The sequence below is a fragment of the Myxocyprinus asiaticus genome, chromosome 22, assembly GCF_019703515.2.
Source record: "Myxocyprinus asiaticus isolate MX2 ecotype Aquarium Trade chromosome 22, UBuf_Myxa_2, whole genome shotgun sequence".
NCBI lineage: Eukaryota > Metazoa > Chordata > Actinopteri > Cypriniformes > Catostomidae > Myxocyprinus > Myxocyprinus asiaticus.
This window is the reverse complement of record NC_059365.1, coordinates 20,385,283-20,643,397: the sequence shown is the minus strand read 5'-3', so window position 1 is coordinate 20,643,397 and position 258,115 is coordinate 20,385,283. Positions and strand designations below refer to the sequence as shown.

At 38.0% G+C, this 258,115-nt stretch overlaps 12 protein-coding genes and 1 pseudogene across 22 annotated transcripts; 8 read left to right on the top strand and 5 right to left on the bottom strand.

The window, feature by feature from the left end:
• Window positions 1–30,580: 30,580 nt before the first annotated feature.
• Window positions 30,581–58,721, bottom strand: LOC127413025 (LON peptidase N-terminal domain and RING finger protein 1-like). Its single transcript, XM_051649808.1, has 12 exons — window positions 57,840–58,721; window positions 49,444–49,562; window positions 49,108–49,230; window positions 48,525–48,695; window positions 48,198–48,324; window positions 42,418–42,493; window positions 41,602–41,716; window positions 40,617–40,738; window positions 40,236–40,394; window positions 39,953–40,115; window positions 35,279–35,428; window positions 30,581–33,328 (listed from the first exon to the last, which is right to left on the bottom strand). The coding sequence occupies exons 1-12, from the start codon at window positions 58,153–58,155 to the stop codon at window positions 33,179–33,181; spliced, it is 1,791 nt and encodes a 596-aa protein (XP_051505768.1). The 5' UTR covers window positions 58,156–58,721; the 3' UTR covers window positions 30,581–33,178.
• Window positions 58,722–59,667: 946 nt separating this feature from the next.
• On the bottom strand, window positions 59,668–62,333 carry LOC127412884 (mediator of RNA polymerase II transcription subunit 7). The gene is made up of 2 exons (XM_051649581.1): window positions 62,183–62,333; window positions 59,668–60,610 (listed from the first exon to the last, which is right to left on the bottom strand). Exon 2 carries the CDS (start codon window positions 60,599–60,601, stop codon window positions 59,879–59,881), a length of 723 nt encoding a protein of 240 aa, XP_051505541.1. The 5' UTR covers window positions 60,602–60,610; window positions 62,183–62,333; the 3' UTR covers window positions 59,668–59,878.
• A 1,173-nt stretch (window positions 62,334–63,506) lies between these two features.
• LOC127412876 (tyrosine-protein kinase ITK/TSK-like) lies at window positions 63,507–77,138 on the top strand. Its single transcript, XM_051649567.1, has 17 exons — window positions 63,507–63,730; window positions 63,881–63,985; window positions 64,204–64,285; window positions 64,495–64,617; window positions 64,727–64,758; window positions 65,133–65,284; window positions 68,501–68,566; window positions 68,668–68,722; window positions 69,336–69,415; window positions 69,556–69,707; window positions 74,055–74,129; window positions 74,291–74,459; window positions 74,563–74,779; window positions 74,881–74,945; window positions 75,041–75,159; window positions 75,513–75,673; window positions 76,389–77,138. The coding sequence occupies exons 1-17, from the start codon at window positions 63,593–63,595 to the stop codon at window positions 76,455–76,457; spliced, it is 1,860 nt and encodes a 619-aa protein (XP_051505527.1). The 5' UTR covers window positions 63,507–63,592; the 3' UTR covers window positions 76,458–77,138.
• Window positions 77,139–77,483: 345 nt separating this feature from the next.
• Window positions 77,484–118,679, top strand: cyfip2 (cytoplasmic FMR1 interacting protein 2). 3 transcript variants are annotated; one of them, XM_051649561.1, is made up of 29 exons: window positions 77,485–77,651; window positions 88,950–89,099; window positions 89,212–89,301; window positions 93,249–93,326; window positions 94,150–94,251; window positions 94,760–94,941; window positions 95,953–96,049; window positions 96,185–96,313; window positions 96,387–96,491; window positions 96,578–96,666; window positions 96,838–97,075; window positions 97,583–97,875; window positions 98,047–98,194; window positions 98,584–98,737; window positions 98,846–99,002; window positions 100,546–100,642; window positions 100,736–100,812; window positions 100,934–101,042; window positions 101,222–101,341; window positions 101,555–101,754; window positions 101,855–101,942; window positions 102,058–102,201; window positions 102,368–102,458; window positions 104,829–104,959; window positions 108,142–108,214; window positions 109,951–110,045; window positions 110,424–110,662; window positions 110,775–110,922; window positions 117,002–118,679. In XM_051649561.1, exons 2-29 carry the CDS (start codon window positions 88,983–88,985, stop codon window positions 117,167–117,169), a joined length of 3,759 nt encoding a protein of 1,252 aa, XP_051505521.1. In that variant the 5' UTR covers window positions 77,485–77,651; window positions 88,950–88,982; the 3' UTR covers window positions 117,170–118,679. The 3 variants fall into 3 exon arrangements, 2 of the variants coding, with proteins under 2 accessions (XP_051505521.1, XP_051505520.1); XM_051649560.1 differs by having other exon boundaries at window positions 104,829–104,962; XR_007892496.1 differs by lacking the exons at window positions 108,142–108,214; window positions 109,951–110,045; window positions 110,424–110,662; window positions 110,775–110,922; window positions 117,002–118,679 and adding an exon at window positions 102,878–102,975 and having other exon boundaries at window positions 77,484–77,651.
• Window positions 118,680–120,411: 1,732 nt separating this feature from the next.
• Window positions 120,412–123,810, top strand: foxa (forkhead box A sequence). Its single transcript, XM_051649806.1, has 2 exons — window positions 120,412–120,531; window positions 122,523–123,810. The coding sequence occupies exons 1-2, from the start codon at window positions 120,472–120,474 to the stop codon at window positions 123,627–123,629; spliced, it is 1,167 nt and encodes a 388-aa protein (XP_051505766.1). The 5' UTR covers window positions 120,412–120,471; the 3' UTR covers window positions 123,630–123,810.
• Window positions 123,811–125,848: 2,038 nt separating this feature from the next.
• On the bottom strand, window positions 125,849–132,655 carry LOC127413011 (glutamic acid-rich protein). Of its 2 annotated transcripts, XM_051649787.1 has the most exons (7): window positions 132,303–132,655; window positions 131,995–132,151; window positions 131,194–131,910; window positions 128,286–128,510; window positions 128,144–128,178; window positions 127,251–127,313; window positions 125,849–127,154 (listed from the first exon to the last, which is right to left on the bottom strand). In XM_051649787.1, the coding sequence occupies exons 1-6, from the start codon at window positions 132,544–132,546 to the stop codon at window positions 127,297–127,299; spliced, it is 1,395 nt and encodes a 464-aa protein (XP_051505747.1). In that variant the 5' UTR covers window positions 132,547–132,655; the 3' UTR covers window positions 125,849–127,154; window positions 127,251–127,296. The 2 variants fall into 2 exon arrangements, with proteins under 2 accessions (XP_051505747.1, XP_051505746.1); XM_051649786.1 differs by lacking the exon at window positions 127,251–127,313.
• LOC127413189 (uncharacterized) lies at window positions 132,563–137,678 on the bottom strand. The gene is made up of 7 exons (XM_051650066.1): window positions 137,601–137,678; window positions 135,596–135,655; window positions 135,063–135,219; window positions 134,759–134,839; window positions 134,226–134,379; window positions 132,692–132,833; window positions 132,563–132,593 (listed from the first exon to the last, which is right to left on the bottom strand). The coding sequence occupies exons 1-7, from the start codon at window positions 137,675–137,677 to the stop codon at window positions 132,563–132,565; spliced, it is 702 nt and encodes a 233-aa protein (XP_051506026.1). The 5' UTR covers window position 137,678.
• A 3,693-nt stretch (window positions 137,679–141,371) lies between these two features.
• On the top strand, window positions 141,372–150,536 carry zdhhc24 (zinc finger DHHC-type containing 24). Its single transcript, XM_051649024.1, has 3 exons — window positions 141,372–142,114; window positions 142,477–142,754; window positions 149,773–150,536. The coding sequence occupies exons 1-3, from the start codon at window positions 141,810–141,812 to the stop codon at window positions 150,063–150,065; spliced, it is 876 nt and encodes a 291-aa protein (XP_051504984.1). The 5' UTR covers window positions 141,372–141,809; the 3' UTR covers window positions 150,066–150,536.
• Window positions 150,537–156,016: 5,480 nt separating this feature from the next.
• Window positions 156,017–175,584, top strand: LOC127412562 (sodium/potassium/calcium exchanger 3-like). 2 transcript variants are annotated; one of them, XM_051649013.1, is made up of 17 exons: window positions 156,017–156,442; window positions 159,951–160,046; window positions 163,934–164,010; window positions 165,913–165,987; window positions 166,072–166,156; window positions 166,240–166,343; window positions 166,473–166,547; window positions 166,662–166,687; window positions 166,813–166,866; window positions 167,292–167,434; window positions 167,522–167,607; window positions 170,983–171,268; window positions 172,181–172,347; window positions 172,567–172,681; window positions 172,764–172,876; window positions 173,652–173,717; window positions 173,831–175,584. In XM_051649013.1, the coding sequence occupies exons 1-17, from the start codon at window positions 156,334–156,336 to the stop codon at window positions 173,939–173,941; spliced, it is 1,788 nt and encodes a 595-aa protein (XP_051504973.1). In that variant the 5' UTR covers window positions 156,017–156,333; the 3' UTR covers window positions 173,942–175,584. The 2 variants fall into 2 exon arrangements, with proteins under 2 accessions (XP_051504973.1, XP_051504972.1); XM_051649012.1 differs by having other exon boundaries at window positions 167,522–167,688.
• A 4,222-nt stretch (window positions 175,585–179,806) lies between these two features.
• Window positions 179,807–187,007, bottom strand: LOC127412569 (chloride intracellular channel protein 2-like). Its single transcript, XM_051649025.1, has 6 exons — window positions 186,656–187,007; window positions 184,227–184,336; window positions 182,861–182,986; window positions 181,616–181,716; window positions 181,293–181,462; window positions 179,807–180,685 (listed from the first exon to the last, which is right to left on the bottom strand). Exons 1-6 carry the CDS (start codon window positions 186,707–186,709, stop codon window positions 180,527–180,529), a joined length of 720 nt encoding a protein of 239 aa, XP_051504985.1. The 5' UTR covers window positions 186,710–187,007; the 3' UTR covers window positions 179,807–180,526.
• A 2,872-nt stretch (window positions 187,008–189,879) lies between these two features.
• Window positions 189,880–194,160, top strand: LOC127412563 (protein eva-1 homolog C-like). 3 transcript variants are annotated; one of them, XM_051649016.1, is made up of 9 exons: window positions 189,951–190,040; window positions 190,606–190,640; window positions 191,442–191,644; window positions 191,756–191,879; window positions 192,233–192,385; window positions 192,525–192,668; window positions 192,776–192,847; window positions 193,023–193,103; window positions 193,355–194,160. In XM_051649016.1, the coding sequence occupies exons 2-9, from the start codon at window positions 190,625–190,627 to the stop codon at window positions 193,744–193,746; spliced, it is 1,185 nt and encodes a 394-aa protein (XP_051504976.1). In that variant the 5' UTR covers window positions 189,951–190,040; window positions 190,606–190,624; the 3' UTR covers window positions 193,747–194,160. The 3 variants fall into 3 exon arrangements, with proteins under 3 accessions (XP_051504974.1, XP_051504976.1, XP_051504975.1); XM_051649015.1 differs by having other exon boundaries at window positions 189,952–190,040; window positions 190,478–190,640; XM_051649014.1 differs by lacking the exon at window positions 190,606–190,640 and having other exon boundaries at window positions 189,880–190,040.
• Window positions 194,161–197,914: 3,754 nt separating this feature from the next.
• Window positions 197,915–217,404, top strand: LOC127412559 (inositol polyphosphate 5-phosphatase OCRL-like). Of its 5 annotated transcripts, none has more exons than XM_051649009.1 (24): window positions 197,918–198,472; window positions 199,124–199,203; window positions 202,895–202,986; window positions 203,280–203,318; window positions 203,754–203,867; window positions 204,586–204,717; window positions 204,855–205,071; window positions 205,159–205,317; window positions 205,405–205,506; window positions 205,847–205,961; window positions 206,067–206,183; window positions 206,519–206,700; window positions 206,806–206,917; window positions 207,174–207,283; window positions 207,417–207,552; window positions 207,637–207,747; window positions 208,117–208,282; window positions 208,396–208,631; window positions 209,208–209,231; window positions 210,662–210,778; window positions 210,862–210,946; window positions 211,375–211,502; window positions 214,842–214,953; window positions 215,050–217,404. In XM_051649009.1, the coding sequence occupies exons 1-24, from the start codon at window positions 198,428–198,430 to the stop codon at window positions 215,172–215,174; spliced, it is 2,856 nt and encodes a 951-aa protein (XP_051504969.1). In that variant the 5' UTR covers window positions 197,918–198,427; the 3' UTR covers window positions 215,175–217,404. The 5 variants fall into 5 exon arrangements, 3 of the variants coding, with proteins under 3 accessions (XP_051504969.1, XP_051504966.1, XP_051504967.1); XM_051649006.1 differs by having other exon boundaries at window positions 197,919–198,472; window positions 204,831–205,071; XM_051649007.1 differs by lacking the exon at window positions 209,208–209,231 and having other exon boundaries at window positions 197,919–198,472; window positions 204,831–205,071.
• A 1,029-nt stretch (window positions 217,405–218,433) lies between these two features.
• LOC127413188 (thread biopolymer filament subunit alpha-like) lies at window positions 218,434–250,153 on the top strand (annotated as a pseudogene).
• The last annotated feature ends 7,962 nt before the right edge of the window (window positions 250,154–258,115 follow it).

The following is a 258,115-nucleotide window of genomic DNA, read 5'->3' as shown; positions in this document are numbered from 1 at the left end:
TTGTGGAAAGCCTTCCCAGAAGAGTTGAAGCTGTTATAGCTGCAAAGGGTGGGCCGACGTCATATTAAACCCTATGGATTAAGAATGGGATGTCACTTAAGTTCATATGCGTCTAAAGGCAGATTTGCAAATACTTTTGGCAATATAGTGTATATGTGGTTTATAGAGTTGGGTTACTCAAGTTTGGACTCGGACTCCAGTCCGAGTCACGAATCCAGTTTTAATGGACTTGGACTTGTCACGGACTCCGATGCATTTTTACTCTGACTTGACTCGGAGTCCAGCTGAGCCCATGACATTTGTAATGCAATGAAAAAAATAAAATAGCAAAACAGAAATTAATGAATATCTCTGTCTGCATGCAGTTGTATTAGCCCCTGAAGTCGTAAACATAGCCAGAGTTGTTTCATCAGTCAACCAATACGCTTGAATGTTACTACAGACTACTGTAGTACATCAACTACCGAGGTGGCTGACATGACGAAAACATAAAGACGAGTATGTATCCAATGTAATAGAAACTAAACAAGGCAGTTTCACATGACACGGGACCTGACAACTGGTAAAATTGTGTCACAAGTTGTGGTGGAGAGGATGATGAAGGAGAGGCGAGAGAGGCAATGTATCTATATGCAGACTTTAATGAAGATGAAGACAAGACAAAGTGGCATACCATAAACAAAATCAACTAACCAACACAAGCTTTACACGGACAAGAACAGACAGAGAATGAACAACACAGGAGGGTCACAACAGAACTAATGAGGGGATGGCAGACAGGTGAGGACGATGAGGAACAGCTGGTAGTGATATGGGCAGTGCACTATGGGAAATGGTGTCCGGGGGGAAACTTCAAAATAAGAGTCCATGGAAAACATGAGGGAGACATATTGCATGTGGCGTTCATGCAGCCAAGACGGTGCTCGCATTGTGGTTTCATCGTGGTTAAAATCAAGAACTTCATTGAGTCAAGTCATACACATCATGTCTCTCACAGCTGACTAAAAACAGCATATCGAAATAAAAATACATAAAAATAGTATTAATAATTTTAGGTGTAATGAATCTACACACGTCGGCTTCTGTAGTCTCTTGTGGTCCACGCAGTGTTGTTAGCTTGAACTGGTCCATAATAGCTTGATGAATTAATTGTGTAATTTTTTAAATAGTCGGGAGAAAAAAGCGTTATTGCTAAAGCAGACAGCAACTCTAAACAGATAAACAGCACCTATTTATTATTAATTGACTATTTTCAAAGCATTGACGAGCTGCTTAAAATACATTATTTTACAGCATTTGTCCACCATTCACAACATTCAACCATGCACAATAAAATATTAGGACATTATGGGCAGTGAAATGTTTTGTTTATAATTTAATTATAGACTGTAAAATAAATGTATTATTCGATGACAGAGTTTGTGTATGAAGCTAAATTTCATGTAACGAGTTGAATTTAGTTGGTTATGACGTTTTTATTTGAAATGTTTAATTTATTTTATTTTTATGTAAGCCACTGGGTAACTTATGCACATCTTTATTTAGCCTATATCTCTGACACTTTTGAAGGAAAATTCTGTTAAATTTATGACTCAAAATTATTATTCTCCATGTTTTTGTGGTTAAAGAAGAGCTCAGTTAAATTTTCTTTGGTTGGTATTTAAAGATTTCAGATTGATTGCAGACCATCGTGGCTGCCGCTCAAGCAAATATCAATTATTATAATTTTTTTTGTATTTTCTGTAGCAGCTCATGGATGTGACGCACATGGATGCACCAGGGATTTTGGCAGTGGCGGGCTGTGCATTTAAAGTCTAGGCCTTCAGTGTGATTCATGCCATTAAGAAAACACAGTTTCACAATGAATAAGACACCCTATGCCTTTGGGCATCATACATTGTCTCAGCTAACTAGTTATACCAATTGACATTTTAAAAACACATCCACGCATGAAAGCCAGAACTAGAAATGACACTTAATGCTCAAGCAAGCCTCATTTTAACTGCAGCATGACTGTTTTGTGAAATGAAAGTCTCCCAAACAGACATTCAAAAATCATAATTTTTCATATGAATCTACCAAGGAGGTCTATAATACCTGGATAATATCTAATAATATTTGCAATTTAAATGTTGCTTGCAATACATTTCGTTTCGTCGGGGTACACGGTTATGCTGGATACCATTCAAGTTGGATGTGGGATATTCATACTTGATATCTCCGATCTCCGACCATAAATACATTCCATTCCCTGCTCCTGTTAGCTTAGCAGGGAGCTAAGGACACTCATTAGAGATGTCTCCTAGCAACCCAACTGATAAACAATGCTGCAGCACTAGCATTTGTGCTTCAGGTGTATGATTATCAAAAGAGATTATAATGTTTTATACACCTGTTTCTGCAGCAGGCGTTTGTTAAACAAGCTTTAATATCATGTAATGTGGAACTAACAAATTTATCGATATTACTTAATAAAGTGAATGTTTATCACTTTGTATATCTCCCTGAGTGTCGACATGTTTGTGTGACATCATGCCCCTGCATCTCGGCAAAATCGGAGATGAGAATTTCTGTATGAGCCTACAAGTTGTAATTCTGACTTCAAGATGCATTCCATTGCACTTTTCCTTGTAGAAAGTTGTAAAATCCGACTTTCCGAGTTGAATGGAACACTGCACTTCTTTTCAAAACTTGATCTGACACTGAATGCTCAAGCAGCCAGCTAGAAGGCCTCGGCCGGGACATATCCAAAAGATCACACCCACCAAGAACAAATAAATCAATCTGATTGGCTGATGAATCTGACAATCTGACTTTAGTTGCTCATTCATTTGCACTGTTGAGGGATTCTGTTGAAATTCTGAAGGCCTGAGGTGGTGGAGCTCAAACTCATGCATTGCTTCGGCTTCAGGCTTCGGGCATGCGATTTGTGAAACAGTTGTCACACTTTGCTTGTAAGCATCAAGGAATAAATTCTGACTGGATAAACTTTTTGTTTTTCTCTATTTGTGTGTAGATTAATTAAGAGTGGAAAGCGATTAAAAATACATAGGCAAAAAGGTGATTGAGAATGAAAGGATGAAAAAGATTTATTTATTTGGCATGTTAGGCCAGCAGAGAAGGCTTTGTTGGCCCTGAGAATTCGCCACTGGATTTAGGTACATGAGTAGCATGCAAAACTGCCCTGCATTGTGCGGGAAAATCATGTCCGTGATGACATGGCACTAATATTATCAGTGGGCTTTTCCAGTGTTTTGGATGTAGCATTTGTAGTCAAATTGTGAGACGTAATTTCTCAGCTAGTGCTAATTACTACTGTGTTGACTCATTTGTATGTACTGTATTTTACCAAATCAGTCGGCAGATAGAGAAAAAAGATTCAGAAAGAAATCTCAGTATAGACTATTATTTCTTTAGATAGGGATCATTTTAAATAAAACTAAATTAAATTGAACTGACAAATTGAGAATGAAGTAGAAATAAAAACGAAATTAAAATTCAAAACATAACCTTGGTTGTAATGATAACGCAGCTTTCACATTCTTTGGTGTATGTTTGAGTGGAGGGGAAAAAGCAACAAATAATTGAAATGTCAACAGAATGCAATAAGAATTGTGTTGAAGGACAGTTTTGTCTTCACACACCTAAAGCATATGCTGTCATTCTGAAACCACTTTGAATTTGTTCAGCAGGATACTAATTATAAAATGTATATATGAAATGCAAAAGGGGTGTTTTTGTTACATTTATATTGACAAACTGTTTTTCTTAGTTGTGAAGTTTAAAATAAGCTTAAAATATTGATGTTGAGTTTACGGTTACAATTGTAATTCAGGTTCATGAAAAGATTCATTCTGATTCGGCCTGTTATGGACTCGGTCTTGAATCCAACTCGGCCCCTTTTGAACTCGGACTCAACTCGGACTCGATTGTTTAAAGACTCGGACTTCACTCGGACTCAACTAAGGTGGACTCTAACCCAACACTAGCGGTTTATGTAACCAGTTGAGCTATAATCCAAGCTGGCATTTATTTGTTGTGACACAGGAGAAAATTAATGATTTGATCATGTGATGCTGCTGTCAAGCAAAAGGAAATCTGGGTTTGCTTCTTATTTTCCCAGTGGTTGATGACTTCCTTAACTTTCTTAATCCTCACAGAATATTACTCCTGTCTCAAGTGAGGGTTCTTGGTTGTATACCATTGAAAACCTTTTTAGGGTAGTTGTGTTGATGCTGCTGTATGGAGTTAGAATTGTTTCTAATTCAGAGACAAATGGAAAGAGGTTCACAAATAGAAAGTTGGTTCACAAATACATTAAATGAGATCCACAAATAAATGTATGTAGTTGTAAACTTGTAAACTTGTAAAATTAGGACTGACCCCTGTTTTAATGTGACGTCTGGTCACCCTAACTGCGAATGCCAGACCCAACTGCAGCCAATTCTCCAGTGCAGTGGTACCATTTATAAATGAATAAAACAAGTTCTGTGGCATGAAAAAGGATAACTGTGAAAAGACATTTGGCATACAGAGCGAGGATTTAATCTTAATAAACATCTTAATGTGTGTGTGTGTGTGTGTGTGTGTGTGTGTGTGTGTTGCTCTTATCAATTGCTTCACATGGCAATGACTGTCCTAATGCTGAATCACATGAAGACGAAACCCTGTCTGCATTCAGTGAACATTTTACGGTTATGTGTAGGCACTGTGTCTGACTATTTGATGAGAGAGATAGCTCAGCTATGATAAACGTGGCAAGTTTTGGAGAATAAATGGTAAAGAATGTAATATTAACTGAGACTAATTCATCTGAACAATTAAACGGCAAAGAACTTTAATTCTGTTTTATTTTATTTTGAATTCCTAATTGAATATGAAATGAACGAATGATACACGGATTGTGAGGTATAAAATGCATCACGTCATCAGCAAATTTGACAGTGACTTTGGAGTTTTGTGTCACCACACAGTCATAGGTGAAGAGGGAGTATAGGAGAGGACTTAGAACATAACCCTGCGGGGCTCCAGTGTTGAGGACCAGGAGGAGGAGATATTGTTGCCTATTTTTTTAACCTATTGTCTGCCTGACAGGAAGTCCAGGATCCAGCTGCATAAAGAATTGTTGAAACCCAGTGCCTGAAGTTTCATGTCAAGCTTAAAAGGGCACAATGGTATTGAATGCTGAGTTGTAGTCCGCAAACAGCATTCTCACATGTGTGTTCGTTTTGCACAGTTGAGAGAGAGCAGTGTGTAAAGCAAGGGTTGGCAACCTTTTTGACATGGGGTGCCATTTTTTATTTTCCTGGTCAATGGCTGTGCTGATGCCATTTGCGCATCACGAGCCAATCAACTATTTAGTCCTTTTCAGTGAATCGCACCTGCAAAATCCTAAAATTGTATTTCCAGGTTTGATTTATATTTTGAATAGACTCAGATTTTTGAACCCCACGATGTGGGTTTAGGTTTTCTCTTTTAATCATTTAATGTAATTTTGAGTGTGACTATGGTTTAAGGAGGGTGTACCTGTATGCTGGGTTGGAAATCTCAAGGATTAATAGTGGTGTTTTCCTTATTACATGACGTGTTGTTCTGAAAGCAAAAAGAAACAAATGAAACACGGAATGTAGGCTATCATCCTCGCAGCCTGACCGAAGCAAAGCAGGCGTGTTTACTCGCACGATTAACAGAATGTGAAGCGCTGTCGGCTCGTGATGCATGAATGGCATGCACGCATTTCACGAGTGTGTTGGGTATAGTCTTGTCACGTTTTAACTCTTTGTTTAGCCTCCCATTCAGCTCATGAAAACACGTGGCGTGATCATGAGGAAGGATTACATCAAGATGTAGATTGGAATGCAGATGTGGAATTTCATATGAATAAAATAGTCTACTCTCTCGCCGCTGGCATGCCAGTGATTACCCCTCCGTGTGCCAATGCTGGCACACGTGCCATAGGTTGCCAACTCCTGGTGTAGGGTGTATGCTATGGCATCATTGGTGGAGCGATCACTCTGGTAACAAACTGCAGTGGGTCCAGTGATGCATGTTGAACAGACCAGATGTAGTCTCTGATTAGCATCTTAAAGCACTTGCTGATGATGGAGACCAGAGCACCAGGATGTGAGTTATTTAAGCAAGTTATCTTTGTTTGCTTTTGAATGGGCACAATAGTGGGCATTTTGAAACATAAAGGCCTGAAGACAGTGAAAGGGAGAGATTGAAAATATCAGTGATAACACCCGCATGTTGGTCCATGCATGATTTAAGGATGTGACACTGAATGCCATCTTGACCCACGGCCTTGCGGATATTCACCAGTTTGAAGGATCAGGTTACTTCTGCTACATAGACAGTGAGTATACTAACCTCTGCAGCATCAGCCGTGGGATCTCTCACAATGGAGGCTATGTTGTTTGCCTCAAAACGAGCATAAAATGTATTCGGCTCATCCGGTAAAGAGGGAACGGTGTTAATAGCAGAATTTTTATTGCCTTTACAGTATGTGATTAAGATAATTCCCTGACACGTGCTTCTTGCGTCAGTGGTGTCGAGCTGTGCTTCCACTGTCTTTGTACTGGTGTTTGGCTGCTGTGATGGTTTTATGAAGCGTATAACTGGCATCTGTATACTCTTCCACACTACAGGAATTAAAAGTAGATGTCTACGCAACCAGGGCCGCACAAACTTCACTGTTACTCCACGGCTTTTGGTTGGGGTAGGTCCTTATTCGGTGCATCACAATCATCTCCCCAGTTCAGCAGTCAGGGCACTGATCAGGGAGTCGGCCATTTCTAGGGCTGTCCCAATCGCAATATCGCTCCAATGCACTGAAACGTTCGGTCCCTAAAAATTCCCATAATGTGCCGTAAAAACCAGTGAGCATCGTTGTAATGCTATGTTCCATTTACGGAAATGTCTTGAGATCTTCTGAATTCTCTCAAGTCGTTAGAGGACAAACGCAAGTGTATGCAAATGTCGCCAGCTTGACATCAGAGGTGGGTAGTAACACACTACATTTACTCTGTTACATTTACTTGAGTAACTTTTTGGAAAAAAAAATGTGATGTACTTATGAGTAGATTTTATGGTGGGTACTTTTCACTCTTACGTAAATTTCTGATGAACTTTTTTTACTTTTACTTCGTTACAATGGGTAGTGTTCCTGTCAATACATTACTGGTTTTAATTTAATAAGTGTTAATAATTATTTTATTGAGATTTTTGAACGGGACTCTTGTGACAGCGGAACTTCAAAGTTGCACGCTGTCACTCGAGTCACGTTCAACACTACAGCAGCAAGCGCACAAAACAAACATTTCTTCACGCCACACAATGCCTTCATTTTACACCAAGACAAGGATATATTTCAAGACTAAAAATGCAGCTCCAACTTAAGAAAACACAGTGAGGTAAATTTCAGAGATTGCGACAATGTGGGCAATGTGGAATCTGTAACTATGGGCTCTTATGACCTCAGTTACTAAGTTTGCATTTTTATATCAGCACTGCAACATATCAGTGCCTACTGTATAATTCCTTGTAAACATCCACGTTAAGTGCAAATGTTTTGCCCTGCCGATCACGATTGTGAGCATTTTTGCACGTGCAAGGCTGGCACGTGCACAGCGTTTGACAGATGTGGGTGGCTTTGTCTTATGGACAGCACACTTCCAAACACAGAGATAAGGTGCAATTTAACCTCAGTGTACAGATCTAATTATCTAAATTATTTCAACACTGACAATGCTAGACCGTCACTGAATCAAATTCACGCAGGACGTAAAAAGCTGTGAAATAATGACAGAAGGCACGAATAAAGCATGATCTTGTTTCAGTGTATAATTAAACTTTATATATAACTTGGGACTGTGGAACATTGTTCACATTTAATTGACTCTTTAACTGAGCCCCCTGCACACTGCAATAACAAAAATTGACTTCTTATCGAAGAGACCATTAAAGCATTTAGGCTTAACCCCTGCAAAGTATAAAAGAAAAACTACATTTTGAAGGCAATCTAAAAGAGCAGTATGCCTCCTAATAGCCTGTGCTGTTTGACTGCTCACACTATGACTATAGCATTGTAATGTGTTTGATTGTGTGGGCCTGAACAGCATACATAATGAAGACATAGTGTGGGTGTGTGAGACAGCAAGAGAGAATCCATGACACCTGCCACTGTATGCCTCAATTCCACACTTTTTCCTTTCTTTGCCATTCTTTTGTACACTCCTCCCTGTGTATTGCACTATTCCCCATCATTCTTTCTTTCTTCCTTTCAGCTGCACATTTGTGTCATAGCCCACTCCGTCACGGCTGCTTTTATGTGAGGGTCTCAGACCATCCGTATCAGATTTTCAAGAAAACACTCACATGGTATGCAGATGTTACCCATAGTGATATACAATGAAAAATACAAGCAAAGGATATCTTAAGTGAAATGCGGTCCTATGCCTCCGCATCCTAGCTTCCAGACTGATATCAATCATGAACCGTAAGGAGGGAGAATATTTGATCTGACACTGCCATCCCATCGTTGTGATTAAGATGGAACAGCTCAGGGCACCTGGATGGATGTACTGTATGTGCTTTAAAGAAGCAAACATACATGAAACATGGTACGTCACCTTTAGATTATAGAACTCATAGCCTCTGCAATACTAAGGTAATGTAAGTGTGGCCCCACTATGAGTCTGAAATCACCGAGTACTTATTTTAACTGAAAGTCAGTAAATGTAATCTGATTACAATGATTTAAAATGTAACGCTACTAAAATGTTACACTACTTTTTGACAAAAGTAATTCAATTACAGTAACTAATTACTAATTGGATTATGCTCAACCCAAAATTCAAATAAATTTGGATGTACGCACACCGCCACCGACAGATGTCGAGCGGCCAGCTACGTCTCCATAGACTGGTCAAAATTCTGCAGCACCCTGGTTCACTACACTGCAAAAAATAATGTTCAAGTATTTTTGTCTTGTTTTCCAGTAAAAATATCTAAACATTCTTAAAACGTGATTTACTTACTTGACAAGCAAACTGGCATAAGATTTTAAGTCTTGATTTGAGTGAAATCTAATCAAATTTAGTGACATATACGCTTAAAACAAGAAAAAACTGTTTGCTAATGAGGTTAGAAAAATAAACTTAATTCAAAGGGATAACAAGTTTTGCTTACCCCATTGGCAGATTATTATTATTATTTTTCTTGTTTTAAGTCTAAAGTTCACTACATTTTGTCAGATTTATATTAAAAGAAGACTTAATATCTTATCCCATTTTGCTTGACAAGTAAATAAATCTTAAATCTTAAAAAAAAAAACATTTTTTTAAGAATGTTTAGATAAATTTACAGGGGGGAAAAAAAGACAAATACTTTCTTAGTACACATGCTGGTTGCCAGCTTATGTTGTGTTTTGGGTGCTGGTCCTCCAGCATGGAATGCTGGTGTGCTAGTGTCCCCACCAAGCTTTTAAACAAGCTTAACCAGCTTCATTAGAAAGACCAAGCTGGTCAATCAGCTTCACCTGCAAGGTTTTGCTGGTAAAAATGTTGGTCCACGAGCTAGATCTGCACTAACCAGCATAAACCAGCCTAGACCAGCATGGGAATTGCATGCTGGTTAAGCTGGTCTTTTAAGCAGGGTTGACAGCTTGAATGAAGCCTATTCAAGTCTACATACAGAGAAATTGCATAATAAGCTTCACCAATTCTATTTTCCATTTGCGCAGTTGCAACGGTTTTATACACTAACCTGCAAACTCATCATAACTTTGTTCATTCTTGATGAAGTACAAAAACCTTTATAACTTTTGTGTATGGTGACTAGTTTCACAATTTTGGACTGCCACCTGCACCACATCGACACATTCTGTGTGCAATACCTGTGCATTTTCCTAATCGCGAAGCGACGTGGTGTGGTTCTTCGCATCTTGTTTGCAACCGACTTAACGTTTTGCCTAACATCACCTTTAGTGTTCCACAGAAAAAGAAAATCATATGAGTTTGGAACAAAATGACAGAGTAAATGGTGACTATATATATATATATATATATATATATATATATATATATATATATATATATATATATTTATATAGGTGAACAATCCTTTTCATTGATTAGAGGATTCTTGTTTGATCCCATTAGGATCCTTTGGGATTGGTGCCAAAAATATCGAAATTTCAATAGCAATACATTTTTTGACAAGGGCTTTCTGTAAGAAGTGAGTGTTTGAGTGAATTTGTTTCATGGCAGAAGAGTGGGAGTGATGGAGTGATAAACCGAAAAAGTGTGAGAGAGAGAGAGAGAGAGAGAGAGAGAGAGCACATGCTTGCTTACACATGTGAAAGAAAAAGTGGGGGAGAGAGCAAAGAGAAGTGTTTTTTTCTGCTGGCTTATCAGCAGCTCCCACTGTTCTAAGGTCTATGAGAAGAGGAGAGACCTGTTAATCATACAGGCTCATCAACTCAATGACAGAGATAGATCCCCTGCTTCCACTCTCCTGCACTGCCACGGGTAATGCGTATGAGTTATGTTAATGTGCTCATGATTTCATTTCTGTCCTACAAAGACACCCTTCACTGCTTCATCCCAGCCATGTTAATGCACAGCCTTTGATTTCATCCAAATCTCCTCTCTGCCAGGAAAATTTATGTATAAACGGACTGCTGAGAATCAAAAGTTAAAATGAATGCTCACCCCTCTGTCTCTCTCTGAGCACATCCACTATGGCTGAATAGGACAGGGTTTCTTGGCCAGTGCTCGTGTTGTGTATAGATGTAGAAAGTCACCGGGGGTAAGATGGATGGTGAAGTTAAATGAGCAACGCAGAGAGTGGAGAGATGTATGGCGGCACACATGGAGTGAGACGGGATGACGGATGAAGGGATTAAGGAGTCACACTGAAGTCTTGCTTGTCAGCGTCGAGAGGGGAGCGAGGAACAGCCAAGCTGAACAGGCCAAACTGACCTCTGGCCTGTTGCAAACCCGACCAGGGACATCACAAGAAAAGAACAGCTTGAAATGCCTCCCACTTTAAAGCAGACTGTTTTTTATGAGGGCTTGAGTTTGTGTAAAGCACTTCTGCTAGAGCCCAAAGTCTACTTTGTTTTTTACATGTACACCAGTGTATGCGTACAGTCGAATGCTGTAACCTTTCAAAGTATACTCCATTTGACCGTGTGCATGAACACAGGCGGTCGCCATGTGTGCACTACAACTACTATTACAAGTTACACAAATGCAGGTATTTCCTGACCTCCTAACGCTAGCATTTGCATAAAAACAGAAGCATGCTATACTTTGGGATTAAAGAAATAGTTCACAAAAAAATGAAAATTCTCTCATCATTTACTTACCCACATGCCATGCCAGATGTGAATGGCTGTCTTTCTTCAGCAGAACACAAACATTTCAGCGCTGTAGGTCCATAAAATGCATGTGAAAGGCTGTGCACCGACGATCCCCATCCAACCTGATGGAGCTTGAGAGGTCCTGCAAAGAAGAATGGAAGAAACTGCCCAAAAATAGGTGTGCCAAGTTTGTAGCATCATATTCAAAAAGACCTGAGGCTGTAATTGGAGCCAAAAGTGCTTCAACAAAGTATTGAGCAAAGGCTGTGAATACTTATGTACATGTGTTTTTTTTATTTTTTTATTTATACATTTGCAAAGATTTCAAACAAACTTTCATGTTGTCATTATGGGGTATTGTTTGTAGAATTTTGAGGAAAATAATGAATTTAATCCATTTTGGAATAGGGCTGTAATATAACAAAATGTGGAAAAAGTGAAGGCACTGTATATATATATATATCCACATTCAATGGAGGCGAGAACCGGCTTAACAATATAAATGATAGTTTAATGATACACTTAACCAAAAAGACAAACACAGGTGTCGGACAGCTGTCCGTAACTCTTTCTCTGTCGCACTGCCGTCTCCGATCGGCCTTATCCCTCTCGGGCTTAATCAGCATTATTTGGGGTCGGGTGTGCGGAATCACGACCCGGCCCCGCCCTTCGCCCTGCCACATTATATATATAGTATAATATATTATATAAATATAATATTAAATAAATATAATATTCTCTTGGCCATTTTTGAAAGTGCGCGAAACATTTGAAAACTTGCATTACATTCAGTGGCGCAAGTTTCATGTGAACACATGTTGTAAAGTAGCTCCTAATGTACACCTTTCTTTTTTTGGCTGCCATCCTGACTCAGTGTATCAACAAATTAGCCTAACTGCCAAACACACACACACACACACACAACCTAACGTTTAGGCTTGCCACTCATCCCGTGATCGAAAAAAATGCACAGTCCCTGAATCAATATAAGACGTGTTTTGTCCCGTATTTTCGTGCACAGAACTTTTGGTATAAGGATGGTGTTTTCCTCACTTAACAGTAGCCTTCATGATGATGCGCATCTAGTTGACGGAGCTTTGGCACTTCGTACAACCGGATGTAGCTAAAGCCTCTCACACGTTAGCAAGAAACGGCAAAGCCAATCCTATTAGCGACGTGGGTTAGGGAGGTGGGACTCGTAGCAGAGAATGAGATCTGTTAACTGTTTGTGAACCACAAATTCTGATGCTGCCTGTCTGGGCCAGGACACTCTTGTAAAATAGATTCTTAATCTCAATGAGAGTTTTCCTGGTTAAATAAAGGTTAAATAATATAAATAAATAAAAACCACAAGACACCGATGGACAACAGTGGTTATATATTTTAATTGTTTGATCAAAATTATTGCTAGGGACAATTCAGTAGTTGCTGGATATTGGTAGGGGCATCTCCCTAGCTTCCCTACTAAATTCTACACCTTTGGTGTAACGTACCAGCTGCATGGTTAAGAGAGACACTTAAACACCCATTACATTTCTCATCTCCATATCTAGTTCCATCCAGGGTTGGAAATTAACAGGGGCTCTGAGGAAAAAAATAAAATTCCCCTCCAATCTGATATGGTTCCAAATACATACAAATGCGATCTTCATTTGAATTTTCACTTAACATTATTTGTTTCGTGCCATCCGTTGTGCAGATTTTGCTGAGTCAGTGGCAGATGCTCACGCCAGAAATGTGCACAGACATGAACTCCACTTCTCTACAATGTAATTAATAATAATATTAACAAAAATAATATCTGGATGTGTTAAATAGCCTTGATGTTAAATAAAATGTTATTAACGATACAATAATAATTTTACAGAAAATTGACCACAGTATGAATCATATCTCTGACTACTGTTCATTGTTAAATGTTTATTTTTGCATTGTTTATTAAATTGGCATGAAGGAGTTGCTACGTTTTTTTGTTTTTTTTAAGCTACTCATTCCAAACCTGGAGAAATGAGGTCATCTTTTCCTGTGTGTGGGTGCATTCGTTTTGTAGGCTATGTTAATTTAATAGCCAAAATAATTGGAAACATGTGAATGAGAAATAAAGTTCTGTTTCAGTAACAATGCACATTATGCAATGCAGAGGTCACGCAATTTTGCATGATCATTGAAACATGCCATTTTAAAACTGAATTGTTTAAATGAAAGTATTTGACATAAAAGGATGACATATTAATTTTATAAGGCAAAAAAAAATGACCTTTGTAAAGGTAAAAAAAAAAAATGCCCCTTAATTTAAAAAAATAAAAATTTGAAAAAGGTTTATCAGAGGTGTCCTTTGTCTTGTATGAAGAATCTTTTGTTAATGAAATCTGTTGTGACACATTACCAGTTGTATCAAACTGAACTCCAACTGTGCCCCTAAATATCGCTAAGCGCAACTTTTGTTTATTTTCTCCCAAAACATTAAACTACAGTACTTTCCTTTACACCAAAATTTGAAAAAACCAAAAACCTGATCCATTAGATCATTGCGTGCAATTGAATTTGAGCCCAAATACTGTATTATAAACATATATACAGTACTTATTTGTCATTTTCAGTTTTGTTTAAGGTGATTCAATCAAGTTTTTCAATAACTGTCCATTAAAAGGTGCACTTTTCCTGAGAAACACTGTTGATATATGAACTCAACTGCCAAAGCAAACAAGCAAACACACCCCTCCCTTCAGTGCTCCTTTGGAAGCTCCGCCCCCCAAATTCATGCACCTGAGACGGTTTTACGCACACCAGCTCCAGACACTCACAACTCTCTTGCTAAATCTAACATCACAACAATAGCATATATGGGTTCTGTGAAACATAGCAAAATTTATGTTACCCACCTATCGTGAAGAAAAAGAGCAACTTCTGCAACCGTCTTCAAGCCTTTTACCTCTCGGAGGTCTCTCTACTGCTGAAAAGCCTCGCCGATGATCATTATCCTTCTTTTTTCGTTTATATTCATCTGACTTTTTTCTCTTGGTCTGTTTCTCAGCCATTTGTCCTCCTTGTCCCCCTGTTGCTGATTGGCTGGAGTTGTGTTGTGTGGATCAGTCTGTTTCACTTTGTTTTTGTCCCATTTACAGAGCCAGGGCTGTGTACAAATACTAGATTTTTTTTCAGCCCACCCAGAGAACAGACAGCTAGCAGACTGTGAGGACATATTTGCAGAATTTGACAAAAAGTGTATTGGATTAGAATTACTGAGTGCACCTTTAAGTGAAAGGATAGTATTTGGGGTAAAAAGCTCGATTAAACACATTGTTTTTCTTAAGTGGGCAAATAGATTTGTTATAAAAAAATTTCAAAGTGGGCTCACATTGACTGATCCAATCACAACTGAGATTAATTTGTTTATAGAATACATGAGATTTTATAATAATAATATAATAATAATCAAAACTGTTATTATTTATTTTCAAACAAATTATATTGCTCCATCATTAATTAATAAAAATACATTTAATTATTTTATTTTTTTATCTCGACACACTTTGTGACCAGAAAAAAGCCAATTTTCCTTAAGGTGTTTTCCTACCCTATTTGTCTTCAAATTAAGGCCATAGTCCGTGCACTAACCGTCTAATGCTTATAGCACACAAAACTGCATGGAAAACACTTTCTTGATCAGTCAGCACAAATCTGATTGGCTGGTTCGATGGAACTTCCGAGAGTAGACCCACACAGGACGTTTCATCAGTCCGCCTGGAAGCCGAGTTTTGTTGTGTTCACATGGTTCCCCTTTGATAGGATGATCGCTTTTGAGGATGAAATAATCACAGAATGTGCTTACGTTTGCCAGGTTAGTGACATCAAATCTTTAAAGCTATTCAGAGTTTTGTTTGAGGCACTTAGAAGAAATAAAGTGGATATCCATGAGAAGAGCTGCATTTTCTGCTTTGTTCACTTAGTTCTGTCTGTGAAATTCTCTGTAATAAGGTTTTCTGTGCTGTACTTAAGATTCTCTACACATTTTCTGCTCTTCTCCTGTGTGTTTTCTGTGCAATCGCTCGCGGAGACTCATGTGACATTAGTCAGGCTTTTATTATGGTATGATACATCTCCAATAACCCTTCCCCAAAACACCGTAATGACAAAACCAACGGTGCTTGGTCACTTAACATGTCAGTTAGATGGATGTTCTTGGCCAATTGAAACAGCTATAGCCCCAGACCTATTCCGTCGTCATAGGTCTGGCTATGCAAAACTAAAGTCGAACAGACATAGACTGTGGTTCAATGGCTGAATGACTCATAGCACGAGTCCTATAACAGGCTCCATTATAAATCTCTCAGGGAAGATTTTCCCAGTAAAGTGACAGTCCAGTGTGCTCTGAGATATAGAGTAGCACATCTAAGATATAGCAAAACAAGCTTTTCCACTTTTTGCTCTCCGAAAAACGCTTAAAAGCATGTCGAGCTTGTTTATCATTAGCACAAGTTCAGTCAGAAAGCCATTGGCTGGTCCAAAACTACACAAACTTACAGCTCATGGGATAAATATCTTAGCCTGCATATTCAGACTTGATTTTTGAGCTGGCAGAAGTGAACATGTCCTTTGAAGGTGTTATTGCCCTCAGCAAACAGTAGGCTAACATGAAAAAATACTTAAACTGGAAACATGCAGCACTGACTTATTCCATGAAACTGATAAAGTGTAGTGTTACAGTATTGTTGTTAAAATCATTACGATGAATTAAAATTATGAAATCTCTTTCTGTAGTGTGTAAAAAGCTTGTTGCAATGTAGTGGTCATTTAACATGCCAGTCTTTAGTATTTTAAGGAAGCATTCTACAAAAGGCAGCCACTAAATCAACACATCACAAGGGTGTATTAGATAAGGTTCATGGCTAAACTGATAATCTTGTCAAGCAGTTGTGACATTTAAATTGAGTTTCTTTTCTCTCTCACCTGCTCTCTTTGCAGGAACAATTTTCCTTTTTGCAACCTCAATCTATAGCCTGGTGGGTCTTTAAAGAGCAAACAAATTTTATATTCACAAGCATCCACTGGACCATTGCACTGGAATGCAAATAGGCTGGCTGCAAAGATGGTAAGTGTGCAGGGCTGTCATGTCCTATTGTGGATTTTTTAAAGACATGGCATTTTTGATGATTATTCTAATCCCACCAAGGCCCTCTTAGTCTGAACTTTCCTTATCTCTCTTTCCCAGTCATTATCTCATTAAAAGGCAATCACAGGCCACCAGCTCTAATAAACCTGCTAGTTTTCTTTTGAAATTGGGAAAATGGAAATTTCTGGAACCTGCCGTTTTGTTGTTTCTGATTGTTTGTTTTGTTTTTTATTTTTTCATGACATAAACTGTAAAAAATAATGACTATTTATTCATTCACATATCTAGTTATCTAAATACAGTATATCTATATTGCTTTAATGGCATAATTATGTAGCCTTTGCATTGTTTACAAATATAAAATTAAAATGTATAATAGGGTATAAAAAGCATCTGTCACTTGTGCTTATGGCGATTAAAAATGGTTGAGCTCAGGCAAGGCCAAGTGTCTGTATGTCTAGCTGGCAAGTATAAACCTTAAGACCTAAAAAGCTTCATATAGCCTCAGAGATCAAACTGATCCTGGTGATCATGCAGTCAACACACCTTGTTGAGTCATAAATCTAGAGACACACACCAACACACTTTTTACTTACAGAAAAAAAATATCACTTGAACCTAATAAGAGAAAAACTTTGTCAGAGCTGACACATTGTTTAGTGCACTAGCTGTAGACACGTTGGAGCTTTTGCAGGTTTAAATTAGGCCTGTGTTATTTTCCAAACCCATTTCCCCCTCTCTATACAGTATATTTCCTATTGACTAAAGGCATTAAAAAGCCCATACTTAAAACTTAAAGAAATAAATTAAAAAGAAAGAAAGAAAGAAAGAAAGAAAAGCCAATGCAATGATGTTTGCGTATTAGGTTCAATACAGATTGACCAAGTGGTAATTGTTAAATTGGCAAACATTTCAGATAAGTTCTTCACACTGGATGATTCATAATAACAAGGTTACAAGGAAGCCGTGCTTACCCCTAAGAGGAAGTTGAAGGCCTCAAAAGGATGGCTGTCTCCATAGCGCAGGGAGCAGCTACATTAACACTGTAATATCTGAAGAAAGTATCTGTAGACAACTAAGTAGCTGAAGCAAAGATGTCACTGAGAGGGACACCTCGCAGTGCTGCCCAAGATGTGAATATACCTCTAGTCGAGTGGCATCTTACACCAGTTGGCAATGGATAGTTGCTAGCCTTGTAAGCATGGGTGATCACATCTACCACCCAGTGCGATAACCTCTGCTTTGAAAGGGGCTGACACTTTTTTAGCCCACCATAGCAGAGAAATAGTTGGTCTGATTGTCGTAAGTTTTCTGTGGCCCTCAGATAGCCACGAAGGGCCGGCACTGGACATAACAGTCACCTTAACTGTTTTCCTGTGTATCTGATACTGGTGGTTTAAACACTGTCAGTTCAATAGCTTGGTTTCTAAATGAGGCTGGGAGCCTCATGGGGAGAAATGATGGGTTGGGCCACAATGTCACTACTGACCCGTCCGCATTCCAATACATGCAGGATGCATCAACGGACATCGCATGGATCTCACTCACAACGAGACCCACTTCAACGAGACCCACTTCAAGTCACTCTGTTCTATATAAAACCTTTTTTGTCAAATGAAGAAGATAGAAAATGCAGTTCAATCTTTTAAAAGCATTTATTTCAAAAACAAAATTATTTTGGATTAGATTATTTGGAGGGGGGAGGCAAAAGTTTTTCTTGTTTCAAAGGGGGGCTTGACCTGAAAAAATTGAGAATCACTGCTCTAACTGATGAAGGTGATCCTTCCTCCTGGGAAGGCTCCAGGGTTCACCCTCTAAGAGCTTGTTCAGTATTGAAAACCATGGCCTTCTGGGCCACTTTGGTGCCACTAGGAACAGTCTGTGGTGTCCCTGAAGGACTCTGTAAGGAGTCGGCAGTATTAAGGGGGTCGGAGGAAAGGCATAGAGCAACAGGTCTGGCCAGGCATGTGCTAGTGCATATTGACCCAGAGGGCTGGATTCCTCCATCAGGGAGAACCAGAGGGGGCAATGGGTTGAGGATGCTGATGCAAAGAGGCCTACCTTCGCCCTGCCAAACCATCTCTACCACCTCCAGTTTGAGTCTCCAGTCCCCCGAGGGAGGTTTTTGGCATGACAAAAAACTCTGCCACCACATTTGACACACCTGGGAGGTGCATAGCTCTGATGCTCGCAAACCAAGTGAAGACCCAAGTCAGAAGTTTCTCTGACACCCTTTGGGATTGGCTGGACCTGGTGCCCCCCTGATGGTTGATGTGATAGACCACTAATTTGTTGTCTGACCTGATAAAGACATGCCTGGCCTTCAAGACCGGCCAAAAGTGCTTCAGAGTTAACAGCACTGTTCGGAGCTCTAGAGTATTTATACTTTCAGAGGCTTGCTGTGGACTCCAGTGTCCAATGACTGTTCTGTACTGCCAGACCACCCCCCAGCCTGTAAGTGACACGTCGGTCTGAACTATCTCCCGGCGAGAGGGAATCATGCCCAGGGCAATCCCTTTGGTCAGGTATGACCTCCTCCTCCATGGCCTTAGGGTCAGGAGACACCTCTCTGTAACCTTTATCATCTTGTTCCTGTGTGCCTTGGGGTTCAGATGGAGACTGTTCACCCAGACCTGGAAAGGGGCAATGAAAGAAGCCCCAGTAGAACTACAGCAGCTGCTGCCACCAACACACCCAAGAGTCTGAGGAACAACCTGTATAGGAGTCTGACCTGTCTCTGAAATCATTGGAGGAAGAGCAGGATACTGTCCACCCGCTGCAGCGATGGTGAGGCTTTCATCAACTGAGAGTCCAGACTGATACCTATAAACTCAACAGATTGACTTAGAGTTAGCCGGCTCTTGCTGGTATTTACCATGAAGCCCAGCTGGGTAACATGGGAAAGTAGCATGGTGGTTACCTGCATTGCTTGCTCCTGATATGGAGCACAGAGGAGCCAGTCATCCAGTTATGGGAGCACCCGTACCCCCTGTCCTGGATTGGCGAAAAAGCTGCAGCTATACATCTGGTGAAGACTCACAGGGATGGATAAGGACCAAATGTAAGGACACAGAACTGACAGATCTGACCCTGGAATGTGAAGCGGAGGAATGGCCTGTGTTGTGGTGCAATTGGAACAGGAAAGCAAGCGTCCTTCAAATCTACTGTGGTGAACCACTTCTGCCATCTGACTGACTGGAGAACATCGGCTGTACAAGGCTGAGGCCTCAAAGATAGAGTAAGCGTCGTAAGCCACCGTCTTTTTCTGAAATATTGAAATACACCAAATAGAACCCACTGAACCATGCTGACCACTTTACTGGTTCGATGGCGCTCTTTTCCAGGAGCACCGTTATTTGTTGTGCTAGAACAAATGAACTATTGGGGTCTGTGACTGTGGTCATCTTGACCCCATTGAAAGCAGGGGGCCATCGCCGGAACTACAGCTTGTACCCTTGAGACAGCATTGGTGGTTGCCTGCCAGTAACTGAGCTGTTGATGTGAAAAACATCTGCCGGCTGGCTCCAGACTTTCATCTTCTGCGGCCCTGGCCTTTAGCATCCTTGGGGGGGCTGCTGGACAGGCGTTCTGCCCCTTGGTGCCTGAGCCCAGGGACGCTGAACAGATCGCTCTAAATAATGTGATTTGTTTCCTGTGAGCAATGTCTGTGTGCGATAATGACTGAGAGCAAGCCAGGTCACACCCCACTGGGGGTTGCCGATACTGAAAGCAAGAAGATGGAACTCTCCTGAGGTCAGAAAACTGCTGCCTGGTCTGGTTTACTTGGACACTGCGTTCCAGTGTCTGCTGCGCCACTGGATCAAAGAGCTAGCCCAGAACTACCGAAAAGTCCAGAAGTGTTCTCCTACAGGTTTCGGACAGCGGTGATTGAGCCAGCCAGACTTGATGTGTTGGCATGAGTGCCTGAGTGAGTGTTGGCATGAGTCTGCCCAGCTTTCTTGATATAAAAGCAAATGCCTGTAGTGAAGCATCGCTTAGGCTTTGGGCTGACGGATCACCCTCCAAGAGCTGAGGGGACTGAGTCAGTTCTAGCATGAGATGGGAGAGCGAATTTCCAATGCGACACATGCGTGCAGATGTATTATAAGCCTGAATGAGGAGATCATCAATAATTCGGCATTGAGGCTGCGGGCAACAAGCATAAGGTCCCAATGTCTCTTCAGGAGAAAGAACAAAGGAGGCAATGAGCATGTCCACTTTAGGCATCTGACCCAAGCCATCTGACCCAAGCACCCCCAGATCATCATCGATCCTCCACCTGGTCGTCTAATGGTTAGACGGAGACCTGGATAGGCCTTCAAGCCACAGTGTCTCTCACCCATTGTGTAATTTGGTGGAGGATCGGTGATGATTTGAATGTCAATATTACTGTTATTGCACCTATGTGGTTTGATAAAACACCTCTTAACCTGCTTTGGCTGGGTGCTTTAGCCACAACACAGAGCACAAATCAGTCAAACATAGCTTGGTGCTGTTTTCCCCACCACATATACTCATAAAGTTTGTCATGAATATGGAGCACCAACAACGGACAAAGCTTTTGCAGTTTTATAGTTCCACTAAAGAGCAAGATAAAGCTTTGTTTAGTTTCTTGGAGTGTTCCCTAACTTTAGAGATCAATGATTAATGCACTGAGTGAAGCGAAGCCAAACGTTGCAATAAGGGGAAATTTATGTAAATAATATGAGAGCACAAGCTAAACTCAGTGAAGGCAGCTGTCACTCTGTGTGATTCACAAATATATAAGTCCCCTTTGTTACTAAATTACATCTGCAATCTGTTATTGCTGCAGGGCTATAGGCTGCCTGTGCAGATCTGCCACTAGAGACAGGCATCCACAGCAGTAGATGAACATTTCAGCATATGTGAGCTGCCAATGGGGTTTAATCTCAGGCATACACAGCATGGGATGTACAGTGTCTGGAAGACACATCATTCTATTGCTTTGCAGTTGAGAAAAGCAGGCTGAAAAGATTCTCTCTAAGCTTGCAGAAATATGCATACACATAACGCTCATGTACACTTACAAAACATGCACTTATGTTTGCACTTAAGCTCAGAATGTATTCATGTGTCCATGCACAAATTCTTGCACACAGGAAAACAATTATGTCCTTCTGTATTAAAAGAGATTTTGTTCATTTGAGTTGGATGAGAGAGACATTTCCTCAGATGTCAGGGTATGCATTATGTATGGATCTATTCACACAGAAAAGCCTCACATGGTTGGTTGCCACATCCCAGTAGTGTGCACAGAATCCTCTTCACAGCGTGTTTTGAGAAGCTAAACCTCTGTGGAGTAATGCAGAGGACCAGTAGATCATACAGGTCTCTCCTCACAGTTTGACTGAAATGACATGCTTCATGACTGTAACATAGCTATGGAGAAGATACAGCTGTGTGTTGTGGACGTAAAACATGTCGATGGACGTTTTAGATTTTAGGGTATAAGAAAAAAAGTGTATATTTAAAATTTTTAATTTTCACTATTTTGCAGTCATTTTAATTGATCCTAAGGTGACATTCATTTCTCAAAGTTGAGTCCTCTCAATTAACATGTGGTCATGAAAACTGCATGCATTGTAATTATAAAGGAATTAACACAATTATGTTTAAACTCCTGAGACCCGAGCATGACTTCCGTGTGCATTTTCCATTTTCCTTTTTGTTTGTAAGTATGTAGTAGCACCTAATACAAATGCAAAAAAAAAAAAAAAAAAAAAATTTATAACATTATAAATTCTGACTCTATGTACAGATTACCATTATCCCATGTCTTCCAAATATGTTGAGTGGTCCAAACATCATCTGCAAGCCTGAAATTGAACTTTAAATAGGAAGTTGGATTGAATGCACTTAGCTGCATAGAGAGCTATAGGATGCTCCCTTGCTCCCTATTTAGGGAATGACTTAACCTCCAGTGTGCTGTCTGTCAGCAATGGTCTCAGAACAGTTTGAAATGCACCTTATTTTCATCCTTACTCCATATACAGTCTCTGAAAGCAAAATGTTTTAATTTTTGGATGAACCCATTGATTCTCAATGTGATAATGCAGAGTGAATATTGGATTTCTAAGGAAAAAATGTGCTAAAGTGCACATTAGTATACATTGTGTTTATCAGCATGACGTTTCGCGAGAAATCGCTCACATTTTTAAAATGGCATATAAGGTGAAACTAGAGACTCTAATTTTCTGACTCAAACAGGTGTTAATGTAAAAACTTAATTAGGTTTATTACCAGATGTAATTTTGTTGGCGTTTCTCCCAAAGACAAACTCTGCTGTGGTCAGCACCATGTTGTTTGTCACATGACTTTGTGCATCGAAAGTTTAATCCTTTACTGACAGCACAGAGTCTTCTGAACTGAGATCAGTTGGTATCATATTTTATGTCTATTAACTACTAGTTTTCCTAATCAGATCATGACAATACTTTAAAATTCTGATACAAATTCTGTATCTCTCTTGTGATATCAGAGAGAATGATTGGATTTATTTGTCTATTCAGATCTCATACATTTTACATGCTGCCTTTTTTATATTATTATTATTTCTTTTTTGTTTTTTGTTTTGTATGTTTACTTAATTTTAGATAGCTTTTCCAATTCTGGCAAAAACTAAGCAAACGAGTATGACTGATGTGAGTAATCTGATAAGTGACTGCGTCCCCCTCACAATGAAATCCACTGGCTGCCTACAGGACTGTCTCCATGACGATGCTTAGTCAAAAGAATATTGGAAGCTTATTGGGGCATTTATTGAGAAGAGACAAGCATGTTTTCATCAGTCGGAGCAAAAAGACCACTCTGGCTCTCGGCCAAATGCAAGTGTTCATCAGCCTCTCTGCTGATCCACTGCCATTCATTTAAAAATGCATTATTAACCACAGTTACATACAGTTAAATCAACAAGCATAAAATGGGCTCCTTTCAATACAATACCTGCCAAATCTAAGCCATTTAATCTCATATGTTATAAATGCTTAATAACATTCTTATTCAACATTAGGAACCTATGAATGTTTACCTTAATTTAAAGTAGCTATTGTGAAGTATTTCTCAATAAGTTACTATAATTAGAAATCTTTGTACATAAAGTCCTGTATTATTTAATGGTCAGCAGTATTTATTATATGATATATGCTGTGGATGAATAGTAAGAACTGGAACATTTTATCACAGAGGATTTTTGGTAAGTTGAGACAACACTCAGAGTAGCTTTATTCTTTTGACATCATTGTGACAAGGAAAGTGACAAGTGAGTCAAGACATTACAGGAATTAATATAAACACATGAAATCACACTGTAGAAATATGACATACTCCCTTCTAGTAATATCACTATAATAAAGCTATTCAGCTGTAACGTCAATTTGTAGGTGAGCCAGAAGGCTAATTCATTATGGATTCCCTCTGGAATTCCCTATGGATTTTTTATAATGTTTTATTATTATTATTTTTATTATTATTATTTATGAGTAAAATAAGATCTGTGGTAAACATTACTTGGACATTTTGCTCTACAACATAAATTACACACATTCACAACTTATACGTGAACTTTGAAGCCACCATGTTTGTAAAAAATGTATGTTACTAACAAGTTGTTAAATATGGACTACAACTACCACAAGCATGTGAGTGTGTATCTGACAAAATGAAAACCATTGTAGTCCTTATCTAGCAACTTGATAAGAACAAGTTTTAAAAAACACAGCGGCTTCAAAATTCAAGTTTGGGTCATGACTTTGTGTAATTTATGTTGTAGAACAAAACGTCCAAGTATCTTCAAGTAGTGTTTATCACACAGACCTTATTTTGCTCATAAATACAAAACTGACTTTATAAAAATCTTTAGGAAAATCCAGAAGAGAACCCATGGTTTGAAAATGCTAATTCTCTTCTGGGGTTTTGGACTACAACTTGAACAACTCTGTAGTCTGTTTTACTGCATCATGACCAAACATTCATGAATTATGGCCTTTTTCATTTTTGATTAAAATATTAAGCTTGTTATTAAGCATTTACAACATGTGATTTAAATTGTTTCCTTTTTAAGCAAGCATTGGAAAAAAGGTGCCCTTTTTATGTGTGTTAATTATTTTTAATGCATTTGATGAACCCCTTTATTTGTTATCATTAAATGTTTTACATAAGTTGTAGCAGTGTGTGGTATTTTCATGTTAATGTCAATGTGACAAGTTTTTCACATACCATTGAACTTCTGTAATCTGAATCTGAAGGGTGTGAATTGACTGTGAAATAATGGGTGTTACATACCAGAATAGAGCTATGTGGTTGGAGGGGGGAATTTGAAAAGATGCATGTACTGTAGCTATATATAGTATGTTTGTATATATATAATTTTATTATTATTATTATTATTATTAGTTAAATTGCTGATCTGATCAAGTGTGTATCTAAATCCATTTGTAGTGTTATAGTGCTTATATATGCCATTGATTGATAACACAGTACAAAAACACCTCTAAAGAAGGAAAAAAGTGCTGGTGTATGCTGTGCACTCAGGGAGGAGAGTGAGAGAAACAAAATAATATAAATGTCACTGTTCCACCTAAAAATGTATGTCCTGATTCTTAAATGTAATTTTCTGTTGAGTTTAATTGAGAATAATGCAGTAAAATTAGCCTACGTTCTGTCACTTCTTTCCAGTAATCCAGTACAATCCTACGGGTTCATTCTGCATTATATCACAGTAACCCTAAATGAGGAAAACAAAGAATAACCCCAAATAATATGTAATAAAGACATTAACTCATTGTAAGCAGCAGCTGGCCTTTCATTGAGAGTCTTATATGACAGCCACACAATTTCTTCTGTTACCGGCTGATTTCAGGTCTCTTTTCTGAAACTCAGATCTCAATGCACAGGCTGTAAAAAAGCTTAGAAACTGTTGAACTCTGCAGGTTTGAAGAGAATAAAAGCCGCACATGAAGTCGTCCTTATCAGCCACGTTCACTTAAATACCTGTCTAAATAAATATGCCTCCTGATTGGCCCTACATAAACCAGGAAAAGGTATATCTCCATTATTCTTTCTTTTTTCATTTTTTTTTCTTTTTTTTCTGGTTCTTCACACTTAAAGGCATTAGGCATTGTGCTGCCTTTGTAGGTAATGTAGTACTTGTGCAAGCAGACACCATGACTGTGCAAGAGCTTTATTCATCAAGATCAGGGGTCATGTCTTATCTGGGGGAAGCATTGCTATGCCATTTTTCTAGTTCCATTTCATGTCATGTAAGGGTTCATTTAAATGGTGACTCATTTTACTTGCTCTTACTAGGTCCCCTTTTGCTCTCTTGAAGAGGCTGGTCAAGGACTCTCCAAAATGTTTTTCTTTGACTCTGAACTTGTGATTTTGTGCAAACTAGAGTAACACAGTGAACTTCCTGTACAAATTCGATAGCCAGATTGAAATTACATGCACTTACAATGGCACTTATACACTTGAAATGTATACATTACTTTGTGTTAGATAACAAAATATGAAAACAAGTGGCATCTGCAAACAAATAATACTAATAAATTAAATTTTTTTTGGAACTTTACATTTTTCTTCTTCTTTTTTTTTTTTTTTTTTTGCAATTTCTAACCAACTTCTAACCGAGTCCTAAGGTTATTTTATGTGGCTCTATGAAGTCTGTTAATCTTAAGTTTACTCAGTTGTTCTAGTAGAGTAACCACAGGTGTAGTTCATCACATTAACTATGGGCATGCTTCACAAAGTTTGAAAACCCGAATGTTCACTATGAACATGTGCATTGTCCCGTGACCCAAAAATATGACATAATAACAACAACCGCAAAAATTATTTAAATTGTTTTTGTTAAACAAGCACCATTAAGCACAAGGAACAACTTTCTTGCTATAAACAGCACTTACAGTTGAAAACTGGCATTTCTTTAAAATCCAGTGTTTGAATGTGACATCTTCTCAGCTCCTGTGGATTGGATAGTAAAGTGTTGTGTCGATGCACACTTAAGAATTTCACCAGAAATAGTAGGTCATCTGGGTATTTCTTGCTTACTGTTTTATGAATACTGAGGGTTCGGCCATACTACCCCATTTCCATACTGTTTTTGGCATACTATATAGTTGGGAAGTATGCATATTCGAACACAGCAGATGTAATGCAGTTGAAAGGTGTTTTGAGCAAGCACACTCGCTAAATGGACACGGAATGTGTGAAATGGATCATACAAATCTAGACTGGAGCATTCAAGAAATGGAATGGATTGACAAACAAGCTGCTATTTTTTTAAATCAAAGGTGCCAGAACTCTATTACAGCCCAATTTAACACCTGCAATAACCTGACATTTGAATTAATGTTAAGAGGAACATAAGTTTCTTCAGTAACTTTTTATTTATTTTTTTCAATTGTATTAGCTCTTCACGGCACAGGAGGCTTGAAAAGTTAGGGATTATGGTGTCTTCTCTTGCCACCTCAGCAAGGGGACAAAACCAACTGCCTCTCACAGTAATCTCCCTCTCCGCGGAGGCTTGCTGTTTGCGTTTGTCTTATTACTGCACGCACCTTGAGACTGAAGTACCTGGCTCTGATAATGTTTACCTGGCTCTTTTGCACACGCCATTTGAAAGTTTATCTGTGTATTGACAAAGGGGGATTAGGTCGGTGTGAAACAAGGCTGCTTTATCAGTCCCAGCTCTGCCTCCTTTTAGAAGCTCCATAATCCCTACAAAGAGAACCAAGAGAGGGAGAAAAATAGACATATTTGGTAACTTCCCTTCACACATTCTCCATTTATCTCACTGAGGTATTTGCATTTGACACTGTGGCTCAGAGACTGTAAACAAACGAAAGAGTTTTGGGCACAATTTGATCAAATTATTTTTGACTTAAAGGTGCACTCAGTCGCTTCTACCTCATTAAAACATTTTTACACATAAAAAAATAAATAAAATAAATATTATTTTCAAAAATATGTTGAGGTGAAGACTCCCATCCAGAAGTGGGTAGTAATGTGCTACATTTACTCCGTTACATTTACTTGAGTAACTTTTGGAAAAAAATTACTTTTATGAGTAAAAGTGGGAACTTTTCACTCTTACTAGTAAATTTCTAATGAAACTTTTTACTCTTACTTTGTTACAATGGCCGAAGTTCCTGTCGTTACATTACTGATTTTAATTGAATAAGTGTAAATAAATGGCTAATTTATTGAGAGATTTTTGAAACAGCGGAACTTTACAGCTGTGCTCTGTCATTGGAGTCAAGTCCACCACTGCAGTAGCAGCAAGCGCGCCAAATAAACACTTTCTTCACTCCACGCCATGAGAAAGAGTAGTTTATCATGCAGTGCTTTCATTTTACACCAAGACATGGGCTTGATAACGTGGGCTTGGGTGATTCTGTATCTATGGGCTCTTATGACCTCAGTTTATAAGTATAAATTTTTATGTCAGTGATACAATATTTCAGTTCCTAAATTCATATAAACACCTGCGTTAAGTGTAAATGTCTTATGCTTTGTGGATCGCGTGCTTGACTTCTGGAGCACGAGCTGACAGACGCATTTCTGTGTTTGACAGGTACGGCGCGTTTTTCTCATGGACAACGAAAAAACTAGCTCTGAACTTAAAGGTGCAATATGTAACAAACACTGCAGGAAAAAAACATGCAGTGACAGTAAATGGTGACTATAAAGCTAACGTTCTGTCTGACATCTCCTCGATTGTGCTGGATTAAAGAATGTAATAGCCTATGGTTTGAAACAACATGAGGGTGTATGATAACAATTTCCAATAATAATAATAATTATTAATATTAGTAGTAGTAGTATAATTATTATTATTCTGTAATACATGTTGAATATGTATTATGTTATGGAATATTGGGGCATAATCGTCCATTATGTTTTATGTGGAGGTAATTAGTTACTCGCTACTTGAGTATTCTTTTAATTGGATCCTTTCTTACTCTTACTCAAGTAGTTTTTTACATTACTACTTTTACTTCTACTTGAGTAATAATTTTTTTTTAAAGTAATTGTACTTTTACTTGAGTAAAGATTTTGGGTACTCTACCCACCTCAATATCAACAGCATAATAAAGGATGTTTTATTTAAATGGAGCAGGCCACCTCATAGGGGCCAATATTTTGATATCACATGGCCAGACGAATACTAAAGCCAGCGCAACATAAAAAATTACCAAGAGTAGGCTACCTTTAAAAGTATTATTTTGCTTCTAACCTATCAGGGGTTGGTTTCTATGGCAACACAGGGGCGTTTGTTTGACAGGCGGGTCTGGCATAGTCCCCGCTGACCGCAGAGTGCCCCTCCATCATCTCTTCAACACCCTCCATCTTTGACTGGCAGTGTGGAAATTACATTGATTTCATCCCAAACTAATTGCTACCCTTTTGACACACCACTCGAATTGTCTGCTCATCTTCATGTGAATTTCATCAGCATATTCTGATATCCTATCCATGTTACCACCAAACACACACACTCACATTTTCAGTATAGCAGCAGGTTCTTTGTTATGACTTATTAACTACAAAATGGCTGTCATCCTCACTCAGAAAGTCATAGACAGAGGAGCTGAAGCCAGGTGATGGATCAATTTAGCTTACAGTGCTGCCCTTCTGCCTGTGTTTGTAATGGGCTTTGATGTTCACTTTGAGCTGCATCACAATGACATGCTCAGATGCAGAGTCTCTTTTTGACATTGTGCAGGAATGCTGCATTTTAAAATGTTAAATGTCTCAATTAAGCTTTTTATGCTTAAAGTCACTATGACATTTTCAGAGTATTTATCCAAGACTTGTGCAGCTCGCTTTTGATGGGATGAATAAGTTACAGCTGAAATCATAGTTATGAAAAATAATCCTCAAATGAACTTGTCTAAGCACAACATTAAGTATATAATAAATTATTAATATTGCATAAACAGTGATAATGATGTAATAACCTAGCAGGCTGCAGCAATTTTTAGCATTTAGAGTCAATAATTCATGCATATGCATAGTGTTTGCATTGAAGCAGTGGATTATAAAACAAGAAAAAAGCTCCAACACCACCATTCTATAAATAAATACATCCAGTATACAGCCTACATACCGTTACGAATAATATTATCAGCATAACAATTTGAGTGAAAAGTTGAACCCAAAAAATTAAGATGATTTTCAGAATTTCTTAGTATTTGTCATGACAGCCTACACTCTCAAGCTGTAATGGACTCCACATGCTTGTGCAAAACCTGATGATCCATGCTGTTCCTGCATAATTTTGGAATATTCTAAAGAAAAAGGATGGATGCAAGGAAATTTTACTTTTTGTACATTTTGGCCAATAACAAAAATTTGCTTATTTGATTAGTGACCTAAAGTAGTGCATAATAATAATCTTAAATATTTCCATTTTCATTTTACATCATGTATTGTGTTTGTTTTACATTTTATCTTTTATTATGGCCAGGTTAAAACAGGATCCCAAAATGTTTATATGGTCTCAGACCTTTGGACTCCACTGTGCATTATATGCTATTGAAAACTAAACATTTACACATAAATGCTAAAATCTTAAAAGCGTTTGACATCCTGGTGTCCATTTACTAAATATTTAGTTATTGTATGCCGCCATCTAGTGGTTGCTTGGTAATATAAACGCAACAGCTAGTAATATAAAGTTTTCATTGTTATCTCCAGGTGACAGAAAAGCAAAGACATTTCGAATGAACTATTTTTAATGTAACATTTATTTTATAATGTCATAAAGAGTCATCAGTGACAAATCTCTCTCTCAAAAAAATAAAATAAAATAAAATAAATATATATATATATATATATATATATATATATATATATATACGTATATATATACACACATATATATATATATATATATACATATATATATATATATATATACACACACACATATACATATATACATATATATATATATATATATATATATATACGTATATATATATATACGTATATATATATATATATATATATATATATATATATATATATATATACGTGTATATATATATATATATATATATATATATATATATACCAATGATACAGGCTCCTAGTATACACCAGGGCATAGAAAATTATAAGATACTCAGGATAAGGCTGCCTTAATTTCAAACACATCAAGACATGACATTAAGAAGGATTTTTTTACAAGAAAAAGAAATAAAATGCATCAGTGTCCACTTATCATTTTAAATAAATGTGCAAGCACTTTACCATTGGCCGGAAAGCATTTGATTCTCAAAAATGTTAAAGCATTTTCTGTACAAAATGATTATATAATATGGGTTATTGATTCGACTTATCTATAGATTAAACCTAACAAAAGTCTCTCTTTTTTAGCCCTTTCTTAGACTGAACTTGTTAGAGGGCTACAATAGCACCTTTCTCCGTGTTTATGAGATTATTATTAGGAATAAATTCACACTCCAAGACTACAGTTGTACTATCTTAAAGCAAAACCACAAGATTTGCCACCTTTAAATACACATTTCCAAAAGGCTGAAAAATATGATGGCATTTGTGACTCAGTCACACTAATACATTTTCAAGACAGACCTATTGACAGATGAAGCAGTTCTGTAAAGTCTCAAGAAAAACTTTCTTATTGAGTTTCAAGTCCTGTCTCCTTAAGATGGTAGATATTAGCTGTCAAGTGTGCACCTTAAAATACGAAAGGACACAACAGATGCATGTTTCTAATGTTTCTATTATTTAAAATATCAAATTACATTTAAATAAAAACATTTTTGGATTTTAATCACTCTCATAAAGATTGATATGGTTTGAATGCACGTTTGTCTGAATCACTGCAGTCTCAATTGCGGTCACAAGTAATGTGTGGCTCAGCATAAGTTTGACCATGGAGGAGTGATCATATAAAATGTGATGACTTCTCTTTCTACAGTGTGAAGAAAAATATATTTGTGGCCCAGATCACAGAATCTTCAAATCTCAGGTTTTGAATGAGCCCTATTGTAAAGCACAAACTTTTTTTGATTTCCACATGTTCAGAACTACTGCATTTAAAACAGGTTTGAAAACAAAGCACCCAACTGCAAGTAACTGATTTTCAAGAGCAAAATGGAGAAATCCGAGTAACCATCTTTGGAACAGTGCACAAAAGATCAAATCTGAGAATGTTAAATAAATTAAAAGTGCAGGTCAGGTAGGCACCTGTTAACACTTGTTGGACATCTAGCCGTTAGAAGCTAGACATACATGAAGAAAAAAAAAAAAAAAAACATGGCACAATCACAAGAGTAGAACATTTGAAAAAAGTTTTCACCCATTTTCAAGTCCATGTATACAATTATGATAAATCAGGTGTTACATTGCATTTTTTACATTCCCTCGGGATGTGGCACAGAAGGAGAAATAAAAGAAAATTCATTCTCAGTCCTTAACAAACATCTGAATCTAGCTTAAGGCCCTACACAAGGTACAAGCACACACTGTTCTACCAGGCCTTCCGGACAGCTACAACCTTCACAGTGCCTCCTAGAAGTGCCCTGGAGACCATCACAAGTCCGAAATCATCTTCTGTTTTTAGTTCACCTAAAAATGAAAATTATGTCATCATTTACCCCTGTAATATCATGTAATTTCAAACCTGTATGACTTCCTTTTTGCTTCCTCTACAGTAGCAGATTTCACTTTAACTGCATGGAAAAAAGCACCATTCTGCTAAATATCTCTGGGTCTGAAATGACATGAGGGAATTTTCATTTTTGGCTGAACTATTCCTTTAAGAGTAATGTACCTGCCTCTCTTCTCTCTATTAACATGCTAGAAAGCTTGCCACACATAATACTGAGAATGAAAAAGCACAGCTACAGTAGCAGCTTTCATTCATCAATTCACAATATTGCAACAACAAACGGAAAAAGCAAGTTTTGAATTGTATTATCTGCATTATTATTAGAGTATAAGTTTCAATCCTCATAACTTCAGGACAAAAAGTATTATTTCTGATTTTTCAAAATTTATGGTGATCATGGCTGGAATTGTGACAGTGAGATTTCGAGGCTGTATTCATAAGCGCCTCATTCATGCATAATCAGTGAGCTCTTATACAGTCATCAATCTCTTGGGCCAACTGTCCCGGCCATAAATGTAAGCTACACATTTAAAAAATCCTGGCCAGGGCCCAGCAGCACTGGCAACATTTAATCTCAAATGTATTTCTCAACAAAACTAGCTGTTGGTTTGAACAGCAATATTTGGCATCGACTCTGACGTTTAATGAACAGTAGGAATTAGTTCGTTGACTAATTCAACAGTTGTACAGCCCATAAAAAATTAATCAGTTGATTTCCAAAATATTCAAAGCTCTTGAAAACTAGAAAAGATACCAAAAATATGTAATCTTGTTTTTAACAAACTTATATCATACCGATGTGTTGCCTTACAGAGTGTTATACATCCAAGCACAAGTGATCTTATGTATGTGTAATGATCAGAAAAAAGTGATCAAATTTTGTCCAAAAGTGATCAAGTTTTGTGGCGAGAGGAAACTTGAGAGATCATTGCCTTGAGTAAACAAAAATTATACATTCAAATTTGTGTCTTCCATGGTACAGTACATGCATGTGATGACAAAAGAGATCAAAGATATGGGCTTATAATGTGTCTCTATCCTAGCTCTGAGAGAAGTATTCTAGTACAATGCGTAAATGACCCAGTCTGTCCTTCAGGGAGGTAAGAGACAGTACAGTGGTCTGATAGGCTGGATCTAACTGTAGCACAGACAGCAGCCACCAGCACCAGGCTGGCCCATTAGCAGAAGCCTGTAATGCACAAAAACACATTCATTCTCATTAAGACAGTTACTAACAGGATCATTAAAATGCATGTTGCTGATTCTTCTTGTGTTATGTGCTATTTAGAGACAGATCGATAATCGGTTTGACTGATATTTTGTTACACTTTTCTACCTAACTGGTTAGTGTTTCTTTAATATTAGCTCTACTGATAAATGGCACTATTTGGAGTGTCTCAGAAGAATAGCACCCAACAATGACATTACACTAATAGTGAGACAACAGTGTTCATATGTAAAATAACTTAGTTATTTAATGTATTGTTTGCATAAATTACTACATAAGAACCTCTCATTCTTAAGTGAGAAAAGTGTTACATTTTAAATGTCCAGTTAGACATATAATAATATCAATAATAATAATGAAATATTCATAATGCATATTATGTAACAAGGAGAGATAAACACTTAGAAATATATATACAGTATATATATTATTTTATTATTATATATAAAGTTTTTCCACAAAACTATATGTCGAGGCTATCAATGAGTGCTTCTTCAACTTCAAATTTCAACAGATTTCAATTTTGTTTTTTATTATTATTATTATTATTTTTATTTATTTTTTTAACCAGGCCTTCATCATTTATTTTTGGTACTTTTCAAATCTTTTATGTTTAGATTTTACTGTTTTATTTTATTTTTTGTTCCCCTTTATCTTTGTTCCTGACACAGACTTTCAATATTAGACTAAGAAAATCCATTTTTATTGTTTTAAACATGTTATAATTTGTTATTTTATAATCAAAACAATGAGTGAAATAAACACCATTTCAATATTTATTGTGGGGAAATTATTCCTATCAATTTTTCTCAAATTAACTGTAATTTTGCTAAATTGTTCAAAACGGGTGAACATATTATAAAATTGTGTGCATTTAGGGTACATAAAATGTTTTAAATGAAATTAGCCTTAACAAAACAAAGGAGTCAGACATTTTATTCCCAAAAAGTTTCATCACCTTCATTTCCACACAGAATTCTATTAAACGCAACACAGACTTTAAATTGTGGTGGAAATGACAATGTGATGAGAATTTTTTCACAAAAAAATGACATCTCCTGTGATGCACGTTCATACACCGCTGGACATTGTTATTAAACAAATTAGCATGAGTTTGACATTTTTTTTAATGATATTTTACTTTCTGGGAGTCAATGACATAAGTTGAAGAAACACCCCAACAGAATAAGCAATTAATAACCTAGCGGCACCCTGGGGGTCCCTTGACCCCAGTTTGAAAATGCCTGGTATAATAGAACAATAACAAACAAAAAAATTCTGCATACTGGTTATCAAACATTTAAACATAAAATAACTTGTATCTAGGGGGCCTGGATAGCTCAGCGAGTATTGACGCTGACTACCACCCCTGGAGTCGTGAGTTCGAATCCAGGTCGTGCTGAGTGACTCCAGCCAGGTCTCATAAGCAAACAACTTGGCCCGGTTGCTAGGAAGGGTAGAGTCACATGGGGTAACCTCCTCGTGGTCGCGATTAGTGGTTCTCACTCTCAATGGGGTGCGTGGTAATTTGTGCATGGATCGCTGAGTTTAGCATGAGCCTCCACATGCTGGGAGTCTCCGCGGTGTCAAGCACAGCGAGCCACGTGATAAGATGCACGGATTGACGGTCTCAGAAGTGGAGGCAACTGAGACTTGTCCTCCGCCACCCAGATTGAGGTGAGTAACAGCGCCACCATGAGGAGCTACTAAGTAGTGGGAACTGGGCATTCCAACATTGGGAGAAAAGGGGATTAAAAATGCAAAAAAAATTAAAAAGAAAATGCAAAAAAATAAAAAGTATAAAATTAAAAAAATAACTGGTATCTGTATCGGTCATTAAAAAAAATAAATCTTGGTCACTCTCTATTGCTAACTGCTAGTGAATGCACTATTCTGTGTGTGTGATCTGACCTGAATGTCATCCTCTTTTTCAGGCATGATGCCATACTGGTGACTAATCTGCTCCTGAATTCGGCTGTTCAGACGGTGGTACCACTCCCTCGCCTGCTGATACACGCTGTCGTGGAGACGCTGCAGCAATTCAAGCTCTGCGTCTTCAACCTAAAAAAAGACACATGAAACGAATGGCAACTCTTTCAACTCTTTCTCCAATGCATTGGTAAATGAAAAAAAGCTTGCATAATCAGTTTATATGTAAATGGGTTTGAAAAAGTTTTAATTTGCTGAATTTTAATTTGCAACAGGCAAATAAGCACAACCTCATTGTCTTCCTAATGTTTGCTGAATACATTTGCAATTAACACTGTTTAACATTAACTATTTACTTAAGATTCAAATTTGGAGTACTAACAATAGGTTTCCAATTTATTGCAAGTATAAGCAATCCATGATGCAAACAGGCTCAGGCTTGTGATAGTAATAATAATAATCCTCTCTCATGAATCTTAAATACACACTTTTCTTTTACTGCTCAATCTTGACACTCTTTTTTGGCTGTAAAGACACGTAACCAAAGGGAAAGTGGCAAGGAGCTACAAATGTTTTAACCAATTTTCTTGACTCTAGACTTACACTCTAATGGCAATTTAACTGAAAAACACCAACACTGTCACATAGAGCATTAATGATTCATTATTGAAAGTTTAACTGCAGGAGTCAGAACCGTCCTGAACCTTAGACTGAGAATGATTTAAGAACATTTCGGTTAATGATGTAACCTTGGTTCCCAGAAAGGAGGGGACGAGACGTTGCATTAGTAGCTGATCCTTTGAGAGCTCCTCCCAGGGGCAGTGACCTTGAAACTCTATGTCATCATGGCAATTTGATTGGCTGGTGATGCCTGGTGCTCCACGCTATGAATGCATCATCACGGGCATATAATACAGAGCCCAGCATCACACCATCATGATTTTCAAACTGAAGGGAGAAGAGTGCATCTGTCAATCCCTAAACAGTGAAAAGTCTGTAGTGCGGCACAGCTACTCACCGTCTTGTTCCCTCTTTTCAGAGAAACAGGAAGGAAAGTAAACCTTATGGCACAATACCAAGACAGAGTTCCTATAATACCCAGCTGTGGTCCAATGTCTCAGCACATCTTTCCACTTAGTGAGAAGAAGAGCAGGGCGGTCACCTGCCAAGGGCTTTGGTCCAATGATACCAGCCAACAGGTTAGTGAAAAATGGCTCGCATGCTCCCATTCACACCAGTGGGAATAAAGAGAACCCAGTTTTTGATCTAATACCCAATACAATGATATTAACCAACTTGTCAGTCATCATTGAATAATCAACCCTCTTCTGTGTGAAAATGTGGGAAGTTAGATACATGCAGATTATAAAACCTGGCAAATGTGCAACGGGAAGCCCAACTTGCAGCCAGTAATATGTCTTCTAGTGACATGCCCTTTCCCCATGCCTAGGAGGAGGCATTCCGTTCTCCTGATGGAATAAGCTTTAACACCCATGGGACACTGCATGCCTTGTGAATCATAAGCGAGTACAATGGCATCCAGGACCCAGTGGGAAATTCTTTACTTGAGTTGGCCAACACTTGTGAAGAGCCTCCAAAGCAAACGAAGAATTGTTCAGACACCCTAATTGACTTGTTCGATCAAAATACATGCATAATGCCCTCACAGGGCAGAGCATGTGTAGTCTCTTAGCTTCATCTGACTCAAGGTAGGAGAGGAGAATTTTACAATGGGGTAACAACCTGAGCCCTAAAGGGGGTTGCCAGCACTTTGGGGACATAACCATCTATGGGGTTGAGAATTGCCTTTAACAGACCTGGTGCCAACTCTAAACAAGGGTCGCTGACTGAAAAGGCCTGAAGGTCCCTTACATGTTTGATTGATGCCAAAGCGAGTATCAGCATAATCTTCGAAGACAGTATGCATAAACTTACCACCCCTAGTGGCTCAAACGGGGAACCTGTAAGCACGTTCAACAACCACGCCAAATCCTAGACCGGGACAGTAGCAGGCTAAAGGTTTTCAGCCATCTCGCACTACGCAAAAAAATACTGACCAGGGGGTGTTTGCCTACAAACAAGCCCTCAAATAGGTCATGAGTGGCCTCTATGGCAGCGACGTAAATCTTGAGCATGGATGGAGTCCTGCATCCAAACACTACTGCGGGAAAGAGAGTATCATCTACATAAGGAAATGTGTTTGGTCCTCACCTGGGGAGGAACACCAATCAGCAAAAAGTCAGCATTTTAAGACATACAGCCGCATCCTTAAGGGGGCCCTGGCCTGTAGTATGGTGCCTAGCACAGGTTGCTATTTTACAACCCTATTGTGTCAGACGAGCCCCGTTCCGAAGCCAGACATGCAGTCTCCAGAGCGCTGGCTGAGGATGCCAGATCGTGCCTCAAGCTTGTGATAGCAGATCCCTCCTAAAATGAATTTCCCAGGGGGGAGCCCCCAAAAGCTCTACAACCTCCAGGAACCAGTGGCTGGTGGGCAATTTTGGCACAATTAGTATCATTGTTTCCCTGTCTTCCCATATTTTGCATAATACTTGATGTAGCAAGGGGATGGGGGGAAAACTTATTTGCATTTCACTGGCCATCTGTGAGCTAAGGCCAGGGATGTATTTGTTAGCTTAAGCCCTGGTAAGCCCATGCATTAATGCAGGCCTGGCTAAGTTATCCAAGCCTAGTGGAGCTTGTGTCATGGAGTAAAATAGGTGACAATGTGTGTTCTCCGGGGTCACAAGCAGGTCCACCTCGGCTTCCCCAAATACCTCCCAAATCCTTGGGGGGGTTGTCACATTCCCTGACAAGAGTTAATTGGCTCCGCTGTTTAGGTGGCTGGGGACATGCATCGCACATATTGATATGTGACAAGACTTGCTACAGAGGATAATTTGCACAGCTACCCCGCCTCGACATGTCTGTAGGCCAGCGATTGCTTCTTAGCCGATTGAAACCTCTCGATGAAAGCATCAATAGCATCACTAAAAAGGCCCTGCTGACACACCAAGGCATCAAGCAAGACAGCCTTGTCCTTGTCCCTCAGATCAGAGAAATTTAGCCAGATATGGTACTCAGCGGAAGCCAGGCCACCCACAGATCTGCCAATGGGTTGGGCAGTAATCTTGGTAGCCGGAGAGCCAGACCTGTGGTGCAACACAGCTCTTGGAAGGTCTCGGGGTCTTGATTTTTCTCATCCAAATCATTTAGTAGAACAGCCTGGTAGGCCTGCAACACTGCAATGGTCTGCAGAGCTGCACCAGACTGACCCTGCTGAAGTTTAGGTCTTACCCAACAAATGTATGCGAGTCTACATGCTTGGATGGACAGCTGGTCGTGAAGCTTGGGAAGGAATGGCCCCGGAGAACGTAATGTTTGATTTTGCCGGCTCGGTCACTCCAAGCACTCAGACACAACAGACATGTGCCACTCAAGCTGTAATCTCTCGACTGCCTGACAAAGAACCTTGATCAACTCAAGTCTCTGAAGCAGATCAGGCATTGTTTTTCGAGGGGAAATATAAACACACTGCTCCTCAACCAAGTGTGACCAGATCTTAGCATTGGAGGCCTCTAGCAATATAGCATCTTCCTTGCTGCCAAACATGATAGAACTATGTGCATCAATCGTAGGGTTCAGGTCACTGGGTGAACCGAATGGGTGAAGATGCTGCATTTGGAGAATCAGATGTGCGCAAGGCTTGTGCCAGTGACAAATCCTCATAATCTCTAAACTCTATATATACCGTCACTCCTCCATGTTGTCCCTCGAGAGGCACAGAATGAGCAAATTGGGAGGGAGGGGGACTGGCTTCAACTTTCACATTAGAACTGCGAAGCGTTGGTTTTAGATTCTAGAGCATGAGTGATGTATACATGACCCTGAAAGAGGAAAATTCTAATGGTGTGGCGCTGGGCTTTGGCTTATATGTATGTGATGACACATGCATAGGGCGGAGCACCAAGTGTCACCAGCCAGTTGGCATGGTATAGGGTTTCAATTGCAATGGTATAAGGTTTCAAAATCACTGCCCCTGGGATGAGCTCCCACAGCATCAGCTACTGATGTAGCGTCAAAGTTAACTACTTGAAAGGGAAATTACAGTACTCTGCCCTGAAATGTGAGTTCCACCAGACATCGTGATGGGCACTGAAATCAAGGATCTAATGAAAATAATTGCATCAACCAAATAGCATGATTATTATAGTGACAAACAAATGTCCACACCTTGGTCTTACCATAACTTTTGGGTGACAGCCATCCATTATAAAACGAAAGCAGGTGTGTCCTACAAAGATCTATATCAAAAAAAGGGGTGGCGGTCCTATATTATAACACCAACTGTAACCCTTCACTTTCTTCATTTATATAAGGGGTGTAACTTTATTTACATCAGGAGCACATTTTCATTTATATTATGGCCTGAAAATGTTGTGTAAACTGGTTATAAGGTTTAGATTTTGAATATTCACAATTCAGGCTGAATCCGAAGTTTTTCATGCCTCGATACAGCTGTATAGAAATAAAAGACTTCTGCATTTTCACATGAAGAATGTCTAGCATCCTTTTTTCTCACAATGGCTTTATATATGGAAGTGTCCGTGTGGTTTTAAACTTTATGTATTTTTTTGACAATGTGTAATCCCTGACCTTATGATCCTCCAGGTACTCAATATCAGCAGTGTGGTAGCCATCTCTCTGTCCTCTCCTAAGCACTCGAAAGCGACTACCTCCCACTGTATCCACATAGGAGCGGCCATCAGCAAGTAATTCCAGATCCAAAATCTCCAACATGCAACCATAATCAGCAAAGCTGTGATAGAGAATTCACATATGAACCCTTGAGTAACTCATTCCATAACGAGTTTGGGAAATAATAAGGGATAAAAAAAATTGTAAGTGTACAGAAGCTAATACATTTTTTTTAATGTACCCTTTGCCATGTTCATAGCTGCACATGCCAAACTTCTTGGTGCCTGTCTCCATGCAGCGTCTCATCATTAGACGGTAGCGAGGCTCAAAGATGTGCAGCGGGCATGGGATGCCAGGGTACGCCACCGTGCACACAAAGATTGGGATGTCCTTAGTCAAACTGTAGATATTTTTACAAAACAATATGAGCAAACACATGTAGCTTGTCTTTTGTTATACAAGACTGTGCCCATTAACCATAGGATTTTATCCCATTTCATTAAGAAGAGGAGCATTGGGTCCCTTCCAGATCTTGCAAGAAAGTTCTGATGATAGTAACTCATAACTTGCAATACAAAAGGTAGGACCACTGTTGTTTGTTAACATGGAGAGGGACACTCACTTTGAGAGCTCTGCAATCTCTGCCTCATGCACCTGTTTCCTTTCAGCCAACTGCTGGGGGAAGAGATGGGACGAAATCTCCTGCAGCAGCACTGTGATGTTGTACTTCCTGTTCTTAAAATACTGGAAATAGGAAGTGAAGCAATGAGACTTCAACTATTATGTAATAAGATATGCTCTGTATCACTTGTTTCAGTTTTGTTTATTTTTTTCTGAAAACACATGGTGATTGCCTTAATGATTTAAAAGGATTACTAGGTCTGATTTAAAAATGTGTTCATCTGTACTACCCTGCAAAGGCGAAACGCAGTAACTAAACATTTAGTAAAACTTTAGTTATGACCGAAATCGGGTCTCTTGCACTATGATCTGTCTGTGACAACTGAGTTTAGCTCAACTTTGCTCCAATGGATATAAAACAGAATGAAAATATTTTATACTCCACATTTGTCTGGACAATCAAAAAAAACTTTCTTTTCGCTGTTTTACTGTTGCTGTTGTAGTTGTAGTTACTGAGTTTTGGCTTTAAAGGACAGTTTAGGTGAAAAACAGTTTTTAAGTGTATATTAGTTAGACATGTATCTAATAAAAAGCAATCATTGTACACATTTGAAAACTAAGTTATTACAACTCTCTGGGGCAAATACACTAATCAGGTGTGCCACTTTTGCATGTGGTATTTCAGTGGAAAAACCTGTGTCTAATTCACTAACCACCTGCAATCTAGTTTAAGCAAGCACAATCAGTGCTAAAATTGAGTCTTGAGTATTTAAATGAACTCATTTATTTCGCGCAAACATGCCTCCTTTCATTGTAAATTATTATTATTTATGATTTTGTGGGCAAGTATCCACCATAGCTTGATTTGCATAATTCCTTTACTGAATTGGTGCTAAACCAGCGTAGACAGCACTTGCAAATAACCAGTGCTTTTACTGGGCACAATTCAATCTTATTTAATTCCACCCACTGTGTTTTTAAAGTACCTCCTGCAGTGGTTGCTTGCAGAGTGGACAGCGGAGGTTATGGTCGAGACTTCTCTCAATGCAGTTTTTGCAGAAGGTGTGACCACAGGGTGTTGTCACTGGCTCATAGAACAACCTGCAAAACATTAATCATGAGATGAGCGCAGGTCAAAAAAAGGAATAAAATATAAATTACCCTATAATGAATCACATTGTGCTCTCATCAACAGAATATTGAATCAGTGAATTACACTAAAGCATAAAGCATTAAAGGTGTCATGACATGAGGAATCACATTGAGCACTTGTTGAAACCAAGCTGCCAATACGACTCGTTCTCTGCTTCCTCCACACTGTGATGTCACACTGTGGTAGACATCTGTATCTGACCGCTTCCACAACAACAAATTCAAATCTTAATTTACTTAATCACTTCCGTAACCCACCCAGCAGCGGTGAGCAGTGAGATGGCAAGGAGAGAGCAGGTCAGTCAAGAGCAGAGAGCCAATTGTTTATTGTCAAGTCTTAAAGGAGAAGCAGCAGCTAAACTGAGTATTTCTGACAAAGGGTAAGAATGATGGTGGAAAATTATCATGTTTTACAAATACATGACTGTTTTTTGTGCAAAAAACTTTACTAATATTATAAGTGAACATCAAGGAACATATTATATACTGTGGCGGAATACTGTGGAGAAAAACACTGCTTGCCATGTGTCTTCAAATCAGCAAGTGCCCACTACAATCTAAAATTGAGTAACTATAGCAATGTTTTTAAAGGTTTTTATTTAAATGTCCAGTGGCCAGTGAAGCAGGACACAATATAAATCTCCACTGACCTGATGCAGAGAGGGCACTCAAAATCAGTCACTGTCAGAATGCTGAGGCAGGACTCTCTGCCCACACTACACATGCCTATAGAGAGAATAAAAATCAAATAAATTAATATAACAGATTTTGAATAGTCATTCTGATTTATTTTTTAATTATGCCCATGATTTTATCCATATGATATCAATCAATTACTGCTAGTACTAATGAACAATGAACTTACAAAACCCAAAGTAATCTCCAAAATCAAAGTAACATTACTTATGTATAATTATAAACTATTAACAAATTAATTAATAGCAGAGGCTCACTTGGCTTATTTCTTTTATAAAACGGGTACTTCATAATGAAAAATAAAGAAAGAAAATAAATTTTATTAAAACCAGAGGTAGGTAGAGTAGCCAAAAACTGTACTCAAGTAAAAGTAATATTTCTTTAAAAAAAAAAAAATTACTCAAGTAGAAGTAAAAGTACTAACATAAATAATTACTTGAGTAAGAGTAAGAAAGTATCCAATTAAAAGAGTACTCAAGTAAAAGAGTAACTCGTTACTTTCACAAATGACATAATAGACATTTACTGCCCTATATTCCAATACATAATACACATTTAACATGTATTACAGAATTATTATTATTATTAATGGAAATTCTGTCATCATTCATCATCATGTTGTTCCAAACCCGTATGACTTACTTTCTTCCATGCAACACAATAAGGAGATATTAGACAGAATGTTTGCCTGAGTCACTATTTACTTTCAGTGAATGTTTTTTTTTTTTCTCCATATTTTGAAAGTGAATGGTGACAAAGACTGTCAGTCCCTAACATTCTGTCTAACATCTTTTGTGTTCCACATAATGCAAAACGTCACATGGTTTGGAACAACATGAGGGTAGGGAAATAATGACAGAATATTACAATAAAGGGTAGTTTACCCAAAAATTAAAATTCTCTCATCAATTACTCACCCTCATGCCATTCCAGATGTGTATGACTTTCTTCTGCAGAACACAAATTAAGATTTTTAAAAGAATATTTTAGCTCTGTAGGCCAAAATTTTTATGCTCCAAAAAGCACATAAAGGCAGTATAAATGTAATCCATAATCCATATCTTCTGAAGTGATATAATAGGTGTGTGTGAGAAACATATCAATATTTGTTTTAATTTTTTGCTAGACAGCAGGGGCGATATGCAGAGAATGTGAATCACCAAAAACACAAGAAGAAGAATGTGAAAGTGATCCGTTTCTCTGTTTCTCATCCACAACTATCACATCACTTCTGAAGATACTGATTTAATCACTGGAGTCTTATGGATTACTTTCATGCTGACTTCTGTGATTTTGTTTAGCTTTAAAATGTTGCCACCCATTCACTTGCATTGTATGGACCTACAGAGCTGAGAAATTCTTCAAAAAAATCTTCATTTGAGTTCAGCACATGAAAGAAAGTAATACACATGGGTGAGTAAATAATGAGAATTGTAATTTTTGGGTGAACTATCCCTTTAAGGGCTGTTGTCAGATCTGGATGAATTTGTCAATAAGAGAGGTTTGGAAACATTTCTAGTAATTATTACGGTGAAAACGTAAAAATGTCCCACGAGGACATTATATATAATGCTGAAATATAAACCAAAGCAAGATCATGCTTTATTAATGCCTTCTTTAGCTATTTCATAGCTTTTAAAGTCCTGCGCGTATTCTTAGTTCAGTGTAGTTACAGTTTTCAGTGTTGAAAGAATTTAGATCATTAGTTCTGTACAGCAGTACCGCCGCTCTCTAAATGTAGAGTACACAGCCTAGTGCGCAGGGCACCAACCCCGGTCGTGGAACACTCGCTGTGTCTGAAACCACCCCCTATCCACTATATAGGGCACTATTTCGAGTGTCCGCCATTTTGTAGGATTGTCTGAATTCTGAGTGAGTCACTCGTTCCTTACTTTTGTTCACTCATTATTACCCACAATGAACTAAAATTTCAGGTGTACATTTAATGTACACTCGACGACGGTTAATTGCCCACAATCCACCACGGGGAAGACGTATGAGCTGGGAGTTTACTGCTTCCTTCACTCCTGCAATGTTTTCTTTCATGCTGAATGTATTAAATTACTTTTTGACAAATCATTACTTGATTAAAATAACAATAACATATAGAGAGGCAAAACATACAGATACATTTTAAAATGTACTCTTTATATTAACACACAGTATATATTAAAAATGACAAACAGAATGAAGATTTATGGTATTAATATATTATTTAATAAGAATAACAAGTAAGGCCCAAGTATTTTAAAAGTTCATATGTGATGTTGTTTCTGCAACAGCCCCAGAGATCCGAGGCTTTGTGTATACGTCAATGTCCAAATTCACTCACTCATTTCGTTCACTCACTGTTGAGATATAGTCCACTAACTGCCATACACTATTTAGGAAATAGCGAACGATTTCGGACACAGCCACTCTCTTTGCCATACGATCGCCTCGTGCCCGCACATCTCTCATGCTGTCTGTTCGCGCTCCAGTTGCCAATCACATGAAGCGCAGGGCCAAGGCATTTATTTACACTTAACTTTGATGTTTACATGGATTTATAGTTAATCCGCCTGAAGTAGCTGCGAAAGTTTCCAGTACCCCCGCGAGGGCACGGGGTAAATGCGTAAATGCTCATAACATGCGGGACGCGGGACAAAGAGCACTGATATATTGCTGCACTGATTTAAAAATGTACACTTAAAAACTGATGTCATAAGAGCCCATATTTACAGAATCACCCTGAAAATTACCATCACATTACACAGAAAAGCCCGCCTTATCATTAGAGCCAAAACTTACCTCAGCGTGCTGCCTTAAGTTGAAGCTGTGATTTTAATCTTGAAAAATCGTGTTGGTGTTAAATTAGGGCATTGCATGACGAAACTATTCTTTTTTTTCACTGTGCGGAGTGAAGAAAGTGTTTCACTTTGAAGAGTTTGATGCTGCAGCATTGATGACTTGAGTGACAGTCTGTGACAGCAGCGTGCGCCTCTGTGTGAACTTCCGCTGTTGTAAAAGTCCCATTCAATAATCTCTCAATAAATTACACATTAATTAAAATTAAACCCAGTAATGTAACAACAGGAATGCCGCCCGTTGCAAAGAAGTAAAAGTAAAAAAAATTTAATTAGAAATTTACTTGAGTGAGGGTAAGAAGTACCCACTTTTAAACCTACTCTTAAAAGTAATTTTTCCCCAAAAAGGTTACTCAAGTAAATGCAACACATTACTACCCACCTCTGATTAAAATATTACTTTACTTTTAAGCAAATTAATTGAGTTCTATTCTGCCACTAGAAGATGTAGTCCATGACATGTAAATAATAACAGAACGTTATTCTGTGGATGCTGTGCAGTGATATATATATAGTAACTAGACAAACAGGTGTTTCAAGTCATAACTGATACTATATCATATATTTCAGCACAGCTGAAAGGCTGTATTGACCAATTATCAACCCAGATTGTTACTACATGCTTATAAATTCTAATTTGTAATTATTCTTACAACATTTAACACGGCTTTCTGGAATACCTGATTTTGATTAGTCAGTCGCTGCATTCTGAGCCAAATATTACTGTATAGTGACCGCAAAACCGCATAAATAACCTTTGTCCCTTGTAACCAATCTCCTACACCAGGGGTCAGCAACCTGTGGCACGTGTGCCAGCATTGACACTGGAAGGGTAATCACTGGCACGCCAGCAAAGGCGAGAGAGGAGTAGACTATTTTATTTATATAATAATTCCAATCTACACCTTGATGTAATCATGGGAGGCTAAACAAAAAGATAAATGTGACGAGACTGCAGTATACCCAACAAACTCGTGTAGCGCGTGCAAGCCATTCACGCATCATGAGCCGGCAAATCTTCACTTTCGGTTAATCGTGCGAGTGAACGCATCCGATTTGCTTCGGTTAGACTGCGCAGATGACAGCCTGCTGTACATTCCGTGTTTCATTTGTTTCTTTTTGCTTTCAGAACATCATGTGATGTAATAAGGAAAACACCCCCATTATTCCTTGAGATTTCCAACCCAGCATACAGGTACAGCCTCCTTAAATCAGTCACACTCAAAATTACATTAAAATATTAAGAGAAAACATAAACCCACATCGTGGGGTTCAAAAATCTTTTCAAGTCTGTTTAAAATATAAATTAAACCTGGAAATTAAGTTTTAGGATTTTGCAGGTGCGATTCACCGAAAAGGGCTAAATAGTTGATCGGCTTGTGATACCCGAATGGCTTGCACGTGCAGCGTGAGTCTCGTTACACTTTAGAAGTGTTTAGCTGATGAAAACACGCTGCGTGATCATAAGGAAGGATTACATAAAGATTAGAATGCAGGTGCGAAAAACTTCATATATAGCCTGCTCCTCTCTCGCTGTTGCATGCGTGCTAGTGATAACATGATTACAATGACATAATATAAGAAATATTTTAAATTCCACACAATTTCATGATCAGTAATCAAATAAGCAAATTTGTGACATTAACTGTGTTAACTCATTTTGTACAAAAGTTCAGGTTTTCTTTCATTAAAGCACTTAAGATTTTCTGTGAAAATTCACATGCAGGATCATGATCATCGGGTTTTGCACAAAATTTTCACTCAAACTGTTATGCTGATAATATCATTTGTGATGAAAAATTAAATTAGAAAAATGCAAAATATAAACATTTTCTCAAGTGGACTCATACTTCGGAAAATCACATATACACTTCCAGAGTGAGGAAAAAGGCTAGAAAAATCACTCTGGACCCCACTCACCCTGCCCACTACATTTTTGAACTGCCTTCTGGCCGACGCTTCAGAGCTCTGAGCACCAGAACCGTCAGGCACAGGAACAGTTTTTCCCACAGGCTATCCATCTCATGAACAGTTAAAGCCGCCCCATTGTGCAATAATTATGTGCAATACACAGCTTAGTCTTTTTATATTATCCAACACATCCAACCTCTTCTGCCATTACATTCCCTTTTACTGTATATAACAGATTTGTATTTAGATTTGCACTACGTATGTGTATATGTGTATGTATGTGTGTGTCTGTGTGCATGTATGTATATATATATATATATATATATATATATATATATATATATATATATATATATATATATATATATATATATTCTTATTGTGTATTCTATATATACTTTATTTTCTATTCAATTTTTTTTTATTTTTTTTACATTTTTATTTATTTCTAATTATTATCTATGTCTTGTTGCTGTTTTGTATTGTTGTGCACTGGAAGCTCGTGTAACCAAGACAAATTCCTTGTATGTGTAAGCATACTTGGCAATAAAGCTGATTCTGATTCTGTTTCTGAAACATTTGCATATCGGCACAGCCATTGACCAGGATAATAAAAAATACCACTCCATGTCAAAAAGGTTGCCGACCCCTGTCCTACACTGTGCAGCTAGTTTCATGTGTCTAAAATGACTCTGCACTCTCTTCTCAAATAATAAATTCATTTTAATTCAAATCGATATTTCATGTCCATTTATTTATTTGGTAAGTAGCTATGTAATAAGCTCTTTAATTTGGGTCCTGATCATCCTATTGGGGTTTATTTTGCATTAATGACCAGCTGAGGGTACATTATCTCTTACTTGTATTTGATACAGAAATATTCTTAGCGCAAAATAACACTGATAACAGAAGTTGTATAAATAAATGTGAATGCATGTGTTTTCGTGAGTTAGTTGTGATTAATATAATATCTTCACCTCTGCTCTGTTTCTCCTCCTTCGTCATCAGTTCCTCATCTTCTTCAGCAGTAGGGAGAAAGGACACTGCTTGACACACACTCAGGCAGCACTCGCCGTTGGAGCCTTGCTTCACTTTAGCTGCTTTCTGAAGCAGAGCAGGATAGAGGCAGAGAGAGAACAAACATTTTCTGAAATTTTTCTGAAGTACTGCATTAGATAAATTCTAGGAAGGAATTCTAGTCATATCACAATTTTTCAACATAGCGCACATTACAAATGTTACATTTTAAAAGTGTGTTAAAATATAAATTACACAACAGCTTTAGTGCAGTAAGTACTTCTCACCTGGTCAGAGTCAGTTTGACCTTCAGCATTGTTGTGGGGGAAGAGCTGACCGTCTGTGCATGAGGGGCCTTCAGAGCTGGTGATAGGACAGGGGTCTTGCAAGCACTCAGCCACCACACGCAAGACCTGTGGAACCTCTTCTGGTACAGCCATGCCCTCTGCTTCAAAAATCTGCATATGAATCAATGAATTATGTAAATACTGTAGTATTATTCATTATATAAACCATTAATTCATGTTATTTAAACAAAACATGTTCCATAAATTGATTTTTGAATCATTCTAATTACCTACATAAAGCATTGTCCTCTAAAAATGTTTATCAATACATGATTAACTAATATGACATTAAAATGTGTAATATGTCAGCATCTAAATAGATGAAGCACAGGGTTACATGACGTGGACCAATGGCAATAAGACGGTTTTTAACACCCAGTACAAAGTTTTCTTGAAAGTTCGCGCTAGCAAGCAGTTTCGACCAACACTGTGAACTCACAAACACCTCCATTTTATTTGTCCAGATTTTGTTTGAAATTATGCCATACCCTTTCTTTCTTCTTTCTGGCACCATAAGACCCACCTTCTTAATCTGGTTTTTAGCAGAAGCAAAGTCAGGCTGCTGTTTCAGGCAATGGTAGAACTGGATGAGAGCATCAGTCTGTCTGCCCATTTCAAGAAGCACATTCCCTTTACGAAAGAAACCCTACAAAAAAGAAAAAAGAAAGCTGACATGTGTTTACAAAGTATACTAGGATACAGATTTTAAGCATGACTGAATGCAGGGCACTCTGCTCTTACGCATAATGGCACATAATGGCCATTCCTAAACAGTGACCAAGCAAAGGCCATGTCCTTCCTAGACTATATAAATAAGCACTGCCAGAAAACACATATCCAGCAAATAGATGGCCCTTACCTCTGTCCAGTTGGGTCGCACACAGCAGAGGTCATCCAGGTCACGGAGGGCATCAGAAAAGCGACGGAGACCCATGCAGGCCTCGGCCCGCCACACTTTTAGGCTCACATCATCAGGGGCTGCAGAAATATAAACAGATAGAGATAAACAGGTATTATTCAATAAATCATGCCGCCAAACATCACAATATCACAACTGGATCATGACTGAAACCACAGCAAATGCATGATAGAGACCCGGCATGTCCGTGATAGCAAGAGTGAATCTACGTGTTCAGTTTCAATCCGTCTTATGCTTCATAGAAGCGACTCTGACCGCACTGAGAAAAACTGGTTTCCGAGTTTGTGCTTCCTGTAGAACTTAATATGAATTCACAAATAAATCAATAACAATACTGATACAAGGATCTAAATTATCGATACAATATTAATATGTGATTGTATCAGACCAGCCCCACTGAAACCCCACACAACCAAGTTTTTCAATCATTACTACACTTGTGTATATGGTGGAGTGACAGTAAAGTGATCCGATTTAATATTTCGGACATTACGACCCTGTTTGCACTTGGTGTTAAGATGCGTTTCGGGTGATCCTGTCACATGTGGTCAGTGCTAAATACGGTTTTAAACTGGGTCTAAAACATTTTGTGATCGGATCACAAAAACCACATACGAATGTCGTCAAAAACGCATGTGTCCACATCACATTTGAGGTGTAAACACTAATCCGTCCTGTATGCATCCTGGCAGCAGTAAATGCCACCCCTCACCTGTCAATCAGCTGCTGCACTAAAACAAGAGTTTAAACTTTGACAGTTACGAGTGGCTTTAAAAGGAAATAACTGTCCGATTAGAAAATTTTAAAAAGCAGATAGATACATGAGAGCTGCATGGATCTTCTTTAGTGTGTCTGATATCAACACAGATGAGAAGCACGAACACCTGATGCTTCTTTAATACAGGTAATCCACTAAAATAATGGATAATGCTGTTTTACATGTTGCGTTTGTGCTTCCATTAAATTTCAACTGCATCTGGGAAAAAACAGTGCACCGTTTCTTTCACGCTTTCTTTGTCTATTCTGACTTTGTTGCGTTTTAATATCATTCAGTAACACACTGACATAGTGATCGATTTATGTTGTCATGAAACAGAGACCCTCCCCTCTAAATCCAAACACAAGTGGTCACAGGAAACGCATACAAGCGACCAGATGTAAACAGTGATGTGTCTCACCTGAACACATGTGATTGGATCACCCGAGATGCATCATAATACCAGGTGTCTACATGTGAACTCAGGCTTTTTGGAGTGTTTTAAATATTTCTAAGCAAAAAGAGGGCAAAACAAAAGCCTATTGTCACTTTTGAACTGCAGTACCTTGCATAAGCATTCTCCCCCCACCTTTATGGAATATGAGGCATTGAACCTCTCAGTTTTCAGATATTAAAGCACACATAACTTCTATGTAACTTGAATCATTTGGATGAGGCTGCACTAGACAGGCACCATCTAACAGTGAAGAAATAAACTGTCTGCTTAAGATTAAACTCAAGGGCCTTCACCTGCTACAAGATAAACAAAAGAAGAGGTGGATGAGCTTGCGTTAGAAATAAACCAAATTAAACTACAAAGGGGTGTGACGGTGACTGGAAATCCAACATTCCATGAGGGAAGACATGGACAGAAATGCAAATTGTATCTATGCCACTTATACTGTATATGTGCACTTTAACAGGTAACAAGAACTTACCAGAGCTGTTGCCAATACAAAACAAGATTATGTCATCGGACCCTTGGTTACACAAGAAGGAAAGTAATGTATATGTGGGGCAGTCCACTCAGCATACAGAAAACTGCCTCTGATTGTATTCAAAGAGCTGCCAGATGTCTAGGTTTTGCCTAGGAGGTTTTGCCTAGGAGGGTTTATATTATTAGACAGTTAGCAAGATGTCATTCAGCCACTGTAAATTGAAACATGGTTCACCAAAGGACAAAATTGAATATTTACTGTTAGAGTAATGCTATAAAAACAGTTCTTCACTGAGAGGAACAATACAATATTATCAAAACACATGAATAACATGTAAGTGATGTAGACCGGTTATAAAACTGTAAGCACATTCTGTCAAGGGATGCATTTATCGCACCTGATTCCTCACAACTACGTCTGTGCTTGATCTTACAATAATTTATATTATCTGAAACGTCTCCTCTGTGTATACTGCATGTCTAGGGGGACTTGTTATTTCACCTATGTCTACCCTGGAGGTGCTTCCATGGCTTTATTAACCACTGGCATCTGGCAGTGATACATTTATCAGCAGCTCACAACATGTTTTAACCCACTCTGCTCATTAACCCTTTAACAAGATTATTAAATCACTGTTCCCTTATGACTCAGTACACCTGACATTGCGTTTGCTTATGCATATGGGGAGTGTCGTTCCACACGACCTAGTTGAAACCTCTCTAAAATAAAGCCAATATTCTAATATTGGCTATGGTGTTTGAGCCCCGCCCTTTTAGGCGCTAAGCTGTCAGCTATAAAACATATATCTAAAAGAGTCGCTTACGTGTTTGTGCCTTTTTAAAGATGTCGTTCCGTAAGTGTTCCTTGTGTGAGAGGCACATCCCGCCGTCAGATCAGCATGAGAGCTGCATTCAGTGTCTGAGCTCTCATGGAGACAGACTGCCCTCACTGCAAGGGCATGAGTCTCAAGACGTTTCATTCGCGAATAGCCCCCACCCGCCTCTTTTGTGACACAAGAGGAGGCACAGTGGGGCCGCGAGGTCGAGCAGGATGAATTTGAGGTGGACCTTGTGTCGGCACATGCCCCACGAGCCCCTCAATCTCCACATAACGCATCTTTGCCAATACATTATGTGCATGACGAACTCCGGCCCTCCACAGGAGCGCACGGTCCCATCTCGTTCACCGGTTCTGATGCTGGGGTCTCTCATTGCATCAGGCAAGTGGTCAGTGGATGATGCTACCGCCCCTTCCACCAGCGAGGGCGTGGAGCGTGTACACGCAACTGACAAGGAGATGCTTTGCATCCTTTCAAGTGCGGTCGAAGTGCTTGATATCGAGTGGTCTCCACCAGAGGAACCTACACAATCTTGCCTTGATGAATGGTCCCTGCAGTCCGGATGCCGTCAAGCGACCGCGTCTCGTAGATCTGCCCCGTTCTTCCCTTAAGTTCATAACAAACTGTCAAAATCCTGACGCGCGCTCTATTCAGCTCGCCTGTGCAGCAGTTACATCCTCTCTAATGTGGATCACGGGGAAGAAAAAGGTTATGCCCAACTACCCCCTGTGGAGGAGGCGGTAGCGGCACACCTCTGCCCAGTAAGTAGCAGGGTGTGGAAATCACGCCCCTTTCATTCTTCCAAGCCCTATTGCCTGATGTCCGCACTGGCAGGAAGATTCTCAGCAGCAGGCCAAGCTGGTTCAGCACTCCACGCGATGGCGGTGCTCCAGGTCTTTCAAGCCAAGCTCCTCAAGCAAATGGACGAACAAGGCTACGATCCAGACACATTCAAAGAGCCCCGCTACGGACTTAGCGATGCGTGCCATGAAAGTCACTGCACAGCAATTGGCAAGTCAATGGGCAACCTGGTAGTTCTGGATCATCACATCTGGCTGACCCACATGGAAAAGCGTGAAAAGCAAAAAGCTGCTCTGTTGGATGCTCCAGTGTCTCCAGCCGGCCTCTTCATCTGCTGTGAAGAAGGCTCAATTGGAGACACACAACACTGTTCCCCAACTCCCTACTGTTGTTTGTCGGGAAGGAATATTGCAGTTCACAATATTGTTCAAAATGTTGTTTCTGTGTCTCACATTCATATGATTGCAATAAAATGCAAAAAAGAATTCAGCACTCATTGCACATGCACGAGACGCTCACACATTCTCAATAAAGAGCTCTTTTCCTCTTCGAAGCCTACACATTGTGCACAACCGCTTCCAACTTGCGAGCGGCGCATTATATCATACAATGAACGAACCAAATTGCCCTCTGTCCCGTTACGTGGACTCGTGGCGAGCCTTTATGGGTATTTCAGATTGGGTGCTAAAAATGATCAAACATGGGTATACGATCCAATTTACATGTCGGCCACCCCATTTCAGCGGTGTTCTGTCTTCCACAGTTTCGTCCAAAGACGCACCAGTGTTACGAGCCGAAATACACAACCTCCTTGCGAAAAGCACAAGAGAGGTTGTTCCAAATTGTCAAACCCAAAAAGGGTTTTACAGCCATTATTATCGTGTCCCAAAGAAAGATGGCGGGCTTCAGCCAATCCTAGATCTGAGACATTTGAATAGCGCACTTGCAAAGTGCCCATTCAAAATGATTACTCAGAAACGAATCTTATCGCAAGTCCACCCACACGATTGCTTTGCGTCGACAGATCTGAAAGATGCGTACTTTCATGTCCAAATTGTACAACATCACAGGATGTTTTTGAGATTCAAGTTCGAGGGAACGGCATATCAATTCAAAGTCCTGCCCCTCGGGCTGTCTCTGACTCCTCACACCTTTGGTTCTTGATGTGGTTCTCGCCCCTCTGAAACTGAGTGGTGTGCGCATTTTTAACTACTTCAATGATTGGCTGTTACTGGCCCAATCAGAGGTTCTGTTATACCAGCACAGATACTTACTGCTTCAGCATCTAAACAGCTTGGGCCTCAGTGTCAACTGGACAAAGAGCACGCTCTTCCCCCAGCCAACAAATCTCCTTTTTGTGAGCCCGCCTCAAATCCGTGAGCGGGCACGCACCTCACGAGCGAGCGTGTTCAGGCCATTCTACAGTGTCTGTCTCAGTTCAAATTGGGGAGAACACTTCTACTGAAGCTGCTTCAAAAAGCATTGGGGTTTATGGCGGCGGCATCTGCGGTCATTCCATTAGGTCTTTTACACATGAGACCTCTTCAGTGCTGGCTCAAGCATCGTGTGCCACAACATACTTGGCACCATGGGCACATGCGCATCACTATATCTCACCGCTGTATAGCTGCTCTAGCACCTTGGACAGCTCCTACCTTTTACCAGCGAGGTGTCACGCTGGGGCAGATTTTCAGGCAGAAAGTGGTGACTACGGCACAGGTTGGGGGTGGTGTGTGATGGACGCCCGGCTTTCGGCACATGGACAGGTTCGAGGAGGGCATGGCACATCAACCGCCTACCGCTATCGGCTGTATTCCTAGCCTTGAAGGCTTTTCAGTCAGAAATAGCAAACTGTCATGTTCTGGTTCGCTCAGACAACATGACAGTTGTGGCATATATAAACCGCCAAGGCAGAATTCATTCACCACCATTGATGAGACTGACGCGTCACCTCCTCCTGTGGAGTGAGCATCATCTCCTTTCCTGAGAGTGACAAATGTCCCAGGCTGTCTGAATTACGGTGCAGACTTATTGTCACGCCAAGGGGTGATACCGGGCAAATGGAGACGTCATCCTCAAACTGTCCTGAGGATCTGAGAAATATTCGGCAAAGCAGAAATCGATCTATTTGCCTCAGTGGAGAACGGCCACTGTCCCCTCTGGTACCCAAAGTCCCAAGCCCCGATGGGAGTGGATGCAATGGCCCACAAATGGCTGGTGAAACGCAAATATGCATTTCCCCTGGTGTGCCTAATTCACTCTGTCATATGCCAAGTCCAAGAGGATAAGGAAACGATTGTATTGGTTGTGCCAAAATGGCCCAATCAGCCATGGTTTCCAGAAATGATAAAGATGTTATACAGCTCGCCATGGGAAATACCGCTGAGGAGGGATCTCCTCTCTCAGGTGAAAGGCACAATCTGGCATCCCCAGCTCAACCTGTGGAACCTGCATGTGTGGCCTCAGAACAGAGCGCGCTAAACACACCAGAACTGATGCATTTAGTCATGAACACCATTTTACAGGCCAGAGCACGGTCCACGAGACGCCTCTACGTGCTAAAATGGAATGTGTTCACTGTTTGATGTCTTTCACATGGCAAAGACCCAGTAAACTGCCCCAAACATGAAATTCTCATATTTCTTCAAGAGCGATTAGATGCAGGACTCACTCAAATTTTATGTGGCGAATATATCTGCGTATCACACACCTGAAGCTGGTGCCACTATAGGCAAACATGATTTAATCATAACGGTCCTTAGAGGAGCAAGACGATTAAATCCACTTCGACCGGCTAAAGTCCCGACTTGGGACCAAACTTTGGTCCTAAATGCGCTCACAGGGCTCCCCTTCGAGCCTTTGGACTCTGTTGATTTGCACATGCTCTCCATTAAGACCACACTACTGCTGGCTCTGGCCTCAGTAAAACAGTTACATGCAATATCAATTGACAATTCATGTCTGGAGTTTGGCCCCAGCCTTTCAAAAGCCACTGTCAAACCCAGAAAAGGCTATGTGTCTAAGGTTCTAACCACACCCTTCAGAGGCAGGTGGTTCACCTTCAAGCCTTCTTCCCTCCTCCATTTAATTCGGATGAGGAACAATTCTTGCATTTGTTATGCCCTGTGCGGGCGTTACACGCATAGGTTGTGTGCACCCGTCAGTTCAGACTGTCTGATCAGCTCTTTGTGTGCTATGAAGGATGCACAAAAGGAATGTCTGTCTCCAAGCAAAGACTTTCTCACTGGATCGTTGATGCAATTGCCCTGGCTTACAAGTCACAGGGTAAGATCTGCCCAATTGTTGTTAAAGCACACTCAACTAGAGGCATAGCCTCATGGCACGGCCATGGTGTGTCTTTACAAGATGTGCTTTGCAGCAGGATGGTCTTCTCAAAACACATTCGCAAGGTTTTACAACCTAGATGTAACATCTCTCTCTTCACAAGTCCTCTCTGTTTAGAGCACTTGCTATTTCGTTTGCCGAACATATACTTATGCCCTTCCCTTTGAGTATGGGCTCCCCATCATATTACAGAAACTGACTGCATTCAGGCCATTGTAATTTACCATGAAGTCACAAGCACTTTCATTAAAAATAAACTCACTTCTCGACTGGGTTCGTGAAGGGGTTAATTCATATTATATGACTATAGTTCATATATTCATTCCGAGTTCTCCCCTCCTGGTCCAACATGAGATTATTTGATTATTTGACCATTGTGGTTCGGTTGGACTGAATGAAGTAGACGCGTTACCTTTAATAGACACCAGATGGCAAAAATTATTTGCTGGTATCCTAGCAATATCCTAGTTATGCTGCCTCAAACAGCCTGTCCGAAACCAGTATCTGGAGGTACCTTCGTACGCAAACGCTGTCTGATGAGTCACTGACTGACAGGGCAGCAAGGCAACAAGTCAGCTACCTTTGGTTTCGGACACAGCCTAAATCTCCACTTTCACATTCTTCTTTTGTATGTTGCCTCCTACTGGGCAGGAAGGAGAATTTATAGTAAAAAAGGATTTAAATATTGATCTGTTTCTCACCCCCACCTATCATCTCACTTCTGAAGAAATGTATTTCACCACTGGAGTCTGGAGTAAAGAATGGATTACTTTATGCTGCCTTTATGTGCTTTTTGGAGCGTCAACATTTTGGTACCCATTCACTTGAATTGTATGGATCTACAGAGCTGAAATATCATTTTAAAAATCTTTGTTTGTGTTCAGCAGAAGGTGAGTAAATGATGAGAGAATTTAAAAATGTCAGGTGAACTATCCCTTTAAAGCTTTTTTATGTATTTAAGCTTAAAGTAACCCTTTCAAGTGATTTTAATGAGGAAATTTTAGAAATTGAAACAGAGAAGAGAAACATTTTACCAAGCAATTTGGGTAAATTAGCTTCAGAAAAGGTGACTTTAGCTGAAAGGTGAGTAGTTTGCATCCCTAATATACATCTTATAAAAGTCAAGAGCCAATTATTATCATAAGTTATAAATATCCTGTACAGGAAGAACAAGATGGGTTACTATTTTCTTTCATTTTACCTATACACTCAAAAAATACTTTTGTCTATTTTTAAGATTTGTGCATTTGTATTTCATAACAAAATTCCATCAAATTGAATTGAGCTATCTTTAGCAAAATACAAAAAATAACTAAATACGTTAAGTTTATTTAATCATTTTTTATCTTCTTCTTTTTTTTTTTTTTTTTTTTTTTTTTGAGTGTAGGCTAAACCTAGAAAACTGCAACACTAGTCAGCATTTTAGGGCGTCAAAGGCGCGTAATGCCCCAAAATGCTGTCTAAGTAGGGAGCTTAGGGTTTTTGGAACAAAGCCATGGTCTGAGCATCTGCAGGATCAGCTTGCGTAACAGAAGCGGGAGACATAAAATGCACCCATGTTGCACAATGTATATTTTTCGTGATGACATCATAGTGGTTGCATAAGGTCCCCCCCACCCCCAGTTCATCAACAGTCATGCTATTCCCTACCACTTACCCATCTCTATCCCTTCATCCACAATACGCAGCGCTTCCGTAAACTCGCTCGTTTTCAGCTTCTCTTGAATGTGACACTTCATCTTGGTCTCTTCGGGGCAACATTTCTCAATGATGCTGAAGAGTAACACGTTATTTTTGATGTTCTTTGCATCCCTCTGTTTTAATCTTTCTTTGCACGTGGGGCATCGTGAGGGCAGTAAAGCGCCCATGCATCTCCTGCAGAACGAGTGACCGCAGCTCGTGGTCATCGGCTCGCACATGAGGAACAGACAGATCGGACACTCCAGCAGATCCATGCCAGAGTTGTTTTTCATCCGGTGGCACCTGCTTCCTGAACGTTGCACAGCTGGTCAAAAGTTAAAGGGCTCAATTGTTGTCCATGAAAAATTGCATGATTGAAGAGTTAAATGACAAGAGTATATTTACATTACGCGGCAGATGTGTCCTATCAAATTTCGTGAGCACTCCTTTTATAAGCTCCAATGGCCGATGGCAGTTTCTGCGAAATTGTGCCAGGTACACCAAGAGTATACTTACAGAACAACTGACTTTTATACCTGACGATGGATTTAATATGTATAGCTATCCGTTGTCAATCATTTATCAGTCTTTGTTGTAGGAGTAACGTTTTCCCTTTCTGTGCATGATGAATTGGTTCACTCCGCTTCAGACTGATCACGGTGGCTTTGCTGACTCCTCCGAACTCCATCAACGCCGTGCAAAGACAAAATAAAGGTCTGATTTAAAGAACGGATCTATTTGTTCTTGTTTTTAAATTCTGCCTCACAGGACCAACATCTTTCGCTTGCGCTTGTCATGTATTTGATAACACTTGGTTCGTTTCTGACACCATTACATTACATAAATATAAACCATGTGACGCGTGCTGAGGCTTTCCATTGGCTCCGCGCTCCACGTTCCCACCCTGTTGTGAAACAGGGAACGGTGCGTTTTATAACACGTTATTTCAACTACAATTCCACTAGGCAGCTTATTGTGTTATGCGCGTATAGTATGCGTTCAATGGCGATTTAGTCAATTAATAATTGTCCTTTAATAATTTATATATTCATGATAGCATAATGTGAACGGTTCCCAGCTTGCGTTTTTGTGAATAAGAGGTTTCCCTTTAGATATCAAATACATGCAGGGTTTTAACTGGATTCAGCATTATAGGTCTGTGACCACTAATAACCTTGACCAAGCCATAAGATTATATCACAAATTGAAGAATAACATTGTGTAACTCTTTCTCAGACATGTGTTTTCAAGAATAGGCACTCTGCACTTTTGCAAACCTTTTCTTAAAATTTGGGCATTCTATGTTTTGTATGAAAGCTCATTTACTGCTTGTCAGTGGCATCCTTGTGTATATTAATTTAATGGACAAAGAAACAGCATGTTAAGATAGCATTAAGAAAACAGAGGCATTGTGAATATTGACCTTATTGACATATGGACCAACGATAAGTCTCTATTTGGTTAAAATGTGTGTTACTCATAAGACTAAAGTGCACTTACACAAGATTGCATAAGTGCAGTAAAGGTTGCATAAAGTGAGCATCACCTCCAACCGTTCAACGTGATATAAAAGTGACAATAAGAATGGTTAAATCACATGACACATACAACTGTTCCCTAGTTATACATAAGCAGAGCCCAGTTACGGGTAAGATGTGTGACAATAACTGATACTACAATAGAAATGTGGTCGTTCACCATCGTTATTAAGTTATGCCTCACCGCTACACTAGAATATTCTATAAAGTCTGGCTCAAGCTAAAGCTTGGGAAGGAAAATGGAAAAATGTAGAGTGGGGTCAAATGTGTCTTTTTATGTTTACTTCTTATGATAAAATAAAAAAGCACAGCAATCCATACATTAAAATGAAAAGATCAATTGATCTCTTTTTATACATACAATTTTATTAAAATGACTGTCTGTTTGCTGACTGCCTATGCAGAGTTTTTGTAACAACGCTGAAGGACTGGCATGTCTTGAATAACAACAAAAACATACAAAAATTCCTTAGACAGCTCAAGTCATTTCATCAATAATACTGCACATTGCAGCATCCTTATCCCACACTTTGTCCCACTTAGAGGGCATATTTTTGTCCGTTTGTGCAACCATGCAGCTTACTCCTGCCTCATCTACATCCATAGGCTCGGTTTTCAGTCTAGAAATTCCAACTGAGCATGCAGCCTCCCCTGCGCTGGAGCTGTTTGGTTGTGGCAAATCATCAGGCAATGAAGCAAGACACCCCTGGATCATCTCCACCACTCTCTCCAGGTGCTTCTGGAAACGCTCCGCGGTCTCTAGCCTCTGTCTCTTCTGAACCTCCATCATGACGCGAAGCGTCTCCCTGGCTTGGTGGGGTCGGTACTCATTTATGAGGTGATGCATGTGGACAAAAAGGAGTTTCATGTCCTCCAGCTTCTCCTCTCGCTTAATGCTGCCTGGGCTTTTGATAAGGATGTCCAGAAGGTCAAGAAAGTTAACCAGGATGGACATGTTTAGCTTCTTCAGCTCTCTCTTGTGGTCAAACTTTAAAGGGTGGAGGCGCTCAATGCCCTGGCTCTCCAAGGGCCGAATAATGAGGTCATCACATTGGAAATGATTACCAAACATCATGTAACTGTCTCGAATAGGGGGAGGGGGTTTGGGGGCCAGTCCTTTTCGCACATTCTCATCCGTGTACTCCTTGATGTACTGCATGGGAGGTGGGGGAAGAGCACTGACCTGCTGTGGCTCCCCCATCGTGTATATCTAGTGAACATGAAAGGGGATAAAATGTAAATATTTTTATTAGATACAGCAGTGGCATATCTTATTAATGTTAATATTAATTTAATCGATGCCTAAAAACATTTACAATACGTTCTACAGAAAAATCGGTAGAACTTTACAATAAGGTTGTATTTGTTAACATTATTTATCTAAATTAGTTAACATTAACTAACAATAAACCATACTTACAGGACGTATTAATCTTGGTTAATGTTAATTTTAAGATATAGGGTACAACATCAAATGTCACTTTTGATTTTATTTTCTCCCAAAGCACTAAACATTCCTTAATACCTGTTTGTCACTATTAATCCACGATCCATGAAATTATTGTACGCAATGTCTAAAGTTTGAATTTGAGGTAAGATTATCTCATATTTAATAATTTTTAAAATGTTGAAAAATGTATGTAACTAGTGTGAATCCCTAAAATTATCACATTTATTCTTAGAGAAAATACTTATTTGTCATTTTCAGTTTTGTTCAAGGTGATTAAATCAAAAGTTTTACAATAATGGTCCAATATGTGAAAGGATAGTATTTGGGGTAAAAAAAAAAAAATCATAGTCACCTGTCATAGTGACTAAAGGTCCCTATAAAACACATTCAAAACATTGATCCAATTACAATAGAGATTAATTTGTTTACAGAATACTTGAGATGTTATGAAATGACAAACGTGATTGAAATTAACAGAAAATGGTTTTCTGAAGTGGCCATTTTGAATAAGTACTATCTTAATTTCCTAATGTCTAAAAAGTTTGTTGACAAATTTTGCCCTATAACTATTGTCCCAATGTTAACACAATATCACTATAATCCCACTAGGGGCCTTTTACCCTTAGTGTGGAGTAAAAAGCTCCCTCGCCACCTTTAAAAAAAAATACAAATAAAAAAAAAAAAAATTTAATCAAAAACAATACATTTAATCAAAACAATCTTTTGTTATTTATTTTCACACAAATTATTTTCATAGACGAATTTCAATAAAAAGACCAGAAAAAAAGCAAATTTTCCTTAAGATGTGCCTTTAGCCCCATTGTACCCATCTAATACATTTTTAAAATAGTTTAAAAAAGATTTATATGTATATAAAAAACAAGCAAGCAAAAAAGATGTTAACATAATTGTGTATATACTGTATATAACAAATGTTAATGCATAACGAACGAACTATTCTATTTTTAAAATATATTAACCAAGATTAATAAATTATGTAAAAAAAAAAAAATTATAATAATACATTGTTCATTGTTAGATCATAACATCTAATGTATTAACTAATGCTAATGTACATAACCGTATTGTAAAGTGTGCCCAACTAAACGAATTTGCTTTTAATAACGATTTGCTTTTCTAGCATATTTCATTGTAAATCAGATATAGTTGGGAAATACGTTTTCCATGCTGAGAATAATGTTAAAAATGTCTTATCAATAATGCAGGTTTATAATCAGTATACACAACCAAGCTAACTGCTACAGTTCACCAATTAAACTATACAAACGTTCACAAAGCATTCCTTACGTATCTCAACAAAATAATACATACCGAAACGGCTGCTTTTATTGATAGTAAGAACTGCCCGCTACATAATATCCGCTAGATAATTAATAAACATAGGAAAAGCGTTCTTGTATGTCTCGACCATAGACTGTATGGTCTCGACTACTTCAGGTCTATAGACGGAGCGACTGGATTGGTACACAGTGCACTAGCAACGATACATGTCATTGGCCGCAGATAGATGAGGCGGGTTCAACTTAAAAGCGTTTTGAATGATGCAACATTTTGATAAACGTTTGATCGGACATGAAAAAAAAAAAAATCAAACATGCTACCAGTATATATGTTGGAAAATGTTCTATTTTCTTGACGCATTTTCAGCTCTTTTAACCCACACAAAAATGACTAAAAACAAATAGTGTCGTTTTTATTTTGTGTAGCCACGCAGACGTTTACAGTAATTAAATCATTCTTTATATGACAGTTATTATGACACTAGCACGGTTGCCTTATTAATGTTTGTGGTTGGAGAATTGTTACCCTCTAATGTCTACTTTCCAAAATATGAACAGACTACTCAAGAGTTTTTGTAGTCTATTCTCTTTCCACTGTTTCCGCCAGGGAATTTACATTAAGCAGAAATGTTCAGATGAATCCCTCCAATTCACCTGATGACAATCAATTATTCACTATAATTATTAATAAATAATAATTATATAATATGTATTATTACAAGTTATCATATATGGCATTGTGTATGTGTGTGTGTGTGTGTGTGTGTGTGTGTGTGTGTGTGTGTGTGTGTGTGTGAGAGAGAGAGAGAGAGAGTGTGTGTGTGTGTGTGTGTGAGAGAGAGAGAGAGAGAGAGAGAGAGAGAGTGTGTGTGTGTGAGAGAGAGAGAGTGAGAGAGAGAGAGAGAGAGAGAGAGAGTGTGTGTGTGTGAGAGAGAGAGTGAGAGAGAGTGTGTGTGTGTGTGAGAGAGAGAGAGTGAGAGAGAGAGAGAGAGAGAGAGAGAGAGAGTGTGTGTGTGTGTGAGAGAGAGAGAGAGAGAGAGTGTGTGTGTGTGTGTGAGAGAGAGAGAGAGAGAGAGTGTGTGTGTGTGTGAGAGAGAGAGAGTGAGAGAGAGAGAGAGAGAGAGAGAGAGAGAGAGAGTGTGTGTGTGTGAGAGAGAGAGTGAGAGAGTGAGAGAGAGAGAGAGAGAGAGAGAGAGAGTGTGTGTGTGTGAGAGAGAGAGAGAGAGAGAGAGAGAGAGTGTGTGTTTGTGCGTTGGTGATTGCTTGAGAGTTTCTTGTGCAGCCTACCTCAGGAAGTGGTTTACCCTGAGTATCTACTCCGGAAACCTATGCTTTATACATCAGTATGAATTCTACCTGTGTATAGCTAGTGATTGCCAAACATTACGAGCTTTGCCATGAGTCAACCTTCCATGTGGTAGATAAATAGCTAAATTTCACCATGTACCCAAGGGTCATCTTGAAGGAAACCTTGTACAAGAAATCACAGCAGAAGAGAAGAACTTCACCATGCAATTACAAAGAGAGAATTTTCATGTTAAATACACAGGATCTGACATACTTCGAACATCGCCCTAGGGTAGGTATTCACACCTTCTGGTGACATTACTGTCAAGATTTGCTTATGCATTATATGCAGAAATGCTGTAAGTAAATAGAATAACCTACCTGTGATGTACCAATAGAATGCAACAGAATAACATGTCATGCCTTTTTTATATTACTTTAGAAAAGGCCAACTCAGAAAGGTTGCATTGAGCTATCGCACATCAAGTGTGTGGAGATTGTACGAAGTGATGCTCCCATACCATGTGATTACAAGTACCCTTTCCAGGTGAGAATGAAGTGATGTTTGTCGAACGTCTTTGTCGGGCAAAAAGAGTGCATATAGAAGACAGTCTGTAAATATTGTGAACATAATGCTATCAACGATTCTCATGATAGTCTTGTGACTAACAAATATACCAATGAACTTTCTATTTGTTTGATTTTTGCTTACATTACGCATACATTTTATTGGTTTGTTTATTTGTTTGTTAATGTTTGTGACAGATCGCCCATGACAGCTACTACCTTTACGTCTTTGCTCCAGACAATGACTGCAGGTTAAAATGGGTCAGAGCTTTGAAAGAAGGTGAACAGCTGTTACAAAATGCTATACACATCCTAAAGAAAACAGAAAAGTGAAACATGAAGAAAAAAAAATAGAAAAGAAAAACACATTCTTATTTTTTGTGTAAAGTTGTGGACTGTGGAGAGAATGTATTATCTTTTTTCATCAATACTTCAATATTAAAAATGTAAATACTTTTATCTTTTGTCTCATTTCTTTATTATATCAAGCGACACAATGTAACAACTTGTTTATGAAGTATCATCCTAATTTCTGGGGAGAAGGGAAATGGAGATGTTGTCATCAGACAGATAAGCTGGCAACGGGATGCAGTGAATATTATCCCAATGGAGGTGCAAACTCTCTTACTTTTGCTGGAAATAAAACAGCTGCTCCCAGAGCTGCAAAAGTCAATTTCCATCATTGTCATAAGTTTATAAGATGTTGCATTTTGTCTTACAGCCAAACCTCTTCCGCCAACTCCAGATCCAAAGGTATGTCATTCAGTGTCTCTCACTGGTTTCTAATTTTAATGCTTATGTACAGGGTTCCCACAGCTGTAGTAAACCCTGGAAATATCTGCAAATTGTGATTTCCAGGCCTGGAAAAGACCTGAAAGTGAATAAAACCTTAAAATGTCATGGAAATTTCTATAGTGAATATATATATATATATATATATATATATATATATATATAGTTATGCTCAGCTCTAAATTGATTATAGACTTGATAAATGTTTTATTTAGCTTTAAATGTCAAATTTTCCATCTTCAAATCTTTGTTTTGTTTTGGCTGTTAGAACAGTATAATCAAGATGGTTTTTGGATGAGATGCTTTTAATTGAGCTGTCTGTGTTTTACCTCTAGTGCCGATTTTTAGATTTAGAGGAGAGAATTGTTGTGGCTTTAAGAAATTTCCACCCTGAAGAAGATACAGACCTTCCACTGCACAAAGATGAAGAGTATGTTGTCGTTGACAGTTCAGAACCAAACTGGTGGACTGTGAGAGACAAAAATGGGTAAATATAAATAATTATAATAATAATAATTCGTAATCTTTTAAGTTTGATTTAGGTAATGCCCTCCAATGTGAAATCAAAAGTGACAACACGGATACAATATTTCTCATTGCCAAAGGAGATCATTAAACAAAATACATGCCACACCCTTTCAACCCACCTTCATGAATGTCAGGCTTCAAGACTCATTATATAAATAGATATATAATCTGAAGTACAATTATATATGATTTTGTGATGTTTTTTCTTATAGTCCTAAAAGCAAAAACAAATCAGTGTTACATTAATTTGATTTACAAATTAACTGTACAGGTGGACTAGTACAGTCTGCAGGTTATCCTCAAAAACAACAATAAAAAATATCCATTGCAAAAATACTCCTAAGTCTTGAAAAAATACAATACGGTTAATTTTTAAACATGTTAAATTAATTACAAGTAAATGTAATGTACTATAGCATAATTGCCTGGAATATCATAATGTGTTCATTGTATTTGATCGTTTACAAATTTGAGCAGGTCTGCACTGTTTAAAAAGTTTAAGATCATAAGGGTAGAGACAACTATCAAGGGGTGAGAATTAAATAATGGAAGTGGTAAAAACCATGATGTGCTTTGTTGGTTCGTGTATATCCTCTAATCGGCAAGATCTCCATAAAATGCTTTGCTTGAAATTAGGTGTAATCTTGTCCATTATTATGTTGATGTTGTAGTATTTAGCATGAAACAATGAAAACTGTCCTTTCAAAATGATTTGCACGAGTATTTTATTTCAGTGAAATTTGGTAGTTTATATAACAAATCAACATGTTGCTATGATACTAAAACACCCATAAAATTAAAACATTAAAAAACGTCTGTATGACTATGACTATTATTAAGTCTGTAGCGGATTCTGGTATAGGCGACATAGGCAGGCGCAGTAGCGGTTTTAACCACCACGCAACCACGTGGGGCACCGGACGTCTGGCGGGGGGGCTCCGCAAAAAAATGCTTGAGGGGTTCATGCGCAAATACGCTGTTGTCAGCGCTCTTCTGCTCTAGTGTGCTGAGGGGCTGCTGTACCTTGTATGTTTATTGTTACAATACGAACGTTGCCTACGATGCTTACATATTATACAGCCTCAGCATCAGAATATAAACTCCAGGTGAAAGTAAATTAAATAAGACAGGAATATATTACTATTGTATACAACAAATCCTCAAAGTAATAATTATACTGTATCATATTATAACGACAAACCGGACAACAATAAATAATGGTTGGGTTATAATATTAATAAATAACAACTGAATTCCAAAATGTTACTGGGTGAAGTAGTAGGTTTTGCACACACACACACACACACACACATTTAAAAAAAAAAAAAAAAAAAAAAAAAATTATATATATATATATATATATATATATATATATATATATATATATATATATATATGTAGGTAAATATATATTTGTTGTTTTTTTATCACTGTATTATGGAAAAACTGGAAAACATACAGCTACAATGGTTGAAGGGTGAATTTAAAATTATGATTTAAAATACATTTTATGTAATTTTTTTAAGCAAACATTTTCGTTGCTTGGGGCCTCAGAAATCGTAAAAGTGCTCCTGGGCAGGCGCCTAGGGCGGTAAAGCTCTCTGGGGCGGCACACAGGGTAGGCTACCTGCCAGGCCGCCCCGAACAGAGCTCGCAAAATCGCGATGGGAGAAAGGTACCCAGAATTGTGCCGCCCCACCCCTGGCTCGCAAGATCGCGATGTGAGAAAGGTGCCCCAAATTGTGCCACCCCGCCCCCGCACAGAGCTCGCAAGATCGCAATGGGAGATAAGTGCACCAAATCGTGTCACCCTGCCCCCAGCTTGCAAGATCGCGATGGGAGAAAGGTGCCAGGACTCAGCCTTAAAGGCTCTATGGTTAGGAATATGGATGTTCATAATGTATTCTTACATTATGAACAAACATATGGTAACCATGATAAACAGTAGGCCTATAGGTAGGCTTCACCACGACACAGGATCTGCTCAGTAGTTTTGAGAAAATAAGTATCAACCATGTGATTGCTGGGCAGATTTGACAAAGTCAATAATGATTTTGCATCAATGAAAACTAGGAGGGGAGTGTTATATTTTAAATGAGGAATTATGTGTAATAGCACAAGCAGCAATCTGTAAGTATCCTGCCATTTTCTTTATTTATTGACTGTAATTTAATTGTGCAATTTAAGTTATATAGATAGATAGATAGATAGATAGATAGATAGATAGATAGATACAGGGTTGAGAGGGTTACTTTTGAAATGTATTCCACTACAGATTACAGAATACATGCTGTATAATGTAATTTGTAACGTATTCCATTAGATTACTCAAGGTCAGTAACGGATTCTAAATACTTTAGATTACTTCTTCAGCACTGGTAGATTTTTTTCACTTGTTTTGACTATAAAAACTCTGCCAGTACAGTAAGACAAAATACATGTTAAAAATACATTCTCTGAAAAACCTAAATATCTTATGCAGTGTTGTTTCTAAAACAAGATTAATCAAATTGTTCTTGTTTTAAGGATTTGTAGATATTTTTTACAGGAAAACAATACAAAAATTATCATCAAGAATAAGATTTTTACCCTAATATCAAAGGTCTTACTAGAAAAATAGAAATTATGATCTAATGTGAATTTTCTTGATAAAAAAAAATATGATCGTGCCTGGTAACGTGCATGTAAAATGGCTAGAAATAGCATTTTAGCTTAGCGTAAAGCTGACAATTTACACAAGGTTTATTTCAATTTCTTCTGCTCCAAACTTACTTAAAACGTACTTCTCTGTCTGCTCGTATGAATGTAACACATCATAAGAAAATGTTTCACCGCTGTTCAAATGCACTTTGGATCGCATCATTTATATGTATAAATGTTTTCCATCTGAAAGGACTAAATATTAAATGAAACATATGACAATAAAATGTAAAGTAATCTCTTCAGTAATCAAAATACTTTTTGAATGTAACTGTATTCTAATTACCAATGATTTGAATTGTAACTGAATTGGAATACAGTTACTTATATTTTGTATTTTAAATACGTAATCCCGTTACATGTATTCCGTTACTCCCCAACACTGTATATATATATATATATATACAGTATATGTTTTTGACCAAAAATACAAGCAAATATCTGATTTTCTTGTTCTGTCTCTCTTCTATTACAGAAATGTTGGATCAGTGCCTTGCATATACGTTGCAGAAAAAATTTCAAACGACATTGAGAAATTTGAGTACGTTTTGTACCGTTTATTTTAGAATTACACACGTTACTGTACATGCATGTTCACTCTGTAATGTTTTCTGTTTTTTCTAATGCTTTGTTCTTTTATAGATGGTACAATAAGGACATGACCCGGACAGAGGCAGAGGAGTTACTAATGAGAGAGGTAAAGCAACACTAACGGCAATCAAATATACTGTATCGTATCAATGTTTAGAATGTTTCCATGTCAAGAAGTCAGATAACCATAAAAGTTAGCAGTGTTAATGTTGCATTTTCAGTATGAGAAAAAACAAACACTTAGTCAAAATCTGTACGTCATTTCAGTACATTTTCACTGTTTTGGGCTTTGCATAAAGTTGGGGGTCTCTGCAAGCCTGCTAGAGCAACATCTGCAGACTGTGCAGGCAAACTGTACAGAGTTCAAACAGAAATCCACAGCCCTTAGAATGTGGCTGCTGCGTTTCCTGTCATGTCTGTCGTACATGTTATGTTTTAAATATGAGAGGAGATCTCAGACATGTATGTGAAGTGTGAGTCAGGTCAACATGTCACCTTTAGTACCCATTATCAGCAACTGGCATGAACTCTGTCTCTGCAACAGAGCCATTACTGCCCCTCAGACAACAAGTGCCATACAGATGCATTTATCTTTATGCCTTTCTGTTGAATTGAAATAAGAAATGAATATTATTCATATTCGATTTTAACACAAAAAATATAAATATTAATATGAACCATACAAATTTATGGTTAACATCAGAATGTCTTATTAATAGAACAAGGATGGAGGCTTTATGGTTCGTGACTCGAGACATGCTGGAGTCTACACAGTGTCGATATTTACCAGAGCTTCATGGTAAATAATTCAACAATATAATAAATAATACAATGACTTTCATTACCACAAATACTGTATCTTCCCAATTTATCCAAATGATCTCTTTTAATATTATCTTACATTGGTGCACTGACTATTTTGATGAACTTTACTTACAGTATCTACAGGTCAGATGGAGAAAAGTACCCCTTAGTAAAGCACTACCAGATAAAAGAGACAGAGGGTGAAAACATAAAGTATTACTTAGCTGAGAAATATGTGTTCTCCAGTATTCCTGAACTCATCCGTTATCACCAACACAATTCAGCAGGTATGGTTTAAAAAACATAGCCTACTACAACACCAATTCCAAAAAAGTTGGGACAGTATGAAAAATGTAAAAAAAAAAAAAAAAAAAAAAAAAAACAAAAGAGTGATTTGTAAATTATATTCACCCTTTGCTATATTGAAAGCACTACAACTACAGATTATATGATGTTTTAAAAAAAATAATAATAATTTTATGTACAGTAATTTAAAATCAGTTGATTGCAACTCTCTCTAAAAAAGTTGAGACAGGGGCAATTTAAGACTAATAACAATTTGACGAGTTGAAATAACAAGGCGATGTGAAACAGGAGATATTAAACAGTTGAGGCAATTGTGTCATAGTATATAAGGAGCCTCCAAAAACAGCCTAGTCCTTCAAGAGCAAGGATCGTTCAAGTCTTGTCAATTTGCCAAGAGATGCTTCAGCAAATAATCCAGCACTTTGAGAACAATGTTCCCCAAAGACAAACTGGAAGGATTTTGGGCATTTCACCCTCTATAGTGCACAATATACAGTTGAAGTCAGAAGTTTACATACACTTAGGATGATGTCATTAAAACTCATTTTTTAACCACTCCACAGATTTCATATTAGCAAACTATAGTTTTGGCAAGTTGTTTAGGACTTTTAGATACTTTGTGCATGACACAAGTAATTTTTCCAACAATTGTTTACAGACAGATTGTTTCACTTTTAATTGACTATATCACAATTCCAGTGGGTCAGAAGTTTACATACACTAAGTTAACTGTGCCTTTAAGCAACTTGTAAAATTCCAGAAAATTATGTCAGGCCTAATTTAGCTTCTGATAGGCTAATTGGAGTCAATTGGAGGTGTACCTGTGGATTTATTTTAAGGCTTACCTTTAAACTCAGTGCCTCTTTGACATCATGGGAAAATCAAAAGAAATCAGCCAAGACCTAAGAAAAAAAATGGTGGACCTCCACAAGTTTGGTTCATCCTTGGGAGCAATTTCCAAATGCCTGAAGGTACCACGTTCATCTGTACAAACAATAGTACACAAGTATAAACACCATGGGACCATGCAGCCATCATACCAATCAGGAAGGAGACGCATTCTGTCTCCAAGTGATGAACGTAGTTTGGTGCGAAAAGTGCAAATCAACCCAAGAACAACAGCAAAGGACCTTGTGAAGATGATGGAGGAAACAGGTAGACAAGTGTCTATATCCACAGTAAAACGAGACATATATCGGCATAACCTGAAAGGCTGCTCTGCAAAGAAGAAGCCACTGCTCCAAAACCACCATAAAAAAGCCAGACTACAGTTTGCAAGTGCACATGGGGACAAAGATCTTACTTTTTGGAGAAATGTCCTCTGGTCTAATGAAACAAAAATTGGACTGTTTTGCCATAAAAGGGTGAGGCTTGCAAGCCAAAGAACACCATTCCAACCGTGAAGCATGGGAGTGTCAGCATCATGTTGTGGGGGTGCTTTGCTGCAGGAGGGACTGGTGCACTTCACAAAATAGATGGCATCATGAGGAAGGAAAATTATGTGGATATATTGAAGCAACATCTCAAGACACCAGCCAGGAAGTTAAAGCTCGGTCACAAATGGGTCTTCCAAATGGACAATGACCCCAAGCATACCTCCAAAGTTGTGGCAAAATGGCTTAAGGACAACAAAGTCAAGGTATTGGAGTGGCCATCACAAAGCCCTGACGTCAATATGATAGAAAATTTGTTGGCAGAACTGAAAAAGCGTGTGCAAGCAAGGAGGCCTACAAACCTGACTCAGTTTAACCAGTTCTGTCTGGAGGAATGGGCCAAATGTCCAGAAACTTGTGGAAGGCTATCTCAAATGTTTAACCCAAGTTAAACAATTTAAAGGCAATGCTACCATGTAAAAACAAAGTGTATGTAAACATTCGACCCACTGGGAATGTGATGAAAGAAATAAAAGCTGAAATAAATCATTCTCTCTACTATTATTCTGACTTAAAATAAAGTAGTGATCCTAACTGACCTAAGACAGGGAATGTTTTCTACGATTAAATATCAGGAATTGTGAAAAACTGAGTTTAAATGTATTTGGCTAAGGTGTATGTAAACTTCTGACTTCAACTGTAGTTAAAAGATTCAAGGAATTTGGTCAAATCTTGGTGCATAAAGGGAAAGACGAAAGCCACATCTGAATGCGTGTGATCTCTGATCCCTCGGACATCACTGTCTCAAAAAACATCATTCATCTGTAATGGATATCATGAATATGGGATTGGAATAACTTTAGTAATCCTTTGTTAGTCAACACCACTCACCGCTGCATCCACAGATGCTACTTAAGACTTTACTATGCAAAGCAGAAGCCCAACATCAACACTGCCCAGAAGCGCTGCCAACTTCTCTGGGCTCGGTCTCATCTTAGATGGAAAGTAGAACAGTGGAACTGTGTTTTTGGTCTGAAGAGTCCACATTTCAAATAGTGTTATCCGGTCCAAAGAGGAAAAGGACCATCCAAGCTGTTATTTGCGTCAAGTCCAAAGGCCAGTGTCTGTATGGGCCAGGGGTGTGTCAGTGCCCATGGCATGGGTAACTCGCACATCTGTGAGAACACCATGAATGCAGACAGATATGTAAAGATTTTGGAGCAACATATACTGCCATCCAGCACCGTCTTTTCCAGGGACGTCCCTGCATTTTCCAGCAGGACAACTTCAAACCATATACTTCCTGGATTACAAGCGCATGGCTGTGTAAGCAGAAAGTTTGGGTGCTAGACTAGCCTGCCTGCAGTCCTGACCTGTCTCCAATTGAGAATGTGTGGTGCATTATGAAGCACACCAGATGGCAATGAAGACCCGATACAATTGTGCAGCTAAAGACCTACATAATGGATGAATGGGGAAAAATTCCACTTTCTAAACGTAACAAACTTGTGTCTTCAGTGCCCAAATTATTATTAGAACAAATGGTGATGTTTCACAGTGGTAAACACTCGATTGTCCCAACGTTTTTGGAGCGTGTTGCAATCATCTGATTTGAAATTACTGTACATAAAAAATAAAAATAAAAGTAGGAAATTCACAGGTTAAAACATTATATAATGTGTAGCTGTAGAGCTTTCAATATAGCAAAGGGTGAATATAATTTACAAATCACTCATTTTTGTTTTTATTTGCATTTTTCCTACTGTCCCAACTTTTTCGGAATTTGGGTTGTACATTAAGAGTTACACTTAGAGAATATTACAGGTTCAATACAAGTTAAGCTCAATCAACAGCATTTTTGGACATAATGTTGATTACCACAAAAAATGATTTCGATTCGTCCATCCTTTTCTTTAAAAAACACAAAAATTGGGGGCCTGGGTAGGTCAGCAAGTATTGACGCTGACTACCACCCCTGGAGTCGTGAGTTCAAATCCAGGGTGTGCTGAGTGACTCCAGCCAGGTCTCCTAAGCAACCAAATTGGCCCGGTTGCTAGGGAGGGTAGAGTCACATGGTGTAACCTCCTCGTGGTCGCGATTAGGGGTTCTCGCTCTCAATGGGGCGCGTGGTAAGTTGTGCGTGGATCGCGGAGAGTAGCATGAGCCTCCACATGCTGTGAGTTTCCGCGGTGTCATGCACAGCGAGCCACATGATACGATGCGCGGATTGACTATCTCAGAAGTGGAGGCAACTGAGACTTGTAACCGCGCCACCACGAGGACATTGTAAGTAGTGGGAATTGGGCATTCCAAATTGGGGAGAAAAGGGGCTAAAAATTAATTAATTAATTAATTAATTTTAAGTTGCAGTGAGGCACTTACAATGGAAGTGAATGAGGACAATTTTTGGAGGTTTTAAAGGCAGAAACGTGGAGCATATTATTTTATAAAAGCACTTACATTAATTATTCTGTTAAAACTTGTGTATTATTTGAGCTGTAAAGTTGTTTGTCATTTTTACAGTCATTATAGGGTCTTAGGGTTTGTTGACATTACATCATAATGGCAGCAAAGTTGTAAAATTGGCTATAAATGTACACAGAAAAGGTTAGTATGCGATTTTATCACACTAAAATCATGTTAACGCATATTGTTTATGTCTTGTGGCTATACTTTTAAAACAGTGAGTATTTTAACATTTACAGATTGGCCCCCATTCACTTCCATTGTAAGTGCCTCGCTGTTACCCAGATTCTTGCTTTATTTAAAGAAAAGGAGGAACAAGAGTAAAAAAATAAATTGTGGTAATCAGTATTGTGCCACAAATGCTGCTGACTGAGCTTAACTTGTATTGAACCTGGAATATTCCTTTAAGTTTGTATAAAATTTCCAACTCTAAACCACAGATTACTACATCAGAGTATTGTTTTTCTCCTGTGCCTATAATCGTGGCAGGTTTGATAACCAGGCTGAGGCACTGTGTCTCTAGAAATGTTCAAAACTCTTCAAGGATCAAAGAGCTGTCATCAGGTATTGTACTGTAGAAGTTAAACTTTAAAGATGTGTTTAATTACAGAATATGACCTATAGTTACAGTATCATTAAGTCTTTATAGGTATTACAGTAAATTTACATTTCATACTAATGTGTAAGATGTGCAATTGCTTGGTCAAAACTTTTCTATCTAACAGAGAAGTGGGAGATTCACCCAGATGAACTGATTTTAAGTGAGGAATTGGGCAGTGGACAGTTTGGCTTGGTTTGGAAAGGATACTGGCATGAGCAGCAGGTGGCAGTTAAGACTGTTCGTGAGGGTTTCATGTCAGAGGAGGAATTTAAAGAGGAGGCGCATATTATGATGTGAGTAACGTAAACTGTTTGTGATTCAAAGGACAAGGAAATGTTGAGAAATATTCAATCTCATAAGTTTAGCAACAAAGAATTTTATGGTTTTCCTCCCCAGGAAACTGTCCCACACTAAGCTGGTACAGTTGTATGGAGTGGTCACTCAGCGCTCACCAATGTATCTGGTATTTGAATTCATGGAAAATGGCTGCTTGACAGACTTCTTGCGTGACAAAAAAGGCTGTCTTTCCCAGGAGGTACTCCAAGGGATGTGCTTGGATGTAAGTGAGGGGATGGCCTACCTGGAGAGCTCCAACTTCATCCACAGAGACTTGGTAAGCATATATAAAGAGTCTATTTATCTTATTAAGTAGAATTTCTTGCTTTATTGGGATGAACTTTTGCGCATTTGTTCTAAAATTTTGCTCTTTAACAGGCTGCAAGAAACTGCCTCGTTTCTAATGATCATGTGGTGAAGATATCAGATTTTGGAATGACCAGGTGAATATAAGTGCCTCGGTATTGAAGAGACCCAAGTCACTGCTCTTTAAGGCCTCATGTTGTGTGCAATGGGACATTCTCACCTGTTTCTGCAGGTTTGTGCTAGATGACCAGTACACCAGTTCATATGGGACCAAATTTCCAGTCAGATGGTCCTCTCCGGAGGTTATAAGATTTGGGAAGTATAGCAGCAAGTCAGACGTGTGGTCATTTGGTGAGTCCATATTGATACATTGAGCTAATGTTAATAAAAGACTTGGAAAAAGCTAGCATAATGTTGCTGTGTTGTGCTGGTCGGGATGCTCAAACAAACAGAGCAATGTTTTGATTTTTTTAAATTACTTATTAGTAGTTGTGTCTGCATAAGCAGCTTATGCAGACACAACTACAAGTAAGTAATTTGTAGGTTGATTTCTCCCTGGATCCACTATCAAAACATTGCTCAGTTTGTTTGAGCGTTGAGCATTGAAAAATTTACATCAGCTTTAAATTAATCAACACTTATAAGGACCAACACATTCTAAAATTGATGTTACCCCTATGTACTGACTAATGTTCTATTTCCAGGTGTGTTCATGTGGGAGGTGTACAGTGAAGGACGTGTGCCCTATGATAACCGTAGCAATTCAGAGGTGGTGGAGGCCCTCAATGCAAAACTGCGTCTCCTTCTGAGACCCCGCCTCTGTCCACAGAGTGTGTATGATTTAATGCAGTGGAGCTGGAAAGAGGTGAGGGAGGAAACTGATCCACCTTGCAAACATAGGTCCACTATAACAAGAATCATAACACATCAAAACTACCCAAACACATAAGGTTTTCAGTATAGCAGATCATCTCAACAAATTAAATAGTAGCTGAATAATACAAAGTATGTAACGACATTACCCAAAAAGGGCGGGTTTACTGTTTTTCTCAAAGATACTTACAAGAACAGGGCCTATCAAGGAAGTTAGTTATGTTCTCGCCCTGCTTTAACGCGGTGCTGTTTGTGATACGTGTTAAGGAATAACTTCTTTGGGCATCCAAACGAAAGAAAACAGATACTTAGGTTAATTTCAACTAATAGTAGTATGGGGTTAAGATTAGCACTAAAAGCAGAATGGCTTTCCTGTGCAGCCATTACAATTCTTGATAAGGGGATTACCAAGTAAAATACCCCTGAACATTTCAAGACTTTAATAATCAGTTGAAACCAATGTGATATTTTACAGTTACTTTCATCTGTTTTCTCAAGTTTCTTTCTAGCCGTTTTAAATGGGGATTATTTTCATAATTAATGGTGTTATTTATTTAGAAAACCTTCCTGCTGTGTCTCTGCTTTTGTAATTCCTGACAGCAGATGGTTGTTTTGGTTCTAAACTGTTTATTAATTTATTTGCTTATGCGTCTTGTTACTGTCACTTCTGACACAGCAGCATAAACATGACAATATTTGTTTAACAGAAACCTGAGGATCGCCCCTCCTTTGCTCTGCTTCTACACAAACTGGCCTGCCTTCATCAAGATCCTTGATTCCGATCACACCATCACCTTTATCTAATGTTGAAATTATGAAAATATTGTATATTGTACAAATTGCATAGTGTATTTATTTGTAAATGTTATTTATTTCCCAGATTCCCTATTTTGTCATTTATTATTTCACATTATCAGTCACTGAATGGCATTTTTCCTGCTTCTGTACATGCACGACATCCCACACATTCTATATTTGTCCCTTAGGAGGCACAAATGAGTCATAAAAATGTCTCTTGCTTATTAGTGTAATGCTGTTACAATGTATTTAACAAAACATCGCATTTACTCATTTTTGGCACAAGGTTGTACACACAATAAACTCAATCACATTTACCTGCATGAAGTAAAAACACATATTACTCAAGCTGAATTGTTGATGTGATTTGATTAAAGTATTTCAAAGGTTTTTAATAAATGTGGATTTACTGTAAATGTCTACAGACTGTCTATTATAACTGGCATGCAGTTCTAGACACATCATGTGGACCTGCTGTTGCTGATTGGTGAATAGTAACAAATGCCTTCACTGGTTACTGTGACAACGGCACAGAATAGAAACACCTCAGCATGCCAATGTTCACTGTATATCCAGCTTGGGGCCATTTAGGCAAAGAAGTTCATATTTATTTCATCTGTTTCCAGAGGGAAAATTATCCTTTAAACTAATGCAGAGAAACGAGCAAACAATCTGCACAATCAGATGTTATATATAATAAATAAATACCTTAATACATTTCTGGAGTATATGGCTCTATATCTTTGTGTTCATGAATAAAATATATAAATCAACCACATTGGAGGAAAGTGCATTGTGATATAGTGCTTTGTCAGAAGAAGTACAGCAGTAAATGCACATTTCTTACCATGGATACCCACACAAATGTCCTAAAATCAATCCTGACCTAATCTTCTTGGTTTATAATCATACTATTTCTCCGTGACCCGAAAAATATTTAAACCGAGTATGTAAACTGATGACTCACTCCAGAGATGCTATTGTAAACGGGCGCCTGTCTCTTTAAGAGCATGCACTTGCAGCCATTTTCTGCTCTTTGTGTGGGGTGGTTTAGCCGATAGACCAAACCCCGAGCATCAATTCTACTATACCGAGCGAACGTTATTTCGCTGCGTTTCTCTCCGTTTCGCATTAACCGTCCGTTATTTCAGGAGCGGTCATGCAATTAGCAGGTAAGTACATTTAATTCTATTAATGAATTACAGAGATGAGAGCGCTCGTTCGACGGTGCGCGAGGGATGATGTCACGGACCTGTTCGTGTAACGTTATTCCCCAAGCATGATGGAAATTGCAGATCTGTTTTATAGCAAGCTAACCACAATTATGAGTGTATCTGGGGGCGTTTTACACAAATCGGATGAATATTGTTCATTTGCTGGGTTTATGATGGAGAGTGCTGATAGTATCTCTGCTTTATGGGTGGAGTGTGGGGGTGCGCACGCACACATTTACTCATCTTATGTGAGATCTAACGCTCTTTATCTAAATTTGTTTACATTAGTGTGTGATAAAATTACTTAACTGTCAGTAGCGTTCCATTCCATTGTGACGTAAGCACATTAGAACGTTTTTGTTTTACTCAAGCTGTCGAACGTCTGGTGACTGTGGGCTGTTGCTAGGTTATAACCAACTGAACCGTTATTTTAACGCCTATGTTGATTAAAAATTGCGCTGATGTCTGGGTGTATGACGCACTGGATGACTGATTCTAGTCTTGTTCCTTAAATGCACGTTTTAATTTTTTCCCCCCTTCGTGTTATTATTAATGCTCCATATTTTGAGTTTATAGGCTGTAAAATAAGGTTTGATGAAAAAGACTAAGCTGTAATGCAAAATTGTTTATTCAAATAACATCCACATTTATTTATTTTGTATAAAATGTTGTCATGTTGAGCCACCTCGTGTATATAATCTCGCATATTGTGTACCTGTTCCTTTTGAAAAGAGAGCAAGGTTTTTAAACCCATAGTGTGATTTCAGTTTTTTACAAAATTCATAGTGAGACTGCTTCATGCTGACAGAAATTATGCATGCTTAACTACATCATGAACCATTCTTTCATGTGTCTGTCAAATCCATTTCAAATGCATTTACAAAATTGGCTGGTAAGAAATCAGACTGGCTGGTCATTTTATTCATCATAGAGCCACCTTGGTTGGTAGGCTAAAAAGTTCATTTAATATCTCAAGAAGTTACAGTTGAGTGATGCTTTCATGACCAGTCCATACTCCATAGAATATGCTAACGGATTGTTTCAGTTTATTCTGTCTGTACATCAGGGAGATTGTTTCAGCCAACCATCAATGACATGTCCTGTCTGTATGTCTAGTGATTGTAGCTCAATGCATGCAAGGCTTGCTGAGAGAGCAAGGGTGTTGTCCCAGCGAGTGGTGTGACCCAAATGTGACACTCTTTTAGCCCTTTACCACCCACGTGGTTCAGGGGTGGGTTCCTGGGCCGGTGTGAATTCTCAAGCTGTTCCATGCATTTCCACTACAGAAAAGGCTGTTCCAGGGCCGAAAACCTTAAAAGCTTGCTGGTCTCGGAGGGACGGAGGGTGGGATAATGTTTCGTCACCATGGTAAAGTTTTCCCAAACAACAACAGTAGCTACCATCTGCAGCAAGGAGTACTTCTTCGGTCTATAACAACAATAAAAAAAATAATTATCAGACATCAAGGTAAGACATCAGGTAACACGACGAAACGAGTGCTCTACTTGCGAAATGGTATTTACGAAGATCCGAGATAAACTAGAGAGACTACTCTACGAGAATGAAGATGCAGTTTGAAGATGCAGGCATTGAATTCAGCTGGTAACGCTCGTGATGAACAATGAATCGCCGGTGTCTTCTGCAGCTGATATTTGCCAACTTTGTTAGTTTTTCTTACACTGTTGTCATCTTATTTTGTGCATTGTTTTGTTCTGCAAGGGGATTTTTGACCAGCTACTCACTAAGTTTGGAAGATAGCGGCTATCTGTTAAGTAAAACGGTTGGATTCTCAATCAGTATTATTGTATGCTATGGTAAAAATCCAAATACAACCATCTGCTACACCAATGTTAATAATGATTCCACTGTAACAGTTTACAGAACATAGCAAGTTAAGCCATAGTTCATGCAATATAATGTAATTACATTACCTGTCATCTTTAGTGTAAGTGTCGTCTCTGACAGTCTTGTTGAGCAATGTAATAACGATGGATTGCATTAATCTGTATGTTTCAATATGTCCTCAAAAACAAGAGTAAAAGCTGTATACAAACACACTGTAATGCGCCATGTTTGTTTATGTTTGAGGTAATCATGAAGCTACCACGTAGACAGTAACCCGTTACATCACCGTTCGACTCTCAGGTCAGTAGAAAAGTGCAGCCGGTTTACAATAGGCTCCAGATTGCCCCGGCCATGATCCAGAGGAGTACAGGCTCCACATGAGAACCATCGCAATTTCGGTTTGTAAAGGGCTATATCAGTAGTGGAAACGCCGTTATGACCTATCCAATGTTAGGTCTTTATTTCTTTGGCTAGATGCAAAGGAATAGCATGCATTTATTTAAATGGATTTCAGTCCCATTCTTATGTTAGAATTGGAAGAGAGAGCACATCATTGAATGGTAACCTTCAAGAATCAGCAGTAAGGCACTTGTGTGAGAGATTTGGACCAGTTGATGGAAATGTCACTTGCCCTGTTGTGTTCTTACTTATGTTCGTTAATCAAATAGCTTAAATGTGTTTGTTTTTGTTGTTTTTTTTTCTTGCAAACTATGGGGGAAAAAAAGCACTTTTTTTTTTTTTTTTTTTGGTCATACCATGTGAGGCAGTTTTCAGCTTAAGAACATGTTTGGAGTATCTGAGAGAAAAGCATATAGGCCATGCACTGAATGTCAATGGTGGTCTGATTTTGTCATGCAAACTTTTAACATGCAGGAATGTGGACAGTGTGCCCCACCATACTGTCCTGGGAATCCAACATTGTGGGAGAGCACAGTCAGTATCCATTCCCACAGACAAAAAGAATCAAAAGGAATGTCTAAGTAAATAAATTCATAAAACCAATGTGTAACTATTTTTTATAATAAAATGAAAATATAATAGGTTATTCATATCAAAACAACAACTGAATTCAGAGAACTTGCAGAACATTTGCTGTCCTGATTCATAGCAATTGTTGAGATACTGCTCTGAATTCAGCAGTTTGCACCAAATTTTGAATATTTTCCGAAGACTTAAAAAGTCAGCATGAAATCAAAACTGACCCTATTTAGTTTAGTAATGCATGTTACTAGTTTTATTGTGAACGATTCATCTATGCATATTTGCTATTTTATAAAAAAATGTTTGACCTCATAATCTTTAATGTCAAAAACACAAAGAACTAAAAGGGCCATCAAAATAAAAGCTCTGTTTAACTGAATGCGTGAAATGAAAGACATTGTGACAGAAAAGTATTACTGCTGTATAAAAAAAATATTCAAAGTAATAGCAATAACACTGCTAATAACAGTAATATTAAAAGGTTTTATTAGTATCATTACTATCATTATTTATAATAAGTTATATTTGCATATTATTATTATTATTATTATTATTATTATATGCAAGCAGTCTCACAAAAGCAAGTGTACTGACTGTCAGCAGGCTGTGATTTAGCTGTAGCAACCTTGTGCCACAGGTAATCAGATTTGTATCATTAATGCTTTAATTCTGTGAAGCTCTATTGTGCAGCATTTTATTTGACCAAAAATAAATGGCAATTTGTTTTCATTCCATTTTCATATTTTCATTTGATTATATTAAGTTTTATGTATACATTTGTTTAAATGCTATTTTGATTAATGTTTTTATTAAAACATAAAACATAGAATCCTGAAAAATTAAAACAGAAAACACAGAATTTGTAACTGCTAGACTTTATGCAGTTCTTTTAATCAAGTCTTTTTCAGTATAATTTCATCAGTAATCTGAATTTATTTAGTGCCAGAAATCGCTAGTAAATTTAGCAGGCCATATTTTCAAGGAAAGGCTACTCACAATTCTTAGTAAAGTTAGAAATTCTTTACTTTAGAAATTCTTAAGTAAAGTTTACTTTGCAATAATCTGTTTCAAGTAAATTTGACTCCCTGTTGCACATTTTACTCAAGATATGTTGCACTGAAATAAGCCATGCTTTTAAAAGTGTAGCATTTCATTTATGTTTTTTAACATACCAAGTCATATACCACATGACCCACAGAAGCCTTCCACAAGACAGCTTAATGCATGCTATGTAGGCTATTAGACAGCTTCACCTTGCTTTAATGGTGGTAGAAACAAGATCCAGAGCTTCGCATGCAGACCTGAACACTTAGTGCACAAAACACGAAGACGACAACAATCAACAGATAATATTTTAAATCATGAACGGGTAATTTTTAGTCCAATGAACTTCAGACTAACAAAACAAAGTTATTCCACAATTCCATCCGCATTTACTGCATGACTGAAATCAAGGGCCCTACACACTTTCATTCTCTCCATCTTACCTCGTTGTCAGACCACTTTTTCCACTGCTGACTTCAGACTATAGAATGATTTCACTGTGAATTCAGAAACAGTGTGTTGGTTTATTTTTTTTATTTTTTTTTGGCTAAAGTCTGTCTGTGCTTACCAAATGTTGAAGCACTTCACCCAGTGGCCGAAGGGGGAAGTGTTTTTGAACATAAGGGCACATTTGAGCTCCAGTTTCCATTAGGGCTGCAACTAAAGATTATTTTGATATAATCGAATAATCTAATGATTATTAGAACGATTATTCAACTGTTCAACGATTATTGCAACGATTAATCATTAGCTCTTAACCGATTATTCAGCTTGTGCCTGACTTAAAAGGTTGTATTAACGTGCTTACTAACAATAAAGAGGGCAAAATCATCTTTTAAAAATACCTCTAAATGACATTCAGTGAATTACAAGGGAAAAAAAAAACTTTTTATTAAGTTTAATTCAGTAAAGTAATTCACTGCAAAAAAAATCAAGTGTTTTTGTCTTGTTTTCCATTTAAATTGTAAAAAAATCCTGAAAACAAGATGCATATAAGATATTTAGACTTGCTTTAAGATGTATTAAGAATGTATCTTAAATATAAGTGTATTTTTTCACTTGGTTATACTTCTGCGAGTGCAGTAAAGACAAAATATACTTATATTGAAGATCTGTTCTCTAAAAGCAAGTCTAAATATCTTATATGCTGCTTCTCAGGTGAATGCATAGTTTTTTAAAGGATTTTTAGAAATTTTAAAATATTTGTATTTTTAATATTACATTCTCAGATAACAGTTTTTTCTTCTGCAGTATAGCTGCTAAAGAAAATGTACAGTACGTTGTTTTAATTTTTTGTTGTCGATAATGTCGACTAATCGTTTCAGCCCTAGTTTCCATTTGAAATGCCCACAGAGGGGCACCAAAAGCGAGTTGTGAAGTGAGTTGTTTTTAGCTGTAAAGAATGTATTATACAGTGAAGAGGAATAATTTTATTAACTCTACTCCCAAACCCCAACCCTTAACCTAATCGTCAGTGGAGTAAAAAAATGGAACCTCTGAATCGCACTCGTCACTGATTAGCCTATGCGAACACGATTGCTCCCTGGTTTCAAAGTGGGATGAGAACCTGGATCTCCCTTGTGGCCGATGCAACACGCTGGGGAAGATAAACTCTTGCAAACTGATGCAAAAATATCTGATGGGAAATGGTGCTTGTCAGTAACTCTGCATAATGGGGGCCAATGTCAGGGATCTGGAACATTCAGAAGCAGCATTCTGACTTCCCATGTTGCTTGGAGTATTGTGGTGTCATGGATGTTTTCCAGAGTACCTTTTTGAATGACAGTTATTCAGCTCAGTTTACTCTGAAGTTGTTATCAGTCTTAACATGTCTCACACACCTCACGTAATGAGTCCTTTTCAACAGTTTAAAATGTCTAGAAACCCTGAGGGGTAAGAGAACTTCCACTATTTTTATTCTGATACAGAAGAGCTCTCCGTGTTGAATACGACACCATGAGATAGTCATCTGCATTGAGGTGTACCTTTATTTTGTAGTATTTTTAAATTAGGCAGTCTAATTTTTCTTCCATGACAGAACTTGAATAAGCTTTTGCTAGCAGAATTTAAAAAAAGCTTGCATTGGGGGCCTGGGTAGCTCAGTGAGACGCTGACTACCACCCCTGGAGTCGTGAGTTCGAATCCAGGCCGTGCTGTGTGAATCCAGCCAGGTCTCCTAAGCAACCAAATTGGCCCAGTTGCTAAGGAGGGTAGAGTCACGTGGGGTAACCTCCTCGTGGTCGCTATAATGTGTGGTTCTCTCGCTCGGTGGGGCGCGTGGCGAGTTTTGCAAGGATGCTGTGGAAAATAGCGTGAAGCCTCCACACGTGCTATGTTTCCGCAGTAACGCGCTCGAGTCACATGATAAGATGCGTAGATTGACGGTCTCAGACGTGGAGGCAACTGAGATTCGTCCTCTGCCACCCGGATTGAGGCGAGTCACTACGCCACCATGAGGACTTAGAACGCATTGGGAATTGGGCATTCCAAATTGGGGAGAAAAAGGGAGAAAAAAAAAAAAGCTTGCAGTGCCGAATCTTTTGTTTCTTACTTGTGTTAACGTTTCCTCTGTCTGAAAGAAAAGCTCCTGTATACATAGTTGTGATATGCATACACATTGACAGGAAGCCCTACCCTGTACAGTAGCAGTGACATGTCAGTATTGTTAAATTGCTGCAGAGCATATCGGTATGCATTTGTCACTTGCCAGTGGTGGGTGAATTGAGTAAATTTACTGGTCATGAAAGTGTATTTTGCACAATTGTTTATTCAAAATATATTTGTATCCCTATGTCAATGGAATTATTTAGCTGTTTTTGCTTCCATAATCCTTGCAACATGATGAGCCAGTCGCCATCTCTCTGAAATTCCAGCCATCTAAAAACATGAAGACACCATAATGATGTCGTTTCTCTTATTTTTGTTTTGGTGGCTTAATACAAGGAATATTCCACATATGTGTTGTTATGGATGGAGAAAAAAGCTTTATGCATTCTAGATAAACCATAAAGCCTAATGTTGCAGTTTCTAATAAAGTTATTAACTGGCGAGTAACTTTTTATTTACTTGTCAGAGCCCATTTTTATTTTATATTTGGTGCTTAACAAGTGTTAATTTTTGGACCGTGCATGTACCCCAGCACGAGAAATGGCAGATGACATGTTAACAATGGCCTTTTTCCATTACAAGATTTTCCCTGAAGCTCTTACCACTAACTCAGTAACATGACTTTGACTGACTTCACTTGGCATGCATTGCTAACTGGACTCAACCCTGCTTGTGAAAAAGATCTGGTGTTGCCCCATCTCTGGCCCACAATACTTAAACCATATATTTTCCCTGAGCTCCTCTAAGAGATCTGAGACTGTTATTCCATCATGTGATTCTGCAGTGACCTCCAACCACATGACCAGAGCATAGGGATCATTCCACTTGACCTGTGACAGTGGTTGTAGGGTACTACTTAAGGTTTTTACTAGCTAGACAAATCAATGTCGGTTATTGTTTTTGGTGATTTTGTGACTGTTTTTATTTGCACATTGAATAGGCATCATTACAATGTGTCATATTTTTCACTTTATGTAGTTCACGCTTCAGTGCCTCACAAGTTCCACACATAGTTCCTGTTTGCTTGTATATTTGAAGAAAACCTTTGTACTGTTCCACCTAAGCTCCATATTTAATCCCACAGCACCCACAGGGGATCTCTCTTCCTGCATGTGTCAGGTGTAGTGGTCAAACGAACACCATGTTTCCCTGCTGCTCTGTCAAGCTTTGAAGAAGAAAAACCATGAAAATCGCCCTTCTTAGACAGATGGCTGATAGGTGTCTGCAGAGGCTAATTTCACTTCAAGCCACCTGTTCTGGACAGTTGAATCGTGGTTTAAAAGTGCACTTAGTATTTTTCTTTCATCATTAAAAAAAGTTTTACTATTAAAGAAATTAATAGCCTAGTAATATTGGAACATATTTATAAAATCATGAGCACTCACATGTGTTGAAGACTCCAGTCATATCAGTAACTATTCTAAATGGAGAGAGTCTCCTCATGGGGGGGCTGCCATGTTAGGATCACATGACCAGAAGAATACTACTTGCTTAATCACTCAACTGAACTCCATCTGACTCCCTTTGCACATTTCCGTATTATCTACCCAAATTTTTTTTTGCTGCTACTGTATTCATAAAATATTGTACTTAATTTCTTGTCACTTCTACCTGGCTGCTACCCCAATAACTGCTATGTCCATATATAGTATAAGCTTATCTGCTGAATACTATGTCATAGTATGTTATGTTTACATTCATAGCATTTTCTATTATATTGTAATCCACAACAGTTAGCTCCGGTCCTCGAATCTGATTGGACGAGAGATGTTCCATGAGTTCTGATGGTCTCACACCATCAGCACTCGGACGCTTCACTGTTTGTATCACTCCGCTTGTGTATGTGCTGTTCTAAACTAAAGTGTAAGAGCAGTGCAGATGTGTTAAGAGCTACTGTATATGTGTCTCTTTACATGTAATTGTTTTGACATTACATATGTTAGTCAGCAGTTGGTGGCAAAATATCATTTTTGTGTGTAATATGAGCCAGTTAGGTGACGTGAAGTAAGTCAGCGTCAGTCAGTGTTTACTTAGAACAGCACTACATGTTCGCTCGTATTACTACTACACTACTAAAGCTAGGAAATAGCTTTAAACGGCTTTAAACGAACAACTTCGGCATTATGGCTCATCACAGCTGAGAGACACAGCAGACTGATTAATTACACAAACTCAAGGCGCTTACCTCTTACCGGACTTTCCACATTGGAGAGGACGTACTGTTTAAATGGTGGAGGAGATTGCTATTGTGAAAGACTCTTGCGCACCGGCTACCGCAAAATAGGGAGAAATACCCCCGCTTGGATGGCTATTTTTTCACTGAGAAAGCTGATCTTCAGAAAGCTGACAGCATCTCTGCTTGGGAGTGGCAACAGGTGATCGCACACGCTCAGTCTCTCTCTCTCTCTCACACACACACACACACACACACACACACACACACACACATCCTTGTTTATCCAATAACTTGTTAGAAACAGCACAAGGCATGATACTATTTCTGAAGTGACATTTTTTTAATTACTAATGAAGGCTTGGACGCATCATTTGTTTTGAACAAGCAACGGCAGATTTTGATCTGCCGTGTAAGAAAGTAGTTCCATGCACAGATGCGTTTTTATGACAGTACTCAGTTTTTCCTAATTTCTTTTTAATTTACTTGTTCATTGAACTGTTGTGTATATAAGGAGTATCACACTCGCAGTCATGCTATATGGCCCTAAATCAGCACTGCTGTGATTACCTACGGCACGAGGCTGCGGCCGAATCACAGCAGTGTTGATGTAGGGCCATATCGCACTCTTGCTCGTGTGATATTGCTTAAATATCTTTTTGCACTACCTGTTTCATCTGACACTTTCACACTAGAACTGTGTACTGGTCAGTGCTGCAGCAATTATTATGTACTGTCTTGTACTGTTTGCACACGTTTGCACATGCACTTTATTTAGAAATGTGTAGGTCTTTTAGTTCTGTGTTGTCTCGTGTAGTTCTGTGTTTGTTTTATGTTGTTTCATGTTGTTTTTATGTAGCACCATGGTCCTGGAGGAACGTTGTTTCGGTTCACTGCGTACTGTACTAGCTGTATATGGTTGAAATGACAATAAAAGCCTGTTTTAAACAATTTTCGAAGCTGTGGTCTCAGGGTGCCATCACCTGCCACAAAGTAGTATTGCTTAATTATTTTGGACATTTACTTCATCTAACTTACCAAACTATTTACTAACCTTTTCAGACTCTCACTGCTGGGTGATGAGATACCAGCTGTCTCCTTTTGCTGCTCATGTCTTTTAAAAAAAACACCAATTACTCATTTGGACCTGACATCTTACTGCACTTATTAAGTTTGATGTTTGTAATTGCCACTTTTAGGGGTGGGCGATATAAGCAAATATTGTACTGTGAAATTCGTAACAATTTTGGTTAACCATATATTGCGATATATACACATTTGTTTATGGAAAGTGATTAAACTTCTGAAAGAATCAAGTTACTTTTTGATTTAAAACAATGTCCAGAGTAATGGTAGAAGTTCCATATTCACTATGTCCGATGAAAGGACTTCAATAAAATATCGTTTTTAATAATTACTTGGCAAGCTCTTTGCAAATTGAAATATGGCTGAATAAAATACTATCAATGTCTGCTTTCATTTTTAAATTTCAGTCAGTTTATCTTTAGGTGTCTTACCTCTCCCCGTGCTTTATGCCGAGAAAAGTGCACATTTAAATGAAAAATAATGCAAAACCATCTAACGATGGCTACAAATGCACATTCCCTGCCAAACGTTGCCACTTTGCGTCACCGCGAAAGCAAGGATACACAAAAAGTTCTTGTGGTTCACACATTTCTGTCCATATATCGATGTAATCGGTATATTGCCCATTTCAAGTCACTTAAAATTGTCTCTTGACATTATCTTTTAGCCTTCCACATCTCTTGACAAATCTTTTGAAGAAATAAACTATGCTCTTTTGAGCTGCACGTGCACGCTTCATGGTAGCTTTGGAAATAGCTCACAAAAACCTAGCTAGCAAGCAAATTAAACATACAAGCAATTTATATAATGCTAAATATGACTCCACATTTAGTTTTATTACTCCTGACACATTTTTGCTGGTTATCAAGTTAAATGTGAGTATGTTGGCTGCTACACTTAGCCATGCTATACACATGTACGGTTAAATGTTAGACTTTTAGATTAATACATTGTTAAAAATTAAATGGTAAAAGTCTAAATCTATAATATGCCATAAACAAATAACCAGTATGTATTGAGCAGCACATTCAATTAAGCAACAGGGCAACCAGTTGATTTTGAACAATCACAACGATTCCAGTCACAATGCAAAAGGTAAAGTCAGGACTGGATCACATATGTGGATTCTATTTTGAACTACCAGAGCTAAAAATGCAGGTTATTGAAGCCGAAATAATGGAGAAAAGTAGTATTGCCGGGCAACACTTAAACTAAAAGTAGAATTGCCATAGCAGTACTGGCGGTGGCGGCCATATGTGGACTAGCACACATGTTGCGCTCTCGTTTTGGTGACATAAGTTTTAAATCTGGCTTATGACATTTCCCGATCCTAATCCCCCTAACGCTTCACATAATTTTCTGTAGTGCTTGTGTTTTGGGACTAATTGAATTCCACCAGTGAAATTTTTTTTTTTAAGGTCATGACATTTCCCTTTTTAAATGCTAGCCAAACTGTGTTGCTTCATAAACTTAGTCTGAGTGCATCAACCTTGCAAGTTCTGGGCCTGAATATGTTTCAGATTGGGCTGTTTTGTGAGTGAAACTGTGTCGCCATGACAACCCACGTTACTCTGGAAGATGCACTGTCCAATGTGGACCTGCTGGAGGAGCTTCCCCTCCCGGACCAGCAGCCATGCATCGAACCCCCACCCTCCTCCATCATGTACCAGGTACAGCCTATTATACATGATCACAGTGGCATTTTAATATTGATAGTATGTAGAAGTGGGCCTATTTTTGTGTCCATAAGTGATATTTTATTGACCCTCTGTCTGTTTCTAGGCAAACTTTGACACCAACTTTGAGGACAGAAATGCGTTTGTCACTGGTATCGCCCGCTACATTGAACAGGCCACTGTGCACTCCAGCATGGTAAGTAGAAAGAAGGACTTTGTGAAACAGCACATTTGGAATAGATGGTAGATCATGTGACCAGCGCAGCAATAGGAAAGGATGTTGCATTATAGCAATGTTACAAAGCTGCTCTTAAGTCCTTATTGAAATGTTTATCAGTAGGGCACTGTGGAGCAGAAACAGTCAGTTTATGTGATGTAGAAGGGCATTTTTTTGTCACAAAATATTTAAATCAGCCCACAGCTCCAATCTTTTCAGTTGGATGCAATGTACCTTTCAAAGGGCAAAGCTTTCACTTGCAAAAACACAACCAAAGCATTGTTTTTTGGACATGTACCATGGCAATACCATGTAAATACATCTATACATAAGTATATACATAAGCAGTGTTGGGTAAGTTACTCAAAAAATAGTAATCCACTACAAATTACAAATTACTCATCTAAAATTGTAATCAAATTACTAATACTCTGAAAAGGTAATACAATTACTAATTCGAAGTTACTTTCTAAAACAGTTTTCACAGTTTTTTTTTCTGCTCAACGAACACAAAATAATATCTATATTTCCTCCTTGTTTGTTGTCGTTGTCCCTTCAGCTGTCACAGAAACACAAACAGACATACACATGAACGTAATTCACGTTTTAAATGTATTCTACATAATAATGTAAAAAAGTGTAACCCAAGTTACGTACTCAAAAGTAATTTACTTAAATATCAAAGTACTATGGTTTTACTATCTAATCCCATCACTGTACTGGACATTGTTGTATATCAGTATTCTATTTTTATGACTGATACCAGTGTTGCCTATTTTTATAAAAAAACGATTGTATATACAGAACCAATTTTTATTGTTATATTTCAGCTTTTTGACACAATTAAATAATTTCTATACTGCAACAGTAAAAACGTGCATTATGAATATTTCATTAATAATATTAACAAATCTAATTTGACTTAAAATGCTAAAATAAATCTCACTTAAGCATGAATGGCTGGTAAGTAAAAAGTAAAATCATTCATGCAGACAACACATTAAAATTTCAAGCAACTGTTCCTGTGAACATTAACACGCAGTGTTCTAAAGGTGTTGCTAGGTGCTATTTTAAGTTCCTGTCTAACCGATGGTATAGCTATACACTGTAACATGGTAGAGCCATTTGTACTTTTTGTTAGTGTTTTGTTACATTAAGACACAAGTTATTTATTTTACATATTGCCATGTGCATGCAATTGCTTTTCAAATTGGTCTTAATTTGCTTTTGGTTTTTCAAAAGGCATTACATTTTCCATTGTTGTAAACCTGGACCAAGTGTGAAGTGTATAAACTTTTTTTTTTTGTTTTTTTTTAAATTGTCAGTACAACACAAAAATTCTAAACAAAATGTGCAACAGAAATGTATACTTAAGGTTCACTTTGTGAAAACCAAGCTCACTCTGTATTCCATTTCAACACCCCATCAGTTTCAATTCTGTTTTAGAGGCATGAGGCGGAGAGCTCAGGACAAACACCCCTTCACAAAGATAGCCTTGTTTATGTTTATTTTTTTACTATTGTTTGTGTGGGGGTTTTGAATTCGATAGAAATGGGAATGGAGTAGTTACTCTACCTCTTCATTGCACAGCTCAGTGGCTCTGTTGATGTGTTCAGACTGTCAAACAGGAGTACACTTTGCTCAGTTAAATAGAGAAGTCCTCAAGGACAGTAGCTCCTCTTTGCTTCAGCTATCTTTTAATAAAGCTCTAATGAGTACATAAAAGTGTTTTTTGTAAGGCTGTACGTAGGTGGTTGTCTAAACCCTGCTGTCTCAATAAAACTCTAAATTGTGTTGAAATACAGTGCTTGCAAGGCGAGTAATGTAGGCCTATTGAAATACCTCATACATTGGACTCTTCTTTCACTTTTCTATAATAATTCGACTCCAATCGTGTAACGAGCAAGTTCCATTCCAACTTTTTGTAGATAATTTAGCTTTATGTGTGATTTATGTATTTTTTTTGTTTTATAAACTTTATAATTAAAGGGATAGTTCACATAAAAATTACAATTCTCTCATCATTTACTCACCCTCATGCCATCCCAGATGTGTCTGACTTTCTTTCTTTTGCAGAACAGAAAGATTTTTAGAAGAATATCTCAGCTCTGTAGGTTCTCACAATGCAAGTGAATGGGTACCAAAATTTTGACTCCAAAATGCACAAACGCAGCATAAAAGTAATTTGTATTACTCCAGATGTTAAATCTATATCTTCAGAATCGATATTATAAGAGTGAGTGAGAACCAGATCAATAAACAGACTAAAGTCTGTTTTTACAGTAAATTCTCCTCCTTGCCCAGTATGTGGCGATATTCATGCAAATCAACAAAAAATAAAAGAAGAATGTTAAAGTGGATATTGAAAGTAAAAAAGGACTTAAATATTGATCTGTTTCTCAACCACACCTATCATATAGCTTTTATGGTGCCTTTATGTCCTTTTGGAGCTTCAAAATTTTGGGACCCATTCACTTGCATTGTATAGACTTACAGAGCTGAAATATTCTTCTAAAAACCATTGTTTGTATTCAGCAGAAGAAAGAAAGTCATACACATGTAGGATGGCATTAGTGTGAGTAAGTGATGAGAGAATTTTCATGTTTTGGTGAACGTTTCCTTACATTTTTTTAAAAATATTTTCTCCAAATTTGGAATGGCCAATTCCCAATATGCTTTTAAGTCCTTGCGGTCGCGTAGTGATTCGCCTCAGTCCGGGTGGCGGAGGACAAATCCCAGTTGCCTCTGCGTCTGAGATCGTCAACCCGCGCATCTTATCACGTGGCTTGTTGAGCGCGTTGCCACAGAGACATAGCACGTGTGGAGGCTTCACGCCATCCACCGCGGCATCCACGCTCAACTCACCACGCGCCCCGCCGAGAACAAACCACATTATAGTGATCACGAGGAGGTTACCCCATGTGACTCTACCCTCCCTAGCAACCGGGCCAATTTGGTTGCTTAGAAGACCTGGCTGGAGTCACTCAGCACGCCCTGGGATTCCAGCTAGCGAACTCCAGGGGTGGTAGCCATCGTATTTTACCACTGAGCTACCCAGGCCCCCTAAAAAATGTAATATTAACATTTTAAAATAAAGCAGGAAGCCACGACAGGCCATACATTACAGTGATTTTTACATTGGGTAAGGGGTGTTCTAGTCCTAAAATCCCCTTAACCTTGATATGTAACAATTCTTCCGAAAGGTAATACAGTTCATGAGCCTAAATGTAGGCGGTTTACAGTTATAACCAAGCAACCTGTCGACTTGCTGCATTTATATTGTATTCAACTGATCGACTGTTGTTCATCCAGTCAGAATTTGGAGTAGGAACTATTAGTTTTGTCATCTCTCTTTGGCATACACTGAGAAAGTTTGGCATTCAAAATCTAACAGCTAGCATGATTTCATTTTAATACATGCATACTACATAGTGATTTAGTCTTAAAAAAAAAAAAAAAAACTAGGTTACTTGTTTTATTAATGGAATTGGACCATAATTGGGAAGTGTTACAGCCAATATACACTGAGAGTGAGTGTTGTGATGTGACCAGACTAGTTTGCTCCCATTATATTCAACAAATCTTTACTACTAAATATAAGTGGGTGAATAAAGAAAGTTCTAAATGTTTGTCCCAGTTATAATGGCTGCTTTGCTACTACATTTTAACAAACCTTAACACTCTTCTCTTGCTGCCTTGCAAGCACTAGCATCTTCTCAGAAAAATGCTAATCTAGTCAATAATGGCTGGATTTAATGTTGAAATAAATCTAGCAAATAAGCCCCTGATGGATTGTTGTGTTTAAGCAGCCTCCTCAATTCACAAGATGATAGATTGGTTTTTATACTTTTATAGTATTTTTCCTCTTGGTTTTTTTTTTGTTTTTGCTGAGTCTGTAAGTTCATACTGTTTTGCTTTTTTCTCAGAATGAAATGCTGGAGGAGGGACATGAGTATGCTGTCATGCTGTACACCTGGAGGAGCTGCTCCAGAGCCATTCCCCAGGTACACACAAACACATCATGTCTGATATGGCTAGGTGGTTTAATGCGGAGATGATGCCTCTTACTATTTTAATAAAAATTCAAGCACAGCGTGACCTACTGGCCCAAATACTCTTACTATCATGTTTATCATAGAAAATTATAATGTTTGCAGAAGAGGAACTCAATATGAACTTGAACTTCAACTAGATTATAGCCTCAATTTACATATGAAAAACTTTTGGGAAGTTGGCATGTCCTGTGGCTTGACATGCTACATAAACTCCATCCAAAACTATTTTTAAAAGGATTTTCTAATTTTTTATATAATTATTAATTATTGTGCATGCTGTTTTTATGAATAGGACAATTTAAAATGAACTAGTGAATGCAAAAAGGTGTTTAAAAATGATGCAAAACTGAAAGAAATGGAGACCAGTTACAGAGCCTATGATATACAGTTTCCCTTATATATTCATATACATTTTAACCTAAAATCTTGATGTTAGTCAAATAAAAAGCTCGTGGACATGTTATGCATTAATTACACATACTGAATTAATTGGTTGCCACATGGCTGCATTTGAAAGACTGTGCCGTCCAGTACAAGTCATTTTCATGTCCAAATTAATGCACTATTTTTAAGATATGCTCCTCATTTCGCTCACTGGCTGAAATGATTCTGAAGCATTTTTAATTTGCTTATCTCTTATCTCAAAACACAACTGAATTGAGTACAACAACATGATTGGCTTGCTCTTACTGCAAGGAAAGAAAAGGCTCCTTATTCATAATGTCAGTTCTGAAATCCAGCCAGTTTGATGACGCCCTCTTGTGCTACTCAGGTGAAGTGCAATGAGCAGCCAAATCGAGTGGAGATCTATGAGAAGACTGTGGAGGTGCTGGAACCTGAGGTCACCAAGCTCATGAAATTCATGTACTTCCAGGTGAGAGATCAACTAGAATATTTGGCTCCTTAGACACTATTACTATTATCATACAATCTTGAGAGATTAAAAATTAATGCTTCTTATTGCACCTCAAGTAGTAATAAATCCCTGATTAAAGGTGAAGTGTATCATTTTTCAGAAGCTTAAATAATTTCTCCTGTCCGAGCACAATATCCAGAGACAATTATAAGCAAGCCATTCATAGGTTGATTCCCTAAAAAAGGGTAAAGACTGGCTCAGTGTTGCAATCAAAACATTGCTCTGTTTGTTTGAGCATCTCAGCCAGCCCCACACAGCAAGCAACACTGGCTCAACCAATGGCATGAGTTTGGGGCAGGACTATCTGCTTGTCTGACTGGATGGGGGGAGGGTTTGGAAAATCTGTTTAAAAACGGTCCTTATTTTTGTTCTTCCATTTGGTGATGCAATGGTGTGCAGAAATGACACCCTTTGACTTTAAGTGAAATGTAGTGCATTATATTAACAGTAACATTCCTTTCTTTAGCGCAAGGCCATTGAGCGTTTCTGCAGTGAGGTAAAGCGACTGTGTCACGCTGAGCGCAGGAAGGACTTTGTGTCTGAGGCCTATCTGCTCACTCTAGGAAAGTTCATCAACATGTTTGCTGTGCTGGACGAACTGAAGAACATGAAGTGCAGTGTAAAAAATGACCACTCCGCTTACAAGAGGTATTACGAAGTCACACTTACATCTACAAAGTCCCATTTGGTAGGGGCGGGTAAAAATATCTATGTATGCATTGCCATCTTCGTTTGAATGATCTCGATATCAGTTCTTAAATCCCAAGATCTACAATGAGAGGAAATCACTCTCATTTACAACCAAATTTCGTGCTATGCAAATAAAATGTATAAATTTGGCAACTGGCTGGTAAATGTTTACATTTCACTCACCAGTAATTGTGTAGTATAGTGGTGGAGTATTCAACTGTGAGATCATTTTACTGCGTGTTGAGAGAAAAAGTTGTTCTGTGTAATGTGTCCAAAGACAAGATCCACGCAACCCATTTGTCATTGAATAATGTCTCTTTTAATACCCTTTCTGTTCTACAGTCAGTTTTTGATCAAAAAACAAAAAAAAAACAAAAAAACATTTAATCCTAATCATGCATGGCACAGATGAGAACGCCATTTGAGTACTCTCGCGTAAACATGCGCTCATTTACAGACGCTCTTTACAGAAATGCTGGTTTTGTTAAAGAGACAGTACCGGTTTTAACATGTGTTCAACAAATCAATGTAAAAACTTGTAAATGGTAAAAAGTATGCAATTAAACAATAAACATGTAACAAAAAAATAATAATATATGAAATATCTGCATTTGTTCATTTTTAAAAAGCCAAAATGTGACCAAAATAATGAAAAGCAAATGAAATATAATTAGTAAAATTAATACATTCTTAATCTACCTAGCTAGAAGGTCCCCTGTCTAATTAAAAGATTTAGCTGGGAGAGAATTGTTTTTTACAGTATGTAAGCAAAAAGACATTATAACTGAAATATACCCATATGTATCGATAACGAATCGAAATCGTAATTGAATTGTGAAATCTGTATCAATACCCAGCCCTACCATTTGGTACAAAAAATACTCTGTAAATCACTCATATGGTGGGATATTTGATCCTGGTTGCTGGTTTTTCCAGGATCTCTGAAATGTGTATTTCTATTTCTTATAGAGCTGCTCAGTTCCTGAGAAAGATGGCTGACCCACAGTCCATCCAGGAGTCCCAAAACCTCTCTATGTTTTTAGCCAACCATAACAGAATTACACAGGTACATTTAACTTCAAATATGATCACCATATTTATTATATATGCATCTGCCTTTCCCTATTCGCCATTTGCTGTACTTTTGCTGTCCTTGGACATTTGCACGCAGTATAACATATTTTGTGTGATGTTTGTGCAGTGTCTGCACCAGCAGTTGGAGGTGATTCCAGGTTATGAGGAGCTGCTGGCTGATATTGTCAACATCTGTGTGGATTACTATGAAAACAAGATGTACCTGACCCCCAGTGAGAAACACATGCTGCTAAAGGTAAGAGCTGCTATCCCTGGCTTTTTAGACTCGGCTAAAAGAGAACTCTCACAAATGAATCTCTGTGTTTCAGGTCATGGGTTTTGGCCTATACTTGATGGATGGAAATGTCAGCAACATCTACAAGCTGGATGCAAAGAAAAGGATAAACCTCAGCAAAATTGACAAATTCTTCAAGGTGAAGTAAAACTGTCCAGTTCTTTGAACACCTATTTTTCTGTGAAAATCCTTTTGATTTTAACCTATATTTGGATGCCTTCACAGCTTCAGGTTGTGCCTCTGTTTGGAGATATGCAGATTGAGTTGTCACGGTACATAGAAACAAGTGCCCACTACGAAGAGAACAAGTCCAAGTGAGTACTTGTGTCGGCGAGTTTTGCATGAGCAAGTGCCACTCTAGTTGTTTTTGAGTAGATTATGCGTTTTTACCACAACTCTTTGTCACCATAGACATTTATATCTCTTTTTGCCTTCTACGAGATACACGAGTTTCAGTTTTGTCTGTATGCTCGTTTCTCTCTCAGGTGGACCTGCACTCAGAGCAGCATCAGTCCACAGTATAACCTGTGTGAGCAGATGGTGCAGATAAGAGAAGACCACATCCGCTTCATCTCTGAGCTGGCACGCTACAGTAACAGTGAGGTGGTGACCGGCTCTGGGCTGGACAGTCAGAAGTCAGATGAGGAGTACAGGGAACTCTTTGACCTGGCACTCAGAGGACTGCAGCTTCTGTCCAAGTGGAGCACTCATGTCATGGAAGTGGTATGTGTGTGATTGTCTACACTTTGCAAAACACCCTATTCTTAAACCGTAATTTGTCTTGTCTTCAGCACTTAACACAAGTGCTTGCGTGAACACGTGTGCCACTGTGAACGAGCTTATCTCATTGCGCTCATGCAACAGACGTCAAGAATTTCACAGACATTTTTAATTTTTTTGATTATTGACTTGGAATCACTGTTGTGTGTGTTTTTGGTGTGTCTTGATGTAATGACCCCAGACACATTGCAAACGTTCCGCCCTATTCCAACCAGTGTTCAGCACTCTCACGGAGCTGAATAAAATGCCAGAAACTAATGCGAAAATTGGTAAATGAGTTAACCATGAAAGAAAAATTTACACGGTAAACATTTGAAATGAATGGCATGCGTTAACGCGTTAATTTCGACAACATATCTTTTTTCTTTTTTTATGCAGTTCAGTATTCCCATTTCAAATCTCCATCTTTCTTAGAAGGAATCATGTTTAAACATTTCATTCTCTTTGTAGTACTCTTGGAAACTGGTCCACCCGACCGATAAGTTCTGTAATAAGGACTGTCCAGGCACAGCTGAGGAATATGAACGTGCTACGCGATACAATTACACCAGCGAGGAGAAGTTTGCCTTGGTGGAGGTCATTGCTATGATCAAGGGTCTTCAGGTTCTGATGGGACGCATGGAAAGCGTGTTTAACCAGGCCATCAGGCACACCATCTACTCTGCCCTGCAAGACTTTGCACAAGTGACCCTGAGAGAGCCGCTCAGACAGGCCGTTCGCAAGAAGAAGAACGTTCTCATTAGGTAATGTGAATGAAGAGATCTCAAACTTTACATAAGAGGATTTTCTCCATAAAAATACTAATAATGGCTTACACAACAATTTATACATAGCTCTGCAATATGATCTACATTTATATTGAAAATGTGAAAAGGTGGTTGTGACATTTTGTTTATCTCCATGTTTCTTTGAAGTGTTCTTCAGGCCATTCGAAAAACCATCTGTGATTGGGAGGCGGGAAGAGAACCCCCTAATGACCCCTGTCTGAGGGGAGAGAAAGACCCCAAAGGAGGCTTCGACATTAAAGTGCCCCGTCGTGCTGTTGGCCCCTCAAGCACACAGGTAAATTAAAAATATTTATAAAGATATAAACTTAATGATATTTGGAGTGCTGTATTGTCATTTGCTCTCTGGAATACTTGATTCTGGTCAATCACAGCATTCTGCCATCAAATATTTTTGAATAATGACAACTAAACTGTAGAATTGAACATTGGATCTGTATTGTGCTTATTTTTCCATACTGAGGTAGTAAGTCTCTCATAGCACTCTTCAGCCTTTTTCTTCTCACATAATAATAGTTTAAGCTTAAATCAATATTTGATGTCCATTATAGAGCACAAGTGTCATCCTGAAAGGGTTTATGTTGCGATAATGACTGGCTAACTGTACATTATCCCTTGTTCTGAGTTCATTTGAGAAGTGTCTTTCTGTTCCTTTCTATCCTGCAGCTCTACATGGTTCGTACCATGCTAGAGTCTCTAATCGCTGATAAAAGTGGCTCGAAGAAGACTCTTCGTAGCAGTCTGGATGGCCCCATCGTTCAGGCCATAGAGGACTTCCACAAGCAGTCTTTCTTCTTCACCCATCTCCTAAACTTTAGTGGTTAGAAAACAGATAATTTTCTATTTAGCTACTATATCATCATTATTTTAAGCTCGTATAACTTGATTTCCCTTATGACCTTCTCATTCTCTCCTGATCGGTTGTTAGAGGCCCTGCAGCAGTGCTGTGATCTGTCCCAACTCTGGTTCCGAGAGTTCTTCCTAGAACTCACCATGGGCCGTCGCATCCAGTTCCCAATTGAGATGTCCATGCCCTGGATCCTTACCGACCACATTCTAGAGACCAAAGAACCCTCCATGATGGAGTACGTGCCACATACTGTATACACAAAGCTCATCCTGGTTATTTAAGCTGATGTGTGTGATTTGTGTCACTAGCTTCACCTAACGGAATTGTAAAAATAATTGTTTTCCCAAACACTCTCCCTGTCAGCTATTAGTTGGACAGTAATAGTCCTCCCCCAAACTTATGCCATTGGTTGAGACCATGTCAGGCTGGTCAGGATGCTCTAACAAACAGACCAATGGTGAAAGTTCCTGGTTCCAGGGGGTAACCTAACAAAATGTAAATGTAGTATTTTTATTATTATTATTATTATTAAAGACTTAAAATATAAATAAGTATTTGAGATGTGTACAAAAATAAAAAAATAAATCCTATTAATCAAGATCTTAATTCAACACAGTCCTGAGATCGATCTTTCACTCTTCTCTAGGTGCCGAGATCTTTTTATTGCATTTTTATAGTAAAAGTTTGGTTGGACTCAATGTGTGTCCAAAGATGAGATCAATGCAAATCATTTTTCATTGAATAATGTTTTTTTTTTTTTTTATTACACTTACTGTTGTTTACAGTCAGTTGTTGATCAAAAACAACAAAAAAGAAACATTAATTCTAATCAGCACAGATGCACTGAAGAGCGTGCGTGTCCTCTCTGCGCTAACTGACTAAACATCCGGTAGTCTGAAAGGGACAGTACCATGGGGGCCTGGGTAGCTCAGTGGTAAAAGACGTTGGCTACCACCCCTGGAGTTCGCTAGTTCGAATCCCAGGGCGTGCTGAGTGGCTCCAGCCAGGTATCCTAAGCAACCAAATTGGTCTGGTTGCTAGGGAGGGTAGAGTCACATGGGGTAACCTCCTTGTGGTCACTATAATGTGGTTTGTTCTCAGTGGGGCGTGTGGTGAGTTGAGCACGGATGCCGTGGTGGATGGCTTGAAGCCTCCACACGTGCTATGTCTCCGTGGCAGCGCGCTCAACAAGCCACATGATAAGATGCGCGGGTTGATTGTCTCAGACGCGGAGGCAACTGGGATTCATCCTCCGCCACCCAGATTGAGGCGAAACTTTACGCGACCACGAGGAGACTACCATTTTAGCTCTCGTTCTACATATAAGTGAAAACTTGTAAATGGTACAAATTATGCATGTAATACTAAACATGTTATAAAACAATTGTTTGCAATAAAATATATGCAATTTCAAGACATAATTTTATTGATGGATTGCAGAATTTTTAAAAAGCTAAAATGTGACAAATTATGAAAAACTACTGAAAAAGTTAGTAAAATTAATATTTTGTACTAAGTTAGAAGATCTCCTGTATAATTAACAGCATTAGCTAAGAGAGAATTTATTTCATATGCAAGCAAAATGGACATTATAACTGAAATATACCCAAATTAATCAGAAACGAATCCAGAAATCTTTATTAATACCTAGCTCTAATGGTCGATGAAGGAGTACTTCAGCCTCACTGATGGTGCTGTGGGGGTACTTGTGGAAAAAAAGGTTGTGAAACACTTAGGTTATAACGTTTTTTTTTTTGGTTGTTTTTTTTTTACCTCAGATATGTGTTGTATCCATTGGACCTTTATAATGACAGTGGTTATTATGCCCTCACCAAGTTCAAGAAGCAGTTCCTCTATGATGAGATAGAGGCTGAGGTAAAGGATTCATTTTATTGCTTCATCCCTGTTTATTAATGTGGTGGTGTGTCATTCATCCCAAAACGAAAGTCTTGTCTCATTTTGGTTTAGGTCAACCTGTGTTTTGATCAGTTTGTCTACAAGTTAGCTGATCAGATATTTGCCTACTACAAAGCAATGGCTGGAAGGTAAATTATCCCTCTCTTATGTTAAATATCAGTGTTGTTTCTCAAACATGTTTATTTCACAAATTATGATAAAGAAATTAGTCTTTGAATGGTTTCGTGTGGTTTTGTCTCTGTCTTGCAGTGTCCTTCTAGACAAACGCTTCCGTGCGGAGTGTAAGAACTATGGTGTGATCATTCCATACCCACCGTCGAACCGCTACGAGACACTGCTCAAACAGAGACATGTGCAGGTGTGACACATTTCTGTCAGTTGGAATCTGAAAAACGCTGGATAAGATCAGAAAAACTAGGAGATTGAAATGCAGTCATGAAGAATCAGTTTGTCCATTTTAATGTGTAGAAGACTGACTGTCACACTGGATACTCTGTAAATATGAATATACAAAGCATATTTGAATTTGTTTTATAGCTGCTGGGTCGCTCCATTGACCTGAACAGATTGATAACCCAGAGGATCTCAGCAGCCATGTACAAATCTCTGGATCAGGCCATCAGCCGCTTTGAGAGCGAGGACCTCACCTCTATAGTGGTAAGAAACCTTTGCTTTCCTGCTGTTTTTTTGGTATCTGTTGTCATCACTCACCCATAAACTCTATTTTCTTTAGGATTGCAAACTTGCAGACAATTTTCTTAACCATCTGTACATGACTATGATTTAGAAATTCCAAGACTCCAAACTTAACTGATAATTTCCGTTTGATCCAAAGCATGAAATTATGCTTTAGCTTGTGTGTGTTTTCAGGAGCTTGAATGGCTGATGGAAATCAACAGGTTGACTCATCGTCTGCTGTCTAAGCACATGACATTGGACAGTTTTGATGCCATGTTTCGTGAGGCCAACCACAACGTTTCTGCTCCATACGGTCGCATCACCCTGCACGTCTTCTGGGAACTGAACTTCGACTTCTTACCAAACTACTGTTACAATGGCTCCACCAATAGGTCTGTGCACATATGCTCTAGATACAAGTCCACACTGTAATGCATTTCAGTGTAGATAGATTAAAATGTTGACGAGTACTATTTGTCCACTGTGGAAAAGGTTTGTACGGACAGCCATTCCCTTTACCCAGGAGCCTCAGAGGGACAAACCGGCCAATGTCCAGCCTTACTACCTGTATGGCTCAAAGGTCTGTAAGCAGAATCTTTATATGCAAGACATCCAACCAGAGTCATGAATGTGTTGCATACAGTGTACAAGAGGCCATTGTTGGTCAATTTCTAAACTCCTCACTCTGTTTTCAGCCTCTGAACATCGCTTACTCCCACATCTACAGTTCCTACAGGAACTTTGTGGGTCCTCCACACTTTAAAACAATTTGCCGCCTTCTTGGTTACCAGGGCATCGCTGTGGTGATGGAGGAACTGCTCAAGATTGTCAAGAGCTTGGTATATTGTCTTTAATTTTTTTTATGACTCAATCAGGCTGATTGTTGGGTTGTTGTTGTTTTATTTTCAAATAAATGGGGGCATATCTTCAAAGTATATGGGGTTTATAAACTACTCCCATTTTCTGTATTTGTTTTGACTTTTGGTGTCCATCGGTCTTTTCCAGTTGCAGGGCACCATCCTGCAGTATGTGAAGACCCTCATTGAGGTGATGCCCAAGATCTGCCGTCTCCCTCGTCATGAGTATGGCTCACCAGGTGAGATCAGCACCAACATCACTACACAGAGTACCACTCCTTATACTTTCTCAGTCAATCTGACAGTGGTCTGCCAGTGTAATCAGTCTAGAACCACAGTCTAATGATTTATATGTGCTGCAGTGTCATGCAAGCTTGAATGGTGAGGTTTTTCCTCTTTTTCAATCTCCTGGGATGTGGTTTTAGTGAAGTTAGTGCAGAGTAGAATTTTATGATGTAAGTCACACTTTCTTAAACGTAATAGAAAGGTGCAGTCAGTAATATGTTTTATGTTCGCTAATAACTAGTGGCATAGATGCAAGTACGAGTTTATCAGTTACTGAAGCCATTTTAGAAATGTGCTATTTGCAGTCAGCCATGAATAATTTATTCCATGAGTGAAAGCATACTTTATTTCAATAATTCCCTGTATTTGTTAGTAATATTCAGCTGATCATGTGATCTCAACATGGCGGTGCTCATGAATGTCTGCCAAACACCATATGTAGAATAAAGACGACTAAAGTTTTCATCTCATGTGAGTGTACGTTTTAAACATATTAATACAAAAATACTATTCATTTCTATCTTTTTAAAAGTTTAGCAATCAGTATTAAAAATAATTTCGTTTAGCTTAAACTTTTAACTAAAAATAGGCCATACTATATTTAAATCTCTTGTTAAAGGGATAGTTCACCCAAAAATGAAAATTCTCTCATCATTTACTCACCCTCATGCCATCCCAGATGTGTATGAATTTCTTTCTTCTGTAGAACACAAATGAATATTTTTAGAAGAATATCTCCGCTCTGTAGTTCCAAACAATGCAAGTGAATGGTGGCCAGAATTTTGTAGCTTCAAAAATCATATAAAGTCAGCATAAAAGTAATCCATATGACTCCAGTGGTTCAATTCATACCTACAGAAGTGATATGATAGGTTTGGGTGAGAAACGAAACAATATTTAAGTCCCTAGAAATCTCCACTTTCACTTCCATAGTCTTTTGTATTTTGGCGATTGCATATCGCCACCTACTGGTCGGAGCTGGTCAATGGTGGAGATTTATAGTCAAATACGACTTGAACATTGATCTGTTTCTCACCCACATCTATCATATCACTTCAGAAGATATATATTTAACTACTGGAGTCTTATGGATCACTTTTATGCTGGCTTTATATGATTTTTGGAGATTCAAAATTCAGGTCACCATTCACTTGCATTGTATAGATGCAATATCTCAGCTGCATTGTGAGCTGAGATATTCTTCTAAAAATCTTCATTTGTGTTCACCAGAGGAAAGAATGTCATACACATCTGGGATGGCATGAGGGTGAGAATGTCATTTTGGGGGGAACTTTCCCTTTAAAGTTAGAGGGCTGTAATTTAAATGGATAGATTTTGGCACCATTTACACCATGTTGTTCCAAATCCATATGACTTTTTTTTTCATGGTACACAAAATAAGATACTGTATTTATCAGAATGTTATGGCTGCTCTTTTCCATACAGTGAAAACATGTAGTGACTCAGAGCTATTAAGGTCCAAAAAGCACAAGAAAAATTGTCCTTATGACTGATGCACAGGTCCAGATGGAATCTGCAGACATTTTTAGAATTTTCTGTGCTGGTTTTAAGGGAAAATCTGCATAAAGGCACGGTTACATTTTCCTTCGCACAGCAAACTCCGTGGGTGAAATACAGTCCTTTCAATGGTAATCTGCCCGATCCTGAATTTCACGAGATGGACTTCTGGTGGTGAAGAATTGCCCTTTGCGAATTTCGTGTGGAGTTCATGTTTGGTCAATTTTAACAGGCAAATTCGCCTTGTTGACCAATAGTTAGTTGCTTGGTTTGGCAGTGACCTCTGTGTGGGCGGTGCTTCGTACACAGCTACACTGAGTATTTTAGCAGCGAGTATAAAGTGCAGCATTGAAAAGAGGCTGCTTGGCCATTCGTTTTTTTTGCTGGTTTCACACATGCTCAACATCCGCCAACGCCTTCTTCGTCCGCGGAATTTCACAGTGCAAAGGTAAATGTGACCGCGCCTCAATTCTGCTAAATGGATTTAAACATAATGAAATGGAGATGAGAGCACTATTCTCTTATTGGTAGCTGAAAGCATAATGAAATTAGCCAACATATGTAATAAATATGCGCTATGTAAAATATTAAATATTTTGGGGTCGGGATTTCTGCGGAAAAGTTCTGTGTGCACAGATTCTGTCAGGGCCTGCTCAAGTGCTACGTTTCAAGTGTTCTAAAGCAATAAGATAGCTTTGTGTGAGGAAAAGACTAAAATTACTTAGAATATAGTGCATGACTATATGTCAGATCCCTGCCTGGAATGTTTTTGATTCTGATATTATGTGATGTGGAATGTTTGTCAGGCATCCTGGAGTTCTTTCACCATCAGTTGAAGGACATCATTGAGTACGCTGAGCTCAAGACGGATGTATTTCAGAGTCTGAGGGAGGTGGGCAATGCCATCCTCTTCTGTCTGCTCATCGAGCAAGCTCTGGTGAGACTTTAACATTATTATTGGTTTGATATAGAACCTCACTCACTCAAAACTAATTTCTGTTTTATGAGTAGCGTCCTGTAATTTTGATCAGATAATGTCAGCAATTGATTGGTGATTTTTCCATTATTTGGTTTTGCCATTAAATAGCATTGTTTGTATTGCTTTTCATGTAAGTGTCTTACTAACACACCAAAATTCAAGACATTTGCTGTGATTCCGCAGGGCTTTGCTAATCAGCTGTATATATAGCCAATTTTTAATTTGCAGAAATATGTGTGCCTGCGTATATGCCAGATATTTCACTTCCGGGATGTAATTGTTTATGAGTGTCACTGTGTTTTTCAAATTGGATGTGCATATTAATGAATGACTGTGTGTATGTTAATGAGTTTGTGGGTGGAGGACAGTGCTACCATCTGCCCCTAAAAAGCAACTTTATTTCTCATTACACGCTGGCAACAACAACAGGTGGTAAGAAATTAGGCCTCATTCATATATAACTAAACCACAAAACAACTGAACGCACACTCTTCCTGGTTTCTATACTGTCTCTTTAGTCACTTTTATGCTGTGTTCTGCCATGGATTAAAGGATGTTAGTGCCACAGAAAATAAGCTTGATAAGTAATAATATGAAGCTGTGAACTTTTGACTTTGTCGTGAAGTTTGGACTCTGCACATGCTCAGTGTGTTAATATTAAAAGGCTTCTTTAGAGAATTTGCTTCCAAAGGAAGACTTCCTTGCTTTCATGGTAGACACGACTCCTATCTCTGGCTGCCTGTGACATTCTCTGCTGGTGCACATCTGCTTCATACACTTCTCTTTTTCTGATGCCTGTATCTCTCTAGTGTTTCTGTATGGGTCTCTATCTGAAGCATAGTGAATGTGTCAGATGATCATTGCACGCTGATCTCATTAACATCTTTTCTGTCAGGGTGCTCTTCTTCTGGTCGTCTCTCTCTTCTTGTGCTTGTTTGATTATTGTGAATTTAGTGATTTTGCTGAAATTTGTGTACCTCAATGATTTAAAGGTCATTGCCATGAGATGTTTGCTCCTTCACATTTCATTTAATATAGGGTTTCCACCTACTGCAAGGAGAATTGTTATTTAAGTTTCTATTATATTTACCCTCTATGGGAAAATCTGTCTGGACATGTTTGTATAACAAATGTATGTCCATGTTATAACAGATGTATAACAAAATAGCCTATACCCAAACTCTTAAATGATTGTTTGACATTATGAATTGGAGAAATTGTTTGGTGTAATAAATTATTTTTATAAATGCACTTTCTTATAGTATACAGTAATAGAGTCCTGTGAAATATTTTAAAGGGATAGTTCACCCAAAAATGAAAATTCTCTTATCATTTACTGACCCTTGTTCCATCCCAGATGTGTATGACTTTCTTTCTTCATCTAAACACACACTAAGATTTTTAGAAGAATATCTCTGTTGGTCCTTACATTGCAACTGAATAGTGACCAGACCTTTTGAAGCTCCAAAAATCACATAAAGGATACATAAGAGTAATCCAGTGGTCAAATCCATATTTTCAGAAGTGATATGATGAGCGTAAGTGAGAAACAGATCAATGTTTTAAGTCCTTTTTTTAACATAAATCTACACTTTCACTTTCAAAAGTGTGAAATAATGTGAAAGTGAAAATCGAGATTTATGGTTAAAAAAATAATAAAAATAAAATAAATAAAAGGACTTAAATATTTATCTGTTTCTCACCCACACTTATATCGCATCTGAAGTTATGGATTTAACCACTGGAGTTTTATGTGACCTTTGTGATTTTTGGAGCTTCAAAGGTCTGGTCTGGTCACCATTCACTTGCATTGTAAGGACCAACTGAGCTGAGATATTCTTCTAAAAACTTGTTTGTGTTCAGCAGAAGAAAGAAAGTCATACACATCTGGGATTTTTGGGTGAACTATCCCTTTAACTATTGGGCCAGATTCTGCGTCAGTATTAGGAATTCTATATACCTACTGGTTTAAATGCAACCTGGTCTCACAGAACCGCATTACTATATTTACGTTTTTACAAAATGATTTTTACGTGGCTCATTGTAAGGATTGCAGCAGTTTCCTGGTGAAATAAACACTTGAGGCACTGCAACTACAAATCAGGAGTAAAACGACAGATTATCATTTCATAAACACTTACTTTTCAACCTGTTCCTCACACAGTGCTGTCTTATGCCATCTAAACACTTTTACAACAGCGCATGACTTGTAAGGTGATAGATTTTTACAGTTACATGATATAAGTGTTTGCAATACATAACCAACTATATTTACCAGCTTGACCAAATTTTACATTAGCTCAACTGATTATGTTGCACTTGCGTTGCAAAGGACCGGGATGCAAGTTGACACATGAGCCAAGCACCACAAAATAACATGGTTGCTTCAAGAAATGCGTTTCTTATCTCACATATGCTTTTATAACACTATCGTTAGGTTTAGGGTAGGGAGGCAAGTTCTGATGATTTAATAATCTATAGAGCAGGGGTCGGCAACCTTTTTGACATGGAGTGCCATTTTTTTTATTTTCCTGGTCAGTGGCTGCACTCGCAGCACGAGTCTCGTCACACTTTAATAGTGTTTATCCTCCTATTCAGCTGATGAAAACATGCTGCTTAATCATTTGGAAGAATTACATCAAAATGTAGATTGGAATGCTGGTGTGGAATTTATATAAATAAAATAATCTAATCCTCTCTCGCCGTTGCTGGCATGCCAGTGGTGCCATAGGTTGCCGACCCCTGCTTTAGAGCATTACATTTAAAAACGTAATTTTTAAGTGGAAAAATGTTACTTGCTTTTAGCGCCACACAGTGGACATTTCACCTCAGAAATAATACAAGATGTGCAATGAACCATGTAATATCATTTTGCAAAACTGTCACCACAGTCACTTAATTCTCATGTGATGAGGCTGTTTAAATGGCAAAATGTATGTATTTAACATTATTGAGATGCAGCATCTCAAGTCAACATAAATTTCATCCCATTTAAGATCAAAATTTTACAGTTCACATTTTCATACACATTGTGACTAACCCACTTTCACACTGATGTGTGTGTGTGTGTGTGTGATGTTTGTGTTATGTGAAAGGTTTGATTCAGATTTCATGTTCCTGTGCTGTTTGTCTTAATTCAGTCACAGGAAGAAGTTTGTGACTTACTTCATGCTGCACCATTCCAAAACATCCTCCCGAGAGTCTACATCAAAGGTGAAATATATATATATATATATATATATATATATATACAGGTGCATCTCAATAAATTAGAATGTCGTGGAAAAGTTCATTTATTTCAGTAATTCAACTCAAATTGTGAAACTCGTGTATTAAATAAATTCAGTGCACACAGACTGAAGTAGTTTAAGTCTTTGGTTCTTTTAATTGTGATGATTTTGGCTCACATTTAACAAAAACCCACCAATTCACTATCTCAAAAAATTAGAATACATCATAAGACCAATAAAAAAAACATTTTTAGTGAATTGTTGGCCTTCTGGAAAGTATGTTCATTTACTGTATATGTACTCAATACTTGGTAGGGGCTCCTTTTGCTTTAATTACTGCCTCAATTCGGTGTGGCATGGAGGTGATCAGTTTGTGGCACTGCTGAGGTGGTATGGAAGCCCAGGTTTCTTTGACAGTGGCCTTCAGCTCATCTGCATTTTTTGGTCTCTTGTTTCTCATTTTCCTCTTGACAATACCCCATAGATTCTCTATGGGGTTCAGGTCTGGTGAGTTTGCTGGCCAGTCAAGCACACCAACACCATGGTCATTTAACCAACTTTTGGTGCTTTTGGCAGTGTGGGCAGGTGCCAAATCCTGCTGGAAAATGAAATCAGCATCTTTAAAAAGCTGGTCAGCAGAAGGAAGCCTGAAGTGCTCCAAAATTTCTTGGTAAACGGGTGCAGTGACTTTGGTTTTCAAAAAACACAATGGACCAAAACCAGCAGATGACATTGCACCCCAAATCATCACAGACTGTGGAAACTTAACACTGGACTTCAAGCAACTTGGGCTATGAGCTTCTCCACCCTTCCTCCAGACTCTAGGACCTTGGTTTCCAAATGAAATACAAAACTTGCTCTCATCTGAAAAGAGGACTTTGGACCACTGGGCAACAGTCCAGTTCTTCTTCTCCTTAGCCCAGGTAAGACGCCTCTGACGTTGTCTGTGGTTCAGGAGTGGCTTAACAAGAGGAATACGACAACTGTAGCCAAATTCCTTGACACGTCTGTGTGTGGTGGCTCTTGATGCCTTGACCCCAGCCTCAGTCCATTCCTTGTGAAGTTCACCCAAATTCTTGAATTGATTTTGCTTGACAATCATAAGGCTGCGGTTCTCTCGGTTGGTTGTGCATCTTTTCCTTCCACACTTTTTCCTTCCACTCAACTTTCTGTTAACATGCTTGGATACAGCACTCTGTGAACAGCCAGCTTCTTTGGCAATGAATGTTTGTGGCTTACCCTCCTTGTGAAGGGTGTCAGTGATTGTCTTCTGGACAACTGTCAGATCAGCAGTCGTCCCCATGATTGTGTAGCCTAGTGAACCAAACTGAGAGACCATTTTGAAGGCTCAGGAAACCTTTTAAGGTGTTTTGAGTTGATTAGCTGATTGGCATGTCACCATATTCTAATTTTTTGAGATAGTGAATTGGTGGGTTTTTGTTAAATGTGAGCCAAAATCATCACAATTAAAAGAACCAAAGACTTAAACTACTTCAGTCTGTGTGCACTGAATTTATTTAATACACGAGTTTCACAATTTGAGTTGAATTACTGAAATAAATGAACTTTTCCAAGACATTCTAATTTATTGAGATGCACCTGTATATATACATTCAAGAACATTAGTAAAAAAATAATTTCTCTCCAGTGCTTCCTGATAGAGCACCTTTAATAGCTGTGTACCTGCTCTAATCTTGCTTTAATCTGTAAACTTGGCAGAGGGTGAGCGACTGGAGGTGAGGATGAAGAGGCTGGAGGCAAAATATGCTCCTCTTCACCTGGTGCCCCTCATTGAGAGACTTGGGACCCCGCAGGTGAGGCACTCATAACCATCTCATTTGTCATTAAGAGAGTTTATATGGAACCAATGCACTTATTTACATTATTTAAATGTTCTAGCAAGTAAAACCTTATTTAACTTTATATAAACTATTTATGTAGCATCTTTTAAAACAGTGTTTACAAAGTGCTTTACAGAAGACATATATACTGTATGTACATAAAGATTCACATAAAAAAAATTTAAGCGAGTGCATAGAATTAAAAAGAATAGGACAATAAAATACAAAAAAAAATTATAGAATAGATAAATAGAAATGAAAAGAAAAAATTTAAATTGCTTGAGGAAAATCTGTAGTAAACTATTTATCAATTTGCTTTCTATTGTAAATCACGTTGTGTTTATTTCTCAGCAAATTGCAATAGCGCGGGAGGGAGACCTGCTGACAAAGGAGCGTCTGTGCTGCGGGCTATCCATGTTTGAGGTCATCCTGACGCGCATCCGCAGCTTCCTACAGGACAGTGTGTGGCGAGGCCCTCCCCCCACCAACGGTGTCATGCATGTGGACGAGTGCATGGAGTTTCACCGTCTCTGGAGCGCCATGCAGTTTGTGTACTGCATACCTGTGGGCACACACGAGTTTACTGCAGAGTATGAAAACATCATACGCATATCATCTTTACGATATATACTTTCAATTTAGCATTTCTGAAATAGATTCTGGGTTTACATCATAAAACTGAAATTGTTTTTGTGTGTTTAGGCAGTGCTTTGGTGATGGCCTGAACTGGGCTGGCTGTGCCATCATTGTGCTGTTAGGACAGCAGCGTCGCTTTGACCTCTTTGATTTCTGCTACCACCTGCTGAAGGTTCAGAGGCAGGATGGCAAGGATGAGATCATTAAGAATGTGGTAGGTGTTGTTTCTCATGCTGCTGAACTAGGGCTGGACAATACAAAAAGTCTCTATTTTTCAGCCTTTTATGGATTTTAAGGCATCTCAACATTTATGTATTTTGATTTATGATATATGGACTTTTTAATCAGAAGAACCATAATTTCAACCAAATAGCAATTGTAGAAAATAGCCATAAAAGATTTTAATGTAAGAAGTGAAATGTTATAAAAATCTAGTTAAAAAATAATCAAACTGTATTTCCCGCTGTTTTTCAGTAAATTAACACAAGGAACTATATCCTTGTGCGTCCCCCCCCCCCCCCCGTGTACACATTCTTGGACGTTGTAATTTTTTTTTTGGCTTCGCTATATGTAACGCATAATTTAAATTCATTTAAACCAACTTTTATCAGTTCAGAAAACTCTGTGCTCTCAGTAAAGGGTTAAACTTTTGACGCACGTCAGAACAAAACAACATGGTGCCAATCACAGCGGAGGAAGTCTTTGGGAGAAACGGCAACAAAACTACATCTGGTTAGAAACCTAATTGAGTTTTTGAGTAATTGAGTCAAAAGATAAGAGTCTCTAGTTTCATTCAATATGCCATTTTATAAAATTTCAGCAAATTATCGCGAAATGCTAAGCTGCTAAACACAATGTACACTAATGTGTACTTTAGCATATTTTTCCCTTAGAAATCCTATATTTACTGTGCTTTATCACATTGAGAATCAGTGGGTTCATTCAAAAGCTGAAAAATGTTGCTTTCAGAGGCTTTATGTGGTGCATTTTGAACTACAAGTGCATTCACTCCTAACATCAGGTCAAAAGTTCAGTTTAGGCTGCAGATGATGTTTGGACCACTCAACATGTTTGGCAGACATGGGACAATGGTAATCGGTACATAGAGTCAGAATTTATTATATAAAATTTTATTTTAACATGGTTGCCAGTGATTGGATGATGCTGGTCATTACTTTGAATCTGAATTATTTGTGCTGCATTGTGATGTCTGTAATGTCTCAAAAACATGAATAACCAACACTCCTGGAAATATAAACAGTTTGATAAAAAAGAAATCTGACTTTCTATAGCTTGGTATTTAAATTTTTTTACAACTTAATCACGCTGTCCACATATGTGGACATAAATTTTTAGGAAAACTATTTGGTCTTGAATTTTTTTTTTTTTGCATGGTTATTAGGTGATGTGTGTGTGTGTGTGTGTGTGTGTGTGTGTGTGTGTGTGTGTGTGTGTGTGTATATATATATATATATATATATATTATACACTGATCAGCCACAACATTAAATCTACCTGCCTTATCTTGTGTAAGTCCCCCTCTTGCCGCCAAAACAGCGTGCGTGCGTGCCTGTGTGCCTGTGTGTGTGTGTGTGTGTGTGTGTGTGTGTGTGTGTGTGTGTGTGTGTGTGTGTGTGTGTGTGTGTGTGTGTATATGTATACATACACACACACTGGCAGCCAAAAGTTTGGAATAATGTACAGATTTTGCTGTTTCAGAAGGAAATTGGTACTTTAATTCACCAAAGTGGCATTCAACTGATCACAAAGTATAGTCAGGATATTACTGATGTAAAAAACAGCACCATCACTATTTGAAAAATGTTTTGATCAAATCTAGACAGGCCCCATTTCCAACAGCCATAACTCCAACACCTTATCCTTCAGTAATCATGCTAAATTGCTAATTTAGTACTAGAAAATCACTTGCTATTATATCAAACACAGTTGAAAGCTGTTTGGTTCGTTAAATGAAGCTTAACATTGTCTTTGTGTTTGTTTTTGAGTTGCCACAGTATGCAATAGACTGGCATGTCTTAAGGTCAATATTAGGTCAAAAATGGCAAAAAAGCAATAGCTTTCTCTAGAAACTCGTCAGTCAATCATTGTTTTGAGGAATGAAGGCTATACAATGCTTGAAATTGCCAAAAAACTGAAGATTTCATACAAAGGTGTACACTACAGTCTTCAAAGACAAGGACAACTGGCTCTAACAAGGACAGAAATAGATGTGGAAGGCTCTAGATTGAGAAATAGACGCCTCACATGTCCTCAGCTGACAGCTTCATTGAATTCTACCCACTCAACACCAGTTTCATGTATAACAGTAAAGAGAAGACTCAGGGGTGCAGGCCTTATAGCAAGAATTGCAAAGAAAAAAACACTCCTGAAACAGAAAAACAAAAAGAAAAGGTTAGAGTGGGCAAAGAAACACAGACATTGGATAACAGATAATTGGAAAAGAGTGTTATGGATCTTAACCCCATTGAGATTTTGTGGGATCAGCTAGACTGTAAGGTGTGTGAGAAGTGCCCGGCAAGACAGCCACATCTATGGCAAGTGCTACAGGAAGTGTGGGGTGAAATGTCATCTGAGTATCTGGACAAACTGACAGCTAGAATACCAAGGATCTGCAAAGCTGTCATTGCTGCACATGGAGGATTTTTTGATGAGAACTCTTTGAAGTAGTTTAAGAAGTTAAATAGTAAAATTGTAATAGTAATCTTTCACATTATTAATGTCCTGACTATACATTGTGATCAGTTGAATGCCACTTTGGTGAATAAAAGTACCAATTTCTTTCCATAAGAGCAAAATCTGTACATTATTCCAAACTTTTGGCTGCCAGTGTATATACACTGTATATTCTTTTTTTTTCTTTTTTATTTATATGCACCAATTTATCAATACATAGAAACAGAAAGCCATATTAACCTATATTATTATTATTATTATTATTATTATTATTATATATTTTTTGTGTTAAAACATTGTAATGAATGAAAAATGATATGCAGGAATGAAAAAAAATTGTTGAATCAGACATTTGAATTGATTCATTGAAACTTTAAAAATATTCAATGCAATTAATCAACCTTTCCAACTCGAACACTATTTTTGCTACTGAAGTTAACATCAAAAACGCTATTAAAATTGTTGTCTTAACACTTATACTCATAGTAGTGAGACAATTATGATCCCAAAAGCCTAATGACTTGTAGGCCAAATAAAAAGTTTATTAAAATCATCAAGATATGTGCAGTGTTGCTTAATTTTGTATAGACAGCAACATATTTGTATATATATTGTAAATATTAGATGTATTGATCAGTCCTATGTAGACCTTGACTATGGAAACTGCCAAACTGACACCGAAAATAAATACACAAAAATACTAACAAAATCTATACTTTAATGATGCTTTTGAATGTGTGCTTCTGTATTTAAAGGGGTCATGAATAATGCTAATTTTTTTTTTATAGTTTCATTATCTTCCCTGATGTCCACTGTAATGTTAGTAAAGTGTTTTTATTTTTTTTATTTTTTTTTTACCAAAACAGTCATAATTTTCCAAATGTACAATGACCCTAAGCATACCTCCAAAGCTGTGACAAAATGGCTTAAGGGCAACAAAGTCAAGGTATTGGAGTGGCCATCACAAAGCCCTGACTTCAATCCGATAGAAAATTTTTGGGCAGAACTGAAAAAGCTTGTGCAAGCAAGGAGGCCTACAAACCTGACTCAGTTACACCAGTTCTGTCTGGAGGAATGGGTTAAAATTCCAACAACTTATTGTGAGAAGCTTGTGGAAGGCTACCTAAAACGTTTGACCCAAGTACAAACAATTTAAAGGCAATGCTACCAAATACTAACAGTGTGTGTAAACTTCTGACCCACTGGGAATGTGATGAAATAAATCATTCTCTCTACTATTATTCTAATAATTCACAAAGTAGTGATCCTAACTGACATAAGACAGGGAATGTTTTCTACGATTAAATGTCAGGAATTGTGAAAAACTGAGTTTAAATGTATTTGGCTAAGGTTTATGTAAACTTCTGGTTTCAACTGTAGCAATATGGTGGCACAGTGGCTTTACTGATATGACGTCATGAGCAATCCAGTTATATATATGCACTATATGGACAAAAGTATTGGGACACCTACACATTACACCTACAGGAGCTTTTATGACATCCCATTCTAAATCCATATGCATTAATATCGAGTTGTTCCCCCCTTTGCAGCTATAACAGCTTCCACTCTTCTGGGAAGGCTTTCTACAAGATTTGAATGTGTCTGTTGGAATTTTTGCCCATTCTTCCAGAAGAGCATTTGTGAGGTCAGACATTGATGTTGGACGAGAGGGCCTGGCTCGCAATCTCCGTTCTAGTTCATCCCAAAGGTGTTCGATAGGGTTGAGGTCAGGGCTCTGTGCAGGCCAGTCAATTTCTTCCACACCAAACTCATCCAACCATGCCTTTATGGACCTTGTTTGTGCACTGGGGAACAGTCATGCAGGAACAGAAATGGGCCTTCCCCAAACTGTTTCCACAAAGTTGGAAGCATAGAATTTTCCAAAATGTCTTGGTAAGCTGAGGCATTAACATTTCCCTTCAGTGGAACTAAGGGGCCTAGGCCAACCCCAGAAAAACAAACCCATAGCATTATCCCTCCTCCACCAAACTTTACAGCTGGCACAATGCAGTCAGGCAGGAAACGTTCTCCTGGCATTCGCCAAACCCAGACTCGTCCATCAGACTGCCAGATAGAGAAGTGTGATTTGTCACTCCACAGAACACGTTTCCACAGCTCCAGAGTCTAGTGGCGGCGTGCTTTACATCATTCCATCTGACGCTTGGCATTGTGCTTTGTGATGTAAGGCTTGCATACAGCTGCTCGACCATGGAAAACCATTCCATGAAGTTCCCGGTGCACAGTTTTTGTGATGTTAATGCCAGAGGAGGTTTGGAACTCTGCAGTTATTGAGTCAGCAGAGCGTTGGCAACTTTTACACACTATGCGCCTCGGTACTTGGCGACCCCGCTCTGTCACTTTACGTGGTCTGCCACTTCGTGGCTGAGTTGCTGTGGTTCCTAAACACTTCCACTTTGCAATAATACCACTTACAGCTGATCGTGGAATATCTAGGAGGGAAGAAATTTCACGAACTGACTTTTTGCAATGGTGGCATCCTATTACAGTACCACGCTCAAATTCAGTGAGTTCTTTGGAACGACCCGTTCTTTCACAAATGTTTGTAAAGGCAGACTGTATGGCTTGGTGCTTGATTTTATACACCTGTGGCAATGGGACTGATTGAAACACCTGAATTCAGTGATTAAGAGGTGTGGCCCAATACTTTTGTCCATGTAGTGCATATATCAGTGGTGTCGACGCGCCTGTTGTAGACCGCCTCAAGCTGATGCGTCACGTCAACGGATGCGCCCGGTGTAAGACAGCATGTCATCATCATAAACAATCATGACATTTGAAATGGAACTGATTACTTACGTCTTTGATCGAGTCCAATAGTGTTTTTAACTGCCCATATCCTTCAGTGACAATTCCTTGGCAAAGACTCCTTTTATGACTGCTTCACAAGACGCACACATCCAGTTTATCTTCCTGCACTGAGGTGCACATCTCCGGAAACAAATCAAAACGGTCAAAGACGTCCATCTAGTGCGTGTTTACATACACCAACAATTAAAAATGGCACTGATAGACGAAAGAACGGTTTGTTGAGCAGTTAAAGCAACAAACAACAGGAGCCACAGCAGCTGATCTTCTCTTCAGAGATGAAACTTGACACAGCATCTTTTAAAAGCGTGCCAGAGAGATGACAACAGTCAGAGATGTCTGTGTAGTACATGTTTGTATACAAAAATAATTCAAAATAGTCCAGATGGGTCTCTTTTCAAGTACAGGAGTAGTGAGGCTACAGACAGTAGGCCTTTTTTCCTTCTCGCTGTCTGTTTACGAGCAAAGTGAGCACCAGTGGGCGGGGCCATGGGTACGATGATTTTAAAATAGGCTTTGATGTTGTTGCTGCAGAGGCCGTCTTGAATTAATGAGTACCCCAAGTTACGTAGGGAAGTCACGGAAGTAGAGAACGGGGTGTTTTGTCAGCTTGGTTTCAATAAATGCTTTTATTGCTTTGGGGATTAGGTTTTGAGTTCTGGAATTTACAGTATGTTTTTATAGTAGAATGACCTCTTATATGTCAAAATAATAAGGAAAATTTGATTCCTCATTACCCCTTTAATGTCATTGATATTGATGACTTTCAGCCCCTGAAGAAGATGGCAGACCGCATCAGAAAGTATCAGATACTCAACAACGAGATCTTTTCCATCCTCAACAAGTACATGAAGGCCGTGGAGACAGATAGTTCGACTGTGGAGCATGTTCGCTGTTTCCAGCCTCCTATACATCAGTCTCTGGCCACCACATGTTAAATAAACTTTCTTTCAGTCCAATTCTTCCTCTGGTGTGAGATTGGTCTCAAACGTAGTGTGCAAGGCCTTTGAGCTTTCAAGATTGCATTGCCTTTATTTAAACAGGAGACATACCTCCAGTCTTGTCCCATGGTTTAAAGCAGTAGATTTCAGTCTGTCCCAAATGTTATTTAAACCTTTTTGAATTTCAACGCCCAGCGTTAAGGTTTGGAAGAGATTTTAAGTTAACTGGTTTCTGAGATTTAGGACTGTCACCAGAGGAATATTTTAAAATATATTGTTTAAGTTCTATTATAAAAGAAATATAAATTACTTTTTGAATTATGAATAACTATTTAGAGAAAACATGATTGATTGACATTTTAGGATTTTGTTTCTCTTTATGTCATTCCCATACATATATAATTTAATTTCTAAAAGTATTTGCATGTTCCTCACAAACCCCAACTATTACAATTATTTAAAATTGTTTGTAATACACACACCAAAAATTAGAAGCAAGAATACATTGAGTTACAGAAATTTATGGACATAAATGTCCATATTTGTTTCTTCTCTTTCAATCTTTTTTTACATTCAGAATTGTTTACAAAATTCCATTCTGTTTACTGTAGTACAGCACTGGTTTACAGATCTTTGAATTTGTAAAATCGATTTTCCATCATAAATGTTGCGGTTTGATGCTGTCGAGAATTGCGTGTAGTACTTGTTCTAATTTTATTGGTTCTTAACTGGTATCAGTATTTGCCTCAACTACTGAAAAGTAACCTCACTTATTTTTCTCTCGGTTTAATCTCTGTCTTTGGACTGTTAACTTGGGCTGTTTTTTTACAAAACATGTAAACTAGTGAAGCAGTTCACCATTCTGAAATACTAATAACTTGAATTGTGCTGTGATGACATTTACGTACCTCTTAGTCATTAAAACTGCAGGATGGACACTGCATTATTGACCTGTAAGGGGCAAAAAAGGAAAATGTCAGCTATTAACTGTTTCAACATTAAATTTACAACAGGAAAAAAAAAATTGGCCCTTTGCTTCAGCAGTGTTAGGCAGATTGGCAAATGTTCTGTTTTCCAATTTGTAATTTATGTGGTTATTGTAAATGTAACCTCATGAATACTCAACTTATTCATTTTTTTTTTTTTTTCTTTCAGAAGTTTTGAGATTGGTTTTAATCTGTTTTTTAATAACTGTTTAATTAAATTGGTATTTTCCAGTAATATATTTATGCATAAAAGTTGATTTCCTTGCTCTTGGAAGGGGTTAATATGTAAACGATGGAAAAAAAATTCTGAGATTAAGAAAGTGCTGTTTTAAAAACTTAAGCATGTAATTTATTGTCATCATGGATCTATTTGTGACATGAGATTTTGTTCATATTGTTGTACAAGTGATCATGTTTTGAAATGCTAAAAAGGAGAAAAGTAATACAAAGTACAACGAGTGATTCTGAACAGGAATTATAATATGTTGTATTTCCATAAAATAAAAAAGATCTAACTGAAATTGATTGATGTATCATCATTTAACTGGTGCGAGATTGAAAATATCTTTCTTTGTATTTCTTTTTGTCTTTGAAAGCTCAAATGTTTTTTCTAAATTTGTTAATGCTTAAGTCCTGTTAAAAGATCCATATTCTTCCAGATTATATTCCAAAGTTCCATTATGAAATCTTTATTCTTGTGAGTAACTGAATCAACAGGTCCTTTCAGTGAATCGGTTAGACATTCTTTGCAGTGGGATCAATTTCCTTGATATTGGTAACAACATGCATCAGATAAACATGTATGCAAATTGTTCAACAATGACACGCTGTGAGCCCTTATTTTGCATCATGATTCAAACATCATATTGTCTTGGGGTAGTAAAATTATTATAATTGTTTTATTTATTTGGAGAACAAGTCATACGATTTTAATGTGTAAATGCCCAATTGGTGATTTAATCAGTATGTTCCTGTCATTTCTCTCACCTTGGATAGTTCTGAATAGGATGTAATTAATGGCCTTGTGTTTAAGAAGACTTAATCTAATGCAAGAGGCAGCACTTAGCACTAGATAAACATTTCCTCCACTGGGGGATGATGACACAGCTGGAAGTTGGAGGAATACTGCAAAACACTCAGTTATTTATTTTCAAAATTAACTTCTTAATTGGTGGAAGTTTCAAGGATATTTTGAAGACTTGCTTAGGTCACTCCTTGGTCAATATGATTACAAAACTCATAAAAGTCTGTCCTTTTAGGACAAGGAGTGTTTCCATGAGCTCTCCAATTGTCTGAGTGGGGTGTGTAACTGATGGTTTGGGACAGGCAGAGGAGGGTGTTGCTTTTAAATGGCACACAGAGTAAATGTTTGCCTTCCGTCAATAAAAATGACACCCAACACCCCCAATCTGCCAAACAGCTGTCTCTCACAATGGAGAGAATGGAGATGTGGTAGTCTGAGAGAAAGAGAGATGGGCGAGCTGTAACCAATGAATGAGACACAATGCCAGCCTCCGAGTGCAAAAAAAAAAAAAAAAAAGATATGCACAAAATATGATATATCAAGGTCAAGGATTTCCCTATCCCTGTCTTGTTGTAGGAATGATAGCCTACTATGTTCACATATAGGCTAATTTCACAATTAAAATGAATGGGGAACATGTTTGATCTTATTCATTCTATGAAAGTGTATGCACATTTAAGAGGCCAGACAAGCCCTGCAAAAGTATTTTTCAAGGCATTGGTGGTACAACACAACCATCAATGATACAAGTAAATCATGGAAAAGAAAGAAAGAATTCTTTAACATTTCTGAACATACTTTAATTTTTTGTAAAATGTCTTGCGTTTTGAACAATATCATTTGACCTTACCACTAATAATAATCTGACAGTATTATATTATGTTGTTGTATTACCTTGAAAGTTTGAAAACAATGCTTTTCTATGGCTATTACTATCTGCCCATTTTGTGACAGTGTAATTTAATGTTATCCTGTTATTGAAGGCCTGTAATTGCTCAATAAACTTAATAATTTGTTAGAACAGTTGTGATAAGGGCAGGACGTGGGCTGGACGCTGGACAGAGGGCGGGAGATCAGCACGCACTATATTTATGTGACTCAATCTGTGAGCAGCACACTTTCCAAACTTTGAGTGACTGGATTCTTAAAGCAGTTTCCACATATTCGTGTTGGATTTTCAAATGCTCAGTGATATTCATTGAGATTAACTGAATTGATTAACTCTTTCATTGACAATAGCATTATTTTGCAATAAATAAATAAAAATTACCTATTGAATAATAGAAGACATGATTGACGAAGTGAAAAGGGAGAGAGCCGATCAATGGATGCCATATTACTCCAATGAGGTAAGTAACCCATTAGAGAAAACATTTAATTCAGTTTAACCATGTTATTCAGTTATTGCTTCTTTATAATAATTGGTTCTATGAGGAGGTCCTATTTAGGCCTAAATATGAGGTTACAAATGAAATGTGAATTATTTTATGTTTTCTCTTTAAGAATTTTTGTTTGTCTTTCAAAATAAGGTCGAGTTTATGCCTGTCATAAATAATACATAAAATAAATGGTAGTGTAAAGGTAATTATAAAATCAGCAAACCGGCAAATCCTTTTCTTCCTTAATTCTTAGGGGTCGTTCACACCGAACACGCTTTACCGTCTGTCTGCACTTTTTTCGGTTGTTTTTCTACGTACATTAACACGCGCTAGATAGACGTCTTTGACCGTTGGGCTGCGTCTCGCGCATGGGCGCAGTGTTGAAACTTAAAAACTTGTCTCGAGACACCTGCGTTCAGTTCTGTTCATTAACAGGTTCGGTTTGAACGGCCCCTTAATCATTCTTTGATTTTCACATCACCTGGAACGAAACAGATTAGTGCAGTACAGATTATTTAATCAGTATTATATTATAGAAACATTTGACTTTGAAGAACCGTTTGAAGGTTCCTCTTATCTATGTGACGCTCTGACGTTTTTCTATGGGAATAATACGCGTTTTTTCTGCTTGTTTACGCCTGTGTGTGGTCTCGCAGCAGTTAATTGATTGACTAAGTGATTGTGTTGAATGTCTCGCACTTTGACACTTGTGTATGGCTTACAATCGGCCTAGCATGGGTTCATAATCAGAGGGGCGTTGTTGCGGAATCCGAAAAACCAACGCGGGGTTCCGACTTGAAAGGTCCGAATTATTACGAACGATGTCCATCGGGCAAAAAAGAACAACTGAGAACAGCATTTGCGCCCCCCAAACCCCCTCTGTCACCCTCTACCATAAGACGGACGGTGAGTGACTTAAAAAGACAAAACAAGGGTGAGAAGAATAGCCGGACTAGCCGGATAATAGGGTTATCGGCAGAGTGGGTGGTCAGAATACATTAACATGGCGTTACCCAAGGCAAGACACTAATGTTCGCTGATGAAATTAAGAATAGACAACGATCACAGGGGATCAATGAACGCTGACGCCGCTAAGAATGGAAGATCAATTGATGCTCACTTCAAGTCGAATATTAACGGATTTATTATTAATGACACAAATAATGCTAAACCAAACCAATTTGTCAAAGAGCACATCTCATATGTCATTTTAAAATCCCCTAGAGCAGCAAATTTGTTCTGTAGGCATTCTCTATATCCCATAGGTGAGCATATTAGTTTTGTTGTTGTTATAAAACACTATCTATCTAACTATCTATCTAATCATAGTCACTGCTCCTTAAAGGAATATTTAATATAAGTTAAGCTCAATCAACAGCATTTGTGGCATAATGTTGATTACCACAAAAATGTATTTTGACTTGTCCCTCCTTTTCTTTAAAAAGCAAAACAGTTACAGTGAGGCACTTACAATGGAAATGAATGGGGCCAATCTGTAAATGTTAAAATACTCACTATTTCAAAGTATAGTCACAAGACGTGAACAATATGCGATAAAATTGCTTACTAAACTTTTCTGTGTAAAGTTATATCCAATTTTACAACTTGTAACACCGACGATGTAACACCATAAACCGTAATCCCATAAAAACTATGCTTTAAAAAACTTTACAGCTCAAAAAATACACAAGTTTTAACAGAAGAATTAACGAAAGTGCTGCCTTTAAACTCTCCAAAAATTGTCCCCATTCCCTTCCATTGTAAGTGTCTCACTGTAACCTCGATTTTTGCTTTTTTTTTTTTAAGAAAAGGACGGACGAGTCGAAATTACTTTTTGTGGTAATCAACATTATGCCACAAATGCTGTCAATTGCGAATATTCCTTTAAGGAAACAATGGCACACGTTCACTTTTTACAGAGTTGATTTTGTTCACTGAAAAATAATTTATCATATTTACAGGTTTACTTTGGGGCAGACAGTCTGCCATTGGGACCCAGAGGATATTCCCCCCCAGAACATCACTACCAGAGCTATGCCCCCCCATGTGATTCAACGACTGGGGGAGATCCAGGAAGGCTTGGTAGCTCAGTGGGATTACTGCCTCCATCAAACCCAAACGGATTTCCTGAGAGTGACTCCAATGAATCAGAGTTTCCCACACTGAAATCAGTTTACCGACGGACCTTAAGCCAGGCCAAGCCACCATACTCTTATATTTCTCTCATCTACATGGCTATCCAGCAGTCGCCAGCCAAGAGACTGACTTTGAATGAGATCTACGACTGGATCCGGCAACTCTTCCCATACTATAGACAGAATCAACAACGATGGCAAAACTCCATCCGACATTCCCTCTCATTCAATGACTGCTTTGTACGTGTACCAAGATCGCCAGACTCACCAGGAAAAGGTTCGTACTGGGCCCTACATCCTGACTCTGGTAACATGTTCGAGAACGGCTGCTATATGCGTCGCCAGAAGCGCTTCAAGTGTCACAAGGCAACGTCACCAGCAAAGACCCCTTTGAAAAAGGCAGATGGAGATGTTGTGAAAGAGGAAGGGAAGAAAAAAAAGGCTGAGGTCAAGTCAGTCATCTCTTCTTGTAAGTCACCTGTACCTTCTCCTTCAACTGACACAACACGGCATTCAAACATACCAACATCATATCCCACCACCAAAGCATCTTCTTCTTCCCTGCTTCCCCAGCACCATACTCAGTCGCACACTTCATTCCTTCCCCAGCCTTCAGAGATCTCAACACACTTGCCCTCTCTGCATGTACCTTTCCCAACAATGCCCAGCCCCAACCTACAATCTCTGCCCCCAACTTCTATGGAAATCAACATGCACAATGAACCAACCACCCAACACCTCATCTCTGTCCCACATCTCATGGACTTCCAGTACTATGAGTCCACTGTGAGTTACCCAGTTTACAGCCAATCTAATTCCTATCCTCACAACCTCACCTATTTCAGAGGTAAAGAAGAATCCTCATACGCAGGAGACTCTGTGTACTACCCTGGATTTAGTATGTGTTCCACACCACTTCTGAGCTCTACCTGATCAATTATCGCATTCTGCATAGTATAGGAGAGTATTAAGGCCAACTAATGAGTTAACAGTGTCTCTGTTTAGATGCTCAATTATTGATGTATATACTAGTTCATCAACATTACATAGCTGGACAGGTTTCTGTTATCTGATCCTAAAGACTTTTTTTATTCTGTGTGAATATTTTGGGTAAATTCAATTAAATTTAAGATGTTTCAAGATAAATATGAGCATGTCCTCCTTGTTGAGTGTGTACATTTCAAGTAAAATTTAAATATCCCAAAAGTTGTTAATTAAATTATTTGTGGATTTGTGTGTAAGTGTGTGTACAGGTTTGGCTATATTTGTGAAGGCCAAATTTATTGAAATGTCCTCACTAAAATAGTGAGGCATGGGAAAAACCGATGTGTGGACATTTTAGTCATCGTTATTTAAAAAGGCTCATAAATCAGCCAGATCATGTTTTGCTTTAAATCTGCGGCTATAAACAGGCTTGTGTGATGGTCAGGTTTTAGGGGTAGGGGTAGGGTTAGGTTATAGAAAATATTTACTTTAACTTTTACCATACCTTTAACCACTAAAAAATGTCCTGACTTATATAGTGAAGCAAACATGCATGGGTTACATGAGTATTATAATCACAGTTTCTAGTTTTCACATTAATTTACTGCTGCATTTTTAAAATTCTTCAAGAGAGTGTTTAGGGGAGAATTGTCTTTCTCACATTGTAAAGGGTAAACATTACTTTCTGACCTGACATTCCTCACACTATCCTGAACAAGACGGTCACACTGAAAACTAGTAGCCCTTCACCTTTAGAAACTGTCATTAAAAAGCAGTAAGAATGTACAACGGTTGAGAAAGGAACTCTGAATAGAATATAAATTAAATGTAAATAGCATTATGCATAGTAAATGGATAGTTTACCCAAAATTCTGTCATCATTTACTCACACTCATGTTGTTTCAAACCTGTATGATTTTCTTTTGTTAGGTTACATGCTAGTCTCAATCACCATTCACTTTCATTGCATCTTCATACAATGAAAGTGAATGGTGACTGAGGCTAACATTCTGCCGAACTTCTTTTGTTTTATGTGCTGTTTTTAGAGCAAATGATGGCTGAATTTTCATTCTTTTCGGTAAATTTTCCCTTTAAGTAACTAAGGCAGGCCAACATTACAGACCAACTTGTTTTAAAATACACTAAAAATGTATTGTTTTGGAGTAAACATGTCCCTAAAAAGGCGCAAAAACCTGCAAACTGAACCCTCCAATCAAACGTGTGATGACAGGATAGTGTCCAGTCATGGCTTTAGAGATTTTAACTGTTTGGTATTGGGCTGAATGCTAGCAGTAGAAAGATTGCTCAAAAGGTTGTGACCCCCTCCATCCCTCCTAACCTAACCTTTGATTCCTGGGTAAGCAGGATTGTGTTTGAGTGTATGAGAACAATGGGAAGACACTGGTATTAATGGTGGACCTCCCCAAAGTACTGTCTTCTCAACAATGGGACACAGGGACACCCACAGCGATCTGATCAGAAGCCACAGACCCCTCTATCTGTGTTCGAGATTCAGAGAGTCCGAGACGTGAGGAGTTCATGAGCTTTCAGGTCTCTGACTGGAACAGTGTGATCTGTTCCTACACAGATTGTCGTTCCCTTTAGAAGTCTGTGTCTTCTTTTGCTTGACTTTCAAATTCTGCTGTATACTGATATGATAGATGGACTGTGCCTTTATGACTTTGTAAGAATCAGAGTCAGTCTGGGTATGTGTATTCAGTTCCAAGCAATAAGAGGGTGTGAACTAGAATTTCCAGGGTGCGAAGATGCTGTCTGCAGGTCAACAGTGGGCCAGCTGTGGATGCTGATTGTGATGGGTTTGGGGGGTGATAGTAGGAGGACAAAGTCTTCAACCAGGTGTGTCAGACTTTGTGACTGTTAGTGAAGAGTATGTTTGTCAAACTCTATCACTCCTGCCTATCTTGATTGATTGATTTTGTGCAACTTAAAATAGCTTAACCCACAAAAGATTTGAAAAAGTTTGAAAATGTAGAATTTATTTGTAATATACATGTAGCACAAATGATAAGATTGTACTATTCTTCACTTCTAAATTGATTTGGATTATAGCGCCTGTCAAATGTTATGTTAATGGTTAGTTGACATAAATTATCAGGTTAAAATTTATATGAATATATAAGGGAAAGTGCATATTTTAGGTGCTCGTCACAAAGTCTTGTAAGATTTCACCCTTTTTAATCACCTTTTTACCTTCACTAGTTCATTTTAAATGGTCCTACAGTGTGACTTGATTTTTAAAAGTACAAATATAAATATTTATCAAACAATATGTGGTCACAAAAGCTGCATGCTTCATAATTTAAAAATAATGAAACAAAAAGCTGTTTAAAATTATATTAGATGGAGTATAGCATGTTACATTACACATATTTTATGTCCACTTCCTAAATGTTGAAGATAATAAATATTTTCTAAACATTTTGTCAATGACTGCTTAAAATTTTCTGCTCGGCCTGCCACATCTGATGGGGGTTTTGTTCCACTGGTCAAAAAGCCTGTGAGTGGAATCTGCCCTGTTGGCATGGCAGCGGCTGAGCAGACCAGGCCATGTTGTTTACACAGTGGCCAGCTTTTTATTGCCTGTCTGTGCCTGCACGTCTCCGTTAGTGTCCCTCCATCTCCTTTCACAAGGGCTCGGGTAAATATGCCTGTTCAAATAGCCATCACTCAGAGGCAGTGACAGCCCTGTACTCCTTTCCTTGGCTTCCCATCTTTGGCTGAACCCCCAACTCACCCCCTTCCCTTTAGGCCACGCTCCCTATCTGAATGAGAAAGCATTCAAACTCCTGCTACATTTAAATTAATGCCAAACAATTCATGGCAAACACTATGATTAAGGACATAAAAGACATTAAAAACACTGATTCAGATTTAAGAAACAGCTTTCTATTTTATGAAAGTGACACCATTTCAGCTATGTGCGAATAAAATAAATAACCTGCCCTATTCAGATCAACTCATTCATTTAACGTCCTCCACGGCACTGCACTATTCATCTCGTCTTTTATTCTCTCTTCATGTCAGTCAGGCAAGACGATCCACCTGTGTTTGCAGAGTGACATTGGTGTAGTTCTTTCAGGACAGTCAGATAAGCTACCAGCAAATAAAAAAAAAATAAAAAAAAGATGAGGACACCCAGCCATCTATTATCCCTTTCTTTCTCTTTCATCCCTTTGTAATTGGATTCCTCTATTCATTGCTCTGCCTTTCTGGCCTCCAGGGCTGCTGTTTAGGCTGTGCACCTTGCTCATTTTCTGAAAGCACAGAATTATTGCAGCTTCAGTCTACTGCATTCATCCATTGTTGTTTCTCTTCTTTCCATTTGTTCCCCCTTCATGTTCGTGTTTCTGGTTTAATCATAGAAGTGGTCAAACTCATTGTCAGACCCCTCTGGCTCATTTGTGGCAGCAGAATCATTCTTCTTTGGTAAATCTTCTGAATCAGAGTGTGAATCTGGATTAAAAAACATAAAAATATTAGAGATATGAAGATTAAAATGACCTTTATTTGATAAGTACTAAAATAAGGCCCTGAAGAGGTTGTTCATACTTTGAAATTTGTAAGAGGCAAATTCTAAGATCACAGAGGGGTAGGGCTATGTTACATGTACTCCTGCATAACACAGAAAAACATGACCACTTTTAATGAGAATAGTACAGAGCACTTTAGAGGACAGGGCAGGATTTTGTTTTTTTTCTGAAATAGTTGCGTTCCCTCGCAATAGTTTTGCATTCCCTCGCAATAAATTTACCATGGTTTAACTGCAGTAACCATATTTTAACCATGACATTAGTAGTGAAATCATAGTGATAATACAGGAAAACCAAAACTATGGTAATAAACATCATAACTTTCTGGTTATTATGCTTTTACTATACAAATACCATAGTTTAACTATGGTTTACTATAGTCATATTGTAGACTGTAGTAACCATAGTTTTTGGTGGAAATCATTTTTCCATTGTAATATTGTAGTATCCATGACTTGTGGGCTAACCATGTTTTGTTTTTTTGAAAAACAATTATGATTTTTATTACCATAGTTGTATTTTCCTGTATTATTGCTATAGTTTTACTACAAATATCAAGACTAAATAAGGTTACTATAGTAAAACCATGGTAAATTTATTGGAAGGGATCGCAAAACTATTGCAAAGGCACGCAAAATTTATTGTGAGGGCATGCAAAACAATAAAAAAATAAAATAAAAAAAATACTCGCCCTGTCTTCTAAGGGGCTTTAATAATAAAATAGATAAATGATGAAACTACAAAGATTTGTTCTAGAAGACATTTTAGAGATTAAATACATTCCAAAGCAGATTCAGACCAAGTCACATTGCCAAAAGTGTGCGATCAACTAACCAAAAGAACAGCCCTGTGTTTTCGTCCAGCCCTGTCCTACATTTAATACATTATTATTTGTCTAAAATTCAATGTTACCATTTGGTTGGTCTGTCTCCTCCACTTCATCCACCCTATGGGAATAAAGTTTTGAGTGTCCATGAGCAAAATGTATACAATAAAATATACAATATTGCTATTTCAAGATCTTGAACGGAAAGATGGAAAAAACAAAACTTACTGCTGTTTTTGGGAGTTGACTTGTGGGTTGAGAAGACCTTCAATATCATCATCATCATCATCATGGTATTGTGTTTGATGATCATCTAAGTGGTCTTTTGACCAGAAGTACGCTTTCTTAACCACAACCTCATCTTCATCACCATCATCATCATTTTCATCTTCTATTTCTTGATTGTAAACCCCTTCCTCTTCAGTCGCATCATCTGCATGTAACTCCTCAAGGCTAATAAGAAAGTCAGTATACAGGTGCATCTCAATAAATTAGAATGTCGTGGAAAAGTTCATTTATTTCAGTAATTCAACTCAAATTGTGAAACTCGTGTATTAAATAAATTCAATGCACACAGACTGAAGTAATTTAAGTCTTTGGTTCTTTTAATTGTGATGATTTTGGCTCACATTTAACAAAAACCCACCAATTCACTATCTCAAAAAATTAGAATATGGTGACATGCCAATCAGCTAATCAACTCAAAACACCTGCAAAGGTTTCCTGAGCCTTCAAAATGGTCTCTCAGTTTGGTTCACTAGGCTACACAATCATGGGGAAGACTGCTGATCTGACAGTTGTCCAGAAGACAATCACTGACACCCTTCACAAGGAGGGTAAGCCACAAACATTCATTGCCAAAGAAGCTGGCTGTTCACAGAGTGCTGTATCCAAGCATGTTAACAGAAAGTTGAGTGGAAGGAAAAAGTGTGGAAGAAAAAGATGCACAACCAACCGAGAGAACCGCAGCCTTATGATTGTCAAGCAAAATCGATTCAAGAATTTGGGTGAACTTCACAAGGAATGGACTGAGGCTGGGGTCAAGGCATCAAGAGCCACCACACACAGACATGTCAAGGAATTTGGCTACAGTTGTCGTATTCCTCTTGTCAAGCCACTCTTGAACCACAGACAACGTCAGAGGCGTCTTACCTGGGCTAAGGAGAAGAAGAACTGGACTGTTGCCCAGTGTTCCAAAGTCCTCTTTTCAGATGAGAGCAAGTTTTGTATTTCATTTGGCAACCAAGGTCCTAGAGTCTGGAGGAAGGGTGGAGAAGCTCATAGCCCAAGTTGCTTGAAGTCCAGTGTTAAGTTTCCACAGTCTGTGATGATTTGGGGTGCAATGTCATCTGCTGGTTTTGGTCCATTGTGTTTTTTGAAAACCAAAGTCACTGCACCCGTTTACCAAGAAATTTTGGAGCACTTCAGGCTTCCTTCTGCTGACCAGCTTTTTAAAGATGCTGATTTCATTTTCCAGCAGGATTTGGCGCCTGCCCACACTGCCAAAAGCACCAAAAGTTGGTTAAATGACCATGGTGTTGGTGTGCTTGACTGGCCAGCAAACTCACCAGACCTGAACCCCATAGAAAATCTATGGGGTATTGTCAAGAGGAAAATGAGAAACAAGAGACCAAAAAATGCAGATGAGCTGAAGGCCACTGTCAAAGAAACCTGGGCTTCCATACCACCTCAGCAGTGCCACAAACTGATCACCTCCATGCCACGCCGAATTGAGGCAGTAATTAAAGCAAAAGGAGCCCCTACCAAGTATTGAGTACATATACAGTAAATGAACATACTTTCCAGAAGGCCAACAATTCACTAAAAATGTTTTTTTTATTGGTCTTATGATGTATTCAAATTTTTTGAGATAGTGAATTGGTGGGTTTTTGTTAAATGTGAGCCAAAATCATCACAATTAAAAGAACCAAAGACTTAAACTACTTCAGTCTGTGTGCATTGAATTTATTTAATACACGAGTTTCACAATTTGAGTTGAATTACTGAAATAAATGAACTTTTCCACGACATTCTAATTTATTGAGATGCACCTGTAAGTTCAAAGTGTCGAAGATTCATATTGACAGAAACAAAAATTTAATTGCATGATGAATATTTAAAGGGGTCATGACATGAAGAATCAAAATTGTCTTTGATCTTTTGACATCAAGAGGTCACTGTACTATAAAAACACACTGTAAGCTTCAGAACTCAAAACTTCCTCGTCACTGCAAAAAGAGCATTTGTTGAAACCAAGCTGCCAAAACATCTCGCTCTCTACTTCCTCCACATTGTGATGTCACACTGTGGTAGACATTTGCATATCACCGCTTCCACAACACATCAACGCCTACTTTACCTTTAATCACTTCTGTAGCCTGCCCAGCAGCGGTGAGCAGTGAGATGGCAAGAAGAGAGCAGGTCAGTCAAGAGCAGAGAGCCAATCATAACAGTGGACGTTTACTGTCAAGCCTTAAAGGAGAAGCAGCACCAAAACCAAGTGTTTCTGACAGAGGGTAAAAATAATTTTAAAAGGCATGTCATGACCCCTTTAAGAGCAGTGAGTTTTCATGAACTTTCCTATCATTTGTGATAACTATGAGGATTTTTAAAAAACAATTTGGAATCAGACCGATTTGCAAAATAAATCATTCAGACTGATTTGTGAACCAGTCCCTGCTAAAAATACCACAATTGCTGGTCAGCAGCTTAAGTTGTGTTCTGGGTACTGGTCTCCCAGCATGGGATGCTGGTGTGCTAATGTCCATACCAGGCTTTTAAATTATCTCAACCAGCTTCATCAGAAACACCATACTGGCCAACCAGCTTCACCAGCTAGGATTTTCTGATGTAAAGCATGGCTATGCTGGTCTACCAGCTAAACCAGGACCAACCCAGCATAAACCAGCCAAGACCAGCATGGGAAATGCATGATGGTTAAGCTAGTCTTTTTAGGATAAGTTTGACCAGATCATTGAAAAAAAGTGACTCGTAGGAATGATTTGCTCACAAATCAGACATCACTATGGCTTGCGTACAACATTTTGCATGACACAAGAACAATATTTAGCAAAGAAATATTGAAGAAAATAGAAACATTTATATTCACTATAGAAACTGTCATGACTTCATATACCTCTTGTGAATATTTCTCTCTGAAGTATTAACTTTTCTGTCACCCTCCTCTTCTTTACTTTCATTCTCATATTTTCTCACACATTTGAAGGCTCTTTCTTGGGTTTTTCTGGCCTCCTCTTCATCTTGTGAGCGGTTCTCTGTCTCCTCTTCTCCCTCGGTTTCCTCTCCTTCTTCCTCTTCTGTATCTAACTTTGTAATGTCCTGTGAATTTGACTCTGCCTTTTTAGAAGACTTCTTTTGCCTTTTCATTTGTTCCCCCTCTGTATCTTCTCCATCACTGGGATCTTCTTTATTATCCACCTGCGCTTCATCATCCAGTCCTGCTTTCTCTTTTTCACCTGTTCTTTCCTTATCCTCTCCCTTATCTCCTCCTTCTCTGTCACTTTTTTCTTCTTCTCCAACAATGAGGTCAGGACTGTAGTCATCTCTTTCATCAGTATGTTCTTCCTCTGTACTATTATTTTTGTTGAGTCTTTCTATTCCATCTTTCTTTTCTGAGCCGACACTACTTGGAGGTATTCCTTGGCTCCTGCTTTCTTCTTGTTCATCCTCCTCTTCATCTTGTGTCACTACATCAACATTATTCTCTCTGATTATGGATGTTTTGCTGGTGTTCTGGCTAGCTGTTCTAGATGTTTTTTTATGTTTTTTGCTCATCTTGGTATCAGACTGGCAATCTGAAGTTGACAGGAGGGTATGTGACATGGAAGAAGATCTAAAACAGATGGAGATGGATAGGGGATGTATAATTATCCCAGATGAAAAAACAAAAACAACAACAAGTGAAATTGTACCTTACCCCTGAGATCCCTTCCCATTTGCTGTAGAGTACGTTTGGATCCCATTACTCCTTTTCCTTCTTCTGTCCTTTCTCCCAGAATCCCTGGTTTTCACTTCAACTTCAGAAGACACAGCACTGCCTTCACTACTGTCTTCATGTTCGATTGATAGACGCACTTTAAACAAGAAAATATTCACATAAGGACTTATAATGCCAATTTGTGTACATTGAGCTTATACAATTTTGCCATAGAAAAGCAAGATCCACTCATCATTTTTTTCTAAAACTGTCAATCTGAAGACACTAGATTTAGTTAAACAACTTACCTGGTTTACAGTCCAGTTCAGAAGACCGATCACGCTCTTTTCCCTTCGTCCTCTCCTCTAGTCTCTGGCTACACTCCTCGGATGGGTTCAATGTTTCTTTTGTTATCTTTTCCCCATTTGTCTCACTAAATTGGATTCTTTCCTTACAAGGGTCTGGCATATCCATCATACCCCATGCCATAGGGTTCAGCACAGGAAGTTGTGGCAAGGAAGCACCAGCAGGAGTAAAGTGAGCTGTAGGCATATTAAGTACTTGCCTTCTACCTGCCCATGAGTTTTCCCTCAGATGGTCTATGGATGGTAAATTCTGCTGGACTGAATAGTTTGATTGATGGTGTGAATCGTAAGGTAAAGAAAAGTATGGGGGCAAGTCATGATTCAAAGCCTGCATGTTCTGAAAGTTTTTGCAATGCTTTTGAATATTAATATGGGGAAGTCTGGTTCCTAAAGACTGTGAGCCAAATAACGAAGTGGGTGGAAGGTGAGGTAGATGGTCATTTTGGTTGCATCTTGCAGAATGTTGATTGGTGTCTAAAGAGAGAGGGTCTCATTAGACATTTCTTTAAAAAAAAAAAAAAGAAACTGACCTCATCAACTCTGGGGCATTATTTTGGCGACTGCCTTCAATTTTTCACACTCAGATTTAAAAGCTCACCATTTATACATGCTGTGGAGTAATTGCCAAAAATGGGTCTAATTTTTCAGAAACCCCCATATATATTATATTGTTGTCCTAACTTTGTAAGCATGTAACTCTGGTTCTCTTCACTCCATCTCCGTCCAAAAAGTCTTATTTTATTCCAGCAAGTACTAGAATTTTTTTTTCCTCTATCACCTTCTGTCACAAAATGCCGATCTGAAATGTATGTGGCGCACTAACGCATTTTAGCCCTCACAAATGTGCTTGTCAATAGACATTCAGTCTAATTTTCAGTTCATGCACCAACCCCCATTGTTTCATCAAATATCTCCACCTCTCAGTGGACTAGAATCTCAATCTTGGTGTCATTAAAAAGATGAGATCCTTCCCTTTGTGATGTATAACATTTTATCATCAATAGTCGATGACATATATTTCCGATAATTTGTTTGACTTTCTGAATATGGGAAATGAATTGACATTGAATTTACACAGCAGAGATTGGTAAGCAATTAGGATACTGAAGGGCTTTTCAAACTGGGGTATGGAGACACCCAGGGGGCCACAAAGGGGTCCCCAGGGGGTCTTCAGAAAATGTAAAAATAATAATAATAATAATAATAATAATAATAATAATAATAATAAGAGTGAAAAAAAAGGATATTACCGAATTTGAAATTATTACCGTTTTACTCTGCTTCCTAAAGACTTTGAAATCGTAATTATTTTATTATATTGACAGCTATAGTTTTTAACCATATGAAATAATAATAATAATAAAAATTGCATATAGGTCTGTGATAAAAAAAAATATATTTCTTAATCATTTAGCTGTCACCTTTAGCTTGCTCACTAGGAGCTGTAAGGCCATATTCTCAGTAAAGCTGTTTGGGACAATATTTATTGTGAAAGCACTTTTCAAATACTTAAATTTAGTTGAAAGAGTTTCTCTTCAGGATTAGATAAAAACATTAATAGTAAAAATAAGATGATAAGAAAAAGGATACACTGTAAACTTTAGAATAAAGAATATTTTACAGGTAATATTTTAATAATTTCTTTGGCTTTAGTATAATGACAATATACTAGACAACTGTTTAATTTCGCTAACATGTTATCTTTATAATATCACTATTTTACTCACACAGACAAATTGGGTCTTTATACATGAAAATATAAAGTTGCCTTTAAATTTCAGGAAGGGGCTCCCTCGCAAGGTTATCATCATACTTGGGGGTCCTTAGCATCGAAAAGTTTGAAAACCCCTGAAGATCATTCATTACCTTTCTCTGTCTGATGAGAGTTTAGCAGGGTGTCAGAAGTTGTAGGCTGAGGTGCGTCTGCAGAGATGGAGGAAAAAGGGTGGGCTCTAATGCCAGACCTGTGTTCAGGCCCCTCCATCTCCTGAATATAGTCCTTTAACTGCTGCTGTACCCGCTAGGTTAACAAAAAACAGACATTACAAACAATGCAAAATAAATAAATAAGAATAGGTTCATATTTACAGTCTTTCATTGACTTTCAGTAGAAGTTTTACTCTAATCCCTTTAATATTTAAAGGGATAGTTCACCAAAATTTTAATTTCTGTCATCATTTCCTCACACTCATGTTGTTCCAAACCTGTATTACTTCCTTTCTTCCATGAAACACAAAAGGAGATGTAAGGAAATATATTGGTCTCAGTACCTAATTCACTTTCATTGCATTCATTAATCTTTTTTCCATATAATAAAAGTAAATGAGTGTGGGTAGATTATGACAAACTATCAATGTAACATATTTACAAAATATCTCCTTCTATTTAAAAAAGAGCACCTTGGACTGCTCTGAAAGTCTCTTTTTGAGCTTCTGTTGCCATCGTGGGAAATTCTCTTCCAAATACTTTTCATACTCAACCTTTTAAAAAGCGAAGGGGTAAATTAGTTCAACGACAACAACAACAACAAATAACAATATCCAGAACATAAATACAATAAATCTTTAAGTTCTAGAGGAAAACAGCAGAAAATGGGCATCTGCTGGATCTGCTCGCCTACTAAACATTATATTATAGGGCATGTGTATTCTTCCACAGTCTAAACCACGGAAGGGGGCAGGGACATCCTGTGTGATTACTGACCCGTATAGTGTTCATGGCTTCAGTGCGGGCCACCATGTCATCGAGTGAGTCTTGTGCTCTCTGAAAATCCTTCAGGAGCTTTTGATTATGGAGCTGAGCCCTACGCTCCTGCTCACTGATCTCCCACCAGCGACCATGCAGCCAAGCAGCCCTGCTTCTACATCACAACAAACACATGATGATCAGAACACATTTACTGATGTTGATAGCCTTATTCATGAAGAAGAAAAAATACTAAAGAAATGCTAATGGAATTTCTATCATAATTTGGAACCAACCTTAATGGGATCAAATAAGAGTCCTATAATAATCAATTAAGATCCAATTGGATAATTCTTGTTGGATCTGATTAGAATTGGCTATTAGCATTTTCCTTTTGGATTTCTGAACAAGATGGTGTAAAAGACATGCAAATAGATTATCAAACATAACCCTTTCCATTTATTCTCAATGTCTAAATTCTACAAATAATTATGTTCAAATAAGAACATTCTGAAATGGTACTGTGTTTCTTCTATGAATATGCCGCTTACAGGCGATGATTTCGCTGCTGTGACTGGAGATCAATCTGAAGCTGCATCCTTCTGCATTGACTGTAACATTATTAGAGGAACCGTTCAGAAAAGATAGAAAGCACAAAGTAATGTATAAACCACACATATCTTACAGAGTGATCTAGTATGTGGACACTTTAGTTACACTTAAAAATGTATCAATATGTACACTGTCGGCCAAAAGTTTGGAATAATGTACAGATTTTGCTCTTATTGAAAGAAATTGGTACTTTGGTTCACCAAAGTGGCATTCATCTGATCACAATGTATAGTCAGGACATTAATAACATGAAAAATTACTATTACAATTTGAAAAAAATTGTAAACTACTTCAAAGAGTTCTCATCAGAAAATCCTCCATGTGCAGCAATGACAGCTTTGCAGATCTCTGGCATTCTAGCTGTCAGTTTGTCCAGATACTCAGGTGACATTTCACCCCACGCTTCCTGTAGCACTTGCCATGGATGTGGCTGTCTTGTCGGGCACTTCTCACGCACCTTACAGTCTAGCTGATCCCACAAAAGCTCAATAGGGGTAAAGACCCATAACACTCTTTTCCAATTATCTGTTATCCAATGTCTGTGTTTCTTTGCTCATTCTAACCTTTTCTTTTTGTTTTTCTGTTTCAAAAGTGGCTTTTTCTTTGCAATTCTTCACATAAGGCCTGCACCCCTGAGTCTTTACTGTTGTACATGAAACTGGTGTTGAGCGGGTAGAATTCAATGAAGCTGTCAGCTGAGGACATGTGAGGTGTCTATTTTTCAAACTAGAGACTCTGATGTAATTATCCTCTTGTTTGGTTGTACATCTGGGCCTTCCACATCTCTTTCTGTCCTTGTTAGAGCCAGTTGTCTTTTGTCTTTGAAGACTGTAGTGTACACCTTTGTATGAAATCTTCAGTTTTTCAGCAATTCCAAGCATTGTATAGCCTTCATTCCTCAAAACAATGATTGACTGACGAGTTTCTAGAGAAAGCTGTTTCTTTTTTTTTTCTTCTTCTTCTTTTTTTTGCCATTTTTGAATATTGCATAATGTGGCAACTCAAAAACAAACACAAAGACGATGTTAAGCTTCATTTAACGAACCAAATAGCTTTCAGCAGTGTTTGATATAATGACAAGTGATTTTCTAGTACCAAATTAGCAGTTTAGCATGATTACTCAAGGATAAGGTGTTGGAGTGATGGCTGCTGGAAATTAGGCATGTCTAGATTTGATCAAAAAAAAATTTTTTTTCAAATAGTGATGGTGCTGTTTTTTAGTAATGTCCTGACTATACTTTGTGATCAGTTACCATTGAATTAAAGTACGAGCTTCCTTCCGAAACAGATAAATCTGTACATTATTCCAAACTTTTGGCCCCCAGTGTATGTGTGTAAATATAAAATATGTTTAAAATGTAGCAAAGATAGCAAAAGCACACTTTTCAAGCAAAATATTTCAGAAAAGTTTATTAGGTTTTAGACACTAAAACTATAGGTATATTGTTCAAAAATAAGACAAAAAGTATTTGGACACTTTTGGTTTTCAAATTTAGTGGAATATGTCCGTAGTTAATGCGATGAATGACACCTGCATTTATTCTAATAGAGATACTAGGGTGAACTGATTTTACAGTATTTAATAAATATATATTATCTATAATATATGTATAATATACTGTATATATTATCTAATGCACTGAAATCCAAACATTTTAAGTGGGTACTGTTTTTGAACTTTTGAGTAGCATTGTATAGAGACAATTCTGCCCTCTTCTGGCTACCAACGATATGAGTCCACAAAACATGGCATTTAACGTGGATTTAGTATTTAACTTTATCATGATTGCAGCTGATAGAAGCCTCGACGACATCACAAAACAAACTAGTGTACGGAATGTAAAGCATTTCAGTTAATTTAATTCTGAGACAGGTTTATAGAAACAGACTTGGACAAAAGCAGATACAAAAGAAAGTAAAGTAACACATCACACGAGCACCCACCTGTGCTGTAGGCTGTCGAAGCCCCATCTTTTATAACTGTCTTTGTGCTCCTCCTCACTCTTTACAAAAGATGTCATGTTGAACTCGCTTTCGGAATAGCACCCGGCTCTTAGAACAACCACAACTACGGATTATGAGATTAGGGATTATTCTGTGTGAAAGGGGGTCAAAAAGGAAAAGGGTGGTAGTCTAATTCAGTGCTTCGACAATTTCAGTTAATGAGTGCTACATTTATTTTACAACCTTTGGTAATTTTAATGTATATTCAAATTACTTATACCTCAAATGTATAGTGATTTAAGGTATTCATTTACACACATACAGTTGAAGTACATACACCTTAGCCAAATACATTTAAAATCACAATTTCTGACATTTAATCGTAGAAAACATTCCCTGTCTTAGGTCAGTTTGGATCACTACTTTATTTTAATGTCAGAATAATAGTAGAGAGTATTATTTATGTCAGCTTTTATTTCTTTCATCACATTCCCAGTGGGTCAGAAGTTTACACACACTTAGTTAGTATTTGGTAGCATTGCCTTTAAATTGTTTAATATAGGTCAAACATTTTGGGTAGCTTTCCACAAGCTTCTCACAATAAGTTGCTGGAATTTTGGCCCATTCCTCCAGACAGAACTGGTGTAACTGAGTCAGGTTTGTAGGTCTCCTTGCTCGCACACGATTTTTCAGTTCTGCCCACAAATTTTCTTTCTGATTGATGTCAGGGCTTTATGATGGCCACTCCAATACCTTGACTTTGTTGTCCTTAAACCATTTTGCCACAATTTTGGAGGTATGCATGGGGTCATTGTCCATTTGGAAGACCCATTTGTGACTGAGCTTTAACTTCCTGACTGATGTCTTGAGATTTTTCTTCAATATATCCACATAATTTTCCTTCCTCATGATGCCATCTATTTTGTGAAGTGCACCAGTCCCTTCTGCAGCAAAGCACTTCCACAACATGATGCTGCCACCCCCATGCTTCACGGTTGGGATGGTGTTCTTCGGCTTGCAAGCCTCACCCTTTTCCCATTCAAACATAACAATGGTCATTATGGCCAAACAGTTAAATTTTTGTTTCATCTGACCAGAGGAAGTAAGATCGTTGTCCCCATGTGAACTTGCAAGCTGTAGTCTGGCTTTTTTATGGCAGTTTTGGAGCAGTGGCTTCTTCCTTGCTGAGCAGCCTTTCAGATTATGCCGATATATGTCTCGTTTTACTGTAGATATAGATACTTGTATACCGGTTTCATCCAGCATCTTCACAAGGTCCTTTGCTGTTGTTCTGGGATTTATTTCCACTTTTCGCACCAAACTATGTTCATCTCTAGGAGACGGAATGCGTCTCCTTCCTGAGCGGTATGATGGCTGTGTGGTCCCATGGTGTTTATACTTGCATACTATTGTTTGTACAGATGAACGTGGTACTTTCAGGTGTTTGGAAATTGCTCCCAAGGATGAACCAGACTTGTGGAGGTCTACCATTATTTTTTTATTTTTTTTTATTTTTGGTCTTGGCTGATTTCTTTTGATTTTCCCATGATGTCAAGCAAAGAGGCACTGAGTTTGAAGGTAGGCCTTAAAATACATCCACAGGTACACCTCCTATAAGAATCTAATTGGCTAATTGTCTAAAGTCTTGACATAATTTTCTGTAATTTTCCAAGCTGCTTAAAGGCACAGTTAACTTAGTGAATGTAAATTTCTGACCCACTGGAATTGTGATTTAGTCAATTAAAAGTGAAACAATCTGTCTGTAAACAATTGTTGGAAAAATTACTTGTCATGCACAAAGTAGATATCCTAAACGACTTGCCAAAACTATAGTTTGCTCAAATTAAATCTGCGGAGTGGTTAAAAAATGAGTTTTAATGACTTGTGTGTATGTAAACTTCTGACTTCAACTGTATATAATAAAGTGAAACTTCTAAGCCAAATTTGGACTTTAACTACTTTAGCCTGGTGAAAAATATACAAATGATAATAAATAATGTCAATCGTGCATTTTATGGGTTTTCCTGTTTACAATTTAAACATTTAAATGTAAGGGTGTTCACATAAAACTACTCCATTCTCGCTTGTCGTATCTAGAAGGGAACCGTCTGGCTGGAAAAAGTCTCGCGAAAGTCATATGCGATATTCATACACTGTGTTTATTGTGTTTAGTTCCACAGAACCTACTATATACACATACCTCTAAACCGTACTCCATAAATCTAAGCCTTACTCTAACCTTAACTCTTATTCTAAAACCTAATCCTAACCTTAGTGACAGCGAATGAGAGTCTCGCGACACTTTCCCAACCCGACGGTTCCCTTTTAGACACGACCAAAGTGGCTTTAAAAGCAAATCAGTTCACTCGGCGGCCATCCTTGGAACGTCCCAGGGCAGCTATTTTTTATTTTATTCAAATGGCATGAAAGTACCTATCTACATGAACGGGGAAAGACTGAAATCTCCAAAACGGTTGGTCAAGATTACGATCCAAAAACATTTAAAATCAGTAGTAATATCCATTTATGTTACATTTATGTGCACTTTGTTTATATACATTAAAAAGTTATACTTTAAATGCAAATGCAAACCAATGCATTTTTAAATACATTGTGGTTAAGGTAGAGTATGATTTTATTTAATAATTTAATTAGAATTGTTTTAACACCAATCATAGTCAAACTATCGCAAACTGTTTGACGAGAAAAAAATACAAAACTTTTTTTTTAAAGAGCCGTTTGGGAGCCAAATGAGCCGGCTCGTTTTGGTGAGCTGAGCCAAACGAGTCGGCTCACTGAAAAGAGCCGGAATGCCCATCACTAATGCGCATGCGCATTTTCGAGTCGATTGTGGCTGTGTCTATAAATAAAAAATGAAACGAGACAGCCTCGATGACGTATGCGGCCGACAAATGCGACCTCCAGAGGACGCATCCTTCCAAACGATACACAGCCGGTCTCTTAAGGCGGAAACTTTCTTGTCTACATCCGCCATGTTGGGCGTTTCTCCCAATCATCTTAATACAAGTGCTCCATCGATCCTCACAAGTACTGGATTAGTGAAGGAGTTTTCACATAAGATTGTCCGTTTAGGTTAAGACAGTTGTGGTAAAGCGTTTTAAAGATAATGTGGAAGATAACTGTGTGTGTGTGTGTGTGATTTTTTTATTTTTTATTTTTTATTTATTTATTTTCTTATGTAAAAAAATAAATACAAATAACTAAATAAAATATGCCTCTGAGACTATTAATCATTTATTTGGGGAGTTTCCTAAAGTGCAAGTCTTTTGAAGATAGTTGAAATAGATTGTTGTTAATTTTGAAGAAACTGATTTAATGTTAAAGTGAATCTCAATTGATAATGATAAAAATGTAGTATTTATATGTGATTCTATTATTATTACTATGGCTCGTTATTATATACATAAAGATAAATGGACTGAAAAAAATACCTGTATTTGAACAATTTAAAATCGAAATTAAAACATATTTGGAAACGATATCTAAAAGTAAAAATCTGAAAGCAATAAGAACGGCAACTGTTTACTATGTACAACACTTTTTCTATAATGTCATTTTTGTTGCTTCACTTTCAATTAATTTTTTCCCATATACCGCTGACATGTTTATTTTATAACAATGTTTTTCAATTTTGTATATGTACTCTTGTTTGTACCATTTGAAAATTTTTTATGTGCTCGTCTCTGACACGACCCATAAAACCTTCACACGCGGAACTCTTGTAATCAACATTTGTCTCTGACGGACAGTTTCAGCTGCAACACAGATCTGTCATGTGCCAAGTGTTGTTGTAGCCAGCACCAGCAGTTCTTTGTTCAAGGCAGCTAGATAGCCAGCAGCGTTCCGCATTTATTGTCGAAAAGGCGATTCCTAAATGGAATTATAGGTCGGTATCAAATAAAGATTAACTCATCCAAATTATTTTATTATTACTAACCGATAGCTGCTGCCATTGTTACTTGAGCCTTCATTCTAATTCATAAGAGTTCTCAGTGCCTTTATAGGTGGATTCTATTTTTTCTCAGATGGTCGTTTAACCAACAGGCTTCTAAAGGATTTCTAATGTCTGTCTCAGTTGGCGATTTCTCCGTTTTTGTGATCAGATTCGAGCAAACGTGAATGAAGTGGCTGTACATGTAGTATACACGTTGAACAGGCAGTACCTCAGGCGGGTGTTAAAGATAAAACATGGTTAGATTCACGAGCAAAGTGTGGTCTAAGTTGGAGGCAGCCAGCCGTCATCTGCCTATCGCGCTGAACGCTGTGTTGGTGTTTTCCATCACTGCGGAGGTCAGCTATCTCGTGCTGGTTGAAGCTCCCCTTGAGCCAGCTCAAAAGAAGACCGAGTGGTCCACCATATGGAAGGCCATTCATCTCTTCGCTCAGTACTTCATGTTGGGCAATATAACCTGGAATGCTTCATTGTTTGTGAAAACTAACCCAAGTATACGCGGAGTGTTTCTTGGCGGGGATGTTTTGGGTCAGGGGTGGAGGTAATTGGTCTGTTTTGTTTGGATTGTTTTCTTACAATTTGTTTTAATACGTATACTCATCTCCATTCAACATAATCCTACTGAAAAAACAAAAACAGCTACAACAAGCCTAGGCTGGTTGGTTGGACTTGGCTGGTTTAAGATGTTTTTCCGCTGGTTTAAGCTGGTCATTCAGGCTGGTATCCTAGCCTGAGCAGCTAAAAAGTGCCAGAAACACCTCTAAAACCAGCCATCCAGCATAGGCTGGTTTTAGTGTGTTGTTTTTTTTTTTACTGAGCTTGTGTGGCTTTCACCATTTCAGTTCAGAAAGGTCATCTAGTCTATAAACAGTTACCATTTGTTATTTTCTTCTTCTTTCACAGGTACTGTTACACCTGCGAGACACACACTCCCCCACGATGCTCACACTGCTATGATTGCAATGTGTGTGTTCTGCGACGCGATCACCATTGTGTGTTTTTTGGCCAGTGTGTCGGTTTCTGCAATTACCGGTATTTCCTGAGCTGTCTGTTCTTCATGTGGGCGGGGCTGCTTTATGCAGTAGTGATGAATGCTGAAGTCTTCATTGTCATCCTGAAGGAGGGTGTCACATTTCACAGTGTCATGCTTTTGCTTGTGCCCTGGCTGATGCTTGTCTCTGGTGAGTATGAGTGTGTCTGCTCTAAATGGTGCTCTGCTTAATGGGGTCATATCGTGAGCTATTGAATGTTCTTTCATCTTTTGAGATATTTTATTTTTGTTATGTAAACATTCTGCATGTTTCAGAACTTCTACCCCAGTCAAAAAATGCTATTTATTGAAAGTAGACCTTATTTAGAGTGCCGTCATGTTTAATTTTGATGGGAATTAAAACTAGGCTGTGAGGGATAGATTTACAGTCTCTTCAGTGTTATGAACTGTATAAAGGTGCAAAGTAGGGATGCACTGATGTATTGGCTGCCAACATTTATCGGCCAATTTTTGACCAAATTAAGTCAAGTCAACCTTTATTTATAGAGCACATTTAAAAACAACAGAAGTTGACCCAAAGTGCTTTACAGATCAAACAAACAAAATGATAGTGATATAAAACAGATTGATTTAAAGTGAAATATAAAACATTATGAAATAAATAAAAACATTTAAATACAACATCATGTATTTATCCATTTCAAACTATTCAAAGATCTATTCAAAAGCTACAGAATAAAAATATGTTTTTAAAGAATATTTAAAAATGGTTAATGATGAAGCTGACCTCACATGGAAAGGGAGACTATTCCATAGATTAAGACCAATCACAGAAAAGGCACGGTCACCCTTAGATCTATAGTGGCAACGGGGAACCCTCAATTGAAGTTGATCAGAAGACCTGAGCGCTCTGGTGGGTGAGTAAGGGAGGGGAAGGTCACTTATACAGTTGTGCTCAAAAGTTTGCATACCCTGGCAGAAATTGAAATTTTGGCATTGATTTTGAAAATATGACTGATCATGCAAAAAAAAACTGTCTTTTATTTAAGTATAGTGATCATATGAAGCCATTTATTATCACATAGTTGTTTGGCTCCTTTTTAAATCATAATGATAACAGAAATCACCCAAATGGCCCTGATCAAAAGTTTACATACCCTTGAATGTTTGGCCTTGTTACAGACACACAAGGTGACACAGACAGGTTTAAATGGCAATTAAAGGTTAATTTCCCACACCTGTGGGTTTTTAAATTGCAATTAGTGTCTGTGTATAAATAGTCAATGAGTTTGTTAGCTCTCACGTGGATGCACTGAGCAGGCTAGATACTGAGCCATGGGGAGCAGAAAAGAACTGTCAAAAGACCTGCGTAGCAAGGTAATGGAACTATATAAAGATGGAAAAGGATATAAAAAGATATCCAAAGCCTTGAAAATGCCAGTCAGTACTGTTCAATCACTTATTCAGAAGTGGAAAATTCGGGGATCTCTTGATACCAAGTCAAGGTCAGGTAGACCAAGAAAGATTTCAGCCACAACTGCCAGAAGAATTGTTCAGGATACAAAGAAAAACCCACAGGTAACTGGCTTGGCCAGTTTGGCCCAGTCACAGTGAGGTAATTGACAAAAAAAAAAAAAAGCTAAGTTCCACCCCCCTTTGTTAACATTGCTCGTTCTGACTAGCTTTGCAGAACTTCCCATAGGAATGAATAGGAAATTGGTGTAAACAATGCATTTTTTTGGCAAAATATTCTCATAAACTGAGGCACAATACTTGTTGACCCCTCTTCAAACATAGCGCTTATGGTTGTGACAATAAAGCTCTATTTTGGTCTCGTCACTCCAAGTTACAGTGTGCCAGAAGCTTTGAGGCGTGTCAAGGTGTTGTCGGGCATATTGTAACCTGGAATTTTTGTGGCATTGGCTTCTTTCAAGCAACTCGACCATGCAGCTCATTTTTGTTCAAGTATCGTCGTATTGTGCTCCTTGAAACAACCACACCATCTTTTTCCAGAGCAGCCTGTATATCTCCTGAGGTTACCTGTGGGTTTTTCTTTGTATCCTGAACAATTCTTCTGGCAGTTGTGGCTGAAATCTTTCTTGGTCTACCTGACCTTGGCTTGGCATCAAGAGATCCCCGAATTTTCCACTTCTTAATAAGTGATTGAACAGTACTGACTGGCATTTTCAAGGCTTTGGATATCTTTTTATATCCTTTTCCATCTTTATAAAGTTCCATTACCTTGTTACGCAGGTCTTTTGACAGTTCTTTTCTGCTCCCCATGGCTCAGTATCTAGCCTGCTCAGTGCATCCACGTGAGAGCTAACAAACTCATTATCTATTTATACACAGACACTAATTGCAATTTAAAAACCCACAGGTGTGGGAAATTAACCTTTAATTGCCATTTAAACCTGTGTGCGTCACCTTGTGTGTCTGTAACAAGGCCAAACATTCAAGGGTATGTAAACTTTTGATCAGGGCCATTTGGGTGATTTTTGTTATCATTATGATTTAAAAAGGAGCCAAACAACTATGTGATAATAAATGGCTTCATATCATCACTATCCTTAAATAAAAGACAGTTTTTTGCATGATCAGTCATATTTTCAAAATAAATGCCAAAATTGCATAATTTCTGCCAGGGTATGAAAACTTTTGAGCACAACTGTATATTGGGGCGTGAGACCAGATAGTGCCTTGTAGACAAAAATCAGAATTTTAAATCAAACCTGTATTTCACAGGAAGCCAGTGTAGAGATGCTAAAACCGGGGAAATGTGATCCCTCTTTCTTGACCCTGTTAAAAGCCTAGCTGCCACGTTTTGAACTAGCTGTAGGCGGGATAACGCAGTTTGAGGAAGACCAATGTACAATGAGTTACAATAGACTAACCTTGATGTAATACGTGAGTGGATCACAATTTCCAAGTCTTTATGGGAAATAATTTTTTTTTATTTTAGCGTTAGATTTCAGGTGGAAAAAGATACCCTTGACAACAGCACACTGATCTGCTTATTGAAAAGTAGCGAGGAGACTAAAATCACTCCCAATACTCCTTACATGATCTTGTACATTGGACGACAGAGGACCTAACTGGGCAACCAGGCCAGGTAAGGAGGACATGGAGGAACCTAAAATCAGAACTTCGGTTTTGCTTTCATTTAATTGTAAGAAATTGTTTGCCAGCCAATGTTTAATGTCTTTGAAGCATTTTAGGGCGTTCTCAGATGAACATTTCTTGTCTACACTCACTGGGAAATAAAATTGGGACTCGTCAGCATAACAGTGATAAGATATGCTGTACTTCTGAAAAATAGAGCTCAGAGGGAGCATATACTGGGAAAATAACAAGGGTCCTAAAATCGACCCTTGAGGGACACCACACTGTAATTGAGCCAACGTAGAAGAAAAATTCCCTAAATTTACAGAGAACATCCTTTCTTTTAGATAGGATGAAAACAACTGGAGGGCCATACCCTGGATGCCAACCATACATTCTAGATGATTGAGATGAATATTATGGTCGATAGTATCGAACGCAGCACTGAGATCTAATAAAACTAAGACGACAGGTGAATGTCATTTAGAGGAATTCAAATTAAAACCATCGGCATATTAGTTAATAGCATGAAAACACAGATATGAAAAAACAATGTTTTATTTATAATTAATTAGTAAGGCACTGTGTAAAAACTCTGAATTCAAATTAGGGATGCAGCTAATTATTTTGATAATTGATTAATCTTACTATTATTAGAACGATTATTCTGCAGTTATTGCAATGATTAATCATTAGCTCTTAACCAATTATTAGGCTTATGTCCTGACTTAAAAGGTTGCATTAAATGTGCTAATAAAGAGGATCATATTTTAAAAATACCTCAAGATGACATTCACTGAATTAAAGGGAAAAAAATACTTTATTAAGATTAATTCAGTAAAGAAATTCACTGCAAAAAAATCCTATTGTTATCAAGTTTTTTTGTCTTGTTTTCCATTTAAAATTGTCTAAAAATCCTTAAAACAAGATACATTTACCTGATAAACAACATATAAAATATTTAGACTTGCTAGAGAATGTATCTTAAATATAAGTGTATTTTGTATATAAGTGTATTTTTTCACTTGGTTATACTTCTGCGAGTGCAGTAAAGACAAAATATACTTGTATTCAAGATCTATTCTCTAAAAGCAAGTCTAAATATCTTGTATGCTGTTTCTCAGGTGAATGCATCTTTTTTTTAAAGGATTTTTAGATATTAAAAATACAAATATTTTAAAATATTATATTCATCATTCTCAGATAACAGTTTTTTTCTTCTGCAGTATAGCTGCTAAAGAAAATGGACGCTGTTTTAAAGGAGTTTTAGATATTTATATTGGAAAACAAGCCAAAGCAAATCAAACATGTATTTGTATAATGGGGCAAAGACTACCCTATCTCACCTTTTTTGTTCACTTCAATCCATCTTTAACTCTCAAAAAACAAACAAAAAAAACCTCACTAATAAAGCTGCGTATTGCCAATTTTCTTCACGACAAGAAATGCACAGTGACATATATTATGATTCAATAAGTTACGAGCCATCATGTTATAATCTAGCTTCATTAAGCCTGTGCACTCGAGGGATGAGCATCCCCGTGACAGAGCGTGCCTCAGCCGGGTGCAGTTTCGATCTCTCCCCCTTAGATTGGGACACTTTGCACAACTCGTAGAAGAGGCGCTGACCGCACAGAGAAATGCCAGTTTTGGAGTTTGTGGTTATTACATGATCTGCTTCTGTATTATTTGAACTTTTATTAAAGCTGCAAGCATTAAATATAACTGCATTTAAGATGTAATGCCGGGGTGTTTCCTTTAAAGACGCTTGACACGCAAGTTTTGCTTAAGCGGAGCAGCAGCTCCAGCTTCACTTATTCCACAACAAGAGTGTTTCTGTATTATTTGGTATTTTTGTATAATTCCCTCATACTTTGCGATCTACATCACCTGGAGCTGTTTGGAAAGTTTAGAGTGCATCTGGATTGTGAGGATTGTGATGTGTAATTCTTCCTCTCCTCGGTCAGGCGCGAACTGCAGTGCTGCTCTCGTGCGTCATCATTAGATTTTATTGTGATCTCATTACGTTAAAAGTGATCAAACAAAAATGTGTGAATTTTTGTCGACAATTTTTTTTTTTTGACGTTGTCTATAACATTGACTAATCGTTTCAGCCCTAATTCAAATGATAAATCCAGAAATAATAATAGCCAAAATATGTAGAAGGGTTGGCACTTTTAAGAATTTATTTCGTTTTTATTCTTTCTCGTTCTCGGGTTAATGCAGGAAAACTGCCATAAACAGACACGACAGTTGTGAAAGTGGCACTTACCTTTAGGCTACATGATGAGGGAAACCATCCAAATGCTTTGAAACCAGCACAAATGTATTGATTGATTAAATTAAGATTGAAATCGCAATATGGGCTTGTGCAGTTACTAAACCTTAAAGGCTGATTTTTAAAAAATAGTCTGCATTCAGTGCTTCAGTCAGGGCTTCAGTCAGCGCTGTGTGAGCAAGTGGCACCCTCTAGCGGTTTGAATGGCATTATCAGTTACCACTGTAATACAGAATTTAAAATGGGTTAGGCTTTGTTCCTTTGGTTAAAACTTTTTATTTTTCCATGATGTGGTTGACATTTCTGTGGAATGTTGTAATGTTCTATTATATACAAAAAATACATAAGTAATTATTTTAGTACATTAGTAAAATTAGAGTTCTATTGTTTTGATCTGAAACCACAGAAGTACAAAATGTTTTAGAAGTACAAAATTCATCAATCATCATGTTTTCACATTTAGTTTTTATCTTTTTATGTTCTATTTGTCTTTCATTGTGGCTCTCTTTACAATTTTGGCCTGTGTTCAACAGATCCAATTCATGTTCAATGGAAATTATATGTTGTTAGAACAGTAAAAAAAAAAAAAAAAAAAAAGTTTTGTACCTCTTTGTACATTTTGAAAGCATAATTCCTAAGCAAAGCAGTGATCGGATGACAAAATATCAGGATCGGCCTATCATTTTTTTATAAATCGGTATCTGTAGCAGCCAAAAAATGTAATATCGGTGCATTCCTAGTGCAAAAAGTCCTAGATCACATCTAATTTTCACAACTTTGTTCTAAGGGTTGTTTTTGATTTTGTCTACTGAAAAGTTATTGTAAAGATGTTTTCAATATTTCAGCAGCTGAAAGATTAACACTGCTTTAAACAATAATGCCACATGCTACATCTATCCTTCACAGCCTGGTTTTCATTCCCATCAAAAATTTAATCTGATGTTACTCTGAATAAGGTCTATAGAGTAACACATGACTACGCACGTTTACACGTCAATGACGCCTATTTGATGTTCAGAAGCTTGGCCAGTTTGGCCCAGTTACAGTGAGGTAATTGACAAAAAAAAAAAAAAAAAAGCTAAGTTCCACCCCCCTTGGTTAACATTGCTCGCTCTGACTAGCTTTGCAGAACTTCCCATAGGAATGAATTGGAAATTGGTGTAAACAATGCGTTTTTTTGGCAAAATATTCTCATAAACTGAATGGGTAATATTCTTACGTCGGCTGGAGTGAAGAGTGACATTGCAAAGCATATTTATCTGATGTTTTTTGTTAAAGAAACATTCATGCCATTATCTAATTAGCCAATCTTGTGGCAGCAGTGCAGTGCATAAAATCATGCAGATACGGGTCAGGAGCTTCAGTTAATTTTCACATCAACCATCAGAATGGGGAAAAAATGTGATCTCAGTAATTTTGAGGGTGGCATGATTGTTGGTGCCAGATGAGCTGGTTTGAGTATTTCTGTAACTGCTGATCTCCTGGGATTTTCACACACAACAGTCTAGAATTTACACCGAAGGGTGCCAAAAACAAAAAACATCCAGTGAGCGGCAGTTCTGTGGATGGAAATGCCTTGTTGATGAGAGAGGTCAGAGAAAGGCCAGACTGGTTAGAACTGACAAAGTCTACGGTAACTCAGATAACCACTCTGTACAATTGTGGTGAGAAGAATAGCATCTCAGAATGCTATTCTGAGATGTGGGTTGGCGCTGTTTTGGCAGCACGAGGGGGACCTACACAATATTAGGCAGTTGGTTTTAATGTTGTGGCTGATCAGTGTATTGTCACAAAATACCTCTAAACATCTGTTTTTCTCCCCTCACAGGACAAGTGACGACACGAGCATTCGCTTTTGCATTCATTGCCGACACTTGTGTTGTGGGCTTTCTTCTGGTTGCTGCCTTCCTGTTCTTTCATGTGATTCTGATGCTGAGGGGCCAGACCACACGTGAGTGGTACTCCACCCGCCAGCCTTACAGCCTGGGAGTAGTGGCCAACATCAAAGAATGCCTGGGCAAAAACTGGTACATTTGCTGGCTCTGTCCACTGATCCCATCCCCACTGCCTGGAGACGGTATAAACTTTAAGGTGACTGGCTTACTGGAGCCAAAGAAGTAAAGGGTGTGTGCACTGATAGGTGTATTGTCATTGTTATTTGAATTTATTGGCCCAGCTTATGCAGAATGGCATGTTGTTGAGCCTGAAGCAGTAGTAGCATGCTGCGCTGCCACCAAACAATTACCAGCTCTTACCAGCTGTCTTTTTATCAGAAGAACCAGCAAGAAATTGACTTTACTTTGTAGTTTCACTTCACAAAATATTTTCCTCATTACAACAGTCTTATTTGTTTTAATAGGTGTTCGTTTGGTGGATCTAATATTTTTTTGTGTATTTTTTTTAATAAAAGAAAATAATCTGTTTGGAAAGGGAACTCTTTTTTTTTTTTTTTTCCAGAATGAACTGTTTTGCACTCCTCATGCTCTTTCTATTTTAACAGTCAATGACGTGCCAAATATTATGCTCAAACAAATGTGAATGTACTATATGCCAAGGTGTCAATGAATTTATTTTTCCGAGTTATACAATAAAAGTCATTTTATTTCTATGACAATATTGTTTTCTTTCACTCTTAATAATAACTTTAATGTTGTTGTTTTAAGTAATTATTTATGTAATAGTTGGCACTTGTATGAACCTACACAAACATACAGGGATTGTGCATTGCAAATTAGTTGCTTTAAAACAAATAATCTATCTCATGTTAAAGTGTATTCTTATGACCATATCACTAAGAAAGGGCTTTGGGGCATTTAATTTCAGACACTTAATTCATTGCTATGAAGGAAGAGTGTAATGTAAGATGGAACAATGTTTTTACAATGCAATGAAAGATAAAGTGGCCCCATAAATATTTGTACATTTAAGCCACACTTAAAAATGTATGAATGTCATTGCATTAGACAACAAAATATCAAACAAAGTGGCAAACAAATGACGCTAACCAGTAGGGCTGTCAAATAAAAATTTGAATATTCTTTGAATTTAAGAAAAAAATTCAAATTCAAATTTTGGATGTGTGCCAAGCACTAACGATGACTTCAGATTGATCGCATTCTTGCGCTAAAAGGCTAGACACAGCACAACAAATACAGTTTAACAGAAAGCATGTGTCTCAAGATTCTTGCGTTCGGTTCCATTCTGTTGTGTTCTGTCTGATCTGGGCTCATAGTCTGAGCCACTTCACCACCAAGTTCAGCCAAATACCACTGCTATCTTTTAATATTGCTACTCTACATACAACTGTACTGAATAAAAATCAATGTGGTATTTCGCTGTTATTATAGTGTCTGGGGTAGTATACTGTGGCATCAGTACAAGTGTAACATCATGTGAACCGTCTATTGAAGCGTCCCCACCTCCCCCTCATTTTACTTTTGACTTAACATTTGAAAATATGGACCGACTAAAACTTTTTGTTTTATGCACACTAGTTGAAAATGAAATGCTCTTTTTTTTTTTTTTTTTTTTAACAGCAAGGAATGTTCTTTGCAATAATATAACACGGTTCTGTATGGTTTATGTATACAATGCGCCCCCTTGTGGACTAAGAAAAAAACGTCAATTTAAAAATCAGCTGACTTTAAAATTCAATTCAAATTTTGAAAATATTTAAAGTAAAATTTCAAATTTGGTTTCTCTTCCCAATTGACAGCCCTACTAACCAGGGCTCCAGGCTAACATTTGGGAGCGGTGGCACCGGTACCACCAAGTTCTACAGTTGGTGGCACCAACACCTCATTTGATTGCAATAATATTGAATATTTTGCTCAATATTGCCCCACTGAAATGCTCATTCAACAGTAAGGCATTGATTTTGAGTTAGGATGCATTGCAGATGTAAATTTACTGGTATTAACAACAAGAAGGTTAACTATAACATCGATAAAAAGTTAACACCTAATTTATATTTAATTACACTAAATTGGGACTCCTTTCATCAGGTTTTTGTTTTTTAGCCAATTTCAGGCAAACAAAACCAGTTCACAAAGGTCCAGGCTTTAAAGCCCTTGATTATATTTTGCATTAGCCCTTATGAAAATTCACCATAGTTTTATATATATATATATATATATATATATATATATATATTTTTTTTTTTTTTTTTTTTAAACAGTGGTTAACAAAACCATGGTATAACAAAGCACATCTTCACTACCATGGTTAGATGTAACATGATTTTGATAAATAAACTATGGCATTTTTGTACTGAAACAGAACAGTTCCCTAAACACTTAAAAAAAATATATATATATATATATATTAATCCAAAATATCAACATTTATAAACTGCCGAGCTTCACTGGTTCTCTTACAACTCAGTGCACTTGACATTGCGTGCTAACGCATATGGGGAGTTGTCCTTCCACGTGACCTAGTTGAAAAATCTCTACAATAACGCCAATATCTTAATATTGGCTATGGTGTTTGAGCCCCACCATTTCAGGTGCAAAGCTGTCCGCTCTAAAAGCAGGTGCACAAACACCATTCCTCAGAAATTTCTTCAAGACAGCGATTCATCTCTCATCTAAAAGCCCTCTACTGCTTCGCCGTCGGCTACATGAGTCAATGGGCGGTATCTTCATGGCAACGATGACAAACATCACTCCGCTTCGCCACTTGACGCTTCATTGGTGAATTGGCCACTTCAGCCAGTGGCGGTTCTGGCTTACTTGGTGCCCTAGGCGAGATCCGACGTGACGCCCCGCTTAACTTCCCAACCCAAATCAAAGCAATTGTATATTGTGTGAACTATGTATATATATATATATATATATATATATATATATATATATATATATATAAAAGAGTCGCTTACATGTTCACGTCTTTTTAAAGATGCAGTTCCGTAAGTGTTCCTTGTGCAATTTGCACGCCGGCCACCCCGTTTCAACATTAAAAATTCCTGACTGGGTTCGTGAAAGGGTAAATTTATATTACAGTTGTGCTCAAAAGTTTGCATATCCTTGGAGAATTGGTAATATATGCACCATTTCTAAACAAAACATGAGTGACCAAGCAAAACAGATTTCTTTTTTTCTTACGGGATTCATATTCAACTGTAGGTTATAACAGAATGTCACAATCATAAAACAAAACATGGCAACAAAGAAAAAAATGAAATGACCCCTGTTCAAAAGTCTGCATACCCTTGGTTCTTAATACTGTGTATTGCCCCCTTTAGCATCAATGACAGCATGCAGTCTTTTGTAATAGTTGTCTATGAGGCCCCAAATTCTTGCAGGTGGAATAGCTGCCCATTCGTCTTGGCAAAATGCCTCCAGGTCATGCAAAGTCTTTGGTCGTCTTGCATGAACCGCACAATTCTTCTGGCAGTTGTGGCTGAAATCTTTCTTGGTCTACCTGACCTTGGCTTGGTAGCAAGGGATCTCCGAATTTTCCACTTCTTAATAAGTGATTGAACAGTACTGACTGGCATTTTCAAGGCTTTGGATATCTTTTTATATCCTTTTCCATCTTTATATAGTTCCATTACCTTGTTACGCAGGTCTTTTGACAGTTCTTTTCTGCTCCCCATGGCTCAGTATCTAGCCTGCTCAGTGCATCCACGTGAGAGCTAACAAACTCATTGACTATTTATACACAGACACTAATTACGATTTAAAAAGCCACAGGTGTGGGAAATTAACCTTTAATTGCCATTTAAACCTGTGTGCGTCACCTTGTGTGTCTGTAACAAGGCCAAACATTCAAGGGTATGTAAACTTTTGATTAGGGCCATTTGGGTGATTTTTGTTATCATTATGATTTAAAAAGGAGCCAAACAACTATGTGATAATAAATGGCTTCATATGATCATTATCCTTAAATAAAAGACTTTATATTTAATTAGAAGTTTTTTTTGCATGATCAGTCATATTTTCAAAATAAATGCCAAAATTTCACAATTTTGCCAGGGTATGCAAACTTTTGAGCACAACTGTATATGACTATAGTAAATATATTAATTCTGAGTGCTCCCCTCCTGGCCCAACATGAGGGTCACTCACTTGCGGCATACTCTTGTCGGTCGCTGTCCCGTGGGACTGTGGCGTCATGTTTCCTCTTTGGAAGGTCATGTCATGTAGTATGGCATGATGGGATTCTGTTCCCCATATGCGTTAGCACGCAATGTCAAGTGTACGGAGTCATAAGGGAATGTCTCGGTTATGTACATAACCTCGGTTCCCTGAAACAAAGGGAACGAGACCTTGCGAACGCTGGCCGCACTGCAAAACTCAGAATTCTTTTGAGGTGCGAGCGATGCGCTCCTTGTCCCTCAGTCAGAAAATTCTGAGGAATGGTGTTTGTTCACCTGCTTTTATAGCAGACAGCTTCGCGCCTAAAAGGGCAGGCCTCAAACACCATATCCAATATTAGAATATTGGCTTTATTGTAGAGATGTTTCAAATAGTTTGTGTGGAAGGACAACTCCTCATATGCGTTAGCACGCAATGTCTTGTTCCCTTCCTCTCAGGGAACCGAGGTTACGTATGTAACTTAGACGTTCTCGCAGACAGCACTGTAATGATCAGTGGTGTGCGTCGAGAGCTTGAGACCGGTTCGGCGGCGAAATGCAGCTTTTCCGCGCTCGCGCTGTGCTTCTCACTGGTTCTTGCAGCGCTGTAATGATGGACGCTCCGAGTGAACGCACCTGTTTTGCAATCGCGCTGCTCTGTCCATTGAGCCGTGCTGATAATTGGTCCAGGTGCGGATAGCGATGTTTCGTTCCGCATTTGATGCTTATGCCATTTGATATTGCTTTAGAGAGAAAGAGGGCCAACATTGTAGTCGCACCGGTGCGACCTGTAACAAAACTTAGTCCACCGGCAACCATTTAGTCGCAGTCTGGAGCCCTGCATACCCCTACACCAACAAACCAAAGCCTTTTATGTGGAGACTTTTTTCAATGTGATTAGGTGGAACATTGTTGAGTTTTTATTTTTATTTTTATTTTTTAATGTTTTATTTGATATTCAGTATAATAGTTTAATGGACGTTAATCTACAGTATAAGCAGAAATAATGGTGTGCATGATTAACTAATTATTAGACTCGCAAGGAATGAAGAACACATTACTAACTTCATCAAAGTGTCATCTGCAAGCAAATGATGCTAAATCTTTTCTCAGAACTAACTTAGTTCACCCAAAAATGAAACTTCTCTCATTTACTCACTCTCATGCCATACCAGAAGTGTATGACTTTCTTCTGCTGAACACAGATGAAGATTTTTTAGAAGAATTTCTGAGCTCTGTAGGTCCATACAATGCAAGTGAATGGTGGCCAGAAATTTGCATTCTTCGTGCATATCACCACCTACTGGGCAGGGAGAAGAATTTATAGTTAAATAAGGACTTGAATATTAATCTGTTTCTCACCCACACATATGTCACCTCTGTAGATATAGATTTGACCACTGGAGTTGTATGGATTACTTTTATGCTGCCCCTATGTACTTTTTGGAGCTTCAAAGTTTTGGTCACCATTCACTTTTCCCAGCCATTTTTGCATTTACTTATACTGGTCTCAAGGTGATTTTTAGTGGATTTATAAAGTCAATTTCCCTCAAGTTCACACAGGCGTTGTAGCAGAGTAACCAGGTTAACTATGGTTAAGTTTTAGTCTAAATTTTGAACAGTAGGGCTGTTTCATTTTGTATAATTTAGAACCTAAAAAAGAAAAACTGCGTTTTGTGAAATGTTTTTAAAAGTGTATTTGTGCTACATTTCTTTTCCTTAAAAAAAATTACTATTTGCTGTGATATTTTATCTAATGCAAAGTTACATTAAAGTTACACCACCGTATCTGGTCAGTAATCATTAAACAAATGTGATTTTACCTAGGATAACGGTGTTATCCTTTATTCTCAAGCCTGCATGAGGGGCGCAGTTGTGACAGGAAACACCCTCAGTGACGGAGTCGCGCGCCGTTTAGAGAGAGAGAGAGAGAGAGAGAGAGAGAGAGAGAGAGAGAGAGAGAGAGAGAGAGAGAGAGAGAGAGAGAGAGAGGTGGAAGTGATTAGAATGCTTATAAGCTGTGACAAAATGTAAAAAAAATAATAATATATCTATCTATAATAAATTTAACACCTTTTCGTTGTAACCTTACATAACTAAAGATCCGAAAGCGGGAAATATCTGCAAGAGAATTATGATAGTGAGCCTTTATCGACGAGGCGATAGGATGCTCACGCGACAAACGTGTGGCTGAATGTAAACACGCCAGTCCGCCGAATGTTAAGAAGATAGAGTGTAATATAGGTAGTGTGAATCAAGGAAGAGGGCTTCTCTCTTGAATGGGCATGTTCTGAGAGGTGTGGTGGAGGGATGAAGGCGGTGTTGGCATCCAGACGGCAGCGGGTCTTCTATCGGCTCTTTATATGTGCTGTCGGGCTCATCGCCGTCACCTGCTTTGCTCAAATTCTTCATGTAACAGGTGCGTTTCTCCATTAACACGACTGAATCAATTTAGTATTGAATTTTCATGAATTTAGTAGATATCGATATTTATTTCGTTAAATGTTCGTTAAATTTACTCATGATATGCGGTGCGTGATGTAAGCTATCTTACGTCAGTTTTAACCAAAGTATTTTTTTGGGGGAGACTCTTCATTGTGGTGGAAATGTGGAACATTCTTGAGTTTTTTGTGCTATTTGTTATTCAATAAAACGGATGTGATTGTGAATCTCCAATGTGAGCAGCAGTAATTGTGTTCATGGTCAGACCTTATTATTAGACTCACGAGGAATGAAGAACATATTACTGAACTTCGTCATTTGAAAGCATCAGGTGATCCCTCAATCTTCTGAAACACCCAAAAAAGCATAACTGGGAGAGCAGCAGGGACTAAACGAACAGCAGGAGTGGCAGACCATGGCAGGCACATAATTGCCTGTCTCTAAAGGGCATCACTGTGACAGCTATTTCAGCCTGACATATTGGACCGTGACCTACCCAGCACATCTACAGCATTGTTACCTGGACATGACACCTGTGTCTCAGGTCTTCACTATTACTCATCTTCAGAGGCTGAAGGGTTGGGATGAGCAGGGCTTTGGAAGTTCGTCAGACTTTAGAGAAGACTGGTCCAGTTCAGTTCATTCAATCCGCACAGATGCCAACCTTCCAGTGTTTCTATGGGGTATTTTAGGTGCTTATATATAGAGCAGTAAAAAGGCTTTAAATAGCTCTTTTATGGCACTTGAATGAGCAGGATGGGAACAATATATTTAGGTTTAAATTAAGATTGAGGACTGAAGTCAGTAATGAACTGTAACAGGGGTGACATGCCTGTGGGTGCTGAAACATTCTGTTGAATAGCACAAACGGATGCTGTCGGAGACGAGTGGGAAAAAAAATATGTACAATGTGACCTGCTTCTTTTGCGTGATCTTTTTTCCTTGTCGTTTATAATTTGATCTTCTCGCAGTGCCTTTAACTTTTCTTGCTTTGTCTGTGTGAGTAATGAGTTCCCTTGGGAGGCTGAGTCTGAATGTTAAACAGCTTCTAAAATGTTCCATTGGAATCAACAGCTGAATGAACTTGAGAATTTTGAGTAACTGGAGCTTTACTTCAGCAATACCCAGTAAGCATGTAAAGTATTTAGCAGGTTTTGACACAGATCTACAGATTTGTCAAAACCTGTGATGCCTTGGAACATCACTTGACCACTTTGCACTTGTTGATGATCAAAAAAAGGATAATTAGGCAATTCACCGAAAAATTATAATATATAGATATCTTGGTTACTATTATGTATTAATTACACATTCTGGAATGTTATTTATCTCTACCATTGTCTTAAAGGGATCATTTTAAAATGAAAATTCTGTCATCATTTACTCTTCTGTGTACACTTAAAACCCTAATAAGTTGACTATTCAATTGATTGAGTAAACTTGTTCCCTTAATTGAATTGAGTAATGGCGTCTCCAAAACGTGTGTAATTAAGTTCACTTAACTTTGTGTTCACATAGAATGAACTTAACTATTTAAGTTAAGGTAACTAGATTCAAGTAGACAACTCAGATTTGCTATTTAAATGTTATTGTTTCAGCTTAATAATTTTAATTGAATGGACACAACTTTAGGTCATACAATAACATCTTAAAAAAATTAAGATAACTTATTCTAGGTCAATCATTAAATAAATGTATTTCTCCACAGAAATGCATAGACACCTTTACTTCAGTTGCACATGCACAAGTAGAACTGAGATAGTGTTAACAGGGTCCAACTTGACAAAAGGGGACACAGACCACCCTAATGATGACATCACATGAAACAACTATTTGCATTGAAACAACAAATAAATAACCATAGAGCTTAAACCTCTGAATTCTTAATAACAACTATGTAAATGCCCCATTATGTTCCCTTTGACCAAGGAAGTATCATTACATAATTCAAGCGCAAGGCATTGTGGTAATTCCCCTTAACCTCAATTTTGTGCTCAATAGTTATTGACACTTGAAATCTTAAGTCTATTGTTCTTCTAGAAAATGAAGTTCAAGCAACTTAGATTATGAGTCCAAAACTTGACATTTATGTTTACAGTGTAACACAAAAGGAGAGGTTTGGCAGAATGTTAGCCTCAGCTGTGTTGAGTGTATCCTATTACAAAGTAATTAAAAAATTACAGTTACTTTTAAAGTGATTACTTTTAAGTACATTACCTGCACTATAGTAATATGTATAATACGTTGTGTAATACAGTATGAATTCATATGTACGTCTGTTAGCATTTCTGTGAGAGCTGAAGGGTGTGCGACAAACATTTTTTTGAAAACCAAAAACTTTTCTAAGAAAAGTGATTTAGAAAGTAACTTAAAAGTAAAATAATTAGTAATATGACTACTTTTTAGATGAAGTAATCAGGAAAGTAATCGAATTACATTTTTGATGTAGTGATTATTAATTTGTAGTGGATTACTTATTTTAAATAACTTATCCAGCATTGATCCTCAGTCACCATTCACTGTCATTGCATCTTTCTTGAAAGTAAATGAAAGTAAAAGGTGACTGAGGCTGTCAGTCCTTTACATTCTGCCTAACATCTCCTTTATATTTGGAGCAGTTATATTTGGAACTGATTCATTTGCATATGCAAATGAGAACTATCTTTGTCATTTGGTTCTTGGGTAAACCACACCCTCTCTGGGCTCACATCCAGTTCCACACCACTCATTAATCACTGCTTTTGGATCAGGTTTCCATGGAAACTTGAGAGGAGGGGAGAGAACCTTCTGATTGCCTCAATCTTTTGCCTTTTCTAAATCATTTGGATTTTAGGTTTGATAGATATCTGTGGAGTGGCTATAGAGTTGTGGTCATATTTATATTTGTTATTTAGTGGTTTTAATATACAGTGGGGCTCAAAAGTCTGAGTCCACATTGAAAATCTAGGATAGAATTTAAATGTAAAACCCCCCCCAAAGATTTATGATTTTGAAAAATTTAAAACTAAGGTACATTATGATATAAAATGAAAAGGAAATTATTTAAGACTCTGCACTTTATGTTTGACATGTAAAAGGTACTGTAAGATTTCACTGTTTCCATTTAAGCATACAAGATGCTCTTTTGAACATTCTCAAATCATGCTATGATAACATGAATCATCAGGTTTTTCACATACTTGTGGAGACCATGTTAACATATCAAATACCATGAAATCCTGCATTTCTCATTTGTAATGAAAATCAAATGTATTAGATTATAAAAATCAAAATAGAAGCATTTTCACTTGTGTTTTAAGACATTTAGGCCCCACTGTGTATCATTTAGTATATTTTACCTTGAGTATCTTTATGACCAGTGCAATGACTTTCATAGAAATCTAAAAATGTTTTTTTTTAATTTTTTTTTTTGTTTTTACTTTCACCATTTTAGCCTCTTAAGTAAAAAGATAATGTTATATTGTATGTATTATGCATTCTTACAGCCAATTCCAAAGAGTATTCTGAGCTTATCGGGGCCCGGCGTAAACTAACCCAGCAGAGTGTAGAGGAGAACCACACATCAAGCACACCTAGAGCTGGTAAGTGAAACCTAGAGCATCTCTCTCTCCATCTCTCCCTCTTTTTTTCGCCTGCGTGTTTCTATCACATCCCTCCGTATCGCGCCATCTTTCCCCCTGCCTCTTCATTCTGTGAAATGATGCAGGCAGGTGCCCTCTTCATAGACGAGCCCCCTTTGAGGCTTGTGTTACTAAGCAACAGAATTCCTAATTTCAGAACAGCGGATGGTCTGTTTTAAGCATTCAAAGTGTGACACTTTAGATAAATACGTATACATATGCCCTTTTTTCCTCCAATCAAGTCCACAAATCACTCACACACAAAGGTGTTTCTCTTTTTCATTTCTTTCCCTTTTTCTCTCATATTCTCCATCTCACTCTGTGTTTTTTTTTCTGAGTTACATAAAGATATGCTTGTGTGCTGAAAATATAAAAGCATGTGACAACTCTGACCTAGCACAACCCAGACAGATTATCTCATATTTAGCATCTGTTCAAATCTATTGAGTCTGTAAACCTTATAATAGCCTACCTTACTCAATTTGATCAAATATCATTTTTAGATCATATTGCATGCATAGTTAATATTCCCAATGATAATTTACATGCAGTTTTTTGTGACCATGAATATAGTCCATATTAGTAAGAAAATGGAGTATATAAGGAAATAACAACCAATCAATGTCCATTCTTATAGTTCACTCAAAAACGAAAATTCTCCTATCATTTACTCACTCTCATGCCATCCCAGATGTGTATGCCTTTCTTTCTTCTGCTGAACACAATGAAGATATTTAGAACAATATCTCAGCTCTTTAGGCCCATACAATGCAAGTGAATGGTGGCCAGAACTCAACAAGCTCCAAAAAGGAGATAAAGTCAGCATAAAAGTAATCCGTTAGACTCCAGTAGTTTAATCAATGTCTTCTGAAGCAATCCAGTTGGTTTTGGGTGATAACAGACCAAAATGTAATTCCTTTTTCGTTGTACATCTTGCCATTGCAGTCTCTAGGCACGATCATGATTTGAATCATGATTACACTTTCTAGCGCTTGACGCATACACAGGGCACTAGATGGCGCTATAAGAGGTGTAATCGAGTTTGAAATCAAGATCACCAAGGAGACTGCTGTCAAGATGTACAGTGAAAAGGGAGTTACATTTTGGTCTGTTTTCATCCAAAAGCAAACTGGATTGCTTCAGAAGACCTTGATTAAACAACTGGAGTCTTATGGATTACTTTTATACTGCCTTTATGTGCTTTTTGGAGTTCTGGTCACCATTCACTTGCATTGTATGGACATAAAGAGCTGAGATCTTCTAAAAATCTTCATTTGTGTTCAGCAGAAGAAAGTCATACACACCTGGGATAGCATGAGGGTGAGTAAATAATGAGAGAATTTTCATTTTGGGGTGAACTATCCCTTTAACTAACCATGTTAATTTTGACTGATCTGTTTCCTACTGAACAGCTTTATTTAGCATGACACATCATTCTATAATAATTTTTAGAATGTACTCGTAATATGAAGCTTTATTTGTAAATATGTACATTTCTATAGCTCTGCTTGAGGGGAGGGGGGATCCTCGTTCAATGACGCGCTTTCATTCCGTGCATGACAGAGCACAGCCAATGTAAGTGTCTGAAATGCTTGTGTACAGTTCAGCTGAATGATAAAGTTTCCCCTTTTTAACTTAATGCTGAAATATAATTTGCATTTTACCCGTCAATCAGACACGCTTGGAAGTTGCGTTCGTTACTTTAGCAACAATAATAGGCTGTGGGTGCGTTTTCTCAGAATCATCATTGGTCGGTAAAAAGAAAATAAAGAAACAAAACTGTCCTACTTTATTTGAAATGAAAATAAGATAAATGTTCTCACGTCAGACAGAATAACATTATTAAGAATAATGAATAAATAAAATCAACTAATTTTTCTGTTTTAAATATCCTGATGGTAGTGTTGTAATAAACAACCCTACTTACAAATGCACTGTTTGAACCAAGAAAAACTTCAATTAAGCCCTATAATGATAGCGAATTGTTGCAACATGGAGTGATTTATAAGCAACAACAACAAAAAAAAATCCTTCCTTTTGTACTGAGATTTCAATCACCATTGAAGACAACAAGAGTCAGACAAAGAGAACAAACAGGGACGTTTTTTACTATTTAGTGAAGAAAAGTTCGTTTAGGAGTAGTTGAGAAAGTGCATGATAATATTTACATTTAGGTAGTCTGTCCATGGAAGTATTGTTTGATTAATTATTTATGAAATGTATCGGTAACTCGTTGCAATAAGGTTGTGTCGTGTATATACATTAACATTACACAATTAATTAACATGAAGAATGAACAATATTTTTTATACCATTTTTAATCATGGTATATGTCAATTTCTACATACACTAATACAATTTAATATAAAAAATTAGTAATGTAACATCATTAAGAACTAACAATGAACAATATTGTATGTATAAATTAACATAAAACAAGATGAACAAATGCGTGAAAAAATATTCATTGTTATTTCTTAAACCTAATTTGGAATGTAATGCACATGTACATGTGTTAACGTATATAACCTTAACGTGAAGTGTATAATTAAATCAGAAACCCCAACAACAACACCCCCAGCAAACCCCCCCCCCACCATAGGTCATTGTGTAATTCGCACACTGCTTATAGGGGTTATGAGAAAGTGTTTCGTACTCAATCTTCATCTCATTTTTCATAGTTGGGTATGTTTTGAGTATGTGGGTCACATGACTTGGTTCAAAGCTTCTGTGACCGTTAAGTCAGCCTCACCTAAAACCAGCTTGGCTGCCCATGGTGCAGGTCATGCTGACATTGTAATAATTAATTATATATTAATCTTTTCTTCAGTAAAAAAATAAAACTGCTAATATTAATTGAGAACATTGTCTTAAGATGCTTTTATTTAGCACATTTTGAAGTGTGTGTATCCCCTGAGATACAGTACGTTGTCAGATTAAGGGAAGAAAAAGGGTTAATACACAATATTACATATACACATTTATTACACTTACACATGTCATACATGCAACCTTAGAGCTTTTCTCAGTTTTGTTACACACAGTGCTGGGTAGTAACAGATTACATGTAAACTGGATTGCATAATCAGATTACAAAAATCAAGTACTTGTAATTGGATTCAATTACCATTTTTCTGAATTGCTAAAACACTTTCATGGGATGGCATGAGGGTGAGTAAATGATGGGAGAATTTTCATTTTTGGTAGAACTATATCAGTCCTCTGATTTAAGGATTTACCCAGACCTTCTTTTCCTGGCATCACTGCACTATTACAGATTAGCTAAAAGGCTGGTCAATTTAATTGGCACTTAGTTACCTAAAACGAATGCTTCTTAACCATAAGTTAAATGGTACACATTCTCTGATAATGGAGCTATACCAATGAAGTGAGAAAGCACATTTTATTTTTTCTACAAGTAACACAAACATTTCTTTGCCTTTTAAAGGTTTTTTATTTTCCCCAGATTATATATATCTGAAAGTATATGGTTATGTTTTCCCAGCATGTCATTCAAAATACTTAGGCCAGTAGAAACTCAGTACACAGAATTATGTTTTCATGGCCACTGCATTGTCTGACAGGGAAAAAATGCTTTCCTTAATGCAAGCCTGTTTTTCCATTCTCTGAATCCACCTTTGGTACTAGGATGGGTAAGTTTGGTGTCAATGTAGTTTGATATGATACGGTTAGCACAAGATACAGTTGAGAAGGTTTAGCAGGTGGAAAGCTTGGGTCATATTGTATATAAAGGGATTCCAGAATATTTGTACTTTTATGCTTTCTCTAGAGATTGCATATTTTCAGTGTCCACTTATGTTCCTATGTCTTCTCACTCATCCACCTAGCTATCCATGAATTTCCACAAGACATCTTCACTAAGGACCAGAGGAGGCATGGGGCAGTTCTACTGCACGTGTTTTGTGTGAGTAGGAAAAAGTATCATGATGAATATACAGGTGCATCTCAATAAATTAGAATGTCGTGGAAAAGTTCATTTATTTCAGTAATTCAACTCAAATTGTGAAACTCGTGTATTAAATAAATTCAATGCACACAGACTGAAGTAGTTTAAGTCTTTGGTTCTTTTAATTGTGATGATTTTGGCTCACATTTAACAAAAACCCACCAATTCACTATCTCAAAAAATTAGAATACATCATAAGACCAATAAAAAAAACATTTTTAGTGAATTGTTGGCCTTCTGGAAAGTATGTTCATTTACTGTATATGTACTCGATACTTGGTAGGGGCTCCTTTTGCTTTAATTACTGCCTCAATTCGGCATGGCATGGAGGTGATCAGTTTGTGGCACTGCTGAGGTGGTATGGAAGCCCAGGTTTCTTTGACAGTGGCCTTCAGCTCATCTGCATTTTTTGGTCTCTTGTTTCTCATTTTCCTCTTGACAATACCCCATAGATTCTCTATGGGGTTCAGGTCTGGTGAGTTTGCTGGCCAGTCAAGCACACCAACACCATGGTCATTTAACCAACTTTTGGTACTTTTGGCAGTGTGGGCAGGTGCCAAATCCTGCTGGAAAATGAAATCAGCATCTTTAAAAAGCTGGTCAGCAGAAGGAAGCCTGAAGTGCTCCAAAATTTCTTGGTAAACGGGTGCAGTGACTTTGGTTTTCAAAAAACACAATGGACCAACACCAGCAGATGACATTGCACCCCAAATCATCACAGACTGTGGAAACTTAACACTGGACTTCAAGCAACTTGGGCTATGAGCTTCTCCACCCTTCCTCCAGACTCTAGGACCTTGGTTTCCAAATGAAATACAAAACTTGCTCTCATCTGAAAAGAGGACTTTGGAACACTGGGCAACAGTCCAGTTCTTCTTCTCCTTAGCCCAGGTAAGACGCCTCTGACGTTGTCTGTGGTTCAGGAGTGGCTTGACAAGAGGAATACGACAACTGTAGCCAAATTCCTTGACACGTCTGTGTGTGGTGGCTCTTGATGCCTTGACCCCAGCCTCAGTCCATTTCTTGTGAAGTTCACCCAAATTCTTGAATCGATTTTGCTTGATGATCATAAGGCTGCGGTTCTCTCGGTTGGTTGTGCATCTTTTTCTTCCACACTTTTTCCTTCCACTCAACTTTCTGTTAACATGCTTGGATACAGCACTCTGTGAACAGCCAGCTTCTTTGGCAATGAATGTTTGTGGCTTACCCTCCTTGTGAAGGGTGTCAATGATTGTCTTCTGGACAACTGTCAGATCAGCAGTCTTCCCCATGATTGTGTAGCCTAGTGAACCAAACTGGGAGACCATTTTGAAGGCTCAGGAAACCTTTGCAGGTGTTTTGTGTTGATTAGCTGATTGGCATGTCACCATATTCTAATTTTTTGAGATAGTGAATTGGTGGGTTTTTGTTAAATGTGAGCCAAAATCATCACAATTAAAAGAACCAAAGACTTAAATTACTTCAGTCTGTGTGCATTGAATTTATTTAATACACGAGTTTCACAATTTGAGTTGAATTACTGAAATAAATGAACTTTTCCACGACATTCTAATTTAATGAGATGCACCTGTAATAGGAGCTGTGTGATGATGAATGACCATATCATACAAGTGTATTTTTGTATAATATATAATTTTGTATAAAAAAAAAAAATAAAAAAAAAAAAAAATAAGAATAAAATTCTTTAAAAAAAAATTAAATAGCCTTAGCCTTAGGTAAGACTGCTATTGGTCTGAATTGTATGATGTTTTTTTTTTTTTTTTTTTTTTTTTAGATTAAAAATTTTAAACAGTTTTTGTGTGACTGCTGATAAACAAATATATCTGCTAATCTGTCTTCCATGTGCTTTTGTGACAACAGGCAGTTTACATGTTCTATGCCCTTGCAATTGTCTGTGATGTCTACTTTGTGCCCTCTCTGGAAAAAATCTCTGAGGTGAGAGTTTGTTCTTTATGACAGTAAGTTTAATGGTATTAGGAAATTTCAGCCCATGTTCTGAGCTAGTGTTTGTATTTTCAGAACCTGCACCTTAGTGAGGATGTTGCAGGTGCCACCTTCATGGCAGCAGGCAGTTCTGCCCCTGAGCTTTTCACCTCTTTGATTGGTCAGTATAAATTACCTCCAGCAATGAATGTCAATACACTGTTGTCAATAATATGTCAATAACTTGTTTTCTTTTCATATCAGGTGTGTTCATCACCAAGGGAGACCTGGGAGTGGGTACTATTGTGGGATCAGCTGTCTTCAACATCCTGGTCATCATTGGAGTTTGTGGCATATTTGCTGGACAGGTACAGTACTATGGCTCATGCTCAGCCTCTAAATTCATATAAAACCTTTAAATATGAAACTTTACAAATTACTGTCTTTCCAGTTTTTGTTATTTTTACTACTGACTTTCTGTTATCCCTGCTTCATAGACCATCTCTTTGACCTGGTGGCCACTCTTCCGTGACTCTACATACTACATTCTGTCTGTGTTGGCTTTGATTATGGTAAGACTAAAGTAGGACTACAGAACTTTGTTTTAAAACAGGACTATTTTTGTATCTATTCTGCATTGAAATCATGCTTAAGTATATTTTTGTATATGTATCTTTGACTTTCAGGTCATATATGATGATAAAGTTATCTGGTAAGTGTGTCAAGAATTGTCATAGGTTTAATCAAAGGTGCAACGATGCCCATGTACTGTATGTGGACAGAGAGATTTATTGTGAACCATGCTTATAGCATTATCATATAATATCACTGTTGCAGGTGGGAGACGATAATCCTCATATCAATGTATGGGGTTTATATCCTTATCATGAAGTGAGTAAATGTTTACTTTTTAAATAGGTCTATGCTACCAGACTGAGTCTATGTTTCTAATGATCTTAAAAACCTTTTGATCTGAAAGCTTATGCTTAAATGATGCTTGAAATTACTTGCTTAGACATAACGTTGTTTGAGTGAATTCCCAGAGTGTGCAGCTGTAATCTAGGCAAATTGTGGCAACTGAAAAGACAAGATACTGTAGTTTTGATTTGTTTAAAATTTTTGGTCACTGAATTGTTGAATTGTCACTGAATTGTCCATACTTTTGTTTGTGTTATTTAATAGTTTTGATTACTTTACAATTATTCTACAGTGTGGAAAACAGAAATAAAAAAGAATCAGTGTTTTTGACTGATAAAAAGTTTCCACAGATATCATAGACAATTATGTCATATTTGTTTGTGTGTGTTCATTTAAAGGTTTAACAGTCAGATTTGGGGCTGGGTGGAGCAGAGGTTTGGTATCCCAGGTCAGCCGTGTTTTGTGAGCCGTCTGCGCAGAGATGTGTCAGTTGGAGAGGCAAGCACACACTGTGACACCTCCATGATCCTCTTGAAGAAAGGTGTGTGTTAGTGGAGGCTAGAGCTGTGTTGAGCATACTTTGTGGTTGTGTGACTGCATCACAGAGTATCATGCTTCTCTCTCTCAGGTCAGAATGCAAGTGGCCAGGACTCCCCGGTGGTGATGGTGGATGAGTTGATGAGTCTACACCCACACCAGTTCTCTTTCTCAGAGGCAAGCCTTCGTGTCATGATCACACCCCACTTCTCTCCCCGCACTCGTCTCAGCATGGCCGGACGCATGCTCATCACTGAGGTAATGGCTGCATGCTTGCTCGCTCTCTGCACATGTTGGGATGGGACAGCAGCAGCTCCATTTCCCAACCAGGAATAAATGATCAGTCTTTTGATGTATGGATTATAGGAAGGGTCAAATCAGTGGACTCTCCCAGTAGAAAATTTTATTGCTAAAAGGTTGCTCTTTCATAACATAAGAGACTTACAGGGATAGTTCACCCAAAAATGAAAATTCTCTCATCATATACTCACCCTCATGCCATCCCAGATGTGTGACTTTCTTTCTTCTAATGAACACAAAAGAAGATTTTTAAAAGAATATTTCAGCTCTGTAGGTCCATACAATGAAAGTGAACGGTGGCCAGAACTTTGAAGGTCCAAAAAGCACATAAAGGCAGTATAAAAGTAACCCATATGACTCCAGTGGTTAAATCTATATCTTCAGATGCGATATGATAAGTGTGAGTGAGAAACAGATCAATATTTATGTCCTTTTTCACTATAAATTCTCCTCCCTGCCCAGTAGGTGGCAAAATACACAATGTGAATATGCATCAACAAAAACAAAAGAAGCAAAATGTGAAAGTTAAAGTGAAAGTGAAGATTTATTTATATATCTGCTTCTCACCCACACCTATCATTTCGCTTAGGAGAAATCAAAATAGACACAAATGAGACAATTGTTGACACACAGTAAGAGTATACAGATATACTTCAGGAATAGAACAGATAGTTGAGTCTTGGAAGTATTTGAAGAGAAATGTTTGAGTTCATATTGAAAACTGTTTTTAAGTTAAGGACTTTTAATTGCAGCCAATATCTTGGCAAATCTGAGCACAGTGTGAGAAATTTCTGAGATTTCTTCTGAAACTTTAGAGACACGTGAGATTATTGAGGTCTTTTTGTTTGTAGGAAATCTGAGAAACAGAAGATTCAGTTTGCTCTTCTTTTCATTTTATTGCTGTTTTGGAGAAATAATTGAGATATTACAGAGATCTCATATATGATTTTTCATTCCTATGAGTCATGTAATAGGACCCTACCACTTTCACTTCAACAACTGGTTGGAGGGCAATTGAGCCACAGAATATCCACAGAATGTCCACAGAATGTTTTATGCTTTGTGTTTAATGCTTTATTCCCTATAAATCATTCATATGACCTGCTTGTTGGCTTTACTCTTGCAGCTCTTGCATGTCATCTTTGGGTGCTTTCACACTTGGACTTTTGTTGCACACCCAGGTTCAAGTGACATCAAAGTTCAGTTCGTTTGGATGATGTGAACGCTGTTTTCCGAACTCCCCTTGAAAAGGTGGTCTGGACTATGGTTCATGTGAACTCCAGTACAGTTCGCTGCTGTTTTGAACACCATTGTACCAAATTGCGGGAGTGAACCGCTATTGATGACATGCAATGTCGAGTCTTTACAGGCTCCCGATCGCAATTATAATAGAATAATGTATTTCTCATATCTGCTTGTGTCCAAATAAATTTCCTCCAGAGAGCAGCACACATTTTTCATATCAAGGAACACTGCAGTAACACAGTGCAGCTGATGCCTTCTTAAGTTGTTTCCGAGTTACAATGGTAACACTATGTAACACAATTTTTGTTCCTGGGTAGTAAGTGTTATTTCCTTATTGCTTATGCCTCAAAAGTATAGAAAATGGCTATTATTCCCCACAAAATTTGCTTTTGTGACCAGGACAGCGATATTTTGAAATTTCCAATGAGAAAATGGGCGAATTTGTGTCCTTTCACATAAATTCAGAAAAAAACAACATATGAATCCAAAATCCTTCTTTATCTGTGGTCCGACAAAGACACCAGCTTTGACCTTTGCCTCAGACAACTTAGTCTTATTTTATTTTATTTTTTTATTTTTTGGGGGGATTTTTCCCCTTTTTCTCCCAATTTGGAATGCCCAATTCCCAGTGCGCTCTAAGTCCTCGTGTTTGCATAGTGATTCGCCTCAGTCCAGGTGGCGGAGGACGAATCCCAGTTGCCTCCGCGTCTGAGACAGTCAATCCGCGCATCTTATCACGTGGCTTGTTGAGCGCGTTGCCACGGAGACATAGCGCGTGTGGAGGCTTCACGCCATCCACCGCGGCATCCGCGCTCAATTCACCATGCGCCCCACCGAGAACAAACCACATTATAGCGACCACGAGGAGGTTACCCCATGTGACTCTACCCTCCCTAGCAACCGGGCCAATTTGGTTGCTTAGGAGACCTGGCTGGAATCACTCAGCACGCCTAGCGAACTAGCGAACTCCAGGGGTGGTAGCCAGCGTATTTTACCACTGAGCTACCCAGGCCCCCAGGGAGGAAGTCTTGAAGGTATTTGAAGGCTGCAAACTCCTTATCTAGAGCTCTGACAAATTGTTTCATAAAGCCCAATTTGATGTGCAGTGGTGGCATCAACACCTTCTGGGGGTCCACCAGTGGCTCCCACTTGACGTTGTTCCTCCCCACAGAGAAGTCGGTCCGCTGTGGCCAGTCCCGCCTGTGGTAGTGCGCCTTGGTGTCCCTGCTGTCCCAAAGGCAAAGATAGCAGGGAAACTTGGTAAAACCGCCTTGGAGACCCATCAGGAATGCCACCAATTTGAAGTCTCCTATGTCCTCCCAGCCGTACTCATAATACTTCAAGGCATCCAGCAAGGTCTTGATGCTGTTGTAATCCTCTTTGAGGTGCACCGAGTGAGCCAGGGGAAGAGACGGGTACTTGTTACAATTATGGACCAGCACGGCTTTGAATATTACTTTAGTATAAATACATGTTAATTTGGATTCATACTGTATGTTGTTTTTTTCTGACTTTATGTGAACGAAAAGACACAAATTCACCTGTTTTCTCATTGGAAATAGGTAAATTTCAAAATATCACTGTCCTGGTCACAAAAGCAAAGTTTGTTGGGAATAATAGCCATTTTCTATACTTTTGAGGCATAAGCAATTAAGAAATAACAGTTACTACCCAGGAACAACAACAAAAAAAATGTGTTACACAGTGTAATCAGCTGCTGCTTGTACTCATGTTGATGACGCAATCCGACTGGGGTTCGGACCCAATTAATATGATGTGAACAGAGACCAGCGGTAACAGGGAGATGGGGAAGCAATCGAACCAAGTGTGAAAGCACGCTAAGAGGCCCAGATGGGCTGCACTTTACCTTGGTTATGCATTATATTCAGCTAGCTTTACTCTGAAACTCTATCCTCCCCATTTCTCATCTCGCATTGGGTCTCCTTTTCTCTAACCCCACTAAATGTCCATTGGACATTCCTCACATCCTCCGTCTGTCTTCCACAGAGGCAGAGGCTCATTAGAAACAGGAGTCCTGGAGACAGCAGTGGCAGTGGAGCAGGGGAGACTCCTGGCCAAGATGGTCCAGGGATGGAGGGGGTTTCCTGGGGCCTAGAAAACGGAAGGACTCTTGAGAGTGAAACGCAGCCCCTGGAGGAACCCAGACTTAGGGGCCAAGGAGGAGAGCTAGAAAGGATAGCAGACACAGAGGACACACAGCCTAAAGAAGAAGAGGAAGAGGAGGAGGAAGAGGGAGAGGAGGAACAACCCTTCAGGCCTCTTACTGTGCCAGGTTAGTGGATATGGTTATAAATATTACCAACACATAATATTCAAATAAATGAATGTACAGAGTTGTTAAAATGACAGTTTATTATGGTTCATTTGTCTTTCACATTTTTTCACATCCTGATAAGAATAATAGTCCTAATTTTTGGCTCCTTAAGGACCATAATCCATTAGTCTGAGAGCCATTTCTAGATAATGGGGTCATGCATTTTAGATTCATGCACTAAAGTATTATGATTATAGTTAAGTGATGAGAGCTCTTAGATCTCTAGGGGCTGATGTGATTTGCAATCAAATTAACTCCATCACTCCTGATTGCTGAACAACCAAAAAAATAGCTGAAAATGTTAGGATGGGTGAAAATCTTATAAAGGGAAACATTAAAAAAAGAATGACAAGTAAATTATTAATTAATTATCTTTCTAGATTAGTAATCTCTCTTTACTTGTATTTTATTATCAGCATAACAAATTGAGTTTTTACAAAGCCAATCCAAGTGATCCAAGCAACCTAGCATGATTTGAGAAAGTTCCAAAGAGCATCCATGATGTGATGTTACTGAATGCTTGGCTTTGTCTGTCTTTATGCAACATGGTCAATGTCACAAATTTGCTTACATTTGATTGGTGACCTAGAAATAGTGTAGAATCGTAAATATATTTCTTAATTTCACTTCATTGTTTTAAAAATGTTACAAATCCTACAACTTTTTTTATTTCCAGGTTTAAATACTAATTAAACTTTTTTTTAAATCCCAGATTTTCAATGTGTTTTCTTTTTATGTGGACTTCTATGCAATACAGTTGTTATACCCACTGTCTTTGTCCTTTAGGTGGCAATAAAGAGCCTAGTATGACATCTCACTGAAATCATGCAGAGGTGTGTGTATGTACTGATGATGTGCTTCTGTCCGCAGAGGGACGCTGGGAGCAAGCGAAGTGGTTGTTTTCATGGCCCTTAGGCTGCCTGCTGTACTACACTGTGCCCAATTGTGTTTTTCCACGCTGGGAGCGCTGGTTCATGGTTACATTTGTGGCTTCCACACTCTGGATTGCCGTCTTCTCCTACCTCATGGTGTGGATGGTAAGAGTAACCCTTAAAATCAGTGTCATTTCCACTCAGCTTAGCCAATCTAATAGAATCTGAATACATAGAAGAATCTGCTCATTGACTGGATATCACTTTGAAAACAGCTTTGAAAATGATTTTAGGTTTCAATTTGAAATTGTACTTCAATTGTACACACCTACATTGATAGGACCTACATTAAGAATGTTTAACTTATTTGTTCTTTTGTCGCAGGTCACCATTATCAGTTTTACATTGGACATTCCAGATGTTGTCATGGGTATTACATTTCTAGCAGCAGGCACCAGTGTCCCGGACTGCATGGCTAGTCTCATAGTTGCCCGTCAAGGTGCCAGTAACCTTTCTTGACCAAAAAATATTCAGATCAGTATGTTTGAGAGTCAGATGAATGAATGTGTCTGGTGGTGCAGGTATGGGAGACATGGCGGTGTCCAACTCTATTGGCAGCAACATCTTTGACATTTTGCTGGGTCTTGGATTCCCATGGGCTTTGCGCACACTAGTGGTTGATTATGGGTCAACGGTGAGCTATTTTTTGTTTGAATTTTCTATCTGCATTGTTTTAGCGACTGATACATTTAATTAAATAATTTTGCAAATCAGGTAATGACACAAACATAAAGTACAAACTACTAAATTAGTGCTGACAACAATTTTTGTGGTGCAATTCCCCATTTTGCAGGCTTGTTCTCAGTGCTAGGTTGTGAAGGTTGCAGCATACTTTGTACAGCATCACTCCACTGCAATCCATGCACCTGAAATGTTTTATTTTTATATGGCAAAAGTATACTTGACTACGCTGTGCATTTTTATATATGTCTGGCAATAGTACTCATCATTTGATCACCATTTTATTAATAACTGCTGCGATGCATGCTAAAAAAATTAATTTGTTTTTACGGATAAAATTCTGTTGAATAGCGCAACATTTATTGCGGTATGTAAATAGCACTTTGTGAATATCTTAAGTGCCCAATTTACATAGAAAGGAGGCATGTTTGTGCTACATAAAGTAACAATGACTAAATACAGCTCAACACTATTTCACTGCATTTAGCACCTGGTTAAACTGGATTGCGAATGGTTAGTGAATCAGAAGCAGTTTTTTTGCATTGAAATACCTTGCGCAAATGTTCAGTGAATTCGCCCTCCCGTGTTTTAAAAAGAAAAACCGTGTTTATAAAACCAGCTTTGCATACTTGTTGCGCTGTCTGATTAATACAAATGGAACAAATCAGATGAAACATATCTAAAACATTTAGATTCTTATTGCATTCTCTCTTGTATATTTCCTCCAGGTCTCCATTAACAGTAAGGGGCTGGTGTACTCAGTGATTCTACTCCTTGCTTCTGTTTTTCTTACTGTGAGTTCAGAACGTAGAACTGTGTCCTCAATAAACATATTTATTCATCTGTTTGTAGTATTTATAAACAAAAGGGTGGACTACCTCTCACATGGGCTGTTTTCTGTCTGCAGGTACTGAGTGTGCACCTGAACCACTGGAGGCTGGACCGGAGGTTAGGCCTTGGGCTTATGTTCTTGTATGCCATCTTCCTGCTCTGCTCCATCTGCTTTGAGAAGCTCTAGATTCCACTTTGCATATCTGCTTAGCTGTAGGGTAGACCTAGATAACCATATTTTACCCCCAGTCACTGCTATATTAGTAGCAGTTATTGCAGCCATAGATTGAGGCTAGGTTAGTTAACAATATAACTGTGAATCTGCTTGTTGAGTCTGGTAGGTTACAAGCAGTCTAGTTCTAGACACGGCTAGACAAATTAAGTTCTAGACAAATTTACTGCCAAACTCGAGACTGTACTGCTTACTGTACCTCTAAGGTATTTCTACTTAACACAGAGCTTCTTTAAGAGAACACAAATCAGTTTCAATTACAAGATGTGATGAATTTATATAAGGTGTATTAAATGTTTACAGCACACAGGACACTTCCTATAGCTCACCTTTTGCATATTTCTATTCTGAAATCTTATAGTCACAATCAAGCATGTTACAAACAAAACCACATGATATTGCAAAAGTGTTACTAATTTATTGCATTATTTTGCCTGATTTATTTGAGACATTAGGTCTGTAAAAATTGTGGTTTAAGATTTTTAGGATTTTCCTATTTCAGTACATTTAAGAGGAATCTGTCACTTTTGGTGTTTTACCTTGAAAAAAATATTCTGAAAAATATTTTGAAAGCCAATTGTTGTAGTATTACAGATTAACCAAAAATATCCCTGTCTTTGGTAAGTGTTTACATACCAAACTTACATAGTTTTATATAAAGTGCCACTTAGAAGTATCTGTTGCACATTTTGATATGTAGTAGGCTAATGAATTAGTTTCTTTTGTGCCCCACTGTAACACTTTGAACTGCATTACATGAGAAAGTAACAATCCTTCATGAAATATTCATGCTGCAGGAATACGGTTGTCTGTTATTCACAAATACCTCTATTATTAAACTGTACATAGGCCTTTATAATTTTATTTATATAATAAAGCACCAAATTAATGAACAACACCTACCCATGGAACAGCAGACCTTATTTGATCTTTGCACCAAATAAAAGAAAACTCCAGATCTTAAAACTGACATAAAAGCTTCCTCTGTTTGCGCTAAAATGTTTTTGGTTCATTTTGAGGTGAGGGCAAAAATGCAGCGGTGTTTTAATTGTTGTAAAGTTATCTTTATACTTAATCCTAATTCAAATAAGTGCTTATATTTTGGTTATGTTGTGCTTTTAATGTTTTACTTTTATTGTTTTTTATTATTGAATTCACAGTTCAAATTTAAGGCATGTATTGCTTTAAAAAAAAAAAAAAAAAAAAAAAATCCAGCACCAATCGTAAAAAATATTATGCTTGTGGTTTTGCAGTCCTGTTTATAATAATTAGCAAATGTAAATAATTGAAATGGTATGTTATATCAGTGAAACTACACCACACATGATAAGAAGTATTTATTGATTAAATTGGTGTTAGAAATAAATAGCAGATGATGTGATGTTACAGCCTGACAGAGTAAGCATCTCATGACACTGATTAACTGAATGTTTCAGTTAAATATTTACCTGTTTTCTTTTCATTTTAGAACTCATGTTGAAGCAACTTAAGGACATTATTACTCATTATTAATGTTTCACCATTTGTTACAGTTCTGTCTATGTTCTTAAAATATATTTGTATGTTCTTGAGTGCAATAAAACAAGGTCTGTCCAATATCCCCGGTATTGAAGTGTTACAAATAAAGTTTCATTATGTGAACACTTGAAACTCTAGAGATGCTGAGTTCTTTAGAGATTATTTATAAGGGAAATTTTAGGGTAGAGTGTTGCATAGTCTCTTGAGAACTGTTTTTACAATTTGCATTAGAGTAGTTCACCCAAAAATTGAAATTTTGTCATAATTTACTCACCCTCATATAATTTCAAACCCATTTGAGTTTATTTTTGTCCGTGGAACACAAAATGAAAAAAATGTAAGATTGTAGAAACTGCTCTTTTTTTTTTTTTTTTCCACAAAATGAAAGTGAATGGTGACTGAGGCTGTCAGTACCTACATTTTTTGTATTCCACTAAAATAAGAAAATCATATGGGTCTGGAACAACATGAATATGAGTAAATGATGATAGAATTTTCATTCTTGAGGGAACTAAAGTTGAACATTTATCACTGAGGTTTAATTCATCCATTTACAATTTAGAACGGTGTTTACCTGTTAAAACATATTAGTATATTTGCATATCTTGTCTTTTGCAAAGCTCAAAGCAAACTACATTTGCATCTTGTCATGTTATGTTAAACTTACACTTTTACAGGTTTTATGCCCAGAGATTCATTAAAGGGATAGTTCACCCCAAAATTACAATTATCTCATCATTTGCTCACCCACACAAAGATTTTTAGAAGATTGTTTCAGCTTTGTAGGTCCAAACAATGCAAATGAATGGTGACCAGACCAGGAACTATAAAAGCACATAAAGAAAACATAAAAGTAATCCATAAGACTCCAGTGGTTAAATCCATATCTTCAGAAGTGATATGATAGGTGTGGGTGAGAAACAGATCAGTATTTAAGTCCCTTTTTTACTCTAAATCTCCACTTTCACTTTTACATCTGAAAGTCACGTGTTACCTGTTTAGTTTATTTTTCAAATTTGAAAGTGAAAGTGAAAGTGGAGATTTGTGAGAAAAAATATTGATATTAAATATTGATCTGTTTCTCACCCACACCTATCATATCACTTCTGAAGATATGGATTTAACCACTGGAGCCTTATGGATTACTTTTATGTTTCCTTGATGTAATTGTTAGAGCAACAAATGTCTGGCCATCATTCATTTGCATTGTTAGGACCTACAGAGCTGAGATATTCTTCTAAAAATATTTGTTTATATTCTGCTGTAGAAAGAAATTCATACAAATCTGGGATGGCATGAGGGTGAGTAAATGATGAGACAATTCTTATTTTTGGGTGAAATATACCTTTAAATACAAGATACATTGCTTAACATTTATTTATACTTATTGAACTGATTAGCAGAAATCAATAGTACATTTTTTAATTCAAAGGTCATTGCATTTTAAAACATTTACATGAAATAATTTGCTTTTAAGGAAATATTTTCATTTAACTCCATCCAAAATATACTTCTCAACACACCCACCAAATCTTGCTCTTCTATAAGGTGCTCACAAATTTTTAAATTATGTTTTTGTTTTGTTCTTTCTTTTTTTGGACACAGTGTTTCGTCAAAGACTGTGGCAGATGCGAGATGCTGGTTAGGCCTAATACTTCCACTTGCAATTTAAGAAACTCTGAGATGCTATAATCCATCACCTTGTATTGTTTTTTGTTTCATTTGGCACAAAACCTTTGTGTTGTATTATGTACCCTTCACTTTGATAAATACAGCAAAAGAGAAACCAATAGCGATGTCCCAGGTCACATGTCATGTAGTGCGTATGGGGTCATCTTGGGTATTAATGGGCTGATTTGAATCCCTAACCAGACAAGAGTGTCAGTATCTTCAAAAAACCTAGTTCTGAATGTCATTTAGGACAGAATTGTCACTTAAACTCTTAGAAACCAAATGCTTGTAATGGATTTTGCTTGTACCATTTAATAGAGGAACCAAGCATAATTATTAGCTGTGGCTTGGTTTTAAAAAGGCACATTAACTAAATTCTCTTATTGGGCTAATTACTGAAACATCAGACCTGATTGCAGATTGAAAAGACTTAGAAATTGTGTAAAATGAGGTATGGAACGTGTGATGTCTGACACAAAGAGGATGATGTGCTGGAGTAGTCACTGATGGGTAGCAAAGTGTAAACATTTGTTAGGGCTCTCTGTGCAAGCAGAGATAGGCTCTGTCTGATTTGACAATGCACTCTAAATTGTGTCTATGACGAGAGTACCATCACGTCAAAACCATTAACACTGGGATGGGATGACATGAGAAGTATTGATTCCTCCAGGATAGATGGCCTCGAAAGATATAAAACTGAACATCCCAGCAAGGGCAAAAGGAGTGAAGACTGGAGTCACCCAAGAATCTGTCAACATGTTGTCACTGGCACTGCTCTACATTTTGGCTGTGGTTTGCTCTGCGTGTAGAACTAATGCATTGCCTCTATACTCGGACACTGCACTGCCACAACAGGAAGGTAAGCTCAACATTGTGCTTGTGGTTCATGATTTAGTAAACTTTAACATTTTGTGAAGGCAGCGCATTATGCTAAATGTACAGCGAAACTCATGTGCAGACAACACAATAATGGTGAATGTAGGCTACAATTATTAGACATTGAGTTAATTGCTGCTGAGTTGTTTTCAATTTAAATAATTAACATTAAAAGTATTGTTTGCACAACAGAATCTCATAATTGAATCTACCTTTAAAAAATGACTATTGAAAAATTTGACTATTGTGTTTTGCAGAACTGATTCAGAAACTAGTCGCAGAGGTTGAGGAGGGACAGAGTAATGACATCAAAAATGTGCTCCCTGTCCTGCTTCAGAGAGGTACAGACATACTTTGGGCTAAAAGTGGGGGGCTGTGATGTAGGTGTTTACATAATATTTGTTATGTAGTTTTTTTATTCTGGTTTTTATTCTCCGATTTACCTCCAAACAAATGACATCCTTTTTGGCTTTAACTCCCTTCTCAGGTGCAAAAGAGACTTTGCAGCAAGAGAAAATAACTAACATGGTAAAATCATACTGTTTGCAATGCATTTTTTTTTTCACCTCAAAACAGTGATTCTGATTCTGTATTTTAATGCCCTTTGACCTCAGGTGGATGACTTAAAAGCAGTCGTCTTGAAACTAGCAGCAGCTGATAACTTGCGTTCTCAAGGATATGTGCGATCTGAACAAAGCTTGCCAAAAAACAATAAGAGAGGTGAGTCTACCTGAATTTATTAAAATTAAAACAGAGGATCTCATATTTGCAGTAAAAAAAAAATAAATAATAATAATAAAAAAAAAAAAAAATAATAATAATAATAAAAAGAGTAAATAGACTAGTTGGTCACACTTAATATTACATGGCCTTAACTACTATGTACTAACATTAAATACATACAAGACTATGTATTTACTGTGTAACTGTGCAAAATTCCCACATTTGCTGCTACTGAGGTTGAGTTACAGATAGGTTTAGGGGTAAGGTTGGGTTAGGGTTAGGATTAGGGGTTAGAGTTAGGTTTTGGGGTAAGGGTTGGGTTAGGGGTACATTTAACAGTGTAACTACAAATGTAATTAAATGCAAGTACTTTAAATGTAATTACAATGCAATAACATGTATGTACATAATAAGTACATTGTATAAAATGGTACATAGTAGTTAAGGCCACCTAATATAAAGTGGGTCCGACTATTTTGCAATAACAAAGGCAATATGTAAGACAAGACCTGAAAGAATATAGACAAATTACTTATAAGTATGAAATGCAGATTTTATTCAGAGTTTGTTAATAACACAAAGGTTTTAATTACGTAATCATTTCATAACTAAACAGCACTTTTTCCCTTCCCAGCCTGTTTCTGGAAGTATTGTGTAACAAACTGAGTTATTTCCATGGGATGAAAGAGGACCAGCCTATCCTTACTGTACAAACACATCTAGCTATTGTCTCCCCCGTTAAATATCCATCCAACTACCCTTTGGCATTGTGTATATTGCATTATATATAGTCAGCTTTCTGGAATATGAATGTATTTTTTATCTTAAATGAAAACTGACCTAGAACTGCAACTGTAAAATAAACACAGTCTGGGTAAAACTGACCATTTCTAAGATTTGTGCTTGTCATTGTGACAAAATGTGCTTTTCATGTCCCATTGATTTGGGTCCACATTCAGTATTTTTCATCAAAGCTCTGAAAATTCTTTATCCAAAATATTCACGCAAAAGAGAAAGATGGAAACAAACTGGTCATATGCATATTTGTTTTATTTAAGTAAAATCTAAAATAAAAGCAGTTTAATCTCTTTCTTAAACAATGGTGATGTTTATGTGACTCAATACATCTTAGTAACCCTTAAAACAAAGAAACAATAACTGTGGAAATATTGGCACATGACTCATATGCTGTGCTTGATTTCACTGCTGACTGTTTTACATTGACAACACTTTTCTTATCTTTAGGGTTTTTTTCAACTCATTCTTGCAATTGATTAAAAGCACATACACTTTATATGTATGTTTATATATATATATACAGTATACAGATAACCGAATATGCCTTAAGAATTGTAAAATACATATATACACTATGCACAGAAAGCATTTGATATGCTGTGTTAAAAGCACAAATTGATTGCAGTGCTCAAGATAATTTGCAAGGGACTCTATAATAATATAAGCTTCCAAAATAAAGCCTCTATGACTTGAACTAACAGTAGCAGTCAATGAAAAGTATACTAGCATATCTAGGGTTCTGGAATCACAGGCACAATGAAAGTGCATTAACAAACTGTGCATGCCTTTTGTGTTGTAGATGGCTATAAACATATTTCCATGATCATAAATGTTTAAATTTTTTTCTATTGTATATTGCCTCCTCCAAGCCCTATATGGGAAGAATATGGGATATCATGTTATTTCAAATGTATATAAATATTTATATCTTAAATTCACTGTTTAGTCTAAAGTTCAGTTCCTCTTGGCCACACTCATATATGCTTTCTCAATTTCAATGTCCACTGGACAGGTCTGGCTGAATTCTTCTCTCTCATATGCATTCTGCAGGTAACGCCACACTCCAGTGAATTGAGCAGGAATATCAAAATTACAGTACTTCTTAGCTGCAACCTACAAAATCAAAGACAGAGAATTTTATTTAAACACATATTTAAAAATATTTACTTATATACCCTCTTTTAATCATATGTTTGTGCGATTATACGCTCACTGAGCTTCAGTTAATGTTCATACCAAACCATAATAATTGGGAAAAAATGTGATCTCAGTGATTTCGACTGTGGCATGATTGTTGGTGCTAGACAGGCTGGTTTGAGTATTTCTGTAACTGCTGATCTCCTGGGATTTTCCCGCACAACAGTCTCTAGAGTTTACTCTGAATGGTGCCAAAAACAAAAAACAGCCAGTGAGCGGCAGTTCTGCGGATGGAAATGCCTTGATGATGAGAGAGGTAAACGGAGATTGGCCAGACTGGTTCGAGCTGATAGAAAGGCTATGGTAACTCATATAATCACTCTGTACAATTGTATTGAGCAGAATAGCATCTCAGAATGCACAACTAGTAAAACCTTGATGCTGATGGTTTACAACAGCAGAAGACCTCATCGGGCACTTTATTAGGACAATAGTGTTCCTAATAAAGTGCTCAGTGAGTGTATTTAGTGTTTGTCTACAGATACACCCCAGAGGTGTCTTTCTTCCTAGATTTGTGTCTTACCTTGATGACGTGCAGCTTCGGTAACAAATTGCAGTCTGCCAGTGTCAAGCGGTTGCCATCAAGAAACTTCCTTTTAGATACAGAAATGTTTTGATCTAGCTCATCCTGCAGCGGAGTATTCAGATAGTCATCCAGCCGCTTAAACTCTCTCAGTAAGGCTTTTTCATGGACTGAGAAGTCAAATAATAATAACAAAGAAACAAAAAATAAAATATCATCCTAAGTATAAAAGCATAGCAATTAGTGATGCAGCAGTGATAACTCATGTCACTACTGCATATATTGAACTATTATGAAAAAAATCTATTCAGACACAAACTTACAAGAATTGTTTGAGCTGTTCTTGATGAAAGCAGAGAACTTTGCAAAAATGTCAGCACCGACATCAAAAGACTCTTTGTAGCGGGGACTGAGGTGAGGATAGCTGATAGGATAAGAGAGAGTGAAACTGATATTCATAGCCGATCATCAGACACCCAAAAGATATACAGTACTGTGCAAAAGTCTTCGGCACTTGTGAAAATGTTGCACAGTGAGGATTTCTTCAAAAATAATGCCATAAATAGTTTTAATTTAACTATTAACATCATATAAAGTCCAGTAAACATAAAAACATCTAACTCAATATTCGGTGTGACCACCTTTGCCTTCAAAACAGCACCAATTCTCCTAGGTACAACTGGACACAGTTTTTCTTGGTTGTTGGCAGATATGATGTTCCAAGCTTCTTGGAGAATTCACCACAGTTCTTCTATCTATTTTGGCTGTCTCAATTGCTTCTGTCTCTTCTGTAATCCCAGTCTGTCTCGATATTCAGTCAGGAGCTCTGAAGGGGCCATGCCATCTGTTGCAGGGCTCCCTGTTCTTCTATTCTGTTCTATTCTATTTGCTAAAGGAATGTTTCGGGAGTCTAAAATCTATATTTACTATTGACACACAAAAGCTGAAGATATAAATTACCATCTTAAGACACATGTGTTTGTGAAACATCTTATGTGCCTAAGACTTTTGCACAGAACTGTACATTCAACAGCATTCATAACTTATAAATCTATGCATACAATGTATGGTACATATGCATTTGTCTTTCCTTTCATCCTGTCATGTGGTACTTGCAGTGGTAAGCTTGGATCTATTTCTACTTGATCTAACACATAAAAATGACTTTCGGTGGTTTAACCAACCAATTAGTTAATTCAAAGTTAATTTAGATACACTTTAGGTAACAAAACATTTTTTACAGTGTTGGAACAGTTAAGGCAAAATGAGAAATGTCCAACAAATAGGACTGCACTAAAATCACATTATTCTGACAAACTGGATGGACTCTATGGTTGACATTATGAATTTTGACACAAATATCAATATCTGAAAAATATTACATTTATGCTGAGTGATTAATAAAAGCACTATCAAGAGATAGCAGTCTGTCAGATCTTACTGACTCGTACAGCCATGTGACTCATGACAGTAAATAATGTTTCCTAATGAAACAATTCTACTTTCAAAGTAAAGTCATGTTTGTTATGGTATTACATGATCTAAAAGAAAGTATAGATGGACAATACCGGGGAGGGGCGAGGGTTGACTCCAGGAACTCTTCAATCTTAATGAAGTCAGTCTTCAGGGTGCCATTGTACAGTAGGAAAGGAGGGTTGGTACCTGGAGCTAAGTCCTTCAACTCCTCTGGCTTCCTAAACAAAACAGGGTGGAGCAGAGAAGAGGGAGTGTAAACCACAGGGTGCGGACATTGTCAATATGAAGTCATCTATTGCATATAGAGAGTCTTTGACTAAGACCTCCAGTGATTAATGTTCTTTGAAACCATACATTGTACAAAGCACACAGATCTGGGAGTGTCCATCTGCTAAAAAGGGGGATTGTTCTTGTACTGGTAACAGTTCACACTAGTGGGACTAGGGCGGAACCTTTGCAATGTGTCCGGCCGGAGTCATTACACTGACGCACACAACACACACACACACATAGCAGCGATGGGAAAGGACCTCTTAATGCTATTTGTACAAAACAAGCCCAGATAGGACTAGTGACAGAAAGCAAGTACTTTGCAGCCTCTATAAGGTGCAGTTTAATTACCACGGGAGCAGGTCAAGTCTTAACTATCACGAAAACATAGAATAAGACATTTTTGTCTGCAGCGATTTTTCATGTGGTGATCAAAGCAGCTTTTGATGCTGGCATCGAAACCCTTACGCAAATCATAAATGCGGCTTCACGATTGCTGTAGCAAAGCGGATAGCCACAATCTGCCGGGTAATTAGTATTGTAGAGGATGAGCGTTTAAGAGATTTAATGCCTATTGCAATGAATATGTAACCTATGGGGAGACTATTTCTTTCAATTAGTCAACCTCCCACTTAGACTTTGGGAAACGTTTAATGTTTCTTGAATTGGTGCTATTTTAATGCATTTCTGTCTTTATACTGTGGAAGGCTTTGTTCTGAAAATTATAATAAAGCATTATATTGTTACATATTATTTTGTCTTCTTTCCAAAGGAAAAAAAATGCATTTTGACATGAAAAGAAGTATATATAAAGTCAAATTTCAGCACTTTCAAAATCTGCGATTAATAGCAATTAACTATGAGAAATTGTGCGATTAAATGCGATTAAAATTTTAATTGACTGACAGCACTTATTATTGGGTGAACTATCCCTTTATGTAATTTAATTAACTTCAAAATAATTAGATTTGAAGAGTGCAATGGCAATAAGTGTTTGAAGTACACTTACTCTGTGTGGGCCACTCTCAGCCTTAACAAAACCAGTCCAGTCCAGACCCAAAATTCCACAGAATTTGCTATTTATCTATAACATTCCATTCCATTAGATAGCCTTATCATTATGGGGTCTGTGAAAGTCTGGTTTTAGCAGATGAATATGTTTCAGTGATATGAGAGCTGATCACTTACTTTCTCATGTCAACTGTGGTTACTGTAAATTTGACTCCTTTCAACCAAAGAACCATGAAGAGTCTCTGGCAGAAAGGACAGTTCCCCATGTTCTCTCCATCATGGCCTGCCTGTAGACAAATAGGAAAAATCCATGGTCGCCGTTACATTTTCACAGACACTAGGTCACATATGTAAAGTGTCCACTGTGTAACATTAGTTAACAACATTAGTTAACATGAATTAACAATGAGCAATACTTTTACAGCATTTACTAATCTTGATTAATATTCAAATCAACATATACTAATACAATTTAACAAATCAAAAGTTGTATTTGTTAACATTAGTTAATGCACAATGAACTAATATGAACTAACAATAAACAATTGTATTTTTATCAACTAACATTAACTAAGATTAATAAATGCTGTAAAAAATATATTGTTCATTGTTTGTTCATGATACCTAATACGTTAACTAATGTTAATGAATGGAACCTTATTGTAAAGTTTTACCGTTCTTTCCAATCCTAGCTTTATAAGCAGCGACAACTAAATAAGCCATATGAGACTGATTGCCCCAAAAAGTGTAAACACTGATGCTCTTTGGCGCTATTGAAATATTGCTCTGTTTGTTTGAGTATCCCGACCAGCCCAACATGGCTATATGGTAAAATCAATAGCGTGAGCTCGGGATGGGACTATCTGTTATACACTTCACCTTTAAAGTCTAAAAATAAAAGCTTTTATTTTTAACCAAATGTGTCCCTCCCCTCAAAAAGAAGTTTTGTGGGTGTGAAGAGACATTAAAGCTTGATCCAAAGAAAGGAAAAGCAGGAATTGTCTTGAATAGACAAATAACAGATAAGAACAATGCCTCGACCGCCCATAATGTACATCTTTTTCAACTAAGAACACAAATATGAAACATAAATAACTTCTGCAATAAATTGGAACCATCTAAAATTCTTTGACGATCTTTGGGATCTCATCATCAAAATCAAAAAATCAAATCACTTTATTGTCACACAGCCATATACACAAGTGCAATGGTGTGTGAAATTCTTGGGTGCAGTTCCAATCAACATAGTAGTCGTGACAGTGATGAGACATATACCAATTTACAATAACATCAAATTAACACAACACAATTTAAAGTCTAATATACACATAATTACACTCAACAATATACAAATAATAACACACACTGTACAGTATACAATACGCTGTTTTTTTTTTTTTTTTTTTACTATATAGGTACACATTATTCAATAAAAATTAAAAATTAAAATATATATATAAAAAATAAAAGTATATATATATATATATATATATATATATATATATATATATATATATATATATATATAGAATGTACAGTATTGTACTGTGTACAATGTCATCAGGCAGTTGCAAGGCACAAAGAGACTAATATGGGTCTATGTAAGCATAAAATAGTACTGTAGCAAACTTGTGTGTGTGGGTGTGATGTTAAGGGGCCAAGCATTCCCAGTCTCGTTTTGTATGTGTGCATGTTCTTTGATAAGAGGGCCTCAGTCCTGTCTGTGTCTACTCTGATAAAGAACAATGTAAGAGGAAAAAGTCACACATACTATTCAGTGGTCAATTATTCATGTGTGTACTGTGACACCTATGTACAGTAAACCATGATTCATTGTGCCCAGGAGATCTCTGCCCTAACGGAAAGCACTGATAGAGCACTGGAAAATCTTGGTTTATTTTCTATGCAGAGTACCATTCAACAAATTTATGGTAAATCCAAATTTTTCTGACCTACTCATGTAGCCAGTAAAGTGCCCAGACGTGGTCTTCTGCTGTTGTAGCCCATCCGCCTCAAGGTTTGACATATTGTGCATTCTGAGATGCTATTCTGCTCATTACAATTGTACAGAGTGGTTATCTGAGTTACTGTAGCCTTTCTGTCAGCTCGAACCAGTCTGACCATTCTCTGTCGACCTCTCTCATCAACAAGGTGTTTCCATCCGCAGAACTGCAAGTCACTGGAGTAAACTCGAGAAACTGCTGGGCGTTAAAATCCCAGGAGATCAGCAGTTACAGAAATACTCAAATCAGTCTGGCACCAACAATCATGCCACAGTTGAAATCACTGAGATAACATTTTTTCCTCATTCTGATGGTTGATGTGAACATTAACTGAAGCTCCTGACCCATATCTTCACGATTTTATGCATTGCACTGCTGCCACATGATTGGCTGCTTAGATAATCGCACGAATAAGTAGGTGTAAAGGTGTTCCCAATAAAGTGCTCAGTGAGTATATATATATGTTTTCAGTGGTTGATTCTTAAATTATTACATGTGATCCCACAATCCTTAATATGCGGTTATGTTATTGGAATTGCTTTACAGTAATATCTGCTTTATAATGTGAATGTCTGATCAAGTCGGAAAAGTTGAACAACTGACCTTTATGAAGAGCTCCACACTTGGTTCTTTTTCTGAGTCCAGTCTGAGAGCCATTTTTCCAGCAAGAAAAAAAAGACTTCTGTTAGTCCAGACCTCCAGAACAATATTCCACAGAGCAACCAGTAGACAAAAGGTACCCAAAAGCAGAGATGTAAACTATTGTAAAGTCTTCACAGATGAAAGTTAGTTAGACCCTTGCTATCTGCTGTCTCCCTCAGGCAACAGACTTTAAAAGTCAGGAGGGAAGGAGGCAACAGAGGATGGGTGTGGCCCCCAACTATATAACTGTGCTGCCAAGCTGTGACCGAGAACTCAAAAATAGCCTTTCATTTCATCCAACACTTACTTCTACTGGAGAGAATCATCATTGTGTTATCTTAGACGTGAAGCAGGGGCCACATTCCATTCACACAGCCTATTAAGACCATTAACATACAGACCTTAATGTTGAAACTGACCTCTTACTGACACTCCTCCATGTGTTCATTATGTTCAGTCACAAAGTGCTACTTTTTTTCAATTTAATTTGTAAGCGCAGATGTTCTCCGCAGCTAGTCAGACCACAAAAGGACAGAATGTCTGTACTTTCCCTTCTGTATTTGAAGGATTCAGATACATTTAATACGCTGTATATTTTTATTGGGCATTTGATATTCTGACTCATAATTTTCTTTCATTTTATCTGCTTTTGGGATTTGCAAAAAAAGTTTAGGGTTGCTACTTAGCTATATTTTGAAGAAGTGAGTTAAAATCAGAAATAAACTCCCTTTGAGGACATTTGGGGAAGTCTTCACTTGATTGGAGTGCTACTGTGTGCATGTGAATGGGTAAATGTGGGTGTGGGTATGTGGTCATTCTCAATGGAAGGGTTGTTTTTAAACAAATAGGTAGTTCCCCTCATTCCCTGTGTAGCCGTCTTGAGTCACTGGCTGTGTTTGACTCATAAGGAAACAATTCTGTCATCTAATTCCTTCCCATTGAAACTAAGCTTGTTAACATGGCAACACATCCCTTGCACCAACTTATGCTATAAAATGGCAAAGACAAAATGGTGACCTGAATTTATATATATGCATATATATATATATAAACTGCAATGGGCAAGAGTTTCGTTTCCTCACTTAGCATGCAGGTGTTGTGTTAAGGGGATTTATTGCATCATGCTGGGGAATTCACAACAGTATGAAACATGATTACGGTAAAAGTAGACACATTAACATAGAGCCCCTCTGTGAAATAATGAAACAAAAAGGAAAGTTTCTTTATTCTTTCTTCACTTTTCATGGCGGTTCTTGGCCATGTTAAGTATGAAGAGGACGGTGATTCCAAAACAAAGATTTGAAATGAAACTCCAAACAAATCCTGGAAATCAAGTGAGTTCCACTTTGGCCAGCACAGGAAATGAGCAATGCCCTGTGTACTCCCTCCTGCTGGAGCCCACATGATACTATGAGTAACACATTTGAGCTGTGAGCTTTTTTCAGTCCACACTACAGAAGCTTTATAACCCCTTTAACATAATAGTCAGCATTACTGAGCAGGGTTAAACACTGCATCACCTCAGGATGTAACACCAAACAAGAAATCACCATGGAAATGTGATGAGTTGGATGCGATGAATACATGTTCAGCCTTTAATCTGAAATCACTGACGTAATCACTAAGCAAATACATCAAAGGTCAATACATTATTGTACAGCATTTTGCCTCCCTACACCAATTTTATTCAGAAACATTCCTCTCAGTCACTGGACCAATCCCACATGTGGGAGTATAACTCTCTTTTAACTTGAAACAAATCTCTTCACTATAGGGAGGATGTTTGTATTCAAAATGTGCTGAGAAAGCTGAGGCGCACCAAATAGAAATCATCCTCCATGCTGTCTTGCTTCTGTTCCAGTAAACACATGGTTTGTGCAGATAAATCCTCTCCTAACGAAACCAAGTTACATGAGTCATATATTTACCAGTTATATGTATTTAGTTTTTATGGCAACCAAGTTGTTTCCCCTAGTGTTTCTGAAGTACAAAGAAATGATTCAGTTACTAACCATTAAACTCTCTCTTCCTCAGTTTAAGAAAGAGGGAGCACTTATTAAAGATGATAGGCAGGAACACAGCTTGGAAAATCCTCGCATCATCTCTGTAAACAGACCCCCAAATGTTAACCATCAAGGCCCATTGCTGTCATTGGACATCAACAAAAACTCAAAAAGCAAAGGAAAAAACTGTCAAGCTCAGCAAATATCATTTCTTGTTTTGAGGTTTTTATCACTGATCATAGAAGGCCTCAGCTGAAATGTCTGTATTATTCTCCCGTTGCTTTTTTTTTTTTTTCTTTTTTTTGTCTTTTTTTTTTTTTTTTTGTAGACATGCAAACAAAATGTTTTAAGGACATTTCCAGAGTGCAAACCATCTGTTCATTTTCATTGTATTTTTTTATTTAATTTAATTTATTTATTGTTTTATTTTTTTGGTCAGTGGACCTGAACATGTTGAAAAAGTGGTAACCAACTGTTAAACTTTTATTGGTCTTATGGGTTTGACCCTTTTGAATTTATAATATTGATTTACATCAACTTAACTTTTACATTTTCAGCCTGAAACTTCATGAAATCCTCCACAGAGCTGATCTGAACCTGATGATGTTGTAACATGATTTTAGAGTGAAAAAAATCGCTTACTAACCTCTCGTGTTTATTGTGCTTATTTGGAGTCCTAAAGAAACCCTACACCTACTCCTACCCCTAAATCTAACCCTTACCTTAACCCTAGCACTAAATCTAATCCTAAACCTAATCTTAGTAACAGCGAATGAGACTCACGCAAGACTTATGTTTCTGGGGTACAACCTTCTAGACACAGCCAGTTATATCCAATTTTACAACTTCTTTGCCATGACGACGTAACGCTGTAAACCCTAAAACCCCTGTTAAAATAATGATTTAAACAAATTCGCAGCTCAAATAATAATATACAAGTTTTAACAGAAGAATTTATGTAATTCAGTTATATTTAGTACATTACTGCTTGCAGGTATCTGCTTATTACACAGAGGTGTGAACTTTATCACCTCAAAAAGACCTTTTGATAAATAAATACATGCAAACAAGCATGAAAAGTGTCTAATTACTGCAATGACACAAATGTGTGTCAGTGTCAGTGCTGTTGAAAGAGTTCTTGTTTTCTCTACAACACAATACCACCATTTACACTTTTCTCCTGATGTCATAAGTCAGAGGGCAGTAAACAGCCAAACAATCTCTCCTAGTTATAAAATAACAGTGGTTAGTAATGAACGTTGTGCACTATGCTGCCTCCATGGAGCTCTTTTTGGTCCTGGCTGTCATCACACACCATGCATCATCTGCTCCAGATTTCTCTGGTAAGTGTTTTTCTTTGATGTTGTTGCTGTGATAGGGGAAATCCAGCTTATGGTTTTGTTGTCTTGTAGCGAACCTCCAAAAGGAAAGATATATTTTGGTATTTTGTTTCTCACACAACCCCTGTCAACCAGCTTTAGAGTATCAGCTTAAAAGAGACATGTGTGAGAGTCACAGAACTGTCCCATCCTACTCCATTGTTTGAGAACAAATCATTTAGGAAGTCATGGTATTTGTCTACATTAACCCATACAATGCTAACGACTTGCAGAAGCAAGGCTAAAATTATGTGGAGGGTGCTATATTGGTGAATGTGTACATAAAAATAATATAGAATTCACTCATAGCATAATAAAACAAACACCATACAGTGTTTTTGTAAGATAGGAAAATGATTTGTATGAATGTAACAATACCTTTCATATTTTTCTTAATGCAGATATACAGTGTCTTGTTCCCAAATGTTGGCTTCTTGGTTCAGTCAACAACATCTTAATGTAATACACAGCCAAGAATAGCTCATTGTGTTTATTTACGTGTGTGTCTGTGCCTGGCTCTGCCTAACAGAGGACTCTACAAATGCAGCATGGCCAAACCCAAGGGTAGGTACAGGCCAGACATTACAATTGACCAACTGATCCAGTTCCTTCCCATTGAATGCCTCCAACATACACGTTTGCTTGTGAATATTGCTCAGTGAAGGAAAACAGCAATGCTTGTTAAAAACATAACACTAGAAACCTGAGCTGGGTGAAAAAGTGGAGGACAAGAAAGAGAAGAATGCTTTAAGAGAAAATAAGTTTTTATTTTTTGTCGGTCTCAGCTTTGTAAGATTTTAGTACCATATCTTCTCTGTGAATAGGAAGACCTCTTTCAAATCCTGTTGGGGGTATTTACCCGGACTGCATAGCTTTCCCTGACCTCAGTCACTCTCTCTTACTGCAGTTGTCTGATAAATTTATGAAAGGTAAAGAATTTCTAAGCATGTTATCAAAGGAATCTGTTCAATAGTCAATACAGGATTTAAACAATTGATTTTTTCCCCCCGAAACATTTGATAAAGAACTGATTTCCGACTGCCTAGGTCTTGTGCTTGTGGAATACACTTGAGAGGACCTTTTTGCATTAATAAGCTCTGATGTCAACCACACATTGAAAGATTACATAAGTTAAGGCATTGGTTTGGCCATTGTCATATTGCTTATAATGCAATACCACAGGCGTGTAGATTAAGTATACATTAGTTGTGGTGTACAATACCGTTGTGTAGTGCACTATCTAAATAGGGTTTTTAATGCATTAGCAGTGACATACTGTGGGCCCTTATCTCAGCAACCTTGGCTGACATTTTAAGTCCACTGTGAGAACTGTCATAAATAATGTATTTTTGGGGTGTTCCTTAGATTATCTCCACAAGATCCTGAAAAATCACACTGCACATGCCTGTAATGGAGAAACTCTGTCCATCAGATGCCCCACTAGAACATCTGTGGCTGTCCTGTCAGCATTTTATGGACGCCGTGTTCCGAGTCAGTATTTATGTCCCCATGCAATCCCAAACACAACAGTGGAAAGTACAGACTGTATATCAACCACAGCCATTCAGGTATCTCTCTGAAATAACTTTGATCTACTCTTATTCTGTAATTGAAGAGACAAATGTTCCAGTATGAAACTGCATTATGAATTTCAGCCCATAATGTGTGTTTATGTGTAGAAAGTGATGTCAGAGTGTCAGGATCGAAGGGAGTGTCAGATTCCTGTGGTGAGTCCAGTGTTTGGTCAAGATCCCTGCCCTGAAACCAACAAGTACATCATTGTCTCCTACAAGTGCAAGCCAGGTGAGACACCTGTATTTGTGCATGCCCTGCTGAAAAGACCAGCTTAACCAGCATGAAATTCTCATGCTGGTCTAGGCTGGTTATGCTGGTTAGTACTGGTTTGATGCTGTTCACCAGCTAAACCTTGCTGGTGAAGCATGTAGACTGTCTTTCTGATGAAGCTGGTTAAGCTAGTTTAAAAGCCTGGTGGGGACACCAGCACACCAGCATTCCATGCTGGGGAACCAGCAAAACACAACATAAGTTGGTGATCAGCAATGCTGATCTTTTCAGCAGGGTTGGTCTAGTAATGTTGAATAGCAGTAATCAAAGAAATCAATGTGTAAAGTAAAGACTTCTTTTCTTCTCCAAAGAGCACCATCGCTCAAGAACGGTGTGCGAGAATGAGAGACTGGAGCTGGCCTGTAAGAATGACACAGTTCTGGCCATTTACTCAGCCACATTTGGCCACCTGGAGCATGACAGTCTTGAGTGCCCTCAAGAGGCAAATACAAATCCTGACATAGGTCTGAGACTAAAATACACTCCTCCCATCTAGTGGACAAGATCTGCTACAACAGTAGAGCCACAAAATTATGTGTAACTACTCTTATCATCAAATCCTTCCAAATTCATGCAGCTCAAATACTTGTTGTTTCCTGTCAGAGTGCTTGTCTCCGTCAGCCTTGAGAAGGGTGTCAAGGAAGTGTCATGGCAGGACGAACTGCTCTGTGATTGCTGATGCTCAGAGTTTTGGAGACCCCTGCTTCCCTGGCACCAGGAAGCACCTGCGAGTCTCCTTCACCTGTGGTGAGTTTAAAGACGTACAATGAGGCTTCAACTACGCAATTAATTAATGCTGAAAAATGTTGATGATGAACAATCTGCATAAAGACTGACTATTGTTCTGCATCTAGTACCACGGTATCTTTTGGAAGATGTTGGACGTGGAAATATAGATCCTTTCTTGCTCTCTGATTACACACATGGTAAGAAAATGGTGTTTATGTGGAAAACCTCTTTATTGCTCAGCTAATTTTCATTTTAATTGACATTTTCAACCAAATAACTGTCAATATACAGAACATAACATTGCAATATTTGACTTGGCTATGATGTATCTGCTTATCATTGCTTGATAATGGCCCTCTTCCCCCTTCACAGGAGGGTGGTATATTGGCCCCGGTGTGTCCAGGCCACAAAACATTTTCACCAACTCTCTGGAAATCTTTTCCCAGATCCAGGGTATGTTAGATGTGTGGTCTGATCCCAAAATATTGAAATTACTTGATGCTATTTCTAATTCTATTATTATTTTTTATGTCTCTTCATGATTTGCTAACATGAGCAGTCAGCAACAGCCTTTCTCATTCACTAACCCTTGTAGTATTTACTTGTTAATTTAACCCCTCCTGCAATGTAAGGTTCATTAAATTTTAGATTGTTGGCAAAGATGTTGAAGTTCTTCATCTTGGACTCTCCTTCTATCTACCAAGGTCTTCCAGAGACAGTGGCTCTGTACTTTGTCTCTGGTATATGTGCTGGTTTGCTCTTCTTGCTGTGCTTGTTTGGTCTCAAGTCCACCCTGATGAGAGATCTGAAGGATCTGGTCTCTGAGTTAGGTGATGAGCTCAAGGCCTCCCACACATCTCAAGGAGGACTAATAGATGATTTTGATGACGATGATGCCTCCTTGCGCTCTTCTTTTCGTCACCTTACAAAACGTCATTACCGCACAGCAGACATGTTCAGCCCAGAGATGATTATGACATTGGTGATGGAGGAGAGAAGTGATGAAGACAAACCTGAGATACCAAATGGAGACATCTGGCCCCACATCAACTCTAGCCCTTATGCCATGCACAAAATCAAAACTTCCTCTGCTTAAGGTTGTGATGTGATCTTGATGCATATGTTCTGCTTGGGAACAGGAATTTGTTTTCTTTATTAAAACAAACACTAATTATACTGTTAATATGAGTGAAATCCTTGACAGTAAATCTATTACTACAAATAACTTTAAAGATGTGATTAGATTATTCAGATCTTAAATGTGTATCAAGAATCGTTTCAAGTCACCTTCTTGTAACATGAACATGTTTCCTGCATATACTGTTTTTATGCAGGCCATTGTCTGAGGACAACTGAGAATATTGTCTCAGGCTCTGTAACAAGCGGGTCCCACTGGACCTCTATGTAAAAACCTACTCATTGGGCCCAGAGTGCATTTATTTATGTATTTACATCTTTAAGTATAATACTGTGGCAAAAGGGTTAATAAAAGAGTGGGGGTGCAATCTTATTTCTTTAAATGCTGCACACATTGAAATTGAAAATAAATGTATTATTGTACTCAAACACACAACAGGCACAACTCTTTTGCATATCCGAGGTCACTGCATTAAAGGGATAGTTCACCCAAAAAGGAAAATTCTCTCACCAGCATTACTCATGTCATCCCAGATATGTATGACTTTCTTTCTTCTGCTGAACACAAACGAAGATTTTTAGAAGAATATTTCAGCTCTGTAGGTCCTTTCAATGCAAGTGTGTAGTGACCAGACCTTTTCAGCTCCAGAAATCATAAAAAGGCAGCATAAAAGTAATCCATATGAGTCCAGCTGTCTTCTGAACCGATGCAATCACTTTGGGTGAGAAACAGATATATCAATTTTTCAATCCTTTTTTACTATATATCTCCACTTTCACTTTCAGAATGTGAAAGCATGTGAAAGCGAACGTGTAGATTTATATTTAAAAAATGACTTAAATATTGATATGTTTCTTACCCACACCTATCATAAGACATGGATTTAACCACTGGAGGCGTATAGATTACTTTTATGTAGGGATGCACCAATATGACACCTGGATCGGTACTGGTTCCGATACTGACGTTTTTAAACGGATAGGGTATCGGTCCGACAAGCCTGATCCAAATCTTTTGCAGTGTGTTAGTCATGTTGGTTACTGTCAAGCTCCAAAAATGATATAAAAGAATATAAAAACACCATTGAAGTTGTTCATATGACCCGTTTTATTCAAAGCCACTTGAAGATGTGCGATAGCTCTGTGAATCGCAATAGGCTGTGTTTAATAAGTAAATAGTATTTTATAGTTTATAGTAATATAGTAGGCTATGCACATGCAGCCCTGGGTGATTCACTCGCTGCTATTTTTAGCCTTCACGCAGTGCGCAGTATTTGAACAACAACATCTCAGATTAGATGCTCAGTAGTTCGGTTCACTTATAATATGCATTTAGAATGCACGAGGAATTTGACCAGAATTTGAATAAGAAGCGAATTAAACTACTGTGAATTTGCCTACAAACAGAAACATACAGGACTTCCTGGAGAGTTTAGAATGTCAAAATAAAAGCGTGAGGGTTTAAAAAGTGCATGATTTAAATATATTACTGTTGTATTTAAAATTAAAAGTCAATAATAATAATACTAATAACAATTTATTATTATTACTATTATTATTATTATTATTATTATTATTATTATTATTATTGTCATCATTAGTATTTGTTTACAATTTATAACAATATTTAAGTTGAATGGGTTCCAAAAAATAACTGTGTGAATGAAAAGTGGACTGATGTCTTACAACTAAATTTAACAAAAAAGAGATCTGAATCCTTTAAAGTCCAGATGCAAAATCAAACATTTAAAAAAAAAGGCAAAAATTAAACACTAATTTCTTTCCTACTTAAGACTTGAAGACTGGAATTACTGTTAATTTTGCTGCTACATTATCCAGTATACTAGATAATAAAGTGTTTCTTAATAAGCTATACATTTATATTGAAATAATGTGTAGTTAGAGGTTTGTGTTTCTTTACATATTAAAGAGCACTCCCAATTAGTTCCACACAGTAAAGATATTCTAAACTGATTATGCAAAAAAACAACACTGGTATCAGCTTGGGATCGGTATCGCCTGATACTGAGATTTCCAATATCGGAATCGGATCGGAATAGAAAAAGTGGTATCGGTGCATCCCTACTTTTATGCTGCCTTTATTTGCTTTTTGGAGCTCGATAGGTCTGGTCACCATTCACTTGCATTGAAAGGACCTACAGAGCTGAAATACTCTTCTAAAATCTTCATTTGAGTTCTGCAGAAGAAAGTCATACACATCTGACATCTGGGATGGCATGAGTAAATGATGAGAGAATTTATATTTTTGGGTGAATTATCCCTTTAACAAGACATCCTCTAGACAAGATGGTTTTAATTTGGATGTTTATGAAATAATGCATTCAACTCGGAAAGTCGGATTTTCCAACTTTCTACTGGGAAAAGTGCAACGCCACTTGAAGTCGTAATTCCAGTTTGGAAAGTCGTGCGGAAATCTTAAATTCCGATTTCGCCGAGGTGCAGGTGCGTGACGTCACACAATCTTGTCAGCACCCAGGAAGATGTTCAAGATAAGTATTTCTTAAAGCATATGATGTTTTTACTGATTGATGTTTCCTTTGTTGATCTGTTTGTATACTTTGTGTTTTCATTTTCTTTCTTTTTTTTATGCCTTTTGGTATTTAAATGCAGTGCTGTTATCTTCTTTTCTTGCAATAAAAAATAAATAAAATGAAAAGATGTACAAGATAACTGATAAACACTTGTATTAAGTAATATCGATAAATGAGTAAAAGTTCCCACATTATGTGAAAGTGTCTTTAACAAACGTTAGCAGAGTAGCAGGTGTTCAAAACATGGTAAATTATACTCTCATTTGATAATCGTACACCTGTAGCACAAATGCAAGCGTTGCAGGTTGTTTATGAATTGGGTTGCCTGGAGACATCTCTGGTGACAGTCAAACACCTGTTAAACTAAGGGGAGCTTTGCTGTTTTGTTTCCTTAAACGTCATCTTCCCAGCATCTGGCAATGGAATGCATTTATGGTTGCAGATCGGAGATATCAAGTAGGATTATCCCACATCCGATTTGAATGGAACAAGATGAATGAGCAGGGTTGGGAGGGTTACTTTTGAAATGTATTCCAATACAGATTACCGAATACATGCCTGTAAAATGTAATTTGTAATGTATTTCGTAAGATTACTCAAGGTGAGTAACGTATTCTAAATACTTTGGATTACTTCTTCAGCACTGGTAGATTTTTTCACTTGTTTTGACTATAAAAACTCTGCCAGTACAGTAAGACAAAATACACATGTTAAAAATACATTCTCTGAAAAACCAAAATATCTTATGCAGTGTTGTTTCTGAAACAAGATAAATCAAACTGATCTTGTTTTAAGGATTTTTAGATATTTTTACAGGAAAACAATACAAAAATTATTATCAAGAATATGATTTGTGCCCTAATATCAAAGGTCTTACTAGAAAAAAAGAGAAGGGTGATCTAACATGAATTTTCTTGATAAAACAATATGATCGTGCCTGGTAACATGTGCATGTAAAATGGCTAGAAATAGCATTTTAGCTTAGCGTAAAGCTGACAATTTACACAAGGTTTATTTCTATTTCTTCTGCTCCAAACTTACTTCAAACGTACTTCTCTGTCTGCTCGTATGAATGTAACACATCATAAGAAAGTGTTTCACCGCTGTTCAAATGCACTTTGGATCGCATCATTTATATGTATAAATGTTTTCCATCTGAAAGGACTAAATATTAAATGAAACAAATGACAATAAAATGTAAAGTAATCTCTTCAGTAATCAAAATACTTTTTGAATGTAACTGTATTCTAATTACCAATGATTTAAATTGTAACTGTAGTGGAATACAGTTACTTTTATTTTGTATTTTAAATACGTAATCCCGTTACATGTATTTCGTTACTCCCCAACCCTGTGAATGAGGAGCCAAAGACAATGCAATAATACCCTTGCAACACATTATTCTCTCTGAAAGAAAAATCATGTAACAAAAATTATACTCATTAGCTTCATATCCCTTTTGATATTTGCGATTTGCATAGACAAATATTTAAACAGTCCGGTCATCCGTACTGCGTTTACTGCGAATATGCGAAAAGGCTGCGCATCATTGACGTCTGCGAGCAGCCCATACAACCGTGCTGTGACGATGACTTCGAAACAAATACATGACTGGTGATGTTTGCCATATATTTTGCAAGCTAAACCTGAATACATTCTGAGATATCATCGACTTTATAACGTGACGAGACAACAGTCGTTACGGCTATTGCGGTTTCACCCCAAACTCCACACACATTCGATAGGTGTCATTTTCTCCGGACCAGAGACCTCATCCCTGAGTTTATTTTCACACTGCACCCGGCTCTCTAGCGTCTACGTCACTCCTCTTTGATGGAGCGCGTGCACATTGATATAACGTGTAGTGGATTTAATTCAAAAGCCATTTGGCGAGTTTAATCCCTCCGAGCGCGAGCCAACCTTGCTCCATTAAGTCCATTTAAAATACAGAACTGTTTGTATATCACGACCTTCCCGGAAGGCCGCTGTGAGGGGTGGAACCTGACATGAGCAAACGCTCGCGTTGAGTTGATTGTGTTAGCTAGCTAGACGCCTGACGGCTTTAATTCAAAACATTTAACAACATTCATGATGGAGTCTTCACTCGGGATTTCTGAGAGCAAATGTTTGATTGTATCCTTTTTCAGAGCTTGGTCGTTCATGTGAAGAGCGTCATAGCAGCAGTTGTCTCTTTAAAAGTCATTTAGCAATGTCATGTTAGCACAGTTGCAGAGGTAACGATTCAATGTTTATTTTTGTCTCGTCGGTGTCTTAAAGAGGCTGTACGGAATACAGTGTTTTCCGTTCGTTTTGGTGTTCTCTCTATGTTCTTAGACAGAAATTAGACATATGTAGTATGTAAGCTTATGGTAATGCAAACATAATGGCATTTCTCAGGAATAACTTTTGGATACACTATAATTGTATGAGATTGTCTTGGTATATGTGTATATATGAGAAAACACCGCTTGTGAGATATTACATTACACATGCAACAGAAAAAGCTGCAGTTTATGATGAGAATAACAAAGTTCTTCAATCACAGTGAAGATCTTTATATTTAAACCCCATTTCAGCCCTATATTGCAGTATGATCATGATTTCCTGCCATGTCAAATCACTTACCTAACGAAATTATATAAAGTCCACTAGTTATATGATTTTTTTGTGTGAGAGGGAGAGGGCATGGAACAACAATCAGGCGTCACACACTTTAGGTTTTTATACCCTGTTTCCCTTTTCCTTTCTAGCAATTTAATTCCACCCTTGACTGTAATTTTTCAGACTGTTAGAGGGCATGAGCTCAGAGGCGGGCAGAAAGAACCGAGACTCCTGTCCCTGTTAGAGTGTTCTGGACAGTTCACGTAAGTATAGTCTCTTTTTTTCTTCTTATATCAGTGATGCATTCTACTTTATTCAAAACTACTAAAGTACTTTTTTTCTTTGTTTAACAGGATTAGTTGCAAAAATGTTTTTATAAGACTCAGAGTGTTCAGATTTAGTCAGATGTGAGCATCAAAGCAGGTGTCAGGATAACAAAACATCTGTTAGACTTTGTGTGTGTGTCCATGTTATTACCTTAATGATTATCTGGTTGTCTTTGGCCTTTTCTACATGATTAGCAACCAATTCCACAAACACATAGGCAGTCTACTACTTTTCTTACCACCATCGTTATATGGAGAGTGCAGCTGGCTTAACAGGCTGCTGTTTTACTAGATCGGATGTAACGTTTTAATAAGGCTGATTACAAACCCAGTGATATCTTTGCCTTTTAATCTAATGTGTGGTGATCTAATTCTTGGTTCTGGCCCTGAAACTCCACAACACTCCGGAGCTTTAAAGGTCATGATTATTATTAGGGCTGTCAATCGATTAAAATTTTTAATCAAATTAATTACATGGTATGCCGATTAATTCATCAAATTAATCGCATATATAAATATTTGCTAAGAAAGCCCCTAAAATAACAATAATTCAATATATAATGATTAAATGCTTATAAATAGTTATATTTAAACAATTATAAATACACTATATCTATTATAAAAATAATAATATAGATAATTAAAATGCATTTCATCATTGTGGCACACTAGTAAAGCATTAAAATAGACGGTAACACTCTACAAAAAGGTTCCATTTGTTAATAACATTAGTTAACATGAACTAACAATGCACAATACATTTACAGCTTTTATTAATCTTAATGTTAATTTCAACATGTACTAATATTTCTCAAATCAAAAGTTGTGTTTGTTAACATTAGTGAATGCACTATGAGCTAACATGAACTAACAATCAACGATTGTATTTTTAGTAACTAATATTAACAAAGATTAATAAATGCTGTAAACAATGTATTGTTAATTGTTTTTTCATGATACCTAATGCATTAACTAATATTAACGAATGGAACTTTATTGTAAAGTGTTACCAAAAAGACAATTCAAAAAGTGGCTTTAGTATGCAATTTATTGTTTATTTCCATATATTTGAACATAAGCCTATCGTTGGCCTACAGTTCACACAATTCATTTTGCAACTGAATTCGTCAATCAGTCAGAGAGAGATTTATTATGAACATACCGTTTTTAGGTCACTGTCAAGTTAAACATAGTTTGAAACTTATAAAAACACGTCTTGCGATCCCTGCGTTCGTATGTTTGCTCCATCAAGCTGTGTTTGAACGCAAGAACATGTTCTCATCTTGTGTTGACTGCTGTCGGTGATTGTGGTTGTATAAGCGCTTTGCCCAAACAGCTGAAGTTTCGCTTGCTGCCCCTGGAGAAAACAGGTGGTACTTCAAGCTTGAATTGCTCAGATGGAAGAAATAATCCTTATTACAGTCCGGGGACAAGATAAATTGCATAATTTTTTTTAATGCGTTCTTTTTTATAATTAATCACACTGAATTAACGTGTTAAATCAACAGCCATAATTATTATATATGGACCTAAATACAGGTTGCAATGGATGTGTGAAGGCTCTGTGATCAGATAGTGTTGAGGCAGCATGCGTGTATGTGAAAAGACTATGTGTTTGATCAGCTGTGTAGATGCCAGCATGCTACCCATTATCCTGCATTCCTACTCTGTGTCCTAGAGCCTAATACGTATCACATGAGCATGCAAACTCTTTAACTGCATTAAAAGTGTACACACTCCACTTTACTCACAGCACTCAATTGGCAAAAGAGGTCACAAACATTATTTGTAGAAAGTAAATGGTTGATATACGAGCCCTTCATGTGGTGTCAGAATCAAGTCTTTATCCTGAACTCATCTGAGCATCTTTATAGAGTTTAGTGTGATTGTTCACCAATAAATTTAAATTATGTCATCATTTACTCATCCTGATGTTATTCCAAACCTGTATGACTTTCTTCTGTGGAATACAAAATGAGATGTTAGGCAGTAGGTGTTATGTGCCACGGTGGTTGACTAGTCGTCAAACCACTGACTAGTCGATTAGTGAGGTCAACTACTTTCATACATTTATATTTGAGTGGTGGTGGTTTTAATGGGAGACGCAATTCTCAAATTAATTGAGAGACGCAATTTCTTAGAGCGTTTTTGCGTGATTATAGCTTGCTGTGCTTAAAAGTGATTAATGTTCACAGTCATTAATAGCACAGTAAAACCCTCTGCAAGACATTTCTTGCTTTAAGTTTAGTCCATTAATGCACCGCTGCTGTTACAGCCATCAAAGCGCTGCATTAATAATGCAATGCAAGACGATTACTGATTCATCCGTATTTGAGGTGCTTTGGAGAGATTAAAGCCTTTTGCTGATTCTGTCTGAAATTACTTAAAAAGTTGCAGTTAAATATGTTTAAACTGTTTGATGTCATAAACTAAAATTGTACCCATGTTATCTTGCAGTTTTGCGCTTTTGAGTGTGCAGCGAGGACGCCTTGTGACTCACAAGCTCTCTGTTTACATTACAGCGCATCATTATGATCATTATGATTGTTCCTGGTAACAGCATCCATTACAGCAATTAAAGTCTTATGAGATGGAGAGAGAGAAGGGGCTCACTGGAAGCACAGGGGTTTTAGTCTTGCCTCCATATGTTTGGGGAGCACACTCAAGCAGGAAAATCTGTTTTTCCAATCATCCACCGTAATTGAATTTCCCATGGAGTGAAATGGAGGTATGACCATGTTGAGAAGAACCTGATGCTGTTATTGTCAGAGAGTGAAATATGGACTGCAATTATCCCTCCAATATGCATTTAGCCTACTGCATTTCCATGAGACTTTTTCTCCCTCTGCATTCTGAAAGCTACATTTTTGATGAGATAAGATTATGCTGGACCATAGTGGAAATATGAGACATACCTATTTTTTTGGCATATGCTAAACTCATTAAGTGACCAGAAATGTTGTTGTCCCTCAGTTTTGGTTCAGTTTGTAATCGGAGTGTATTTCTTTAGAATAAAAGTAAAGAGAAGTCTTTCATTTTATAGGGCATTCAGCTCATAGATGCTATTCTGCTCAATACAATTGTACAGAGTGGTTATCTGAGTTACCGTAGCCTTTCTGTCAGCTCGAACCAGTCTGGCCATTCTCTGTTGACCTCTCTCATCAACAAGGCGTTTCCGTCCAAAGAACTTCTACTCACTGGATGTTTTTTGTTTTTGGCACCATTCCGAGTAAATTCTAGAGACTGTTGTGTGTGGAAATCCCAGGAGATCAGCGGTTACAGAAATACTCAGACCAGCCCTTCTGGAACCAACAATCATGCCACGGTCAAAATCACTGAGATAAAATTTTTTCCCCATTCTGATGGCTGATGTGAACATTTACTGAAGCTCCTGACCCGTATCTGTATGATTTTATGCTTTGCAATGCTGCCACACAATTGGCTGATTAGAAAATCGCATGGATAAGTAGGTGTACAGGTGTTCCTAATAAAGTGCTCAGTGAGTGTAAGTTACAGTCCTAGAAAATCAGAGTAAAATATGATGAATTCCTATAGGAAATTTGTTTCCTGAAGAAAGTAGTTTATGTGCTCTTGTATGAGATTATATGAATGGATCTCTTGTTGTTAGGTTGGATATTCTGGCAAACCCTGATGCAATTGTATTAAGTCCTGTGCCCCAGCTGTCCATCCCCATCAATAACCATTTTCAGCTAGTTCGAGGTAAGGTCCTCATTGACTCAATAGCTTATGGAAAGTCTCTGTAACAGTGTGAATACAGTTGTTCTCTTGGCATTTTAATAATTCTGTACCTGTACAAACTCACCTTTGGTCTCTGTCAACATAATTAGCGCTGTGTGAATGATAAAATCTCTCTCCCTTGATCAAATATTTGAATAACATTTGTTACTGAGAGACAGCAGGTTATGTTTTCTGTATCCTGGTACAGTCCTCAGAAAGCCATGGCACGTGCTTGTGCATAACCGTCCCAAATTTTCTTTTACATCCCATTTTAGAGGCTGAAGAAGCGCTTCTCATTGACATCTCTTTTAACAGTAAGTTTTTAATTTGCCAATATCTATCTTTTTTTGTTTGTTAGATATTGTTCCTCTTATGAGCCTTATTTTTATAGTGTTTTGTGGTGATGACATCAGCAGGTAGCATAGCATACAAATCAAGTGCTGCACCATGTGTAAGGCGTTAAAAAAAAAATTGTTACATGATTTTAAGTTGAATCATATGGATCTGGCCATAAGCAGATTATTGCTTGGTACTCTTATCCATTAAATATTTTCATATAAATTGTTTTAAATGGTGCCTTATTGGTACTAGGGTTTATTTCATGGTTTTTTTTTTCAGAGAGGTTTCTTAATGCATACTGCCCTAATTAATAACTGTAACGATTTACTCGAACAGATTGCTTTTGCCAAAAGAATAGAATATATTGCTGTGGTAAATGGATGTGAGAATTTGATACTGTTCCTCAACAGCAACGGTACGGATACGTCTTCGAGGCGAACAAACTCCAGAGTTACTGCTGGAGCTGCAGGATAACGTGCACACACAATCCTTCATTCAGCATGTGATGAAGGCCAAACAGCAAGGTGATACACCTCATTTTCCCTGCACGGGATGCCGCCACAAACATGCTTCCTGGAAGAGTTTGACCTTAATGTCAGGCACACATTCTGAGAGTTATAATTCTTTGGTGTTGGTTTACTTTAGCTTTCATTGTTGCATGTCCACAATCCAGAGGTCAGCTCAGAGGTTAGCAAACCTGCTCCAACCTGGTTTTACTTCTTACCACACTGCTTGTTGTCATTCAGCTCAGCACAAGTTTGTCTTTCAAGCTCTTTCTTGAGAGAAATGGGATTTGTTCTTGAAATTGTAGTATATTTTCATGATTTTCATGTGGCCAATACATAATTTTTTCAGTGTGTGCCAAAGTCCACATAGAGGACACAGAGGTTTGAAATTTTGTAAAAGATTTAATTTGGGAAGCTAAGTAAGAGCACTCGTGTCAGAATATTCTAGTCAGTCAAAGATCTTTTTAAAAATAATTGTAATTCTTTTTTATTACTAGAAGAAGATTTATCTATCTTTCTATCTATCTATCTATATCTTCTATTATGATGTCATCTACTATGATGTCAGAATGAATAGAATGATTTTTCAGCTTTGTCACAATCCCTCTTTGCATCAAATTATCACTGGTAAAGAATTTGTCATTTTTTTAAGTTTTTTTCTTCTAGTTTTAAAAGTTCATGCCATCACTTCATTTATTATGTTAAAATATTAAAAAATGAAATGGTCTACCTTCAGCTAAGGGAAGAAGTTCATTGCCCAAGAAGGTGGAGCCTGTTGTACCTGTTCCAATCCCACCTCAAAGAGGAACCTCCAAATACACTTCAAACAACATCAACAACAGCACTTTAGCACAGCCCTTAAAAACAGGTATGGAATAAAAAATGGCACTTTATATTTTGTCAGATATATCAAAGAATTAATTGTTGGTGATTGCTCTGTCACTTACAGTCTTACTGCTCTTTTCCTCTCAATTTGTACAGACTCTGCCCTTTCGCTTGTCACAGATTTTGGCTTTGAGGAAAATTTTAACCATTCTTTAAAAGTGGAAGAAAAGAAGAACCAGCAAAACCGTATCATTGCACAACGAGAGCCGCCACCACCTCCAGTGCCCCCTCTTCCCCCTCGGAAAGGCACACACACACCTTCAACTAACCTCACGGCAGGCCCAACCACCAAAGAAAGGCCACTGCCAACACAGAATGCTACACCTGTCAGACATGAGTGAGTGTTACTAGTCTGGAATGTACTCTGTTGCTGAAGCCTGTGGATTTTCAACACTGTTAAACTCATTGCTGTGTTTCATTGTAGGTGTCACTCTGTAGACTGCTCCATTTCCTTGTCTGACAGCCCATCTAACTACAGTATGAGACAGACCATGATGGGCAGCCACACAAGCTCAAGGGAAGGCCTGCTCAAGTATCACCTGAGCAAGAAGGAGAAAGAATATGTGAACATTCAGCACTTCAAGTAAATTCCACATGCTTAAAGGCATCCCACAAATGATTCTGTTTTGACCGATTCCAGTTATTAGGTTAATTCCACTGTATTGTACAGGTTCTTCATGGGCACATGGAATGTGAACGGTCAATCCCCTGACAGCAGTCTGGAGCCCTGGCTATGCTGTGTCCCAGACCCTCCGGATGTTTATGCACTGGGGTGAGTGGCAGAGAACATAAGACCTGGCACTCATCTTCACTGTCATAGTGTGCATAACATATTGTACACTATTTAAAATGTATCTTAGTCAGTGACATTTGCCAAAAAAAGAAAAAAAGCAGAGAGCAGGTAAAACCATCTTAATAAGATTGTTTTTGAAACCTGTTTGAAAATTATTATTAGTCATAAGAAAATTATCATTATTGGTGCAGTTCTTTTTGGTGATGCTAGTGGCATACTCCACCTTTAAAACCTGCTCTCATAAACCATTAGTGTCCATTCGTCGTTTAGATTGATTATGGTCATAGTGATTTGCTTGAATTATTCTGTTATTTGGCAGATTTCAGGAGCTGGACCTGAGCACAGAGGCATTTTTCTATATGGATTCATCTAAAGAACAATTGTGGGTTGAGGCAGTAGAGAGATGTCTCCACCCTAAAGCCAAATACAAACGGGTGAGTGAGAGACAGCTGATTGCCCTATCCAGTCAGTTTTTTTGCCTTTTACTTTTTCATTTTTTGTTACTGAACCTTTCACGAAGCTCTGAATCCTGTCGGCAGATTCGTATTATTCGCCTGGTTGGAATGATGCTGGTGGTGTATGTCAACAAAGCACACAAGCATCACATAAGAGACGTGGCTTCTGAGTCAGTGGGAACTGGTCTCATGAATAAAATGGTATGTTTAAATTTGTTTAAACAAGAATTGGCGTGTCAAAACAGGAAGAGCTTGCTGCCCTTTCTTTCTTTAGAATGCATATCTCTTGGTTGATGATTGTATATGAAAGTGATAATGTGCTTTCAACCAGCCATTACCGCAAAAACTTCCTGATGCGAAGTGGACTGTACATTATCTCATAACACGGCTACTTGCCAAACAAATAAGTTAGTCATTACACAAAAATTTACTGCTCAATGCCACGATTAACCAATTAGAATCAAGTATAGTTAGTTAGGCCTTATGATATGAGCTCAATGTGATTTTATTGCTCTTATATACTTATTATTTTATAGGGAAATAAAGGAGGAGTTGCCGTGCGCTTTGTGTTTCACAATACCAGCTTCTGCTTTGTAAACTCTCACTTGGCGGCACATGTGGATGACTTTGAACGTCGGAACCAGGACTACAAAGACATCTGTGCCCGCATGAGCTTCCACCTGCTGGACTTACCCCCTCTCAGTATAGTTAAACATGAGTGAGTGTCTGAGACCAATGAGTCATTCAGTGTAGCCTCATCTCTAAACACATTTCTGATATTGTACCTATACGCAATAGTTCAATGATTATTTCTCCTTTTAAGTGTGGTGATTTGGCTTGGAGATCTCAACTACAGGCTGTGTTTGCCTGATGCAGGGGAGGTGAAAAGACTTATTGCTGTCAATGAGCTACGGAAGCTTCAACAGTATGATCAGGTGAGGCCTGGGGATGACGCTTCTCCAGTAATAGTCATTTCATGGAGCAAAATACACTTGAATGATTAAAAGGATCCATAAGAACCAAGTAGAAGATCTTTTTTTAAGATGTTTCTGTGGTATTCTTTATTGTTTCCTCTTTCCTTTTTGCAATGTTTATACATGGCAGTTCTTTAAGTGGTAGTTATATATAGACTTGCTTCCATTTTTTGCTTTGGAAGTGCACATAATAGCATCTCCTGTTTCACTTTGCCAGCTGAACCTCCAGAGAATAACTAAACTTGCCTTCACTGATTTCATGGAAGGGGAGATTAATTTCATCCCAACTTACAAATTTGATTCTAAATCAGATCGATGGGACTCAAGGTAAAGTTTTTAGAATATCTTCCTAGACATATATGATGTGTTTGATCACTTGCTTTTAAAGTTTTTCCTAAAAATGTAATGAATGAGATTGACATGGCATGGTTTGGTTGTGTTCTCTGGTGTATGGGCACAGTGGGAAGTGTCGAGTCCCTGCTTGGTGTGACCGTATCCTCTGGAGAGGGAGCAACGTGAAGCAGCTTCACTATCGCAGTCACATGGAGCTGAAGACCAGTGACCACAAACCCGTCAGCTCCCTCTTCAGTGTCGGGGTGAGCTTCACTCCCTCAGTCATGCTCCTCTAACAGAGTTTGTGAGCATTGCATAGATTATTTGTGTGTTTGTGTCTTCTACAGGTGAAGATGGTAAATGAGCAGCGCTACAAGAAGGTGTTTGAAGAGATCGTGCGGGACATGGACAGAATGGAAAATGACTTTCTTCCTTCTCTGTCCCTAACCTGCCGGGAGGTGAGTAATGGGGTGCCAGACAGGGCAGAGTATCCCCCGACAAACTCACTCTGCATCGATCTACTGGCCTGCCTCTTTTTTTTTTATTTTTATAGATCAGTAGAGGATTGATATGTTTTCACGATGTTAGCACTTCTCTGGACTATGAGTGGATTATAGCCTAATCGCATGTGCCATAATTGCTTTAAAGCTCAATGCACTGTGGCAGTCAAGGCAGAAATGTGTCTTGAGACTGAAAAGTGCACTAAAAACAAACTGATCAGCATCACTTGGAAACACTGCATATGCGCACACTTGAGGCTATTTTGTAATTATGAGAAATAAGTGCATGCATTTGTAGCCTCATTAAGTTTTAACTTTATCCCTTAGTTTACTTTTGAGAACATAAAGTTCCGTCAGCTGCAGCGTCAGAGTTTTCTCATCACTAATGATGGACAGGTCGCCTGCACCTTCGCCTTCATTCCCAAACTCAATGACTCACAGTACTGTAAGCACTGGCTACGTGCTGAACCCAACGAGGGTGTACTAGACCCCAGTGAGTATCTCTGTCATATATATATTGCATTTCATTGCATTTGTGACTTAACTATGCTGTAGAGAACATGTTTAATCCTTCTGATTTGTCCCAAATATTCACGTTCCTCACAGATGAGACAATGGAAATCTTCTTGGAGGTGTATGTCAGTAAAGACTCTGTGACTCTGCTAAATTCTGGTGAGGATAAAATCGAGGACATTCTGGTGCTTCACCTGGACCGAGGGAAAGACTACTTCATCACTATCTCTGGGAATTACCTGCCCAGCTGCTTTGGAACTTCTCTTGAGACGCTGTGCCGTATGAAGAAGCCCATTCGCGAGATCCCCATCACTAAACTAATTGACCTGGTGAGGGACAGCAAACAGCTGCTGTTAGACAGAATATTAACATGGCAATATCAGAGCTAGGTAAAGTGCAAAAATCCCCATCCTTTCCATCTGCAGGATGAAAAGATGCAGCAGCATTTGGCTTTTGTAAAGTAACTTTGTTCACATACAGTTACACTGGATCAAAGTTCAGACCAGGGAAGACTTTCAGGTTTGGCATATTTCTATTTTAAGGAAGCCAAGTATAAAGTTAATGTCTTAATGAGATACGACTGGTTTAGCAACAATTAGTCATCATGCAAACTGCTCTCATGTGGGACGATTTTCACATTTTTTCAAATGTGATTAGTTTTTCATTTAGAGAGTAGTCAATCATCTTTAGTTGTTTTCTGCTGTTTCTATCGCTCCACTATTCCAGGTCCAACTGATCACTGTTGGTAGCTGGAAGCTGCTCATCTGTGATTATGCAATACTGGCTCTGTATTCTCAATGATTACACAATGTTTCTCTATTGTCTCACCTCTCCTCCCTCCCTCACTTTTTTCTGCTCTGACCACTTCTTTCCAACCAATCACTCTGGGGCTGCATGATTCTCAGGGAGAGGATAGCTGCATGGAAAAGGTAAAGCCCTTCTTCATCTTCAGAGTAGATTAATTAGATCATGCATTAGGACAGAATGAAATATTGGTCCCTACATGTGTAAATGAGGGTGATTTTTGTCCTGTTTTTACATTTGTGTCCCAGTGTGATGGTGTATCAGTCCTTGCACATTCTGTCATTTTGAACGACATGCTGTCTCAGTCACCCAGGTCAGCTTGCTGCATTGCTCAGTTGGCTTCATTCTCTCTTGAATTCTACCCCTCCTTTCCCTGCCCAACTCACTGTGCACCAGCCAGCAATATTAGATTAGTAGAGAAAGGAAACAGCTCACAGCATGGTGCAACCAGCCTCACAAATCATAGTGTTTGTAGTTTGGAGTTGACTGTTCTTCAGAGTTGTTTTTTATACTGTGATCTTGCCTAGATTCTCCTCTGTGGCTCAGCATGAGCTGCAGCTTTGAGCTTCATTCATGCTTATTGCATGAGTCCTCTAATATTGTACAGGGGTCTTGAGGCTGTCACTGTTCTCCACTTGACAAGTTTCTCTTTGTGTGTGCATGCGTGTGCGTGTGTGTGAGTGAGTATGAGAGAAAGTGACCAGGGTAACATTATTTTTGGTCTGTTTCAAGGGTTCAAGTAGTCATGTTTGTGATAAGATTTAAACAAAGTGATCCTTCTCTGAGCTAAAAACCCCTGTAAATGTTTGACCACCTTAAAGGGATTTTTCACCCAAAAATGAAAAGTCTCATAATTTTCTCAGCCTTATGCCATTCCAGATATGTATGACTTTCTTCTACAGAACATAAACGAGTATTTATAGAAGAATATCTCAGGTCTGTAGCTCTATATAATGCAAGTGAATGGTGGCCAGAACTTTGAATGTTCAAAAATAACAAAAGCAGCATAAAAGTAATCCATAGGACTCTGGTGGTTAAATCCATGTCTTCTGAAACTATATAATGTGTGTGGTTGAGAAACAGATCAATATTTAAGTCCTTTTGTACTCTAAATCTGCATATATTTTTTTTTGGGCAATTCACACTCTTCATGCATATCATCATCTACTGGGCAGGGAAAATAATTAATAGTAAAAAAGGACTTAAGTATTGATCTGTTTCTCACCCACACCTATCATATTGCTTCTGAATATATGGGTTTTACCAATGGAGTCATATGGATTACTTTTATGCTGCCTTTATATGCTCTGGAACTTCACATTTCTGGCCACCATTCACTTGCATTATATGGAGCTATAGAGCAGAGATATTCTTCGAACAATCTTTGTGTTCTGCAGAAGATAGAAAGTCGTCTGGGATGGCATGAGGGTGAGTAAATGATGAGAGAATTTCATTTTTGTGTGAACTATTCCTTTAAACCTCTGTTCAGTATCTTTACAGGATTTACAAGTCAGTGTTGTATTTCAGTGTGTTTAAAACATTCTCAATTTCTCAGGAGAAATCCAGGATGAATTTCTTGTTGGACAGTGCTGGTACAGAGGATAAACCTCTGAAGATTCCCAAAGAGGTCTGGTTGCTTGTTAATCACCTCTACACAAAGGCCTGCGAACAGGTAAAACTCCAAAATAAAGTGAGAATGCACCAGCGGTTAGCTATACATTAGAGAATAACGAATGAGATTTTAATTTTATTTAGGAGGACCTCTTCCAAACCCCTGGCCTTCAAGATGAACTACAGAGTATTATTGACTGCCTGGATACCAGCATTCCTGAATCCATCCGTATCCTTTCACACGAATAGACCACATAAATGTATATAAAGAGCAGAGAGTAAGTTATTTTCCCAACAGATTGGACCTTCAGTGCCCTTTTACTATCTGGAGATTTGGACAGACCTCCTTAAGCACTTTCAGAGCTACTTTGCATAGAAATGCTAATGCCTGTCAGTTCAGTGAATGCGACCGAATACGTCCCTTTAAAACTACTCTGACTGGCTAGACCTCCCAAACAATTCATCCCTGTGCTCTAGAACTCTGCTGCTTAGAGACTGAGAATGTTCCCTCTGTCTTACTGTAAAGGTGCTCGACACAACCTTAAAGACACAGTGCACTTTTTTTGTCTGTTCCTTTTTCTCACTGGTATACTTTTCTTCTGTCTGTCAAATGTGCATTCTCACTTTTCACAGTGGTTCTCCTTGACATCTGCTTAGCTGGCTGTAATCACTCAGTTGCTGAAGCTCTGTTGATCTTCTTGGAAGCTCTGCCTGAGCCTGTGCTTTGTTATGAACTCTACCAGCGCTGTCTTGAATACTCTCATGACAGTCGCCTTTGTAAACAGGTATGCACACGGCACTTTACAGCGATAGTAACTTTATGGTAAAGTCTTGAATATATACAGTGATCCCAAAAAGTGTTTTGACAATTAATCCTCACTAAACAATGTAATTTAAATTTTATTCTGTACATAAGAAAACAAGATATCAAACCAAGAAGAATCTGTGAATAGATGATGGTAGATCTTTCCCAGAACTAACTTCACTCTTCTGAGCCATTTTTGCAAAATGGCCTTTAACCAACTTGTGTCGAGGTGATTTTTGATGAATGTCAGAAAGTCAGTTCCCCTAAAGTTCACACAGGTGTCCTAGTAGAGCAACTACAAGTGTAGTTCAACACTTGGATATGTTCCACAAATGTTTGACAACCAGAATATGTCAAAGTACTACGTGTCTCTATTTTGAACAGTATATGTAATGTTTTCTCATTTTAAACCAAACAAACTTCTGAAATGTTTTGGTTTAAAAGTGTGCATATGCTATTTTTCTTTACAATAAAGGCCATGATATATTTCATACGAAATCAAAGAACAAACATGTGTCATCATTTTAGAACAATATGTGGCCAAAAAGACAGTGTTTTTAAATTTGTTTCAATGGTTTGTAACAGCTCGCCTGGGCAAACTTTTAGGAAAACTTCTAACCGGCTGCTAAACACCTTCTTACTGCTGTAAGGGGCCACCCACTTGTCCAATGGCGGTATCCAGTGGCATGGCGGAAGGTCTCCTGCACGTTCTGTCTTATTGTGCGCATTCAGTTTAAGTTATTTTGTTCCAATTAAATAACTATATTATTCATTTTATGATCCCTGTTTATTTTATCTGACTCCAATTATAAAAGTTTCCAAGGATATATTCATGTTCTAATCTTAGTTATTATTATTAAATTTTGTTTAACATTTGATCATCCTATCTAACTCTCTTAGAGAGTTAAATACTCTCTGTCGGTTTTCTGATGTATGATCAGAAAACCTTTTACATTACAGAACAGGATAAGTCATAACTTAGTTTTTGGTGACTCTAAAATGACCTGAGGTGAGGTATGTAAGAGAGGGGGACAGATGTGAGTGAGATTTGAATTTTATGGTCCTTATTCAGTAGGATATGTTGTCTCGGGTGGAGATGCTCTTCTGTGTGAGAGTTTTATGACGTTGGTTCTCGCAGAGTTCTTTGACTTTTACCTTTCGCCTTTTGGACGTAGGCATTCTGGTGCCAGCCTTACACTGCCATTGGTCCACGTTATCAGTAGGTGTGACCTAAAGCCCCACCTACTTGGAGTCTGACTGATCTTTCAGTTATATTGTTCTGTCAGTTAAGATCAGTCAACATGAGCACACCGGCATGCAGTTATTAGCGAGCTGGTGCAAATATACCCACATCTGTATGATCGTTGCGTAGAGACATTTTCCAAGACCATGTCATGCGTTTTTTTTTTTTTTTTTTTTTTTTTTTTTATTTACAAAAGGAATCAGCTGCATAAATTCACTCATGTGCCATCTGCGGCAAAAGCATTCATACATCTGCCCAAAGTAAGATATCCCTTTCATCATTCTTTTGTCTTTATTCTGCACATTAACACTCTTTTATACATCCATCTTTGCAATAGTATCAGTGTTATCATAAATTACAATAGCAGAGTGTAGTCGGCCCATATTTTGGCCGTGAATAGCATATTAGTGTATTATCACCATGAATGCAGAATATAAACAAGTCAAATTGTTTTACTGCATATTTAGTACTTTAAATCATCATCGAGTGTTTAGAGCAGGTTTTTTTACTGACCTCATGTAAATTCTACTCATAGAACGAGGCATAAAATTATTGATAACACATATTAATGTCACATTAGTTATGGTTTAACATGTAGTCTTAAGCATCTTCATATTTAAATGCTCCTCTCGATTTAAATGCTCCCAGGCCCCCATGCAATGACATTCTTACATTAAAGTGTGGCGTAAGTGTTTAAATACTTTTTGGGGCCACTGTATTTGATACTTTATTGATGGTCATAGAATTATATCTGAAATGCTCTAATGACAACCATCTATCATTGGTTCCATCCAGATCGCAAGACATCTCGACATTTGCTGCCCCATCTCACCGTATCTATTACTTCAATTGATCAGTAATAGTCGAGACAAAACAACGGAGCTGTGTACAGTGCAAGCTCTCGGGCGCAGATAGCACTGATCTTTCAGTGCTGTAGCCTCAAATACTTTTCTCTTTTACAGAACACGCTTCATTTATACCCTTTCACATGCTGTGCACAGAGTTGCAGATGCAGTTATTTTAACGACAGTAGACCATAGCGAAGAAATACAGTGAGCAGCAATATAGATGGATACTGGCATTTTTCGTAAAACACACTGCAGAAAACGAGAATGAAGCGAAGTGAATTCAACTTCATGTGTCCAAAATTAATCCGACCGTTCAGCTAACCCAGGTTTGTGACAGGACAATGTGCTTCCAGAACACCTTTAAACAATAAAGTTTCTTCTTCCATCTAAAATTAGCTTTATTAATCAGCATGTTTTGAGCCTTTCACAGATTATTTTTGTGAAAATTAATCAAAGATCATCTCTTGCATAAATGGTGAGGAAAAACAACCAAAAATGTGATTTTACTAGTAGCATAGTGGAGTTCTCATGAGAACGTTTCCATTATTTGATCTGACCATTTATAGGCCTACTTAACTTTAGCTAACAGTATTTTTAAGCTTCACTATTGTGTTTGTTGTTGGTAGATTTTCATTTTAAGGAAAATATAAAAATGGTCCATTCAAACTTTTATATTTTCAAAATTTTCTCTCTGGGGATACCCCTGAACCCCCAAACAATATATTTCCTTAATAGTCACAAGGCCTCCTATAGCCCTTGAGTATCTAAAAATATTCAAACACAAATACTGGACTGTTGTCATTCAGCTTCAAAATGAACAGTTGATTTTATCTTTTAATATTTATGACAAAGTGCTCCCGATTGATTAACTCATTTAAATATTTAAATTATTTTGTTGAAGGTCCCCCAAACCCCACTACTTTGGCTTTGTCTCTTGAGCACCAATGTCCTAATCCTTGCCCAGTTTTAGAGAGACTGTTTTGACTTTGATGTTTTTTTTTCTTCTTTTACAAAGTACTATTACTGCCAACTTGGAAATTTACAATTAGGCCTACTATTTAAAAAAATGTCATTTCATAGCTTTACTGACTACTAACACCATGTACGTTATTGTCCGGACCTTTGCAGGGAAGGAAATCTAGTGACCGGAACTCTTGGAACTTTAATTGAATACCCCTGATCTAAGATAATTAATCAGGTAAACCGTTTGTTTTCCTCTGAATGACAGCTAATATCTCAACTCCCACGGGCCCATCGCAATGTGTTCCGCTACCTGATGGCCTTTTTGAGGGAATTGCTCAAACACTCTATTGACAACAACCTGAACGCCAACCTCCTAGGTGAGTTAGAGTCTCTCTCTCTATTGTTAGCAGACCACAGATATTCAGGTGCATCACTGTAGTATCTCAACAATCTTCTTTTTTACCTCTGTTAAGCTACTCTCTTTGCAAGCCTTCTCATTCGGCCACCACCCAACCTAGCTGGCAAACAGACACAGAGTGATCGTCAAAGAGCCAATGACTTCATCTTGGGGTTTCTGATGGGAGGTGATGAAGACTGAGGGAGCTGACTGCAGATCGAGGGTCAGAGGTTAAGGTGTCATGCCTCCTCTCGGAGATGTTCAGGGGTTCTGGAGTGAGTGGACTTGTACTGGACTGTTGGGGTGTGTTTGTGGCTGGACTTCTGGGAGCTATTTGGGTCATCCTGCACTAAGAAGGCTTACAGCTCCATGATAGGAGTTTGGGAGCATTGGAGAGTGCCTGCTTTTGCACATACACTGCCCATTTGTTATTTTATGCTCTTTTAATCCTTCTCCAGAGAAGTAGTCTCTGGTGTCAACTTATCTCCACCCTGGCTGTGTGGTTCTGGAAGGATTAATAACTACACTTTGACCCTAAGGAACCTCACCTTTTTGACTGTAGCATTTAGAATGCCATGTGTGACCCCACCTTCTCAGTTTTTGTCCTCTAAAGCAGAGTGCTGTAATGCCAACTCCAATATATCCCACCATATTTGACTGAATGTGTGTGAATATGAGTATCGGGACCCGTGGACACTCAGAGAATGACTTTATTACACTAAAGGAAAGCCATGTTGAGGACATTGTATTGACTGCTGCTGCTGGGTTAAATGCTTTCTCTAGAACGGCTCAGTAATCAGAACTTGGAGCACCTTTTCTCTCAGTCTGCCTGTCGGTCTCTCTCTTTGCTTCCCCTTCTCCCTTGCCCTCTTGAAATGGGTATTAGAATCATGAGCTGACTTTAAGAGAAAGAAATGTTTTATTTCCACAAGGTGACTTTGACAATCGACTATCTTTCAGAGCAGAAGTTATATATATGATCTTTACTCAAAATTGTATCTGAATCATGATGAATCAGCCAGCTCTGTCTGTTGTGGTGTGCACGTTATGTTTTCCAGTCTCGTATACCATTGTCCACAACATTGTACATTTGGATGTCCTCCTCAGATCAATAGTCGTATAATGAATTGTCTTTATGGCCTGGTAATGCTTCAGAAACAGTTTCTCTATCCTTTGTAGTTTTGATGCCACAACCATCTTTTATATGTTTACCTTCATTAGATATTAACTCAACGTAATCCAGAGAACTGGGAAGAATCCTTGTTCTTTTACAGGTCTGCTCTGAATCCTGTCGTGCTAAAGAGACATTAATGTTTAAACTGATGCGCTCACTGAATGCTTTACTATTGTCTTGTCCTATTATGAAGATGCAAATGTGGTCCTTCTGTTTTCTATTAATGTGTATGTTATATGTCATACTGATCCTTAACCCAGACTGGGAAAATTGTGTGTCCGTTTACAAGTCTTTGTGTCCTTTGTTCAGCTATGGTGTTGTTACACTTTCTATTTCCATGTAGTGACATACCGGTACATGTTAATTTCTTTTGCATTATAGTACACATTTGGATTCTGCTGAACTTATTTGTGAGTGCTGATTTAAAATTCTGCTGAGGTTTATTTCCTTCAAAAACCTTTTATTTAAAGTGATCTTGGATACCACAGAAGCTCAGTATTATCCAGCCAGTGTGTTTTTTTCCCTACAGCGTATGAATAGGATGCTTCCTTTGTTCTGTTATTCTCATATCAAAAATAATCTCAAATCTGTAATATTATTGGAATACAAACCACCAAAGCCTTTTCTCAAAATACGTGTCTTACCCAGTCCATTAGCAGTATTTCCTGAAAATCTCATAAGAAGTGCAGGAAAAAAGAAATGAAAAAGAGTTGTCAGTAGTCTTAATGTCCTGCTTTCCTTTAAAACTCAAGTAGTCACACTGTGAGTGAACATGGCTGTAGTTTATTGCCCACAGAAACTACCACTCATTCACTGTCTCCAGTCAGATTCTGTCATGTTTACAAGCTCCAGTCTAATCTTTCTGCATGTTCTTTTTTTATTTCTGCTGTGGAAATGGCCATGGTTAAATTCCAGAACTTGGCTGTCTTATTCAACCAGTTATGGCCTGAAATCACTCACTTTTCAGTGGCAGTAAAGGATGTTTCTGGAAGGAATGGACCTCATTGCAGGAGACTGAATCGCAGGAGCAGGAATTCAGATGGTCATTATTCTAACACATTTTTAGTGTGCTGTTGTCACCACCCTGCCTCTTTGTTTATTGTGTTGTCCAGTCTTTCCATTCAATTTTTGTAATGATCAGTCTGAAGTTTCTGGTACTTTGCATTTGGGTACTTGCACATACTTTGTTTTATTTGTGGGGGAGGGGTTGGGGTCATCTAATTTATTTAATGGAATAAAGATATAATGACAAAATTATTGGGATTTCTTTTTTATTATTATTATTATTAGTGGTTCTTGCCTAAACAATCACCTAAGGTTAAAGGAATAGTTCACCTAAAAATGAAAATTCTCTCACCATTTACTCGCTCTCATACCATCCCAGTCTTCTGCTGTACACAAAGATTTTTAGAAGAATATCTTACAACTACTAATGAATTTTGCATGGCCAATCATCTCTGGTATTTTCTTCAGAAAAATTACAAATGTAGCTCTATCATACTGTGTTGAATTAAAATTGTGCTTTTTTGTGGAGAACAAGATCTCTAACTTATCAAATCTGTTCTGATAACATACAGTATATTTACATGCACTTTAAAAGTTTGATTTAGGTCGGACTAAAACAACAATTTGTCTTTTAAAATGTCATGTAAATGCTGAAGTCCGACTGAAATCATTCCAGTCTGTTTTTGCGAAGCTGGACTAACCTAGAAGATGTGTTCCTAGCTTGGCTTCTTCCAGCATATATACATGTTAATTGGACCACAATTGGCTTTGTGGTTGTGCACACACATGCTCCAAAAGACGGGATGTGTGATGTGTAATTAACCCACCAAATTTGTTGTTGTTCTTTCAAATATTTGATTATGCATTGTGTCATGTATACTTGAACAGACAGATAAAGACTAGCTCGACTACGCAAAAAAAAAAAAACATGTAAATGTATTGAGTGTCATGACTTTTTAAAGTGAAACCCTATGTTAATAATAGCTCTTCAGAACAGAACTGTCATTATCCACATTACAGATTAACAACAAATTACCAGTGTACATTGGTGTATATGTATGTGTAACTGCTCTCTACAGGAGTGACCACAAGTGTTGTTGCTAAGGCTAAATTGTTTCTGCTCCATGTGAAAGGTTTATCTTCTGACAAGGCTCCCCTAGTTAGTCCACCTTGGGTTCAGTGAGAGATCCCACAAGTGTGTGTGACATTCTCAGCCCCAGCGGCTATAAAGACCACTTTCTTGTTTAGCTGTCATCTTTCCTTGCTTCCCCTGCTGCCACCATGGCCATAATAAGAGTCTCTTCATACCGTAAACTGTTTGAGGACGAGCTGTGGAGCCAGGCCTGCTCCAGTGCAAGGTCAGTGCCTCTAGGTCTGAAAGCCTACACATATGCGGATAAGCTCATAGTCGAGACAAGATTTGTTGCATTGTTGCTAATTTGCAGTAATACAAAGTTTATAGATACTATAAGATCAAGTAGAACATTCCCAGAAGACTGTCTGGAGTTCATCTTCTCTGACACTGTTCTTCTTTGTTTCTCAAAGGATGAATTTATGGTACACACCGTGAATTATAGTCACACCCTGAGTTTAGTTCTGTGCAAATTATTTGAACCATGTAAAACAATGATCTCACTCTTTATTCATTCTTGATTTATAAACATCACTTCCACTGTGAAACATGTAAATGTGTTGCCAGTTAAGCTCTTTCGTGCTTCAGTATTTCCTCTTTTTCTACAGCGTTGTTTGCTTATGTTTACTGAGTGAATAAACGAGCCATTGTGGTCATTGAAAAGTATTTTTGACAGGGGTGGAGTTACAGTGAGTGAATGTCCCGAGCCAGATTTTGCGTCAGCTCCTGCTCTAAACAAGGAGGGTGCGGCTCGATTTGTCTATGAGAGCTCCGTCATCGCTGCATGATCGCCTGGTCGTCCACGCATACACACCCGATGTTCTGCAGAGTAACAATCAGTTGTGCACATACCGAATCTAATGGTGTTTCTGTGTGTGGTCCAATTATCATATTTCCATTATGTTTAATGGGGTCAGTCATTTGCCTGAGATGTAAAGGAAATCATATATTAAGGCCATGAATATGCTGGTTCCTAAGCCACATTGTCCTCTACTGCTTTGTTATTAACGATCCAACACTTATAAATTATGCTGTTATTATAAATTATAAATTCATTTTGTACCGTATTCCTCTGCTCTTGTAGGTTTGGTGTCTAGAGAAGGAGAACGAGTCTCTGAAGGCTCAGATCATTGAGATGGAGGAGAGGTTGGAGTTAGAGCAGAGCTCAACGAACACCGACAGCATCCAGTCTGGAGGCTGTGATAGAGAGACTCTGCAAAGAGAAGGTAACACACTCCAACCTTGATGATGCTGGACATTTATGGCAGTCTTGATTGACACAAATTAATTTCAATAAGTTCTTTACATTTTATTAATTGCAGTATGCAGTGACACTTTTGGACTATTTCTCTTAGAAGCTGTAGTTGTAGGAATTGATACTGTCACCAGAGCAATTCGGAATCTGTTCCTGGACCTGCTGTGATTTGCTGCTGGTCTGTTGTTTCCCTCAGGAGGAGACTTTATGTGACACAGAGGAGCTGAAGGGTTAGCTGCAGCATCTATAGATGAAATATGATGAGGTGGTTGAGCGTAGGACCCTCATCCAGCTAGATCAGGAGGATGTTTCAGTGGTAATGAAACCTGCATGACAACTGCAATTCTTATTTTAAATGTGATATATGCAATATTCTTGCAAAAGTCCTTATCCTAAGCTCCTTCCAATTACAGCCCTGAGCTTTAACCACTACACAACACCAGCCCACTATGAATGTACATCCAAAATTAAATGTATGTATTTGTACATCAGAATGAAGGCCTTTATAACTTTTGGAAAGTTCTACACTGTCCCCACCACTAGATGGCAGTGTTAGCCTTTGCTGTGGGCGGGAAGTTCTCCAGTGGTGTTTACTGAAAGTCCCTGGAGTGGCACAGCACAGCTGTTGCATCAGGTTCTCTTCTGGAGAGTCTGATTATGGGCCCCGCAGACTCCAGGCCGGCAGCCACACTGAAACCTGAGCTGCTTTCTGTATAAACCACTCCGTCACCCCACAGATGTCAGAGCACATCTCCAGTAAAACAGCAGATGTGGGAAAGCTTTCACCATGCCTAATTATTCCCTCATTCAGCCTCTCATATCTCCTAGATGCAATACATAGAAAGGCTTAGCTCTCAGCCTGGGCTGAGATGTGAAAGGAGGGTTGGAGAGAAAGAATAAAACAGATAAATAATAGAGGTAGTTTTAACAAAGCCACTTTGAAGTGGGATTGCAGTCTTATAGATTATACTGTAGAGACTAGGGCCGGGTATTGATACAGATTTCCCAATTCGATTCCGATTCACAAATTTTCAATTTGATTCAACATCGATTGATATGGGTATATTTCAGTTATAATGACCCTTATACTTGCATATGAAAGAAATTCTCTCCCAGCTAATGCTAATAATTATACAGGGGACCTTCTAACTAGATACATTACAAAAATAGTAATTTTACTAAAGATTTTGTATTAGTTTTTCATAATTTGTCACATTTTGACTTTTTAAAAATAAATAAATCCATGTATTCAATAAAAAAAAAATAAGATGTTATATTTCATATATAATATCTTCTAAGCAAATTGGCATCAAAACGATGTCTAGACTCTCTCCAATACTAGGCTTGTGCTCATGCAGAGATAACGGGAACAGCGGCCACTGTGCCAGTTCTGGGCTCTAAGGAAGTGTGTGTGTGCACTGTGCTTCCTCTGCTGCCCAGACCCACCATCACACTGCAGCATTCACATGCAGATTCTTTAATTCTGTGTCATTTAATTCATCGCCAATTAATCGGGCACTTAAGATACCCAGATGAGCCGAATAAAGCAGAGCATTGTCTGAACGACGGAGGAAAGGCTGTGTATGTGTGTGGTTCTCATCTTTCCTGCATGGCAGTCTTTACCAGGGTTCAATCAGAATAGCCTGGTGGCACTCATGATGTTCGTGATAGAAGATCCAGAGGGTAAGTGCTTTGTGTTTGTACTGACATCTATTTCCGCTGCCCCCCTCAGGAGGTGGATGCAATTACCACTGACTGCCCGGCCCTTCGAGAGCAAGTGGCCATCTATGAGGAGCAGCTGGCCGGCTGCAGTAAGGCAAAGCAGAAGGTCGACAATAACACCTCTCATTTGAGGTTTGAAAATTGGAATGAGTAATATTTTTACCTTAGACACTAGAATTTTTTGGCATTGTCTAGCAAGAGGCAAAGTGGGACTTTCACTATTTAAGATGTCTCATCTGATTGTAAGGAGAATGGGTTTAATTGGAATGGAGACTGACAGGAAACACAGTCCCTCAAATCACACAGCAAAAGAATGTAGTAATCTCCCAAATGGGGAGTCTGGGGTTCTGCAAGTGCTGGAAACAGAGAATTCTCCATCGGCCTGTGTTTTCTTCTCACTGATCTCCGCTCTGTACCGTATTTAACACACTCCCTGTGGGACGGGTGGCGTAACTCACAGTACAGGCAAATGAAGTGAAAACAGAAGTTCCTCTTGTTTTATTAACTGCTTTTATTATCAGCGTTTTCACACACCTTATGTTCCCCCAATGCATCTGCTGCTCTCTCATTATTCATTTTGAAAAGAACAAGCTGAGACTAGGACTCAATCTTCTTTTCATGAACACTTCATTGGGGACAGATCAATGAACAGCTGCCCTGTCTCTAAGAAGCAGATTTTATTCCCTGAGGAGAAACAAGAAGTCATAATGTTGTGTTTGTCGACAGAGGGTGGAGAACCTGTGTGAGCCCACGCCTCTGGATAAGGGTTCTCCCACTTTATCCCTGCAGTTCCCCTCCATTGATATCACACCAGCTATCATGGACATCAAAAAGTACTACAGTGAGCTGGCCGAAAGCCTAAAGGTACATCACACACATACAGACCACGGAACCTTCGACACCTATGTACTTAGACCTATTGTACTCTCAAAATAACTTTCCTTTAGTCAAGCTGTCATGGCCTCTAAGGTACACAAGCATGCTCTGGGCTTATTTTGAGGACAAAGTTATGAATTACAAGTAAAAGAGAAAAAAAATATGAATTTCAAAGTTTTTGGAATATACCTTTTGCATAATTTACAACATGCATTTGAGCTGGTATGGACTCCACAGATTTTATTAAAAACCTGGTGATCCATGTTATTCCATCATGATTTGAGCATGTTCCAGAGAGCGTCTTGTGTGCTTCAATGGAAACAAGGAAATCGGACCTTTGATACAAAGGCGTTAACATGGTCATTGTCACATATTTGATTAGTGACCTAGAAATAGTGCAGAATCTTTAATGTTTTAAAATTCTGAATCCCAGATTTTCAGTGGGGACTTTTGAAACCCATTGTTCTGGATCTTCTGTATGAGTTAGTTCACCCAAAAATCTCAAGTCATTTTAAACCAGTATATATCTTTCCTCTGTGTAACACAAAGGAGAAATTAATGTTTCCATGCATGGAAAGTGAATTAGGATGGATGCTTTCAAGCTCCCAAAAGGACAAAAATCACCATAAAAGTATAATTAAAATTGTCAATAAGAAGGCAATATGACATGTAAATGATTCTTTGTGTTAACTAACATCTCAACGTGGCTGGTATGCGTGTTTTTTCTTCCTGTTTCACACTACACTTTAGGGGACAGTTTTGTAAACATGAGAGCTCAGTCTGCATCTAGCACAGAGCACTATTGTCCCCTCCGTGTCGTTTGAGGAGAGTGGGCTCTCTAAAGGTCATCCTAGAGCACCAGTGCCCTCTGACCTTGTTTGCCCCGGGAGTAGCTGCTCTCTGCTGGGGTCACAGGGAAGTAATCAGAGCTCTGGAGCCCTTCCCAGGCTCAAAGGCAGAATAGTCCTGGAGAGTAAAAGAGAGCTTTTCTTCACCAGGAGACTGGAGAGCCTTTAAAGCGACAAGAGTCTTCTAGTGTGTGTTTGTGTGTGGGTGTTAGATAAGCAGGCCAAGAACAACTCCAGTTAATGTGTTTAAAGTTGTATACAGTACAAACACAAAAAACAACTCGCATTCACACAAACACACCATTAACCACCTCTCTCTGATTCCATTATGTCTATTTTTCTATTCATTGCTCTATCAGGTTGTCCCATAGCCAAAAAACTGTTCTTTGTTTCATTAGAGTTGCACAAGGTCAAGTTGTGGTGCTCACAATTGATTTTGATTGGGATTTGGGGCAAACAGTAATTAGAGGCTGATTTTTGGCTGGTTGCACCTGCTCACCTGATGAGCCTTCATTTGTTCCTCTTTCTTCTGGGGACAATCAGTGATTCATCTTCACAGTCTGTGCTCTGTAGAACTCTGGTTGATGGGTTTCTCTGTGTAGTAGGCTAAATCTGTTTCTGAGATCCTGTAAGTCTGAAGCTGTAAACCTGCATTTCAGTTTGAATCCAGAGCCTCGAGTGCTACCACCATTGATGCTGTAGGAAAGGGGAAGCAGGAGCAGCTGGCTAAGCTGACTCGAGGGACAGTGAAGTATATTTTCAAAGAGACAGATGTAAACATCTTGAAGGACCTGGTGAGTGAATTTACCCTCAACGCCACTCTTGAGCTCTGACCCAACAGTAGACCTAACTCAGAATAGATGCCAAATTTAATTTGATGTGAAGAAAAATGAGGCTGTGATACAGGTACAGTCCGTATATGTCATACTGTTGTAAGGTCTTAGGTGACTTCTGATTTTCATAACACTTTTTTTTTTTTTTTTTTTTTTTTTTTTACTGGAAATTTGTGGAAAGACCTATTTCTATGTTTTGTCAGCTGAAAGTTTAGCGCCCAAATGCACAATAGTACAGCATATTGATTGGACTGACTTCTATCTCTTACTGCCTAGTTTTCATTTGCACCAAATTAACTATGACATCTACTCTGACTCTGAAGTCTGTTGAGCATATTTTAGCATCAGGGATCCCTCTCATTTCAATGGAGAAGAGGGTGGTCTGTCTTCATGCTCATTTTACTTCATTCAGACCACATTCACTGCAGCTACATTCAGTTGTTGCTTAATCCTGTTCTGTACATACAGATTTTGCTGCTTTGAGAATGACAGCTGCATTTGCTTACAAAAATTGAGTTCTGGCAAACTTGCTGTAAAGTTCTCGCAAATTTGCAGCAAATTCGCCACTCATTTTAACATGCAAATGAGCTTTGCAGCAAACTCTTCATTGTCACCAAAGGATTGCTGCAGATTCACCACTACTGTTGAAGAGCTGCAAACTTCTGACAAACATTCGCGGCGAATCGCAAGCTAATTTGTTAAAATGTGTATGTTAAAGTGTTAAAATAATGAGTGGGAAATTTGCGGCAAGTTTGTCAGAACTATAGTTTTTTCGTAAGGGTTGTACAGCCAAATTCACTCCTGAAAAATGTAGGTAATGACATTTTTGTATAAATATTTTCAAAAATTATTATATTTTCATTAAATCTAGTGTAGCGTTTACAGAATCAAACTGAACAACTAGTTCTAAATTCAGTTATGCCAATCTCTTTTGAACACTGACACCTCATCTCTCCTGCTGATGTGGTGTTAGTAAAACACAGATATGGATTCATTTGTCTTTGAAAATTTTGATATGGGTCTGTCTCTCTCGCCCTGTGCTCTAGGGGGAACCCATGCTTTATACTACGGTCCAGAAAGAGCATACGGTTTAAAATTAGCAGCTTAACGAATTTAAACGAAACACAGTGCCTCTATTGACAGCCCTAAAAATTCCCTAATGTTAATTGGGTCAAAAATAGCTAACACCACACATTAACTTGTTGACACCCATTTTTCTTGTGTGTAGCTGAGAGATGCCAAGACATTGCAATGGTTATCACTACTGTATGTAAATCATCACGGGTTAGGGAGTGACTCCTGTAATCCATAAATGCATGGAACGATAATTTAGGGGATTTACTCATGCATTTAAATGCAGTTGTCACCCCAAAACTTTGCAATGTGTACATGACCACAGATTCACTCAAATGATTAACCTGAACACCCACCAGTTCAACAGCACAGCATCAGACATCAGTTCCCGTGTCAGTCCTAATGGCGGAAATCAGTGTTTAGGAGGAGCAGTATAAGCTGAGTTTTTGTGGGGAGGGTGCTTCAAAATGCAGAGTCCTCAGTCAGACTGACAGCTGAGGAATAAAGTAAGACAACTCCTGCTGCCCGGAGTGTTTATTCTGAGAGATAGCATTTGGAGATGTAAGGAGTATATAGTCTCTAACAGTGTTTATCTCTCTCACTGTCTCCTATTATGAACAATACATTTCACAGTCTGCCAACGCACTCTCTCCCCCAATCATAAACTTCATAAACTTCACACATTCCTGCAGTGCCTCAAGAGATGGCAAACCATACTGAGCAGTAGTAATAAAATCTCACCTGTCAGCCTCCCTCTTGAGCAAGTAGAGCACTTTTTTTTTAAACTTTTTTTTTTTAAGAAGAAAGGAGACGAAGAAAAAGAAAAAATTATGATGCATCAGCATTAAAAGAAATCATTCAAGATTTATGTTTGAAACTATTAGGAACCACTCATTGGCCACAGTTTACATTCTGCACAGCAAGATATCGATGGTCAGCCACAACTGACACCTTTTCATTTAAAATAACAAACAGGGAGGTTTGGTTCTAATTATTGTGGTTGTGGTCATAGCCCCTCTCTTAAAATAAACTGACCCTCTCAAACTGCACTGCCCACACTCATAACACAGGATCCTGTTCCCTGATGGGGAGCCTGCTCTGCTTCCTTCCTATCTCTTTCTTTTTCGCTGTTCTCCTCCCTCCATCTCTTAGTATATTTCTCTCTTCCTATTGCTTTTACCATTTCTCCCCTCTTAGGCTATCATTCCTGATAGGAATGATGAATACTGGTGATCTAGTTGCTCTGTAAGACAGTTTGACTAAACAAACTGTTGGTGGTGAAATCAGGACCTGTTTAACCTGTGCTGTACATTACTGGAGAGTCATGGCCAGATTTTTCAAAGGGGCAACAAGCCAGACCTCCCTAATCTCACTCAAAACCCAAAGTAGACCCACAGCCATTTTCATCAGTCGACGTCTCAGCCTGTTAACAGCAGAGCTGAGAGGCTCCCATGATCTACCTGAAAGAGAAACAGAGCCAGCAATTTCCATCCATCTCTGACAGCTGACTGTTTAACTTAGCTGATTACAGTAATTATTCACAGCAGGGCACCTCGTGCACAGAGGTGTGGCTGACAGTTCTCTGCGTTTTGTTTGTTGTTAGGGGAATATACAACATGAAATATCAATATACGCTTTGAGAATTGATAGTTTAGGACCAAAATAGCCATTAATCACAACACTGTTACACTAAGATAAGGTTTATGTTGCTCTGTATTGTGTTTTTGCACTGTATGTTTTGTATTTAAGTATATGTGTAATTGTATATTGCAGCGCTGCATATAGAGTTGGCTGAGCTGGAGAAGCATCGAGATGAGTTTGAGGCTGAAATAATGGCCAAGAAAGCTAAATACCTGGAGGAGACAGAAGAGCTAGAGGTACAAACACTCACCCTTTGAAGTTTACTACAAGCAGCTCTCAACATCTAATCTAATGTACTGTCTCTGGACAGAATTACATTTGTCAGCTGGAGGAAGAGCAAGCTGATCTTCATCTCCAGATGGAGGAGCAGAGTGGGGATTTTGAAGAACTGCTGAGTCAGAAGATGACTCTGGACATAGAGATTGCTGCCTACAGGTGATACTGTACATGGTTGACTACAGGTTAACTACAAACATATTTATTAAAAACAAGTATCGATAAAAAATGTGTATGCTTTTATTAGAATAAAACCTTTTTAGCTTAACAATATGCTAACGTCAAACTCTATTCAAATGGAATGTAATCGACTGTACATTAAGGTTTGGAACAGAGCTATAATTGCAGCTCATTCTCTTATTTATGCACTGGATCTCTACCACACGTGTTTTTATAAATCAGCTTCACAGTTGATAGAGGATATATGTGTAGGATTATGTCAATGCACAGTAGGGCACATGAGTGACACAATTTTCTGCTTCACAGAAAACATTAGGTCATTTCCTTCTACCCTAAACGTGCACTTTCATGGCGCTAACCGGATTGAAAGTACTCCCCTGATGTATGCGGCGTGATGCATCCACCCCAAAAACTCACAAATCATCGCTTGAAACTTTCCTAAAATGAAGCCTCCAGGCTCCAGATGTCCAGTTAAGGAGTATTGCACAGGAAACGACCACCTTACAAACAATGACTACGTTTACATGGACGCCAGAAAGCGGGTTATTGCGAGAAAGCAGTGTTCCGGTTTACATGCATTGTTTAAGCGGTGTAATTTTCCCGTGATGCTTGTGTAAATAACAAACATGATATCCAAGTAAGACTTCATTATTTTATTCTCTGTTGCTTCGCTTAATTTCCAAAGTTGTTGCAGTGTTTGTTTCCTTACCATTCTGTTGCGACCTGCAGCAGAATTGTGCTTCAAAAGTGGGGTTTCCCTTTACATAAAACTCCGGGATTCCTTCAGTGTAAAAGCGCATACAGGGGAACGTGAGGGACTGTCGATATTTTACAGTGGTGTTTATAAATGGGTATAGTTTATAGTGAATGTGCTTTTCCCACTGTAGTCCCAGAAATGTTTTGTTGACTTGTTATTGGGCTCCATCCTACGATGTTTGTTATTCGGTCTGTTCCACGCACATGCGCACTCCTCAAAAACCTGTTAGAATGGCACTTATGTGTTTACATTGCCACATAATCAGCTTTTTCCCGGAGAAACCTAGATGTGTTAAACCGCTTTTTCTTAATCCCTTAAATGGCGTAAGGGAATCTGCGTTCTCATTTACATGACGTTTCAGAACACTGCTTTCTGCAAAAACCCTGGAATAAACCACTTTTTAAGTGCATGTAAATGTGGTCAATGGCTCATTAAAATGGACAGAATGAGCTGGTTTTGTCTGCTCAGTCAACAAGCTAGGCTGTTGATGCCACCTTTCAAGTCCACCTCTATACTTTCTGGCCCAACAACTTATTTTTAAAGTCAGCTAGATTGTCTACACTGTAGACTCTACAGAATCTAATTTGTGCCTTGTTTTAATGCTATTTCATATTACTGCTGCTTTCTCATCCTTGATGAGAAACCATGAATAAGAGATGGAAGCTTGGCTTGTATATTCTTGGGTGCTTTAGGGAGCTGTCTGCTTGACAAACCCCTGATGACACAGTACTGCCATCTCCATTGCCATTTGGCTTGTGAAAAATCCCAAATGCAGTTTTTGCCAGATGCTGGTCTGTCTTCTCTGTGATGAGCATCATGTCAGATTCAGCGTCATTATCAGTTTAAAACCAAACAGGCTGCGCACCATTCATCCCAGCATCTGTGCCACACATTTCATCTTGATATACAGTTGCTTAAGATTATCCTAACACCATTTCTGCTCCAGACACGAGCGTTGCCTCAAGACTAAATCTCTCCCATTGTAAGCAATGAAGCTGTCTATACTGGAAGCCCCTTTTCTATTTTGGACAATTCACAAGTCACTTTATTTTACCTGTCAGTTTGAAATTTTTTGCATTTAATTTTATTCAATATGTATTTAACTTCTGATCAAAGCCAGCTTGTGATTTTCTGGTCCTGGGCCTTCTATTTTAAATAATCTTTTGTTTCTAAACGTTAGGGCTAGGTATTGATACAGATTTCCCAATTCAATTCCGATTTTTATTAGATTAGATTCGATATTGATTCATATGGGTTTATGTCAGTTATAATGTCCCTAATGCTGTTAACTATACACAGTGTTGGGGAGTAACGGAATACATGTAACGGGATTACGTATTTAAAATTCAATATATAAGTAACTGTATTCCAATTCAGTTACAATTTAAATCATTGATAATTAGAATACAGTTACATTCAAAAAGTATTTTGATTACTGAAAAGATTACTTTGCATTTTATTGTCATTTGTTTCATTTAATATTTAGTCCTTTCAGATGGAAAACATTTATACATATAAATGATGCAATCCAAAGTGCATTTGAACAGCAGTGAAACACTTTCTTATGATGTGTTATATTCATACGAGCAGACAGAGAAGTACGTTTGAAGTAAGTTTGGAGCAGAAGAAATAGAAATAAACCTTGTGTAAATTGTCAGCTTTACGCTAAGCTAAAATGCTATTTCTAGCCATTTTACATGCACATGTTACCAGGTACAATCAAAAAATTTTTATCAAGAAAATTCATGTTGGATCATAATTTCTTTTTTCTAGTAAGACGTTTGATATTAGGGCAAAAATTGTATTCTTGATGATAATTTTTGTATTGTTTTCCTGTAAAAATATCTAAAAATCCTTAAAACAAGATCAATTTGATAGATCTTGTTTTACAAACAACAATGCATAAGATATTTAGGTTTTTCAGAGAATGTATTTTTAACGTGTATTTTGTCTTACTGTACTGGCAGAGTTTTTATAGTCAAAACAAGTGAAAAAATGTACCAGTGCTGAAAAAGTAATCCAAAGTATTTAGAATCCGTTACTGACCTTGAGTAATCTAATGTAATACATTACAAATGACATTTTACAGCATGTATTCTGTAATCTGTAGTGGAATACATTTCAATAGTAACCCTCCCAACCCTGATTATACAGGGGACCTTCTAACTAGGTACTTTATGATAGGATATTAGTTTTTCATCATTTTGGTATCTTTTTTGCTTTTTAAAAATGAACAAATCCATGTATTCAGTAAATAAGATATATTTAAAATGTGTTTTGTTACATGTTTATTGCATAATTTGTACTATTTACAAGTATTTACATTGATTCGTTGAACACATGCTAAAACCGGCACTGTCTCTTTAACAGAACCGGCATTTCTGTAAAGAGCGTCCGTAGATATTTTAGTTGCTTATCACGAATTTGGTTGCAACTGGGAGTGATGCGCATAGAGTAAAAGACTGATTTTTCAATTTAAGAATCGATATCGAGATTGTTCAAATGAAGTTTGCGCTGCATCAAAAAATCGATATTTTTACCCACACCTATTAACCATATATGCAGTTAAAGCAATACTAACATTGTGTACAATTATTTAGCTATTCTAAAATAATGCAAATCCATTTTTTTTTCATTGCATTATTTTTGGGTGAACTATCCCTTAAAGATCAGGGCTTCATTGGAGCCTGTGATTATGAGATTCTGTTGCATTTTAAAGGAATTTATTTGTTGGCACTGAAATTGTTACTCTAACCCTCTACTTGTGCATATAAAATTTAGCTTTATTTAAAAGTCTGGATTCTGAAATTAAGTGTTAACGATTTCTTAGATATGGATGTTAAGTATCCTAGCCATGGGCTAAGCTTTAGGGCAAAAACAGCAGCTTGAGTTTTTTTTTTTTTTTTTGCTCCGGGGTAGAGGAAGAGAGACTGAGCCAAGAGGTGAGAGAACAGTGACTCCCAGACATGGATGCTCTCCTCTGGACTGAAGCAGACACAAAAAAACACTAAAACCACACGCAATTCAACCCTTAACAGTGAGTCACACAAATCAGAAAAGAAAAAGAAAACAGCTGTCAGACACACTTAACCTTCTGAGCAGATGTAAACCTTCACCGACAGATAAACATCTGAGAGTTTGTGCAAGCTCATTGATAACTGGTCAGTGGCAGGTAACTAGGTCCTCAAGAAAGACTGTGGTTTGTAGAGAGTGTGAGAGATGGGGTTGGGATTTTCAGTACAGACATCTTCTGTTTGGAGTTTCATAGTGCTTAAAACCCTGTCACAAATGCACATACTACATAAACACACAATCTCATACATACACACATTCACTCTTCCTCTCTCCGTGTGTGGCTCTTTTGAATCATTCACCCCTTGAGCCTTATCACTCTGCAAATACAGGCTGATGATACACTCTTTACCTTCAACCTTTCCTGTACATTCCAAAAGCTTTTTAGGGCACTCAGTGACTGATAAGATAGCCCTATAGCCTAACATTTCCAAATACTGTACTGCCCTACGAAGAAAGGTAAAACAGCAACACTGAAACTGAGAAAAATTGCTCAAATTTTCTTTGAATCCAAGCATCTTAGGGTGCTACACTGCCCACTTTTTCAGCCCTGTTTTTTTTTTTTTTTATTTTTTTTTTTTCAACTATTCATTTTTACCATAGGGTTTTTATAAAATTATTTTTAAAAGAGTTCTAAGGCATGAACCAAACCAACTAGCTCTGAGGTAAATCACAATGTTACAAAGTATTTGCAAATTGGACAAACAAAGACACTGTCTTTCATGAGGGAGTGAGCGAGCTGCAATCTCATTAAGCATTGTGAATCATGTAATTAAAATAAAAATGATGAACTATTCATTTTATAGTTTATTATAAGTATAGAAATAATATATTTTGTATGTTGCAAAATATTTAGGGATTTGTAAATATCTAGTAATTTGAGTGTATGGAGACCATCATGACTAATTCACAGTGCGTCATGGGCAGTGTTTGGTAAGTTACTAAAAAAAAGTAAACCACTACAAATTACTAATCAGTAATTGACATAAAATTCTAATCAGATTACTTTACTGATTACATCATTGAAAAAGTAATCACATTACTAATTACTTTTCAAGTTACTTTCGAAAACAAATTCAAAATAATCTCTATTTTCTCCTTGTTCATTGTCGCACACCCTTCAGCTGTCACAGAAACGCAAACAGACGTACATATGAATACACATTTTAATTGTATTACACATAAATATATTTTTTTAAATATTTGTAACCCAAGTAATGTACTTAAAATTAATTACTTTCATTGGAAGTCACTAACTGTAATCTGATTACAAGAATTTAAAATGTAATGTGTTACACTACTTTTTGTGTTTAAAAGTAATTTGATTACAGTAAATAATTACTTGGTAATCCAATTACACCCAACACTGGTCAGGGGCAGGGGCACCTGCTGACTTTTTTCACATTATCTGCAGGGATTTAGGGGTGAAGGAATTTAAACATAGTAAAATTTGTTATTTGGAGCTAGGAGGCCCATACTCTTATTGGTAGCTCAAAGCATCATTTAATTAACCACATATTTAAGAAAGAAACATGCAAGGGGTGGTTTTCTGAGTTCTGGGTGTGTAGATTCTGTCTGGGCTTGGTCGTGGATGTGGGCAGTCACAGCAGAGCTCGTTTGGCATGTTTTTTGGCATATTAAACATGATTTTTTTAAATAAAGTAGAAATAATTCAGACTGATGGCTTCTATAGAAGCAAATACCATTGATTAACAACATCAGAGCTCATAGTACGTTAGTCTTTAAAAGTATTTGGTAAAAATCAATTCCCCTATGGAGAAAATTAATGAAATTTTGACTTCTGGAACTACAGTATTGTGCTCTTGAGCCAAACCTGTCACAGGTCTAATCATAATCTAAGAGACTTTCTAAAGATTTAAGTTGACAACTGTTTTGACAAAATTTGTAGTTACTGTGGGTAGGCCTCCACTTTTACATTCACTTATTGGACTAGTAGCATGTCAAAAATATTTTTTTTTCTTCAGAGATTTGAGTGAGTCTCTTGTCTCTTTTGTGCAACTTATTAAGGCCTTTAAATAAATCTTTGCCTTTGAAATCATTCAGCCATTTATTCTTAATCTTTCTGCACTCAATGTTCAGTACATTTCTCTTTTCATGGGAGTATTTTCTGGAGAGATGGACTCGAAAGAGACACAATTGTCCTTCTGTCGGTCGAGTGCCATATTTGATGTCTTGTGTGGAGAGCCCAGGGAGTTTAACCCAGCATGGCCTTCAATCTTCATATTGAACCTGACATGTGAACACTGCTATTTTCCCTATCAGAAGATTGTTATTTGTGCATTTAAGATGAACATGCAGATGATAATGGATTAGATAAGATTATATGGGACCCAAGAATTACGGTTGAATTGAAGCTCATCCATAAGGGCCACGCTGTGGCTAAATTGACCTGTGCAGCCATGCTGACTCCTTCATTTCTGTGGAAATGAAACATGGGCAGCAGGAGAGGAAGTCACTCTATCTCTGGGGCCCTTATTTTCACTGCTGAGGTACTTTGTCATTCTTGTTGCCCAAGAGCACCAGATCACTCTGAACCTCCCCCTCTTTAAACACGCACACATAGCCTTCTGGGTGTTTATGATGAAGTATGAGACCCTGGGCCTGGCCTGCTGGCCTGTTGAGCTTTTGGTTTGCTTCTGGCCTTTCCCGAGGTTTGACAATGAAAGAGAGGCGGGAGGAACTGACATCAGCGGGGGGAGATCAAAAGGTCAGGCAGGGTAGTTTAGCAAGGTTTTTTTTTTTTTATTATTATTATTATATGCTCATTTTCTTTTCTCTTTATCTGGATTGTTTCTATCTCTAATGTGATGAAAATTGCATTCTCATTTTGTTGATGTACCACAAATTAAATTTGAAGAATTTGCACTGCATTATGTTAATCTTTCATGGATAGTTTGTGCATCATTTACAGTTTCATAATTCCAATTTTCCCCAATTTCAAAAGCAGGAATTTATTCAGCCTATAAACAACTGATTAAAATGGAAACAACTGCTCTTTAAAAAATTAACAGAATGATTTAGCTGATGATGGCAGAGCTAGACATAATGCATTGGTGTGAGATGTTAACCCCTTATAGGCCGGCAGTGACATTGACAGGTCAGAGGCCAATCTTCCTTTTAGCTTTCAGACCTTGATTACTTTGCAGTGGGGTCATTCATCAAAGCTGAGTTTTGGGTTAGCGATCAGTGACACCCATTTTGCCTTTTAATCCTGATGCCCTTCATGAGAATTGAAAATGGAGGGAGAGGAATCTATGAAAAAACAAAGATAAAAATCTCTCTTTATCTTTACTAATTCTTAAAGCTTCTGAAAGTTTACACACCTGACTCTGGTTGGACTATGTTATTGCTACACAGAAGGCCTGTACGTATATACAGTGCATTCAGAAAGTATTCAGACCCCTTTATATTTTTCACATTGTTATGTTGCAGCCTTATGCTAAAATGCTTTTATTGAATTTTTTTTCACATCAATTTACACTCCATACCTCATAATGGCAAACAAAAACCAGATTTTTGATAACTTTACAAATTTATTAAAAAGAAAAAAACTGAAATATCACATTGACATAAGTATTCAGATCCTTTTCTATTACTCTTGAAATTTAGCTCAGGCACATCCTATTTCTCTGGATCATCTTTGAGATATTTGTACACTTTGACTGGAGTCCACCTTTGGTAAATTCAATTGATTGGACATGATTTGGAAAGGCACACACCTGTCTATATAAGGTCTCATAGCTGAGAATGCATATCAGAGCAAAAACCAAGCCATGAGGTCAAAGGAATTGCCTGCAGAGCTCAGAGACAGGATTGTGTAGAGGCACAGATCTGGGGAAGGCTACAAAAAATTTACGGCTGCATTGAAGGTCCTCAAGAGCACAGTGGCCTCCATAACTCTTAAATGGAAGAAGTTTGGAACAACCAGGACTCTTCCTAGAGCTGGCCACCTGGTCAAACTGAGCAATCGGGGGGGAAGGGCCTTGGTAAGAGAGGTGACCAACAACCTGATGGTCACTCTGGTTGAGCTCCAGAGATCATGTGTGGAGCTGGGAGAAACTTGCAGAAGGACAACCATCACTGCAACACTCCACCGATTTGGGCTTTATGGCAGAGTGGCCAAACGGAAGCCTCTTCTCAGTGCAAGACACATAAAAAAAAGCACATAAAGGACACAGCCAAGACAATGCAAGAGTGGCTTAGGGACAACTCTGTGAATGTTCTTGAGTGGCCCAGCCAGAGCTCGACCCGAACCCAATTGAACATCTCTGGAGAGACCTGAAAATGGCTGTCCACCGACGGTCCTTATCCAACCTGACAGAGCTTGAGAGGATCTGCAGAGAAGAATGGCAGAAAATTCCCAAATCCAGGTTTGCAAAGTTTGTCATATCATACCTAAAAAGACTTGAGGCTGTAAGCGCTGCCAAAGGTGCTTCAACTAAATACTGAGTTAAGGGTCTGAATACTTATGTCAATATGATATTTCAGTTTTTTTTTTTTTTTTTTTTCCATAAATTTGCAAAGTTATCAAAAATCTGGTTTTTGCTTTGTCACTATGGGATATGGAGTATAGATTGATGTGAAAATAAAAAATAATTTCAAGCATTTTAGCATTAGGCTGCAACATAACAAAATGTGACAAAAATGAATACTTTCTGAATGCACTGTATATAAAAATGGATGAACTAATCTGAAAATAATAGGGAGGATTACACAAAAACATGTCTGTCACATCCATGTCATTTCACCCCAAAATCAAAAGGGATGAAAGAAAGAAGTTATATTTTGCTTAAAGAAAATGAAGCCTATTTTAGGAACATTAAGATTTTTTTGTTTTGTTTGTTGCATCATTTTTTAAACAATTTAGCACATTTCTATCCAAATTCATATAATTGTAATGAGTGCAGAGTTTTATTTTTCTTATTCCCCATTACCATCAGTGGTTATTCTCCTTAGATTCTCATAGTGTAATGCAGTATTTGTACTGCATTACAATAATATTTTACTAACCTGATAGCTAAGTACTATATAAATTTAAATAAATCACTGTTCTGCAAGTTTTGTTTTCTTTGATTTCGATGTGAAATATGACATTCTTATGTCATGTTCGTTACTGGTTTCGTTAGATTCAAAATCAAATAATATTGTTATTTGCTTCAAAGGAATCTTCCCATACACATTTCTGGGGAGTTTAATTTAAGCCAACCCTGTGTAAGGCCATTGCCAATGCTTTATGATATTTGAGCCAGACAGTATGGCAGTCTCAGACATGAAAAATTTGCTTGGGAATTGAGGTAATGTTGACTAGAGAGGAGCTTGTATGATTGAATTCAGCTATCACCTCCTGACAGGTACATTCAGCCATTTTATCCCAACCTAACTGCCTGGACAAATAAACAAAGTCCCTTTGAAAGAGAAAACTAATTTTTAAGGTTCAAGTATGCTGTGTTTGGAAGTGAGACCAAGCATGTTATTATAGCAAATAAACAAAGAGAGGAGGGGGTAAAGAAAGAAAATAATGACTGTGAAAATATACAAAAGTGAGAGTCAATTGAGAGTGTAAGAAAATAAAAATAATAAATTACAGAGACCTCTTTTAACTGCAGGGAATCTTCAAGATGTTTTTGGCTGAAGAACGCAGGCATCACTCATTCACTCTCTCTTTATAGGATCATGGAGTTTCCTTCATACCAACAGTCGGAGTTTGAGATAGTAAACACCATCATTCTTGCTCCAATTTGTAATCAGCCCTGTTGATTGATTCTCTTTCTTGTGCATGAATGTAAAAAGCTTCCATAGCACTTTTTTATAGTTAAAGCAGAAGTATTGGTGAAATAAATTGCTCTACATGTGGAACTGTCATAAACATGGGTGCAAGTTACTTGTGTTATTTGAGGGTTCTGTTCTAGAAGCTTTATCCAAAGGCAGAGATATTTTTGGTAAAGAATCACAGCTTATTCTAAGAGGTAACCTTGGTGTGGATCATCTTTTTATATGATGTATTCATAGTCTTTGTGTCAATATCATTACATTTGTGAAGTGATAAATTAATTGGTATTTTAAAGGTTAACAATTGTTTTTGCATTTCTGTTTTGTTCAAGTGTACAATTCGTCAACATTTCCTTGTCATTTAAACTGTGCAAAAAAAGTGCATAAGACTCGGTCAGAGTTTAAAAAGGTGCTTCTTTCTTTTGTAGCTAATGAATCAACATCACAGGATGGATTTAGTTGAGACAGAGACTTGGCAGGTTCTCACATGTAAATTGGCAGCAGTTCAATTATGTTGCAACTATCTACCAAAAGGACTTTGTTTTGTCAGTAAGCCCACAATAAACAAGGCTTATAGTTTGTAGCATATTTCATAGACTCAATAAACAGCCATTCTTGTATGTCCAAGAATAATGATGCTCCCAGACATGTCTACCTTATGCTCTACTTTGCCAAATGCTTGAAAATTTCATTATCCTTTTAACAACAATTTTTAACCCCAAAATATGTATTTCCATCGGTCTCATATCCTGTGATGCATATAAATGCATATAAAAAAACAAACAACCCTTACTCCGTTCATTTAAATGATAATTTGCTATATAGAAATAAACCATGTTCTTACAGCATCTGCTTATATCATCTTATTGAGGATATGAACTGTTTAGATCCCTAAAAATGCTTTTGAATGCTTCTTTCTTCATCTTTCGTAGTCATTTTCTTTCTTTCATGTCCCACCGAGTTTGATACAGCATTAGCCTGGAGATATGACTGGTGCTGTATTTTAAACAGATTCTGAAATGATTTTCCACTAGTTACTCATTCAACCTACTCCAAATACAGGTCTGTTGCCTCTCAGAACTGAAAGATCGAATTGGTAAACAGGATGAAATTGTAGCTTAAACGGGCTGGTGTGTTGGCATTCAGTTTGACTGAATGGTTCAGCTGTGGCTGGCATTTGTTGACACCCCTGAACCCTTTTGTAGATAATGTTATTTTGACATAAGACACATCCTGTATACTAAATAGATTACTGCAGACACTACATCCCCATTATCCGGATAAAGCTCCAGCATAATGTTCTAAGGAACCTCAACAACATATGGAGCTTATAGTGATTACCAACAGATGAACAGATACTTGCCCTTAAACTCTGAGGTTTGTGCCATGACCATATGTTTTGTAAATATTTATTAAGAGGTTTTGCTTGTGGTGCAGTGCATCTGTCACCATTAAATGCTTGGTAACATATTGGTGAACTTCATCCGAGACCTCTGGGTCGCTGTGGTAACTTATTTTGGTGGTAACTTGTTGTGAGGTTTGTAGACCAGCAATATGTTACAAATCCATTTGCAGACAAAACAATCTCACCTCTCCTGCTAACAACATCTGCTGGCCATTTGGGAACCATTCCTGCAGTCAGTGCTATTTAATATTCACAAAGTCTCTGGAATCTGGCTGGTGCAAGAAAGGGAGAGAGAACATGAGAGAAACCTGATGGAACACCCAGTGCGGAATCCAGACACTCACAGAAATGATGGGGTTAAACAGGAATTTTTGAACTCTGCTAATTTGAAGGAATGGTAACTGAAATGGCGCTTGGCCCTCTGGGGGGGCCCAGAGGCAAGGCCAGACCTGAGGGTTAGCCACACAGGAAGTTTACACAGCAGCATGCCAAATCAAAATCTATTTAATCATCAAACCAAATGAATAGGAGCTGTCCGCCAGACGTAGCTCAGCAGCTGTCTCAGATGAAGACAAATGTGGTGCAGAGCTGCTGGAGTAAAAGCCAAATGTGCTCGAAGAAAAGCCTGTATAACAGAGAATGCAGAATAAACAGCACTGCGTAGGTGCACTTTCGCCCACAAACTTGCCAAGCCTTTTGATGGGGCATTAATACAAATTGAAGCGATATGAATGCGTTTTGTTGCTTTCATGCGAGCATGTGAGAACAGATATTGTTTTGCCATTGTTGAAGCCATGGAGTTGATTCATGGCATACTTTATGGGAATTACTTGCATGTGGAATTGTGACATAAACAATGTTAATTGCAGTTTCTTTTTCTTTTTTTTTTTTTTTTTTTTACTGCAAAAAACACTTCCCATATGGTTTACTGTAAGTTGCAGCAAGCCAAAAACATTAACCTTGTTAAACCCAGTTAAGTAGGGCAGTATGGCTCTAAAACAATCAGAGCATAAGAGAAAATCTAATGATTGATGGGCACATGAATAACTTGAGGTAAAAATTTGAATTCTAAGCAATTGATTTGCATTGTTTCAATTCCACATAGAATAAATGTAGTTTGTTTACGCATATGGATGTCTCTCAGGAGAGCTTGCTTTCCTTGCATGCAATGTTTGGTTTTCTCATGAATCTAATATCTGGGTTTAAGAAAGCAAAGCAAATAGAGAAACCTAGCCCTAAATAATGTAACCAGTCTGATATGTATAGAAGTCAGATCATTTCATATGCATGAGAATATTTCTTTGTCAACAACTCAAGTAGTAATCATCAGGATGGTATTAGGCTTCTGGGTGGCATTGCAATTTACTGAAAAATCCCTTTTTGGGCCTTTGCCAGAACTATCATTGGTTAGCCCACCATCCTGCGGAGAAGAGAGAAGCGCTTGTGTATGTTTGAGACTGATGCTGTAATGGTTGTCTAAACCTGGTGAAGGTCATTAAACCAGGGCTCAACTTTAAGCATTGTGTGCTTGTCCTCCGCACAAGTAAATTGGTCATTCACTTGTGCGATTAAAAAAGTTACTTGTACGGAGAGAACATTAAATGCTCATGTAACATGTCAGAGTTGTATATTTGTATATATGTTATATATTTTTCTACAATTATGACCAATGCCCAACCTAATAGTGTACCTATGCAATCAACTCAATTCTCTGCGACAGATATGTAAACTGCACTGGGTAGGGAAGGAGGCTATTGTCATATGGTAATTATTTTATGTTACGTATCATAGTCAAATAAAGAAAAGCCTCATCACCATCATTTACAGCAGGGATGCTCACAGTTCTATGAAATGAGATCTACTTTTTCATCATGTTGTTGCAGCAAGATCTACCATGTACAATAAAGGCTATACATTATCACAATACCAAAATTTCAGTAGTCGGTAGTGAAATTTGTTGATTCTCAATACCAGCTTCAAAACCACAACAAATAATAACACTAACTAATATGTTAATTATGGAAGAATGGTTTCAAGTTTTATGTAATTATTCAAGACTAGTAAACAGTCAGTAATAAAATAACAATAAAAACAGCAATACATAGAAATAGATTAAAAATAATAGAACAAAAAATTAAAATGAAGAAAATTCAGTGCTTTTTTTTTAACAGCCTTAAAAGTTTTTAACAGCAGTATCAAGTATTCAAGGAAACATTCAGAATGAAATGCAACATAAAACTACTACTGGTCTTCACTGTATGATTATAATACATTAATACTTTTTAAAGCTACAAAATTTATGAAGTCAAAAGCGGTGAGTGTTTTCTCGTTTGCTTGATTATTATAATGACACACTACACTAGATGGCAGCAGGTCTATTAGGTTACATTTATACTTACAAGTCTGACATTTTAATACAAATTCGCTTTTTTTCTCCGCTGTTTATGTTCACTTTAGACATCACTCTCTGTGTTTACATGAATACCTCAAGACGGTCATTTTGGCAGAATTTTGAAATGTATTTGACCATTCAGGTGCGCATTAGCGCAAGCATGTTCAGCACACACACATACGCCGCCTGTCAATCAAACGGGGCGCAGCTGATACTAGATCGCTTGCGAATTATAAAATGACGTGCTCTGGATTACAAGAATATACATTTTCTAATAAGTGATAGGCCTAGGCTATCGCAAATATAGGTGGTTATTTTTTTGTTATTGTCATTTTAATCAGTCTGCTTGTCTGGTCGGGCAAGTAAAATTCTCTTTCACTTGCCCCTTCAAACATCCACTTGTCCTGGACAAGCGTTAATGTCGAGTCCTGATTAAACACCACCTCAGTCTCTCTCTAAAGAATATCTCTCGTCATGGCAACTGCATAAACATCAGACTCTCTCTCCCAGAGTAAACGGGGAGACATGCATGGATGCTGCGTCTGAAGCATAGTATAGGGAACATGTCTGTTAGTAGGGTACATAGGGAATGAAATAATGTTGGACAGTAATATCCTGAGGTCACTTTCTAGTTGGACAAGAAAAATGACCCACAGTTTATTCACAGCTTTAATTATCCTCATTGATATTCTGGTAGAGCATTCAAAGATTATTTGGCCTTACAATACCGGTCAAACGTTTTGAAACACTCATTCTTTATTATATATATATATATATATATATATATATATATATATATATATATATATATATATATATATATTTCACATTTAGAATAATAGTAAAGTCATCAAAACTATGGAATAATATAAATGGAACTATGGGAATTATGTTGTGACTAAACAAAATCCAAAATAAATCAAAACTGTGTTATATTTTAGCATCTTCAAAGTAGTCACCCTTTGCCTAGAATTTACAGACATGTACTCTTGACATTTTCTCAACCAACTTCTTGAGGTATCACCCTGGGATGCTTTCTAAACAGTACTGAAGGAGTTCCCATCTATATTGGGCACTTATTGGCTGCTTTTCTTTATTATTTGGTCCAAGTCATCAATTTCAAAAACTTTTTTTTATTTTTTTTTATTAAATTTTAGTTTTGTAATTAAATTAATTAATATGGTGGCACAATTATATTTTTGTCTACAAAACTAATTTCAAACATTTAAGCATACGCCTTAAAATCAAAAGATTTTTAAGATCATGAGAAACATTTCAGTCAAGTGTTTCAAAACTTTTGACCAGTAGTGTATGTGGAAGTTGTTAAATTCTGAGAACTAATGCATGTTTGGGGTCTGCTGAGAAGGTAGCTCAAAGGTCTCACCCATCTGCAGGAAACAGCTTTCATTACACTGCCTGAATGCCAAATATAAGTTATGGTAAACAAGTCCTTGATTTCCATAGTTTTGGTACCATGCACTTCAACTAAATTTGTTTTGTTGTTTTATTTACTAATAGAGATTTCTGTACAATGTGTCGCACTCATTCAGTGTTTTGGCAGACTGTAGGCTGGGGGGGCTGCCCACTTGTGGGAGCTATGACCTGCTTGTCTGATTTTTATGATGTTGCACTTATGTTAGGCTTTATCATGTTGACGAAAAGAAATGGACTGTATCGAGTGGGCCACTTTAATGTGTTGAAAATCCCCAGCCAGGCAAAGCAGTAAATTGTTTTGGTTTGCAGCAGATGTTGTCTGGCTACCTACAGTACTAATAACTCATTCGCAATTCCTTTGTTTGTTTGTGGAAGACTCCTAGAGTGTCTGAATTGCTCTGCCGGTTTGTGTTCAGGGCTACGGCCAGTAGCCAAGAGAGATTGGGTCACTCAGCCAAACTGTATCATGGCAACTACAAATGTGGTTATCATGGCTAAACTGATTGTGCTCTTCTAGTAACTAGTGGAAACTTTCAGCTGCCTATTGGTGCTGGATCAAATGCCAGCTGTTTATTATCAAAACTCAATAAGTAACCAGTTTAACACACTCAAATATAGGGTAGTTGTTTAAAGATTCTCTTGCCTTCTGTGGACCCTCACAAAAAAAAAAAAATTGTTGCTGCTTGTTCAGTTTACTTAATTAAAATGAACTAAAGCAATACAAGTCTAGAACATTTTGTCACAGCTTGATTTTTCTGTGTTCTTTCCATTTAGATTTGAAAAATGGAAGTTTACTTAATCCATTTGAGTTGGGACTACATGAATACTTTTTGTGGTGTTAATGTAGCATTGATAAAACTGGGCGGGGGATTTCCATTTCCCAGTATGCTTTGCATGGGACTCGATAGGGAGAGTAAATGTTAAAATTAAGTGTTATTTTATGTTTTTGTGCAAGATGAATATAAAGGGGGATACTTGATTAATGTTTTGTTATGTTGAGATTTAGAAGAGTTTCTTTTATGTTGGTGTTTTGGGGGTTACGATTATAGTGAAGATTGGAGCTAATGATGCGGACAGGTAGATGTCTGAATGAAACTGATTACACGCTTCGTTAAGCAAATGCTGTGCTAACCAACTACACTCTGTAGTGCTTCCAACCAGCATGTATTTAGTATGCTAACTTTCACTAGTAAGTACGTAAATAAGAGATTTGATCGAGTTAATTTTTTCCCCCAATTCAACTAGGTTCTTTCTACACAAAGTGTTTGTGTTGAGATTACATAGTAATTTTAAGTTAAGAAAACTTATTTGAAACACGTGGAACCACTGTGCCCGATTGAATCAGTTTCAGCCAAAGAGATATTTTTTTGAGTGCTGGTTGAGACTAAAACACAAACAATGATGACACAAGCAGCACATTAAACTGTTTACATAGCAAACTTTCTTGTTGTTGTTTATCATAGCTTAGCCAAGACTTTTCCCAATTTTTTTTTAGGAATTTCATGAAGTACTTCATAAAAGTATTATAAGCCATCAACAAAATGTCAACAGCCCAGTGGCGATGCATTTTCAGAAACTTAAACACCCTGTTTCTAGTCTTGGATATTGAGGCATAGAGAGAGTAAGCATCCCATGGAGAGGAGGTGATGTAGAAGACCAACTTCTCCATAGAGAAACGCTTTGAAAATTTTTTAACGGACACTATCTCCAAATGGTCTAAATAAGGATTTTAACATCAGATCGTTTCTCTAAATATCTTTATTTCCACAATTTTGAAGATTAAATTAAAATATCTGTATTGAAGAACTGTGGGTATATGCGCATATGTAGAGGGAGGTATATTTGTATATAATATGGTGACTGTGAATGTATAATGTATGTGTATGCACAGTGTATATGGTTTATTGGTGCGTATTGTGATGCATTTATTTGTTTATGAAACCATGTTTATACAAGTCTTTGTATCATCTACAACCACACTAGTTTTTATTGTATTTTTATTTAAATTTTTTTGTTATTTATCCCCTTTTCTCCCCAATTTGGCATGCCAATTCCCCCTACTTACTAGGACCTCATGGTGGTACGGTTACTCACCTCAATCCGGGTGCCAGAGGACAGGTCTCAGTTGCCTTCACTTCTGAGATAGTCAATCCATGCATCTTATCAAGTGGCTTATCGTGCATGACACCGCGGAGGCTCATGCTATTCTCCGCGATCCATGCACAACTTACCATGCACCCCATAGAGAGCGAGAACCACTATCGCGACCACGAGGAGGTTACCCCATGTGACTCTACACTCCCAAGCAACTGGGCCAATTTGGTTGCTTAGGAGACCTGGCTGGAATCATTCAGCACTCCCTGGATTCGAACTTGCGACTCCAGGGGTGGTAGTCAGCATCAATACTCGCTGAGTTACTCAGGCCCCCTATTACCACCCTAGATTTTTTATTAGTTGGAGTCATTAACATCTAATTGCTAGCACCTGTGGGAACCATGGGATGTTTGTTTGAAATTGACATCACAAAGTCTGTTGTATTGTTCTGAGGAAGACTTGTATGAGTCGAAATTTTAACCACATGGTTTTAGCTTAAAATGTAAGTGTGTGAGTTTTTTTCTATTTTTGATAATGCTTCTTTTTTTACTCGGCACCTTGCAAAGTTTGTTTTGATGTGTGTAGGTTCTTACATGAACCAAACCAACCAGCTCACAACATTATAAACTTTGATTTAAAGCAACAAAAAAAAAAAAGGTATTTTAAAATCAAACAAAAGGACAAAAAATGTATGTAATCAAATAAAAATGGTGGAAATATATTCAACTGTTGATTTTAAGTTGTTGTGTATAAGTATAGAATCAATATATTTCAGAATATTAAGATATATTCAAATATATAAGTAGTTTGAGAGTGTAGGGAGAAATTTGCAGTGTGCCATGGAAGTGGGTAGTCACTACTTGGCTCTTTTGCTGCGGTTTGTTTGCCGTGATTCTCTGATTGGTGGATTTTCCCCCTCAGGGTCACAAGTAGTCTAGTTCATCACCAGGATTTCCACTATTAAACTCTATTTAAAAAACAAACAAATGTAATAAAAGTTGAAATAATGCGGAATTATGGCTTTAGCAGAAACATATTTACAGTTGATTAACAACCTCAGTGCTCTCGATAGGTCTGTCTTTAAAGGTTTATAAGTTATTGATAATAATTAATTCCCCTATGGAAAACATTTATGGGATTTTTACTTCTGGAATTTTTACAGGATTTTTACTTTCTCTGGTAGGAGAAATCAGCACTATATCCGGTGATGATACAGGAAGAATCTCTCTCTCTCTCTCTCTCTCTCTCTCTCTCTCTCTCTCTCTCTCTCTCTCTCTCTCTCTCTCTCTCTCTCTATCTCTATATATATATATATATATACACACAGTGGTGTGAAAGTGTTTGCCCCCTTCCTGATTTCTTATTTTTTTGCATGTTTGTCACACATAAATGTTTCAGATCATCAAACAAGTTTAAATATTAGTCAAAGATAACACAAGTAAACACAAAATGCAGTTTTTAAATGAAGGTTGTTGTTATTATTAAGGGAAAACAAAATCCAAACCTACATGGCCCTGTGTGAAAAAGTGATTGCCCCCTAAACCTAATAACTGGTTGGGCCACCCTTAGCAGCAACAACTGCAATCAAGCGTTTGCGATAACTTGCAATGAGTCTTTTACAGCGCTGTGGAGGAATTTTGGCCCACTCATCTTTGCAGAATTGTTGTAATTCAGCCACATTGGTGGGTTTTCAAGCATGAACTGCCTTTTTAAGTTCATGCCACAGCATCTCAATAGGATTCAGGTCAGGACTTTGACTAGGCCACTCCAAAGTCTTCATTTTGTTTTTCTTCAGCCATTCAGAGGTGGACTTGCTGGTGTGTTTTGGATAATTGTCCTGCTGCAGAACCCAAGTTCGCTTCAGCTTGAGGTCACGAACAGATGGCCGGACATTCTCCTTCAGGATTTTTTGGTAGACAACAGAATTCATGGTTCCATTTATCACAGCAAGTCTTCCAGGTCCTGAAGCAGCAAAACAGCCCCAGACCATCACACTACCACCACAATATTTTACTGTTGGTATGATATGCGGTGTTAATTTTACGCCAGATATAGTGGGACACACACCTTCCAAAAAGTTCAACTTTTGTCTCGTCAGTCCACAGAGTATTTTCCCAAAAGTCTTGGGGATCATCAAGATGTTTTCTGGCAAAAATGAGACGAGCCTTAATGTTCTTTTTGCTCAGCAGTGGTTTTCGTCTTGGAACTCTGCCATGCAGGCCATTTTTGCCCAGTCTCTTTCTTATGGTGGAGTCATGAACACTGACCTTAACTGAGGCAAGTGAGGCCTGCAGTTCTTTGGATGTTGTTGTGGGGTCTTTTGTGACCTCTTGGATGAGTCGTTGCTGCGCTATTGGGGTAATTTTGGTCGGCCGGCCACTCCTGGGAAGGTTCACCACTGTTCCATGTTTTCGCCATTTGTGGATAATGGCTCTCACTGTGGTTCTCTGGAGTCCCAAAGCTTTAGAAATGGCTTTATAACCTTTTCCAGACTGATAGATCTCAATTACTTTCTTTCTCATTTGTTCCTGAATTTCTTTGGATCTCGGCATGATGTCTAGCTTTTGAAGATCTTTTGGTCTACTTCACTTTGTCAGGCAGGTCCTATTTAAGTGATTTCTTGATTGAGAACAGGTGTGGCAGTAATCAGGCCTGGGTGTGGCTAGAGAAATTGAACTCACTGTGATAAACCACAGTTAAGTTATGTTTTAACAGGTGGGGCAAACACTTTTTCACACAGGGCCATGTAGGTTTGGATTTTGTTTTCCCTTAATAATAACAACCTTCATTTAAAAACTGCATTTTGTGTTTACTTGTGTTATCTTTGATTAATATTTAAACTTGTTTGATGATCTGAAACATTTAAGTGTGACAAACATGCAAAAAAATAAGAAATCAGGAAGGGGGCAAACACTTTTTCACACCACTGTGTGTATATATATATATATATATATATATATATATATATATATATATATATATATATATATATATATATCTTCCTGGTGCAGTGGCCAACTGTCTGACTGTCAAGTGGACTTGGCATAAGCTTTGTCTAATTCAATGTTGTTACCCACACAGCAGGTTCTCCAGACCAAGAATTGCTGTGGAGATCCTCAGCACCACCCTGCCAGTCTTATTCTTGTCTCTGTTTACAGGCTGTCTTGAACAGATCCAGGCACTGCCATCACCACACACTCAAAGAGCCGAAAGGAAGGTCTTCTGGTGCATGTTTAACAAACAATCCAGTTAACGTAATTAGCTGATAAGGCACGTTTTGATTCAATGTGTATGTTAAGTTTGGCATATCTTGTCAATGCTCAGCTGCATTTTTAATACATATGCTTAATTTTTAATACATTTACAACCTAAAGGAACCATGATGAAATGCAGATTTATTCCTTGGGGAGAGCAGCAGAAAGGACAGTGCACAAGAATTTGCATATGTATCAGTTTCACTGTGCATCTTGATTTCCTTTGTGTGCTCTGTATATGCATGGCACTGTGCTGGTACTAATGATCGCTGAGACAACAGGTTTGACCCAAATGTGGTAAGATTTAGTCTTGGGTTCACACTGGTGGGGCTGTTTCTCATTTTGGTACAAACTGTGCCAAAAAAGCCTGGCTGTTTCTCGAGATGCTGTGACTGAGAGGGGCTCAGCTGGCTGTGCTAAAAGATAAGAAAAAGAGAACAAGGGAGCTCTCTCTCTCTCTCTCTCTCTCTCTCTCTCTCCCTCCCCCCTTTTCTCCCTTTCCCTTTCTCTCTGTCACTCTAAAACCCTGAGGAGCTGACCTGCATTAAGACATCAGGAAGAGTGGGGTGGTTAATAGGATGGATACAGGCAAACATCCTCAGAAGCTTGTTAAAGATTGTAGCATTGGCAGCGATTTAGAAAATGAGCTATTTTAGTGTAATGGGGTTCATCAAATCCAAGTTGTTAAATTATAGCAGTCTGGCCCGCTCCCAAAAATAATCACTTTTGCTCTAGGACATCTCCATCTCCGTATCCTAATGCATTTATAAGCTGTGTAGTATTCACAAAGGTTGTCAGTTTATGCCTTATCACATGATTGAAGCATCCCCAGCCAAGATTTTCCAGCCATTACATCAGAACCTCCTCCAGCTCTGAGAGGTAAAAGATGATATGGCCAGTGCAATTTGTGCTTTAAAGGATCTCTCCTCCAAAACACGTCTGTTTCTCATTGAGCTCAGTTTGTTGTAATGTTTCATTGAGCGAACATCTGTCTAATGCCCTAGAGCAAATCTGCAACATAAGATTGTTTCTACATTCCTTGTATTAGCAGCACTCCCTGATGCTTTTTTAAGAAATGTGCTCTATATATCTAGCATACGCTATCTGACAGTGATTTCCTCATCCTGTGTAATTTCCCAATGACTCCTTGCATGATACTTAAGAGAGACTTCTCTAGAGAGCTTTGCCTCTGTGTGGCCATACAGTATGTTAGCTTGTATCATGGTATCACTGAATTCAGTGTAACCACTTGTATAAACGCACTGCAAAATGATCTAAATGATTTGCACTTTGTATTTTTAAAGGGGAAACTGTAACGGAAGAGTATCGTAGCACCACTAAATACAAATAAAGTGTTTTGGTAACACTTTATGATAATACTTTATATTTGTTAACATTACTGCATTATTTATCAAGAAAACAAAAATCCACTATTTATTAATCTTGGTTAACGTTAGTTTCATTTTTAGTTCATGTTAGTTCATAATACATTAACTAATGCGAATGTATACAACTTAAATGTAAAAAAAAAAAAAAAGATTGGTAAATAGGGGTGGGCGATATGACCAAATACCTATATCACGATAATGGTTAATTTTATATCACGATAATGATATATATCATGCTATAGTACAATTTGTTGGAAAATCAGTTAAAATTGGTTAGTATATTAAATAACCATATTGTATTTTTGATAATCCAGTTAGTGAATTAAATACTTCCAAATACTTCCTCATATATAATTTTCTCTTTATTTCAAAATTTGACAATAGTCCAAGTACAAAATGCTAAATTTCACATTTCAGTTTGATGTTTTTGACCATTATTATTATTATAAACTTTCCTCAAGAAACTCAAGATCTCCCCAAAGCAATGCAACAAAGAAAATGCATGAGTTAAAAAAAAAAATCCAATGAAAATAAACACTTCAGGAAACATCCAAAATGATGTAAACACTTCTTACAGAAAATAAATATGAAATAAAATAAACACTTCTTGGCAAAAAAAATAAATAAATAATAATAATTAATTAATGCAAAGTGCATCTTTTGTGCTTTCATAATATTCTTTTACGTGCTTATTTGATGAGGTAAAACAAATTGCTTGTATTATGAATGATTATCTTCGTGCGACCTATTGGTATATGTAGAATTAACATGACAAGACATAAGGTTGTTAAATGCTTAAAAAGTATTTTATTGTTTGTTCATGTGAACTATTGCAATAACATATACAATACAATACAACCTAATTGTAAAATGTTACTGTTGTTTTTTTTTTTTATCATGCGATGAGGTCAAATTAAAGATAATTTGGTAACACTTTACAATACGGGTGCATTAATAAGCATTAATTCATGCCTAACTAATGCACAGATAATATTGAGTTAATGTATGACTCATGATTAACTAAGCCATTCATTAATGATTGCCACATCAGCAACTAATAAAGAGTCTGTCTGATTCATATATTAAGTCATATATGAATTGCCATTAATTAAATGTGTCATCATGGATTAATTCCCTAACAACTTATTATATGAACTAATAGTGTGAATTAATGTGTTAATTACCACAATGAGCCGAAGCCATGTATTTGAACTTCCACCCAATACGAGTGCACTAATATGCATTAATACATGCTTAATTACTGCATTATTACTGCAAATTCATGTGTCAATTACAACAATTACTTAATGATGAGTTAATAGTCATGTGCCTCAACAAGTAAAGTCATAACATAATGATATCTTTGCAAACCATTAGTTAATGTTTTTGTGGAGTGGGTCGTGGTCATGTGTCTGGCACTGGGGAGAGAGGAAGCGGTAAGGGCCATCACCTTGTGATTAATGATGCGTAACACCTGTGTCTTGTTACAGTGACGACGGAGATGGGCTTGAAAAGGCCGCCGAGAACGCCAGTGAGGGAGAGTTGGGAACAAAGAAATCCAGAGGCCTGTAGCTGAAGCTTACCAGTCTGTGAAGCTGAGATAGATTTAAATTGTTAATTTGTGAATCTGAATTATTTTGTGTTGTGAAACTGACATGCACGAACTGTAGACAAACAGAAAAACATTAAAAACTGACTTACTTGGACTGCCACCCTGCTTCCGCTCCCTTCCTTTTTCCTGGAACCTTCTTATACTCGTGCTGAAACCCGGGAATTCCTTCTGCAAAGACTGGCCCCCATGGACACCTCACCGCTGGGCGAGGTCATCTGTGCCCTGGCTAGCATCCATGAGACCCACCACCAAGCTCTGCTCGCACAGGAGCATCATTTCCAGGACCTCCTCCAGGAACGAACCTGGAGGCAGAGATGAAGCCGCACACCTCCTCAAAAAGATGGGCCCTCAGGACGATCCGGAGGCGTTCGTGGGAATCTTTGAACACTCTGCCACCGCCTCTGGCTGGTCTTAAGCCCAATGGGCCCTCCACTTGCTACCGCTGCTTTCCAGGGAGGCCCAACTCGCAGCATAACAACTGCCAGCTGAGGACCGCCTGGACTACGTGAAGCTGAACACCGCTATCCTGCAATGGGTGACCATACGTATACCCAAGAGAACTGCAGAATGGGTCCAGTGCCATCGCCCCACATCGGTGGATGATGCCGTCCAGCTGGCCGAAGCCCACATGGTGGCCTACCAGTAAGCCAGAGAGCCGCAGTCCAGTTCTCTCTCTCTCTCTCTCTCTCCCTCTCTTGCTTCTCCTCCTCCTCTTGCCCCTCCCTCTCGCACTATACCTGCTACCCGGAAACGGGGAGTGGTTCCACCCAAACCAGCGCCCTGCCTTCACAGGCTGCACTATGCGCCAGCCCCCTCTCCTACCCCTCTCCATCGTCATTTCCAGGTTGATGTGTCCGCTGGGCTGTCGGGGTTGCGGGGAGCCGGGTCATGTCCAAGACCGGCGTCCAGTGATGGAGGTGGAGATGTGGATTCGGGTCCCTGACACGCCACAGTCTGCCCCCGGTCGAGCAGGGACGTACAGGATACCGGTAAAAATTAAGGGCCGTACATACCAATCGTTGGTGGATTCTGATTGTAATCAAACCTCGATCCACTGCGGCTTGGTTCATGACGGGGCTTTGGGTACAAAACACAAGGTAATTATGAGGTGTGTGCAAGGGGATGTTCACAAATACCCGGTAGTGACTACCGTTATTCAATTTCAGGGAGTAAAGCATAGAGTGGAGGCCACGGTTAATTCCCGCCTCACCCATCCACTGATTCTGGGAATCAATTGGCCAGGGTTTAAACGATTATTAAAAGCATTGTGTGTGGATGGGTCCTGCAAACCAAAAACACGGTGTGTGACGCGATGACTGGGGAGGCAGAGCCGCGGCTGTCTGCATCTGCTCAGCATCAGAATGACGCAGGAGGGGAATCCTCTGGCATTCCCTCCCTCAGGGAGTTCCCGGAGGGGGATTTCCCTCTGGAGCAGTCGCGTGATGAAACCCTTAGGAGCGCCTTTGACCAAGTGAGAGTAATCGATGGCCAGCAGCTCCAGCCCAACGTCGCCCTCACATATCTGTACTTTTCAATTATTAGGGACCGGTTGTATCGAGTGACGCAGGACACTCAAACCCATGAAACTACAACCCAATTATTAGTCCCAAGGAGCCGTCGGGAAACACTTTTCTAGGCGGTTCACCACAATCCTATGGCAGGTCATTTAGGGCAAGAACACTACACCATTTAATGGCACGCTTTTATTGGCCGGGCATTCACGGGGATGTACACAGATGGTGTGCAGCATGCTGTGAATGTCAGCTGGTGAATCCACCGGCCACCCCAAGAGCGCCATTGTGCCCATTACCATTAATCGAGGCCCCCTTTTTATGTAACCTCAAAGGGTCCTTGCCACTTGGTGAGTAATTTCGAGCTTGATGTGGGGAGTAATACAAGTACTTTGTCTCCCGGTGCAAATTCCCATAGCTGGGTACCCCTATTATACAGCCGGCTTTGTGTCTCTTGAGCTTGGAGCAAATTCTGTGTAGTGTAGCTTTGCTCGAAGATCGAGGACATACTTTGAGGTGAGTCGGGGACCTCGATTATGAAGTTAAATGAACGGATAGAGGTGGGGCACATCAAATTTACCACCTCAACCTCCTTAAATTATGGAGAGAGGCTGTCCCCATGTCCATGGCGATGGTAGTTGAGAGGTGAAGCTCAAAGCCGATCCATTCACCCCGGTCCCTTGTGGAGACCACCTCTCGTCGTCCCAGCTAACGGAGGAGGCCAGGTTGCAAAGAGAGTTAGCGGACGTGTTCTCTCCTCTTCCCGGTTGGACTAACCTCATACAGCACCATATCGAGACCCCACTGGGAGTGGTAGTGCATAGTCGGCCATACCGCGTACCCGAACACAAGAAACAGGTGATTCAGGACAAATTAGAGGCAGTGGGGGTATGGGGGTAATTGAAGAATAGCACAGCGATTGGGCGAGCCCCGTTGTTGTTGTACCTAAGAGTGACGGGTCAGTCCGGTTCTGTGTTGATTACCAGAAAGTCAATGCGGTGTCTAAATTGGTGTCTAAAAAAAAAAGTGCGCAATTGGGCGGGTGAATGTACGGTATCCAGGCTTCCACTTGGGTCATGGGCAGGTACGTCCCCAAATTGATAAGACTGCAGCGATAGCAGCCTGCCCACGTCCCAAGTCCAAAAGGAGGTGAGGCAGTTCATGGGGCTGGCTGGCTATTATAGAAGGTTTGTTCCTATTTTTTCTGATGTCACCAGCCCCTTGACTGAACTCACTAAAATGGGGGCACCAGATCCAGTCCAGTGGACAGAGGCATGCCAACAGGCTTTCACTTGAGTGAAATCTGCACTCTGTGGTGGGCCGCTTTTTTGTGCTCCAAACTTCTTTCTCCCCTTTATTTTACAGACGGATGCATCAGAGAAGGGGTTGGGGGCCGTGCTCTCACAGGAGGTGGAGGGTGTGGAGGTTTCCAAAAACATTGCCTCACTAAAGAAAAAAAAAAACAGAGGGATGCAGAGATAAAAAAAAAGAGATATACAAAATATCACATATATACTACCGGTCAAAAGTTTTGAAACACTTACTCATTCTTTATTATAAATGTTTTTTTCACATTTAGAATAATAGTAAAGTCATCAAAACTATGGAATAAAATAAATGGAACTATGGTAATTATGTTGTGACTAAACAAAATCCAAAATAAATCAAAACTATGTTATATTTTAGCATCTTCAAAGTAGTCACCCTTTGCCTAGATTTTGCAGAAATGTACTCAAGACATTTTCTCAACAAAATTCTTGAGGTATCACCCTGGGATGCTTTTTAAACAGTATTGAAGGAGTTCCCATCTATGTTGGGCACTTATTGGCTGGTTTTCTTTATTATAAGTCATCAATTTCAAAAACATTTTTTTATTATTGCATTTTAGTTTTATAATGAAATAAATGAATATGGTGGCACAATTATATTTTTGTCTACAAAACTAATTTCAAACATTTAAGCATACGCCTTAAGATCAAAAGATTTTTAAGATCATGAGAAACATTTCAGTCAAGTGTTTCAAAACTTTTGACCGATTGTGTACATGCATATATACAGTATATGTATGTATATGTGATATTTTGTATATCTCTTTTTTTTTTATCTCTGCATCCCTCTGTTTTTTCTTTTTTCTTTAGTGAGGCAATGTTTTTGGAAACCAATGTTAAATAAACAGCTTTTATAAAGTCCAATGATGGTCATTAATGATAAAGTAGTTCTCAAGTCATGACTTTTTAGGCAGTACTTTGGCTGTATCAGCATTTGTTTTAATGAATCATTAACTAATGGTTTGCAAAGATATCATTATGTTATGACTTGACTTGTTGAGGCACATGACTATTAACTCATCATTAAGTAATTGTTATAATTAACACATGAATTTGCAGTAATAATGCAGTAATTAAGCATATATTAATGCATATTTGTACACCTGTATTGGGTGGAAGTTCAAATACATGGCTTCAGCTCATTGTGGTAATTAACACATTAATTAACACTATATAATATGTTGTTAGGGAATTAATCCATGACGACACATTTAATTAATAGCAATTCATATATGACTAAATATATAAATCAGACAGACTCTTTATTAGTTGCTGATGTGGCAATCATTAATGAATGGCTTAGTTAATCATGAGTCATACATTAACTCAATATTATCTGTGCATTAGTTAAGCATGAATTAATGCATATTAATGCACCCATATTGTAAAGTGTTACCGATAATTTTAAAGTGACATTTGGTACATATTATGGTGGATTCCTCTTGAATGGTGAACTAATTGCATGAGTACCCTGTTTTGGGGGTTGTAGTTAAAGCTTAGGGCTGGTAATTAGAAGGTTACTGGTTCGATCCCAGTAAAATGCAAGTCAGGAGCTATCACCACTGTGCCCTAGTGCCAATGAGGCAACCTTGACTCAAGGTTACTGTGTGGGATTTATTCCTGTAATAAGTTAATGGTGGTGTTCTATGGCTGCATCACATGAAAGTGGTAAATATATTCATGCAGCACTGGTGATAGCAATAAATAAAGATTGTTCTTATTTTTCTTAAACTACTTTTAGTTTCTTAAACTTTTAGACAATTATAATTGTAGACAAAAAAAGAAATAAAAATGAAATGGTTCACTAAAGTTCCTACAACTCAATTTTCCCTTTCGATAAGCTGCACTTTTGATTGTTGTAGATTTCACTAGGCTCAGACAAAATGGCCTTTCTTCTTCTCTGACAACAGAAGGAAGATTCATTTCCCACTTGAAAGATTAGTAGAATACCTCGAGGGTAGCGACTCGTGCTGCTGTCCGTCTGTCTGTCGAAGTGATGGCTGTGGTGTTAACATCTGCCTATTTGCACTGCATCCCACAAACCGCAGCCCTTCCACAAAGCTTGAGACTCCCTTCAAGATGTGGCGTCCCCCTAGAGATAATGACTCCCTTTTGCAGATAATAACTTTGCCCTTCTACTGCAATAAACTGGCAAGAGCCTTCTCTACACTTTTGAGAGGGGCCACACTATGGTGCCCCTCAATGGAGTTCATCAATGGTCTTTCCTGGATCAGGATGTTTTATTGTTAGTTATCTACCAATCTTTTTGGAGCACTGCACTGATAACCTTCTCTCCGGGGTGACTCCCACCTAATCTGTTTCCTACAAGGCCTCGTGTGTTTCATGCTTGGATGTAAGAGATGCATTGTGGGCTAGTTAATGTTTTGCAGAGAATTTGAGGAGGCACTGATGTTTAAATTGTTAGATCTCCCAAAAATAAAAAAATTTAGTAATTTATTCAGTCATGAGGGTGAGTAAATGATGACAGAATTTACATTTTAAAGGGATAGTTCAACCAAAAATGAAAATTCTCTCATCATTTACCCTCATGCCATCCCAGATGTGTATAACTTTTTTCTTCTGCAGAACACAAAGATTTTTAGAAGAGTATTTCAGTTCTGTTGGTCCTTTCAATGCAAATTAATGATGACAAAAAATCTGAAGGTCCAAAAAGCGGATAAAAGCAGCATAAAAGTAATCCATAAGACTCCAGTGGTTAAATCCATATCTCAGTGGTTAAATCCATATCTTTAATATGATAGGTGTGGGTAAGAAACCGATCAATCTTTAAGTACCTTTTCACTATAAATCTCCACGTTCACTTTCACTTTCAGATGTGAAAATGAAAATAAACAGGTGCCACGTGTGACTTTCAGATGTGAAAGTGGAGATTTATAGTAAAAAAAATGACTTAAATATTGATCTGTTTCTCACCCACACTTATATCACATTTAAAGACATGTATTTAACCACTGGAGTCTTATGGATTACTTTTATGCTGCTTTTATCTGCTTTTTGGACCTTTAGATTTCTGGTCACCATACATTTGCATTGAAAGGACCTACAGAGCTGAAATATTCTTCTAAACATCTTCATTTGTGTTCAGCAGAAGAAAGAAAGTCATACACATCTGGGATGGCATGAGGGTGAGTAAATGATGAGATAATTTAAATTTTTGGGTGAACTATACCTTTAACCTTAAAGCAAATAACCCCAAAAACAAGGAAACAATTCCATAAGGCAACAGCAAATGGTTCAATAAAAGCTTTAATGCCTGTGTAACTGGTCCTGCTCGACCCGCTCCAAACAGGATTCAAACCGGCGTCTCCGGCATGGGAAACTTGCACGCTAATGAGGAGGCTAAATGCTACTGCCCTTAGCATCAGTCGCTAATGCGCCTCTTGAGGCCAGGGGAGTGAGGTTTACACACTGCACAGCTACCTACCAGCTGGCTACCATTACACCTGTAAAGAAACAATGTTTCTGAAGTTACTGCCCAGCACAAGTCCTTGCTCCATTTTATAATGTTACAAGAACCCTATGGAGGACTCTTGTTTACTACCAGCAATGCAATCATAAAGACTGCAGTAGAGCTCTTAAACAATCTTAAGCATCCTTCTATACTGTACTACCTTCTTTCATCCCAAACAATCTTGATCAGAGGAAGTCAGTGGCAGTCCTTCAGAGGAGGCAAGAGATGCTCAGCTGCCTCAAAATTGTATTTTACAAGAAACTTAACAACTAAAGTGATAACATTAACAGTCATTTTAATAATTTTTTCCTGTGCAGTAACCCAGGTGAGTTTTAATCAGCATAAAAGCTCCCCTAATTAATAAACTAAATATCATCAGTTTCCATCCAAAATGTGGCAAAAAAAAAAAAGTCAAAACAGAGTTTAAATGAAATAAGCTTATATCATTGTCAGAGGTTTAACATTTGAAGCCAATTAGCTTACAGTATCACGTTAGTGCATCATTAAGCTTGATATAAACATGATATTAAAATGCACTTAAATTTTTTATTGGGTTGATCTTTTAATACTGATCTACATGTTAACCTCCCCTGAAAATTCCCTCACGGACTGGCACTGGAGAAAGTAGGAATTTTCAACTCTGCTAGCTGCGTTATTCATCAATACAGTGTCACTAAGTCTTTTACTGACCACCTGTACAGTAATGAAATGTGCAAAGTTGTGTTGATGGGAAAGGTGTGACCTTGAATATGTTTAGCTATGCATCGTTGCACTGGCTTTGTTCACCTTTTGTGAATGAAGGCTAAAGCGCCTGACCTGCTCTGTCTGTGCGTTTAATCCTTAATGACAGTTTTTGGCTCACTTGTGAGGGAAATGAGTTCAAGGATATGTTCAGAACGCAGACACCCCTCTTTGCTCCCACTCACCTATTTCTAGAGTGGTCTAACAGAGCAGATCTTCCCAAAGGGACTCTTTGAACAAATCACAAGAAATCAGCACCCTGATTAGAGCAGAAACCAGAGTGAGCTGAAAGTCAAGCCTCCAACCAATGTCTGAAAATGACAGACGCTCCCACATCACTCCCTGGTGGCTCACCCCCAACCCTTAGCATTTGTGCTGGTTTTGTTTTTATGACCACGTCAATGATCCATCCCCTCTGCAAGACAACCACTGTTAACACAGCTGAGGCGCATTAGGCCCGTGTTGTTTTTGCTCCTTACCTGGCTCCAGGCTCTGCTTGCAGTCCCCCGTGTTTTCCCACCACTTCACTGCAGCCGCAGACCCCATGCAAGCATCCAAGTGGCAACTCTTGGAGGCTGTTATGTGCTTAATTGCCCATGATGTTGTTCTTTCTGCAGTTTTGACATTTGGAATGGCAGTGATTTGACAACGTGCTGTCAGATCCACTATGTATCAGCGTGGCTGATTAATCAGAAGTGACTGAGCTGAAAACCAAAAAGAACCCAGCAATGTGTGCCCATCGGTTACCGCTGATGGCTCCGCTGGTGGTACATTTAGACAGCCAACAGTCATAAAGGCTTTTTATGGTGTGGCAGAAGAGACTGGGGGCTTGTTGCCAAGGGCAGTCCAGATGTTACTGCTGTGTTTTGGCTTAAA

Excerpts from the sequence above, each read along its gene's own strand:
- cyfip2 (XM_051649560.1), top strand. The coding sequence starts at position 88,983 with ATGACAACCCACGTTACTCTGGAAGATGCACTGTCCAATGTGGACCTG. Across the intron at positions 98,195-98,583 it reads TTGGCCCCTCAAGCACACAG|CTCTACATGGTTCGTACCAT; the intron begins GTAAATTAAAAA and ends TCTATCCTGCAG. Across the intron at positions 101,943-102,057 it reads ACTACCTGTATGGCTCAAAG|CCTCTGAACATCGCTTACTC; the intron begins GTCTGTAAGCAG and ends CTCTGTTTTCAG.
- LOC127412884 (XM_051649581.1), bottom strand. The coding sequence starts at position 60,601 with ATGGGGGAGCCACAGCAGGTCAGTGCTCTTCCCCCACCTCCCATGCAG.
- LOC127412876 (XM_051649567.1), top strand. The coding sequence starts at position 63,593 with ATGTACCCAAGGGTCATCTTGAAGGAAACCTTGTACAAGAAATCACAG. Across the intron at positions 64,286-64,494 it reads GGTCAGAGCTTTGAAAGAAG|CGACACAATGTAACAACTTG; the intron begins GTGAACAGCTGT and ends TATTATATCAAG. Across the intron at positions 74,780-74,880 it reads ACTTCATCCACAGAGACTTG|GCTGCAAGAAACTGCCTCGT; the intron begins GTAAGCATATAT and ends GCTCTTTAACAG.
- LOC127413011 (XM_051649786.1), bottom strand. The coding sequence starts at position 132,546 with ATGCCTACAGCTCACTTTACTCCTGCTGGTGCTTCCTTGCCACAACTT. Across the intron at positions 128,511-131,193 it reads GAGAGAAATATTCACAAGAG|CCTTGAGGAGTTACATGCAG; the intron begins GTATATGAAGTC and ends CTTTCTTATTAG. Across the intron at positions 127,155-128,143 it reads GGAGACAGACCAACCAAATG|ATTCACACTCTGATTCAGAA; the intron begins GTAACATTGAAT and ends TTTTTAATCCAG.
- LOC127412569 (XM_051649025.1), bottom strand. The coding sequence starts at position 186,709 with ATGGCTCTCAGACTGGACTCAGAAAAAGAACCAAGTGTGGAGCTCTTC. Across the intron at positions 182,987-184,226 it reads ACCACAGTTGACATGAGAAA|GAAGCCAGAGGAGTTGAAGG; the intron begins GTAAGTGATCAG and ends TGTTTTGTTTAG. Across the intron at positions 181,463-181,615 it reads GAACAGCTCAAACAATTCTT|TCCATGAAAAAGCCTTACTG; the intron begins GTAAGTTTGTGT and ends TTGACTTCTCAG.
- LOC127412559 (XM_051649006.1), top strand. The coding sequence starts at position 198,428 with ATGATGGAGTCTTCACTCGGGATTTCTGAGAGCAAATGTTTGATT. Across the intron at positions 207,284-207,416 it reads TCAGATCGATGGGACTCAAG|TGGGAAGTGTCGAGTCCCTG; the intron begins GTAAAGTTTTTA and ends GTATGGGCACAG. Across the intron at positions 208,632-209,207 it reads TCACTAAACTAATTGACCTG|GGAGAGGATAGCTGCATGGA; the intron begins GTGAGGGACAGC and ends CATGATTCTCAG.
- LOC127413025 (XM_051649808.1), bottom strand. The coding sequence starts at position 58,155 with ATGAAAAACAACTCTGGCATGGATCTGCTGGAGTGTCCGATCTGTCTG. Across the intron at positions 48,696-49,107 it reads CTAAAAACCAGATTAAGAAG|ATTTTTGAAGCAGAGGGCAT; the intron begins GTGGGTCTTATG and ends ATTCATATGCAG. Across the intron at positions 40,395-40,616 it reads GAGATTGCAGAGCTCTCAAA|TTTGACTAAGGACATCCCAA; the intron begins GTGAGTGTCCCT and ends AAATATCTACAG.
- LOC127413189 (XM_051650066.1), bottom strand. The coding sequence starts at position 137,677 with ATGACATCTTTTGTAAAGAGTGAGGAGGAGCACAAAGACAGTTATAAA. Across the intron at positions 135,656-137,600 it reads TTCGACAGCCTACAGCACAG|TCAATGCAGAAGGATGCAGC; the intron begins GTGGGTGCTCGT and ends ATAATGTTACAG. Across the intron at positions 135,220-135,595 it reads CAGCAGCGAAATCATCGCCT|AAGCAGGGCTGCTTGGCTGC; the intron begins GTAAGCGGCATA and ends GTTGTGATGTAG.
- zdhhc24 (XM_051649024.1), top strand. The coding sequence starts at position 141,810 with ATGGTTAGATTCACGAGCAAAGTGTGGTCTAAGTTGGAGGCAGCCAGC. Across the intron at positions 142,115-142,476 it reads GTTTTGGGTCAGGGGTGGAG|GTACTGTTACACCTGCGAGA; the intron begins GTAATTGGTCTG and ends CTTCTTTCACAG. Across the intron at positions 142,755-149,772 it reads CTGGCTGATGCTTGTCTCTG|GACAAGTGACGACACGAGCA; the intron begins GTGAGTATGAGT and ends CTCCCCTCACAG.
- LOC127412562 (XM_051649012.1), top strand. The coding sequence starts at position 156,334 with ATGAAGGCGGTGTTGGCATCCAGACGGCAGCGGGTCTTCTATCGGCTC. Across the intron at positions 160,047-163,933 it reads ATCAAGCACACCTAGAGCTG|CTATCCATGAATTTCCACAA; the intron begins GTAAGTGAAACC and ends TCATCCACCTAG. Across the intron at positions 166,548-166,661 it reads CTGTGTTGGCTTTGATTATG|GTCATATATGATGATAAAGT; the intron begins GTAAGACTAAAG and ends TTTGACTTTCAG.
- foxa (XM_051649806.1), top strand. The coding sequence starts at position 120,472 with ATGATTGACGAAGTGAAAAGGGAGAGAGCCGATCAATGGATGCCATAT. Across the intron at positions 120,532-122,522 it reads TGCCATATTACTCCAATGAG|GTTTACTTTGGGGCAGACAG; the intron begins GTAAGTAACCCA and ends TCATATTTACAG.
- LOC127412563 (XM_051649014.1), top strand. The coding sequence starts at position 189,950 with ATGAACGTTGTGCACTATGCTGCCTCCATGGAGCTCTTTTTGGTCCTG. Across the intron at positions 192,386-192,524 it reads AAATACAAATCCTGACATAG|AGTGCTTGTCTCCGTCAGCC; the intron begins GTCTGAGACTAA and ends GTTTCCTGTCAG. Across the intron at positions 193,104-193,354 it reads AATCTTTTCCCAGATCCAGG|GTCTTCCAGAGACAGTGGCT; the intron begins GTATGTTAGATG and ends CTATCTACCAAG.